The sequence below is a fragment of the Balaenoptera borealis genome, assembly GCF_965194805.1.
Source record: "Balaenoptera borealis genome assembly, chromosome: 2".
In the NCBI taxonomy this organism is placed as follows: domain Eukaryota; kingdom Metazoa; phylum Chordata; class Mammalia; order Artiodactyla; family Balaenopteridae; genus Balaenoptera; species Balaenoptera borealis.
This window is the reverse complement of record NC_138867.1, coordinates 170,448,350-170,678,042: the sequence shown is the minus strand read 5'-3', so window position 1 is coordinate 170,678,042 and position 229,693 is coordinate 170,448,350. Positions and strand designations below refer to the sequence as shown.

Below are 229,693 nucleotides of genomic sequence, written 5' to 3'. Positions count from 1 at the left end.
TAACTCTCCATGAGTTCCAGGCCACCCCATACACTGGTTGCTGATAGCACCGGTAGAATCGTATTGGGTTTGGAGTCAGATGATGGACATCACAGGAAACACGCGGACTCTGGAGTTAATCCAGGGCCAGTGTCCTCCCACTGTGCTCTGTGCACTCGCTGCTTCAGGACCACCTGGAGAGCTTGTTAAGGATGCAGACTCCAGGGTCCAGTGCCAGGCGGTTGAATCACAGTACCCATGATCCAAATGCCAGCATCTCCTATGTCCCAATCTGGGGAATGGGGTGGCTTTTTTATGCCAATTATCCCCATGCAAAGTCAGGACCACAAGGCCCCCTGTGAGAGGCTGGTGGCTGCTGAATCCAAGAGCAAGTGACCTAATCTCAACAGATCCTCTCAAAGTCCCCCCCGCCCCAAGTCACTTAGGAAGCACAGTGATGTAATACATGTGGCCAATACACATTGTCTTTATCAATATTAAAATGAGTGTAGCTAATCTTTCATTCCACTAGGATTATCCATGTAGCAATACTATAAGCCTGATACCCCAGAAAATTTAAGGCTACTTCAAAGTCTTCTCTGCTACTCTGATCTTTGGGGGAAGATAAACCATGGGGAAAATGCACATTCCCTTCCGGTAGCACTTCGTTCATCTCATATGACACATTTACCAAGTTGCTCTGTGATTATTTATTGACAGGTCTCTAACCCCCGCCAGACTCTGAATGCCTTGAGGGCAGAGATGGGATGTATCCCTGTGTCTCAGGCACTGAACAGTGGTCCTGGAACATGGTAGGTGCCGAACAACTATTCTGCCCTAGGACTGAGAGGGGGCTACTTTGCCGACCAGCTTCCTTAGGGCTGCCTTCATGTCCTTGTTCCTTAGGCTGTAGATAAAGGGGTTCAGCATGGGGATGACCACCCCACACATCAGGGCAGCCGCCTTGTCCTTCTGGGAGGAGCGGGAGATGCGGGCTGCAGGTACACAGCGAAGATGGTGCCATAGTATAGTGACACCACGGTGAGGTGTGAGCTGCAAGTGGAGAAGGCTTTCCATTTGACCTGAGCAGAAAGGATCTTGAAGACTGCCTGGAAAATGGAAGTATAAGAGAAGAGGATTCACGTGAGGGAGCTGATGCCCAAGATGATGCCAAAAGGAAAGATCACCGGCTCGTTAGTGTGTGTGTCTGAGCCGGAGAGCTTCGGCAGGGGTATGAGGTCGCAGAAGAAGTGGGGGATTTCAGAGCTGGCACAGAAGGTCAGTTGAGCCATGAGGCAGGTGTGCACAAGGGACTGGAGGTTGGTGATCAGCCATGGACCCCCCACCAGCAGCCCCCACACACGGGGGCTCATGATGGCCAAGTAGCACAGAGGGTGACAATGGCCGTGAACCTATCAATGACCATCACGGCCAGGAGGAAGCTGTCTATGGTCCCGAACAGGTGGAAGGCATACATCTGGGCGAGGCAGCCTGCAAAGGGGATGGCTTGGCTCTGAGTCCAGAGGTTCACCAGCATCTTGGGGACGGTGGTGGAAGACAAGAAGACGTCGACCAGGGACAGGTTGGAGAGGAAGAAGTGCTTGGGTGTGTGGAGGTGGGTGTCTGTGATGCTGGCCAGGATGGTGAGCAGGTTTCCAAAGATGGTGACCAGGTACGTGAGAGGAACAGCCCAGAGGAAGATCTGATGCTTTGACTTTTCCGATAGTCCCAGGAGGAGGAATTCTGAGACTGCTGTTCAGTTTTCTGGTTCCATGGACAGTCTGTGTCTACTGTGAAAGATAAAACGGGAGAGGGAAGCGACATAAAGCTGGGAGTCAGAGATGGAGTTCCAGTCTCAGGTCCCTAGAGTCACATAGGTTCTGTGAAAACCCATGGAATCCTTACAGCTCCCTTCTGTGGATTTCTGTTTCCCCGAACAAAACCATCCATGTCCGTCCTTCCTTCCTTCCTTCCTTCCTTCCTTCCTTCCTTCCTTCCTTCCTTCCTCCCTCCTTTCTCTTGTAGTTTGTTAATTTATATGGTAGTATTTAAACAATATAATTGCAGCAGCAACTACAATCAGCACAATCAGGTTGGGGATTATTTAAAATAACTCAACTCAACTGAGCAGGAATGTTTCAGCTGGCTAGTGAGTAGCCTTCTGGCCTCAAGAATTCAGCATACTGGGACAGCATTCAGTATATTTTCAGGGGAAACAGAGATGTTGGGTGAACCCAGAAAGCTGGTTAAGTGGAAGTTTTATTATTTTTACTTATTTATTTTTGGCTGTGTTTTGTCTTCGTTGCTGCACGTGGGCTTTCTCTAGTTGCGGTGAGCGGGGGCTACTCTTCATTGCTGTGCATGTGCTTCTCATTGAAGTAGCTTCTCTTGTTGTGGAGCACGGGCTCTAGGTGCGTGGGCTTCAGTAGTTGTGGCACGCGGGCTCAGTAGTTGTGGCTCGTGGGCTCTAGAGCACAGGCTCAGTAGTTGTGGTGCAAAGGCTTAGTTGCTCCGCAGCATGTGGGATCTTCCCGGACCAGGGCTCGAACCCGTGTCTCCTGCATTGGTAGGCGGATTCTTAACCACTGCGCCACCAGGGAAGTCCATAAGTGGAAGTTTTAAAGAGAGCTTTCGCAGTAAGAAAAGAATATCTGGAGATTGAAAGCTAATGGCGTTTTGGAAGTATATTTGCTCTCAGCAGTAGCTTCACAGGACAAGAAATTTTGTATTTTCCTATGTTCTAGACAAACTGTCACTGCCAAATGAAACAGTTTTGCACCCTCAGTAAAATATACACTGTTGTGTATATCATGTCAAACAGCTGTTCAAAAATTTTATTCAAAATAAAAAGTCCCAGACCCAGCACGGACTATTCAAAGATAAGCTGTTTCCATAACAACGAGAAAGGTGTGATCAAATGCCTACTTGATGGAAAGCAGAATGTGCTATATGTGTATTCCTGGAGTTAATATGATGCAGAAAAGCGAGTTTGTAAAATAACATGCTGACATGAACTGATATGAAAATATCGACTAAAGGAATGAACACGAGAGAACAAGGTTTAAAGAAATGCAAACACATAGGCATGTTTGATACTATTCTCATTCACCCATTTTCAGTTGCTAATGGATTTGATCCTAGTTTTATTTCCCCATCTATTTGGAAAGTCCCCATTATTTATTGGGACTTAGCAGCTTCATATCAAAAGTCCAGAGAAAGCAAATCTTTGTTGCATTCATACAAGACCACCAAAGCCAGTTGCATTTGCCTTTCTAAGTCTCCATTTCCCAGTGGGTGTATTTAGCCTTCCTTTAAGTTAATGAACATTTACAGAGAACGTGTTGGGTTATAGACACTATACATGTCTCTATGAAACACAGATGATATAGAAAAAAAATCAACCTGGCATGATTCACCAGGTCCTTGTGAAACCTTAATATTGTCTCTTTCCAGCAACGAGAGGATTTCCCTTTGCTTACCTCATTTCTTACCTGGGTAGGTCCCCAGGTCTTAAAACCAATTACTGACAAGAACACATCAGAGGCATTTAACGACAATGTCTATAAAGTGTTGAGCCTTCTAAGGAGCCACAGTTTTTAATGTGTGGGTTTCACAACGACTCTGAGAGGGAGATGGTGTTGACCACAACCGACGATAAGAGGACTGGGGCTGGGGGACTTCCCAGGTGGCACAGTGGTTAAGAATCCGCCTGCCAATGCAGGGGACACGGGTTCGATCCCTGGTCCGGGAAGATCCCACATGCTGCGGAGCACCTAAGCCTGTGCGCCACAACTACTGAGCCTGCGCTCTGGAGCCCGCGAGCCACAGGTACTGAGCCCACATGCCACAACTACTGAAGGCTGGGCGCCTAGGGCCCGTGCTCTGCAACAAGAGAAGCCACCGCAGTGAGAAGCCTGTGCACCACAACGAAGAGTAGCCCCGGCTCACCGCAACTACAGAAAGCCCGCGCGCAGCAACAAAGACCCAACGCAGTCAAAAAAAAAAAAAAAAAAAAAAGAATGAAATGCCATTTGCAGCAACATAGATGGACCTAGAGATTATCATACCGAGTGAAGTAAGTCAGACAGAGAAAGACAAATATCATATGATATCACTTATATGTGGAATCTAAAAAAAAATGATATAAATGAACTTACCTGTGAAACAGAAACAGACTCACAGTGTTTGAATTGTTTTTTTTCCTGTATTTATTTTAAACTTTTTATTTTATATTGGAGTATAGTTGATTAACAATGTTGTGTTAGTTTCAGGTGTATAGCAAAGTGCTTCAGTTATGCATATACATATATCTATTCTTTTTCAAATTCTTTTCCCATTTAAGTTGTTACATAATATCGAGCAGAGTTCCCTGTGCTGTACAGTCGGTCCTTGTTTGTTATCCGTTTTAAATTTAGCAGTGTGTACATGTCAATCCCAAACTCCCAATCTATTTCTTCCCCCCTGATAACCGTAAATTCGTTCTCTAAGTCTGTGAGTCTGTTTCTGTCTTGTAAATAACCCAACTGGCTTTTTGATGTCTTAAAAATGTTAACTTTTAAATGTGTAGATACTCTTTTTTAAAAAAAATTAATTAATTAATTAATTTATGGCTGTGTTGGGTCTTCGTTTCTGTGCGAGGGCTTTCTCTAGTTGTGGCAAGCGGGGGCCACTCTTCATCACGGTGCGCAGGCCTCTCACTATCGCGGCCTCTCTTGTTGCGGAGCACAGGCTCCAGACGCGCAGGCTCAGTAATTGTGGCTCACGGGCCCAACCGCTCCGCGGCATGTGGGATCCTCCCAGACCAGGGCTCGAACCCGTGTGCCCTGCATTGTCAGGCAGATTCTCAACCACTGCGCCACCAGGGAAGCCCTGTAGATACTCTTGATTAAGAGAATAGCCATGCAATGAAACAATGAACGCTGTCCCCCAGCCAGGTCCCCATTCCTCCAGTTCTTACCAAGGCCCCTCAATGGATAATCCCTGTTAATGGTTTCTGTGTAACTTTCCAGAAGCTCTACACACACACACACACACACACACACACACACACACACACACACACACACTCTCCTTCCCTCACTCTCTATCTCTCCCCACTTTCTGTACATAAAGTAACACAGTCTAATACTGTTCTACACCTTGTTTATCTCACATAATTTGTCTTGTTATTTTCATATCCTTAATATTTTTAAAGCTCCTCATTTTCCATTGAACGGATGATGCCATAATCTATGTAACCAATTTTCTGTTGACGGCACCATAATTTTTTGTTTGCTTGTTTGTTTTGTTTGTTTTATTGAAGTATAGTTGATTTACAATGTTGTGTTATTTTCTAGTGTACAGCAAAGTGATTGTTATACATACATGTACATTTGTTTTTTTCAGATTCTTTTCCCTTATAGGTTATTACAAAATATTGAGTATAGTTCCCTGTGCTACATAGTAGGTCCTTGTTGGTTATCTATTTTATATATAGTAGTGTGTATACGGTAATCCCAAACTCCTAATTTATCCCTCCCTGCCTTTCCCCTTTGGTAACCATAAATTTGTTTTCTATGTCTGTGGGACTGTTTCTGTTTCGTAAATAAGTTCATTTGTATCATATTTTAGATCCCCCATATAAATGATACCATATGACATTTGTCTTTCTCTGTCTGGCTTACTTCACTTAGTATGGTTATCTGTAGGTCCATCCTTGTTGCTGCAAATGACATTAATTCATTCTCTTTTTATGGCTGAGTAATATTCCATTGTATAAATATACCACATCTTCTTTATCCATTCATCCATCGATGGACTTTTAGGTTTCTTCCATGTCTTGGCTATTGTAAATAGTGCTGCTATGAACACTGGGGTGCATTTATCTTTTCAAATTATGGTTTTCTCCAGATGTATGTCCTGGAGTGGGATTGCAGGATCATATGGTAGCTCTAGTTTTTGTTTTTAAAAGAATATCCGTACTGTTCTTCATAGTGGCTGTATCTATTTACATTCCCACCAAGAGTGTAGGAGGGTTCCTTTTTGGAACTACCCTCTCCAGCATTTATTATTTGTAGACTTTTTGATGACGGGCATTCAGACTTGTGTGAAGTGATACCTCACTGTAGTTTTGATTTGATTGCACCATAAGTTTTGTAACCAATTTGCTATTGATGGATGTTTCCAGTTTTTGCTAAAATGGATACTTTATACACATATTATTTCACACCAGTGAGTGTGTCTGAGCATGAACTCCAGAAGTGGAGTTGATGGGCCAAAGGTTGCTTTTTGATTGATATTACCAAGTTTTTCTCCATAAGAACTGTACTAATTTACAGTCCCCTTTGAGATATGTGAATACCTGTCTTCTCACAGACTCACCAACAATTTATGTTGTCATCTTTTGAATATTGTCCTTGTCACTCTGATACGTGAAAAAATAGTACCTTAGTGTGATTAAAAATAATTAACAGACTTTATTATTTTATTACAGTTTTAGATGTACAGAATAACTGAGCAGATAGTACAGTGAGTTCCATATACCCACCCCCTCTTTCCACCCCTGCATATATAGTTTTCCTTATAAGTAATATTTTGCATTGGTGGGGTGCATTTGTTTTAATTAATTTATCAATATGGATAAATTCCTCAGTATGAATTTTAATTTGCATTTCTCTATGAGTGAGGTGGAAAATCTTTTTAATATATAAATAGAATCTGTATTTTCTTTTCTGTGAACTATCTCTTCAGATCCTTTGCCCATTTTCCTTTTCGTTTGTTGGATTTTTCTTATCAATTTCTAGGAGCTCTTTATACATGAGGGGAATTAACCATTTGTCTATGATATATATTGCCAATCTCTGATCTCTTAAAAGCTTCTTTCCAGGGTCTCCTTCTTTTCGTCTTCCTTCTTTCTGTATTTTCAGCCATTTTGTTTGTCAGCTGTTTCTCTTTCTGGTTGAGGAAAAATATTTGACAAGGTCAGTGAAGTTGGGGCAAGGAAGCTGTTTACATGTGCCTGGTCTCAGGGTTAAACATGAGAAAACAATTAAACCTTTCCAGTGCTAAGAGAAGCTGCCCCTTAGAGTAACCCCTTGTGTTATTGTGGACAAAGTCTCTCCTTTCTCAGCTTTGACTTGCATTAAAAAGTCCTTCTTTGGTGAAGCCTATTTAATGTCTAGCTGTGAAAGGTAACAAGGAGCTAGGAGCACACTAAGGAGACAGATGCTTAGATAGTTGTGTTACAAAGTGATGAAAGTTTTCATAGAGGTGGCGTGATGCTGTGGAACAAGCCTTGGAATGGATGCAGGATTCACTGCTTACCGCGTGACCCAGAGCATGTCACTTCTCCCCTTCCTCCTCTATAAAATAAGAGGATGGACCAATGTCCTGAACTCGGCTCTCCCACCTCAGAGGCACAGACCTGACACCCGGCCAGAGCACCAAGACCCTGTCAGCCACAGGGCTCAGAAGAAAAGGGAGAAAGAAAGAAAGAAAGAAAAAATAAAATAAAATATATTAAAGTTATTAAAATAAAAAATAAAAATTATTAAAAATAAAAAAATTAAAAAGTAATAAAAAAAGAAAAAAGAAAGAAAGGAAGAAGAGAGCAACCAAACCAGAAAACAAATCCACCAATGATAACAAGTGCTAAAAACTATACTAAAAAAACCCCCCAAACAAACAAACAAACAAACAAACAACAAACAAACAAAAAACGGACAGACAGAACCCTAGGACAAATGGTAAAAGCAAAGTTATACAGACAAAATCACACAAAGAAGCATATACATTACACACTCACAAAAAGAGAAAAAGGAAAAAAAAATATGTATATAAAAAGGAAGAGAGCAACCAAATCAATAAACAAACCTACCAGTGATAATAAACTCTAAATACTAATCTAAGATAAATATAAAACCAGAAACAAATTAGATGCAGAAGGTAAACCCCAAGTCTACAGTTGCTCCCAAAGTCCACCACCTCAATTTTGGGATGATTCGTTGACTATTCAGGTATTCCAGAGATGCAGGGTACATCAAATTGATTGTGGAGCTTTAATCCACTGCTTCTGAGGCTGCTGGGAGAAATTTCCCTTTTTCTTCTTTGTTCGCACAGCTCCTGGGGTACAGCTTTGGATTGGCCCCGCTTCTGCATGTAGGTCGCCTGAGGGCGTCTTTTGGGAAGTCTGAGGTCTTCTGCCAGCATTCAGTAGGTGTTCTGTAGGAGTTGTTCCACATGTAGATGTATTTCTGATGTATTTGTGGGGAGGAAGGTGATCTCCACCTCTTACTCCTCCGCCATCTTGAAGGTCTCTCTGTCACTCTCCTCTTTGAGACAGTTTCCCTGTCTGAAAAGGACCTAGAAAGAATGCTAGATGCTTTATAGCAATGGCACTGCAAGGTGGGTTTTATGATCCCTGTTAATCCTCTGGAAATTGCTTCTCCCTTCTCTGGACTCCCACAGTTCTGCCAGTTTATACTTTGTACAGCTTTTGATTCTTATTCTAGAGACTGAACAGGCAGCTTCATTTTTAGAACTGAAAGCCTGAGTTCTTTATGTCTGTCTCCATCAGGGTCACCAGTGTGGGCACAGAGCTGGTGTCAGGGAGAATTTGTTGAGTAAACAAACAAAAAAATGAACAAATAAAAGAAAGGATGATGGATGCATAAATGGATGAACACTTCTTCAGTTCTGCCCAAACTGGCCAGAGCATCCATTCATGCACGGAGAGGGGAATGAGAGAGAGGGGGCTAGGGGAGAGAGAGAAGAGAGAGAGAGAGAGAGAGAGAGAGAGAACCTAATATTTGCCAAATCACTTACTGACCATAGAAGTAGCTTCTCCTTAAAGCCGGCTGTCTCACCACTCTCTTAGCTGCCAACAAGGCTGGGCACCAAGGAGGGGTCAGGCCCTACGCGCTGACCTTGGAGAAAGGGTTACCAGCCCAGGATCTTCCCAGGTTTCTCCTGAGAGGCCTGTCTATAAATTGGGCAGCACAGCTGTCTGGGCCTTTATTGTCAGCAAGTTTTTCTGTTGCTCAATAAACTTTATGATAAGAGGGACACACCCTTGATACAGCCTTGGTGAGGACATAGAGCCAAACGCCCAAGGAATGAGTGATGGCAAAGCTTAGCTGATACCCCCGGCTAAGGAGGCTGAGGCAGAGCGTCCGGATTAGCCAGGACTTTTATGCCATTCCAACCACAAAGCACCCAGCAGGTCCAGCTCCTACAGCTATCATTGATCCATCATTTCCATCATTACACCTACTTCCATCCCTTCCATGTTTGACAGTGCATTTAATGCCAACTTCACTTGTTTATTATTGCATCGAGTCCTCAACAGCCCTAAGAGATCAGCATTGTTGCTCCCATGAAGGAACTGAGACTCAGAGGTGAAATGACTGCCCAACCACAGTTGGTATTCAAACCCAGGAGGGTCCAGCCCCAGAGGGTTTGCTCCAGCTGCCTCAACTGATACTTCACTGATGATTCAGTCTCTCTCTTCTCTTCCTCATGACCTTCCTCCTCTATTCTTTTACAGCTTTAATTTTATTTCACTTTTAAATTCAATTCAATTTACCTTTATTTAAAAATTTTTAAATTTTTACACAATTTTAAAGATTACACTCCATTTACAGTTATTACAAAGTATTGGCTATATTTCCCATGTTGTACGATATATTCTTTTTTTTTTAACATCTTTATTGGAGTGTAATTGCTTTACAATGGTGTGTTAGCTTCTGCTTTATAACAAAGTGAATCATTTATACATATACATATGTCCCCATATCTCTTCCCTCTTGTGTCTCCCTCCCTCCCACCCTCCCTATCCCACCCCTCTAGGTGGTCACAAAGCACCGAGCTGATCTCCCTGTGCTATGTGGCTGCTTCCCACTAGCTATCTATTTTACATCTGGTAGTGTATATATGTCCATGCCACTCTCTCACTTTGTCCCAGCTTACCCTTCCCCCTCCCCATATCCTCAAGTCCATTCTCTAGTAGGTCTGTGTCTTTATTCCCGTCTTGCCCCTAGCTTACATCCAATAGTTTGTACCTCCTTTCTCCCATACCTATATTGCCCACCCCCTCTCGCCACTGGTAATCATTAATTTGTTCTCTATATTTGTGAATCTACATCTTTTTTGTTTGTGGTATTTTTTAGATTCTACATGTAAGTGACATCATACAGTATTTGTCTTTCTCTGTCTGACTTATTTCACTTAGCATAGTGCCCTTATTTTATGTTAACAGCTTTAATGAGATGTAATTCACATACCATACAATTCACTTGTTTAAAGTATACAATTCGATGGATTGTACTATAGTCACAGAGTTGTGTAACCATCACCACAGTCAATTTTAGGACATTTTTATCACCTCAAAGAGAAACCTTGTACCCTTTAGTTATTGCCCTGAATTCCGCTCTCCCACAACCTCCTATATCCCAACCCTAGGAAACCATTTCTCTACTTTTTGTTTCTGTAAATTTCCCTGTTCTGGACATTTCACATAAATGAAATCATACAATACGTATCTTTTGTTTTTGGCTTCTTTCACTTGGCATAATGTTTTAAAGGTTCATCCGAGTTGTAGCATGTATCAGTATGTCATTCCTTTTTATGGTTGAATTATATTCCATTCTATAGATATACCTCATTTTGTTCAACCATCCATACATTAATGGGTGTTTGGGTTGTTTCCACTTTTTGGCTATTATGAATCATGTTGCTATAAACATTTACATACAAGTTTTTGTGTAGATGTATGCTTTTATTTCTATTGAGCTTGTACCTAGGATTGGAATATTCAAACAATACTGAAATTATTCAACAAAACTGGAACATTCCTCCCAAATGCTCTAGTTACTGTGGAAAACAGTATGGTGGCTCCTCAAAAAATTAAACAGAATTACCATTTGATCCAGCAATTCCACTTCTGGGTATATACACAATAGAATTGAAAACAGGGACTCGAACAGATGTTTGCACACTGGTGTTCACAGTAGCATTATTCACAATAGCCCAAAGGTGGAAACAACTCAAATGTCCAGTGATGGATGAATGGGTAAAAAATGTGGTATATCCATACAATGGAATATTATTCAGCATTAAAAAGGAGGGAAATTCTGACATATGCTACAACATGGATGAACTTAAAGGACATTATGCTAAGTGAAACAAGCCAGACACAAAAGGACAAATATTGCATGATTCCACTTATATGAGGTGTCTAGAATATTGACATTCATAGAGAAAGAAAGTAGCATGGTGGGTGCCAGGGGCTGGAGGAGGAGGAATGGGGAGTTAGTGTTTAATGGATACAGTTTCAGTTTGGGAAGATTACAAAGTTCCCTAGATGGATGGTAGTGATGGTTGCACAACAATGTGAATGTATTAATGCCACTGAACTGGACACTTGAAAATGGTTAAAATAATAAATTTTATGTTTTGTATATTTTACCACAATAACAAGCTTTTGAAAACTGGAAGCTTCCCATTCCCCCAGTTCTTTTGTTTTGAGATAATTCAGGCACAAGACTGGGCAGTTTTTCTCCAAATCTCCACTTCTGCTTTGACTTACACAGTCGTAGCTGTTACATATGTTGGCTCATTCTACCAAATTGTTCTATTACCTGCTTCGTTCACTTAATTTTATGTCTGAGTCATCTTTCCATGTCGGTTCATATAGAACAAACTCATTTTTGGTTTTCTCTTCAAAAACTTTGAATTGCAGAATAAGCTACATGCAGAAAAGAGCACAAATCATGTGCGTAGGTCAATGAGTTTTCACTCACTGAACACACCAATGCAATTGGGCCCTGATCAAGGAAAAGAATGTGACCAGCTCCCTGCCCCTGAATTTCTTCTCCAGCTTCTTTTATTGTCATCACTCTGCCTCTGCCTTCCTCAAACATTCTTTTGGTATAGAACATTATAGATGAACTTTACCTGTTTTGGGAACTTTATATGAGTGGAATCGCACAGTATACTCTCCTTTGTGTCTGGCTTCATTCAGTCAACATTATGTTTGTGAGATTCAGCTTTTCAAAAATTGAGGTATTAGGACTTCCCTGGTGGTCCAGTGGTTAAGACTTTGCCTTCCAGTGCAGGGGATGTGGGTTTTATCCCTGGTTGTGGGGCTAGGATCCCACATGCCTGGCAGCCAAAAAACCAAAATATAAGGCAGAAGCAGCATTGTAACAAATTCAATAAAGACTTTAAGAATGGTCTACATCAAAAAAATCTTAAAAAAAATAAAAATTGAAGTATAGTTGATTTACAATATTGTGTTAGTTTTAGGTGTACAGCAAAGTGACTCAGTTATACATATATATATATATTTCACATTCTTTTCCACTATAGGTTATTACAAGATATTGAATATAGTTCCCTATGCTATACAGTAAGTCCTTGTTGTTTATCTATTTTATATATAGTGGTGTGTATCTGTTAATCCCATACTCCTAATTTAACCCTCCTCCCTTTCCTCTTAGGTAACCATATGTTTGTTTTCTGTGACTGTGAGTCTGTTTCTGTTTTGTAAATAAATTCATTTGTATTATTTTTTAGATTCCACATATAAGTGATATTATATAGTATTTTCTTTCTTTGACTTACTTCACTCAATATGATAATCTCTAGGTTCATACATGTAGCTGCAAATGGCAATATTTCATTCTTCTTTTACGGGAGATTCAGCTTTTTTGCATATGTCTGTAGATCTTCAATCTTATCACTTTATTTTTCAATCCTTTTTTCATTAGTGCCCCCCACCAAGAAGCCGTTTTAGACAATTTTCCTAATTGCCCCTCCATGAAATTTAATATCACAGATATACTCTATTTATTTAACCATCTATCTCTATTTATATCTATATTGTATATATATATCTGTGTATTTTTTATTCCCCCCCAAATTAATTTTTGCCCTCGTGGAGGTAAAATATTGCTCCCATTGAGGACATATGCTTTCTAGTATTCCATTGTGTGAATATACCACAACTCATGTATCCAATCTATTATTGATGGACCTTTGGGTAGTTTCTAGTGTTTTTTTGAGATTATGAGCTATGGAACTATGCACATCCAGTGCATCCCATTTAATGAGTATATGTACACATTTTTGTTGGGTATACACTTATAAGTGGGAGTGCTGGATTATAGGGAACGCATATGTATAGTTTTAGTAGCTATTGCCAAACCATTTTCCAAAGTGTTGTACCATTTTTATCCTCCCACCAGCAGTGCATGAGGGCTCCAAATCCATGACAACATGTTACCAAACTCAGGTCCTGCTACTCACCACTCAGAGGCCAATACTCGAGAGACGAGTATTGGTAGGAACGGAAAGGTTGCTTTATTTCAGAGGCCGGCAACCGGGGGAGAAGGTGGACTCATGTCCAAGAACAAACTCACAATTGCCGCTTAGGGGGCAAGAGCTTTTTTTTTTTTTTTTTTTTATAAATTTATTTATTTATTTTCGGCTGCATTGGGTCTTTGTTGCTGGGCATGGGCTTTCTCTAGTTGCCGCGAGCAGGGTCTACTCTTCGTTGTGGTGCTTGGGCATCTCATTGCAGTGGTTTCTCTTGTTGTGGTGCATGGGCTCCAGGCACGCGGGCTTCGGTAGTTGTGGCTCACGGGCTTAGTTGCTCCACAGCATGTGGGATCTTCCCGGACCAGGGCTCGAACCCGTGTCCCCCGCATTGGCAGGCAGATTCTTAACCACTGCGCCACCAGGGAAGTGCCGGGGCAAGAGCTTTTAAAGGGGAGTTTCAGGGGTGTTTTGGCAGAGGGACGGGGCAGAGCAGCACAGTCAGCTCTGACAGTCATCTCGAAATCAGGAACGTGGTGGTCTGATCAGTGTCATCTTGGTTGTTTTAAGTACAGTTTCATCTTCAGTTCCAGGGTTTCTTCCCATTCCTTTGAGGCCAGTTCTTGGAATTGTGTGAAATAGAGCAGCTTATGTCATGGCTACAATCTGGGCATCATGCAGTCATCTTCCTCCACCTGGTGGGGGCTTCAGTATCTGCAAAACAGCTCTCAGGATATGGCTCAGAATATTATCTATAGCCCTGAGGAATAACTAAAGTTCCTTGACTTTGTTTAATGACTAAACTATTATTATTTTGTCTTGTGTAATGGCTTAGAGTTTAAACTACGACTAAGTTCTAAGGCTAAGGGGGTGCTTACAAACACTTGGTATTTTCCTTTTTTTTTTCCATTTTAGCCATTCCAGTGCATGTGCAACACCATTGGTTTTATAAGCTGCACAATATTCTATAGAATGGTTGTACAGTAATTTGTTTAGTCACCCTCCTGATGATGGACATTTCACGTGTTTCCAGTTTTTCACTACGACAAGTAATGCTGCCACTAGCAACCTGGCACGTTCCTCTTTAGGCACAAGATTGAGCCTTTTCTGGAGGAGAGGCTCCTAGAGGTGGAATCAAAGGGCATAGGCATCAAAATTTTTGATAAATTCTGAATTCAAGCTTGCCTTCCCATAAGGCTTTAGCAATTTGCTGAACAATCTTAAACAATATATGAGAGAGTGCCCATTTCCCTGCATCCTCAACAGCACAAGATATTCCCATAAGCCTCAGTTTCTTCATGTGTCAAATGAAGACCTACCTCCTAGGCTGCTGGGGAGATTTCAGAGAGGTATTTTGTATGTAAAGCACCCAACAATGTTAGTTCTTGGCATATAGGAGAATGCTATGTTTGCTTCTTTTCCATCTCTCCTTCTTCTTCTTCCTAGCTCTCCTCCTCCTTCATTCATTTTATTAAACAAATATTTATTGAGTACTCTGATGCTGGGTTGACATTGGTAAATAAAACGGATGTCGTCTCTCTCTTTGTGAAGATTACAATCTCATGTCATCTCTTTTTCTTCTTCCTCCTGCATTCTCACTGTCACCAACAGCACCCACAGATCTTGCAAAGTGCCTTATTATCCCTAGTACTGTCACAAGTGTTAATTAAAGACCATGTCTCAACCATAAGTTTTCTGGGCATTGGTAGGGCTTGGGGGCTGTTGGGCTGTGTGTGAGAAGCCTCCCTTTTCATGTTTCCTCAAAATGACCCAGGTAAGGTCTGACCATTCCAGGAGAGGATAGAACAACACACTGGGGAGGGCACAGACTCATCCACAGAGATTGGGAAACATGTCATCATGTTGTTCTGTGATGGTGTAAAAAGCACACATTGTTCACTGGAAGAGAAACAAAAGCCAGAGAAAGACCCAATCAAACTGGACCCAACATCCAATCCTCATCCCATGCCAAACATTTTAGCTAAGCTATGCTTCTTCTTCCTTCTTGCAATCTTTTTTTAAAATTATGTATTTTTTATTGAACTATAGTTGATTTACAGTGTTGTGTTAATTTCTGCTGTACAGCAAAGTGATTCAGTTATATATATGTATGTGTATATATATATATATACATTCTTTTTAAAATATTCTTTTCCATTTTGGTTTATCACAGGATATTGAATATAGTTCCCTGTGCTATACAGCAGGACTTTTTTGTTTATCCATTCTGTATATAATAGTTTGCATCTGCTAATCCCACACTCCCCGTCCCTGCCTCACCCACGCCCCTCCGCCTTCGGAACCACAAGTCTGTTTTCTATGTCTGTGAATCTGTTTCTGTTTCATAGATAAGTTCATTGTGTTATATTTTAGATTCTACATATAAGTGATATCATATGATATTCGTCTTTTTCTGACTTACTTCACTTAGTATGATAATCTCTAGGCCCATCCATGTTGCTGCAAATGGTATTATTTCATTCTTTTTTATGGCTGAGTAGTATTCCATTGTGTGTGTATATATACACACACACATATACCATATCTTCTTTTTTCCTTCATCTATCGGTAGTCATTTGGTTGTTTCCATGTCTTGGCTATTGTGAATAATGCTGCTATGAACATAGGGGTGCATGTACCTTTTTGAATTATAGTTTTGTCTGGGTATATGCCCAGAAGTGGAATTGCTGGATCATATGGCAACTCTAATTTTAGCTTTTTGAGGAACCTCCGTACTGTTCTCCACAGTGCTTCTTTTTTCTTTTTTTTTAAATAAATTTATTTATTTTATTTATTTATTTTTGGCTGCATTGGGTCTTTGTTGCTGCACGTGGGCTTTCTCTAGTTGCGGCAAGGGAGGGCTACTCTTTGCTGCGGTGCACGGGCTTCTCATTGCAGTGGCTTCTCTTGTGTGGAGCACGGGCTCCAGGCACATGGGCTTCAGTAGTTGTGGCTTGTGGGCTCAGTAGTTGTGGCTCACGGGCTCTAGAGCGCAGGCTCAGTAGCTGTGGCACATGGGCTTAGTTGCTCCGCAACATGTGGGATCTTCCCGGACCAGGGCTTGAACCCGTGTCCCCTGTATTGGCAGGCGGATTCTTAACCACTGCACCACCAGGGAAGCCCTCCATAGTGCTTCTTGAAATCTTTTTCTTTCATAGAGTCTGGTCAGCTAAGAAGACTGAATCTTTGGGGTAGGAATTGGGAACGTGGGTGTTTGCAATGGTGTGCTGGAAAATGTTTAACCACTGGCTTGCTCTAAACAAAAAGCAAAAAAAAAACCCCTGATTTGTGCTGTTTGCCAACTTCCATGGTGTAACTACTCCCATGGTGACTGATTTCAGGTTATGAACACGGGGTCACTGAATGTGGCGTTGGGAAGAGCTGGGTGCGGCACACCACTAAGTGCTCCAGAGAAAGTCCTTAAGAGGGTCCAGCCCCATGTGCCCAGGGTTGAAAAGGGCATATCCTGAGGTAACCTTTCTACAGAAAAACAGGTGGGTCCAGATAAACCAGTCCCTTGCGTAGGCACCGTGTTTGAACATTTCGCTCAGAGTCATAGGAGGTCACAAGCAGGAAGAGCTCGGTGGATGAAGGCTCTGGCATGTCCAGTAGTCTCCTGAAAGCGGGGGTGGCAGAGATGATTTCTTTTCAATTCCTCCTCAGTCTATCAATGACAAAACATCAGAAGGCCCTGGCTCCTCCAATGAGGCACATATTTATACAATATCAGTGTGTGAGAGAAGGATGTGTCACTATGGGCTGGGGTAACTGTTAGTTAATTAATCTAAAACTGATTAATTATATTAATTAGAGTTATCTGACAATTAGCCAGAGAAAGGCAACCTAGTGTAAAGACTCTTTGGAGGGATGCATGCATAAGGTTATATAGAGTTGCAGGTTGGCTTCCCAGAGGAGCTGGTATTTCATCGGAGACCTGAGGAATGAGTAGGTGCTTTCCAGGTGGGCATTTGGGGGAGGCAGCCCATGAAGAGAGATCTCAGCATGGGCAGTAGCAGAGGTGGAGGAAAGATCTCAGTGGTTTCAGGGTACCACGCCTGCTTCCGTGTGGCTAGAGAATAAAGTGTAAGTGATGGTGGTGAGAGGTGGGTCCAGGTGATGAGAGGTGAGTCCAGGTGATGAGAGGTGAGTCCAGGCGGTGAGAGGTGAGTACAGGTAAGTGTTGAGTTCATGTAGTGAGAAGTGAGCCTAGGAGGGGATGAGATCGTGAAGGGACTTGAAGCTACTCTAAGGAGTCTGGATTTGGTTGGGAGAACAACCATTTTGGTTTGTCCAAGACTGATGGGTTTCCTGAGATGCAGGGATTTAAGTGCTAAAAAGCCTGGAGAAATCCCAGGCAAAGCAAAATGAATTGGTTCCGTATTCAATAGGCAATGGGAAGCCACTGAGGAATTCTGAACTGGGGAGTGATTTGATAACTCTTGGTTGTTAAAAGATCAGTTGGGTCTCAGGTGAAATGAAGCTTCTGCAGGAAGCCATCTCTGAACCCTCCCTGGACTAGGTCAGATCCCAATTTCCAGGGCTCCCTGCATTTCTACCGGTCAGTCACATTGCTCTAATAATTCTGGCTTGTTGTCTCTCTTCCTGAAAGGACTGCTGGCTGGTGAGAACATAAGCCACGCTTGTTGTTTACTCAGCACCTAGCAAGCCTCATGGAAAGCATTCAGTAAAGGCCTGTGAGTTGGGAGCCTGGCCTTGTCAGAATCGACACTCATGCTCTCTAACCCTACAGGTATAAACTGGAAATAATACCACCTCCCTCATCAAGACTGCAGAATGAAAACATCGAACACAGGGCTTGGGGGGTGGGGGTGGGGGCTCAAGAAATCTTAGTGGGGTGTGAACCAGAATGGTAAGGCAGAAAAAGATGGGTCACCATGGATTGGAGCAACTGTCAGTTAATTAATCAACTAATTAAGTTGATGAATTCAATAGTTGTCTAATCTTATTATTTGATAACATTTTATTATTCTGTCTTCTGATGGTGAATGGTCCTTATGGAGTTCTCTTGGCGGGGGTACCCAGACAGCTCATAGACAGAGGTCAGGGTGACCAATGCTGAGATGAGGATACAGGAGGCTGTGGGAACCCAGAGGAGACCCCTGACCTAGATTAGCACAGAAAGGGGGCTGGGTTGTCCCTAGACTACATTCCCATTCTGGCTTGGTTGCAGGCTGATCACTTAACTTTTCTGAGCCAGCATTGCCTCACTTGTTAAAACCTACTTGGGGAACTATTCTGAGGATAAAATGAAATACTTTCTGTACAGTGGCCTGGCATCACCTGACCAGGCTCTGGGTCAGCTGTTCCTGGGGCTGTAGACACAGTCTTCATGGGCTTACATTGCAGGGTAGTGCGTCTCCTCCATGGCTGCATGTTGCAATTGCTTGGGAGAGCTCTTAGAAAATTCAGATGCCTGTTTCCTCCTCCAGAAGATTCTGACTTAAGTGATGAAGCAGGGGTCCCGACGTTGGTATTTTTTTAAAAAAGGGCCCCAGGTGATTTGAATGCATTGCAAGGTTGAACACTATTGGTTTTGTAGGCAGAGACAATAACCGAACAAATGAATAAACAAGGTAATTCGATGGTGACATGCACTTAAAATGGAAATACACCAGATGAGGTGACAGGAAATGACTAGAAGTGGTGAGAGTGCAGTCGGGGTGGGTGTTGGAGGAGATGGCACTTAACGAGTCCTGGGGAGTGTAGGTGTTTAATTCACATGGTTCTTCCTCCTTTCCTTACACCACTGGTTCTCTAACTTGGCTGCACTTTGGAATCACCGAGGGAGTTTTAAAAAATATTAAAGCCTGGCTCCCAACCCCAGAGATCTGGTTTAGTTGGGGCCCAACCAGTTTAGTGGAGTCTAGGCCATAAATAACATAAAATATTCCATTGTAATCATTCTAAAGGGTACAATTCAGTAGCATTGTGTACGTTCACAATGTTGTGCAACAACCTCTTGTGTCTATTCCAGAACATTTTCAGAACCCCAAATGGAAAGCCCATACCCATTAAGCAGTCCACTCTCCCCTTCTCCCAGACCTTGCAACCAGAACTCTGTTTTAATTCTGTCTCTATACATTTACCTACTCTTATTCACAATAGCCAAAGGGTGGAAGCAACCCAAATGTCTGTCAGTGGACGAATGCATAAACAAAATGTCATACATCCATACAATGGGATATTATTCAGACACAAAGAATGAAGCTCTGATACATGCAACAATATGGATGGACCTTAAAAGCATCATGCTCAAGTGAAAGGGGTCAGACACAAAGGTCCACAAAGTGTATGGTGCCACAGGAATTTAAAAAGCCACAGATGGCCCTGACGTACAGCAAAGCTTGAAAACCACTGCCTTATTCCATACTGGGTTTCCATCAATACAAGATTGATGTCCACGTGTGGGCTGACATTATTCACAGTGACAGCAATAGCATCCCAGACCTGAAACGGACTTATTTCTCGGGCAGATGTGGGGTGAGGACACCCAGTCCCCAAGCTGCTCAGTCTCTCAGACTGCTTTGCAGAAAAGTAAGGGGAGATGCTTCACTGAACTTGCATATGCTTCCCGAGCACTATTTTTCTGTGAGTTCACAGGCATGGTAGCTATGTCCTGCCTTCACACATGGCCAGAGAATGGCCATGTACCCAAAGAGCTCATACTCACTGCTTGAACACAACCATGAATTCAATCTTTGCAGCAGTAGAGCCCTTTCTCTGCTCAATGCCTCTATTCTCATCTGTGACACCAACCCATGGTTCCATTTGGACCTCAGGTCCTGACATCCGGGGCCCCCTTTGCCTGTGTCGGGAGCTGAAGCAGTGAGATGTCACTGTGATAAAAGGAGGTGGTGTTGCTCAAAGACTTAGCAATTATCCTCATCCCAGGCTCCCTTGTGGGGTAAACAACCCATGGGTGTCTGACAAGACTAGACGAGAAAGCATCTCGTCAGGCAGGATTTTGTTGCCACAGTCAGGGAAGACGTCCAAGTGCCCTAGCCGCTCCTTCCCTCCCCAAATGTATCAAAGTTTTGCAAGCCACTGAGCTTGCAGTACAATGGGGAGCAGAGTTATGCAGCTGTCATTTCTCAGGCACATTTGAACAATGGAAACTCACATCTTGACAAGGACTGTGAGATTGCACGGAGAAAACGGAGGTTTTCTCATGGGATACAATAATATCCCATTGTATGGATGTACGACATTTTGTTTATGCATTCGTCCATTGATGGACATTTGGGTTGCTTCCACCCTTTGGCTATTGTGAATAAGAAGAGGCAAGATAGAAATAGAAAAGTAAAAAGTTGGCTCAGCAGAGGTGCAGCTAAGCTCCAAGGGCAGCTGTTTCAGACTCCTGAGTCCTCTTATTTTCCTTCCTTCATGGCCTAAGGGTCAGATCAATGAAAAAGAAATCTAAGAGGACAAATCCAGCCTAAGAAGGTCACATGAGCTCAGCAGAATAAATGAGTTAGCCCAATCCTCTCAGGGTGACTTACAGTAGCTCTGGCAACCAAAGATGTTCTCTTTCTGACCTTGATTGAATACACCCATGTTGCCTGGCCACGTTCTCTGGCCTGGTCCACCCCTTGGCCATCTACATATCTCAGTCGCTCCCATTCCTACCAATTTGCTGTAGAGGTGGGTGTGTATGTGTATGTGAGTGTGTGCATATGTGTGTAAGGGGGTGTGGGTGGAAGAGATGCATATACATGGGAAATCTTCACTCTGTAGCAAGCAGATAATTGAGCAGAAAGCACAATAGCATAATGGTAAAAGATGTAGGCTTTGGAATCAAACCCTCTGGGTTGGATGCCTGACCCCAGTGACCTGAATTATGTAATGTCTTTGTGGATCAGAGTCCTTGTCTGTGAATAAGAGATAATACCGCCCACCTTACTTGAGTGTTGTGAGGACTTAATCTACCCAAAGCCCTTAGAAAAGTGTCCGTGATTTAGAAAGCACTCTATTTTACTTCTTAAATATTGAATACTTCTTGAATTCATCTGTTTCTCTCCAACAACACTTCCTAGTTGAGATGGCCAACATCCATGACCTGGATGGCAGCTGAAGACTCTAACTTGATCTCGCTAGCTTGCTGTGTGACCTGGAAAAGCCCCTGCCACGCCCCAGTACACCTGCCTCTTCACTATACACAGGGAGATTGGCTCTGGTAAGCCGTTTGGTGTTTTGGAAACAGCATGGTGTGTGCACTGTATGTCTTTTTCATGATGAGGGTGGAGGAAAGGAGAAGGGAAAGAGGTGGCCATAAACTGATACTATCAATGACCTGAGCTAAGTCTTCTGGGGAGGGACCAGGTTCACACCACTGTGGGAAGCAATGACTTAATAGCAATTAATGATGCTTATTGTGCTATTAATGAGGCATGAGATGAAGATAAAAAAGAATAATTATCAGGTATTAGTGTCATGAATAAGCAGAAATGGCAATTGTGGTTACTCTTGCAATGAAGAGTCACAAATATGTTTTTGCGTTCAGAAATGGGTGAAGAAAGAGATAGGAATGATATTTTTAGGCCAGCACAAGATCACTTCTCCACAGAGGGACAGAACTGAAGTCCCAATGCTGTCAGCTACCTGTCAACTGATAGGACATCTTGAATCTCAAGGGGATCTATTGATGAGATACTCAGTCCTTCTGGGGTTTTTCCACCAGAAGTCGAAATGTCTATGTGAAATCAGATCTTCCAAATGCTGATGTCATGAAGCACTCCTGATTGTGGGCAACATATAGAGCTGCTTCTGCCAGGGGGATGTTTAATGGTGTTACACAAAGAGTGTTTTTTCCTAACTGATTTTATTAAACACTGAGTGTTTGTTACCTAACTGATTCATGTTCATGTTTCAGGTGACAACTTTAATGTTTAATGGTGTTACACAAAGAGTGTTAAAAATGGGGAGACCATTTTTAGGTAGGACTTCCTTCCTTCCTCCCTCCTTCCCTCCCTCCCTCCCTTCTTTCCTTCCTTCCTTTCCCCCCTCTCTTATTTCCTTAATTCCTTTTTTTCTCCCTTCCTTCCTTCCTCCCTCCCTCCCTCCTTCTTTTCTTTTCTCCTCCCTGCTACATTCATTAACTGCCTACTATGTCCCAGGCATAGTGAATATAATGGAGAAAAATTAGATATGATCCATGCTGTCTTGGACCTTACATTTATTGAGTGGAGACAGTCATTAGCAAAACAAACACACTAACGAATACATAATCAGGAGTTAAAATAAGTATGCTGAAGGAGAGAAGTATGGTTCTCTGAGAACTTAGACTAACTGAGACTACTAAGGGATATGGGAAGACTTCCTTGAGGAAGAGACTTGCTTGAGCGGGGATCTTCCAGGCAGAGGTGTTGGATGGGGGTGACAATGAGAAAGAGTGGCTTAGCTATGGAATCAATGAGGACAAAAGGCCCTGGGACTGGTGAGGAAGCCAAAGGGAGGGTGATGGGGGAGTGGCCCAGGGCGTGAATGGACACGGAGGGGCAGAAGCCAGCCCTACAGATTTCTGTCCCAAAGTGACTCCTTCCTCCAAATGGAATGTAATAGGATCTCACCACCTCAACCTCCAGTTGCTGCAGGTCGTAGTGTCAGAACTCAGAAAGATAAGTAGCTCCAAGACCACCAAAATCAAACCCAGAGAACTCTCTCCTCAATTTATAAGGCTTTAGGCTAGGCAGTTTTTTTGGTTTTGTCTTGTTTTTATTGAAGTACAGTTGATTTACATTGTTGTGTTTGTTTCAGGTGTACAGCAAAGTGATTCAGATATCTATATATCTATGTATCTATATTATCTATATCTATCTATATTCCTTTTCAGATTCTTTTCCCTTATAGTTTATTACAAAATATCGAGTATAGCTCCTTGTGCTATACAGTAGGTCCTTGTTGGTTATCTATTTTATGTATAGTAGTGTGTATTTGTTAATCCCAAACTCCGTATTTATCCCTGCCCCCTTTCCCCTTTGGTAACCATAAGTTTGTTTTCTATATCTGTGGGTCTATTTCTCTTTCATATGTAAGTTCATTTGTATCTTATTTTTAGATTCCACATATAAGTGATATCATATAATATTTGTCTTTGTCTGGCTTACTTCACTTAGTATGATAATCTCTAGTTACATCCATGTTGCTGCAAAGGGCATTATTTCATTCTTTTTTTTATGGCTGAGTAATATTCCATTGTATAAATGTACCACATCTTCTTTATCCATTCATCTGTAGATGGACATTTAGGTTGCTTCCATGTCCTGGCTATTGTAAATAGTGCCGCAATGAACATTGGGTGAGTGTATCTTTTTGAATTGTGGTTTTCTCTGGATATATGCCCAGGAGTGGGATTGCAGGATCATATGGTAACTCTATTTTTAGTTTTTTAAGGAACCTCCAAACTGTTCTCCATAGTGGCTGTACCAATTTACATTCCCACAAACACTGTAGGACGGTTCCTTCTTCTCCACTCCCTCTCCAGCATTTATTGTTTGTAGACTTTTTGATAATGGTCATTCTGACTGGTGTGAGGTGATACCTCATTGTGGTTTTGATTTGCATTTCTCTAATCATTAGTGATGTTGAGCCACTCTCCTTTTTATTACCTAACTGATTCATGTTCATGTTTCAGGTGACAACTTTAATGTCAGCTTTTTTAGGGCAACCTTTTATGACCTGCCTTCTCCCCACTGGGTAAGGACTTCCTAGTTTTATGCATCCATTACACGTTGGTCTTCTCCTTTATAAAACTTCTGATTACTCAGGTCAGAATCTGTCCTGTCTTTTTATGGAGTGCTCACTGTGTGCCAGGAACTATCTTAAGCACTTTAAATGGATTATCCCATTTAATTCTCATAACCCTGTGAGGTAAAAACTGTTATTATGAACATTTTAAAACTGGAAATAAAATTGCCATACATTATATTCGTTTCAGGTGTACAACGTAATGATTCAACATTTGTATCCATTGCAAAATCATCACCACATTAAGTCTAGTTACCATTTGATTATGACCATTTTACATTTTGAGGAAACCGAGGCATGAAGAGGTTAAATAAGTTAGCCAAGGTTTTCCAATGAATACTCGGCAACACCAGAGTTTGAATGGATTTCTGACTCTAGTGTCCATGTTCTTTACTAATTCCTGCAGCATAGAAGGACGAGAGATAAAGCTGGAAAATTAAGTAGGGCCCTCCCAGGGCAAGATGGGTCTGCTATTTCCAGGCCACTCTGACACTCAGAGCTTACCCCAGAAAACAGTGATCATTAGGTCTCATGGTAGTTCTCACCAAATAGGGTTATGATGGTTTGCAGGGAAATGTAAGGATTGAGTCAGTAGGTGACTCAGGTGATGAACTGGGGAAGGTGGGAGCAGAAAGCTGATTAGTGGTGCATGGCTATGCTTCTGGAGCAAAGTGACAAAAGGGGCCCTGGACTTCTGCTAACACAAGGTGGCAACTGAAAGGAATGATATACTTTTTTAAAAAGAAATTATTTGTTTATTTATTTATTTTTGGCTGTGTTGGGTCTTCGTTGCTTTCTCTAGTTGCAGTGAGTGGGGGCTACTCTTTGTTGCAGTTCGCGGGCTTCTTATTGTGGTGGCTTCTTTTGCTGCAGAGCATGGGCTCTAGGTGCGTGGGCTTCAGTAGTTGTGGCACGCAGGCTCAGTAGTTGTGGCTCACGGGCTTAGTTGCTCTGCAGCATGTAGGATCTTTCTGCACCAGGGCTTGAACCCATGTTCCCTACATTGGCAGGCAGTTTCTTAACCGCTGCACCACCAGAGAAGCCCAGGAATGATATTTTAAAAAGTGTGTTATTTAGAAAATGGCTGTCATAACTGGCTTAAGAAATAGAAGATCATTGGGAACACTACTCAATATTCTGTAATAACTTATATGGTAAAAGACTCTGAAAAAGAATGGATACATGTATATGTATTACTGAGTCACTTTGCTGTACACCTGACACTAACACAACATTGTAAATCAACTATATTCCAATAAAAATTAAAAAAAGAAAATAAAAGATAATAGATAATAAAAATTTTACTTCTTGTGTTTTGTATTTATTTACCAAAATTTATAATATTTATAATGTATTTGTTGTTTTGACCAATTAAGTACAAATAAAAATAGTTGTAATAAAAAAGAAATAGAAGATCTTTTTTTATTTCATGTGAAAATAGAGATAGACAGCGCAAAGCTGGAATGGAAGCTCAGCAATCACCAGGGAGTGAAACTCCCTCTATTTTGTTGCTCTGCTTCCCTCAATATGCAGCTTGTATCTTGTGGCCCAAACTGGTTGCTCCAGCTCCCATCATCACATCCCACATTCCAGTTTGCAGGAAAGAGGAAAGGGGAAGGGCAGGGCATGTTCCTTTCCTTTACAGGAATGATTGAGATATTTCACATATCACTCTACTCACGTCTCATTGGCCAGAATATAGTTCCATAGCCATACCTAGCCTCTCAGGATTCTCCATGTCATCCCAGCCCATCCTCAGTTGAGATCTTCCTTCTCAAGGATCTAGTGGTGTCCTGGTTCCTACATGTCAAAGCCATAGCTTCATGGTTTGATTCCTCAGACTGACTGCAGCTCTAGAAAATGAATGGAATCATGAAGAGAGTTCTCAGCAGGGAGTCGGGGGAATTCAACTTTAGCCCTAACCTTCTACAAGCTCAATGTGAGACCTGAAACCTGTGCCGCTTGCATCAGATTTCTGGGTCTTACATCTCCATTTGTAAATGAGGTGATTTAATCCCTTTCCATGTATTGTATCATCCCTTCTAGGTTCCAGAACATTCCTCACCATCTTCCATAGAATTCCATGGAATCTGGTGGGCTGACTAATGTGGGGATGCTGGTAGGCATGGCTGACCCCTAGCCCAGTTGGTTGCCAGGCCCTGCCTAGTGCAGAGGCTGCCAGCTGCTGGTGGGCTGGGTTGGGTCCCAGCATGGCGGGCTGCCTGCATGGCCTGGCAAGTCCCGGTCCTGGTGTCAGCCTGCTGGTGAGCGGGGCTGGGGTGGAGGGGGTTCAGTGCTGGTATCCACTAGTGGGCAGAACCAGGTCCTGGGGTCTCTAGCTGTAGGTCCTGAGGATCCCGTAGTTGGTGTTGGCCCACTGGTGGGTGAGGCAGCATTTCAGGGCTAGTGATGGACCACTGGTGGATGGGGCTCAATCTCGGCTTGGCTGGCTGAGCAGATGTCCTGGAGCTGGTGTCACCCTTGGTGGTCAGGGCTGGGTCCCAAGGTGGCTGGCTGCAAGGCCTCAGGGTCCCAGGGCTCACTTCCTTCTTCCTTTATCCTTCCTGTTTACCACGGGTGTGAGGAGGACAGCCATTGTGGAATACAAGGTGAAAGCCATAGCAAGGTAATCATGCAGACCCCTTTCTCATTCCAGGCCTAGACTGCATACTTTAAATTTTACCTTGCTACACTGTTGTGCTGGGTCTCTGTGGTTTAAAAAACAAATCCATAATCTAACTAATACAGAATTTGGTACCAGGAGAAAAGTATTTCCTCGACAGAACCCCAAATTTATGACGTTGCCTTGGTATAGTGATTCTCAGTCAGCAGCAATTCTGCAATTCTGCCCTTCCACCCGGGATATTTGGCAAAGTTTGCAAACATTTTAGGTTGTCTTCAGTTGGAGGGAGATGTTACTGGCATCCAGTGGGTCAAGGACACTGCTAAATATCCCACAATACACAGGACAGACCCCCAATGCAAAGGATCATTTGGCCCCAAATGTCAACAGTGCCATGATTGAGAAAACCTGGCTTAGAAGGAAGTGGTGAGGATGCGTGTATATATGCTAGAAAGCTAGTCACTCATGTTCTACTGTGATAAAACATTTGGTAAGGCTGTTAATTACAATGTGTGCAGTGCCTGTGGCTCTAGAGGAAATGGTTTTTAAAAAACTTAAAATGTCGGAGTGTGTGGACTGCTTCTTGCCGCTGTCAGCAAAGTCGTATAAAAACAAAAGGTGGACTCAGAGTGGAGCCAGCCAGTGTGCTGAAGGAGAAAACATCATGCTGAATGAAAGAAGCCAGACACAAAAGGTCACATACTGTATGAGTCCTTTTATGTGAAATGTCCAGAAGAGGCAAATCCACAGAGGCAGAAAGTAGATTAGTGGTTGTCAGAGGCTGGGATGAGGGGGGGAATCTGTAGTAATGGCTTAACGGGGACGGGGTTTTATTTTGCAGTGATGAAAATGTGTTTGGAAGTAGATAGTGGTGATGGTTGCAGAACACTGTGAATGTAGGAATCAAAGCTCTGCTGAAGGAGAGTTTGATGAGGGAGGGAGAGAAAGAGAGAGAGAGGGGGTCATCTTTAAAGTTTAAGCATATTAAGTATGTTTAGATGAACTCATTGGCTATAGTTATTCCTTACACATGGAACTGACCAGAAATCAATAGACTGAAAGTCTACTAATTTTTTGAGAGAATTTTATTATTGAAGAAATTACAAGTGTGTTTTTTTGTCAAAAAGCCTATAATTGTTCAAACCCCAAAACATCCTCTGGCTCTAAATCTATACTAGCAGGAAATGACCTTTGAAATGTGCACCCTCCCTCCTCAAGTTTCCATCTCTTACGCCCACTTAAGATATATTTTGGGAGAATGATGGGCAAGGAAGACCTCTCAGAGGCAAAGCCAGGAGTCACGGAGGACAGTGGGTAAGGAAATTTCTCTAAAACAGAAGAATGAAGTGAGAAAGTGAAACGTTCAACCTACCATCAGCTTCTCCCTTTTCCCTTCATGGCTAAACATGCACATCACATAGCAACGTCAAAAAAACACCTCGCATCCTGAGAAAACCACCCCTGAGTTACACCTTGTCTTTTCTTAAATCACTCAAAAGTTTTGCTTAGTACTAAACCCACAATAGACTAAATATTGGGACCTGTGTTAGGCAGCTTCTGACATTGTTTCCAATGGTCCCCACCACCTGGTATGCACTCCCTTGTGTAACCTGTTCACCTTGAGTGTGGCTAGACCTAGTGACTCAGTTCTAATAAATAGAATATCTTGAAAGCAATGGGGCGTCGCTTCTGAGATTAGGTTACAAAAGACTGTAATTTTTGTCTTGCTCTCTCTGACTCGTCTCACTTGCCTTCCTTTTCACACTTTGATGATGGGAGCTGCCAGGTTGCAGAGACCCATGTGTCAGGGAACAAAGGGAGGTTTCCAGCCAATAGCTTGTGAGGACTGAATCCTACCAGAACACTGTGAGTAAGCCTGGAAGCAGAGCATCCCCCAGTAGAGCTGTCAGATGAGACCACAGCCGCAATTGACATCTTGACCTCAGCCTGGTGAGAGACTTTTGGACAGAAAACTGAGAGATAATAAATGTCGTTGCAAGCCACTGAATCTTTGGGTAGTTTGTTACATAGCAATAGATAACTAATACACTGTATGTTGCTGACTCCTTAAAAGAAAACAATGTGTTGCTGATTTTTTGCAATGCTGACTCCTACACGTAACCACAATAAGGAATTGCTATTCCCCCCCAACAATTAGAATACTGAACAAAATAACCACACTTTTGTGGGTTTAGCTTTTAAATACATATCAATATTAATTCTGAGAGCCAGTCCTCTGAAGGGGTGACTTCTTTGCAAGTTAAAAAGAAAAAGTTCTCAGCTCTCAAATTTAATAGAGTTTTGCTTTCTACCACTAAAAAATGAGATATAATTGACATCTAACATTGTGTAAGTTTAAGGGGCACGACATACTGATTTGATACATTTATGTTTCAATGGGATTGCCAGGGTAGTGTCAGCTAACCCCTCTGTCGCATTACACAGTTACAATTTCTTCTAGTGGTGGGAACAAGGAAGATATATTCTCTTAGGAAGTTTAATGTTTATAATACAGTTGTCTGTAATTACTATACTGTGTATTAGATCTCTAAGACTTACTTATTTACTAGCTGCACATATACGTCATTAAACAACTTCAGTTTTTCTTGAACAAAAGGAGCCTACTTGATTGCCAGAGAAGAAAGTCTTTAATATTCTGCACAGAAGAATTTGTCATTTGGTAATACACATGATTGTGTTAACTCTTCTCCCCATTTCATAGGGGGGGTTTTAAATCACCACTCTCCTGTTGAATCCCCACACTGATTATCTGATGTGTATGGGGCAGATAAATCACTGTTTGGTTTACTAACCACAAGAACACGAGTCACTGCATTTGGACCTGATGGAGAGAACTGCTCATTGCTCAGAAGTCCTAGAGTCTGAGGTAGAAGTATTTATGAAAGGATCTTGGGGTGTTAGCCAAAATTGAAAGAAGGACAAACTGAAATAAAGACCCCCAACATGTTATATTTCCTTCCAGGATTTGATCAAGAATTTTTGACTTTGCAAATTCATAGGAGCAGAGAGTAAAATGGTGGTTGCCAGGGGCTGGGAAGAGGAAGAAATGGGGGAGGTGTTGGTCAAAGCATACAAACTTTCAGTTATGCAAGGCGAATAAGTTCTGGAGATCTAATGAACGGCATGGTGACTATAGTTAACAATACTGTATCGCGTATTTGAAAGTTGCTAAGAGGGTAGATTTTAAGTGTTCTCACCACACACACACAAAGAAGAATATAGTAACTATGCCAGGTAATGGTTGTGTTAGCTTGATTGCAATGATCATTTCACAAAGTATACATATACCAAACATTAAGTTGTACTTGTTAAATAGATACAACTTTTATTTGTCAATTAGTCCTCAATAAAGCTCTTAAGAAGACAGAATTTTTGACTTTGAAGATGACTCTGAGAGGCATTTAGTTTAGTCCAGGGTTTCTCAATCTTAACACAGTTAACTGTTTTTGGCCAGCATAATTCTATGCCATGGTGGGGGTCTGCCCTTTGCCCTGTAGGACACTTAGCAGCACCTCTGGGCTCTCTAGATGCCAGGAGCATCCCCTACCTCTTACCTCCTAGTTGGGACAACCAAAAATGCCTCTAGACATTGCTGAATGTCCCCTGGGGTCCAGAATTGCTCTTAGTTGAGAATCTCTGTTTTTATCCAAAAACAGAGAACTACTGAGAACTTTGTTGAGAACTACTGTTTTAGTCCTATGTGACTCTCCTCAGTACATTTTTTTTTTTCTCAAGCTGGTTGCTTTTTTTTAAAGTACAACATTGGCTCATAAGTGATGCCTATTCATGAACAAATCACATGTAACACTAATAGCATAAGCTGTAAAGTTTGAAAAAGGCTTTTGAGGGGTTGAATGCTGAATTTAGTCCTATGTGACTCTCCTCAGTTTTTTTTTTTGTTTTTTGTTTTTTTTTAAAATATATTTATTTTATGTATTTATTTTTGGCTGCGTTGGGTCTTTGTTGCTGTGCGGGTCTCCTTGTTGTGAGCGGCGGCTACTCTTCGTTGTGGTGTGTGGGCTTCTCATTGTGGTGGCTTCTCTTGTTGTGGAGCACGGGCTCTAGGTGCGCGGGCTTCAGTAGTTGTGGCTTGCCGGCTCCAGAGCGCAGCCTCAGTAGTTGTGGCACACGGGCTCTAGAGCGCAGGCTCAGTAGTTGTGGCCCAGGGGCTTAGTTGCTCTGCGGCATGTGGGATCCTCCCTGACCAGGGCTCGAACCCGTGTCCCCTGCATTTGCAGGCGGATTCTTAACCACTGCACCACCAGGGAAGGTGATGGTGCTTGTGAATTCAATGAGTTACCACCGAATCGTATACTTTAAAATGGATTATTTTAAGTCATGTGAATTTCCCCTCAATAATAAAAAAAGAACATGAGTTTTTACTATTTATGGAGACCTCTCTACTACCAGGCACTGGGGTAAATGATATACAGTATCACCTCAATGAATCCTGACAGCAACCTGTTGAGAGAAGTAATTCTGTTATCATAGTTTTACACAAGAGAAAACTGAGGTTCAGAGAAGTTAAACAAGTTGCTTAAGGTAACACAGCTAGGAGGGATCAAGCCCAGGTCTGCCTCTCTCCCCAGCTGATGCTGTACTGCTTCCTCTGCCAGTCTCTTATTTTCCAGGAAAACTGGGAAGATAATACGGGAGCGAGCAGAGTCATGGTGAACCAGCTAATTACAAGGAAATCTTTATCTTTCTAAAATTGAAAATTAAATAAGGCAACACACATAGAAACACTCTGCAAACTTTAAGTTAATCCACTTGTTCATTGATTCATGAACAAATATTTACCCAACGTTTGCTATGTGCCTGGTACTGGGGATACGGAGGAGTAAGACAGATATGATCCCTCCCTGCAACAGTTGTTGGTGCCACACCCATATCTCCTTGGCACCATCCCCATACACACTACACTGGCCTTCCCAACTGCTAGCCCCTTCAGCTCCCTGCCTGAAGGCTATCTCTGGCCACTGAAGCTTGCTTGGTCCATGCAAAGGCCAGAGGCGCAGCCCTCAATCTATGACTGACTAGAGTTGATGGATAAGTACCCCAGCCTCCTTGCTCCTTGGTTGGAACAACTCTGAGATGTGTGCTCTCCACAGTCTCTGAGAGGTCCCCAGCAGGACTGAGCCTCAGTTGCCCATGATGGTAATTTGTTTAACACCTGTTACCAGCTGCCTTCTTTTCCCTGCACCACTGCCCTGCTCCTATCCTGGGACTTCCTCGAATTGCCTTCCAGATAAATTTCTTACACTTGAATTCTTGTTTTCAGGTCTGCTTCCAAGAGCTCTAAAAATAAGGCAGTACTTCAGGGGCTTGATAGTTACTAGACTATCACACACAAATGGGACAAGAATTATAAGGAAAAGTGCAGGGTATTATGGAAATGTATATATAGGGGTTTGATCTAGTCTGTGGAACCAGGGAAACTGATGGTACTAGACTGGAAAAGGGGTAGGAAGAGAATTTTCTTTTCTTTTCTTTTTTTCCCCTCAATGCAGCTTCAAGTAGCATTCTTAGAAACATCTTTATAACAAGAGTTCTTAAACACTTTTCTACATGCTTTACAGATGGCTATAACTTTAATTTACTGATATAACACTGTCTTCAAAGCAGCTTGCAAGTAGCATTCTTAGAACCATCTTTATAACAAGTGTTCTTAAACACTACATGAACGGCAGAATGGGTATAAGTTCCATTCACTGATGTAGCACTGTTCCCCGTGCAGCTTGCAAGTAGCAGTCTTAGAGACATCTTTATAACCAGTGTTCTTAAAATTTGTCTACATGCATGGCAGAAAGAGTATAACTTCCATCCACTCATATACCACTGTGGGAGAGAATTTTCTAAGCAGAGGGAGTAACGTGTGCAAATGCTTGGGGGCAAGTCTGAAGCGTGGAAGAAACTGTGGTAGGCTGCATAATGCTCACTTCCCCCACCTCCCCTAAAGATGTTCATGCCTAAATCCCTCAAAGCTGTGAATATGTTACCTTACTTGGTAAAAGGTACCTTGCAGATGTGACTGAGGATCTTGAGGTGGGGAGAGTATTCTGGATCACCCAGGTTGGTCCTGTGTAATCACAGGTTTCCTTACGAGAGGCAGGCAAGAGGGTCAGAACCAGAAGAAGATATAATGACCTAAGCAAAGAGTTAGTGTCAGATTTAAAGACGCTGCTGTGGCTTTGAAGGTGGAGGAAGAGGTCACAAGTCAAGGAATGCAGGCAGCCTCTAGAAGCAGGAAAAAGCTAGGAAATGGGTACTCCATCAGAACTTTCAGAGGAATCATGGCCCTGTGGACACCTTGACTTTGACCTAGTGAAATCCAGTTTGGACTTCTGACTTCCAGAACTGTAAGATCTAAATTTGCATTGTTTTATGCCACTACGTTTGTGGTAGTTTGTTACAGCAGCAATAGGAAGCTCACACAGAAATAAAAATGACTGAAGCGCCAGGTGTCAGAATACGGTGGGGGAGTTGCATGAGACTGGGGGTGGAGCGGGTGGTGAGGTCCGATTGATATGGTCTGAATGTTTGTGCCTCCCCCCAACTTCATATGTTGAAATGCTAGCCCCCAAAATGATAGAATTAGGAGGTGGGGCCTCTGGGAGGTGATTAGATCATGAGGGTGGAGGCTTCATGAACGGGATTAATGTCCTTATAAAAGAGACCCCAGAGAGCTCCCTGGCCCCTTCCACCATGTGAGGACACAGTGAGAAGGTGCCTGCTATAAGCCAGGAAGAGAGTTCTCACCAGAATGCGACCATGCTGCCACCTTGATCTCGTGCTTCCCAGCCTCCAGAACTGTGAGCAATGGCTGTCTGTTGTTTATAAGCCATGGCTGAGCTGTGTTTGTGTATCAGGGGGAAACACGGCAACAGGAGGCCCAGTTAGGAGGTTGTAGGACCATCCAGGCAAGAGCTGATGGTGCCTTAAACTGGAAGGTGAAGGGGATACGTGGGGCAGGGGATGGAGGAAAACAGATGGATTCAAGATTATTAGGAATCAAATCAACAGGGTGTTTGATTGCAAACAATACCCCCTAGTTCTCAGCATAGTGGCTGGCTTCAGTTAATGCTACTGAATGATGTTGATTGAGCGACTAAATGAATGACAAGGATACACCCAATGTCCAAGGGAGAAGTTGCCGGACCCAATTATGGTTTTCATGGGCCTGAGGAACTTTCACCTTCATGGACACCTTCCTCTGTAAAAAAGGATAAAAAAATATTTTTTAAAAAATATTTCTTTATTTAAAAATATTTATTTATTTATTTAGGCTTTGTTGGGTCTTAGTTGTGGCATGCAGGATCTTTCATTGCGTCATGCGGGATCTTCATTGCAGTTCACGGGCTTCTCTCTAGTTGTGGCACGTGGGCTCCAGAGTGCATGGGCTCTGTAGTTGCGGCATGCGGGCTCTTTAGTTGTGGTGTGTGGGTTCAGTAGTTGCAGTGCGCAGGCTTAGCTGCCCCACAGAATGTGGGGTCTTAGTTCTCCCACCAGGGATTGAACCAGGGTCCCTTGCATTGCAAGACAGATTCTTAACCACTGAACCAGCAGGAAGGTCCCTAAAAAGTCATTTAAAAACTGCATTTGTATAACTTATATGAGGTCACTAGGGTAGTGAAAATCATAGGGACAGAAAGTAGAGTGGTGGTTGCCAGGGGCTGGGGGAAGGTGAGGATAGGGGATTATTGTTTAATGGGGGTAGAGTTTCAGTTCTGCAAGATGAAAAGAGGAATGAATGGCTGGTGATGCTTGCATAACAGTGTGAATGTCCTTAATGTCACTGAACCAGACACTTAAAAATGGTTATGATGGTACACCTAAAAGAGTTAATTTTCCTGTATTTAAATTATACCTCAATAAACCTGACTTTAAAAGGAAAAAAAAAATGGTTATGATGGTAAATTTATGTTATGTGTATTTTACCACAATTAAAAAATTGAAAACAATCCTGCATTGGTATAAAGATAAGTATAATCCAGACGGAAGTTATAATTTTAATAATTTAAATATTTATAATATTTTATATAATCATATATGACATACAATATTGTACATAGTGTAAATATATTATATACTTATTTTTATATAGTTGTATGTTTCTTCTGACTTTAAAAGAAATTAAAAAGAAAACATTTTCGTGGGTCCCTCCACTAGTCTCTGCTGTGGCCAATGCAGAAGTGGGCCCTGGGAAGTTGGCAGCAGGGAGGGAATGCATATCAAACATGGTGTGCCTCAGACTCATTAGAAATGCAAATTCCTAGACCTTGTCCCCTGAGATTCAGATTAAGTCTGGAGTGTGGCCCAGGAATCTGTATCATTGAAGGGCACTGTAGGTGTTCTCATGCAAATGACACCTGGACCATTCTTTGGGGGCAGTGCAGTATCCCCATGTGGGGACATCCCCATACCTTTAAAAGTCCAGACTTAACCCCTCACTTGCTGGGTGGCATTTTAAGTCTTGCCACTGCTCTATTTCTTCACCTCTAACATGGGGATGATAACATTCACCTTTTAGTGTCACTGAGAGGCTCCCTGGGTGCCCACAGCTCGACTTAGGGGCAGCAGCCAAAATCTCAGCTCCGAGGCAACTGAGGGGATTGTGCAAATGCTGTTGGGGAGTATTGGGTGAGCTGAGGTGACAAATTGGGTCTGTGTCGGCTAGGATGAGGGTGGCAGGTTGCAACCCAGAGGGTAAGGCATTGAATGCAAGGGGAGTATTTGCATCCCCATGTAAGGTTTCTGGGGAAGATGGATGGACAAAGATGCAGACAAAGGGGACAGTCCACAGGCCCAGGAAGGACCTGGAAGGGGCTCAAAAGTCAGAAGGGTGGTGATGGCTCTATACCCCAGGAGGATGGATGGACTGTGCCAATGGGCTCCCTTTCTGTTTTGACCATTAGAGAACAGTGGCCAAGAGAGGAAGAGGGGATAGAGGCATTTATTCCCCCAGCATCCACATGGCATTTCCTTCCTTCTTGCACTTAGGAACACCAGACAGTACTTTTCTCCTTCTGACCACCTTGCCCCTTCATACTTACGAGTGGCAAATATGGCTCCTCACAATAAGTAACACCTTGGGTACTGTGTTATCCCTTGAGGTTTCCCTACATCCTGCCTACACCTCTGCAAATACAGTCCATTCTCATTATTCATGGAGGTTATGTTCTATAAAGTTGCCCAAATACTGAATCATCACTCCCAGGAGAAACACAAAAAGGTAGATTCTTGTGAGCCTCTGGTCCCATTTTTGTCAACTGATCAATACATAACCTTGTCTTATGTGTGTTTCTGCTTAAAGATGACTTATTTAATTATATATTGCTCAATAAAAATATTATACATTAATGTGAGTCATTAATATTGAACTCAAGGGCAACAGCGCTCTAACTTATGCCTGAAGTGAACCTGTGTAACACACGCATTTTCTCTGTAAGGCACGTGTCAGCCTTCTTGTACTTAGGAACACGAGACAGCACTTTGGCATGATGATTAGGAGCTGTTTAAAACAGTGAAATCACCAGCGAAAAGCCCAAAAATACAAAAAAAAGTGCCAAAAAGTAGACTCGAAAAGGACGCTTGTTTAGGGAAGAGACCTGAAACAGGAAGGCAGAGCCTTGCCTTGCTGTACCTTCTGGGATTGTGTGGTCTGGACGCAAAAGTCTTCTACTGCTCTGTGCATGCTCTCAAATGATCGGGGAAGTGCCACGGTATTGGGGGTTTCGAGTAAACTTGAGTGAGTTAGGTGAATTCACAAACACAGAATCTTTGAGTCATGGGGATCAGCTGTTGTTTCTTCGTTAAAATTCCTTCAAACTGTGTGTGCTATCTGCTTCCTGTTGGCATCCTGATGGGTACAGGGAGGAAGTGCCTGAAGAACATTCTCAGGGAAATTAGAATCCCAGGGAAATTAGAACCCCAGGGAGCCCCTGATGATCCCCAGGCTGTGCAGTCCCTCTTGAGATAAGGGAGCTGGCTGTGATGCCCAAGGACTCTGAGTCAGATACTGCTGGTTTGAACCCCCAGCCCCACTCCTCAGCTCTGTGATCCTGGGCACGCAGCTCTCCCTTTTTTCTGTGTTTCTGTGTATTTTCCTGTCAAACGAGCATAACTTGCTCCATCTACACTCGGTTGTCATGGTGAGCCCATGGATGCTTGTCGTCTGGAGCAAGAGAGAGCGAGCATGGATTCAGACCCAGGTTTAAATCCTGCTTTGTCCCTTGCTGGCTCTATGACCCTGGGCAAATGATTTCACCTTCCTGAACTTCATTTCCTTCTCTGTAAAATGTTGACTGGGCTCGGTTGTGACCATGTGACTTTGCCAAAAGGGTAATACACGTGAGGGCGATTTTTAGCATATGCATGGCCAGTCTCATGAGAGAGGAATCATGTGTGATTTGGTCCTTGCTGTATCCCCAGCACCTAACACAGTCCCTGGCATGAAGCAGTTGCTTGGGAAATATTTGTGGCTTGAATGAACACCCCTTATTCTATGTACACCACACGCTGGAATCTTCCTATGAGAGCAGGTGATTATCACAGCTTGGTGTGAAGAGTTCTGTGATGGGAGGGTGTCCAAGAGAACAGAGAGGAGAAATTGAACTATGCCTGAATGGGTGGGTGCAGTCAGGTGGGCTTCCTGTAGGAGACCACACTAGAGCTGCATCCAAAAGGAAGATATTGGCTGCACTTGATCAACTTGTGAGCTCCCTGAGAGCAGGGACCATGTCAGCCTTGCTCACTGCTGCACTCTCAGCACCTGGTTCAGAACCCGGCACTTTATAGGGGCTTAATAAAGGATGCTGTGAATTTTGAAGTATCCCCTCCCCCAGGTAAATGGAGAAAAGGGCAGTGGGAAGCAGGCAGGGCTCAATTCCACCTCTGCTCTGGAGTTGCTTGGGGTCTGGGAATATAAACAGCCTCCACTAGAGAGAGCTCCAAGGGAAGCTTCATCCCTGTGGGTGTTTGTTTTGTCAAGAAAGGCAGAATCCGAGTTCTGCTTAGAGAGCAGGCTGTAGAGTCAGGTATTAAAATGCCAGCTCTTCCACTTACTAGCTGCATGACCTTGGGCATCTGCTTAACCTCACCGTGCTTCACCTTCCTTAACTGTAAAATGGGAATAGCAATTCACCTGCAGTTGAGGATATTTTATATGCAGCCACCATTCTGTAGGTCTTAAATGTATGAACTCATCTATCCTTATGACAAGGCTTCGAGGTTGAATGCTGTAATTCTACATTTTACAAGCTGGAGACACTGAGGCCAGAGAGGAACAGTGACTTGCCTAAGGCCACACAATCTGAAATCGGGGAGCCAGGATTTGAACCCTAGAACTATGGTGGCCAAATCCATTCTATTAACTTCCAGGATACACGACCTGTAAAGTGTTGTAGGGTAAGTGACCAGTAGGTGCCTAATAAGTGGTAATTATTAGGTTATTTTTAATTATAATTCTGCTAGAGGGAGCTCGGAGAGAGGGTGGGTCAGGAGAGAGGGAGGGCCGCTGGGCTGTGGCCGACTGGGGCGACGGTGCGCCTGTCACTTGCGGGCGATGCCGGACTGCGCGCGCGGCGGCGTGCGTGGGTCCCGGTCGTTGACCAGGCGCTGCGCCTGCTCGTAGCACACGTGCGGGTGCCGCTGGCGGAGGCGCAAGCGCACCACGCTGTAGTCCACGTCCTGCCCGATCTTCTTGCAGTTGAGGCTCCACGTGAGGTTCCTGCGCATGGAGAGCAGCTCCTCCAGGTTCTTTTCCACATGCGAGATGCGGCGCTGCAGTTTGTCAGTGCCCTGGAGACGGGGAGGGGCCGTGTCGAGAGACAGGCGAGCCGCAGCGAGGCGCTATCTGGGATGCGAGGACACACCTGGGCCAGGTGTGCGTGTGAAAGGACAACAGCTGAAGAGGGGACGGGCCTCAGATTGCGGGGGTGGGGAGCACATCTGAGTCGGGTGTGCGTGTGAAAGGGCCTCGCCTGGGAAGGAGCACAGCTAGGAGGGGCGAGCCTCGAAGGGGGTTGGGAGTTACACACCTGGGCCGGAGTGTACTTGGAAAAGGACCTGTGACAGGGCGGGTATGAAGGAGGGGATGCACCTGCAGATGAGGGGAGGAGCGGACCTTGGACAGAGTTGGAGCTGAGGTTGAGGGGACTTATTTGAGACAGGTGTGGGTATTGAAGATCATCCTTCTGGTGGAGGAGTTGAAGGACTCACAGACCTGAGTGAGGGGGTCTGACCTGGGCTAAGTGTGCTTGAGAAAGGAGTCTTACCAGGGCAGGGCCGCGCCTGGAGAGGGTGGGCAGGCGCGGAAGGGGGAAGGACAGGGGCTTACCTGGGCGAGGCGCGTGGCCTCCGGGAGTTGGGTGCCCACGTGTCTCTGATACATGCGAACCAGAGGTCTGTCCAGTTTCTCTCGAGTCTCCAGGTGACTCTCTGACAGAGGACCCTGGCGGAGTGTGGTGCGTAGAGCCGTGAGGCCCAGCCTACCCGACGCCCCTGGCCGCATCCCCGCAGACCTTTTTCCCAAACCATACCTTGACGAGGCCGCGGGTGATGTACATCTCCTGGTTGAATTTCGTGCACCGGTGGATAGTTCCCCTCATTAGTCCTAAGGTCATGTTCAGCCTATCCTGGGTGGGTGGGAGCACAGGGAGAATCACATCGGCTTCCTGTCCCCTCTCCTCCTGCGTCCCCCTTCTCCCTCCTCGGTACCATAGCATCCTAGACTCCAGCCACCAACTCGGAGCGGCGCCGGCGGGGCCCACCTTCAGCTCCAAGGTCTCGCGCATTTTCTGCGCTAGCGAGGCGCACACGCGGTCGCTTATCTGCTGTTGCTGCCCTCGGATGTCCTCCTCGTTCTTTGCCATATCTAGCAAAGCGTCCTTGGACTCCATTAACAGTCGCTTGGCTTCGCACAGCGCCGCGGCGCACTCTGACGGAGTGGGGAGGGGGGACGCGTGTGGGGTGTCAGGGTCTCCTTTTCCCAACCCTGGCTTTCTGCGTCCCCCTCTCTATTCTCAGGTGGTGGTGGGCCCTGGGCAAGGGGGCTTTACTGATGGACTGGGAGAAAGTCCAGGGGAGGGGCCAATAGCGGGGTTAGTATGAGTAGCGTCAGGGAGTGACTGAACGAGTCGGAGTGTGGGAAGCAGGAGTGCGCAGGGGAAAGAGCTAATCAAGAACGTGCGCTCTGCTGGAGACCGGCAGCCCTCTCTCTTGGTCAAGGGGGGCAGTTACCCCTGGAAGGCGGCAGCCGAGAAGTGGGGGAGAGGTGGGTACCAAGAAAACCCACTATAGGGGACTCCTTTCTGTGGGGTTTTACCTGGGGTATAGGTGCCCACAGGGTCTGGAGGCGGGGTTTTCAGGCCCTGAGTGCGTGGGGTGGGAACTCGGGAGAGGTTCACCCAAGAGTGGCGGCCCGCCTGCTCCAGAACCTTGTCCAGCGGCTGGTTCATTAGCTCCACAGCTTGGAGCCTCTCCTTACAGCAGAAGACCAGAGTGTCGCGGCAGGAGGCCAGGGTCTGGGAGCGAGGAAGGAGAGAGAGGCAGAGGTCAGTTGTAAGCTGGGAGATTGGGGGAATTGACCCGTGATCGCTCAGCTAGCGGCCGCAAAGTGTTTCTGCCTCCAAATTGACTTTCTCCATTTCTTGTTGCAGCCGGAAAGTAGCAACCCGTTTTCAAGTGGAAGCTCAGACGCCCAATACTCTCAGCCTCTGTCCAGAAGCCTTCAGTGGTCCCTGGGTGGGGAGTAAGGAACAGTAGGGGCAGGTGGCAGCTTTCCTGTTCCCAGTATTAGCTGCTTGGGTTCTGTGCCTGGCTCTGCTCTGGCACCCTGAGAAAGCCCCTCCCCCATCAATTTCCCCATCTGTGAAGTGGAGAGGTATTTAGCTGTACCTACACTTTGGTCTTCTTGTGCCATCCCTTCTCCTCAATTGCATTCAGGGCTTATCCCACCCCGACCCCTAGTCTCCAGGTCTCCCTTCCTCTTTTCTACTCAGTATGAAGCACCCTCAGCTGTCTTCAGAGTTCCTCTTTCCAGGCTCTACTGCATCTGGACCCCCATCCCTACCCAAATCCTACTTCCACTATTATAAAATATATTGCATTCCTTAGATATTTGTGATTATTTGAAAGTAATATTAAAACAGAAGACTTCATATATATATATATCCATATAAACACCACATTCATCAAAATATAGAATATTTCCATCACCTCAGAAATTTCCTTGATGCCCTGTACCTCTTTCCCACTAAGCTGCCTAGTAGATTAGTTAAGGGCTCAGTAAACTACAGACTTTGGACTGGCCATCTGGTTTTGTAAATAAAACTTCATTGGAACTTGGCCGTACTCATTCACGTACATATTGTTTCTGACTGTTTTTGTGCTCCACTGGCCAAATTAAGTATAGATCTTTCTCGAGTTACGACGGGGTTACATCCCAGTAAACCCACTGTAAGTTGAAAATAGTATGTTGAAATGCCTTTAATACACTTAACTTACCAAACATCATAGCTTAGCCTAACCTACCTTAAGCGTGCTCAGAACACTTACATTAGTCTACAGTTGGGCAAAATCATCTAACACAAGGCCTATTTTATAATAAAGTGTTGAATATTTCATGTTATTTATTGAATACTGTACTGAAAATGAAAAAAGAATGGTTGTATGGGCACAGAATGGCTATAAGTGTATCCATCGAATATTTCATGTAATTTATCGAATAATGTACTGAAAGTGAAAAACAGAATGGTTGCATGGGTACAGAATGGCTATAAGTGTATCCGTTGACTATTTCATGTAATTTATCGAATAATGTACTGAAAGTGAAAAACAGAATGGTTGTATGGGTACAGAATGGCTATAAGGGCGTCAGTTATCTACCCAGCGGCTGACTGGGAGCTGTGGCTCACTGCTGCTGCCCAGTGTCATGAGAGAGTATCGTACTGCATATTGCTAGCTGGGGAAGAGATAAAAATTCAAAATTTGAATTACAGTTTCTACTGAATGTGTATCACTTTTGCACCATCATAAGTTGAATCACTGTAAGTTGAGGACCATCTGTAATTGTGACAGAGACCGTGTTGCACACAAAGCTTAAACAATTTACTACCTGACTCTTTAAGAAAAAGCTTTTGAAATTTAGAACTTCATAGAAATGGAATCATACAGTGTGTACCTTTAATGTCCAGCTTCTTTTGCTGAATATCGTATCATTGAGATTCATCCATTTAGGTAAAAAATGGATTTAAAAAGTCTTTCATTCACTAATGAATTCAAATATTCATTAAGCCCTTCCTGTATGCTGGGCAGTGTGCCAGGTGGCAGGGATGCAGTAGGGAAAAATGATCCAGTTCCTGACCAAAGGAAGTGAGAGGGTCAGCATGTGCAGATACGATTGGATAGTGAGTGAATCAGAGAAATGGGGATTATCGGAAAGGGTGCATGGGATCAAAAGAAGTTTTTTTTTTTATTGCGGTAAAATAGACATAGAAATTGGCCAAGTAAACCATTTTAAGTGTACAGTTCAGTGGCATTAAGTATATTCACAATGTGCAACCATCACCACTGTCCATTTTTAGAACTTTTCACCATCCCAAATAGATCTGTATCCATTAAAGGATAACCCCCCATTTGTTCACTGGTGAGAATGATCCAATAAAGAAAGAAATATTGATGATGCAGGAGAAGGGGAGAAGGTAGGTTTGGCAGGTAGACAGAATTATAGGACTGGCACAGGAAAAATGAGACAAGTTTTCTTCAGTGGTTTCCATGCCTTGGGGTCATTCACTGAGAATGAAGAAAGAGCAGGGGGTTGGAGAGATCTGAAGGAAGAGAAGGTATGAAATAACTTGCACAGTGGGACAGCAAGCCTTCTAGAGACACATGGTGAGATCTCTGGGAAAGCTCTGAGTGTCAATTTGAGATCTGAGTTCATGATTTTAAGTTGAAACATGTCTATTTGGTGTGAACATTTTTCTCCTGGGTTTATATCTGTCTGTCTTTTCCCACCTCCCAATTTCCCTTTCTCTCTTGCAAGCCCTTCCCTAAGGGGGCCACAGGGTCTTCTCCCTTGTCTGTTTCAGACTTCCTTGAAGGATTTTTCAGGATCACCAGATTTAAAGGAATATGACAGCGGCCTGGGGGTGCCGTAGGTTGAGTGCAATTAAGGTTCAGCACCACGGACAGTAGGTGCACCAGCTCCTAAATTCTTTCCCCCAACTCCACTCTCCCAACCCTGGCTGGTCCGTTCTTTGAATGCCCCTATAATATGAACTCCTTGAGGGCAAGGCCAGTTCTGTACTGTTCACAACTTTGTCCCCAATGCCAAGCACGGTGGTTGGGACAACAGGGTACTGGATTAATATTTGTCAAATGGAAGAGTCAAAAGTACACATAGGCTCTGTGAAACATAACTACTCTCCCATCTCCATTAGTGATCTCATAAGGAAATCCTTGTTGCAAGAGTGAAGGATTCAGTGAGAGACCATCTCTGGCTGGAGCTGACAGAGACGAGCACATAGTACAGTGTAAAGAGCTCAAGACGTCTGAGTTGAATCATGAGGAAGTTCTCCCACTTCTGGGTACATATCCAAAGGAAATCAGGACCTCGAAGAGAAATAGCTCCCATGTACATTTCAGCATTATTCACAACAGCCAAGACATAGAAACAATCTAAATGTCTGTTGACAGATGAATGAATAAAGAAAATGTGATATAATATATAATACAGTAATATAATAATAGTAGTAATAACCAGTAATAACAGTAATAACAATATTACTATATTAATACTATTACTATACTAATAATATATAGCAATAATATTAATATATTAATAATATATTATGTAGATATCAATATATTATAGTATATAATAATATATAATATATAATGAAATATTATTCAGTCTTAAAAAAGAAGGAAATCTTGCCATTTGTGACATCATGGATGAACCTGGAGGATATTATGCTACGTGAAATAAGCCAGATGCAGAAAGGTCTCGCTTATATGTGGAATCTAAAATAGTCACATTCAGAGCGGGAGAAAGTAGAATGGTGGTTGTCAGGGGCTGAGGGGAGAGAGAAATGCGGAGATGTTGGTCCAGTTGTACAAAGTTTCAGTTATGCAAGATGATTAAGTTCTGGGGATCGAATGTCACTATAGTTAACAATACTGTCTTTTATAATTGAAATTTGCTAAGTGTTCTCACCACACACACGAGGTGATTATGGTGGTTATTTCACAGTGTACACATATATCAAACCCTCAATTTGTACATTTAAATATATACACAATTTAAATTTGTTAACTGTATCTTGCTAAAGCTGGAAAAAAAAGACACCTGAGCTGAAACCACAGCCCTACCACTGGCTAGCTCCATGCCTTGGCTGAGGCCACGTCTTTCTGAGCCTCAATTTCCCCATCTCTAATGAGGGGAGCATAGTTCTATTTCACAGGAGGATTTTAAAGACCTAATGACTGCACAGGGCTTGGCACAGAGGGGGATGTTCATTGCTGTTTTGGGGCCCAACTCCAGCTCTCAGAGCTCCAGTCTTTCCATTCCATAAAGTGGAAATACAGTGAATGTCAGGTCAGGGTGGGGCGGCTGTGTGGGTTGAGGGATTTGCTGTTGCTACAGTCCCCAAGGTTAGAGCAGTTTGCCCATTAGGTGGCCAAGGGTCCCCCTGCAGCTCCCTTAAAGTGGCCCCAGGTATTCCCAACCTTGAGCAGGGCCTCTGATTTTTCCATATCTTTCTCCATCTTCCTCTTCATTCTCTTTAGTTCCTCTTTCTCCCAGGTAAGCATCCTGTCAGCTTTGTCAGGGATCTGGAAAACAAGGAGAGAATCTTTTTTTAAAAAAATTAATTAATTAATTAATTAATTAATTAATTAATTTATGGCTGTGTTGGGTCTTCGTTTCTGTGCGAGGGCTTTCTCTAGTTGCGGCAAGTGGGGGCTACTCTTCATCGCGGTGCGCGGGCCTCTCACTATCGCGGCCTCTCTTGTTGCGGAGCACAGGCTCCAGACGCGCAGGCTCAGTAGTTGTAGCTCACGGGCCCAGTTGCTCCGCGGCATGTGGGATCTTCCCAGACCAGGGCTCGAACCCGTGTTCCCTGCATTGGCAGGCAGATTCTCAACCACTGCGCCACCAGGGAGGCCCAAGAGACTCTTTCACACCTTTGGGAGAGGGCTGGAGGGAGAGTTCTCCTTCCAGGGTAGTAGAGGGTTTGCCAACCTCATAAACTCTGGCTTTGGGGAATGGAGTTGGGGGCACTCTCGCCTTTTGGGGATCTCACTCTCTGAGAAGGCTTTACCTTTTAGGGGGCTCTCACTTGGGGTAGGTCTTACCCTCTAGAGAGCGGGGCTGGGGGCTTCTCCCTTTTACAGGTAGGAGCCCAGTGAGCTGGGATGGAAGTGACTTAACCTGGGGAAAGGTCATCATCACTTTCTGGGGCTGAGGGTCCCCCTTCCTTGGTGATGGTTTTATCTTCTCTCCCTGGCTAGAAGTGGAGGAGTCTCATCATAGGGATGATGAGGGTTTGCCTTCTTGAGGTCTTACTATCTGGATCTGGGGGCTGGGACTAGGAATCCCCCTCTGTGGGTGGGGTCTCATCTCTCCCCAGGGAGGCTGGAATAGTCTCCCCTTTTGGAGTGGGGGTCTGGGGTTTCACTTTAGGGGGAGGATTTCACCAGGGCTGGGACTAGGGGTCTCACCCTTTCCCCCTGGCTAGGGGCTTAACTCTCAGGTGCACGGGCTGGGAGTCCAAGGGTCTCAATCTTTAGGCAAAATCTGCTCCTTTCCCCCTGGGTGAGGCCCCGGGAGGGGTTCTCACTCGCTGAGGCTGGTGGGGGACTTTGGTTAGGGTTTTAAAAATAAGCATTTTGAGGAGAGTTTCATCTGGGTTGGGACCAGGACATCACCCACGCTGCTCAGCTGGGGGCTACGTGTGTCTTTTCAGTGGGACTGGGGCACTGAGGGTCTCATGCCTGTGGGAGGGTCTCACCCTCTGCGCCGACGGACTGGGTGAGTGATTTCATGTCTGGGCTGGGGGTTGTAGATTTTACTCTTTGGGAAGGATTTCATCTAGTCTGACTCAAGGGTCCCACCTTCTCTCCCTGGCTGGGAGACTGGGATAGATTCCCCCTCTGGGGCAAGGGGCCTGAGAATCTCATCTCTTTGGGAGGATCTCCGCCTCTGGCGCTGGGAACAAAGGCACCTCATCTTGGGGGTATTTTCTTGTGCTCTCACTCAATGGAGCTGGGACGGGTTGGAGAGTTCTCTCTATAGGGTGGGTTTTGCCCAGGCTGAGCATCTGAGAGCGGAGGCCTCAGTCTTTAAGACTGGGCTGGGGGGAATGGTGGTCCCACCTTCTCAGACTTGGGCCGGTAGCCCCGCAGCTTGACGCTCTGCTGGTTAATAAGCAGTGCCTTGCGCACTTCGCTGAGCCTCTGGTCGGTAGCCTCCCGCTGGCGCTGCAGCAGCCGCAGCTGCCCATTGATCTGGTGCTGGGCGCGGCTGAGGCGGGCGGCAGTGAGGCGCGCCCCACGAGCGTGCGCGTGCACCACCTCGGCCGTCTGCAGGGCCCGCGCGTCGCGGTGTATGGGCAGCGGCAGGCGCGCGTGCCAGGCAGGCGGCTTCATCTTGCCCTTCCACAACGTAACGCCCTCACCCGGCGGTGGCTTCTCCATGGTGCTGCCACCTTTGAGCATCTCCACGCGGAAGCGCCAGGGCAGGATGTAGGCGGCCCGGCAGAGGTGGCGCGCCACGTGTGGGTCCCGCACGCTGTCCTTGGGTTGCCACATGGTCACCGCCTCTTGCCCACAGCGGTCGGTCAGCTGGTGCGCCTTCTGTGTCAAGGCCTTGGTCGCCTCGCGCCATGCTGGAGGCCCAACACGCGTGTCCTGGCTGTGCTCAACCGGGGGTATCAACACGGGCATGGTCCCTGCTTGGTGTCCTCGCCTGGCCCGAGGTCCTCTCCAGGAGGGGCAGGGACCCCCAACGACACGCACCTCCTTCCTGGCCTGAAGAGTGAGTGAAGCAGAGCACCCATCACCATGACGACCGTGGCAACAGCGCAGGCAGAGTTCCAAAAGTGGGGGAGGGGAAAGGCTACAGGGAAGGGTTGGATGGAGTCTTTGCTTTGGAGCTAGCAGAGGTGGCTTGGAATCCTGGCTCTTTGAGAAAACCGACCTCATCTAGCCCACCTCTCACTGTTGCTTCTTACCCTCCAGGAACACGGGCCTTCTTCCAGCTCTGAGGACATGCTAAGGTCTTTCCCACTTCAAAGCTTTAGATTTGCTGTTCCTTCTGTGTAGTATACTCCTTTCCACCTCCTTCCCATGGCTGGCTCCTTTTCAGTCTTCAGAACCCAGCTTAAATATTACCATCTTAAAGGAGTCTTTCCTTAGTGCAATATCTAAGCCCTACTCTCTCCCATCACTCAGGATTTTTAGTGCAAACCACAGCAAAGGAAAAGATGGTTTCCCAGTCAGAATCACAGCCAAAAAATACAAAGACACGTGGTGGCTCTTGTGGACACCATGGCTACCACTGCAGAAGTCTCAGCTGCTGGTTGGCTGTCCCTGGGAATGGCACTGTTGCTGCGGCCAGCAACTGAGTCAGTTCTCTATAGTACCTGCTTTGTTGCCTCCTTAGTTCCCAGGGTCCAAGGTGGCTGCATCTAATTGCCTGAGCCTGGGTCACATGATCATGCCTGAGCTACAAGGGAAGCTAGGAAAGTGACTCATGTCTGAACTTCCTGTTTCTATGGCGGAAGGAGGACTTTGTTTCCCACCCACCAAGACTTACATGATGTATAATTCCTCCAACATAGGAAGCCTCTCAGAGTCTGGGGAAGAAAAAAAGACAATTGCCCTCAATCTCGCCCCCATAATTCTCCATCACATCACCTTGTTTGTTTCCTTCTAGCAGTAGCATCTTTACCTGGGCCATTGATAGGCATCTCAAACTCTACAGGTCCAAAACCACACTTTTGATTAATCTCCCTGATCTTTTTCCCCTGCTAGTGTTCTCTGACTTGATAGTTAGCCCACCATCCACCCCAGTTGCTCATGTTAAAAACTTAGGAAGCTTCCTTAATTTTTTTGTGTCCACATCTAATCCATCAGCAAGTTTTGCCTGTCCTACCTTCAAAACTTATCTCCAATATGATCATCTTTTTCTCTCCATTGCTACCAGCGGCATTATTATTCTCATTCACACCATCATTTCTCACTCACCTGGTCTCCCTGTCTACCCCCTCCTCCCTTGCCTCCCCAAATTCATTCTCCACACTACAGTCAGCACTATGTTTTAAACTAGAGCACATTACTTTCTCGCTTAAAAACCCTTCAGTGAATCTCATTATACTTAGAATAAAATCTGAGATCTTTACTCAAAAGTGTCACTTCCCCGAACTAACTCATCTTCTATCTTCCACCCCCAGGTCCACTCCGCACTGTGCTCCAGTCTCTCTGGCCGTCTTTGTGTTCCTCTAACATGTCATGCTAGTTCCTACCTCAGGGCCTTTGTACTTGCAGTTACCCTTTTGGCTGAATCTCTTTCTCTCAAGATTTTTGCCTGGCTGGGTTCTTGGTGTCCTTCAGGAAGGTCTCACTTCTTAGACAGGTCTTCCTTGACAACTCAAAAGCAGCTCCCTTAGTCTTACAGTCTCTTTACATAGTGTCTTCATAACACTCACTACTATCTGAAAATGTCTTGTCCATTTATTTGCTTACTGAAAAATTTTTTGTCTCCCCCACCTACCCTGGTAGAATCCAAGAGTCCTGAGAGCAGGAAACTTGCTCTCAAGTGCCCAGCACAGCTCAGGGCACGTAACAGGTCCTCAGTACACATGGGATGAAGGAATGGATGGCCTCAATCACATGCTGTGATAATTTTACTTGCTTCTTTTTTTTGAGATGAAAGTTTCATAAATTAACCATTTAAAAGTGCACAATTCAGAGGCATTTAGTACATTCACGATGTGGTGCGACCACCACTTCTACCAGGTTCTAAAACATTTTTATCATCCCCAAATAAAATCTTGTTCCCATTCCCCTCTCCCCTCAGCCCCTGGCAACCACTATCTACTTTCTATCTCTATGGATTTGCCGGTTTTGTATATTTCATTTAAACTAATCATACACTGTGTGACATTTTGTGTCTGGGGCCTCTTTCACTTATTGTGATGTTTTTGAGGTTTGTCCAAGCTGTAGCATGTATCAGTACTTCATTCTTTTTTATGGCTGTATTCCATTATACTTAAATACTGCAACTTTGTTTAGTCATTGATTCATTGATGGACATTTTATGTATTTTTTACTCGTCTCCTTTGTCTACCTTCCCCATCAGACTGTGAGATTCATGAAGGCAGTGATCTTGCCTATTTTATATATCACTGCATCCCAGCACCCAGCACAGATGGTGGCTCATAGTAAGTACTCAATAAACATTTATTTAATGAATACATGAGTGAAGGAATGAATAAGTGTTTTCTTATTGAGTGACTGAGAAACGCAAGGAAGAGAAAGGAATGAATGACCCTGGCTTTGCAAAATCAAAGGATCATTTAGTAATGGGGAGGAATAAGATGGAAAACTGAAGGCTCCCAGGTCAGCCATGCTGGAGACCCACCAGGAAGAAATGGGGGTAGGTAACCTTTGGTGATGGAGGCTTGTTTCAAGGATTCTCAGGAATGCGGGTTTAGTACAGACATTAGCCCCTGGGCCCAATGGTATCTGACTCAACAGATCTTCACTAGAGTCAGGATAGTACCATGGTCAAGATTCTGGAGTCAGATGACTTGGGTTCAAATTATGATTCTGACACTTGCCATCTGTGTGATCTTGGGCAAGCCACTTGACTTCTCTGTGCTTCCGTTTCCTCATCTGTCAACTAGGATAATAGGATTGTGGCATGGATTAAATGAGTTAATATGAGTGATGTGCTTAGCATGGTAAATCACACAGAGTAATCATTATGAAAGTGCTTACATTTCATTTTTACTAATTGAATAAATAGACGAATGAGCTATTTTAATACCAGGCCATGCAGAGAGGGTTTCACAAAGAACCAGGGAGATAGCTCACTTGGGACAACATTCTGGACTCAACCATCCACCTTTGCTCTGTTCATTTAATGCTTCCATTTTCCTAACTGGAGGATTTCACTGGATTGGGTTGCTGCCTGGTGTATGGAGCACATCTATTGGGCAGTGTTTGTGCTAAGCTACCCGAGGGACGCCTGTGTCAGACCTACATATGGAGGATTTTGGCTCCAACTTGGGTCTTTGGTGAAATTCATTAGGGCGACGGGTGAGGGTGTGGTCTGTCCCATTCTGGCTTTTAATTTGTTCTCCTCTTTCTTGCCAATATACTCCTAGTGTGTATTACATCGTCTGAGCATTGAAATTGGTGCATACTACTGCCCATTGCTCAGTCTGCCAACTTCTCCTCATTTTCATCTTCCAACACAAGTCTGACTATATTAACTTCTAAAACTCACCTCCAGTTCCTGGCTTTGGTGGCCCGTTTTGGACACTTTTTTCCCCTATCCTGACACACATGCCCACTTTTAGGAATAGGTGAACCATCTTCTGCACTGCTTTCAAAGTCTGCTGGTCAGAGCCTGGGTTGGCAGGTGCTAGAGACTGAAAGTTTGTGTCCTTCCAAAACTCATATGTTAAATCCTAATGCCCAGTGTGATGGTATTTGGATGTGGGGCTTTGGGGAGAGGATTAGATCATGAAGGTGGTGCCCTCGTGAATGGGATTAGTGCCCTTTTAAAAGAGACCCCAGAGAGCTTCCTCACCCCTTCCACCATGTGAGGACATAGCGAGAAGAAGCTGTCCATGAGCCAGGAAGCTCTCACCAGACACATAATCTGCCACTACCTTGACCTTGAACTTCCCATCTTCCATAACTGTGAGAAATAAATGTCTGTTGTTTATAAGCCACCAGTCTGTTATTCTGTTATAGCAACATGAACACAGTAAGACAGCAGGTGCCTGGAAGGAACCAGAGCAGGGATGGGGTTGGCTCTCAGTCTCCAAGAGATTGAACTATGTGTGGCTGAACAGAAATAATGAAGTTTAAAAAATGCTACAGAAACACTTACATACATGAGTTGAGGGCTGGGAAAATGTTTCACTACTCTCCAACCCCAAATACCTTCTCAAGCTAACAGATAAATCTATTTTCATGATATGAAAATAATGTATGCACATTGTGTAAAACACAGAAAATATGATAAGGAGAATAAGAATCATCTGTAATTTTACCATCCAGAGATAACTATTCTGAACATGTTTTGATTTCACTCTAGCCATTTCCCTATCTCCCCCCATCCATATATATAGTTACAGGTATACACATCTCCCTCCTCCCAACATACTAAAGCTCAAATATTTCTAACTCAGGCCAGTGGGGAATAATACTTGTAAAATTAGCTCTCTGATTTTTATAACGAAGAACACTTTAAAGAAATTCCTTTTTGTAGCCATCTTTGGTGGGACCACCTGTTCTATATAATGAGTCCTACAAAGTGGGGAGCAGAAGTCTGCCCTTGCATTGAATAGAGTGAAAATGCAGAATGTATGAAGGAGGACCTTCTAAAACTTCTGGCTTTTCTTTCCTTTTTCTTTTGATGTTACATGGAGATGCCCTTCACTCTGAAATCTTGGCAGGTAATTATCAGAAACCCTTTTTTAGGTTCCCCGATGTCTTCCCTTCTGGGGCACCAGGTTCTACTTTTAGTAGGTGCCCCCTTTCTCTTGGAGATAATCACATCAATTGGTCTCTTGTTCCAGGGGGATATGGCCTAGAATCAGTTTTGTCTTTCAGAAATGAGGTCGCTTTCCTGCGGGAGGTGTCAGGAGACTGTGGGAAGTCCCAGGCTGGGAGAGGAGGTTCTTCCTGGTTTTTCCTGGTCACCTCCTGCAGAGGTGGTGACCGTGCTGGTCAGTGAGGGATAAAGACTAGTCCGTATGTCTCTAGCCCCCATCAGTCCTCTGAAATGGTTTAGGCAAAGGTTATCAGTGTCCTCCTGCAACTGACCAATTCCTAGTTTCTTTTCCATCCCATTCAACTTGACCTCTAGGCAGTATTTGAAATTATCAACCACCTGAAACTTGAATATCCTCCCCTATACTCTTTCACACTCTTCCCTTTTGCCTTTAGTCTTGGTCTTTCACTGGCTGGTTGTCTGCCATCCACCCTCAAATATTGAGTGTTCTTTAGGTGAGTTAGGCAGTCTTGAAGATGGCTCCTAGTGGTCCCCACCACTGATCTTCATGCCCTGTGTAATTCCCTCTTTTTGAGTGTGGGCTGAACCTAGTGACTCACTTCTAACCAATAGAATATAGTGAAAGTGATAGGATGCCCTTTCTGAGATTAGGTTATAAAGAGATCATGGCTTCTGTCTTGCTCACTCTTTCAGAAAAGGAGAGGCCACATGGCAAGGAACTGAGGGAACTTCTGCTTATTAGCCACTGAGGACCTAAGACTCTCAGTCCAATATTTGTGAAGAACTGAATCTTGCCAACGACCCCATTAGTAAACTTGGAAGCATATCCTACCCCAGTGTAGCCTTGAGACTAGATAGATGACCTGGCTGACATCTTGTCTGCAGCCTGGTGAGAGACCCTGAGCCAGAAGACCCAGCTAAGCTCTGCCCAGATTCCTGACCCGCAGAGACCCATGTAATAAATGTGTTGTTTTAAGTTTTATGCTGCTAAGTTTTGGGATAATTTGTTATGCAGCAATAGCTAGCTAATACATTAGATTTCCATTCTCCATTCACTTCTCATCCATCGCCTTCTCCCTGGAAAATCTCATCCACATTAGTGGATTTGGGTATCACTTATTTGGTTAGGATGACTGTGGCTTTAAGACCAATGGGTAGGTTTAGTGAGATGAGCCTCAAGTTTAGAATAGCATCCAAATTCCTTACCATGATCTACAGAATTCCAGTTCTTTACCATCTGGTCTACCTTTTCTTCCCCCTATCCCATCACTTTGTCCTTGGATCATGAAGCCATGCTGGTGCTCAGACTCCTCAAATTTATTTAATCTCATGGTCTTTGTACTTGCTTTCCCCCTCTCTGGAATATTCTTCCCTCTCTGGAATGTTTTTCACCTGTATTTTTATATGGTTTACTCCCTCTCATCTTTTAGGTCTCTGCCCAGGTATTATCTCCTAAAGGGCCTTTCCTTGACCATCTGAAGTATCACACTGCCATGGTGTGCTGCATCTCTCCTACATCAGTTTGTGATTCTCTCAATTCCCTCTCTAAATATCAGCTCCTTGACAGGGACCTCACCTGTCCTAGTCATCACTGAATCCCTGGTGCCTAGCCCAGGTTTCTGGCACAAAGCAGGTTCTTAATACTTATTTGTTGAGTGACGGAATGATGGTGGCCCTACCATGCTTGGACTGAATTCATGTGTGGACCAACCAAAGAGTTTCTGCTGCTTCTGCCATGGGCATTCCTGTTCTGGTTGCTCAACCTCCAAGCGTCCTTCTTATGAGGGAACCCAAATCAGGTGGGAGGCAGGACAGATGAAGGGTCTTGCCCACTTTCGTGGGTTGAAGTGTGTCTTCCCCAAAAGATATGTTGAAGTTCAGACTCCTTGTACCTATGAACATGACCTTATTTGGAAATAGGGTCTTTGAAGATGTAATTAGTTAACATGAGTTTATACTGGAGTAGGGTGAGCTTTTAATCTAATGACTAGTGTCCTTGTAAGAAGACTGTGTGAAGAGACAGAAACACAGACAAGGAAGATGGCCATGTGAGCAAAGAGGCATGGACTGGAGTGATGCCTACAAGTCGAGGAATGCCAAGGATTGCTGGCAACCACTAGAAGCTGGAAGAGGCAAAGAAGGATCCTCCCCTAGAGCCTTTGGAGGGAGCATGACCCTGCCAACACAGGGTCAAACCAGTTTGGTTTCAGAATTCTGGGCTCCAGGACTGTGAGAGAATAAATTCCTATTCTTTTAAGCCACCCAGTTTGTGGTAATTTGTTAAGGTAGCCCTAGGAAACTAATATAATGGTGTCTGTCCCTTTAAGTCTGGGGTCCCCTGACTACTTCTGGCCTGTCTCTACGTAACACTTCCTATCACCTGTGCACACTGGAAGCACCTCTTCAATGCTCAAAATGCAGAACCAGAGAGAATCAGCCATTTCTTCTCCTGGCTGGCTGAGCTCATCTTCTAATTTCTAGGTTTCCCAACTTCATCTTAACCTTCCTCTCATTTCCTGCTGGGGCCTCCTTCAAACCAAACTCACTAGATACCCTGAGGCATGGAGCTCACTGATATGATCCACAAAGATCTGCCTCCTTGGGTTCAGAGCAGGTTTGAGGTAGATGGAGAGAGGATGTGAAGGTCCACCAGAAAAATCTGTCTTTCCTAATGGATTGATTGATTGATTATTTGACAAATATTTACTGAGCACCTGCTCTGTGTCAGGCACTGGGCTAAGAACCAGGAGAAGAGAGTGACAAGACAAAGCCCCTTCTCTCATGGACCTTCCCATCCAGTGGGGGAGACAGAAAATGAAAAGCTAAAATGAACCACCAAGGTCATGTCAGATCGAGGTAATTGCTTAAGTTGCAATGACAAATCATAATAATGACAGGCAGAACAACAAACTGCCAAAATGACATGATTCTTATTTTTTTTTATTGTGGTAAAACATACACAGCATAACATTTACCATCTTCACCATTTTTAGTGAAGCATAAGTACATTCACATTGTCATGCAACTATCATAACCATCCATCTGCAGAACTTGTTCATCTTCCCAAACTGGAACTCTGTCCCCATTAAGCACTAACTCCCTATTCCCCCTCCCCGGAGCCCCTGGCACCCACCATGCTACTCTCTGTCTTTATGAATCTGACTGCTCTAGGGACTTCATATAAGTGGAATCATAAAGTATTTGTCCTTTTGTCTCTGGCTTATTTCACCTAGCATAATGTCCTCAAGGGTCATCCACATTGTAACATATAGGCATGATTCTAATTTTGAACTGGGAAAAATATCCCCAGTTGGAAAGTAACCCACCAACATTTTTTTTTTCTGTTTCTTTTTTCTCCCATCAACATTTTAATGATGATTATGAATAGTATTTCGGTGACTTTTTTGTCTCCTTCTACACTTTCTGCATTTCCCAAATTTTCTACAATGAATATGCATTACCTCGATCATAAAACAAGTCTTTAAAAAATTTGCCCTCTGTTCATCTCTCTCTCTTCCCTGTCAGCAATGCTGCTGGGGGTCCCCAGCTCCTGGATGTGCCACCGAAGACACTTCTACTACTACAGTCTACTCATTGCCTGTTTATTTTTTTATTGCCTCTTCTAAATACCTCTCTAGAGAGGAAGTCTCAGCAGGAAGCAGATATACCCTCAAGCTGGATAAGCTGAGGAGAGTTTGGTGAAGGTGTGGTCGGAGGGCGAGGAAGCCACATGGGATGGCACAGTAACAGAGCTAGCAGCACCTGGTAACAGTTGTCCATCCCTGGAAGAACATTCTGGAGAGGTGGGAAGCAAAAGCAGAGAGAGAGGAGGGAGCAGTTACTTCTAGAATTTGGAGAGAGCCACCTGCCAGGACCTGTGGTCTACAGCAGTGGTCCCCAGCCTTTTTGGTGCCAGGGACCGGTTTCGTGGAAGACAAATTTTCCACGGACGGCGCGGTGGGGGCCGGTGGTGGTTCAGGCGATAATGTGAGTGGTGGGGAGCTGCAGATGAAGCTTTGCTCCCTAGCCCGCCTCTCACCTCCTGCTGGGCGGCCCGGTTGCTAACAGCCCGCGGACCCAGTACGTGGCCCGGGGGTTGGGGACCCCGGTCTACTGTCTAAGGGCACAGACATCTGCAGTGAGTGTGTAGGGAGGAACCTGAGGGAAAAAATACCCTGGCCTCACTCTCCTCCATCCCTCTGCCCTCCTGAAAGGGTCTCCCTTGCCAGAATCCAACCAGAAGTCAGAGAGCAAAGGGAGCCTGTTGGTATGATCCATGAGGGTCAGCGTCCTAGGACACAGAACGAAGGGAGGATGGAGAGTGTCTTAGGCGGCATTATGGAAGTTCTCAAGGGCCATTTCTCCTTGAGATAGAGCTCTGAGCGCAGTTCTGGGCTTCCCCACCCAGTACAATGCTGGGCACAAAACAGGTGTTCATTAATGTTGAATAAATAATCATGAGCTAGAAGGAGACAGATTTTTAAATTGTAAAACACACTTAAGGTTTACCACTGTAGCCATTTTTTCCAGCTTTATTGAGATATAATTGACACATAAGATTGTGTAAGTTTGAGGTCTACAATGTGTTGATTTGATATATTTATATGTTGCAAAATGATTACCACCATAGCCATTGTAACTATTTTAAAGTCATAAGTTAGTTTTATTCTTTTTTTAAAATTTTTAAAAATGTTTTGGCTGTGCCACGCAGGATGCAGGATCGTAGTTCCCCAACCAGGGATTGAACCCGCACCCGCTGCCTTGGAAGTATGGAGTCTTAACCACTGGACCGTCAGGGAAGTCCCTAAAGTTGTAAGTTAGTGATGTTAAGTATATTCATAATGTTGTGCAGGTATCACCACTACCTAGTTCCAGAAATTTTTAATCACCCCAAAAGGAAACCCTGTACCAATAAAGCAGTCACTCCCCATACCCTCCTCCCTCTAGCTCCTGGTAATAACTAATCTGCTTTTTGTCTCTATAGATTTACCTATTCTGAATATCTCATATAAACATAAATGCAGGCTGAATTTTGGAGGTAGGTAACTTACACCTTCATCTCTGACTTTCTTCTCCCCTCCCCCCTGAAATTCTGCTTGTAGTTTCAGACACTTTGCTTATCAGGCCACTCTGGTAAAGAGGGTGGGGTCGGAGTATGGGGGCCTAGCCTTCCTCTTCCCCCTCCCTTGCTCCCTCTGGAGCCCAGGGGATGAGGGGGAAGCTGCCAGCGGATAATGAGACCCCTTTCTCCCTTAATGACTCTGGGGGCTGCGGGGATGCCGCAGGCTAGCTCTGCCCTAATTAATTAATAGGGAGTGCTTCCCACAGAGGAATTAGCCTCGATTCCTCCATCTCAGGCTCCTCTTGGCTCAGCCCTGGCTCAGGCCCCACCCCACAGCTGGAGCAATCATCTGGGACAATCTGGGGATGCTCTATCAGGGTTGGCCTGCCCTCCTAATGCTAGGGCCAGAGCTGGAGCCTGTGGTCAGAGTGGACCTGGGGTGGGCTCACACTCTGGCCACACCATTTATTAACAATGTGGGCTGTAACTTAAATTTCTTTGAGCCCCCTTTACACCTATAAAAGGGAGCCAGTAGCCTTTCCCTTACTGAAGGAATGAGAGAGAGACACAGGGCCGGGCTGAGGGTGAGGAGAATGAGGCACTCACCTGGGCTGTAAAATGTTTAGGAGAGCCAAAAAAACCTCTGTAATTGAGATAAATAATATTAGAATATTATTATTGGAATATTAACTTTGAGAAGTGATAGATATGTTTATGGCCTTGTTGGTGGTGATGGTTTCATGGGTGTACACTTGCTCCCAAACTCATCAGGTTGTATACATTAAATACGTTCAGATTTTTACATGTCATTTTACCTCAGTAAAATGGTTAAAAAAAAGAAAAGAAAAGAATAGGGCAATGAGATACACAGTGAGTCTGTGTGTAACTGTAATTTTGAAATAATGAAATAAGTCAGATTTTTTTCTTTATAAATTATTTGGGGATACAGTTATGTTATCTTTTCCCCATTCAGAGATAATAAAGATATTCTCCGAGAAAAAAGATAAATAATATTCCAATGTGAATAATTAAAAAGTCACACAAAATTAATGCAAAAATCCATGGTAAGCAAATATCAAATTGTTAAAGATAGAAATCAGTAAGAGTGTTCAGCTGAGCCATATGGAAGTCTGAAGCACAAGGAAAAACTGGGAATTCTGATCCTGTCTTTGTTTGAAATGTTGATATTTTGTTCATTGTGGATTTTTTGCGTTAATTTGGATTTTTAAAAATATTGCATTGAAATATTATTTATATTAAATATCGAGTTTTTTGGGCACGCCTTTACTTTTCCTTAAATTGAGGTGAAATTCAAACAACATGAAATTAACCATTTCAAAGAGTACAATTCAACTACTCAGCCATAAAAAAGAATGAAATAATACCATTTGTAGCAACATGGATGTAACTAGAAATTATCATATTAAATGAAATAAGTTAGAAAGAAAGATAAATGCCATATGAAATCACTTATATGTGGAATCTAAAATATGGCACAAATGAACCTATCTATGGAACAGAAACAGAATCACGGACATAGAGAACAGACTGGTGGTTGCCAAGGGGTAGGGGGTTGGGGGAGGGATGGAGTGGGAGTTGTAAGCTTTTATATATAGAATGGATAAACAGCAAGGTCCTACTGTATATCACAGTAAGATGTTACAAAAACCCGAAAGAACTTTTGGGCCAACCCAATATATTCAGTATGCCATGATAAACCATAATGGAAAAGAATATAAAAAAATATATAAAAATATTATATCTATAATATGTATATTATAGATACAACTGAATTACTTTGCTGTACAGCAGAAATTAACATAACATTGTAAATCAACTATACTTCAATAAAAAATATTAAAACTAAAAAAAAAGTACAATTCAGTGGCATTTGGTACATTCACAATATTGTTCAACCATCATCTCTATCTAGTACTGAACATTTTCATCATCTCTAAAGGAGACCCACCCCCAGCCCCGGGAAACCACTAATCTGCTTTCTGTCTCTATGGATTTGCCTGTTCTGGACAATTCATATAAATAGAACCATACAATATGTGAACGTTTGTGTCTGGATTTTATCATTGTGCATAATGGTTTCGAGGTTGATCTACGTTATAACATGCATCAGTGCTGCCTCATACATTTTGTACCCATGGTGAGTGCTTCACTTGCCTCAACCTCATCCAAGCCCTGAAGAATTATAGCAGCTAATTTTGGTTTTGGATTCCAATCTTTTTTATTTTAATAACAAATGCTCTCCTGTCTGTGCTATGATGCTGATACCATGCTCCTTATTAAAATGATGTTTTTATTGCATACTAGCAGAGGACCACGGGGCATGATGGCATTTTGAGTGCCCAAGGTGAGGACCTTCTTTTTTCATTGTGTCCTTTTCTTTCTATTTTATCTTTCTGGACCCAGATCCTCTTTTCTAAACTCATCTTTCCTTGGCTCTACCTCTGAGGACCCACTCCTCCACGCCCACCTTGAGTCCTGAGTGCCGCCCCTTCCTGCTGCTCCCACCCCGCATCATCCAAACTCATTCTCACACATCCTTTACTCTCTCCTAACCGCCTGCTTTCCATTCTTGCACATCAACCCCATCAGCCCACTTCTAGCTTCTCCTGCCTTCACTCTGTGTCCCTTCCTTTTGCCCCTGCTCCTCTTTGTGTCCTACTGTCCAGTCTCATCCCTCCTGCCTCCATGTTTCCTTCAGTCTCTAATAGCAGCTAATTTTTATTGATCCCTTCATGTATGCTTCATTTTAAAAACTGAGATATAATTGACATATAACATTTTGTAAGATTAAGGTGTACAACATGTTGATCTGATACATTTATATATTGTGATATGAGTATCACCATAGCATTGGCTAACACCTCTATCACATCACCTAATTATCATTTCTTTTTTTGTAGTGAGAACACTTAAGATCTACTCTCTTAACAACTTTGAAGTTTATAATACAGAATTGTTGATGATAATCACTACGCTGTGCATTAGATCTCCAGATCTTATCTTATCTTATCAGAAGGTCCTATCTTCTGGTTCATGTAACCCTCACTACAACTCTACAGATGCAAAGGCTGTGAGCATTCCCATTTTACAGATAGGAAAACTGAAGCTTGGAGAAGTAAAGCAACCTGTTGTAAGCCTACAGAGCTAATTATTGGGGGAATGGATGGAATCCAAACTCAGGTAGCCTGATTCCAGGTGCAGTACCCTTAATACTGTGTAGGGAGAGTACCCGGGCAGTGTCTGGCATAGAGTGGGTTCTTGGTACATACAGAATAGCTCAGGTCATGTGGATCCAAAAAGGGCAGGCTCTGCCTGGGCCCAGACTAGGCTCCCTGATTTGCTTCCCAAAGACTTCCTAGCTGGGGACAGGTAGATTTTGAATAGCCTGTTGGAATATGTTGGGGAGAGATGCACACGATACCATCCTTGCTGTGTGTCAAACTCCCCAGGCACGTCCTGCTCATAGCCTTTGCATTTGCTGTTCCCTCTGCCTGGATTGCTCTTCCTCCAGATATCCTCATGGCTCTCTCCCTTATCTCCCTTGTGCCTTTGCTCAAATATCACCTTCACACCCAGACCTTTACCCAATAAAGAATGTTACTCCTTCCCTACCCTTCATACATTCTTTTCCTGATGATTTTTTTCCATAGGGCTTATCACCATCTGACAACAGTTTGCAAAGTGTAGTCTTGCAGAACCCTAAGGTGTGGTATCCCTGAGATTCTTTCAGGGGGTCTACGCGGTCAAAACTATTTTCATACTAATTTTTAAGGTATTAGGATACCCTAATTTACTAGGATATTATTTGCTTTTTTCACTATGTTAATCTATGCACTGATGGTACAAAAGCAATGGTAACAATTGTAACATTTTAGCATGGATCCAGGCAGCAACACCAACCTGTGCTAGGAATTGTTATACTCTTTGCTGCTGCACCCTAATGGTTAAAAAACACAACGAAAGCCAGTTTTGCTTTATCGTGACCTTGATGAAGCAACCCTTGGTGGCGCAGTGGTTAAGAATCCACCTGCCAATGCAAGGGACACGGGTTCGAGCCCTGGTCCGGGAAGATCCCACATGCCGCAGAGCAACTAAGCCCGTGCGCCACAACTACTGAGCCTGCGCTCTAGAACTTGTGAGCCACAGCTACTGAGCCCATGTGCCACAACTACTGAAGCCCACATGCCTAGAGCCTGTGCTCCGGAACAAGAGAAGCCATCACAATGAGAAGCCCGTGCACTGCAACGAAGAGTAGCCCCCGCTCACCGCAACTAGAGAAAGCCTGTGCGCAGCGACGAAGACCCAACGCAGCCAAAAATAAATAAATAAATAAATAAATTTATATAAAAATTTCATGTGATTAAATCACAACTCTTGAGTGCATGTCTTTATTTTGCTCCGATTTTAATTGGAGTATTCTTTTCTTTTAGAGACAATTTTTTAGAGCAGTTTACGTTCACAGCAAAATTAAGCAGAAGGTACAGAGATTTCTCATACACATCCTGCCCCTACTCGTGCACAGCCTTCCTAGCTCTCAAAGTCCCCACCAAAGCAGTGTGTTTGTTACAACTGATAAGCCTACATTGACAGGTCATTATCACCCAAAGTCCACTGTTTACATTAGAGTTCACTCTTAGTGTTGTATGTTCTAAGGGTTTGGAAAAATGTATAAAGGCATGTATCCATCTATACTATCTTACAGAGTAGTTTCACTGCCCTAGAACTCCTCTGTGCTCCGTCTATTCATCCCTTCCTTTCCCCTAATCCTTGCCAACCACTGATCTTTTTACTGACTCTGTAGTTTTGCCTTTTCCACAGCTCCATATAATTGGAATCCTATAGTACGTCGCCTTTTCAGATTGGCTTCTTTTACTTAGTAATATGCATTTAAGATTCCTCCATGTCTTTTCATAGCTTGATACCTCATTTCTTTGTAACTTTGAACAATATTCCTTTGTCTGGATGTTCCACAGTTTATTTATCTATTCACCTACTCAAGGACATCTTGGTTGCTTCCAGGTTTTGGCAATTATGAATAAAGCTGCTATAAACATCCATGTGTAGGTTTTGTGTGGACATAAGTTTTCAACTCCTTTGGGCAAATAGCATGGAGTGCAATTACTGGACCATATAGGAAAAGTATGTTTAGTTTTGTAAGAAATTGCCAAAATGTCTTCCAAAGTGGCTGTACCAGTTCATGTCTTTTTAATATCCAATATGATGAAATGAGAAGTATGCATAAAGCATTTTTGTTTCATGTTGAAGTACCGTGGTAGCTGTTCCCAGGAAAAAAATACTTGTGTGATTATTTGAATTGCAAGCTGAACAAGCCACTTTTTTCACGGAATACCATTTTTAGACAAACCTCAGTTATTCCAATATGGGTATTTGGCAGACATTTTCACAAAAATGAAAGAAATGGGTCTGTCATTTCAAGGAAAACAGCTGATGGTATTTGTTGTCAATGATAAAATTTGGACTTTTAAGTGAAAATTAGAATTTTGAAAAACTTATATTTACTACTGCAATCTTGATGGCTTGCCAACCCTTAAAGACTTTTCTGACGAGATCAGTGGTCATACTAACAAATATTACTTTTTTTTTTTTTTTTTTTTTTTTTTACTTTTTGATATTGAATAATGAAATGTGTTAATATTTGGATGATCTGTGTAATTCAGGAACTAATCTTTTTCAGATGACTAGTGAATGATGTTTAAAAAGATGCACTAAATAGATTTTAATGTTAATAGAATACTAAAGGTTCACTGACAGTTTCAGATTCCACTTTGCAACTATCCTTTAAAACGTGTCAAGTTTTGGTGTAGTCTCCAAGAATAGCCACGATAACTGAAAAAGCTGCTTAAAATATTCCTGTCTTTTCCAACCACCTGTCTGGGTGTTTCTGTTTAGAGACTCCTTATTTAATATATATTGTTGATTCATTAACGTTGAATTCACAGCCAACAGCCCTGTAACTCATGCCTGAATGAAGCTTATCTAACACATGGATTTCTTCCATAAGGCACAGCACAGTCTTCCTGTGCTAAAGAACATCAGACAGCACTTCAGCACTGTGTCTGGGGCCACTTCAAACAGCAAAAGCAACAAAAAAAGCACAAAAATGGGAAAAATGCAGCATTAAACAGACCGTGGAAAGGACATTTTTTACAGAATGACACCTGAAACAAGAAGGTAGAGGGTTGCCTTGTTTGACCTTAGCTGGAAACTTGACCTTAGCATATCAACCAGTTCAAATTTTTTACCATGCTGAGCATGTCTGCTAATGACCACAAAAGTGCCATGGGTATCTATTTTGGGGTCACAGATAAATTTTAGCAAGTAGGTGAATTTGCAAATATGGGATCCTCACATATGGAGGATCAACTGTATGAGAATCTTGCTTTCTTTTTATTAAGCTAGTCATTAAGCAATTTGTAAAAGTGTAAAACATTGCCACTCTTCTAATAATTTTTTTCTTGGTTTGGAAAATATAGTTATTTTCATAAAAATCTGCTATTTATGTTAACATGTCATGAATTTATTATTATGCTAAAATGAATAAACAAATATTGAAATACTTTCTCAGTTTTCATTTCCAATAAAGATTAATAGGTATAACTTACACAGACAAAAACTCTTTCGAGTCCGCCATCATCATTTTTTTCCCCTCCATGATTTTTTTTAACCAATAGACACAATTTCTTAGAATAGTTTTAGATTTACAGAAAGATTGAAAAGATAGTGCAGAGTTCCCATATCCCTTCACCCCCCCAAACATTTCCCCTATTATTTATTCCCCTATTATTAATATCTTCCATTAGTAGGCACACTTCTGTGTCAATTAATGAGCCAATATTGATACATTAGTATTAAAGTCCACACCCTATTCAGATTCCCTCAGTTTTCTCCTAATATCCTTTTTCTGTTCCAGGAACCCATGCAGGACCCCATATTACACTAGACAACATGTCTCCTTAGGCTCTTCTTTACTTGTTTGAGACTTTCCTTGTTTTTATGACTTGACAGTTTTGAGGAGTACTGGTTAGGCATATTGCAGGACGCCCCTACTGGAATTTGTGTGACTTAAAAAAAACTCACGATTAGACTGGGGTTGTGAGTTTTGGGGGATCCTCCTTAATTTTAAGAGTGTAAAGGGGTTTCAAGACCCAATAGTTTGAGAACCACTGGTGTTTCTTCTTATTATTTTGTGTGAAAGACCAAGGGGTGCTCTGTCTTCCAGCCTCTAGCACAGCTTGGAGCATAGTGGGTGGATGAACAATAAATATGTGTGGAGTGAATGACTGTATGAACCAGGACCTCAGGGGCAGCTCGAGGCTCAGGAAAGGATGCAGAATCATCTGTGCACAGCTGGTGACTGAAACAGAGGGAGTGTGAAGGTTTCAGGGAGGAGTTGCAGGTGTGGCCCAGGAGAACCTGACATCTAGGGCAGGGGTTCAACTTCAGCCAGACATTGAAATCATTTGAGGAGCAGTAAAATATGCCTGAGCCCCTCGCGCAGGGAAGCTGATGAGATTGGCCTGGGGTGTCACCTGGGTATCAGAATTTTTAAAGGCTCCCCTGGTGATTCTAAGGTACAGCTAAGTTTGAGAACTGCTTATCTACAAGGTATTGTGTCAAGAAGGAGAGTGGGGGCTGTATGCACAAAGAATTGGAATCGGGGTGGCTGCTCCCTGGCTGTGTGACCTTGGTCAAGTTACTGAACCTCTCTGAGAGCCTGTCCCCTCACCTGCAAATGAGGGTAATGATATCTACTGCACAGGGGTGTGTAGATTAAATATGAGTAAAAGAGCCTGCCTAGACTAGGAAGTTGCCGTCAACAATTGCTCAATAACAACGATAATAGCAAACATGTATTGGGTTTTTATCACATGCCATGCTCTGTGCTCAGCTCTTAAAAATGGCAATTGGGCTTCCCTGGTGGCGCAGTGGTTGAGAATCTGCCTGCTAATGCAGGGGACACGGGTTCGAGCCCTGGTCTGGGAAGATCCCACATGCGGTCTGGGAAGATCCCACATGCCGCGGAGCAACTAAGCCCGTGAGCCACAACTACTGAGCCTGCGCGTCTGGAGCCTGTGCTCCGCAACAAGAGAGGCCGCGACAGTGAGAGACCCGCGCACCGCGATGAAGAGTGACCCCCGCTTGCCACAACTAGAGAAAGCCCTCGCACAGAAACGAAGACCAAACACAGCCAAAAATAAATAAATAAATTTTTAAAAAAAGGCAATTAGTTTTCAGGAGAGGTAGGAGATATTGGAAACAGCCAAGTCAGTGCCATTTGGGAAGAAAAGCAAAATCAACATTGCCCGGTGTATCCTAAAGAGTGCAAAGAAGAATATTAATTACAATACTAACAGCAATGGTTTGCCTCCCACTTGCACAATGCTTCACGCTGCAGGGAGGATTTGCATGCTCACGCACTTCAATTTTCTCAGCTTTAATTTTCTGTGGGGTCGGCAGAGTCATCTCCGTTGTTTAAACGAGGAGACCAGGCACAGAGAGGGAGAGGGGCTGGCCCAAGCTCACACAGCGGCCAAGTGGCCAAGGATGGAATGTGCACCCCGAGGGAGAAGAGGGCCAGCCGAGCCCACGCAGAGGCTGCTCTCACTCGGACGCTCACGCCCGCGCCTTCCCCAGACCTCCGCTGAGGATGCGGGCTTGGACCCAGCGGTGCCAGGGCCTGGTCCCCGCGCTCTCCAGGGATGTTCTGGCCTCGGGAGGGCTCAGGAGGCGGTGGGAGGCTGGGGCTCGGAGGCGCGGCTCTGAGCTGGGGGGCGGGGGCTAGACGAGAGAGAGGCCAACCACCCCGCCTACCCCAGGATCCCCTCCCTCCCCAAACAGGCGGCGCCCTTTCTCCCGAGCTGCAGCTGAGCCAGGGCTGGGCGCGGGGGAGGCTGGGGGCATCCCGGAGGGGATCCCGCCCCCCCCCCACACCTCCAGCGACCCGGGGCCCCCACACCCACGTGAACGCAGGGGGCTGGCGCCGATCCCACTCGCTGCACAGCGCGTCGCGGCTCCGCGCGGGTACCTCGGCCTTTTGGTCCTGGAGCCGGCGCTGCGCGGTCTCTGGCGGGTCCCCGCTGCCCTGGCCGGGCGCTTCTCTGGGCTCCGGCTTCTGCCTCCCGGCGCAGCGCGTAGGCGGACACGCGGGCAGGCCGCCCCCGCAGCTCCTGGCCCTGGTGAGTGGGAACACCACGGCTCCTCGAGGGCGGGGGCTCTGAGGTTCAGGGCAGGCGCGATCCGAGGCCGTGTTGGCCTACCCCGGGGTCGGGCGGGTGGGGCGCCCCCTGCGCCCACGTTCCCATCTCTCGGCTGCTCATTGTCTCAGCTGCTCCCTGACTCTTAGAGTCGTAACGTCCGCTCACCTCCCCGTAGCCCTGATCAGTTTCCTATCGCCTCAGTTACCCCAGATTCTCCCTGCCCATCTACCTTCCTTCTCATCCTGTCCCTCTATCCCTGGCCTCTACTGGTGGGCAGGTTTCCATCTCTGCCTGATGCCTGGTCCCTTTCCAGGGCTTGGTTCCCTTCCCTATCTGGGGCTTATTCCTCCAACTCCGGAGGGACCTGGTTGTGACAGACTTTGGCCATCGCTGCGGGGGGGCGGGGGGCTGGGTCCGAAGTTGTGTGTGGGGTGGTGATGGTGTGTGTGTTTGTGTGTGTGTGTGAGACTGAACTTATGAGTAGGGTTGCCTTCCCAAAGAGGTGGGTGGGGCTGAATGTTTAAATGAGGGAAGGAATTTGGATGTCTGAAGTTTTGTGTCCCAAGTTGTGTGTGTAGGAATGGCATTTCTGCAAATGCCCGTATGGAGTTTCATTTACAAGGGGTGCTGTGCAAGGACGTGAAGGTGTGTATGTATGGGGTTGTGTGTCTGAGGAGGGGTGTGGGGTTTTGTGTCTGACGGCATTCATGAATGTGTCAAGTGTGTGTGTGTTTGTGTGTGTAGGAATTGTATGACTGACGCTGCATGAATGGAGTTACATTTCTTTTTTTTTTTAAATTGAAGTATAGTTGATGTACAATATTATATAAGTTACAGGTGTGCAACATAGTGATTCACAATTTTTAAAGGTTGCACTCCATTTATAGTTATTATAAAATATTGGCTATATTCCCTGTGCTGTACAATATATTCTTGTAGCTTATTTTATACATAATAGTTTGTACCTCTTAACCCCCTACCCCTAAGTTGCCCCTCCCCCCTTCCCTCTCCCCACTGGCAACCACTAGTTTGTCCTCTATACCTGTGAGTCTGTTTCTTTTTTGTTATGTTCACTAGTTTGTTGTATTTTCTAGATCCTACGTATAAGTGATATCATACAGTGTTTGTCTTTCTCTGTCTGACTTATTTCACTTAGCATAATACTTGGAGTTGTATTTCTGAAAGTGGGTGGGTTGTATGTTGAACAGTTCTGTGTGTGTGAGACTGTGTGTCTGTGTGCAGTTGTGTATATGTCAGTTGTACACAAGAGGTGTGTGAGGTTGTGTGTTCAAGTGTGTGTATGTGGTGTGTGATGTATGTGATTTCCTCCTTGTCTTTCCCTCCCTTCACTCACTCCTCAGGCTAGCAGAATATTGAGATAAAATGTATGGAAAGCAACCTTGTTTGCCCACTGTAGGTTGCTTCAGCTTTAGAATGTAGGAGTTCCTTCCTTTTTGCCCCTGGCTCTGAGAGATGCCCCTCTCATCACATCTAAGAGTCTGGAGGTTGTGAGAACCAGGTGGGGGACCTGTCCTTGAATCCCTGAAGATCCTGGAACACTCGAAGGGCCGTTTCCTGAGTAGGAAGCCTAAGAAGCAGGGCCAAGAGAAGGCCTAGGACCAGGAAAGACTAGAAAAGAGAGAACCCAGGGTGAGGGGAGAAGGCCCCCGGGGGTCCAAGAGAGACTGAGAAGCGGCCAAGTGGAGGCCAAGATCCTGGGAAAACAAGTTCAAGTATTGCTTGGCAAGTAATGCAGTCAGGACCGAGCAAGGTTGATGGGAAGACCCTCTCCCTTGTCAACATTTTCCTCAGTCCTCAGTCATGTGTCTGTTGGATTTCTGCTTTTTATTAACCTTGGTTGTCATCTATTTCATGCTCACTAGGTGCTGTTCTAAGTGTCACGTGAATTGGGCCATCAAAGCCACACAGAAAGTGACCAGTTCCTGAAAGCTGGAGTGGGATTTGAAACAAAGAGCTCATGCATGCTCTTCCTCTAGGCCAGGGACCTCCAAAATTTTTCAGTAAAGGGCCAGAGAGATTGTATGGAGACCCATAAAATCTCTGTTCCAACAACTCAACTCAGCAGTTGTAGCACAAAAGTAGCTGTAGACAGTACATAAAGAATGAGTATGGCTATGTGCCTATAAAACTTTATTTACAAAAGCAAGCAGCGGGCCAGAATTGGTCCTTGGACTATGGCTTGTACATCTCTGCTCTATACTGTACCATTTTTTGTAAGGAAGAGATAGGAAATAGACAAAACTAGCTCTGGAGTTTTTTGTGACTAGTTTGGATCTCAGCTGAACACTCCCTTGGGACCCATGGGCAGCTTCATGCTATTTCTTGGTGACTGGGAACATACATCTTAAGAGATGAGGGAATAATTACACATTTCCTATGTAGTCTGTGGTCTCCTGTCCGGGATTTTTCACAGCCAGCTGAAAAAAAACCATCATGGTTTCAAGTGACAGATCCTTTGAAGCAGGACCCCAACTGGGGTTTGACACTGGGAACCAGGGCTTAGAGCTGGAGGAAGCAGGACCTGGAAAGCTGAGGCAGATACCGCATTCTTGGGATATGGGGAAGGCGAAAGAGGATGAGAAAGATAATGATCTCAGAAAAGTAGCTGCTCAGCCAGCAGCAGCCAAAAAAAAGTTCAGGGAGCTACCTATTGGTCTGTCTCTGAAAGACTCCCAGCCTGATCTGGATGGATTCAGGCACTGGGGTTGGGGTTAGGGCTTGGGAGGGGGTTGGTGGCAAGGAGAGGTATCTGAAGCCCTGATACCTCAGAGAGGAGCTTGGGGAGGCCAAGTTCTCCTTACCTGTACAGCCATCCCAGGCAACCCAGATATGCACAGTCCAGCACAGGATACAATATTTACTGTCTTTCTGTGGCTTGGAGAGTTTTTTCTAGGAGTTAGATGAATCTAGTATATCTGTCGGGAAGCAGAGAGCACACTCAAAAAGGGGAATTGAAAATTAAGGACTATTTACAGGGTTAAACCAGTAAAGTTGGCACAGCACTCAGAGATCTGCAGGAGTTGGGCAGCTGCAGGGAGGGAGCAAGAGGGGGACCTGGGGAGAGCTGTGGCTGTAACGAAGGATTGTCTTTATTTTTTAATTATAATACATATCGATATATAACATTGTGTAAATTTAAGATGTACACCATGTTTTGATATATTTATATACTGTAATGTGATTTCCATTGTAGCAGTAGCACCTCTATCATGTCAAGGGAGCCAAGAACACTCAATGGGGAAAGGATAGTCTCTTTAACAAATGATGTTGGGAAACTGGATAAACAGATGAAGAATATTGAAATCAGACCCCTATCTTACACCACTCACAAAAATTAACTGGAAGTGGGTACAAGTCATAAACATAAGGCCTGACACCGTAAAACTGCTAGAGGAAAATGTAAGGTAGAAGCTGCTCAACTTTGGTCCCAGCACTGATTTTTTTTTTTTGATATGACACCAAAAGCACAAACAACAAAAGCAAAAATCAAGTGTGACTACATCAAACTTAAAAGCTTCTGCACAGCAAAAGAAACAACAAAATGAAAAGGCAACCTACGGAATGGTAGAAAAATTTTGCAGACCATATATTGGATAAAGGGTTAATATCCAAAATATATAAAGATCTCATACAACTCAATAACAAAAGTCATAAACAATCTGATTGAAAAATGGGCAGAGGAACTAAATAGTCATTTTTCCAAAGAAGATGTCTACGTGGCCAAGAGCTGCAGAGGATTGTTCAGTGGGAGCTGTGGCCTTAGGTAGAGGAATACAGTCAATGCCAAACAGGGGCCTGGCAGGGGGAGCTGAGAGAATGCTCCACCTACATCTCCTCCCACCGTCCATTCTCCTGCTGTTTTCCACTGGCCAGACTGAAAGGGCAAGGGAGCCCGGGCAATGCCAACTGTAGTGGTCAGCCTTTTGCCTGGGGATGAATCTATAGGGATAACAGAATTTCCAGTATGCCTACAAGAGGGGTGCTGCCACATTTTGCTGTGAGATCAGTATAGGTAAGCCTGCTTATCTTTCTGGAATAGGAGGTGCCCAGGGCCCACGATACTTTTAGGGACACCCATGCAAACATTTTTGCTTCTTTTAAAATCAGAATAAAGAATTTAACTTTCAAGTCAAAGAAAATGTTTTAATATGTAATATTACTGTTCTCATCTAAAAAATTGGGGTGAAATTTACACAACAGAAAACCAACCATTTTAAAGTGGCATTTAGTTCCTTTGCAACATTGTACAACAATCACCTTGATCTAGTTCCAAAATAATATATTCCTTTTTATACCAATTTGGCATACCAAATTATACCAAATATAATTTTAATATATATTTTAATGGCGGAAGGGGCCACGAAGGCAAATTTTCCTCAGACTCATGAAGGCAAATGTTCTTCACAATTTCCAAGCTGCCCTATACATGTAAGGTGTTTAGTTGGTAAAAGGATAGGCAAGTTTTATTTCTTATATGCATTTTATTTAATGTGTATTAAGATATAATACGCATTTCAAGTAATGATCTAAAGTTTCCAGTTTAGATTACATTTATTTAGGTAAGTAAATAAGGTGACATGGATATGACTGAATGTAAAGAGTCTGAAGTTTGGGAAACAGTGTCTGGCACCCCAGAGTGACTGTGAACATCACATTTTTCTTCAAAAATGGATCCTGAGGAGGTGCTGGGATCAAGAATTATCACCATTTCCATCCCATGGGACTCTCCCTCTCCCTGTTGCTCACTTGGGCATTCACACAGAGCAGCTGCATTTATTGGGCACAAACTGTTCGCCAGGCACCTGCTGATTCTGTCGTTGTGGAAAGCCCATTTGGTGGCACCTCCAGGCTAGACACCAAACTGTATTAATTTGGGGGGCTAACCACAGAGAGCCTTGTTTAAGGCTCTGAGTGAAGCTGATGCTCAGCGAAGATTTGTGAGTCTGGTTTGTGAGCTGGGTCAGCTCTCAATTACTTGTGATGATCTCGTGAAATAAGGAGGGGGCTGGAGTTAGAGAATGGCAAAAAACGTCCATTATATTGTGACCTACTTCTCTGTCTCTTCCCAGCCATGCCTGGGAGTGATTCTGGAGACCTTGATCTTTTTCTGCCAGGACGTGACCGTTGAACCCCTGGTAGTGTTCTCAGGTGGCCCAGCGCAGGCACATCCCAACAGACAGACACCGCCCCTCCCCTGCTGTTTGGACTCTCTCTGAGTTCATCACCAGCTTCTTCCACCTTTCCCCTCTTCCCACATCCACCTTCTGTCCGGCCCCTCACCAGGCCCGGGCCCCTTTGTACCCCGCAGGTAGACGATGAGCAGCCATGGCAACAGCTTGTTTCTGCGGGAGAGTGGCCAGCGGCTGGGCCGGGTCGGCTGGCTGCAGCGGCTGCTGGACGGCCTGCAGCAGAGAGCGCTGCGAACGCGCTTGCGCCTGCAAACCATGACGCTTGAGCACGTGCTGCGCTTCCTGCGCCGGAACGCCTTCATCTTGCTGACCGTCAGCGCCGTGGTCATTGGTGAGTCGTCTGGGAGGGGCGGGCTCTGCCCCTGGAGGGCGAGGGCTTGAGGGAAGTTCCCCGCACAGCATATTTCTTCCCTCCACTTACTTCTTCTCACCTGCACAGGTGCCCACGTCCACCATGCCCCCTCCCCAGGACGCGCTCACACAAACAGGTATACATTCTTGCAAACACATCTGTGGGTACACACAATGTCACATCTATATGCATGTGTATATACAGGCATAAGTGTACACCATACAAACGCACACTTTCTGCATACAAACACACACAAACATGAACATGTTTTTATGCATGCACAAAACATACAGGTGCAAAAAAGTAAACACACACTTGCACACATATACTAGAACTTATAAACACGTTCACACACACATGCATTCCTCTGCACACACATTGGCACACTTAAGAGCTTGAATACATGTGTACCCCCATGCCTGAAAACAGTAACATACACACACAAGTCATATCTGTGTGACTTAGGAAAAACATGTGCATCTCATATACATGGACCCTCATATACAGGCACAGATACATGTGCACAAGTGAGTACACACTATCACATGTGTGTTCATATGTACACATGAATGTGTGCAGACATTTACACACATATCAACATAGTAACACATAAATTCATACATTCCACAATGTACACACAAACTCACACACTCATAGAATGTTTCTCTCTTTCTTTCACCTCTACCCACACACACGCCCTTCTTGGGATGGATGGATGGCCCCTGCTTGGGACTCAGTGACCAAATTCAACTCTACAGACCCCTCATTTTGGCCCTAGGGGTCAGCCTGGCCTTTGCCCTGCGCCCGTACCAGCTCAGCTATCGCCAGATCAAGTACTTCTCTTTCCCTGGAGAGCTTCTCATGAGGATGCTGCAGATGCTGGTGCTGCCACTCATTGTCTCCAGCCTGGTCACAGGTGAGAGAGCCCAGGCCAGTGTTGGCCTCCAAGACCCATCCCAGAGTCCAAGCTCAAACCTGGAGCCATGGCTGTTCCAAGCATGGGACCACCTCCCCAACTCAGGACCTCAAACATGGAGCATGCACGTAGCTCTGAGTCTTTGGCCAAAGCCCTGATCCCAATCAGACCTGGGTTCCAGAACCCAGATGATCTGCAATACTTATCTCAGTAGCTTTCCTGTACTTTTCCTTGGAGGTAAAATTACAGCCTGAGAGGGGCTTAGTAGCATCCACAGATGAAAGGAAGGCTGTTGTGGAGCAGCCAGGGAAGGTAGCTGGGATGTGGTGTGGAAGGTAATGGGGTGAGAAGTGGATGAAGGTGTTTGAGATAGAGGTGACAGGGTGGTGGGTGGAGGGGGGCGGTGGAAGTATGGATGGCCTATGCAGAGGTTGGCAAACTTTTTCTGTAAAGGGCCAGGTAGAAAACATTTTCAGCTTCAAGGACCATGTGGTCTCTGTTGCAACTCTTCAATTCTGTTGTAGTGCAAAAGCAGCAGCAGATTAGTATGTAAACAAATGGGCATGGCAGTGTTCCAATAAAACTTTATTTACAAAAACAGGCAGCGGGCCAGATTTGGCCCATGGGTGGTTGATTGCCAATCTCCAGATTTGGGGATGGGTACGAAGATAAAGGGATGGAAGAATGATTTCTTGGGTTGGGTTTCCTTAGAAGCAGAGACTGAGAAGGGGCTATTTGCACAAGTGATTTATTGAGGGGTAGCTCTCAAGAGAAACCTATGAGGAAGTGAGGTGAGCAGGATGGGATGGGGAAAGAAGCTAAGTAGAAATGTGGGTACAGAAGAAGGTTGGCCTCTCAGCCTGATCGCACGGGGAGCTCTGGAGAATGCGCAACACTACAGAATTGTTCTCCACAACTCTGCCACTGTCTAAATCAAAGGAGCTGACCTTTTGAATCCCTGGACCAATCAGTCATTGGCTGTAGGTCTCCCATGGGGACTTTGTGGGTGAGTAAGCTCCTGTTCTGCTGAGGGCAGCCCTCAAGAGAAGGGGGCAGCATGAGTTGTTAGCAGCCAAAACGCTCAGCTGTGGAAGGATAGGTGTATCAGCATGGTAAAGGGTGTCTTGATAGGGGACCAAAAGTATCTACTACAGATAGTGTATAGTGAGCTGGGTTGGAGGGAGGTGTGATTTTGGGGTGGATAGGAGGATGAAGAGAGCAATGCAGATGAGGTTATGGTGCAAAATAGAGGTGAATAGAGGATGGAGTGGGGGTTGAAAATGTTGGCTTGGAATAGAGGGAAGGTTAGTGAAGTGGTGCTTGGGATAAAGGATGGAGTGGAAGGTGTATTTGGAACATAGAATGGGAGTTGGAGGATGGCGATGTGGGGTGGGGCAAAGGAGGAGGGATGCTTGGTGGAATGGTTGTAGCAGTGTGGGGAGTGTGGAGCAAATGGATGGGAGAGTGGGTGGTGGGGTGTGGATGGGGCTGCTCGGGCTGCACCACCTGTCCTCCAGGTATGGCGTCCTTGGATAACAAGGCGACAGGGCGGATGGGTATGCGGGCAGCTGTATACTACATGGTGACCACCGTCATCGCGGTCTTCATCGGCATCCTCATGGTCACCATCATCCATCCTGGGAAGGGCTCCAAGGAGGGGCTGCACCGAGAGGGCCGGATCGAGACCATTCCCACGGCCGATGCCTTCATGGACCTGGTCAGGTGACGTCCTTTCTAATTTTGATGGGAATTCCAGCCCTACATGTAACAACCTATACTCAAGGGGAGACAAAGGGGACAGGCTAATCCAACCTGGAAATGCAACACCCAAGTTGGGCCTAGTTTTTTTGGTACCTATTTTCTGTCCTGGAGCCTTGCACAAATCCTCTGAGAGCAACTTACTCCTAGGATATGATCTTTTGACCCGTAGGCTAGGGAGGCTATAGTCACAGCATCTTGAGATGGGCTCAGGACAAATGATATTTGTCTGGTGTTCCCAAGATCCATTGGAAGGTGAATGATTCTATTAAAGTAGCAAGATTTTGCCTGCCAGAATCAAGGCTGGTCATAGTTCTACCCTAGTCACTGACTTGGGGGGAACCTAGCGTTGGAAGAGTTCAGGAGCTTTCCGTGTTTTTTTTTTTGGAGACATCACTGTGTGTGAATCGAAGTCCCTGAGGTGGCATAGGGTCCTACCAAAGGGCTCAGACAGGCCTGAATTTGAGGTCCATCTGTACCCCTTAGGAGTTATGTGGCTTTGGGTAACTTACATAAGTTCTTTGTGCTTTGGTTGCTTTGTATGTAAAATGGGGACATCAATAACACTCACTTTTAGGATTATTGTGGTGTTTAAATCAGATCACACAGGTAAGGCACTTAGATCGGTTTTCAGATGTTGGCTGCTATTATTATCGTTGCCATTGCAGTTATTATTACTGTTATCAGTCTAGATTCTCTTCTAAGGTCTAACCACGTTCATTCATCTGATATTTTTCTGCAGAAATATGTTTCCGCCCAACCTTGTGGAGGCCTGCTTCAAACAGGTCAGGGGGAAGTACATAGTCTGATCAAGGAGGTTTGGAGGGTTGGGGGAGCTTGCTGCTGAGTGAATGGTCCAGGAGTGAGGGATGGGAAGAAGGACCTGACAGAGCATTGCCCAGGGGCTTTTGGAAGAGTCTGAAAGAAAGAATGTGCTTCCTATTGGTGTGCTGATCAAGGCAAGGTTAGAGAGAAGGATTTGGGTCAAAGGCTGCCTGGGAATGGTAATGGAGGAGGAACCAAGGCTTCTGATCATAGACAGTTGAGGAGACAGACCCCAAAACCTGTCTGAGCACTGCCCAGGGAGCTTGTGAAAAATGCAGAATCTATACTCATTCTTCCATTCATTGGTTGTTCACGCCCTCATTAACCTGTTTATGCACTCAATTTACTATGCATTCGTCTATGGCCCAATATCTCCTTATTTCAGTTTAAGACGCAGTACAGCACGAGGTTGGCAACCAGGACCATTGTGAGGACAGAAAATGGATCTGAGCTGGGCACCTCCATGCCTCCTTTATCCTCAATGGAGAACGGAAGCAGCCTCTTGGAAAATGTCACACGGGCCATGGGCACCTTGCAGGAGGTGCTGAGCTTTGAGGAGACTGTGCCTGTGCCTGGCTCAGCCAATGGCATCAACGCCCTGGGCCTTGTGGTCTTCTCGGTGGCCTTTGGGCTGGTCATCGGTGGCATGAAACACAAGGGCCGAGTCCTGCGGGATTTCTTCGACAGCCTCAATGAGGCTATTATGAGGCTGGTGGGCATCATTATCTGGTGAGTGCTGGGCTGTGACAGGGGCGGGGTGGTGGTGGTGATGGCACACAGAAGGGTGTTGTCAGGGCTGGAAAGTCAGGCTGTGGGGCAGCTCCTGAAGTGGTTGTTGGGACCACTTGGCCAAAGTCATTTATATATGTACTGGTTAATTCACACCCTCGCTCATTCACTCACTCATTCATTCATACCTTTGTGCAATGATTTATTCACTCATTCACTCCCTTGTTCATCTATTTATTCAGTCATTTATTCATTTGTACTCAAGCTTCTGTGCATTGTTCATTCACTCCATCATTTATCTATACATCTTCTCATTCTGCTATGGATTGGCCAAATTATCCATTCATTTATTTAGCTATCTTCATTCTTCCATGAATTGGTTCATTCATTTTCCCATTCATTTGTTCATTTTTCTGTGTATTGGTTAATTCACTCATTCATACATTCATTCACTCATAAATTCATTCACAAACTCATCCATGCATTAGTTAATTCTTTGATTGAATGATTTACTCACCAAGTCATCTATTCATTTGGACTCATTCTTTGACTCACTTGTTCATCTCTACATTGTTATTCTCTCATTCACTCAGTTAAATATACCTTGTATTCATTCATCCATTTGCTTAACCCACTCATTCATTCACTCACCCATCATTCATGTCTCATTTGCTCATTTTCTCACTCATTTATCTGCTCACTGATTATTCCTTAATTGACGCCTTCATTCATTCATTCTTTAAATCCCTTCACTCTTTCAGCAGACATTTTCCCAGGCTGACTTTGTTTTGAACTCTGGAATACAGAGATACATTGAATTCAGTCCTTGTCCTCAAAGAGCTTTCAAAGTCTTGGAGGAGACAGACACATATTAGATAAATATAATACAAGATGGAAGGTTCTAGAGTCAAGAGACATTAAAAAAGTATAGGGAATATGGATAAGTAAGCAGCCAATGAGGGATATGCAGTGAACTCTGTCTGGGAAGGTGAGGAGGAAGTCATGGAGACGTCCACCTCTTAGTTGGGTCTTGAAAGGTGAGTAGGAATCCAACAGGACAGGAAGAAGGGAGAGGCACTTCAAGCAGAGGGAATAGAACATGCAAAGCTTGAAAGGACCTGAGTTGTTTGGAGAATGGTGAGGAGTTCAAGAAGGTGGGAGCATACCTTGGGAGTGGTGGTGGAAGATGTTAAGGAGGCTGTCTTCCCAAATTGGAGAAGACTTTGTACATCATCCCAAATAATTTGAAAGTTGGGTCGGGGGGCTAGAGGCTAAGTTGAGAGCTTGGGAAAGCAGCTGAGGGGATTGGGAGGGGAAGCTTATCAAGGACGAGCAAGAAGATTGAAAAGGAATATTGAAAGCTCAACTGAATTGGGAACCGTGAGTTTATAGCAATGTCATTGGCATGTTTGGGAGAATATCCGTATGTGCCAGGTAGCCGAGTACAGGAGGAAAGAAGTCATGTGCAATTGATCCAGAGTTGAGGAATTTTGCAGAGTGTGAGAAAGGAAGGATGGAGGTGAGGGATTTGAGAAAGGAGTTTACAGATTATTCACAGAGGTAGGTCTAGAGTTGGAGACAACTCAGCAACCACCCACCAGGGCTAACCTCGAGCCCAGCTTGGGGAATACAGATGTGGCTGGAGGAGTCCCCTGTATCCTCATTCCCACAACCTCATCTTGGGTCTCATCATTTCTGACCTAAGCTGTTGTACCAACTCCCCAAGCGGTCCTCACCTCCTCCAGTACATCCCCCATGACAATGACCAAGTGTAGACTTCAATTTCTAAAGAGAGAGAAATAACAAAGGAAGCCTGGTGATGGGTGAATTATGGCATCACTGGCAGAAACTCACAAAACTAAGCAATGGGCTGGTTTGAGGGGAAAACAGGTGAGCCCCCTATGAACTTGCTTCATCTGTCTTCTCTACTCTTCTCACTGCTCCAGCTATACTGGTCTTCTTTCTGCTCCTCCAATACTCCTAGCTCACATCCATCTCAAGGTCTTTGAACTGTGCCTGCAATGCTTTCCCTTCAAATATGCATGGTTCCTTTTCATCATTCAGGTATCAGCATAAATGTCACCTCTTCAGAGAAGCCCTCCCTGACCACTCATTTTTACAGCCCCACTCACTGATTCTCTTTTGTAGTTATCACCACCTGAAGTTTTTAATGACATATTTCTCTGTGTATTGCATAGTTCCCCAATTAGGATGTAAGCACCATGAGGGCAGGGACCATGTGACTGGAACAGAGTAGGTGCTCAATGGATATTTGTTGAGTGAATGAACAGATAATTTAATAAGACAGGTTGTTTATAATTAATTTTTTATTGGAGTGTAGTTGATTTACAATGTTGTGTTAGCTTCTGCTATACAGCAAAGTGAGTCAGTTATATATACATACATATATCCACTCTTTTTCAGATTTTATTCCTTATAAGTCATTATAGAATATTGAATAGAGTTCCCTGTGCTCTACAGTAGGTTCTTATTAGTTATCTATTTTATCTATAGTAGTGTGTATATGTCAATCCCAATCTCCCAATTTATCCCTCCCCCACCTTTCCCCCTTGGTATCCATAAGTTTGTTTTCTACAGCTGTGACTCAATTTCTGTTTTGTAAATAGGTTCATTTGTACAATTTTTTTTAGATTCCACATATAAGCAATATCGTATAATATTTAAGACAGGTTGTTTAAGACGTCTGTGGGAAATCCAGGTGAAATAACTTGGGCTGGTGAATGAGTGAGAATATGCACTTATAGGAAAGAGAATAGGGGCATACAGGTTACAAATGTAGAGCAAAGAGTTGGGGGAAGTGAATAAGGGACGTTAGAAGGCCAGAGATAGGGAGTGTCTGGGCGATGTCTAGGGAAAGAGCCCTGAGGACAGTGATTATTTGGGGGGATTTGAGTCAGGGGGTGGGTGAAGGAGACACCTTATAAGAATGCATATATTGGAGTTGTAGGAGCTCTTCTGCTCAAGCGAGCTGTGGGGAAGCAGGAAGAAAAGGTGGGATTTATTTGTGGGGCCCAGCCCCATTTGTTATCGTGTGGGGAAGGTTGGAGTGGGGTAGGGTGCTGTATGGGGGATGTTGCCTGGCTCCAGGGTCTATGTCAGCAAAGCCTGGGGGATGCTAGCTCCAGGCTTGTAGGGGAGGTCATGAGGGAGGCCTGACAGGTGTCTGGCTTGGCCCAGGTATGCACCTGTGGGCATCCTGTTCCTGATTGCTGGCAAGATCCTAGAGATGGAAGACATGGCCGTCCTGGGGGGTCAGCTGGGCATGTACACCCTGACTGTCATCGTGGGTTTGTTCCTTCACGCCGGTGGCATCCTGCCTCTCATCTACTTCCTCATCACCCATCGGAATCCTTTCCCCTTCATTGGGGGAATACTGCAGGCCCTCATCACTGCCATGGGCACGTCTTCCAGGTATGGCCTTGCTCCTCACCACTGGTACCCTCCTAGGTTCACTCTTTGCCTTTCACAGGCTCTCTTAGGAGTCCTGCCCTCTCTGCCACTATAGAACCTCATCTGGGTTGTATAGTAATGTCAGGTGCTCTTGAAGGTCTCCAGGTGGCTCAACACCTGGGCACTGATCTTTGTCCTGGGCTGGCTCTCCTAACCCCTTACGCTCCTTTTCTGTTTCTCTATTTATTTGTTTATTTTTAAAAGATTTATTTATTTGGCTGCGCTGGATCTTAGTTGCAGCATGTAGGATCTTCGTTGCCGCGTGTGGGATCGTCGGTGTAGCATGCGGGATCTTTTTAGTTGCGGCATGTGGGATTCAGTTCCCTGGCTAGGGATCAAACCCAGGCCCCCTGCATTGGGAGCATGGCGTCCTAGCCACTGGACCACCAGGGAAGTCCCTGTTTCTCTATTTAATATGGAGGGAGAACCAGCTGCAAATTTTGAGGTTAAGACAAAGGGTCCAACATGCCTCATGATCTCAGTCATTTTCTACCTCATAGGGTCTCGTCTCCCCTTGAGATGGCCTCTGGGAGCTCCCTTGGCTTCCTTCTTTTTTGTGGTTTCAGGGGGTTCATAAAGAGCTCCCCTCTCCACCATCAATCAAATTCAAAACAATCTGAGAGGTATCACTAGAGCCAACCAGACAGAAGAAAAGTATCATTTTTATTGCTTGTAACACCTATTGGAGAATGTGCCTTTTGATCTGTGGCCACGGAGGATTGGTGCCATTGTACCCCAGAATTAAACTCACCAGGTTGCCACAGGCATGGACACCCAAAGATCCCCTTTGTGGGTCCAGGATTCTCACTGCATGATATAAAGCTGACCAGACAGAGCGCATGTTTTATGGACCAGCTGATCCCAAGTGGGGACAGAGACCTAGAAGGTTAGTGTAGGTGAGGTCACTCCCTGAATAAACATGGGAAGTGGGGAATAGGAGTCTTCTGTAATACCCCTCTCTTAGCCCTGAGGTGTGGGAGCTCAGAAGGCCCTTTGCCTCCTTTCTGGGAGTGGATAGTTAGAGTGAACTGGTGACATGAACTAGTGTCTAGTAAGTAGCCCTCAGCTATTGGCTTTAGGTGGGTCCAGAGACCTTCAGCCTGGGGGACCTCATTGCTGTGTGCTCTCTGTGTCATGAGGAGTTCCTCTCCCCCACGCAGTCTTCAGCCTCTGAAATGTTAGACACCTGCCATCTTCCCCTTGCTCTAGCTCCCACTTTGCCTCCCAGTGTTCTCAGGGGGAGCCCTCCCTTGGCTCATTGCCACCACTTATTCTCAGCCCTTGGGGTTCTCTCTCCCAGCTCGGCGACACTGCCCATCACCTTCCGCTGTCTGGAGGAGGGCCTGGGTGTGGACCGCCGCATCACCAGGTTTGTGCTGCCTGTGGGAGCCACCGTCAACATGGATGGCACTGCCCTCTATGAGGCCCTGGCTGCCATCTTCATTGCTCAAGTCAACAACTACGAGCTCAACCTGGGTCAGATCACAACTATCAGGTGAGTTGACCTTGGGTGGGACCTGCCAACAGCTGAGCCCTAAGAAGTCATTAGCTTGGCTGGGGGTGTTGGAGGGGAGGGAGTCACAGCAAGAAGTAAAGGGAGCCTTTGAATGTTGGAAGGGGGATGTGTTGAGGGGTGCAGGAAAAAATAAGACATGGTTCCTGAACTCAGGGAAGATCCGGTCTAAGGAAGGGAAACGACACACTGATGATGATGATGATGGTGACAGTGTTGGTGATGATGATGTAGATTACGGAGGTGACAGTGGTGATGATGTTGATGGTGCTGATAGTGGTGATGGTAGTGATGGGGGTGATAAGGGTGGTGATGGTGATAGTGGTGATGATGATGATGGCCAACATTTATAAAACACTTGCTATGTGCCATACACAGCATTAAATATTTTACAAGCGTGGGCTCTTTGAATGACATCTCATGATGTCCTATGCATAGTTCCATTACTGCCCTTGCCAAATTAAAAAAAAGATTATCTGCTTATTATGGGTAGTGTAAGAGTTTTGGGAATCCAGAGAAGGGTTATCTAACTCAGCTGATGCTGTATAGCTTTCTTTTTCTTTCCGTTTTCTTATCCTCTCCCTGAATAATTTCAACATCCAAACAGGTGACTCTTCCATCATCTTCTTTTCAAAGTTCGCTGACCTTTGGAATTCCAGCCACCTACCCTTGGGGCCATGTCCTGGACTTTGCCTCTGCTTAGCCCGCTCTGACATCTCGAGTATGTGCATCATGGCCACAGTCTCCAATCTCTCCATCCTCTTACTTTACTTCCCCTACGTATTTTCTTTAATTCCATGAACAATTTTTGCTTCTTCAACTCCTCGCATTCCCTCCATTATGGTTTCACTTTCCCTTTTTGTGTTTTAGTTCAGTGCCTCTCAAACGTTTATGTGCATACTAATCACTTGGGAGTCTTGTTCAAAAGCAGATTCTGATTCAGTGGGTCTGGGTTGGGGCTTGAGATTCTGCATTTCTAACAAGTTCAGAGGTGATGCTGATGCTGCTGGTCTAGGGACCACACTTGGAACCATGAGCTTCCAGACCAGAGAGTGTGGCGCTTCATTCTTTCATTTTCTTGAGAGCATCTTTGACGTCCTTACCCCTTAGTCTTTCCAAATCCTCAACATTGGGGATTTCAACCAACCACTTTATCTATTCCTATGTCAAGGTGTCTGAACCCAGCTAGAGAAAAATCTACCCACTGTGGTGATTACTGCAGTGACCACTACAAGACGACACATTACATTATCAGCTAAGTGTATTTCCACTCAGAAATCCCTTTATATCAGTGATTCAAAGTCTTGGCTACACATTAGCATTACCCAAGACCACCTACTCCCTGAGGCTCTGACTTTGTTATGGTGGGGGTAGGGTATAGGCATTGGTATGTTTGTGAAAACTGCCCAGGTGATACTACTGTGCATCCAGGGTTGATAAACCACCCAGTTATATGGTGGCACCATTATCCATCCTTCATTCCAAATCTTCACTCTATTTATCTTCCAGCTCCTTTCTCCAATTTTCTTCCGTGTAAAAGATCATATTGCCTCATACCTCAGGGGTGTCACTGAGGTTACTGGGTGTGAATGGACCCAACTTTCTGCTCCGACAACTCAAATTTATTGTGGTATGCATCCATCCATGCTTTCTTTCCCCTGATCTGAGTTTAAATATGGATCTGTTGCTCTATTCAAAACTCATTCCTCTACAATTCCCCAAATCTCATCCCTTCTATCTTCTAACTCTGTCAGCTATTCCATTACTTACTTGCATTTTCAACTCCACTGCCTCTATTTGACCTTTCTCTATAGCGTATGAAGGCATGCTGATGTCTCTCACATATTATAAAAATAAAGACCTTAGACCTAGAAAGCTAATGATCTCAGGGAAACTGGACTCCAGGGCCCATGCTCTTTAAGGGAGCATCCTACCCTCCCTAACAGCTCTCTGCCCCTCTTGGCTACATAGGGATTTTGGATAAAGGCAGGTACCACAATGTCATGCAGTATAGTACAAAGCTGGCTTGGCTGGAGATACTGATAACTGGGGTCAGCAGCAGGATGGAGTGCTCTCTCTTTTTATAGGGGTTCTGAGAGACCACTCTGCAGATAAGGAAAACAGTCTGAACTTGGGTCCCAATGGCTTAGGGACATTCAGGGATACAGCTTAAATCTGGGCACTATGGCTGATAGCATCTGGAGGTTCTGTGAGATGTTGAGCCCATGTGAAGTCCCTTCTACTATGGGTAGACGAAGTCCCAGCTACCTTGTTACCACACAACCCAGAGATCGCCTCTGAGTCTTTCTTCAAACAATCTTCCTTGCCTTTACAACAGAAGGCTGTGGTATGAGAAGCCTTTTCTAGGGGAAACCAAGGATGCAGTGAAGACGACATGAAGATAATTTCAAAGGAACACGTTTTGGTTTGTTTGTTTGTCTAGCTTAGGGTCCCAAACATTGCAGTGAGCACTTTTCATGGGGAGCTTTCACATTCTGGGGAGTAGAGAAGTCATCAAAAAGGGTAAGGACTTTTGAGGGGTGTTCTTAAATGGATCAGGGAACTGAGTATCACTTCTAGCTTCTAATCTATGCAAAGAGCTTGGTGGCAATGGCCAGCTTGAGACCCATCAGGTAATTGCTTCAGAATTTAGTGGCAGATTGTGATTGGATGGTTAAGGATTCCTAGTTTGGACTGAATCTAAACTTAAAAAAGTTTGAGTTGGATTATTGGATCCAGGTGGAATTAGCTGGATCTTATGATTCCATTGAGAACATGATGCCTGCCTCCCAAGAGCATGCACAGATCACTGTTTATGCCAGGGCCAGCACTCGGAAGAGATATTCTCTCTCACTTAGAATAATAGTAATAATGACCCTTCTTGGGGCCCTGTTCTCAAAGCACTGTTCTATTTTACTGCTCATAATAACCCCTCAAGGTAGGTATATGTCTACCATTCTATAGATGAGGGAATATAGGCTCTGAGTTATGTCCAAGGGTGTACAGCTGATGAATAAAATCTGCTGGACCCCAAAGTCCATTCTCTGTTTGTGAGCCCAAATGTTTGCTCAATCACTGTTCTGTAAGAGACATCATGTGTGTTAAGCATCTTGAGTAGCTCTATGTTCACGACTATAGAATTTGGGAAAGGGCTTCAGAATCCACCAGGGAGGGGGGGCGTCAACCTCAGGGCCCTAACACCTTCCCTGGCAAGCCCAGTGGTTTTATAATTCTTCTTAGCACACCATGCTAGACATACAAATTGATGCAGCAGCTAAAATCTAGCCTACTTGTGATCCAGTCTGACCCTCTACTTGATGGTGGATCACCATCTCTTTCATTTTCTGTGTGTTTACCTTTTAGTTTTCCAAAACCTTATATGTGTAAATGTCTAATTTTTAAAAATTCACTCAGCACCATAGACAATTTCTTCTTTTCACTCTAAATTTGGCCCACCTTCCAGAGTTCTGTTCCTAGCAGCTGGACCTGTCTATACTGACCTACCTACTTCTAGCATATGTGCACATGGGGAACTCAAGCTTCTGCTTTACGGCTACTGCCCAGGTTGATTCTTCTGCCCTCTTCCAGTCCCCAGAAGCAGCTGGTTAAATCCTTACTCTTGCATCTGCAATCTGAATTATTTAAAACCTCTATCATTGGGTGGACGTCTAACCAGATCCCAACAAAGGACGAGGGAACATAACTGCATTGGCATTCAATGAAAGTTGCTTTGGATTTGCTCTTTATTTTGGGGAATTTGATTTAAGACGCCCTGGGGAACTGACCCCTTCCCTTCTTTTGTGTCTCTTCTGACACTGCCTCATCTCTCCCTTCCCTCCTCCTGCCTCGCTGTGTTCTCTCTCCACGTGCAGTATCACGGCTACAGCAGCCAGCGTTGGGGCTGCTGGCATCCCCCAGGCAGGTCTGGTCACCATGGTCATTGTGCTCACGTCAGTCGGCCTGCCCACTGAAGACATCACACTCATCATAGCTGTGGACTGGTTCCTGTGAGTGCTCTTCCGACTCTGGTACTATCTGTCCTCGCACCTTCCGCTTTCCCTGCAGCACTCCCAACACATGGGCTCTTATTCCAGCAAGGACAGAGTTCTAGAATTTTAGAATGAAAAGGTGGCCTGGGGGAATATCCCAAGCCATGTGGATCCCAAATTGTATAGAGTTAACCTTGGGAAGTAGGGCAGGGAGGAGGTAAGCAATGGGGTCTTTACCCCATTATCCAGAAAAGCCCTGCTGTACCTGTTTTATGTAGAAGTCACCAAAAAAGGTGATCCTTGGGGACAGAGCTGGCTTGCAAATTTAAAAAAAATTCTCAACTTTAATTTTTTTATTATTTATTTATTTATTTTTGGCCACGCTGTGTGGCTCGAGGGATCATAGTTCCCCGACCAGGGATCGAACCTGCACCTTCGGCAGTAAAAGCGCTGACTCCTAACCACTGGACCACCAGGGAATTCCCTCAACTTTTAAAAATAGGAGGGCTTCCCTGGTGGCGCAGTGGTTGAGAATCTGCCTGCCAATACAGGGTACGTGGGTTCGGGCCCTGGTCTGGGAGGATCCCACATGCCGCGGAGCAACTAGGCCCGTGCGCCACAATTACTGAGCCTGCGCGTCTGGAGCCTGTGCTCCGCAACAAGAGAGGCCGTGATAGTGAGAGGCCCGCGCACCGTGATGAAGAGTGGCCCCCGCTTGCCACAACTAGACAAAGCCCTCGCACAGAAACGAAGACCCAACACAGCCATAAATGTATAAATAAATAAATAATTTTAAAAATAGGAGGTTTACATATAAAAATCTGGACTTTTGTCCCCACTTGGGAGCTGTCACCTGGATCTGAGTCTCAGTTAGATGGTCTTCAGTCTGGCCTTGTTTTCTCACAGTGGTGACCTTCCTCATCCTGTATGCTGTTCAGCTCATAACCCCTAATTTTCTATATCAGACGTTTACATTTTTTTAAAAAAAGAATTGCATTGCTAATATCAAATGTGAGCATATCAGAGCTTGGTCCACCCTGTGTTAGGCTGGAATGTGAACCCCAACTTCTAGGCACAAGGAGTTCCTGGCTGCTGCACCCTCTTCTCTGTGGAGCTCTTCAAACCTTGATTAACAGTGGCTTGTCTCTCCCCACCCCGCCCCCTCCAGTGATCGACTTCGCACCATGACCAATGTGCTGGGGGACTCTATTGGAGCAGCCGTCATTGAGCATTTGTCTCAGCGGGAGTTGGAGCTGCAGGAAGCTGAACTCACCCTCCCCAGCCTGGGGAAGCCCTACAAGTCTCTCATGGCACAAGAGAAGGGGGCGTCCAGGGGACGGGGAGGCAACGAGAGTGCCATGTGAGAGCCCCCAGCTCTGCCGCCTAGAGGAGAGAAGGGGGCTGGGGAGGGGGTTCCTGGGGAAGACCACTGCATGAGTGACTGTGCACTGAACACACATGTTCTTTCCAGCGCGTCTGGGGGAAACAGATAAAAGAGCAGGGATGAAAGATGTCCAAGGGCTCTGTTTCTCTCTGGGCATATGCTGAGAATTTGTGGGAGGGTGATGAGCAAGGCAGGGGAGGAGATGTTTTCCCTGGGACTGGGGGTAAGGGGAGCTTCAGGTTCCACAAGGTGAGCGATCAGCTCACGTTCCTCATTTTCTCAAGGAGTGGTGGAACTCCACAAAGGTAAAGGAAATCTACTATTTCTCATAATAAAACAATATCCATGGCCTCTGTGTCGGGAGTCCCTATGACCACCTTCGGGTTTGATGATTTGCCAGAAGGACTCACAGAACTCGAAAAAGCTGTGATGCTCATATTTATGGTTTACTGCAGTGAAAGGACAGAGATTAAAATCAGCAAAGGCAAATGGTGCAGGGGGCAGGGGCCAGGAGAGACCAGGTGTGAGCTTCCAGTTTTCGTGTCCCAGTGGAATTGCATGGACAACACTTATTTCTCCCAGCAATTATGTGTGACAACACATATGGAACCATGGAAACCCACCTGAGCCTTGGTGTCCAGAGATTTTATCAGGGTCTGTCATGTAGGCATGGAGTTCCTGCTGACCTTCACAACTCACTCATTAGTCCCCCCAGAGGTCAAACTAATACAACATTGCCAGGGTCCCAGGTAAACAAAAACAGGCATTCATCATCAGCTACACTGTCAGCACAGACTACCTGGCATGGATTAAGGCCCCAGGTAAACAAAGACACTTTTATCAGGCAGGATATTCCAGGGGCTTAGAGGTCATCTTTCAGGAGGCAGTCTAGGGCAAGTCCTTTATTTGGGATGTGCAGGCTTTGAGCACCCTTTATCCTCTGAGTTAATCCTTTACTTCATACACCCCGTGGTTGGGAATAGGGGAAGCAACTCCCATGGGGATGAGTAATTGGGACTTGTAACCCTGACTCTTGACTTTTGGGGCTAATTGGCCTGGACATCCCCATGCTGGTGTCAGGGGGCTCTGTGTCTCCTTACTACACAAGGGTGGACGTTGGACTTTTAGCGTTATTTTCTTACAGCCTAATGAACCAAGTGGGACATTACATGAGACCTTACTAAAGGTGTGGGGAAAACACAAGTAAACAGAAGGTAACACGATTCTAGCTGCTATAGATATAACTCAACTCCATGATCCTTTTGTCCAAGAAACATGACATTAATTTTTTCTAAATCAAATTAAACTTCATTTGAGCACCTACCTCTCCCAAAGAGGGGAGGGAAATTAAAGCATGGGTGTGTTTTGAGATGCTCCATCCTCCATTCCTTAGGATCCTAAGAGAACCCTTGAACATAAGCAATTGAGAGAACTTGGGAGAAGAGCTCCAGAAATCTTTAAGGTATTTTCAGTCACCATGGAGACAATTATGGTCAAAGTTTGGAAATAGTCCATGCAAAGGCAAAAGGCTCCTCCACTTATAAAACATCCTACTCTACATTTGACCATGGGTAACTTTTTTTGAGATCCCAGTCTCAAACCAGAATTTCAGCTTCTAGCCCCACCCACCCCATGGTCAGTGTTCTGTGTCCCCAGAGGGCTCCTCTGGAAGCAGGGTATATTAGTTTTCTAGGGCTAACATGACAAAGTACCACAGACTGGGTGGCTTAAACAACAGAAATTTATTTTTGTTTTGGAGGTTGGAAGTCTGAGATCAAAGTGCCAGGAGGGTTAGTTTCTTCTGAGGCCCCTCTCCTTGGCTTATAGATGGCTGTCTTCTCACTGTGTCTTCACGTGGTCTTCTCTGTGTGTGTGTCTGTGTCCTAATCTCCTCTTCTTATCAGGACACCAGTCAAATTGGATTAGGGCCCACCTGAATGAACTCATTTTAAATTAACTACCTCTTTAAAGACCCTCTCTCCAAATACAGTCACATTCTGAGGTATGAGGAGTTAGGACTTCAACATATGAATTTTGGGGGGACACAACTCAGGCCATCACACAAGGTGTGACATACCATCAAGGGATGCATGACTTATCTCCTCGAATCCTTGGAAACTCCTCCAGCTCTATTTTCTTTATACGTCTGGGTTTTAAAGAATAAAGGAGCAAGGGAAACATAGATCACTTTTTTGTTGGGGGGGATTGTGGCTTGGATTTGATTTTATCCCCTGGAGCAAGAGAAATATAGATCATTTTTTGAGGGGAATTGTGGATTGGATTAGATAATCTTTTCATTCTTTCACTCCTTCATGCCAGCCAGAACAAGATAAATTTATCTCTGACCACAGAAGTTATCTGTTATAAAATATGTGACCTGCTTTCTGGGTTTATCCTGAAAAGAGAAGATGGATGTAACGTGGGGTGTGATCAAAGGCAGGCTGGAAGCTACAAGCAAGAGATGGAAACTCATGAGGATGGAATAAAGCCTGTGACCAACTGTGTTGCTTCTGACCTCAGTGATGAGGGTATTCTGCAGAACCCAGAGCCCTTTGTCCTGGAGATAAATACACACACTTGGCCCAAGAGGCAGAGAGATTCAAAGAGGATATAGCAGAATGTAGAACAGTTGCAGCTCCATCTGTTGCTTCATGTCAGTGAGGCAAATCAATAGATCTTCAGCAGTATGAATGTGTGCGTGTTTGTGTGTGTGTGTGTGTGTGTGTGTGTGTGTGTATTTCCACAAATAGCAGTTGCTTCCTGTAACCCTCCAAATATGCCAAGAATCTTCCTTATCATCTGTATTAGTTTCCTGTGGCTGCTGTTACACATTACCACAATGTGGGTGGCTTATAAGAACAGAAATTAATTTTCTTACAGTTCAGGAGGCCAAAAATCCAAAGTCAAGGTATCAGTAGGGGTGCACGCCCTGTAAAGGCTTTAGGGGAGGATCCTTCTTTGCCTCTTCCAGCTTCTGGTGGCTCCAGGAGTTCCTTGGCTTGTGGCCACATCACTCCAATTTCTGCCTTTACATCATAGGGCTTTCTCGTCTTTGTGTCTCTCCTCTTCTGTATCTTATAAGGACAATTGTCATTGGATTTAGGGCACACCTAAGTAATCCATAATTATGTCATCTCAAGATCCTTAACTAAATTGGCGAAGACATTTTTTCTAAATAAGGTCACATTCACAGGTTCTGGGTAGGCATATCTTTTGCTGGGCTGCCAATCAAGCCACTGTATGGCTCAGGAAATGTAGCTCAGTCTATTTAAGACAAAGATTTTAGTGGTCCCAGGCAGTGGAGTTGTGAGTCAGGCAAGGGAAAACAGCCGTAAAGGGTATGTTTATCAAACCAGTTACCAACATGGTCAACTGGGATTCCTGCTGGGGAACGACTGGAGCCAGTGTAATATATGTGCTTCAGACTTATCTCACCCAATAAGCAAGTGAGTTATACACCAGCTCCTGTCAGTCTTTGGTTAAGGAGTGATTCTTGGGGCATTAATTCTCTGTGTACGTGGACAGGGAAGACTAGAGAAATTCTTCAGGCAAAAGATGCAGATGTGAAAATTTGAAGCCAGACAGAATGCACTAAAATGGAAAATGATGATGGGATATCTTGTATATTATGCTTCTCCATCCTACCTTCCTGGAATGCAGTTGCAATGGCTGGAAGGGCAGAAGCTATTTTGTGATCATGAGGGTGAAAACCCCATGCTAAAGGTGGTAGAGCAGAAAAGTAGAAGGATCCTGAGTACTTGAGGGCCAGTCTAGAACTGCTTAGCTCTAGAATTCATGTTTCAGGAGGAAAAAAGCTTTTTTGGTTAGGCCATGTAGTCTGGTTTCTACCATATGTAGCCAATTGCATTTTTTAACAGGAATAGGAGAAATTTGCTAGCAACATACCTGATCACCTTGACAGGGCATCCCTGTAGAGTGTTATAAAGAAAAGGCAGCATCCTTCTACAGTCATACTCTCTGACAGAACTTTGTGAAATGTTCTCTATCTATATTGTCCACTATGGTGGACTAGCCATGCATAGCTTATTGAGCACTTGATATGTAGCTAGTATGACTGAAGCACTGAATTTTTAAAGTTTTTATTTATTTTTCATTATTTTAGACTTAGACAGCCATATGTGGCCAATAGCTACCATATTGTATTGGATAGCACAGTTTTAAGGAATATTGTCTTTAGGGTAATGGAGCTATTTTAGTAACGTTAGGAGTGGGAGCTCTGATCCCTGTCCTAGAGTGTAGGGTTCAAGTTTCTTTATTTGACCTCATATCTATGACTAAAGTGAAACTGAGGGTTCCTTCTAAGGATGAGTATTTCTGGCTGAGACTCCAAAGCTGCTGTCCCTCTATGACCCCTTGAGGAGTCACATTCCTCTTAGAGCAGCTGAGACCTTGAAGTGACAAAGCTCAAGCCCAGATTTATAAATGACTGAGGAAAGGAGCTTCTTGTCTTGGAGATAAGGGAAATCAGAACCACAATGAGATATCACCTCACACCTGTCAGAATGGCTATCATGGAAAGACCACAAATAACAAATGTTGGCAAGGATGTAGAGAAAAGGGAACTCTAGTACACTCTTGGTGGGAATGTAAACTGGTGCCGCTGGAGTTTATATATATAAACTGGTGTGTGTGTATACACACACACAATGGAATATTACTCAGCCATAAAAAGAATGCAATTCTGCTATTTACAGCAAGATGGATGGACCTACAGAGTATTATGCTTAGTGAAATAAGTCAGAGAAAGACATATTCTGTATGATATCACTTATATGTGGAATCCGAAAAAAAAAGAATGTGTACACAAAATAGAAAAAGACTCACAGATATAGAAAAGAAACTGTGGTTACCAAGGGGGAGATGGAAGTGGGGGAGGGACAAATTAGGGGTATGGGATTAACAGATACAAAGTACTATGTATAAAATAGATAAGCAACGAAGATATACTGTATAGCACAGGGAATTATAGCCATTATCTTATAATAATCTATAATGGAGTATAATCTGCAAAAATACTGAATCACTATGCTGTACACCTGAAACTAATATAATATTGTAAGTCAACTATACTTCAATTTAAAAAAAAAACAGAAAAAACCAATAAGAATAGAAAACCTTAAGATGATAAAAGATCAAAGTATGTAAATAAAAATTTAGAAGGAATAGATACAAGTAAATATATATATATGATACTGTGCTCACCCTGATCACAATGAAAGGATGTCAGATTAAAATATTAGGGGAATCTTAATCTTACTCTAGGGTTTGATTTATTTCTGAGCCTACAGCCTCAGAGACAGAATATTTCTTGGTGGGGGAGCTGACTTCCAGAAATAAGAGTTTTTATATTAGAGGGTTCCTGTTTCCTTGGAAACTGAGCTATTATTAAAGTAAGGTTTGACTAGAGACAACATAATACTGTGCTTAAGAGAGTGGTCTGATTTTTTTCTCTTTTTTTAAAATTAATTTTTATTGGAGTACAGTTGATTTACAATGTTGTGTTAGTTTCTGCCGTACAGCAATCTGTTATACATATACATATATCCACTCTTTTTAAGATTCTTTTCCCATATAGGTCATTACAGAGTATTGAGTAGAGTTCCCCGAGAGTGGTCTGATTTAGACAGCCCTGGGTTTGAGCCTCCTTTCCTCACATGTATGACCTTGAGCTAGTTATCAGATTACCGTAATCTCTTACTTCCTCATCTGTAACTAGGGAAATGATAGTCATCACATAAAAGTGTTATTAGAAAACCTCAATGAGATAATGTGTTTAAAGTGCTTAAACAGTGTTAGCATATACCTAGTGCTGCTATTTTTGTAATCTATATCAATATCAAAAACGGAATCTATTTTCTAGCTCATAAGCTTTTATTAAATCAACACATTGCATTTTTTGGTCCCGACTCTGTGTTTAATCATGCACTCATCCATTTTTCATGCCATTCAACAATATTCACTGGGCATAAAATTCTTCCTAAGAAATGTACTAGGCACTGCAGTTTCAAAGATGGATAAGATATAGTTCAGAAATTCAAGATATCCATATTTTGGATGAGTAGAGAAATTCACTAAGTTTGATGTGACTGAAAGGAAAGTGAATCAGAAAAAAAAGGCATTTTGAGTTGATTTCATTCACATAACCTCAGAAAACGTCTCTGTAAATGAGTTTGCTGGGCAACATTTCTATAATAGGTAAACATCCCGTCACTTCGAGGATATATACTAAATACATGAGAATCTATTTTTTTTAAGAAATTTAAGTCGTCACTGGATATAACTGAGAAAATAACCAGGTTTTATTCATATGAAATCAAAATGATTACAAAGTGAAAAAGGGAACCTAAGATATAACCTGAAGGAAAGTAGAGAGGGCAGTGAAGACCCAAGGAAAGTTTTGCTTTAAAACATGAACATTAGGAAAGATAAAAATATTAAATGAAGGAAGCCAGGATTTCTGGTCCTCAATATTATGTGCCTAGTTACTTATGAGGGTCCTGTAAAGGCCCCATCACTGAGAGATGGTGCCCTGCTGAGGGGTCTCACCAGAGCTCCCTTCATGTCCCTGTTCCTCAGACTGTAGATGAAGGGGTTCAGCATGGGGGTGACCATGGTGTACATCACCGAAGCCACCAGACTTATCCTAGAGCGTGAAGTGACTATAGAACTAAGGTAGACCCCAAGGCCTGTGCCGTAGAACAAGGAAACCACCGAGAGGTGAGACCCACAGGTGGAAAAGGCTTTGTACTTGCCCCCGGCTGACGAAATTCTCAGGATGGAAGAGAAAATCTGCGAATAAGAAAAGAAGATCCCAGAGAGAGGAAAAACACCTAGGACAATAGTCACAAAATACACCGTTATGTTATTGGTGGGCGTGTTCATATAGGCGAACTTCAGGACTTCAGGAAAATCACAGAAAGAGTGTGCGATATTCATGCTTCTGCAGAAAGCCTCAAAAAGGTCAAGGTCTTGAGCAGGGATCCCATGACATTGATGCACCAGGAGCCCAGAGCCAGCAGCCCACAGAGCTGGGGGTTCACGATGACCGTGTAGTGCAGGGGATGACAGATGACCACGAAGCAGTCATAGGCCATCAAGTCAGGAGTACATTGTCTAGGCATCCAAACACAATGAAAAAAAATACCTGGCTGAGACAGCCTGCGTAGGGGATAACTTTGCTCTGTGTCTGGAGGTTTAGCAACATCTTTGGATTGTGGTGGAGGTGAAACAGATGTCAGCCAAGGACAGCTTGGAGAGGAAGAAGTACATGGGGGTGTGGAGGTGGGAGTCTGAGACAATGGCCAGGATGATGGGCAGGTTCCCAGTGAATGTGATCAAGTACATGGATAGAAACAGCCCAAAGAGGAGAGGTTGCAGGTCTGGGTCCTCTGTGAATCCCAGGAGGAGAAAGTTTCTGACTCCTGTTTGGTTTCCTCTTTCCATGAGTCTGTTGGGCTTGCCAACAAGGAGGAAAAAAAGCAATACAAAATTTACTCTAAATAAATATTCCCCAGAGTGACAAAAAAAAAAATCCTTAATCCAAACGCAGGGAATTCATGAAGTCATTCATTTTTGGCTGATTGGCTTTCTTGGATGACAGATTGTGGTTACTGTTGCTACCTAGAAAAATTGTCTCTAAGTCCAGCAGTTCTCAAATTGCGGTTCCTGGCCAGCACCATCAGCAACCCCTGGAAATGTTAGAAACGCACATTTTAAGGCTCATCTGACCTACTGAATCTAATACTCTGGGTGTGAAGCCAGCACGCTGTGCTTTAAGAAGCCCTTCTGAGAATTCTCACACACACAAGTTTGAGGAGCACTGCTTGCCTGCAACCCTAAGCAATCATCCTTTCCCAGCTCCCCGGGGACTGCTCTTGTATTTTCTGCTTAGTGTTTATGAGAATGGGAAATTCCTTAACTCTAGGCAGATCTTCCAATCATTGAGAGGTTCTTTCATTGTGCTGCCTTTCTGTCATTTCTATGTCTTAGATCCTCTGGACCTTGGGGTGCTCCTTCTGTTAAAAAATAATAACCCACATTATCATTAATCATCATTTACATTTCATTTGTATTATCATTGTCCCTATATAAATTTGACCAAAATTGAATTTCTAAATATAGTGTCCTAGAGTTTCTAAATATCGAGTTTGTCTTCATCTAATTTCATCTTTTATTTTTAGCTTTATTGAAGTATAAAACGATTTACAAAAACTTGCACATATGTGATGTATATATATCTCTGTAAGTTTGGACATAAGCATTCACCCCGATACCATCACCACAATCAAGTTAATAAACATATCTATCACCTCCAAAAATTTCCTTGTATTCTTTTGTGTGTTTGTTTTTTGTGTGTGGTAAGAGCCTTAAAATCTGTCCCCTAACATATTTTTTTTTACATTCAAATAACTGTATTAAATGGATTGAATAAATATCTAACACTATCCCAAAAAAAATGTATATAATAACAATAAATTAATCACACCAAAATGGGTCTGTAATTTAAGATGAAATGGACAAAATCTTGGAAATAAAGAATAGGAAAATATACCTTTTAATACATAGTGGAGGAAGCAGTATTGAGGTTACAATTTTATTCTATATATAAAGGACTCAATCATGCTCATTAAAAAGATATGGTATCTTTAGTTGAATATGAAAGAATGTGTTCTACATCCTGAGAGATGATTGCTATTTTTATTTTATTTATTTATTTATTTATTAACGTCTTTATTGGAATATAATTGTTTTACAATGGTGTGTTAGTATCTGCTTTATAACAAAGTGAATCAGCTATACATATACATATATCCCCATATCGCCTCCCTCTTGCGTCTCCCTCCCACCCTCCCTATCCCATCCCTCTAGGAGGTCACAAAGCACCGAGCTGATCTCCCTGTGCTATGCAGCTGCTTCCCACTAGCTATCTATTTTACATTTGGTAGTGTACATATGTGCATGCCACTCTCTCACTTCGTCCCAGCTTACCCTTCCCACTCCCCATGTCCTCAAGTCCATTCTCTACATCTGCGTCTTTATTCCTGTCCTTCCCCTAGGCTCTTCAGAACCGTTTTGTTTTTTTTTTTAGATTCCATATATATGTGTTAGCATATGGTATTTGTTTTTCTCTTTCTGACTTACTTCACTCTGTATGACAGACTCTAGCAACATCACTAATCATTAGAGAAGGGCAAATAAAAACTACAATGAGGTATCACCTCACACCTGTCAGAATGGCCATCATCAAAAAATCTACAAACAATGAATGCTGGAGAGGGTGTGGAGACAAGGGAACCCTCTTGCACTGTTGGTGGGAATGTAAATTGATACAGCCACTATGCAGAACAGTATGGAGGATCCTTAAAAAACTAAAAATAGAACTACCATATGACCCAGCAATCCCACTACTGGACATATACCCTGAGAAAACCATAATTCAAAAAGAGTCATGTACCACAATGCCCATTGCAGCACTATTTACAATAGGCAGGACATGGAAGCAACCTAAGTGTCCATCAACAGGTGAATGGATAAAGAAGATGTGGCACATATATACAATGGAATATTACTCAGCCATAAGAAGAAACGAAATTGAGTTATTTGTAGTGAGGTGGATGGACCTAGAGTCTGTCATACAGAGTGAAGTAAGTCAGAAAGAGAAAAACAAATACCATATGTTAACACATATATATGGAATCTAAAAAACAAAAAAAAAATTGGTCATGAAGAACCTAGGGGCAAGATGGGAATAAAGACCTACTAGAGAATGGACTTGAGGATATGGGGAGGGGGAAGGGTAAACTGGGACAAAGTGAGAGTGTGGCATGGACATATATACACTACCAAACGTAAAATAGATAGCTGGTGGGAAGCAGCCACATAGCACAGGGAGATCAGCTCGGTGCTTTGTGACCACCTAGAGGGGTGGGATAGGGAGGGTGGGAGGGAGGGAGATGCAGGAGGGAAGAGGTATGGGGATATATGTATACGTATAACTGATTCACTTTGTTATAAAGCAGAAACTAACACACCATTGTAAAGCAATTATACTCCAATAAAGATGGTAAAAAAAAAAAGAAATGAAGAGAACACAGTATGACATTGGTAGATGTGACTATACAAAATTTACATACACTCACAATTCCTCTAAATACGTCTATACTTACATTAAAAAACACTAAAATCAAACAGCCAATTTTTGAGAAACTCGAATTCTCTGAGAGATTGCACTTAGAAAGAGGAATAAAAGATCACAGATCCTACTATACAAAGGAGGATTCACACAGATATTAGGAGATAGAGAAAGTAAATGGCTAAGAAATCCACATACATATTCAGCCTCAGAGGTAATGAAACAATTGCAAAGTAAGGTCATTAGTACACCCTTCTTCATATCTTAGGTTTTTTTTTCAATTTTTTCACAGAAGATAATGTGAAGGGTATGCCTTTTGCAACTGCTGTTTCAAGGATGCATTTGCAATAATTCCTTGGTGTGGATCTTTCTCATTAATATGGAAACATGGTCAAATATACCCTGTCATAAAAATTAAAAAGAAATGCCCTTACTATGTTTTATATGCCTCCATCGCTAATGCCCTATTTTTATACTCCAGTTAATTAATAAGATATAGGACACTGTTTCACTTTTACTGGAAGCAGTTTATGCCTTTCATCCCTCTTCTAATTGGGCTTCCATTCCTGTCATTTAACTGGTATCACTGAACATTGCCTTACTGACTTCAGTGTTCAATTCTCTTTTTAGCATCATAAAAATACATTGATATTTAATCAAGCAAGTGAACAACCATAGTGGTCTCTGGGCTCTGGGCTAGGCTGAAATGGTTCTCCGGTGACCTCTGGTAAATATTCTCTCTGATCTTTTCCTGCAGTGTCTTTTGGGCTCTTGGAATCTCTTGCATGGGAACTCTGAGAGGAAGGTCTCCGTGTGGAAGTCTGAATCCATTCCTGGATGGTTGGTAATGGAGACTGAAGCTCTGTCCCCAGATGACCAGAAAGGGGTCAAGCATTGGTCCTTTAGTCAGACTTAGGACTCCAAAAGCAACAACTGGGTCTTGTCTATGCCAAGGTTATACAAGCTCAGGGACTGCAGCAGAGGAGATGTTTACAGCTCTTTATGTCTGTTCATTAGGTACATCCACTCTTGTTACTACATAACAAGACCCTGGTCTGGACAAATAGGACTTTTTCTTCTGATTCTCTGTTCCCAGGATACCAATTATAAGCCAGGAGATTTCAGTGTTTATTAATCCTTCTCCATTAATTCTCTTGCTTTCCAGAGGTCTAAACTCCCAGCACCTTATCCTAACCTTATTCTAACCCTGAATTTAAGTTTTCTCCAACATATGAGACTAAGGCAACTGTCTTAACTAGGTCCCTTGGATCATTAAAGCATTGACTTGTGATGGCTACACAGCCCATAAAACCCTTAGAAAATTATTATTCCCCACTTTTTGAGAGGGACAATTTTGTTACTCTAACATAAAACATCGGGCAGTGCACTCTTTGGCTTCCTGACACTTTTGCACGATTTCATTCCCACCAACAGTGTACAAAGATTCCCTTTTCTCCACATCCTATCCAACATCTGTTGTTTGTAGACATTTGATGATAGCAATTCTGAGGTGATGTTTCATTGTTGTTTTGATTTGCATTTCTCTAATAATTAGCAGTGTTCAGTGTCTTTTCATGTGCTTGTTAGCTATCTGTACGTCTTCTATAGAAAAATGTCTATTCAGATCTTCAGCCCATTTTTTCATTGGGTTGTTTGGGTTTTTTTGATATTGAGTTGTATGAGTTGTTTGTATATTTTGGATATTAACCCCTTGTTGGCCATATTATTTGCAAATAAATTCTCCCATTCAGTAGGTTGTCTTTTCATTTTGTCAATGATTTCCTTTGCTGTGCAAAAATGTTTAAGCTTAATTAGGTTCCATTTGTTTATTTTTGTCTTTATTTCATTTGCCTTAGGAGACAGATCCAAGAAAATATTGCTATGATTTATGTCAAAAAGTTTTCTGCCTATGTAGTCTTCTAGGGCTTTTATGGTTCTGTTCTTACATTTAGGTCTTTAAAGCATTGTGAGTTTGTTTTTGTATATGATGTGAGGGAAGATTCTAATCTCATTGTTTTACATATGGCTGTCCAGTTTTCCCAGTACCACTTGTTGAAGAGGCTGTTTTTTCCGCATTATATATATTCTTGCCTCCTTTGTCATAGAATAATTGACTATAGGTGCAGGGGTTTATTTCTGGGCTCTCTATTCTATTTCATTGATTTATGTGTCTGTTTTTGTGTTGATACCATGTTATTTTTATTACTGTAGCTTTGTAGTATGGTATGAAGTCTAGGATTGTTATACCTCCAGCTTTGTTCTTTTTTTCTCAACATTGCTTTGGCTATTTGGGGTCTTCTCTGGTTCCATATGAATTTTAGGATTATTAGTTATAGTTCTGTGAAAAAGTCATGGGTATTTTGATGGGGATTGCACTTAATCCTTAGATTGCTTTGGGGAGTATGGACATTTTAACAATATTAATTCCTCCAATTCATGAACACAGGATATGCTTCCATTTCTTTGTACCATCTTCACTTTCCTTCGTCAACATTTTATAGTTTTCATCATACAGATCTTTCACCTCCTTGGTTAAGTTCATTACTAGGTATTTTATTCTTTTTGATGTGACTTTAAATGGGATTTGTTTGTGCTTCCTTTTCCTGATAGTTCATTATTAGTGTATAGAAAAGCAATAGATTTATGTATATTGATCTTGTATCTTGCAACTTTGCTGAATTAATTTATTATTTCTAATAGTTTTGGGGTGGAGACTTTAAGATTGTCTATATAAAATATAATGGCATCTGCAAATAGCAGCAGTTTAATCTCTTCCCTTCTAATTTGGATGCCTTTTATTTCTTTTTCTTGTCTGATTGCTGTGGCTAGAACTTCCAAATCTATGTTAAATAGAAGTGGTTAGAGTGAGCATCCTTGCCTTGTTCCTGAATTTAGTGGGAAAACTTTCAGCTTTTCATCATTAAGCATTAATTGGCTGTGAGTTTTTTGTAAATGACCTTTATTATGTTGAGATATGTTTCTCTGTATCCACTTTGATGAAAGCTTTTATCATGAATGGATGTTGAATTTTGTCAAATGCTCTTTCTCTGTCTATTGAGATGATTGTGTGATTTTTATCCTTGCTTTTGTTAATATGGTGTATCACATTGATTGATTTGTGAATGTTGAACCACACTTGTATCCCTGGAATAAATCCAACTTGATCATGCTGTATGATCCTTTTTATGTATTGTTGTATTTGCTTTGCTAATACTTTGTTGGGGGTTTTTGCATCTATATTCATCAGATATTGGCCTGTAATTTTCCTTTTTTTGTAGTGTCTTTGTCTGGTTTTGGTATCAGGGTAATGGTGGCCTCATAAAATTAATTTGGGAGTGTTCCATCATCTTTGATTTTTTGAAAAGTTTGAGAAGGATAGATATTAGTTCTTCTTTATATGTTTGGTAGAATTCCCCTGTGATCTGTCTGATCCTGGACTTTTGTTTTCTAAGAGTTTTTTAAATTTCAAATTCAATTATTTCACTTCTAGTGATCAGTCTGTTCAAATTGTCTGTTTCTTCTTGAATTGGTCTTGGCAGAACTTTATGTTTCTAGAAATTTGTCCACCTCTTCTAGGTTGTCCAATTTCTTGGCATATAACTGTTCATAGTATTCTTTTACGATTTTTTGTATTTCTGTGGTATCAGTTGTTATTTCTCCTGTATGATTTCTATTTTATTTGGGTTCTCTCTCTTTTTCTCTTCGTGAGCCTGGCTAAAGGTTTATCAATTTTTGTCTGTCTTTAAAAAAAACAACTCTTGGTTTCATATATCTTTTCTATCGTTTTTTATCTCTATTTTATTTATTTCTGCTCTGATCTTTATAACTTCCTTCTTTCTGCTGACTTTGGGTTTTGTTTGTTCTTCTTTTTCTAATTATTTTAGGTGGTAGGTTAGGTTTTTTATTTTAGATTTTTCTTGTTTCTTGAGGGTGGCCTGTATCACTATGAACGTCCCTCTTAGAACTCTCAGAGATTTTGGAAAGTTGTGTTTTCATTTTCATTCATCTCAAGGTATTTTCTGATTTCTTCTTTGATTTCTTCATTGACCCATTGGTTTTTTTAGTAGCATGTTGTTTAGTCTCTACATGCTTGTTCTTTCTCTAGTTGATTTCTAGTTTCATACCATTTGGGTCACAAAAAACGCTTGATATAATTTCTATCCTCTTAAATTTGTTGAGGCTTGTTTTGTGACTAAGCATGTGATCTATCCTGAAGAACCTTCCATGTACACTTGAAGAGCATGTGTATTCTGCTGGTTTTTGATGTAAAGTCCTGTAGCTATTAATTAAGTCCAACTGATCTATTGTGTCATTTAAGACCACTGTAGCCTTATTGATTTTCTGTCTGGATGATCTGTCTGTTGATGTCAGTGGGGGTGTTAAAGTCCCCTACAATTATTATGTTATCATCAATTTCTCCCTTTATGTCTCTTAGTATTTGCTTTACATATTTAGGTGCTCCTGTATTGGGTGTGTATATGTTAACAAGTGTAATATCCTCTTCTTGTATTGATCCTATTATCATTACATAATGCCCTTTTTTGTCTTTTATTATAGACTTTGTTTTAAAGTCTATTTTGTCTTATATGAGTATTGCTAACCCTGCTTTCTTGTCATTTCTATTTCCATAAAATACCAACTTCATTCTGTGAGGTCATCATTACCCTGATACCAAAACCAGACAAAGACATGAAAAAAAAGGAATATTACAGGCCAATATATCTGATGTTTATAGATGCAAAATTCCTCAACAAAGCATTAGCAAAGTAAATTCAATCATATACTATGATCAAATGGGATTTATTCAATATTCCCGAATCAATCAATGCAGTACACCACATTAACAAAAGAAAGGATAAGAATCACATGATCATCTCAATAGATGTAGGAAAAGTATCTGACAAAATTCAACATCCATTCATGATAAAAACTCTCAACAAAGTTGCTATAGAGGGAACATATCTCAACATAATAAAGGCCATTTATGACAAACCTATAGATAATATCATATTCAATGGTGAAAAGCTAAAGCTTTTCCTCTAAAATCAGGAACAAGACAAGGATGCCCATTCTCACCATTTCTATTTAATGTCGCAATCAGACCAAAAAAAAAAAAAAAAAAAAAGAAATAAAAGGCATACAAATTGGAAGGAAAGAAGTATAACTGTCACTATTTATAGATTACATGATACTTTATATAGAAAACCCTAAAGTCTGCATCAAAACATTATTAGAACTAATAAATGAATTCAGTACAGTTGCAGGAGACAAGATTAATATACATAAATCTATTGCTTTTCTATACACTAATAATGAACTATCAGAAAAAGGAAGCAAGGAAACAATCCCATTCACAAAAAGAATGAAATACCAAAGAATAAACTTAACCAAGGAGGTGAAAAATCTATACTCTGAAAACTATAAAATGCTAATGAAGGAAACTGGAGATAATACAAAGAAATGGAAAGATATCCCTTGTTCATGAATTGAAAGAATTAATATTGTTAAAATGTCCATACTCCTCAAAGCAATCTAAGAATTTAGTGCAATCCCTATCAAAATACCCATAACATTTTCCACAGAACTATAACAAATAATCCTAAAATTCATATGGAATCACAAAAGACCCCAAATGGCCAAAGCAATCTTGAGAAAAATGAACAAAGTTAGCGGTATCATGCTCCCTGACTTTATACTATACCATAAAGCTATAGTAGTCAAAAGAGTACTGGCACAAAAAGAGGCACATAGATTAATGGAACAGAATAGAGAGCTCAGAAATTAACCCATGCACCTATGGTCAATTAATCTATGACAAAGGAGGCAAAAATATACAATGGGGAAAAGAGAGTTTCTTCAATATGTGGTGTTGGGAAAGCTGGACAGCTACATGTAAAAGAATAAAATTAGAACATTTTTTCAAACTGTATTAAAAAAAAATACTCAAAATGGATTAAAGACCTGAAAATGTAAGACCAGAAACCATAAAACTCCTAGAAGAAAACATAGGCAGTACACTCTATGACATAAGTCTTAGCAATATTTTGGGGGATCTGTCTTCTCAGGCAAGGGAAACAAAAGCAAAAATAAACAAATGGGACCAAATTAAACTTAAAAACTTTTGTATAGTGAAGGAAACCATAGACAAAACAAAAAGACAACCTACTGAATGGGAGATAATATTTGCAAATGATATGTCCAATAAGGGGTTAATATCCAAAATATACAAAAAAGCTCATACAACTCTGTATCAAAGAAACAAACAACCCAATCAAAAAATGGGCAGAAGAACTAAATAGACATTTCTCCAAAGAAGATATACAGATGGCCAACAGGCACATGAAAAAATGCTCATTGCTAATTATTAGAGAAATGCTAATCAAAACTACAATGAGGTACCACCTCATACCAGTCAGAATGGCCATCATGAAAAAGTCTACAAATAATAAATGCTGGAGAGGGTGTGGAGGAAAAGGAATCCTCCTACAATGCTGGTGGAAATGTAAATTTGTACAGCCACTATGGAGAACGGTATGGAGGTTCCTTAAAAAAACTAAAAATAGAGCTACCATATGATGCAGCAATCTCACTCCTGCGCATATATCTGGAGAAACCATAATTCAAAAAGACACATGCACCCCAACGTTCATTGTAGCACTATTTACAATAGCCAGGACAAGGAAGCAACCTAAATGTCCATCGACAGATGAATGGATAAAGAAGATGTGGTAGGTTGCTTCCTTGCAGCCGCGAGCTTTGGAGGCCGGGAGCGGTGGAGCTCGGGCGGGCTGAGAGATCTGCGCTGGGAAGGGCGCCGGACTTGGATCGGAGCAGCACTTAGGAGACACGGGGCAGTCGAACAGAGCCATCATGGGGACGACAGCCCCAGGGCCCATTCACTTGCTGGAGCTCTGTGACCAGAAGCTCATGGAGCTTGTCTGCAACGTGGACAATAAGGACATAGCGTGGCTGGAGGAGATCGAGGAGGAGGCCGAACGCACGTTCACCAGAGAATTCAGCAAAGAGCCCGAGCTGATGCCCAAAACACCTTCTCAGAAGAACCGACAGCAAAAGAGACGGATTTCTTATGTTCAGGATGAAAACAGAGACCCCATCCGGAGAAGGCTGTCCCACAGAAAGACGCGGAGCAGCCGTCAGAGCTCCCGGCACCTCCGCAGCAAGGACAAGCTGGCCACAGTGGTCGGGGAGAACGGCTCCGTCCTGCGGCGGGTGACCCGTGCTGCGGCCGCAGCTGCAGCGACCTCCGCGGCAGCCGCTCCTTCGTCCACCCCTGTGTCTCCCACGGTGCTGACCAAGAAGCCCAAGGAGAGCCTGGCCCAGTGCCAGCTGGTACCCGTGGTGGAGACTGGCATCAGCGAGCGCCGGAGCGCTGAGCAGCACCTCAGCCAGCTCCAGTCTGCCCAGGCTCCGTCCCCCACCCCGGCTCCGGCCACGGCTTCAGCCTCCCTGATCACCTTGACCTCGGAGGAGGACTCAACACCCCCAGAAGCCAGAGGCCGGGAGACTGGAGTCTGTCACCGTGAGCTCCCTGATAACTACACCCCAGGACCCCAAGGGCTGAGGGGGCGTGGCAGAAAGGGCCGCCTCCAAGCTCAGAATTGCCGCGACCTCCCCAGGCCCGCAGGACTCGCCCAGCTCTGTGGCCTCCCCGTGGCGGGAGAATGCTGGCTCCCATCCTGCGGGATAACTTCTCCACGCCTACGGGCTCCTGTGTGGGCCGCGGGTCGTTGCGGCGCAGCCTGATAGCCCCGTCCTCCCCGGGTCCCCAGGTCCCGCTGGCCCAGAATGACTCCCTGGTTTCCAAAGAGGAGAGCACCGGCCGAAGATCAAGCAGAAGGATTGCCAGGAAGGCCACCAAAGAGCCGGCCGCCTCCGCCCGCATCATCTGCCACAGTTACCTGGAGAGGCTCCTGAATGTCGAGGTGCCCCAGAAAGCGAGCCCCAAGGTGGAGGAGGCGGCCGAGCCTGAGGTCGAACAATGGCAGTGCCTTGCGGCTCCGCAGTGCCACCAAGATCGCCATTAGCATGCCCGGCTCGCAGCCTGCAGCCGGTGACCAGGGAACGCTCTCTGAACGGCGGCAGGAGGCCGAGACCGACCAAGCAGATGGCCCCAAAGAGCCGCCTCAGAGTGTCAGGAGGAAGCGCAGCTACAAGCAGGCAGTGGGTTAGCTGGACGAGGAACAGCAACTGGAGGATGGGGGGCTGCAGCCCCCCAGCAGCAAGACCCCTTCCCCGCCCTGTCCCGCCAGCGAGGTGGTGCGGCCCCCCGGACCTTCCTGCACGCCGTGCAGAGGTACGAGATGCTCATGACCCCGACCCCGACCCCCAACAGCAGCATCATGAAATCCTTCATTAAGCGCAACGCTCCCCTGCGTGTGGACCCCAGGGAGCAGCGGCAGCGCCTGGAGAAGCTGCGGCGTTAGGAGGAGGCCGAGCAGCTCCGCGGGCAGAAGGTGGAGGAGGACAAGCGGCGGCGGCTGGAGGCGGTGAAGCTGAAGCGCGAGGAGCGCCTCCCTAAGGTGCTGCAGGCCCGGGAACGGGTGGAGCGGATGAAGCAGGAGAAGAAGAGGCAGATCGAGCAGAAGTTTGCTCAAATCGACGAGAAGACGGAGAAGGCCAAGGAGGAGCGGCTGGCCGAGGAGAAGGCCACGAAGAAGGCAGCGGCCGAGAAGATGGAGGAGGTGGAGGCGCTCAAGAGGCAGGAGGAGGAGGAGAGGCGCCACCAGGAGCTGCTGCAGAGGCGGAAGGAGAAGGAGCAGGAGCGGCTGCGGAAGGCGGCCGAGGCCAAGAGGCTGGCGGAGCCGCGCGCAGGAGCGGCGGCTGGCGGCGGAGCAGGAGCGGCTGCGGAAGGCGGCTGAGACCAAGAAGCTGGCGGAGCAGCGCGCAAGAGCGGCGGCGGGAGCGGGAGCGGCTGCGGAACGCGGCCGAAGCCAAGAGGCTGGCGGAGCCGCGCATAGGAGCGGCGCCTGGCGGCGGAGCAGGAGCGGCGGCTGGAGCGGGAGCGGCTGCGGAAGGCGGCCGAGGCCAAGAGGCTGGCGGAGCAGCGCGCAGGAGCGGCGCCTGGCGGCGGGAGCGGGAGCGGCTCCAGGCCGAGAGGGAGCTGCAGCAGAGGGAGAAGGCCCTGCGGCTACAGAAGGAGCGGCTGCAGAGGGAGCTGGAGGAGAAGAAGAACAAGGAAGCCAAAAAAAAAAAAAAAAAAAAAAAAAAAAAAGAACAAGGAAGCACAGCAGCGCCTGGCTGAGCAGCGGCTGCAGGAAGAGCCGGAGAAGAAAGCCAAGGAGGCCGCGGCGGCCAGCAAAAGCCTGAACGTGACCGTGCACGTGCAGTCTCCAGCTTGTACCTCGCATCAAATGACTCCACAGGGCCCCCCGCCCCAAGATCAACCCAGATAACTACGGGATGGATCTGAACAGCGATGACTCCACCGATGACGAGGCTCATCCCCAGAAGCCCATCCCCAACTGGGCCAGAGGCACCCAGCTTAGCCAGGCCATCATCCAGCAGTACTACCACCCCCACCCCCCCGATCCTTCTGGAGCTCTTCGGAACCATTCTCCCACTGGACTTGGAGGACATCTTCAAGAAGAGCAAGCCCCGCTGCCATAAGCGCACCAGCTCTGCCGTGTGCAACTCACCGCCCCTGCAGGGCACCAGGGTCCCTGGCAGCCTGGCCTACAGCCCGGAGAAGCACTGAGCCAGGCCCTCGGGCCTGCTCAGCAGTCTCAGCCTTCATCTGTGTCTGTATGTCTGTGTCTCTGTTGGTCTGGTGCCATCCTGCCTGGTATCCTGTGGCTGAGGGTTCGGTCAAGTGTATATAAACGTCCTCTGTGTGGTACAGGTGGAAAGCGGCTCGGGCCTGTCGGGAGGCTGAGCTTGTTGGGTGTTCGGGGAAGACCCAGGCCCAGCCTTGCCTGGTCTGCTGACAGCACTCTGTAAATAGATTGTTAGAGTTCAGCTGAATTTTAGCCTCTAGTGTTTGAGAGCTAGAGTAATAAAGTCTATTCCTTCAAGCCTGCTGTGAGTATCATGAAGACTGGGCTTCTCTGCAGAAAGCCCTGGACCCTGGCCCTGTCTCGGGCCGCTGGATGGGCTGGAGGAATAGGAACTGCTTATTCTCCTGAGGTGTGCGTCAAGGTCACCTGGGTCCCACCCCCAGAGATGCCGTTGGAGTGGGTGATTCTGATGCCAGCCCTGGACAACCCTGAGAAACACTTCAGTTCCTTTCATGTTGGGGCAGGTGACGATACTTCCTGTTTTTCTGGGGAGCGCCCTGCCTGTAAAGGGGGGGCTCATTCGGTGGTAAGACCTGGAGTTGAGGTCAGGAGAATTGGGCTCTTGACACAGCTCTGCAGCTTAAGAGAGGCCCTCAGCCCCTCCACGCCTCAGGCTCCACCCACCCTTGCTGCACGGATGGTGAAAGGACTTAAGAACGTGGACGAGCTGCTGAAGCAGGAGATCTGGGTTAGGAAGGGAACGTCTCTTGAAACTCCCTCGGGACCAGTACGTGCAAGTAGTTGAGATGTTTCTCCAACAAATCCAGGCAGCTGCTAGTTAAATGCTTAGTGTCCATGGAAGCTGGCCCTGCCCCATCGCTGCCAACCGTGTTCTAAACGTGCCACAGCTTCATCGTCTCCTACTCCAGCCCCTGGAACGGGGGTTGGTGAATTTGGGCCTATGGGCCAAATCAAGTCGCAGTCCTTTTTTGTAAAGTTTCATTGGAACCCGCCCAGTAGAAATGAATGCCTGTTGAATCCGGCTACTCTGCTGAGGGCAGAGTTAAGTAGTTACAACAGAGGCCTTATGGTTCGCAAAGCTGAGAATATTTACTATGAACCTTTACGGAAAATGTTTGCTGACCCTGCTTTAGGAAAAAATCAAGGCTGAATATAAGAGAGCTTTTTAAAATGAGTAAAGAGTGAATGCACACAACAGGCTGAAATCTAGAAGATTCCACCATGCAAAGAAAATCATTTTACAGTTCATTCAAATACGGTGCGAATATAAATTTGTTCCATATGTTCTCTGATGAGAAGCTGTTGTGTTGAGTCAACTGGTGAGTGTGTCTTTGCCTGAAACCACAATGTCAATGTCAAAATATTACCTCTTATAAAAACATATTTATAGGGCTTCCCTGGTGGTGCAGTGGTTGGGAATCCGCCTGCCAATGCAGGGGACATGGATTCGAGCCCTGGTCTGGGAAGATCCCACATGCCGCGGAGCAACTGGGCCCGTGAGCCACAACTACTGAGCCTGTGCGTCCAGAGCCTGTGCTCCACAACAAGAGAGGCTGCGACAGTGAGAGGCCCGCGCACTGCGATGAAGAGTGGCCCCCGCTCGCCGCAACTAGAGAAAGCCCTCACACGGAAACGAAGACCCAACACAGCCAAAAATAAATAAATAAATAAATAAATTTATTAAAAGAAAAAAAAGAAAAGAAAAAACTTCTTTAAAAAAAATATTTATAGGGCTTCCCTGGTGGCGCAGTGGTTGAGAGTCTGCCTGCCAATGTAGGGAACACGGGTTCGAGCCCTGGTCTGGGAAGATCCCACATGCCACGGATCAACTGGGCCTGTGAGCCACAATTACTGAGCCTGTTCGTCTGGAGCCTGTGCTCTGCAACAAGAGAGGCCGCGATAGTGAGAGGCCCGCGCACCGCGATGAAGAGTGGCCCCCGCTTGCCACAACTAGAGAAAGCCCTCGCACAGAAACGAAGACCCAACACAGCCATAAATAAATTAATTAATTAATTAAAAAAAAAAAAGAGGTCTAACCTCATTTAAAAAAATTTACATAGTGTGTATTTTTATAGTGTGTTTGAGAAAAAAATTGTTAGTCAGCAAAAAGGTAGTTAACAGGTTGCGCTGCATCTTCACTAGTACTTGATATTGTCAGTGCTTCTTATTTTAGCCATTCTAATAGACGCGTAGTGAATTCTCATCATGGTTTTAATTTGCAGTTCCCTAATACTTGATATTGTCAGTGCTTCTTATTTTAGCCATTCTAATAGACGCGTAGTGAATTCTCATCATGGTTTTAATTTGCATTTCCCTAATAGCTGGTGATGGTGAACATCTGCTCATGTGCTTACTTGCCATCTGTGTATCTTCTTTGGCAAAGTGTTTGTTCAATTCATTAGTTCTTTTTTTTTTTTTGGTTCCTTTTTTATTGGGCCACGATTCCCTCTTTCTTCATGTGCCTTGTGATTTTTTTTTTTTTTGCCGTGTCACATGGCATGTGAGATTTTAGTTCCTCAACCAGGGGACGAGGTATCAAACCCGTGCCCCCTGCAGTGGAAGCACAGAGTCTTAACCAGTGGACCACCAGGGAAGTCGCTCATTTGTTCATTTTTAAATTGAGTCGTTAGTTTTCTTACTGTTGTGTTTAGAATCTCTGTATTATGGATACAAATCTGTTGTCAGATACGTACTTTGCAGTATTTTCTCCTAGTCTGCAACTTGTCTTTTCATTCACTTAACAGTATTTTTCATAGAGCAAAAATTTTAATTTTGATGAAATCCAATTTATCAACTTTTTTTCCTTTTATAGATTGTACTTTTTTTGGCTTCCTGTCTAAGAAATCTTTGTCTAGCCCCAGTTCTCAAAGATTTTCTCCTATATTTTCTTATAAATATTTTATAGATTTATATGTTACATTTAGGCTTATGATCTGTTTTGAGTTAATTTTTTTTAAATGTGAGGTTTATGTTTTTTGTTTTGGGGAGCATATATATGGATGTCCAGTTGTTCTAGAGCCATTTGTTTAAAAGACTATTCTTTTTCACTGAATTTCTTTTGTATCTTTGTCAAGAGTCAATCAGCCATATTTGTATGGGTCTATTTCCAGACTTTGTATTCTCTTTCACTGATCTATGGGTCTCTCCTTTTACCAATACCACATGGTCAAGATTACTGTAGCTTGTATAAATCTTAAAAATCTGGTAGTGTGATTTCTCCATCTTTATTCTTTTCAAAATTATTTTGGCTTTTCTATCAATTTTGCCTTTCTGTATAAATTTTAGAATCAGCTTATCTATACAAAAACACTGCTGGGATTTTGACTGAAATTACATTAAATCTATATAAGTTTGGGGAGAACTCACATGTTTATGATAGTGTGTCTACTAATCCATGAACATGATATATCTCTTCATTTATTTACATCTTTGGTTCCTTTTATCAGCATTCTGTAGTTTCAGCATGCAGATCCTATATAAGTTTTGTTAGATTTATAGCTAAGCATTTATTTTCTTGGAGCTGTTATAAATGGTATTGTCCTTCTAAAAAAAACAAAGAAAGAAGATATGGTATATATATACAATGGAATATTACACAGCCATAAAAAGAATGAAATAATGCCATTTGCAGCAACATGGATGGACCTAGAGATTATCATACTAAGTGAAGTAAACCAGACAAACATGTGATATTGTTTATATGTGGAATCAAATAAATGAACTTATGTACAAAACAGAAATAGACTCACAGACATAGAAAACAAAGTTATGGTTACCAAAGGGGAAAGGGAGAGAAGAATAAATTAGGAGGTTGGGATTAACACATATGCACTACTATATGTAAAACAGATAACCAAAAAAGACCTACTGTATAGCACAAGGAACTATACTCAATATTTTGTAATAACCTATAAGGGAAAAGAATCTGAAAAATAATATGTATGTATATAGATATATGTGTGTATATAACTGAATCACTTTGCTGTACATCTGAAACTGACATGACATTGTAAATCAACTATACTTCAATTTTTTTAATCAAAAAAAGGAATCTGAGAGATCAAAGTGAAAAAAAAGTGGGCAGAATACCTGAATAGACATTTTTCCAAACAAGACATACAGATGGCCAACAGGCACACGAAAAGATGCTCAACATACTAACCATCAGGGAATAGCAAATCAAAAGCACAATGAGATATCACTTAATACCTGTCAGAGCACCTATCATCAAAAGACCAAAAATAGCAAGTGTCGGCAAGATGTGGAGAAAAGAGAACCCGAATACACTGTTGGCGGTTATGTAACTTAACACAGCCACTACGGAAAACAGTGTGGAGGTTCCTCAAAAAACTAAAAATCCAGCTATTCCATCATGGGTATATATCTGAAGAAAACAAAAGCCATAATTCAAAAAGATACATGCACTCCAATGTTCACAGCAGCATTATTTACAATTGCCAAGATTTAGAAGCAACCTAAGTGTCCATTAATGGTTGAATGAATAAAGAAGATGTGATATATATATTTAGTTATATATCTAGGTATATATATATATATATATACACACACATATAATTATATATCTAGTTATACATATAATTATATACCTAGTTATAGACATAGGTATAGATAGAGATAAAATGGAATATTACTCAGCCATAAAAAGAATGACATTTTGCCATTTGTAACAACATGGATGGATCTGGAGAGTTTTATGCTGAGTGAAATAAGTCAGAGAAAGACAAATAGCACATGTTTTCAGCTTATCTGTGGAATCTAAAAACAAACAAATGAATGTAATAAAACAGAAACAGACTCACAAATACAGAGAATAAACTAGTGGTTACCAGTAGGAAAAGGAGTAGAGGGAGAGGCAATATGAAGTAGGGGATTAAGAGGTACAAAATACAAGGTATAAAATAAATAAGACACAATATAATATGTTGCACGGAGACTATAGCCAGTATTTTATAACAACTTCAAATGGAGTATAATCTACATAAATATCGAATAACTATGTTGTACACCTAAAACTAGCATAATACTGTAAATCAACTATACTTCAATTAAAGAAAAAAGTATTCCCTGTCTATGTGACTTTGCCGAACATCAGAGTAGACCAGGAAGGAGGGTGTTTTGAAAAACAAGAACGGGGGCCGGAGACCTGTCTAGGTGGAGCTTGTCTATTTCCACACATTTGTAGCTCAAAGAACTCTGTGTGGCCTGGGGCAGGGCAGTTGTCTGGTATCCACTGAAAACTGGGTCTGACATTGTGAGCAGTGGCAGAGGTCAGGTATTTAAGAAGGCTTCCCACCTGCTAGTGGAGGTAAGATGAGAGCAGGTCCAGGTCAGCTTAAATGGAGAGCACTGAGAGAGATACATCTCCTCTAGATGTCATGTCATGGATCGCCATGTGCCAAACAAGCAGAGGGTTTGAGACTGTTTCACATTCCATAGTATGAGGCTCTGGAGCCCCTTGAGAAGGAGCTGTGTGACATAAGGCAAAGTGAGGCAACAAGACAAGACTGTTGGCCAAAAAAGCTGAGAGCGACACGGTCCCATCTCTTCATTGCATGTCAGCCCACTCTACATTGATGCTTCCAGTGTTGGGAATGTTCAAATGCTCATTCCCTCCTTCACTCCTCTCCCCACACTCTTACCACAAAGCCAGACTATTTTCCTTGAAATTTTCCTGATAGAAGGGGTATGACAATCAACCTTGAAAATGTTTAATTACTTTATTCATTCATTGTAACTTTAAAATCACTTCAGTTCCTGTCTAGCGTGGAATGGAGGCAGACAACAAGGTAATTCAGTGTGAGCTCACTGCGATGGCTATTTGGAACTCCTGAAGCAACAGGCAGAATACTACTTCCAGGGAAAGTGTGACTTTCTGTGGGGAGGGAAGGAGGGAGGGAAGAATAGAAAGGGAGAGAAGGAGAATATTCTTTTTAGAAATCTTACAGAGGCCTTGTTGTATAAATGTGAATACGTGAATTTACTAATTTTCAGTAAGGCAGAAGTTGATAGAAAAAAGAACAAATGTGAAGTGAATTTACACCAGAGACCCTAGAAGGTGGGAAGTATAAAGAAGACAAGATGTGGTTGGAGAAAAGGGGATAGGGAGGATGAATCAAAGGAAGGGAAAAAAAAGAATCTAGGAAAAAACAGTCAGTTCAGTTTGGGGAGGGAGGTGTTGGAACCACATGTGTGTGCCGTGTAACCAGATGTAGAACTGCCAGGGTGTGGATTGGGGCTGGATGTCCATCTCTTATGGACAATAAAAGGGAGCAATAGAACAAGGAATGGTAGGTCAGACTAGCTGTTTCAGGTGAGGCCTCGCCCAAGCCTTTTTTAAAATTTATTTATTTATTAATTTATTTATGGCTATTTTGGGTCTTCGTTTCTGTGCGAGGGCTTTCTCTAGTTGCTGCAAGTGGGGGCCCCTCTTCATCTCGGTGCGCGGGCCTCTCATTATCGCGGCCTCTCATTATCGCGGCCTCTCGTTGCGGAGCACAAGCTCCAGACGCGCAGGCTCAGTAACTGTGGCTCACGGGCCTAGTTGCTCCGCGGCATGTGGGATCTTCCCAGACCAGGGCTCGAACCTGTGTCCCCTGCATTGGCAGGCAGATTCTCAGCCACTGCGCCACCAGGGAAGCCCCTCGCCCAAGACTTTGATGAAATCCCCAGGTAGGTGGCCATGGGGCTCAGGTCTGCAGTTTCAGAAACTCAGGTTTCTTGACTTATTCATAAATCTGAGGAATCAATGCAACCAAAATTCCCAAAAGACTATGTAAATGAAAATTCCACTCCCTGACAATTCACACTACTGTCAGCAGAGGGCGCCCCTGCCCAATGAAGACCAAATGCAAATTAAAAACTTGCCTCAAGGCAGTTAATCTGGGCAGTGGGGTTATGGATGAACTTTGTTTTCTTTTTATTTTTCTACATCTTACAAGAGTTATACAATGAAAATATACACTACTTATAAGATCAGAAAAATTATGGGAAAATAAGATTTATTCTGCAACTTTCTGTCAAATGGTATAGAAAGTTATATATATTTGCCATATTACAAAATATTAATTGTCATATCATCTCAATGGAAGGGATATGAGTCTTCTTCTTGGTACCAGTCTTTCAACTTCTCTATGGGCTTGAAAATTTTCATAATAACAACTTGGGGAATATTTTGAATATAAATTTGAAAAAAAAAAAAAAAGCTTGGGGAGGAAAAAAAAGATATTCACATCTATTAATTCAAGGACCACTTCTACCTAAAAAATAGAGCCAGTCTCCTAGATAGCAATATCCTCACCGCTAGGGATTGATGAGTAAATGTTTAAAAATTCTTATTCTCAAAATATTTGTTTAAACATTCCCTTCTGGTTACATAAAATCTTACATTTCAGTGACAGAACATAGTACCTAAGACCACCAGGTACCACTGTCCCTTAACAAACTACCCCAAAACTTGGCATCATGAAACAACTGTTTTATTTTGCTCCCTATTTGTGGGTCATAAATTCAGGAAGTGTTTGGCTGGGCAGTTGTCACTTGGGGTGTCCCATGCAGTTTCAGGTAGGTGTCAGCAGGGCAGCAGATGTCCAAGGATCCCCCCGGGCTGAATATACAATGTGGCTGTAGCCTCTCCAGCAATGCAGTCTCAGGGTCACTGGACTTCTTACAAGGCAGCTCCACACAGCTCAAGGCTCAGAATTTGTGCAGTCCAGCAAACGAGGCAGAACCCAGCTCCCCTTTCATGACCTGGGGCCTCACTCCTGCCCACTGCATGATTTCATGTAGGCCAAGGTGGCTGGTACCACCATGGTAAGAGAAGTTTTAGCTGAACACATGGCTGCCTCTTCATTTCCCTGTCTCCCCTGCAACTGGGGGGACTAGACCAAGTTCTGGTGACTGGGAGATGCGGGAAGGAGATATGCACAAATTCTAGGTTTCATTCTAAAAAGAAAGAGGCTTGCCCTCCCCTTCTCTTTCCTTCCTATCTGACTGGATCCAGGGCACCATCTTTGACTGGGTACTGGGAACCATGTGTTGACGATGGTAGGACGAAGAAATGGAAGACTGAGTTCTTGGTGGGTGTGAATCTGCTGTAGCAGCCTCAAAATACCACCCACCTGGACTTCTGAGTGAATGAGAATTAAAACATCTTATTTAGGCCACCATCGTGTTGGGTTTCTGTGTTTCGGCTACCAGACTCGATACACTATAAGGTAAAAGTCTGCTGCTTTTAATACAAGTGCATCTCCTGGATGGGACACACAGATCCTTGTGAAACAGAGCAGGACCCCGTGGGGCCTTTCTGGGGACAGATCTCCACCACCCCCACTCTCGTTGTGAAAAAGCTTTAGCTTTCTAGGCCTTCCCTGAGTTCCAAAGAGCAAATTTAATCAGCGAAGTGAGAAAATGCAGAAGCAACGGAAAGCAGTCAAGCAAGATTCTGTGCCTCAAGACAGGAGATACGGTGTCTGTCCCCATACCAGCAAGGGCCCTGACCTCTGCTCGTAGGTGGAGGGTGTGTGGGAGAACAGACAGAGATTCAAGGCCCCAGCTGGGCTGTAGGCAAACCCCTGATCTCTAAGGAAATCCTTTCAGGTAGCCTGGAGTCCCAAGTGTTTGTTAAAGATATTTAAGGAAGAGGGTAAATGATTAAAATTATGGTGAAGGTGAATATTTGACATGGTTATACGTAAATGTTTAACTTACATAAAGCTAAATAAATATTTATGTAAATTTATGGCTTTTATAGGTGATTTACCTATTTATCTACATATGGGAGAAAGAAGCCTGATAGGAGTAAACAGAGACGGGACTAGGGGTGGGTATGTACGTGTGAATGTTTTATTATCTGCTTTCTGATTTCTAAAATGAATATATTTTGCTTCTGTAACAAGAAAAAAAGGAAATGATACCTTTCACTTTACAAGGTTGTTGTATCTAACAATCTAAACCCAGCACACACACCCCCAAGCTCCCCTTCCCCCGACCCCACCTCCACCGGTCCCAATCCCCATCCTCAACTCCACCGTCAGCCCTACACCTGGCCCCCTACCACGCCCCCAGGTGCGACCCCTAGCCTTGGTCCGGTTTTGAACAAATCCCAGGGGATCAACCCAAGGCTCAGGGGGACCCTGGCCAGAGACTGTATCCAACACATCTGTCCACACCGGGATGACTCAGCCCACAAATAAAATCCCACCTGAATGACCCAGATAAGAGAAGAGGACGTAGGCAGAGAGACTTGTGCAGTGGAGGGAAGGCGGAAACAGCAGTGGTTGGAGAGAATGGCAGGAAATGGAGGAGGAAGGGCTTTGGGTCACTGGCAGAGGCTGAAGGGCCAAGGCCAAGGCGCAGGAGTGGTGGGATGGCCCAAGCTGTTTCTGGGCCCACAAACACACCAGGTCCCCGTGAGGCCTCCTGTAGGCAGCTGAGACCGGACAAACCCTCCGCCCACAGGGACTTGCAACCTGCAAGCACCTTGCCAGTCAGTCCCCGACGTTTCAGTGAGGGCCTGAGGTAGGAGGTAGATGGGCCCCTGGGCTGGACAGCTGGTGTTTGTCAAGTGGAGTGAAACTGGAGCTTTTTTTCACCCAGACACTCCAAGGCCAAAGTTAATGTCAGGAGCTGAGCTCTGCTGGAGTAAAGAGATAAGATGACCATTCCTGAGATCAAGGAGACCTCCCTGACTACACATGCACAGAAAGGCTCCTAGGGGGTCAAAAAGGAGGGGGTGCCACCCCACAATAGGTGATGCCAAAACTCCCACAGGCCTCTGTGCTGGAATCCATCTTGGCAAAATGTCGTGCACGCATATGGGGAGGGTCCTAGGGTAGGTCAGGTGTGGGAAAAGAAACAAGATAATTGGCCAAAGGTAAACAAAGACCGGGAAAAACTGCCTTATATAAATGATTTAACTGTCTTTTTACTGTGCTCCTCCACACTAGGGAGGACACCTACACCCTTTCTCTCCTGGTGTATATTTCTGCCTTGCTTCTGTCTTAAATAAATCAACAATTTCTCTGTGTGCTCTCCCACATGTTATGCTGTGTCTCTGATAATAAACTTTGTACCTGTTTTTTTACAGTTTTTGCCTCATTGAGAAATTCATATTTCAAATGGGGCAAGAGCCAGGGGAACTTTGCTTCTAGCCTCTGGCCCCTGGTGGTCTAGAGGTTAGGATTCCTGGTTTTTCACCCAGGCTACCCAGGTTCAGTTCCTGGGCAGGGGACTAAGATCCTGCTTTAAGCCACCACTCACTGCTGTCTCCCGAGATCAGGCCCACCCGGCCTGGGAGCTGTGTTGAGCTGGGTGAGCTCTTTGGTATTATCTTTAATCTCCAAAGTCAAGGTTAGCAGAATTCTGAAGGATTTAAGGACGCCATGTTTTTCCATTTGGCATGTCCCCTTGCTTTGTTATCCACAGGAGGCTCACGCTCCGAGGGATGGCAGCATGCACACATGAATCACACCTGAGGATGCCTTGGCATAGTGAACGTGGCCTCTCTGGGGACCCACGTCTAAAGGAAGAGAAACAGGACACAGAGACCCCCTGAAAGGGTTCCTCACTTGAGGAGAAACCTGAGAAACCAGCCTGAATCTTCTGAGGGTCTCCTCCTCTACAATCTCCCTGGGAGGGCTGCCCTCCCACCCCCACCTGCTGTTTGGCCTGGGAGCCCAGGCCCACCCACCAACCTGGAGCCTGTGGGAGGGGAGACCAGAGTACAAGGAAGGCAGAGGAGAAGGCCTCGGAGGAAAAGCTGTAAAGGATAGAAAGGGAAGGGTCCTGATTAAGTAGTGATTAACAACATGGGTTCCATTCAAATCCTGGCTCCACCCCAACCAAGTGTGTGGCCTTGGGCAAAGGACCCTCTCTGTGCCTGTCACCTGTAAAACAGGAGCAATACTTAACTACCCATGATCTCTTTGAGGATTAAAGGAGTTCATTTTAATTTGTGGAGCGCTCAGAACAATGCACTTGGTAAGCAACTGTTAAATTAATTTAGTGCTAAGAACATGGATTCTGGCAGCCAAAGCACATCTGGCCCAATTGTGTCGAGACGGAGAGCCTTGCAAATCGCGGATAATGATCATCTCTCTCCCCCAAAACAGGGTTTAAACATCCGTCTAAGAGCACGTGGGAAGACAAAACTAGCTCTACAACGATCTGAAAGGTTAAAATGAATGTCTGACTCTGGTTCACTTAGCCCAGAAAGGAGGCCAGAGTTGCTCCCTCAGGGACCTGGTGACATCCCCTTCTCCACAACTCATCCATCTGGTGTGAAGCTCGAGGATGGTTTCTGTCAACAAAGTCACCTAGCCCAGGGTTTTCAAACCCACTGATGAAATCAAGTTGGTAGGTCACAAGCAGCATTAAAAAAAAATTAGTGGAAAATAGAAACTCTCAGGATAGTTTCAGGCGAAGTTTGCCATTTATGTGTGGGTGTTTTGGGTGGCAGTGTAAAAGGCATTCTCACACTCTTAGTGCCACAGCCAGTGTTGATCCAGCTGTCAGCTCTGCATCCTGGAAGGTGCTGGAAGGTGCCTAGGGAATGCTGCCTGGGCCAGCAGAGGGCATCCCACACAAGGTACCCATTTCAGGAGGGACTGCCTGCATTCTCTCTTGGACCAGGCCTTGAGGGCCCCACAGCCCAGCTCTAGGGAAGATTAGCACTAGGGGAGTGAAGCCTTGGGCCCTCTCCACCTCCAAGCCTGGCCTTTCTTTCCCACCTAGGCCCCTCCTTAGCTCTCCTTTGCCTTTTCTCCTACTCCCTGCTCTTATCTTCCCATCATCTGCTTTCCTTCCTCCAACTGACCTACTTCCTCTCGCCTGTGCAGACCCTTCCTTTAGTCCTCATTCTTTTCCTTGCTTCCTCCACCTTTCTCCTCCTTTTTCCACCCCCAACTCCTTTACCAGGACACACAAACACACACAGTTTTTCGACAATTCAGGCTTTATTTTTGAAAATAATTCTGTAGCTTCAACTTTCTTCCATGAACTGAGGTCAGGCAAGAAAGAAAAACACACACGTTGCTCTCCAACCCGCCATCTGCGTCCTGATCTGTGCACACGGGAAGGGAATGCTTGGGGGAGAAGGGAAGGAGGCTGGGCTGAATGGTCTTGGCTGCTCTACCTCACACCGAGAGGGCCTCCAGAAGCCACGGGCCGGGCTAGCATGAACCGTCCCAGAGCGACGGGGAAAGGATTGGTTTTTAGAAAGGACGGGATAGGGGGCAGTCTGTTTCTTGGAGGAAGGATGAGGGAGGGGCGCCCCAGCACCCAAGGCTTTTCCCCCCACCCCAGCAGGTGAGCTGAGGAGAGGTTCTGCTTGTCCCCTTCACCGTTTCATCTTGGAATCACGAACTGCAGGGAAAGAAGAGCTGAGAGGAGGTCAGGGATAAAGGAGAGGGGGAAGAAGAGAAATACAGGCAGGAGGGAGCAACCCTGACAACCTAACAGCTCCGCCCAGACCCTGAGGATGATGAAACCCCTTTGGTTAGTCTCATTTTGGCCACAAGTACATCTCCTTCTCACATAATCCAGCCTCCCACCTTGCTCCAACTGCGGGAAGGTGGAGATGGTGGGGGACAGGTACAGGAGGAGGGCTCATACTCTGGCTAGAATAGCCAGGACAGGGAAAAGAGGCCTCATCAAGAGAACTAAAGTTGCCAACCTCTCCACAGATGTCCTAGGAGAAAACCTGGAACGTGGATTTTTGTGGCCCCAACAAGCCCAAGTCTCTCCCTACCACACAGTGGTTTCCTGCTTAGTAACTCCCCCAACATACCCCAGAAAGATTCCCCTGATTTGACCCCCTTGAGAACGGGAGAATAAGCCTCACCTTATCATCTGTGCACTTGAATGCCACTCAAAGAAAGAAAAAAAAAACAAACCAGAAGATAAATGGACCCAAAAGAGAAACACAAGAGAGGATGATGCAGCCCAGGGACTGCGGTCCCATCTTAGGCCATGATATGGCCAGGAGAGGCCCCAGGAGGGGCAGGCAGGTGCTGCTAATTCCAGCTAGGGTCGTAGCCGGCCCAGGTCTGGGGTGGGGCCAGGTGGACACGGCGGCCCCGGAACAGGAAGCTGACGATGCCCTGGTAGCCGGCCCTGGGGACACCGGACTTGAGGTCATCCATGACTCCCAGGGCCTTGGCGAAGGCCTTGAAGCTGTCCCTGCTCGTGTACTGCACCCGCACCTCCCCCAGCTCACTCCGCTCACTGGTCCTCAGTTTCTCCACCTGCAGCAGGGGAGCACTGTAGACACGTGCAAGGAAATCCCTGTCATAGGCCTCCCGTCGCAGGTAGGACAGGTCCAGCTGGGTGAAGGGCACGAAGTGCTGGTTCAGCTTGATAAACTTGAGGTGCTGGTCAAAGAACTGCCCATGGCTCACACCTTTGCGGCCAAAGGTCATCGTTCTGGAGATTTCAGGCCGCACACAGGCCCGGCCCTGCCGCTGCTCCGGCCGGCGCATCCAGTCGTCCCAGAAGGCCTTGGGCCACTTGGGCTCCAGCTCAGCCCAGAGCTCGGCCAACAGCAGCCAGCCCAGGCCAGGGAAAAAGTCTGTGCGGTAGAGCAGCTCAGGCTTGCTTGAGTCCACCATCTGCTCCTTGCCGTTGTCGTTCCAGGCGGACACACACCAGAGGGAGGGGTCGGCCCTCAGCAGCGGGTACGTGGCCTGGAAGTACTCGAAGAAGTCTGGAGCCACCTCCAGATCATCCTCCACCACCACCGCCGCTGGGAACTTGAACTTGTGAAAGACCTGGCCCAGCGCCCAGCGGTAGTGCCGAGCAATCTTGTAGTAGCCCTGGAACTTCCGGTGGTCGGGTGGCACCGCGATGTTGCTCAGGTCAGGCTGCCGGATGTGCGTGATGGCGCTGCCGTAGGAGGCGATGACCTGGGCTGTCTCCTCATGCCCGCAGTCCTGGCTGACGATGACGGGGAAGCGCTCAGCCGAAGGCCGATAATGCAGCAGCTTGTCCAGGCAGCGCCGGACAGTGCTGCGGTCACAGGCGATGACCAGGATGGGGATCACAGCCGGCGGAGAGGTCACAGGCGCTCGCGGCAGGACAGGCGGGGCCGCGGTGGGCGCCCTCCACCGCTGGCTCCACCTAGCATGATGCTCCCTGATCTGCTGCAACAGCCCCCGCTGCCTCTCCAACTCGACCTCGGCGTCCTGGGCCAGGCGGATCACCTCACGGGTGAGGCTGGCGGGGTCGTCATCGAGAGCACTGTCTGAGGGCAGCCTGCCAGGCGCAGGGCGCGTCCAAAAGAAGAGGAGCAACAGGGCGTTCCAGGCCACAAAGAGGATGGCGCCCCACAGCACAAGCCCTGCAGACTGCTTCTTCAGCATCCTGGCCCCCGCGGGGGAGGCGGGCAAGGCTGGGGCTCGAGGCTGCCCTTGGCTTGCCCGGCTCACGCTCCCACAGTCCTAGGGATGTTTCCTCTGGGCTCCAGGCTTAGGAAGCAGCCACGCACCTGAGGAGAGGAGAAAAACAACCATCATCACAAGGCGTGGGGCTGCCCTGGAGTGGAAGAATGGGGGGCAGAAACAGATGAGAAAGTGCAGGACAAGGAAGGCCAGGAGGTTAACTCCAAAGCTCTCTTAAAAGATAGCTGCCTGCGGGCTTCCCTGGTGGCACAGTGGTTGAGAATCTGCCTGCCAATGCAGAGGACACGGGTTCGAGCCCTGGTCTGGGAAGATCCCACATGCCGCGGAGCAACTAGGTCCGTGAGCCACAGCTACTGAGCCTGCGCGTCTGGAGCCTGTGCTCCGCAACAAGAGAGGCCGCGATAGTGAGAGGCCCGCGCACTGCGATGAAGAGTGGCCCCCGCTTGCCGCAACTAGAGAAAGCTCTCGCACAGAAACGAAGACCCAACACAGCCAAAAATAAATAAATAAATAAATAAATATTAAAAGATAGCTGCTTGTTCCCTAATTTGGAGGGTCCATCTGTGTGGAAGAACAGGATTAGGAGAGCATGTTCCCGCACTCCAAAATGAGTTCATGAGTCCTCTGAAAAGCAACGTGGTTTTTTTTTTTGGGGGGGGGGTGGGTGGTGGTGGTGTAGAGAGTGATGTTGGTGGAAGACAGGAAGCAAAGGAATCCCACTTCTCCCTTCCCTACCTGACAGATTTTGTTTATTATCATCTTCTATCCAGAGTTTAGGAGAGGTGGGGGTTAGACCATCTGCCTCCCATGCCTCAAATCAAACTGCCCAAAGATTACTGATTTTAAAACTCTAATATCACACCTCAGGGCTAAAGCCAGCACCTTACCTAATGAGGAAGCACCAGAGGCATTCTCACGAAGGTCAGGAGCAAAGCCAAGCCACCCCAGATCTACACGACTGTTTAACGTTCTGTTGGAGGGATCAGCCAACGCAACTGGACTGCAGAACACAATTATAGGCAGAAAAAGTGGAAAAGAAGCAAAAGTATCTCAATGTACTGATGCTATGAGAATATGCCTGGAAAACTCTAAGAGAATCAATGACAAATCCAACCTAAACAATCAAAGAATTGAGCAAGGTAGTGGGATATAAAAATTAACATGCAAAAATCAATAGCCTTCATATCCACAAATAATAACTCATTAAAAAAACAACAAATGAGAAAACCCTATTTATAACAGCCATGAAAATGATAAACTATTTAGGAATTTACAAGAAATATTCAAAAACCGACATGAACCTATAATTCCTATAATTCCCGAAAAGACACAAAATAAGACTTAAATATCCCTTGTTCTTGGTTGGGACATCTCAGCATCATCAAAAATCTCAATAAAAATACTTTTTTATAGAGCTAGACAAAAGTTCATAACAGAACATCTAGGAAAATGATGAAAACGAATGAGCAGTGAAGAGGGACTAGCCCTACCAGATATTAATATACTAAACATTACAAAGCCTCTATAATTAAAAGTATGTGGTGTTGGCATGTAAACAAACAGATCATCCAAAGGAATAGAATTTAAACTCCAGAAATACACCCAACTACACGCAGAAATCTAATGTATGATAAAGGGGATACTTAGAATTACTGGCGCAAAAAATGGTCTTATTAATAGTGCTACAACAATTATATAGCTACTTGGGGAAAAAAAATAAGATCCATACACAAGAATAAATTCCAAGTGAACTAGACATCTAAGTAGAAAAATAAAACCATACAAGTGCTGAAAGAAAATACATGTCAATTCCTCTATAACCTTAGTATAGGGAAAGGCTTTCTAAGTATGACTTAAAATACAGATACAGTAATAAATAAAACACTTTTTGCATGGCTAAAAACACCATAAGCCAAGTCAAAAGACAAATAACAAACTGGGAGAGAATATTTGCAACATACATCACAAATAATACACCAATACCCTAACAGACAAAGAACTTTTTAAAAACTGAGGGGAAAAAAGGCCAAAACTCTTGTCTAGAAGACTAGGGCAACTCACACACAAAAATATTAAAATGGTCCTTAGACATATGAAAAGGTATTTAATTTCACTCATGATAAGAAAAATTCTAATTAAAACTATACTAAGATAACATTTCTCCACCCATCAGACTGGCAAAAATTCAAACACTTGTCCTATTCTCGTAACAGAGTCAGCTGAAGAACAGAAGTTCTTGATTTTGATGATGTCCAATTATCAGGGCTTTTTTCTTTTATGAATCATGCTTTTGGCGTTGTATCTAAGAAATCTTTGCCAAAGTCACAAAGATTTTTCCCTGTGTTTTCTTTTTTAGGTTTTATAGTTTTAGGTTTTACATTTAGGTTTACGATTCATTTTGAGTTAATTTGTGTATATGGTGTGAGATATGGAACTAATGTCCTTTTATAGCAGTTTGGCAGCTAGCCAAAATGCTAAACAGAGAGTTACCATATGACCCAGCAAGTCCACTCCTACATACAGACCCAAGAGAAATGAAAACATATGTCCATACAAAAACCTATACGGAGTGTTTATAGCAGCTTTATTCATAATTGCCAAAAAGTGGAAACAACTCAAATGCCCATCAACATGGGAATATGGATAAACAAATTGTGGTTTACCCGTGGAACGGAATAATATTCAGCAATTAAAAAGGAATGTATTACTGAGACACACGACACATGTATGAATCTCAAAATAATTATTCAAGATGTGAAAGAGTACATGCAGATCAGTGGCTGCCTGGGGATGGGGCAGTGAGAACATCAGGGGAGGTATTACAAAGGGACACTAGGAAACTTTGTGGGATCATAGTTTCATGGGTATATACATATGTACAAACTTATGAAAATGTACATTTTAACTATGTAAAGTTTACTGTATGTCATTTATACCTCAATAAAACTTTTTAAAAAAGATATTACTGGGTCAAATGACAAAATTAGAATATAGACAGTAGATCAAAGTATCAGTGTTGACTGATAACCATAATGTGGTTATATAAAAGAATATCCCAATTCTTAGGTAATACACGCTTAAGTAATTAGGGGTAGAGGGCCATGGTAGGTGCAACTTCTCAAATGGTTCAGAAGAAAAATACCATGTATGTATATGAACAGCAAATGGAGCAAAATGTTAATAGGTGGATCTGAGTAATGGGAATATGAGTATTCTTATACCATTTTTATTCTTGCAACTTTTTTATAGTTTGAAGTTATTTTCAAATACAATTTCTTAAAATCAAATATAGGGACATAGCCCACAGCTCTGACTAGCTTCATCCAATATGGCCCCAGCTGGGCACATCAGTAAGAAGAACTGGGACACAATCCATTTTTCCTGAACTCCTCAATCACGCCATGACATGCATCACACACCTGCTCTCTGCCAGGCTCTGGGAAGGGACTGGGACACGCATCCAACAAGAAAAAGGCATGGTCCTGCCAACCCCCTCACTCCACCAGACCTCATTACTGAAAGGATCTACCGTACCCTCCCATTCCAGGACAGCTGCCATTCCTGACCATGCCACTCTCTCCCTGGCATTCCTGCCTCTGGTCTCAACACCTCATACCCCAAAGCTTCAGGTCTGCACTCTCCTGTGCTGACTGCTCTGTCAGTTCCCCTCTGCCTCACAGACCAGTTCTCTAACCCTAGCTAAAACCTTGGGTCCCAGATCTCATCTCTGTGCTCCTGGACTCTCAAGCAGGCAGATCCAGTATCCAAGGATCAAAGGGCTGATCTTTAAGAGTCTCTAAAGGGAATGGATTCTGCCTCCCTCCTCAGAGGCCCCTCCAGCCCCTGCAAGCACTACCACCCCGTCTTCCTCCTAGAAACCAGCCACCCTCACAACTCCATAGCAGCAGTCTTCTCAGAAGCCTCAAGTCCATTTCAGTTTTACTGTGTCATTAAATTTCCATTTTATTAGTGCTCATATACCAATTAGGGTTTCCTAGAAGAGAAACACACACAGATTTCCAGTTTCTTCCTCACTCCCCCTCAGGATGTGGTCAATGTTGGATTCCCTGACCCCCAACATCCTGCCTCCCAACTGACTGGGCAGGAATAGTCTTTAGATAAAGAGATGGGGGAAAGAAAAGAGAAACTGAGCTCCATCAGCCGAAGCGTTGGCTTCAGGGCTGGAGGAGGAGGCTTGTCTCTGACTTATCGATGAGCCACCTGAAACCAGCAGGCTCTCAGAGTGGTAGCAAAACCCCACGGGACCACATCCTCTCTACCCTGCACCCTGCTCCAGACATTAGAATTAGGTGGCCCACACCCACTACCCTGAGGCCTGGAAGACCTCCCAACACCTTCTAAGCCAGGCAGATCAAAGCAATCTTCTCAGCCCCTCTGCAGACTGTATTCCTAGCAAGTCTATAAACCTCGAGAAATGTTAGATAGCTCACAGGAAACAGCTGCCCCAGTCCAGCCAGGCCTCCACCCCACAACCCTTTTCTCTAAATTCTCAAACAGGACTTGCTTCTCTTGCCGTAAGAGTACGTGATGCACCTATTCCCAGGCCCCACCCCTTCTCCACACGGACTCACCCAGAGTCCCAGTGCCATTTTCTACTGCTTCTCCACATATTCTCCAGGGCAGGATCCTCCACTCTGTCTAGAAGTTAGTGGTGTGTGAACACACAAGCGCAGGCACTCTCCAGCAGCTGGCTGTGCCTGCGGAATGAGCAAGTCCAGAAGGCCAGCAGAGCCCATGCACTCATCCAGGAAGCACTGCTCTGAGTCCTACCATCAGGAGGGTACGGCAGACACAAGGGCAAGTCAAACAGCCCAGGGCAACGCTTGGCATCACTCCGAGTTTTTTTCACATCGCTGAGACTCAATTCTCTCACCTCTAAGATGGAAACCATAACAGAATACCTCATTGGGTTGCTGTGAGGATTGGGTGAGATAATTCACATCAGGTGTTTAGAACAGTGCTCAGCACATGACAGCATAAATGCTAGCCAGTCCCCTCTCTCGCTGGCTCTCTTTACTCCACTCTACGAGATTCCTTCCAGGACCCAAACACTCGAGCCCGCCTCAGGGCCTCTGCATGTGCCAGTATGCCTGGTCGGCTCTTCTCTCTCTTCTTCACCTAGTGAGTTCTGACTCACACCTCGCCAGGACACCTTCCCTGATGCTTTCGGACCCTGTGAGGTCCACCTCCCCTTCACAACCAACAGCACCAGCACAACCCCGTGCTCAACATCTGTCAAATCCCCTCTACTACCAGCTACCTGAGGAGGCGGACCAGCTCCCCCAGTGCTGCCAAGCTGCTATGCTAGGATCCTCGACATTCAGATTTGCCTGCAACAAAAAAGTGGCTTCCATGTGGATGCCACACACCCACGATCACTTAACTGAAATTCCCAAGTCCAAAAAGTGCTGAAAAACAGAAGTTTTCCACACTTGTTTGGCTTAACCTCATTTGGAGAAATCTGATCTAATGTGCGGCTACGTATAGTCTTTATTTATCCCGTTCATATGTTTTGCTACAGAAATAAGCATGTTGGATTATGGTATGCTGTTCCAGACCTTCACTACATCATAAATGCACCAGATCATCTTTTTTAAATCCAAAAAATTCTAAATTCTGAAACATATCCAGCCCCAAGAATTTCAGAATTATGAAAATGGAAGAGAAAGTTACTCATTCACTGACATCATCCCATTTCAAGATCTCAAACGCTTAAACCTGAACTCTCTTCCCTTATTATTAAATACTGAACTCTTGATATGGCTTCTCAGCTGGTTCACCTATCACGCACTTTGCTTCCCTCTAAGCAATCTTCCCAATAGTGGCAGAGCATCCTTCTTAAAGTACACAACTGGTCCCAACACTAACCTGCCTTAAAAACCGTACTGCCACTGCCCACAGACTAAAACTCAAAATCATTATTATGACACACAGGGCCTTCACGACAAACTGACTCAAACATTCCTTTTCAACCTCACCTCCGACCACTAACCCCATGACCCCGTACTCTGGCCTCAACAGGCTACTTTTTTTCCCTCAATAAGTACCCTTTGTACACTGCTTTCTTTCCTCTGGCTGGTCCCGCATCCTGAAATATTATCCAAAGCCCCACTGACAAGCATTATACATCCTTAAGAACCCAGTTCCTTAACATCCAGGCAGAGCCAGGCTTCCCACAGCTATACTCCCACCGTACTCTCTCCACACCTCCTGTCTTTCCTCTCCACACTGTAACAGAACCTGTGGCTGTACTTACCTGGCTCTCACCTTACTCCTTAGAAAAGAGGCTCTATGATCTGTATACCTATGACGGTGTTTGGCACATGTACGAAGTTCAAGTAGCTAGGTGGAGGGCTGCTTGCATTATTCACTAAATCGGGGAGAAAGAAGACCAAACTAGCAGCCTAACAGTGAAAGATTACATTTTCCGAAGATGACTACCAAGTATCCCATCCCACATGCTCTTCTTACAAAGTGACAATGACACTCCTCCCTCTAGAGCTGGGGGAGATGCGGTCTATGTTCCCTCTCTTTGATCTGTGACTACAGAGGAAGTGAGGACTATGTGACTTACGAGACTAGCTCATGAAAGGCAATACAGTTTCCACTTGGTGCTCCTGAGATGCCTGCTCTTGGAACCCAGCCACCAAGGTAAGAGGAAGCCCAGGCCATGTGGACAGGATACCTCTAGGTATTCCAGCTGACAACCACAGCTAAGGTCCGCTAACAGTCAGCATCAGCCACTAGACATGGGAGGAAGCCTTCCAGATGATTCCAACCCCAGCCACATATGACTGCAACTACATGAAAGGCCAGGAGCAAAACCACGGCAATCCAAAACCTTGGATCACTCCTGACTTACTCACAGGCCAGGGGTATCACGAGTCGCTGCCTACATTCAAGCGAAAAGGAACACAGACCCCCCACCACCGGGTGGGAGGAGGGCAACGTCCTATTGTAACAATGTAGAGTGGGATATTTAAAGTTGTGGCCATGTTGGGAAAAGACAATCTGCCACATCTTCCTTTTCTAAAATAGAACAACAGTCCTCAACCTTGACCTGAGTATCTGATGTTCTGTTATTAATGACATTTGCCTGCAAGGCACAAACTCACACTAGGTTTTTTTTTTTTTTGCCAGAGTTTTCACAACTCCTTCAGGGAAGTCACATAGCTGGTCCACACCACCAAGTACAAAGACTTGGTGGGAGATGAGGCGTGAGCCTTTTTAGTGAATAAGACCCTCAACCAAAACCCCGCAGGTTCTGGGCAGGTGCCACCAACTCCTGTGGGTCTCAGCTTCTTCTTTTTTTTCTTTTTAAATTAACTTTTATGGAGTATAGCTGCTTTACAATGTTGTGTTAGCTTCTACTGCACAGCAAAATGAATCAGCCATACATATACATATAGCCCCTCCCTTTTGGATATCCCTCCCATTTAGAACACCACAGGGCATTAAGTAGAGTTCCCCGTGCTATACAGTATGTTCCCATCAGTTGTCTATTTTACGCATAGTATCAATGATGTATATGTGTCAATCCCAATCTCCCAATTCCTCCCACCCCACCCCTTTCCCCCTTGGTGTCCATATGTTTGTTATCCATGTCTGTGCCTCTATTTCTGCTTGGCTTATAAGATCATCTATACCATTTTTCTAGATTCCACATATATGCGTTAATATACAACATTTGCTTTTCTCTTTCTGACTTACTTCACTCTGTATGACACTCTCTAGGTCCATCCACGTCTCTACAAACGACCCAATTTCGTTCCTTTTTATGGCTGTGTAACATTCCATTGTACATATGTACCACATCTTCTTTATCCATTCCTCTGTTGATGGACATTTAGCTCAGTTTCTTCTTTTGAAGAACTGCCTATGAGCTGTGAGATCCCTTTTTAAAACTCTGATTCCTATGGTATTCTCTAGCCAGTTCTCTCTCTCTAACAAGAAAATGTTTCTTAAACAGCAAGAGAACACCAGATAGTCAACTTCTCACTGTGAGCAATAATGGAGAAGTCTTATTTAGCTTTTAGAAAGTATGGAAGTTGAAGGAATGTTGACAGACCTTCCTTTCTATCTCTGTGTTGCTTAGTACGTTAAAAAGCATTGCCTGAAAAAAACCAGAAAGTATAGCACATGCCACAGATAATGGAGACTTAACTGAATCACCTTCCTGTTCATTAGACCTCTGCTAGGCTCCTGTACCTTGTACCAGGCTCCATAATTTCAAAAGGATGTTAGAACTGAAAGGGAGTCAGAGAAGATACACTAAATAATTCAAGGACTTAGAGAATAAGACCTAGAGGGAAGGGATGCAGGCTAAAGGGATATATGATGCTAGTGCAGCAAAAAGCATGAAGCCCTGGGAAACCAAGTAACCTTGGGCAAGTCACTTGTGCCTTAGTTCCCTCATTTGAACAGGGAGAGGGTTGATTTGGATCATCTCCAAGGCCCCTGGGCTCTGATGATGAAAAGGACAGTGACAATTTCCCCAGTGTCGCAAGCAGGAAATGAGTTTAACCTGTCACATAAGCCACTGAGGTTACACATACTACATTGCCTTCTAATCTGAGAAAAGGACAGGGGAGATCCGAGAGACCTCAATGGTCTCGGGTAATGGGGTCAGGCAGGGGTGATTCACAGTTCGAGGCAGATGCAAGGGGGATGTAAGCATCTAAAAGAAAAGTCTACATGGTCTGAGAAGTATTACAAACGACAGAAAATAAAGCTGGACAATCTCAGCCAGCGATGTTCGTAAAGGGAGGACTAATTAAACGCATCACAGGAGCAAAGGTTAACCAAGGAGGAGCCTCACTCCAGGGTCCACTGTCCCGTGGAGACACAGACCAGCCGGCCACAGCCCCTGCGCTCCAGGGTTTGTAAGATGGGGCCCTGCACGGCTCAGGGGCCCCCTACTCCACACACATGAGCTAACAAGTAGGAGAAAGTTTTCTTGACAATTTACTTATTTCCACATCGAGTCAATTCTTCCTCCCGGCAGAGGAGAAAGAACCCCTAGTAACTTTTGGAATGGACGCGCGGGTGGGGTCTGGGGAAAGGCCACCTGGCATTCCGCTCCCCAAACCCTCTCCAGCGACCCCAGCGCCTCCAGGCCCCACACCCACGTCGGCCCAGAGGCTGAGTTTCACAACCAGCCCCCTCCCCGCGGAGCCCGCCCTCTCTCACCAGCTGGAGGCCCGGGATTCCGAAAGCGGAACGCAGAGCTCCACTTCCCGGCTCCAAAGGGGCCCGTGGCCGGGACCCGGGGCGACCCGGGCCAAGTCCCTCTCTCGGGCACCGGGGCTGTCGGGGGACACGGAGGGCTCGGAAAGGGACAGCTTCCCAAGCCGGGACCCCAGCCCCGGAGCGCCCTCTCCGCTCCTGCGGGGCCTCCTTCAGTCAGACCTCGGTCCCTTTCCGGGGACAAGCCCCAGAACTGACGGACGCTGGCGTCCCCCGGCCCCCACTCACCAGGTCCTCCCAACTTCCCGGCCCTGAACTTGGCCCGCCCCGGGGCTTGGGGAGCGAGCCCGGCGCCCCGGCGCGTTCCAGGCGCTAGCGCGGAGGCCGCCGGCGCCTTCCGCCAGGCAGGCTCTTCCTGCGGCGCTCGAGGGCCGGACCGCCGGGCGGGCAACGTGGCCCTTCCCCGGGGAGGGCGGGGCGGGGCAGGCCGAGGGGCGGGGCCGGCTGCCCCTACTCGCCCGGGACCCCTTCTCCCCGGCTCGCCTCCAACGCCCGACCTCTCAGAAGGACTCGCGGTCTGCGCACCCCAAGTTTTCCGGGGTCCCCAACTTTTGGAGATGCTGTGGAGACAGCTGTTACCTTTGGGCCCTTTGCCGCTCTCAGTCGCAACTCCACGGGTCGATACGCATAAACCCAACCACACTCAACCCATTCCAGTCAGACTTCTCCTTGGGTCTCCCCAGCCCCAGAGCCCAGAGCCTCGTGGAGCTGAGGGGAAGAGCCCTGCCAGAGGTAGGCCAAGCAACCTGCCTCAGTAGTGCGTTTACCAAACCCGAAGCCAAGGATCTGGGGGCCTGCTCCTCCCAACCCCTGGCTTCCAGGAGGGAGGAGTCCAGGGCATTCGAGAGGCTAGAGGGTGCAGGGAAGTAAGAACAAGAACCAGGATGCCAAAAAGGAAGCCAAGGAGGAAACACCTGCAGCCAAAATCGAGAAAGAGCAAGCTGGCTTTTTTTTTTTTGGGCTTCCTGTTTTTTGTTTTGTTTGTTTTTTCCTTTCGGGGTGGGTAATGAGTGCTGTTAGTTTGGAGCAAAAGAGCAAAGAGAGACAGACCTTTCCCTAGGGTAGACCCACCAGACCTAAAGAGGAAAGGCCTCAATCAGGCTTTGTGGTAGCCCTGTGAAAGGGGGTGAAGGAGGACCCTGGAAAAGCCTAGATGTCCGTATCTGACCCTAACAAGTGAGGGTGGGGAGCTGAGAACTACTGGCTACTCATGCAGATGACTTTCCTGAGAAGGACTGAGTCCAGGGCCAGCCCTACCATGTGATCAGGACACACTCTTCTGGCACCAGCACGTGCCCCCATCCACTTCCCTCCCCTGTGTTCCAGAGCACAGAGCAGGCCAGAACTTTGTGGTATATGGTTACTGACTTCACTCACTAACTTGTTTCTAGGTGAAACTAGGAATTACGTGGGGTTTTAGAGAAACGAAGGCAGGACATGCCCTAAAGGTCCCTGCATGGGGGTGAGGAGCTAAAACAAAATTGCACAGAGGCCATCACATGCCAGACCTGCATCCTGCCCCACACCCAGCCTCTCCTTTAACCCTCCTAGCAGCTCTGCAGAGTACACATTGTCATCCCATTCTACAGATGAAGAGTTTGAGACTCAAGCTAAGTGCCAACTTGCTGAAGGTCACAAGACCTAATGAGGGTCATGGCCAAGTTTTAGACCCAGGCATTCCTGCTTCCAAAGATGGCACTCATTCCCTCTCCTCATGCAGCCTTGAGTGCAAGTGCTCTTTGTGATAGCTGTGTATCCAGCATGACAGGCACACAGTGGGGCAGCAGGGAAATCCTGCAGTTGGAGCCCAGCCCTGAAGGAGAAGAGTGAAAGAAGAGCTGACACCTCAGTGAGGCTGCACTGGGGTGTGTGTGTGTGTGTGTGTGAGTGTGTGTGTGTGTGTGTGTGTGTGTGTGTGTGAGTGAGTGTGTGTGTGTGTGTGTGTGTGTGTGTGTGCAAGGTCTCCAGTTTAGCTGATTGTGTGGACTGTGGCAGGAGATGGCAGCCAGCCAGCAGCCAATGTTTCTGTACCTCTGCCCCTTCTCTAAGCTTTTCCTCATGTAGGAGACATGGAAGGCCTATATACTAATACTCCATGTCAAGGCAAGAGGGAAAACCAGTTTCTTCAAATGTAAAAAGTTGGGAAACACTGTAGAGCCAAGATATCTAGGAGCTAAAGTCACTGTCCCAGGACAAAGGCCAGAGTGGGATGCTGAAAGGTGGGGAAACCAACCAGCCCATGAGATGTTGGATTCCCACCTCTACCAATAATCCTTCTCCATCTAAGGCTGTTCAATGGGGAACAGGACAGGTAACTGTGTACCAAAACTCTCGCCCCATCATTATAGTCCTCTGTTTAAATTCCAAGGCTCACAGGAAGAAATTCCATGACTGTCCCAAAACAAAGGGCCTGGTTAGAGAATAAGAATGAGCTGAATTCTTGGATGGAAGCAAGAGAAAACATTTGGTCTGAGAGGCAAGAAGCAGGGTGATGAGTGCCAAATTGACCTGGGAAAAGAGGCCCTGGGCTCCTGATGGAGGTTTCATGCAGAAGGGTTATAGGGGAAGGAGGGCAGAAACAAGGAGCCAGGTGCCTGAATTCTGGGGATGAAACTGGGAATGGATTATGTGAAAATGGAAGGAATAGGAAGATCTGGTCCCAGCCAACCCCCACTACTTCCAAAAGAGGAGAGGAGAGATAAGAAGGAAGTGAAAATTGTTCCAGGAAACTACCCTCCCATAAACAATGCCCAAGATACCCTGAATTTTTGTATAATTTGGAAATAATTCATGCTCTGAACTTAAGAATTCATGCTCTGAAACCATCAGTAGAGGTAAAAGCAAAGTTTTAAATCAATGATGTATCTATTTTCCCCTCTCCCTTCCTCTCAATATCCCTACTCCCCATAAAGACCCAGAAACTCAGCTCATTAAGATCAAAGAGAAGAGCAAAGATTAATACAATAATCACTGAGCAATGCCTGTGAAATGGAACTTTTGGTTAGCCACCTACAGTTCCTTCGGGAAAAAAGAAGGGTATAAATAAATTCAGTTACAACACACACACAATATGTGGTTTCAGTCTATCATTGTGGATATAAGTAGCTGGACACCCAATGAGTGCTGTGCCCTGACATCCTGGTACCCCTGTGAGAAGGCTGTGACTGTCTTGTGGAAGGGTCAGGCTGAGGGCAGGGCTACTGCTTTTGGTGGAAACAACAGGAGAGAGGAATTCTGGCTCACTCCAGGGAAGAAACATCTTAGCAGAGAGGCTGTCTGACAGGGCACTTGAGTTCCCCTCCCGGGAGGTTTGCAGCAGAATCCGAATGGCCCTTCTCAGGTCAGATGCTGTAGGAGCAGCACAGCACTGGGCAGGCAATCACAGCATCTGCCACTCCACACATAGGCAAGCCCTTCCTAATCAGGGCTTCTGTAGCTTCCCCTCACGTATCAAACTGGGAGAATAATCCCTGCTCTGTTCTCCCCACAACAATGTGGTGACGAAAAACTTACACAACACAACTGCCTGGACACTTCACATAATGTAAGCACTGTACAAATACAGCACGACTCTGTGGTACTTCAAGTGCTTCGAAGCACTCACCGTCCTCCCAGGCACGATGAGGGCTGCAGAGGCATCCTGGGACCACACATCCCTGAGGGATCACTGCGATCCCGGTGTCTAAGCAAAGACTAGCACCAGGAATTTGCTGGACAAAGCTAGGGGAGGTGACAGGCCCACCCTGAAATCCAGACCTTCTAAAGTAGAAGCCTGGCCTCAAATGGGCCACCTGAGGCATCAGACTAGAGAAGAAACATCTAGGGCCAGGAACTCCACCCAGGTCTGCCTGCCCAGCCCTCAGGCCACTGGGGGACTCAGGGACTCCTATGGCAAGGAAGGAAGGGAAAAAAGAAATTAAGTCATAAATATGTGATTTTCAGCTTGCAAACGACCTCTGTTATTGTTGCCAGCCCCCAGTGTATGTGAGGCCCAGGTGTTACACAGCTAGTGAGAGGCAAAGAAATGCTAGGAGCCAAGCTTCCTACCCCTTGCCCAGGCCACCATACCCCACTGTCTATCAAAATTCCCAACATCTCTCCCTTCTACTGTTATCGTCACTGAGAAAAGCAGGCATCTTGGCATAGGTAAACTGGAGTTCAAAGAAGGAGTGAGCAGCAGGTAAGAAGGTAACCAGGGACAGCCTATAGATGGCTAAAAAATGGCAGTCTGAGCAGGAGAGAAGACCACGATATGGCATAGGAAGGAAAGGCCCAGCACTCCATCTCCTAAACAGACACTCAGTCCTTGAGACTTGCACCTTCCTCCACCCCTCTTTAATCTGCTACCCCAAAGAGGCACACTTGCCACGCTGACTGGAGAGCTCTGAAAGCCAACAAGGTATCTGGCAGAATCCCTCAATTTCAGTTCTCCTTGAACCCGTGCACCTTTGCCACCACTTCATGATCCCAGGTATTGTTTAACAGCAACAGGATGAGACAAATTCAGGGCAGGCTTTTAATTAAGGACAAATAAGGCTTTTGCCAGAACCCTATTTCAATGAAAGAACAAAACTCCTAATGTAGAGTTTTTCTCTGTGTAACTATACAGGCATATGAAGCAATGGCAATGTTACTGTTTTACATGTACATGGCCCTGGATACTTCTCAAAATCTATCATTTCATTTGTTCCTTGTGAACAACCTGTGAGGGACTTGGAAAGTTAGTTATCCCCATTTTGCAAGTGAAGAGAACATGGCAGAGCTTAACCAACATACCTAGGGCTGTACACTAAGAAAGGCAGAGCTAGAACGCAAATCCTGATTCCCAAACCTGTGTTCTGTTCCTCTGCTCTTACCATGAGGTTTCATGGCCTACACTCCCTTATAGGGGAAGGAGGAGAGGCAACTTAGGAGGTTACCTAGACCATCTGCTACCTGCCCCCCCAGGCAGTTCTATTCAGTTAGCTGCCCAAAACACAGCAGCCTGCCTCAGCCTGGGTAATCCATTCCAGAGTTGTGCTTAGCCCAAACTGACTTGGAATCCTACTACCTCAGCATTGAAAAAGCCCTTACAAGTAATCGAACACAACCTCCCTTCAGAGGCCTAAATTATTTTCATGTTCTCCTTGGTCTAACCTCACAATTGCCATTGCCTCACAACCCCTTACAAGGTACTCCTACCTTGGTAAGGAGCAGCTGGGAACAAGCCTGCACCCCGAGAGTGAAGGAGAGGTGAAGTTTTCTGTGTATCCATCAGGGTAAGGGTTCCCATCACGGCAATTCCTCAATTGTCAAAATTCCTCAATTCCTCAAAAGTCAAGTTCCCAGACTTACCCCACTCAACATTTTCTGCACAGGAGCAGCAAGACACCAAGTGGGAAATGAGACGGGAACCTTACCTTTCTTCTCTTCTCTCAGCTGCTCCCCTGGAGATCATCAAACCCCCATCCAGCACTCCATTTCCAAACTGAGAATCCCAAATCAGATACACCAAACAAAGTGCGGCTTCTCTCCTCTTGTCCAGGTCCAAAGTCCATGGCTGAGTGGACTCTGAGGGGGAGGAGTCTGGGGGGGAAGGGGTATGTCCAGGCCCCTCCCCCCCCACTGCAGGCTTCAGTGTCCCTCCCAGAGGTCTATTACATCCCTTCATTCAGCTGGTTTATTAAGCCCAGAGTCTGGTGATAGGCAGATCCCCGGTACTATCCCATCTCTTGTTCAGGGAGGGGAAGTCATCCACTGTGAGGGCTGGCGAGTCCGTCTTCTGCTGAGGCTCATGACAGGAAACAGGCCTTAGAACCGACATGGCCCAGGAGGCTGATTTCTGTGTTAACCTGCAGAATATTTAAACATCATGACACTCTCTAATCTATTATATACCCAAAAGGATTTCTAAGACTCCCTACCTAAATTAGACCCCTTGACTCTATCATCAAAAACCCTTCCGTAAACACTCCACAAGGTTATACAAAGTTCCTACCTCACTCACATATTGCACCCCAAAACAGCCATCTCATCAATATGTATACACATATAAGGCTCAAGATAAAGGAAAGACAGCACCTAACCGCACTATAGGAAAAGTAACCGAAAGCACTAGTGTGTGGAGACTGTCTTCTAAGAAATACAGAAAAGAACATTTCTCCTCGTGTTCTCGCCTTGTTAGTGCCACACACTAATCGCCCTACATCTCCCAAGCTTCTTAGGGTGTGCAGTGTTTTAATCGGCCAGCTCTCCCAGTCTGAACTAAATCCATTCCACACCTAGATGCTGGCACCTTCTACAAGCATTCTTTGCTCCCTTCCCTTCACCCGCACCTCCCCCTCTGCTTCCAAAACTGTGCCATGGATGTAATTCCCAATCTCCGTCAAACTCCTTCCCGGGGCCAACTCCCGAGAGCACTCTCCTGAAACGTTAGAAGCCTGAGTCCTACCAGCAATAGCCCCAGTGATGTTCCAATTTTTCAATCCGGTGGCCCACCCTGGCCGCCCCCTCCCTTCTAAGTGTATTCCTAAACACACACACACGCACACACACGCGTACACACACACATGCACACACACACACACACACACACACACACAACGCGCGCGCGCTCTCCCCCTTCCTTCCTGTAGGGGCGTGGCGCCCACAAGAACGCCCCCCACCCAGCCAAGAATTTAACTCCTCCCACCCTTCTCGGAACCTCGCGTTCGGTGTTCACGGGGAAAGGGGGTGACAACGCGACCCTCTCTAGGTTCTGACCCCTACCCCTCCGCTGCCCAGACGACCCTCGCCCTATCTGCGCTGGGTCGTTACGCGGGGCCCGCCCCCCACCCCCAACCTCAGCAGGCAGCCGCGGCCCGCCCCAGGTCGGACTCCAGAGCCCAGGCCGGGTCCCGGTTGCCCGCCCAGGCCCCACCCCCTCGACCCCCGGCGGCCCGGCCCTCCCCTCGCACTCCTTTCCCCCTCCCACCATCTACCGCAGCCACTTCCGTCCGTCCTCCGGAAGTGAGTCCGTGGTGACTGCCACCACCCGTCACCCGCCTTATCTCCTCCCGCCCATCACCACCGCCACCAAGGGAACAGGACTTGAGGTTGCTCTGCAGTCACTATTAAAAGGACTGGGGACGAGGCGTGGGCAGGACAGGGTGTGAGTGAGAACGGAGCTGGGGACGACAGTAACGGCCGTGCAAGAAGTGAGGCGGACAGAGTTTGTGACGGAAATCGGGAGCTCGTGTCAAGTCGAGCCGCGCGGGAAGAAGAGCGCATGCGTCACGACGCCTCGGTCGGGTGGCGAGGGTTGGTGCTTGGACGGCCTGGCCTGGAGGGAGTTGGGCGGGAAGGGGGCGGAGCGAGGAGCCCGGAAGTGGGGGCGGGGCCGCCGCGCCCCCGGGCCGGTTCACCTAGTCCACCTCGGTCTTAGGGTCGCCTAGCAACCGCCCGCTTGTTCAGGGTTCTGGAGAAAGCCCAGAGTGGTCCCGTCTCTGGATGCGAGTCTTGGTGAGAAGCAATTCTGGAAGCACCAAGGCTTGTGTTCACCCGTTCCTGTGCTGAGAGCTCTGTAGCCGTACTGAAGGAAAGCTGTTTTGTTCATTGCTTACTTTTTCTCGCTGCATCTCTCACGGAGGCAGGACCTTCCCTGGGTCTGAAAAGAGAAAGAAGAGAGTGAGACTACTCATAAAGTAAGCCCCCCCCCCAACCCGTGCGTCCCCAGGACAGCTCTCTGTTGAACACGCCTCGTGCGAAACACTTTTCAATTTTTAGTACCCACAGGTCGGGACCATGGTTACCATTACCCGAGCAGCAGAGAGCTCTGCCCGAGGTTACGTGGCTAGAAAGTGATAGAGGCTGGACGCGAACTTCCCAGCCTGTGACACTAACCTATGTTGCCACTATCGTGTGCCACCTGTGACCAGTCTCCTCTTAAACCTTTCTGCACCTTCAAACATTGGACTTCCAAGTTCCAAAATTTCCCTGGTTGCTTTTTTCTAAATGTATTGGTCTGACTTGCTTTTGACTTCAAACTGAATCCAAGAGAAGCTACTACTAATTTTTGTTCATATGTCATCCATTTAATGACGTGTTCTAGAATTTTGCCAGGACTGTGGACGGATTCGCAGCCTTTGTTTTTTTTCCCCTCTTATTGAAAACTGGAACTTAGGCTCCAGTCTTCTGGCATATCTTCTTTGATACTGTGATTTATAAGAAGAAATATATGTATTTGGTCTTTGTCTAGTTTCTGATACCGAGCTCCTAAACTCCTTGGAATTTTCATAAGTGATAAGAGCACTGGGAGGATCTTTTGTTCCAATATTTGATCTTTGACCCTAGTTCCTGACACAGGGCCACTGAAACCCTTGGCATTTCCTGGGTGATAAGAGTGTCATTTTTTCTAATGAGGCAACTTTGGGTGGGCTCCTGGATAGCTTCTGGATGGGGGCTGATCATTGGAAAGACCAAGCTGTGATTAGAAGGTTGGAATTTTTTAGCACCCCCCTCCCCAGGTACTCTCCCACCCCAGCCATTTTCTTGAGATGAGAGAAGGGTTGAAAATGGAGCTAATGATAGATTATGCTTAGGTGATGAAGCATCCATTAAAATCCCAATAGTATGGGGTTCAGAGAGCTTCCAGGTCGGTGAACACATCCACAAACCGGGAGGGTGCCACACCCCCAACTCCAGAAGGACAGACGCTCCTGTGCTCGGGACCCTCCCAGGCCTTGACCGCTGTATCTCATCTGGCATTCATCTGTATCCTTTAATAAACTAATACACATAAGTGTTTCCCTGAGTTCTGTGAGCTGCTCTAGCAAATAATCGAATCCAAGGGGTAGGAGGTCACGGGAACCTCCAGGTAGAACAGAAGTTGTGAGTAACTTGGGGACCTACTACTTGCAATTGGTATCTGATGCGGAGTCAGTCTGGTGGTACTGAGCCCCTAACCTGTGGGATCTGATGTTATTCCAGATTGTGTCAGAATTGAGTTAATTGTAGGACAAGCAGCCGGTGTCACAGAGAACTGCTTGGTGGGAGAAAACCTCCACACATTTGGTGTCAGAACTTAAGTGCTCTGTATGAGTAGTAAAGAAGACACACAGGATAAAAGACTGGGTTTTTCAAGTACATACGTTGATCTGACTTGCTCTTAACTTAAGGCTGAATCCAAGAGGAGCTACTACTAATTTTAGGAGTTCATCCATTTAATGACATGTTCTAGAATCTTGCCAGGACTATGGATGGATTTACAGCATCTGTCTTTGCCCCCTTTTTGAAAACTGGAACCTAGGTTCCAGTCTTATGGAATATCTTCTATCCACGTGATTTCTCCAGATTACTAGCAGTGACCAACTTGCATATTTTCAATACTGGGAATGTAATAGTTGCTAGGTCAGGAGTCATGAAATGATTTTTTTTTACTTGGAAAGATGTCATAATATTAGAAACATTCTTAAAACAAAATTTATATTGCTGCTACACTCAAACAATACAGGTCCACAAATAAGTTCCTGATCTTTTCGCAAAAAGCTGTCTTTCTCATCTGAATTAATGGTAACTCCACTTCATTTTCTCAGGCTGGAATGCCAAGAGCCATCCTCATCTTCCTCTCTTACATCCTCTACCCAGTCTGTCAGGAAATCCTGTTGGCTCTGTCTTCAAGCTCTGTCTAGGGTTCAACACCTCAGCATTCTCACGGCCCCCTTCATCGCGCACCTGGACAACCAGGTCCCTCTGTCCTTACTCCCCTTCTCCAGTAGCCTAGTCTTCACACAGCAGCTAGAGGGATCCTGGCATTTCTCTGCTTAAAACCCCACAGTGGCTCCCCAGTTCACTTGGAATAAAAAGCCAAAGTCCTTACAGCAGCCTACAGAGCCCAACACCAACTGGCCTGCTTACCCCTAACTCGCTCTCCCTTTGCTTACTCTGTCTCAGCCACACTACCCTCATTGCTATTCCTTGAACCCACCTCAGGGCCTTTGCACTAGTTGTTCTCTCTGCGTATAAAGCTCTTCTTCTGGATACTTTCATTACTCTTGCAAATATTTTCTCAAATGTCACCTTTCTGAGTGAGGCCTTCCCTGGCCAACCTATTTAAACCCTGCCGCTCACCCATAGCACTGCCAGTTTCCCTTTACTGTGCTCCATTTTTTTCAGTAGCACTCACTTACCAACTCCCAACATATTTATTATGCTTACTGTTTCCCGTCTGTCTCTCCCTGCTAGAATGTCAGTTCCATGAGGGGAGGCATATTTGGCTGTTTGATTCCTTGCTGTATCCTAAGTCCCTGGAACAGGGCCATGTGCCTGGCCCTTAGCAGGTGCTCAACAAACATTTGTGGAATGAATGAAAGAATGAATGAATGAACTTGAACAACTATTTTCATGGTGGAGTATTCTTATCCTGCAGATACCTGAACATAGTGATAAGCATAGTATGCATATTTTGCATTATGATATTTTATCATCATAAAATAGTATCATGTTTCTAAATACTTTCAAAATTATAACCACTTTTTAAAACGTACTTAGACTTTTTGCATGCTTGTTATAATAAAGCAAACAATAGAGCTGTGTAAAGAAAAAGTTAATATCTTCCCACCTCCACTAATCCCTTCCTGCTGAAGGGAACTACTTTTAAATTTAGCAGATATCTTTCCAAATATTTTCTCCATACCCACATATATATGTGACAGATACAGATGTCACAGTTCAAAGACAAGTATGCCTGAACTGTAACTTTATTTTGTATAACACAAGGCAGTTTCTATTTTTAGGCCTCATTGCCTCTGATAGCAGAAAAACTGAATCTGGTTAACTCAGGATAAATGTTAGCACTTTATGATTTGCTTATTTATCAATGATCAGTTATAGTTTAATTCTAGTGAACTCTTTTCTCCCTTCACCTTTACAAAATTACCGGGTTTTTAAAAATTATTTTAAAAGAAGTATATATTCATTACAGAAAAATAGTAAATCACAAATAAGCAAAATTTTAAAATAACCATATGTAAAGCCAGCAGCCAGAAATAATCAATTTGTTCTGTTCATATATATGCATATTTGAGATCCTATTATAATTAGCTTTTATTGCTTTATATAGTGTAAACATTTTTCCATGTCAGAAAATATACTTCTATGGCATTTTTAATGACTGTGTGATCTCCCATTATACAAATGTACCATAATTATTGTCCCTGTTTTTGTACATTTGGTTTCCAACTTTTTACTTTTGCGAAATTACTTGTAGCTAAATGAGCATATCCCTAATTATTTCCTCAGGATAAAATCCTGAAACTGTTGTCAAAAGGTGCAGTCACTGTTGAAGGCTTTTGACGCATGTGAGACCTACAGAAAGGTGTCACTGCTTTGACTCCAGCGAGCAGGAGGGTCCTTTTCTTCACACCCTGCCAGCACCATCTTAAGTCTTCCCTATTATCTTGTTTTTCGATGTTTTCTTGGATATTTTCACAAATATATTTTTTCCAACATATATTTTTCAGATGATAATTATTTTGGATTCATTTTAGAAGCTAGATATCTTTTATAATTTAATGGGCTCCTCCTTACCTTTTCAAGTATTCTTTGTACTGATTTTAGTCCAAAGTCAGATAGATACAAAAGTCAGTTTGTATATTTGCTATTTGTCACATGTTCTTTTATCCTGGAATGTATTTTAGAATTCTGACCCATAAGGAAACAGCCATATTCATTTTCTCCTTTTATCTTATTGTACCTCTTAGCAACTTCTGACCCACTCATCTGTGCACCTCTGACTGTGCACCTCTCCTTCCAACTCTTCCCCCTTGACTCCCATGCCCCCACACTCTCCCCCCTTGACTCCCATGCCCCCACACTCTTCTGGGTGCCCTCCTCCCTCTCTGACCACTCCTTCTCAGCCTTCCTGACTAGCTTCTTCCTCCTCCCTCTTATTCTCTACCCAACACTTTCTCTTTAGATGATCCTGTTACCAAACTCAGGTCTGGCTGCTCACCGCTCAAAAATCAGTACTCAAGAGAGACAAATGTTGGTAGAAAGGAAAGTTACTTTTAATCCGAGTGCCGGCAATCTGGGGAGATGGTGGACTCAGTTTCCCCGCAAAGCCATCTCTGAAGATTCTGCTCAGCCATGAAAGTTTTTAAAGGGAAAAAAGGAAGTAATCTCAGTTAACCACTGAAACGGGGTCAGAATCGGCGATTCCCCACTGTGTGCATGTTTGTCGACTTCCTGTGATTTTTCTTTAGATGCTGTCTTGTTCACACAGTTTGTTCACGAGGTTACTGAAGGGGAAGCTAGGGAAGAGATCTGGTCATCGGTTACTTATTCTTCACTTCTACTTCTTTGATCTACAGAAAGAACCCACACGTTAGGCAAGGTATTATGTGATCAAAAGATTGGAAAGGTGTGCTAGGGCCAGAGATGAGCAGAGCATGGGGATGCCAGGTTTAACGTTAGTGTCAAGACAAAAGGGTCCTCCCGCAGAGAGCTCTTTCCTGCAAAGAGCTCTTTCCTGCCAAAAGCTGCTTACAATCCACAGAAGTCACGTGGCTTCCATTATCAACTCTGTGTCAGAGACACCCAAATAAGCCCCCAGCTCCCTTCTCCTCCGTCCTCCAGGCCCATATATCCAGCTGTGTGCTTGATATCTCAACTTGGTTCCCTCACAGATAGCTCTAATTCAAGTGTCCAAAACTGAACTCACAGTATTCCTCCCAGCTCCTCTCCCAGCATTCCCCTTCTCAGTGAGTAGCTCCATCATCCAGCCAAATGCTTGTGCCAGAAATCCAAGTTCTCCACAAAGTTCCCACATCCAATCAATCAGCACACCCCTCAAAGTTCATCTCCCAATTATTTCATGACTGTGTGCTTCTGTCTGTCTCTTCCCAACCTGGGCCAGTCAGTACAGCTCATACCATGACCATAGGAATTGGGTCACACAGGACTCAAGCCTGGCCAGCCAGCTCCTTCCTGAGATTTGCTGAACTCAGAGTAAGTTTCTCTCAGGTAGCAAAGCTCAAGCATGAATGGTGATAGTTTCAGATTTTCTACTTAAAGGACAAAAGTCTTGGAGGACACTTGCTCAAGATTTGTTGGCCCTGCTCAACCTTCTGACCTTCTGACATGAGTTGATGCTAAGGAGCAATCTGAAGCCACTTGATGTTTCCCTTTGGGAGAAATAGATTTTTCAGTCTGTTGCCCATGTAGGTTTTCCATTATCCATGAAGTGCAGTACACTTAACCAGAATGACTTAGTTATACCAGTTTTTCCTGGACACATTACACCCTTTAAATCTGCAGGTACGAGTTTTATTTTATTCCAGTTATGCCACTTATTGCAGGATTTCCTTTAGCAAGTTACTAACCCTCTCTGTGCCTTAGTTTTCTCATGAATACAGTGGGGGTGATAACACTACCTAACATTATTCAGTTATCATGAGCATTCAATGAGATCGTGCATGTCAAGTTCTTCAAACTATGCCCAACATATATAGTAAGTGCTCAGTAAATGTCGGTTACTATTCTTACGATTAATTCAGAAGAGTTTCAGGCTAGTACTTCTTTACTTTTTTTTTCTGTTTCATTTGTTCTATTCTCATCTTAGGAATATCAATTTTGTATATGTTGGGACTCATTTGACTATCTTCCACCTCCCTCATTTTTATGTCTTTGTTTCTTTGCCATTTTTCATGTTTTGTGAATAGTTTTTTAGTTATGCTTATTCTATTTTTGATGTTTCTAATGTTCCCAGGCAAATATCAGGTTAATACAGTTTAGTTAATACTAAATTGTATTAACCTGATAACTAAAACTAACATTGTACACCTGTTTTTTTTTTTTTTTTTGCATCCTTCCAAAGTGTATGGTTCAGTGGTATTTGGTATACTGACATAGTTATACAACCATCACCACTAATCCAGAACACTTTCATCACCTTTGAAAGAAATCCCATGTCCATTAGCAGTCACTCCCCATTTCTGCCTCCCTCGCCCCTGGCAACCATTGATCTACTTTACGTCTCTACCATTTGGCCTGTTCTGGACATTTCATACAAATGGCATCAGACATTATGTGTCTGGCTTCTTTCACTTAGCATAGTTTTTAAGGTTCATCCATGTTATAGTATGTATTAGCACTTCGTTCCTTTTTGTGGCTGAATAACATTCCACTGTATGTATGTGGTTTATTCATTCTTTGGTTGATGGATATTTAAGTTGTTTCCACTGTGTAGTATCTGTTTTTCCCAGTGTGATATAAGGAATGAACAAAGAGACTGGACCACAGCCTCCACATAAAAGCCTACAGAATCCCCAGATGAAGAAAGAGGTATTTGAGAGGAATTAGTGTTTTCTGGAAAGCAGTGGACATGGGCCAGTGCCCTCCTAGATGTGGGGAAATCCCAATTTTAAATGATCTGTTATCTCTACTTTTAGTACGCACATAATCATCACACCATGTTTCTTCTGTGTCAGGTGGAGACAGTCCTGACTATAGGCATGTTCTGACTTTCCCCTTGTCTTCTCACTCACTGTGTCCTTGGCCTGGTTGGTTTTCCTTCCTGAAATGCCCTCTGCCTATAGGTCTCTCTTCATGTGTGATTTATTAGTCATTATTATTATTCATTAGTCATTTTCTAAAATCTGCTCCCTTCAGCACTTCCAGGAGGTGAGGGTGGACTTTCCGGAACACTGAAGACAGATAACCCCCACTCCCTTTTTTATGTTCCTTGTGGCTAAAAGTAAATAAATAAATTAATAATTGGGTGTGGGGGCCCGGAGTTGCACTGCAAATATGGAACTGAAGAGAATGTGACAAGCCCAGACATCTCCAGAGCTAAGGTGTAAAGCTGAAGACGGTGTAGATGCCGTAAGGAATCTGAGTGAAACTCAGAATATTAAGCAGAGACTTAGGATGAAGGTGGGGTGGTGGATGGAGGACACTTGGGAATTTCAGTTCAACCATTTCAATTCATGAAAGCTATTTAAGTACACTTAAAATCAGAGCACTTTCTTGCTTCATTTCACAATGAAGGATGAACTTACTATCTTGTGTCTGGTCTTCCCTTATTTAATCCTAGTATTATTTTAATTATGTTAATTTGGGGCATTTCTCCCCAACTAGATTATGAGCTTCTGAAAGGAAGAGACCCTGTTTACCTTATCATACTCATATATTTCTGAATTTGTTCAATAAACATTAACCTGCCAGCTCAGATTCTGGCTCCTCTGATTTCAGTGGACTTAGGAGATTTGATTTCCTTTCCCAAGGCTCAGGTTGTAAAAATCTGTCCTTCATTCCTGGCAAGGCATTCATGAGGATCAAATGAAACCAAGACTGTGAGAACCCTTTTAAAACTGAAAAGAGCTATGTAAATATTTATTGTGTTTAGAAGTTTCCAGATAGCAATCAGAAAGTGCCAGGGTGCTAGTAGCTTTGAGCTTTCAGGGGAGAACCCCTCAATGCCCCCTCCATCTGAGAACAGAGAAAGCCCTCAGCATCCCCTCCCTTAGGAAGCTGCTTCCGTTTCTCACGTGGCCTCTCCCTTTTTCAGGGCTCTCAAAGTGTTATCGTGTCATAGAGAAAGCCAGTCTGCTTTTAAACACCTTTCTTTAACAATATTATAAGTTCTGATTGTCACTGGGTTGGTGGGTTGGTTGGTTGGTTGGTTGGTTGGTTGGTTTTAAATCTGAATTTGCATTTAAACCAGAAGCCTTTTTCTCAGGTCAGTATTCCCTGAGACCAGCTCCATCAGCAGGGGTTGTCCAGTTGCCTAGTGAATATTTGAAACCTCGGATACTGATGCCAGGAAGCTGAGGTTTTCCTGTACGGGCCTCCACTGGTGGGGAGTGGTGGGGAGAGGGGTGGAGAGGGAGAAGGGGCAGTCAAGTGAGAACACTCTGAAATAAAAGTGTCTTTTGCCTTCAGGATGTATCAGTTCACAGGGAGAGAGGAGACTGGTTCTCAAGAAAGAACAAAGAAGCTTACAAGTAAAACACTGAAGACATGCAGAAGTGCTGGTGTAAAGAATAAAGAAGTGTTTAGAGGGATGTAAGCTTAAATTAGGAATACTTCCTGAGGGTAGGTGGCTCACCAGCAAGGTCTTGAAGGGAACCAGGAGAGAGGAACCCCTGGTGTAGGTGTCATAAATCCTTCCTTACTTCAAGTAGAACCAAGCTCAAATAGGAATATTTCTAATCCTTATCATCTAAGCTGGGCCTGGTGCCAGGAGCTTGGATGCTTGTCCTGATTGCAGAGACCAGGTTTCACACACCCCCATCAAATCCTTTAAAGCATTTCCTTCTGCAGGAGCAGTTGAAAAGTACTTTGGGGAAAACAACTACAACTATTACCCCCAAACCAAAATTATAACCTTCTCATAATTCCTTTATTTTTTTGAAATGGGTTTTAAACCAGAACAACTATTTTTAATTGTTAGAAACATTTTAAATAATTGTCAGTAATAGTCTTTATTAATCATAAAAAGAGAAATACATATATTAGTCTTTGAAAGCACCATCTCTGATATTAGGCCTTCTTAGTATTTAAAAAAAACAGCAGAAAAGAGCAAGCAAAAGCATGTGAGAGACAATAACATAACTGGACCGAACAAAACAAAGAGGCTGAGATGGGAGACAGAATGAAAGAGAAATATTTAAGTTGGGGATGGAAGTCAGTGACGGAGGTCTAAGTAATTAATAGGATGAGAAATATAGATATCTACATGCTAAAACAGGCAAGAGAGAGCCATCAAAGTTCTGAGTCATGAGAAGCAAGAAGAACTACAATCCTGCAGCCTGTGGAACAAAAGCCACATTCACAGAAAGATAAACAAGATGAAAAGGCAGAGGGCTAGGTACCAGATGAAGGAACAAGATAAAACCCCAGAAAAACAACTAAATGAAGTGGAGATAGTCAACCTTCCAGAAAAACAATTCAGAATAATGATAGTGAAGATGATCCAGGACCTCGGAAAAAGAATGGAGGCAAAGATGGAGAAGATGCAAGAAATGTTTAACAAACATCTAGAAGAATTAAAGAACAAACAGAGATGAACAATACATTAACTGAAATGAAAAATACACTAGAAGGAATCAATAGCAGAATAACTGAGGCAGAAGAACGGATAAGTGACCTGGAAGACAGAATGGTGCAATTCACTGCTGTGGAACAGAATAAAGAAAACAGAATGAAAAGAAATGAAAACAGCCTAAGAGACCTCTGGGACAACATTAAACGCAACAACATTCACATTATAGGGGTCCCAGAAGGAGAACAGAGAGAGGAAGGACCTGAGAAAATATTTGAAGAGATTATAGTTGAAAACTTCTCTAACATGGGAAAGGAAATAGCCACCCAAGTCCAGGAAGCACAGAGAGTCCTATATAGGATAAACTCAAGGAGAAACATGCCGAGACACATAGTAATCAAATTGGCAAAAATTAAAGACAGAAAAATTATTGAAAGCAGCAAGGGAAAAACAAAAAATAACATACAAGGGAACTCCCATAAGGTTAACAGCTAATTTCTCAGCAGAAACTCTACAAGCCAGAAGGGAGTGTCATGATATACTTAAAGTGATGAAAGGGAAGAACCTACAACCAAGATTACTCTACCCGGCAAGGATCTCATTCACATTCGATGGAGAAATCAAAAGCTTTACAGACAAGCAAATGCTAAGAGAATTCAGCACCACCAAACCAGCTCTACAACAAATGCTAAAGGAACTTCCCTAAGTGGGAAACACAAGAGAAGAAAAGGACCTACAAAAACAAAACCAAAACAGTTAAGAAAATGGTAATAGGAACATACATATCAATAATTACCTTAAATGTGAATGGATTAAAAGCTCCAACCAAAAGACACAGGCTTGCTTAATGGATACAAAAACAAGACCCATATATATGCTGTCTACAAGAGACCCACTTCAGACCTAGGGACACATACAGACTGAAAGTGAGGGGATGGAAAAAGATATTCCATGCAAATGGAAATCAAAAGAAAGCTGGAGTAGCAATACTCATATCAGATAAAATAGACTTTAAAATAAAGAATGTTACAAGAGACAAGGAAGGACATTACATAATGATCAAGGAATCAATCCAAGAAGAAGATATAACAATTATAAATATATATGCACCCAACATAGGAGCACCTCAATACATAAGGCAACTGCTAACAGCTCTAAAAGAGGAAATCAACAGTAACACAATAACTGGGGGACTTTAACACCTCACTTAACCAATGCACAGATAGTCCAAAATGAAAATAAATAAGGAAACACAAGCTTTAAATGACACAATAGACCAGATAGATTTAATTGATATTTATAGGACATTCCATCCAAAAACAGCAGATTACACTTTCTTCTCAAGTGCGCACGGAACATTCTCCAGTATAGATCACATCTTGGGTCACAAATCAAGCCTCAGTAAATTTAAGAAAATTGAAATCCTATCCAGCGTCTTTTCTGACCACAGTGCTATGAGATTAGAAATGAATTACAGGGAAAAAAATGTAAAAAACACAAACACATGGAGGCTAAACAATACGTTACTAAATAACCAAGAGATCACTGAAGAAATCAAAGAGGAAATCAAAAAATACCTAGAGAAAAATGAGAATGAAAATACTACGATCCAAAACCTATAGGATGCAGCAAAAGCAGTTCTAAGAGGGAAGTTTATAGCTATACAAGCCTACCTCAAGAAACAAGAAAAATCTCAAATAAACAATCTAACCTTACACCTAAAGGAACTAGAGAAAGAAGAACAAACAAAACCCAAAGTTAGCAGAAGGAAAGAAATCATAAAGATCAGAGCAGAAATAAATGAAATAGAAACAATGAAAACAATAGCAAAGATCAATAAAACTAAAACCTGGTTCTTTGAGAAGATAAACAAAATTGATAAACCATTAGCCAGACTCATCAAGAAAAAGAGGGAGAGGACTCAAATCAATAAAATTAGAAATGAAAAAGGAGAAGTTACAACAGACACTGCAGAAATACAAAGCATCCTAAGAGACTACTACAAGCAACTCTATGCCAATAAAATGGACAACCTGGAAGAAATGGACAAATTCTTAGAAAGGTATAACCTTTCAAGACTGAACCAGGAAAAAATAGAAAATATTAACAGACCAATCACAAGTAATTAAATTGAAACTATGATTAAAAATCTTCCAACAAACAAAAGTTCAGGACCATATGGCTTCACAGGTGAATTCTATCAAACATTTAGAGACGAGCTAACACCCATCCTTCTCGAACTCTTCCAAAAAATTGCAGAGGAAGGAACACTCCCAAACTCATTCTGTGAGGCCACCATCACCCTGATACCAAAACCAGACAAAGATACTACAAAAAAAGAAAATTACAGACCAATATCACTGATGAATATAGAGGCAAAAATCCTCAACAAAATACTAGCAAACAGAATCCAACAACATATTAAAAGGATCATACACCATGATCAAGTGGGATTTATCCCAGGGATGCAAGGATTCTTCAATATACACAAATCAATCAATGTGATACACCATATTAACAAATTGAAGAAGAAAATCCATATGATCATCTCAATAGATGCAGAAAAAGCTTTTGACAAAATTCAACACCAATTTATGATAAAAATTCTCCAGAAAGTGGGCATAGAGGGAACCTACCTCAACATAATAAAGGCCATACACGACAAACCCACAGCAAACATCATTCTCAATGGTAAAAAACTGAAAGAACTGTCCCTATAAGATCAGGGGCAAGACAAGGATGTCCACTCTCACCACTATTATTCAACATAGTTTTGGAAGTCCTAGCCACGGCAATCAGAGAAAAAAGAAAAGGAATACAAATTGGAGAAAAGGAATACAAATTGGAAAAAAGGAGTAAAACTGTCACTGTTTGCAGATGACATGATACTATACGTAGAGAATCCTAAAGATGCCACCAGAAAACTACTAGAGCTAATCAATGAGTTTGGTAAAGTTGCAGGATACAAAATTAATGCACAGAAATCTCTTGCATTCCTATACACTAATGATGAAAAATCTGAAAGAGAAATTAAGGAAACACTCCCATTTACCACTGCAAGAAAAAGAATAAAATACCTAAGAATAAACCTACGTAGGGAGACAAAAGACCTGTATGCAGAAAACTCTAAGACACTGATGAAAGAAATTAAAAATGATACCAACAGATGGAGAGATATACCATGTTCTTGGATTGGAAGAATCAATATTGTGAAAATGACTATACTACCCAAAGCAATCTACAGATTCAATGCCATCCCTATCAAATTACCAATGACATTTTTTACAGAACTAGAACAAAAAATCTTAAAATTTGTATGGAGACACAAAAGACCCTGAATAGCCAAAGCAGTCTTGAGGGAAAAAAGCGGAGCTGGAGGAATCAGACTCCCTGACTTCAGACTATACTACAAAGCTACAGTCATCAAGACAATATGGTACTGGCATGAAAACAGAACTATAGATCAATGGAACAAGATAGAAAGCCCAGAGGTAAACCCACGCACCTATGGTCAACTAGTCTGACAAAGGAGGCAAGGATATACAATGGAGAAAAGACAGTCTATTCAATAAGTGGTGTTGGGAAAACTGGACAGCTACATGTAAAAGAATGAAATTAGAACACTCCCTAACACCATACATTAAAATAAACTCAAAATGGATTCGAGACCTAAATGTAAGACCGGACAGTATAAAACTCTTAGAGGAAAACATAGGAAGAACACTCTTTGACATACATCACAACAACATCTTTCTTTATCCACCTCCTAGAGTAATGGAAATAAAAACAAAAATAAACAAATGGGACCTAATGAAACTTCAAAGCTTTTGCACAGCAAAGGAAACCATAAACAAAACGAAAAGACAACCCTCAGAATAGGGGAAAATATTTGCAAACGAATCAACAGACAAAGGATTCATCTCCAAAATATATAAACAGCTCATGCAGCTCAATATTAAAAAAACAAACAACCCAATCCAAAAATGGGCAGAAGACCTAAATAGACATTTCTCCAAAGAAGACATACAGATGGCCAAGAAGCACATGAAAAGCTGCTCAACCTCACTAATTATTAGCAAAATGCAAATCAAAACTACAATGAGGTATCACCTCACACCAGTTAGAATGGGCATCATCAGAAAATGTACAAACAACAAATGCTGGAGAGGGTGTGGAGAAAAGGGAACCCTCTTGCACTGTTGGTGGGAATGTAAATTGATAGAGCCACTATGGAGAACAGTATGGAGGTTCCTTAAAAAACTAAAAATAGAACTACCATATGACCCAGCAATCCCACTACTGGGCATATACCCTGAGAAAACCATAATTCAAAAAGACACATGCACCCCAATGTTCATTGCAGCACTGTTTACAATAGCCAGGTTATGGAAGCAATCTAAGTGTCCATTGACAGATGAATGGATAAAGAAGAAGTGGTACATATATACAATGGAATATTACTCAGCCATAAAAAGGAATGAAATTTGGTCATTTGTAGAGACGTGGATGGATCTAGAGACTGTCATACAGAGTGAAGTAAGTCAGAAAGAGAAAAAGAATTACCGTATATTAATGCATATATGTGGAACCCAGAAAAATGGTACAGATGAACTGGTTTGCAGGGCAGCAATTGAGACACAGATGTAGAGAACAAACGTATGGACACCAAGGGGGGAAAGCAGCAGGGGGTGGGGGTTGTGGTGTGATGAATTGGGAGACTGGGATTGACATGTATACACTGATGTGTATAAAATGGATGACTAATAAGAACCTGCTGTATAAAAAAAAAAAAATTCTGAGTCATGAGGAAATATACACTAGCAGTCAGGAAATCATAGCATTTCCACCTTGAAAGTATTACAACCATATTTGAACCATTCTAATAAAACTTTTTTTATGCTAAAAAAAAATACCATCTCTGATCTTTTGCTAGGTGTGTGATTCACTGTTTTCCACCTTGTTTTGGGACAAAGGTGTGGTTCTCACATGCCCTACCCCCCACCCCCAAACCAATATTAGACCTCTCCAGAATAATGGAAGAACAGAAATTAAAGATAATCCAACACCCCTAGCAAACACTCATTAGGTATCATTTGGAAACTGTTCGTGGCAAAAAGTAAAAAAATTTTTTAAGGAGCCACCAGTTTCTTGGAGTTAATCCACTCCTTCCTCTGCCTGCCACCTCCCAGTTATCTCACTGCTGTGTGGCAATCACCTCTGCCTTGTGTCATGCACTGATTCACTCCTGGTAACTGTTAAAGGACTGAGCTTTTCAGATGATTGCTGCTTTTAAATAAATCAGACCCATTTGAGGTCACGTCTCGGGGAATATTAAACTTGCATTCTGACATGCCTTCTTGAGTGGGCGAAAAATAATTGGAATTTCAGTAGAGAATTGGGTGTGATGTATGAAATGGATCACATTACTCAGCTGCAACCCAGAGCGAGGAGAAGATTTCAAGTAAAACATTTGATTTACTTTTTTTTTCTGGGCTTTGTCAGTACCTGAAAAACCAGAGGCAGTTTGCTCCAGGGAAGAGATCAGGGCTGGCTGGTCTGAGGAGCACAGAGACTCCAGATTCATCTCCCCTCCCTCAGCTTGGGGTGCCACCTCTTCCTTCTCCACCCACCAAAGTCCTCAGAAGTCCTCTATTACCAGCTCAAATGCCACTCCCTCCTTGAAACCTCAGTAGCTGTCAGCGCTGATTCTTCTTTGCCTTGTATTGGAATTCATTGTCGTACAGCTGTCCCTAGTCTCACTCCTTTCCTCATCCCTCAGTTCCACCTCACCCCCAGCAGTATCTCGAGAGACTCCGGTGGAGTGTGAGCAGCTGCAGGGTGTAGTAGACGTGTGAGCAGCCACAGAAGAAATCACAGTTTCAGTGAAGACCTTTAGCATGGAAATCCTCCCAGGGAGGCTGTGGAATCGAAATTAAGAAAGACAGGTAGAGGGGCTTCCCTGGTGGTGCAGTGGTTGAGAATCTGCCTGCTAATGCAGAGGACACGGGTTTGAGCCCTGGTCTGGGAAGATCCCACATGCCGCGGAGCAACATGGCCCGTGAGCCACAACTGCTGAGCCTGCGTGTCTGGAGCCTGTACTCCGCAACAAGAGAGGCCGCAACAGTGAGAGGCCCACACACCGTGATGAAGAGTGGCCCCCACTTGCCACAACTAGAGAAAGCCCTCGCACAGAAAGGAAGACCCAACACAGCCAGAAAGAAAGAAAGAAAGAAAGAAAGGTAGAAAAGAAAAATACAAAATGTTGAAGATTTAACCTGATAAATTTTGAGAAAAAGAAGAAATGTGGTGTAGTGGATGAGGCAGGACATTGGGCTCAAATCTGAATGAAATTTATAGATTCCACTCAACCAAATCCCTGGAGAAGAGATACAGCCAAGAAAATGTTAGAAACTTGGTTGCAGATTGTACAGGTTTGAACAAAGACGGCCAAGTTTGTGAGGTAATGGAAAATAGAATAGGCATTCCAAGAATAATACATGGTTTTCCCATTTAAAAAGTAAGGAAGTGAAAAAAAAAAAAAAAAAGGAAGTGCAATCTGAAAAGTACAGGAAAGTGCAAGTTTAGGTCTGTGTAGAGAGATGCCATGCATGGCACAGCCATTATGTTCACACTCAAGGTCCTCATGCCTTGGATTCAACTGCCAGCTCCACCACAAAGCTCTGTGCCCGTGGGCAATTCTTTAACCTCTCAATGCCTAAGTTTCCCCCACCTGCCAAATGGGAAATGAATAATGGCCACCTCATGGTACTCTTGTAAAGACTGAAGGAGTTGCCAGCAATGGTGCCTGGCACATAGTGAGTACCATATCATGTTACTTTATTATACATTATAAAATTTGAAAGATCTACTTGGTGATTTATTTGGAATAAAGAAACCTCAGGAATAACCTTATCAAGTCCTCCACAGATGATGAAATACAGTGTCATTATATGACCTTTATAAGCCACTTGAAATGCATTTTATTACCTACTAGTCTCTTTGGGTCATTTTAAAATGGGTTTTTATGTATTTAAATCTTGTCTTCCAGTATGACTCTTGAATGCAGGAACTTCTGTCTTAACCTTACATGACACTAACAATGTGAGGCATGTATAGCAGAACTTAATAATACCTGTTAGTTTCTTTAAAATACAAAATTTCAAATGTATCCCAATGACAATCATTTACACATTAGCAATGAATCGTTTATTTATTTACTTTTTAAAATGCCACTTTGAAAGACCCAGATGGCCCTGGCAGAAAGGTCTGGATGAGTAAGTGTTAACAGCGGGAGAGAAGGCCCCAGAAGGAACTGTGACCTGGGCAGCAGGTCTCGCTGGGTCTTGGTAGTCAGAGGGAAGAAGGCATGTTTACTGAAAAAGTTTGATGAAAGCAAACAGAAGGTATACCAAGGACTATGGCCCATACTTTTCAACTGCCCCTCTCTGTCCAGCTACAGCAGACTGCACTTCATGTGTGATTCCACAAGTGTGGAGCCCCTGTCCTCGGGCTGCTGACAGCCCATTGAAGAAACAGACAGGTCAACAGCCTCACAACACAACCCAGGCCATGGAGGGAGGCCCTGCAAAGCCCCAGAGCTCAGAACTCAACCTGAAGCTTTGACCAGGAGGTGACATTTGTCCTTCTTGGTAATCAAACATTAAGGGAACCACTGGGAACAGCAGGGAGGCAGGGAAGATCGAATCACTTCACTAAACCATCCATTTGTGAGCCATTTCCAACTAACCAATTTTCTGCCGGGGGGTGGGGAAGGGGAAATGAGAAGAAAAACCAAGTCCAGTGGTCCTAATTCTGAGGGGATGAATAGACTTGGCCTACGTGGGACAGAGAGTGTGCTTCGATGGAGAGGCAAGGCTTTCCTTTGGGATGTATAGAATTGGAGGCAAGGGGAGGCAGAGGGGGCTTGGGGATGCAGGCTCTGGAGGAGTGAAGTAGGAAGTGAGTTCCTGTCCTCCCAGTGGGCTCTCCCTCACTGAGCAGATCAGTTGCAGAGACTGGAATGACTACACGAAGGACAGACTGGGGTTCTGTTCAACAGCTGGATAGGGCTGGTGACTGTCCCTTTGCCACTAAGCTAGAGGTGCAGTGGGACAGCATATATCCCAGAGGTTTGGCATGCCAAGGTCCAGGAGGACCGAGGAGTCAAGTGGACACAGCAGGAGCAGGGTTTGTGCCACCTTGCCAATCCACTGAAATACACTGCCCTCCAGATAAGGGAACAAACACTTCAGGGGGCTGCGGGGTGTGAAGCCAGCAATGAAAATTGAGGGGAGCAGAAGGGGACTGAAATAGGTGTCCCCCCTTCCTCCCAGCAGCAGTGCCCACATCCTGTCCAGCCTAGATCCATCCATCAGATTGAGGACCTTCAAAGTAAAGGGACAGGGCATGCAACCAGTTGAGTTGCCAGATGAAATACTGGACACCCAGTTAAATTTGAACTTCAGACAAGGAATAATTGTTATTGCATGAGACACACTTACACTAAAAAAAGACAAATGGAATAATTGTTACTGCATGAGACATACTTACACTAAAAAAGACTATTCCTTGTTTATCTGAAATTCAAATTTAACTGGGTGTCCTTTTTTTAAAAATTTGTTTTGCTAAATCTGCCATTTCTAGTAACAGGACAACATGCTAAGTGAACCTCAACATTTTGAGGATGGTATTAAAGTAGCAGGGTCTTGTCATGTCTTGGCAAAGGTGGGAGCTTCCACAAATGGTGCTGACTTCTCCAGGCTCTGGGATTTGGTTACTAACTCCCAGGTGACAGTTCCCTCTTCAAGCACTGGGTCCCTCTTTCCTCTGGGAGCTGTGAGACAAAAAGAGAAAAGAAATATTCTACACAGCCTAGTTTGACTGGCCAGCCAAAGCAATAGGCAATAGCTCAGGGGTTTCAAACTGCGGGTCACAACTCCTACAGGTTGTGAACCCAGGTCATGCCAGCATTTTGAGTAGGGGGTAGGGTGGGTTAGGGGAGGCGATCAGAGTGTACTGCCTGCATTTTATCTCAAAAAAATCTTCTGTGTCTGTGAGTCACTGTGTGTGTACATAGTTAATGATGTTTCTTACTGTAGTCAGGGTCCAAAATGTTTGAAAGGTACTGATATGATGTTGAGACTTGCAGGGCATTATTGTGAAAACTGTATTGGATCAACAGCCAGGATGATTTGGTTTCACACTCACAGGATAGGGTAAGCTTTGCCTTGTTCTGGAAAAATCTCCCTCTGGAACCACCTTATCTTTTCATGGAATCTGCAGTCTCTGCATATAGATGGCCAATGCTTCATTTAAATCATTTAGAGTTCCCAGTGTTGTTCATTTTGCTGTAATCACTTACTAAAAGCATACATTGGAATCATATATTGTTGTACCCAATCTTAGGCATTAAATATAAGTGTGAATGTGGAACTAAAGGCACTGTCCAAATGGCCATAGTGGTTTTTCACATTTGTTTTATTTCCTCCTCTAAAGGGAAGGCTTTTCGACTTTGAAATAAATGGAGATTACTTGGGATAATTCCCCAAAGCTACCCTAAATGGTTTTGAAAGAGTCATAATTTCTCTCATGCAAAGAATATATGATGCTTTTACTTAGAAAGAGGAAGAAAAAATGTTTGCAGTTTCACTTTGAATTTTTAAAAAATTCCTATAACAATTAGCTCTTGATTCAAAAATTATAAATAAAGCTATTTTATCATCCACTGTTACTAAAACATTGTGTCCTGTGATGTTTTAGTCTTTATTGATCCAGGGATTTAATTTTTATCTTGAACTCTTTTGTAGGAAAATAGCTTATAAATCTTAAGTATAAATACTTATTGTCCTGTACCAATTGCTCCAACCTCTGTTTCTCCAAATTTTGCATTTATGTGTGGATGAAATGGATTTGCCATGCTTTTTTCAGTGGACGATACTGGTTGGCCATGGAATGTACAGGCTTTGGAGGCAGATACACCAGGATTTGAAACTAATTCTGACACACAGGAACACTGTGATTTTGACAGGCACATAAGGCCTTGGAGCCTCTACATCCTTAAATGTAAGATGGGAAAAATCAAAGTACCTAACCTGTAGAGCTGTTGTGGTTTTATATGAGAGAATAAATATAAAGCCTGGCATGGGAGAGACAATGCTATATATTCACCAAACTCCATTTCTGTTTCCTCTTTATGAACTTGACACCACATTTTCAACGTCCCTTGTAGTTAGTTTGGGGCTGTGTGACTGGGCTGTGGTGTGGGCTATTTCTAGGCCTGGCTACCTAACCTGGCTACCATGGGGGCACATGTTTTAGCTCATATGGCTACAAGACAAAGGAAGATTGCCCAACCCACATAAGACTTTACGTAAGCAAGAAATCAACCTTTCTTTGTAAAGCCATTAATAATTGGGGGTTTACTTGTTACTGCAGCATTGACTAGCCTACTCTAATACACTTGAGATATATAGAGAGAGATAGACTAGATAGATAGATAGATAGATAGTAAACAGCTAGAAAACTTTAGCATTTAAGTTATCTATGAACCTTAAAGTATGGAATGAGTCCTTTGATATATATTAAGAGAAAAAAAGCAAGACGGTATATACTGTGCCACATTTTGTATAAGAAAGAAGCGGAAATTAAGATGTACATATGTATTTGCTTATCTTTGCAAAAAAAAAAAAAAAGTATAGGAAAGGAGAAACCAGAAACTAATAAAAATGGTTCCCTATAAGGCGTAGCTTGGAGCAGGGTGGACATGATATTCATGGGAGTGTGACTTCTCTGACTAAACGTGTTTATACAGTATTGGTTTTTGAACCATGTAGTTTACATATTCAGAAATAAGAGTAAATTGTAAAGGAAAAATGCCCTAAAGTTGGACCTTAAAAGAAACAAATGGCCCAACTCTATGTAAAATTGGTTATTCAAACAACAATGAAAAAGAAACTTATTTGGGGTCACCTGAACACTCTACTCTGACTGTACATACAGTAATATTATTGGGAACAAGGAATTTCCAGTATAAGAGGGAAAAAATAAAAGAGAATTTAAGAAAAAACACTGTTATGTTGAATGCCAATGACAATATGAACTCATACAATTCATATTCCCCCCACCATATATATATGTATATATGGTCTCCTAGTTGTGTTCCTGAAAAAGCCTAGAAACAACACTCTTGTGGCAATGAGTCCAACTAGCCCCCTTACCTTGCATCTCCCAATATAATAACTGGCCCAGGCAAGAATAATCAAATGGGTACTACAATCACTACATGAAATGTGGTTGGGCAATAGGTTATTCCCACAGGGGTGAAGTACCACTCCACAGATCATTATTACTTTCAAAGGGGAAGATGTTCCTTTGGTACCCGATGCAATGTATACCCACCCCCACAGATGCATTTGGCCTTGCCTGTCCCTCAGGACCCACTTGCCCTGATTGCTGGGTAAACTGCCCCAGTGATGGTTGTAAAGCTCCAGCCTCCACCTTGTCACCCCATCTCCTACAATGACAGACGTCTCTGCTTTGGCAAGGCTGTCATTACACCTTCCAGGGCCGAAGCTGCAGCTGCTCCCATGGCCAGGTCCAATGTAGCAGGACCCACGGAGGCCCTGGTTTTTCCAGTGGCTACCCAGAGGCACCTAGTAACACAGTCCAGAAGTACAGATACATCAACACCCCACAGGCTTTATCCTGGAGGAGTCCTCCAGGAGGTAATAGTGTCACACGGCAACTCTAAAGATGTCCCACATGACCAAGTGACCAGCCAGGCTGCTTATGAAGCCATTGCCAGCTCAGCAATGAACCACCTTTTATTCGTTTCCCTCCTTTTCTGCCTTAATTCTTTTCCCCCTTTTTGGCTCCCATGGGATCGTACCCATCATAAAACACTAGCATGTAAACTTTGCCTCAGTCTCTGTTCCCAGGCAAGTGCTTCTCCATGGAAGTATGGCGGTCACTTTCTCAACCCAGTCATCACCTTTAGCATCACTAGTAGTGGAAAAACCCAACATGTGAACCTCTTCACGAGATGCCTCTGAAGCATTCTTGCAAATGACGTTTAACCCAAAACTAATCAAGCCTCCAGACTGAATTTCCATTTTAAGGGCAATACAGGCATAAAAGAAAAAAGTTAAAGAACACCGTCAGGAAACAATCAGACAAATGAAGAATGTGCAACTCTCTATAAATCCCCTGGCCTGGACTCTTCAAAAGTCGATGTCACAAGTCAAAACCAAACAGAAGTTAAGGTGGGGGAGATTTTCTAGGTTAACCTCCAGATAGACTCCACAAACCTTGATTAGATCACAGGCGAAACCGCATAGAAGTCTTTAAGGGACAATTAAAAATATTTAAGTATGTGCCCATCGACAGACGAATGGATAAAGAAGATGTGGCACATATATACAAAGGAATATTAGCCATAAAAAGGAACGAACTTGGGTCATTTGTAGAGATGTGGATGCATCTAGAGACTGTCATACACAGTGAAGTAAGTCAGAAAGAGAAAAAGAAATACTGTATATTAACGCATATATGTGGAACCTAGAAAATGGTACAGATGAACCGGTTTGCAGAGCAGAAACTGAGACACAGAAGTAGAGAAAAAACGTATGGACACCAAGGGGGGAAAGCGGCGGCGGGTGGTGGGGGTGGTGGTGTGATGAATTGGGAGATTGGGATTGACATGTATACACTGATGTGTATAAAATGGATGACTAATAAGAACCTGCTGTATAAAAATATATATATATATATATATATATTTAAATATGGCTTGGATATTAGTTGTGATTGTAGAATGATTGTTAATTTTCTTAGGTGTGATAGTGGCATTGTTGTTATACAGGTGATTGTCCTAATTCTTAGGAGATTCATGCCGAACTATTTAAGGATCATGATGTCATACTGACAACTTAGTTTCAAAACTGATGTGTCTTGGTGTATGTGTGGTTGGGGGGTGGGGAAGAAGGAGAGAGAGCAAATATGGTAAAACATTAACAACCATTGTATCTAGATGGAAGGCATAATGTACTTGTTAAGTGTTTTTAAATTTTCACAATAAAATGTCGGGAGATAAATACCGAAAAAATCTAGGTAAAATGTAGGATATATTCACATTTGAAGAAATGTTTTAAACCTCGTTTTTCCTCAGTTTCCAGTAAGCAGCCAATACTTTATCAGGGATTAATTCATCCACCTCAAAATGGATAGTCACACCCAAATTGCTATGCTTTCAAAAGCTTTTTACCCCTTGCAGGTCTCTAGCAATTTCCCAAGGAGAAAAAATTTGATGCCATTACGCACACCTCAATTCTTAGTTGGCAGAATAACCAGCAAGCAGTACAGAGCTGCTTCCTTTGAAAAACCTTTCCAGGGCGCAAACTGTGAGTATTGAGGCACCGAGGCACCATGGAGAAAATGTATTTTAGACGTAAATTTTGATTGATCTGATAGAGGCATCAGTTATCTTTTCCATGCATTGCAAATCTTGTATAGGATTCAGATAGGAATAGCATCATTCTCTACAGCTGTATTGGCAACAGATAGACATGAATTAACTAATATAGTAATATACACAGTTATTTCAGGCTTCTATTATTAGCAGCACCTCTTGACTCATGGGGAAAACTCCTCCCAAACTTTTTTTGTTAATGTGACTATTGCATTTGTTTCGACAGAGTTTTCTATTATCACCATTCCTCCTACCCACAACTTACACTCCCAAGATGCCTCCAGACAGAATTGCTATCCCCACACCCCCTTCTGCTCTCACCAAGGTGACTGCCCCCAGGTCAGCCGACCTTCAGTGCCTGCACCCATGACAGAGTCCCAGGAAAGCGTGCCACCTCACATTATATTCATGCTAACTAGGCTGGCTAGGCAATGCTCTGGACTCATAACGGAGTCCCCCACAGGTCAGGCTGTTTCTGCTCCATCCAGGGAGGGGTCCTTCTTATACCCACAGAATGGTCATAGTACACTAATAATGCTCATTTCCCCCTATTTAATAGTAGAACTCTTCAGTTAAGGCTGAGTTCATGACCACAGCATTAGGTTTCTGCTGCATTAATGCTGCATAATAAGCAACCCCAAAATCTCAGTAGCTTCCCAAAAAAGCCATTTATTTTTCTTTCAGGTCAGCAGAGGCATCTCTGCTTCAGGCTATGAACTGATTTAGGGCTGCTCCACTTGTGTCTTATCCTCTGGACCAATGGCTACCTGGGGCAGGCTCTTCTCAATGTAGGGTGGCAGCTGTGCCAGAAGGGCGAACAGAAACACAAGGGGCCATTTAAGTCCTTGGCTCAGAACTGATATACTGTCACTTCTGCCACATATGCCTCTGGCCGAAGCCCAAAATCAATGGGGTAGTGAAGTACTCTCCATCCTGGTGAACATCGCCAAGAGCAGGGAGGAGAGGAAGAATTGCATGCAGATCATTCAATTGACCTCAGCTTTCCTTGCAGCTTGGTGTGTCCTTGCAACTAAGTTTTGGCCAAAGGGATATGAGGGGAAGCAATGTGTGCAGCCTTGCCCTTGTAAGGATTGGGAATGCCCTGTCTTTCCCCTGCCCATCACCTGGGGGCATGGTGGGACTGCAGCAGTCATCTGGCCCAGAGGCAGATGGCACAGCTGTCTTGCCAGTCCTACCTCTGGACTGTTACACAATTGTCATTTACACTGCTGGATTTTTGCATCTCTGTTATGGCATCTTAGAACCATAGTTAGCTAGTACACCATTCATTCATTCATTCAACAAGTATTTACTGAGTGTCTTCTCTGTGCCAGGCATTGTGCTAGGCCTTGGAGGAAGTGACAATGGGCAAAAGCAAGACAGAGACTAATGGATGTTGCCTTCCTTAGGACAGAGTAGCCTAGAGAAGGGAACAAATAAACCCCAAATCTCAGTGAGTTAATGTGCTTAAAGGTCTCTTTCTTGCTCATGCAAAGTCTAATATGGTGCTGGTGGCCCTCCTACATCTTCTAGTCAACTAATTTTGAAATATAAACTTCCCAGGTTTCTGGAACAGTGGAAGAGAGAGCTGGAAGATTACAGAATTTTGTATGCGCCAAGCCAGGAAGTAGCTTATATCACACCATCCACATTTCCTTGGCCAGAACTCAGTCACATGATCACCCTTAACTGCAAAGGAAAGTGGGAATAGTAGTCCTCCTACAAAGCCAGGAAGAGGAACTCTGCCACAGATGCATAGTTATAAACTAGGAGAGGACTCTGCTCTGGCCTCAGCCTTTTTAGATTAGCTCACTTACCTCCTGAGTATGTGTGTGGCTGTGCCATCCTCAGAGTAATCCCTGAAATTTGCAGGAAAGCAGTTCAGAGCAGCATACAGCGGTAAATCAACTTCCTTCACTTTCTCTCTGATTCTTGTCGGTTGCAATCTACCACCATTCATTTCTGAGAACTCATTTCTGAGTTTTCTTCCCTCCATTTTATAATTCTCTCTCCTCCTCGTATTAGTTGGGCTTCTCCAGAGAAACAGAATAAAGAGCATGTGTCTGTCTGTCTGTCTGTCTATCTATCTACTTATCGTGCGTGAGAGAGAGAGAGAGGAAGAAGAAGAAGAAGGGGAAAAGGGGGAGGAGGAGGAGGGGGAGGAGGGAGGAGGAAGAAAAGGAGAAGAGAGTGATTGATTTTAAGGAAATGGCTCATGCAGTTATGGAGGTTGGCAAGTCCAAAATCTGCACGGTGGGCCAGCAGGCTGGAGAGCTGCAGGGAAGAGTTGATGTTGCAGTTCAAGTCCAAAGGCTCACAGCTGGCACAATTCCTTCTAGCTCAGGGGAGGTCAGTCTTTCTGTTCCATACAGGCCTTCAGCTGATTGGACAAGGCCCACCCATATTAAAGTCAATCAGTTTGTAAATCTCATCCAAAAAGACTCTGACAGAAACATCCAAAATAATGTTTAACCAAATATCTAGGCACCATGGCCCAGCCAAACTGACACATGAAATTAAACATCACATCTTCCAAGGCTAGTTTTTAACACTTTATATTTCTTGTCTAAAGTGGGAGGCAGAGTGATATGGGGGGGAAAAGTCAAAGGTGGGTTCAAATCCCAAATCTTACTCATATGAACTCAAGTTTTCTAATTTGTAAAATGGGAATAAGAATGGTTACCTTGAGTGGATCTGTAAAAATTAAGAGATCATATATGTGAGACACCTAGACTTACACCTGACAAATGGTGACAATTATTAAGTTTTCAATTTGAAAAGAAGGTTCATTGAACACTCTACGTATCAGTATTTTTACTGATGCTTTTTATTTGCAGGTGACTCTCCACCCTTTTTGTTTTCCTTCTGAAACTGAGCAGTGTATCAACAAGAAGAAAATTCCCTGCTACAGTGTATAGTTCTCATGTGGTTTCACCATCTCCTGGCGCTTGAGTTGCCAGCAGTCAGCTGTGTCCTGGATGCTTTGCCTTCCTACTTTTCCATGAGCCATCATTGATGACCCATGGAATGGCACACGTTTGAACAACTTATTTAGGCACTCCAGAGAAAAACCAAGGGGAAAGAGAAGTGAGGAAGAGTGATAAGAATAAAGAAAAGGTGGGAGTTGGCAGGAAATGATGCAAGGAGAAAAAGGAACAGAAATCATATTTTCTACTAATTTGCTTTGTGTTCCTGTGTCAGTTTATAAATTAGCATCTGACTGATTGGACAAACCAACTTTTCTGATACTCTCATCCAGCCAGGCTACAGATTTCTCCATTGGGGTGAACTGAGGAAGTTTTAAAAGTGGGCCAAAGCCACATGGGGACATGTGTCATAATAAGCAACATGGTCTTTCATAAGTTGAGTGTTGCTGAAGGCTTGGAGTAAGTAACGTAGAGGGTATCAAACAGTGCTCCTTTTAGACTTGGTTTTCTAGTTAGGCAACTGGCTAAGCCACTTGTACAAAAAGACCCCAAACACATTGGCTTTAACAAGACAGGCCTCCGTTTCTCTTTTAGGTAACAATACAGAGATGGGCAGGTAGACGGTACAGAGCACTAGCTGAACTGCTCCACAAGGTCATTGGGTACTGAGGCAGGAATGTTGGCATTGCCATCATCAATACATGGCATCCACCTGTGGATCCAAGATGTCACTCCAGTGCCACTTCAGTTGTCCCCTTTCCCAGCCAGGTGGAAGGGGCAGAAGAAGCAGAGGGCTAAAAAGCTTTTTTTTTAAGGACACTACCTGAAAGTTCTTCAATTCTGCTCCTTCAATTCTGCCCACATCCCTTTGTCCAAAAGCTTGAAGGGAAGCTGGGCACATGCCCTGCCAAAAACTGCGGGGAGGGATCTGATTACTACGTGGAGGAAGGCAAGACTGGGTGCCTCCGAGTAGCTAGGAGTCTCTGCCATACCTAATTCTTTGGAGGTTATTCAAATCCTTCATAAGAATCTGACCCAGTGGGCAACACCCCAGTTTTCTATTCTCTACCTGAGAAGATCCCCTATCACCTATTTGAGGTTTCTATCTAAATTTCTATCTGAGAAATCAGTTTTTCTGCTTAAAAAGAAGAGAGACGCTCAAATCAGTGAGGTGACTCAGCCGAAAGCACTTGTTACAGCTTGGAACTATGCCTGAACCCCTGGCCATGGCCATTCTGACTCAGTCAGGGGAATCTGAGGTGAGTGGTGGTACTGTCCAAAGCCAGGCTCCACCTCCTCACATAGGAAGTTCATCGCTTTCCCACCCTCCCCCCACCCAATCTCTCTTCCCCACTCATACCTAACAGTTCTCAACCTCAGGAGAAAATAAGAATACCAAGATAGAAAAATTCCATTTTGCTTCAAGGGCAGTTACTGGGTTTCTTCATGAAATGTCTTCACAGTGGATGTGCCACATCTTCACTCTCCCCCAGTAATTACCACCAAAGTCCCCCTTCACCCACTGTCCTCAGAGGTACTAGGTGAGGTGGGACGGGAGGGGGGGCTAGTTATCCCCATATCTGGCTCTTCTTCTGACATGAGAATGGTATTTGTCAGGTCTCATGGCTGCCCCCACCCCATTTCCAGGACTCCCCTCAAGGCAAATGCTGATCTCCCCTTGAGCCAAGTGTGCCTGTCACATCCTGCTCCTCCAAGAAGCTCCTGCTGACTGGAATGCAGATCAGATGGCTGGATCTGGGGTAGCCTCCTTGGCCCACAGGAAGGAAGCAGCACAAGAGAAGGCTGAGTAACAAGATAATGGGAGCCTGAGTCCCTGAAGATTGCAGAGCCACCAATGCAGCCCTGAGCTGCTGTTTCAGACCTTCATCTTGTCTAAACTACCTTCATTTAAGATCTCACTTAAAGCATCGATCACCATCCTAATTGGTGGTGATGGGGGAGGTGGGGGAAATACTACTTTCCAGCTGTCAAAGATAAAGCTAGATACTAATCAAAGCAGTAAGGACAGATTTTATTCGATAACTATTGCAATAGGGAAGAGGGTCCAGTGTAAACTAAACTCTACTTCAATTTGTGTAAAACTGGGCATTTTAAAGGGAGAATGAGGGAGGAGGGAGGAGGAAATGAGGAAGGGTGGGAGCAGAGTCAGGGAAATGGAAACAAACAAAAAGCGTGATTAAGCCATTGGGATTTGCTAGCTGACAGTTATGGAAGCTAGGCTCCTACCCTCCTACAGAGACTGGGAGACAGGGACCCTATCTTCAAGTGTTGGCTGGAACAAACAGAACATTCTTTTGAGTTTTCCCAGGCAGGGATTTCATGGGGCTGGAGTAGTCATCCTCAGGGACATGGCCTTGAGCTGTTAAAAACTATGCTGGTGTTTGTCTCTAAATGCAGGATACGGGTGGGGTCGTTATGCGCCAAGCGCTCTTCCGCAGTGCTCACCCTCCTCCTCACTCCCGTATCTGGGATCCCTGTGGGGCGGCCCCAGGAGAGCTTGGCGCTTAGGCCCTCAGGAGAGCGAATCAGATCCAGGGCTTCCTGGCTAGCAGCCCCGCACATGCAGGCCCTCTTCTCTGCAGGAGACAGGGCAGCCAGGGGAAAAATCATTGGAGAACAAGCTAGGAGAAAAGGAGCCGCAGTTCTCATCCTCCTTCTTGGTTTCTCTCATGGTTTGATAAGCTAGAATGGGCCTTTAGTCAAAATCTGAGTCCCCTGCTTCCTAGAGCTGTGGAGCAGGGAGCAGGGTGGTCTGGATTGCACTTCTGGAGGCTCCGAAAGTGCAGGGGCAGGGATTGGGGTCTGAGCTATGACTTCAGGAGCACCCCCAAACCCCCCATGCCTCATTTTGCTCCCTAACAACTCCTCTCCTTACCCCACCACCAGCTCCTATCCCCCACCCCCTACCCCGTCCCCAGAGCACTCTCCTTCTCTCTTTCACACCCGTCCTTGACCCCAATTACCATGTGTGCTTGCTGGTGCCTTCCAAAGTCAGTCTTTCTCTAGCTGTGCGTCCATCTACCTGTAAATTTCTCCCTCCTCCTTTGCTTGGCTAACACCTACTCAACCTCAGCCATCAGCCCTCATCTGTCAGCTTGAACACTGCCTCTTCATTTTATCTTTCCCTGAGCCTCCAAACCAGGTCAGTCTCCACTCCCTCCTACCTCTGGATTTCTATCATTTCTACCACCATTGCTTACTTGTCTCCCTGTCATTGTCATGACCATCTAATGCTTTTACATACTGGAATGAAACAGCATAAGGGTAGCAACCCTCTCACTCTTTCCTCATCCCTAGCACCAAGGAGGGGCTCAGGAAATTTCAGTTAGATAAGCAGATGTGGAAACCTGATTGAATGGTGGAAAAGAGGTGTAGAGCGGGAGAAAAGTGAGGTCCCAGCTGTCATCCACTCTTCCCTGAAGTCTGACAGTGCAAGGAAGCACATGAAAAGAGAAGTATTTCAGGGTACAACAGAGTAAAGGAAGGCTGACTTAACACTGGGGTCAAAGCCAGCATGTTTGAAAGTGGAAGCCAGGGAGCCAGTGGAGAGGAGAAAGTTGAGAAGGTGGGGAGGGGAGTAAAGTTGAAGGAAGGGGACCTGGTTTAGAAAAGGCAACAAGAAAGAAAGTAAAGTAGGCTCAAAGAGACAAAAAAAAGCAGGCATCACAGATCTTAGTAGTGTACCTGCCCTGTACCTGTTGCACGATAAATGTTTGAAGGGGAGAGGTGAAAAATTGTGTTTGCCTATTTCAGATGACCTCAGTCTTCTTAGGGAAATAGGAGGTTAGGTCTTATGAGAAATGGGCATTGAGAATCAAGAAATATTCTCTGGTGGTGGGATGAACTGGGAGATTGGGATTGACATATATAGACTAATATGTATAATATAGATAACTAATAAGAACCAGCTGTATAAAAAATAATAAAATAAAATTCAAAAAAAAGAAAAGAAATATGCTCATTTGTTAGTGTATTAGTTAGGACTGACTAAGTTCTATAACAAGTAGACTCAAAATACAATGGCTTTACAGGGTAGTCTCTATGCTATAGAAATTTAATTCTTGCACCCTTAGCAGTCCAGGATGGGTATTCAGGTCAGTGGTTAGTTCCCCTCTTGGTGATCATTTAGGCACACAGGATCCATCATCCTCTAAGGTCTAGAGAAAATGGGAAGAACATGCAGAGCATGCAAAGGAAGTTCTCATGGACCTGGCATGGAAGGAACACACATTTCTGTTCACATTCCTTTGGAGGGATCTTAGTCATGTATCCTCAACCAACTATAAAAAGGGCTGGAAGATGTTAGTCTAGCTGTGTGCCCACAGGAGAGAACAGAGTTTGATACACAGCTAGTGGTTTTCACCACTGTGGTAGGCAGAAAAATGGACCCCAAAGATGTCCACATCCTAATCCTTAGAACCTGTGAATATGTTACCTTACATGGCAAAGGGACTTTGCAGATGTTTAGGACCTTGAAATGAGGTAGTTATTCTGCATTATCCCCCTGGGTCCAGTGTAATCACAAGGGTCCTTATAAGTGAAAGAGGGAGGCAGGAGAGTTAGTCAGTATCAGAGTGATGCAGCATGAGAAAGACTTGTCTGGCCATCGTTTGCTTTGAAGATGGAAGGGGGCCATGAGCTAAGGAACTCAGGCAGCCTGTAGAAGCTAAAAAAGGCAAGGAATGGATTCTCCTCTAAAGCCTCCAAAAAGAATGCAACTCCTGCTGATACCTTGATTTTAGCACAATTTCAGATGTCAGACCCATTTCAGACTTCTGATTTCCAGAACTCTAAGATAATACATTTATATTGTTTTAAGCCACCAAATTTTGGAGATTTGTTACAGCAGCAAGTGGAAACTAATACAACCAAATTTGGTAATTCCTTTTTTAAAGAAGTACCTATTAATGGTATGAAGCATTATTTTAAATTTTAAGAAGACAAGACTATGTGTTGACTTTCCACCTTATGCACAAGCCTATTGACTGCCTCGTGAACTCTCGGGGACCAGTCAGGGGTGGAGGACTTTAATGTGGAGAGGTTCTAGAACAGCAGTTCTCCAAATGTGGTCCCCAGACCAACAGAATCTGCCTCTCCTAAGAACTAATAGAAATGCAAATTCTCAGCCAACCCAGACCTGCTGAATCAGAAACTCTGGGACCCAGCAGTCTGTGTTTAACAAGCCATCCATGTGATTCTGACACTTGCTCAAGTTTGAGAATAGGACTAAGGCTCTATTCTAGATCGAAAGAAACTACAAAGAAGCAAAAATGAATTAGCAATGCACAATTCTAAACTGGATCTTTTTATTCCAAAGGACATTATTGGAACAATTAAAGAAATCTGGATGGAGTCAGAGCATTCATAGTAATGAATCCGTGTTAATTTCCTGATTTTGATGGTTGTGTGGTGGTGATGTAGGAAGTCCTTGCTTGTAGGAAATATACACTAAAAGTATTCAGATGTAATGAGGTGCCTTGTTTGATGTTTGATTAATGAGGAACTTAATTCTTAAATGATTCAGGGAAAAAAACAGTTTTAAACTATAATTTCCATTTTTCTTTGAGACTATTTCAAGGTTTTTTTTTTTTAATTTTGAAAATAAAAAACAACCCAGCATGATACCATTTGTCAAATATCAGCTTGGCAAAGGTGAAAAACGTGTGTAACACCTAGTGTTGGTGAAGGTATGGGAAACAGAAAGTTTCACACACCATGATTGGAATTATAAGTTGTAATATTTTTGGAAGGCAATTTTACAATATCTATAAAAAATTTAAAAGCAAATTTTTCTTAGCAGTTCTGCTGAGGGTAAGGAAATATATTTTATTGCAGCACTGTTTATACTAGAAAAAACTGGAAACAACTGAAGTGTTTATCATTAGGTGACTGGTTAAATAAATTATGGTATAAAATATGCAGTGAGTTACTTGGCTTTAGACCACAACTTCTAAAGGTCTTGAACCAAGTTCCCTTTTGCTAAAAGATTTAAAAAGTCTAAGGAAAGGCTGTGAAAGAATTCTGTAGAAAGTTATAAGGTGCAGGGTTGAGAGCTTGGCAGATAGCAGTGTGACAGTCAGGTTCCAACCAGGAACATATAAACCACTCTAAGTATTTGGATGGAGGGAATCTAATGCAAGGTATTGGTGACATACTCAGGGATCATAGAAAGCTGATACAGATACAGCTTTTAAAATAACAATGCTCAAGGAAATAAAAGACAAATTTGAGAATTTGGCAAATTATAAGAAAGGAGGCAGATGGAAAGTCCATAACTGAAAAATAGAGTATATATTTAATAGCAGATTACACAGTGAACTGGAAGATAAGTTATATCCAGAATGAAGCCTGGGTAGGGAGTGAGGGGACAAAGGGATGGAAATGAGAGATTAAGAGGCATAAGAGATACAGTGAGAAGGTCTAACATACCTTTATTTGGAGTCCCAGAAGGAAAGAGAAAGATAATGGTATAGAACTAATATTCAAGCACACAATGGCTGAAAATTTACCAAAACTGAAGAAAGATACATATCTACAAATTTAACAGCCCTAAGAATCCCAAGCAGGATTACTTACTAAAAAGGTAATCCACACCTAAACATATCATAGTAAAACTGGAATAAACTAAAGACAGAGAAAAAATCTTAAAGAAGCCATTAACAATAGAACATATTAAACAGGCAGATGAACAGCTGACTGCTCACCAGCTAGAGCAGAAGTCAGAAATTGGTGGCTTGATGCCTCCAATGTGACAAAAGAATGTGATGCTCAACCTAGAATTCTATTCCCAGAAAAAAATATCTGTTAAGAACGAAGGTGGGGGGCTTCCCTGGTGGTCCAGTGGTTAAGAATCTGCCTTCCAATGCAGGGGACGTGGGTTCGATCCCTGGTTGGGGAACTAAGATCCCACATGATGCAGGGCAACTACGCCCGCGTGCAACAACTGCTGAGCTAGCATGCTCTGGAGCCCATGTGCCACAACTAGAGAGAAGCCCGTGTGCCACAACGAAAGATCCTGCATGCCACAACTAAGACCCAACACAGCCAAATTAATTAAGTAATAAAAAAAAAAAATGGCATTATTCAATTCCAAAAAAAAAAAAGAACAAAAGTGGAATAAGCTGTTTTTAGGCAAACAAAAGTTGGAAGGTTCTACCTCTAACAGGACAGAACGTTCTAAAGAATGTTTTTCAGACACAAGGAAAATGACCGCACAAGGAAGGTTAGGGAGGGAGAGAAGAATGAAGAGCAATGGAAAGTAATTATAACAGTAAATACATGGATAAATCTAAATAAATATTTGGTGTAGAAAATAATAATAATGTATTTTAATACATATCTATACATTTATACATACATAATTAAAATTCACAAAAACAATAGCATATAAGATGAGATAAATAGTTAAAGTATTCTAAGATCCTTGCATTGTCTAGGATGAAGATAAGAGTATCAATTATCACTAGGCTTTGATAAGTCAAGAATGGATCTTTTAATTCCTTGCCCATTAAAAGAACAGAAAAAGTGTACAACTTCCAAATCAACAGAGGAAAAAATAGAATAACAGAATAATTGTGATAGAATTCTAATAGAATAATTCTAATCCAACCTGAAAGAAAGCAAGAAAAGAGATAACAGGACTTAAGATTATGTGGGATAAATAAAATCAGTGAATAAGATTGAAACCAAAACATAACAGAAGTTGTATACTAAAGACCTAATGCTCTTGTTAAAAAATGTTATCAAACTTAAAACAACAACAACTATATGCTATTTCCAAGAGGCACATTTAAAATAAGGACACAGAAAGGTTGAAAGTGAAAGGATGGAAAGAGCTATGCCAGGTAACAATAATCAAAAGAAGCTGATGTTATTAATACCAGAAAAAAAAATAGCCTAAATAAGCCAAAGGCATTACTACAGACAGAGGTTTACTTCTTAAAGTTTCAATACACCAGGAAGATATAAAAATTCTGTATTTGCATGCACCTAATAACATGACTTCAAATATATAAAGCAAAATTCACAGAACTATAAATAGAAATGGATAACTCAACAATTATCTCATTAATCAATAGAACAAGCAGATAAAAATTCATAAGGAGCAGAGAAGATCTGAACAATACATTACAAAATTGATCTAATGTCTTTATCTAGGTGACTGCACCCAGCATTTGCAGAACACATGTTCTTTTCCAGTGCCCGTGGAACCTTCACTAAGGTCAAATACACACTGGGCCATAAACAAATCTCAACAAACTTCAGTGGACAGCAATCATATAGAGTATGATTTCTGACCACAATGTTATAACAAAAAATATAACTAAGAAGTCCCTATATGTTTAGAAATTAAAAATATACTTCTAAATAACCTATGGGATCTGTTGTAATTATCTGTGCTTTCTGTTCTTTCTTATCACACCAGAGGTCTATGAATTTTAATTCTCTTTTTAAAGTGCCAACCTTGACTTTTGATCCTCTCTGTTGTGTTGCTTTCTGTTTCATTGATTTTTGCTCTCATCTTCATTATTACCTTCCTTTAACTTTAAAAAAAATGGGATAGATCATTAGTCAACTTGACAATATTGTTCGTATGAAGTTTTACAAAAATACCAAGTGCTTTTTCATTAATCCTCAAAGCAACCTTGTGAGTTGGGTCTTTTCCCTCATTTTACAGATGGGGAAATTATAGACATAATTATTGCATTCACTGAAATACTGGCCCTAAGGTTTGCATCCAAGACCAGAGGAACTTCTCCTGCCCATCCCAGGGCCTCCTTTTATTCTTTGAGAACTTAAGGAACACTTACCCCATGGTTAAGATGGTGGATGCCTGGCTCTCACCAACCCTTACTTCAGTAATCGCCAGCACATCTATTGCCAAGAAAACATAGAGGTGGGGAGGAAGTGGGGAGCAAAATGTGCACAACATGAGTGGGCAGGCTGCCTAGCCAGCAAGGAAAGTGTGAAGCAGCCCTTGACCCACCCATACTCTTAATCACTGGACTAGAGCTGGAGGCTCCTCCTGTTGACCCGTTTCCAGAATAAAAAAGACAAAGCATGTTTGCTTAGAAACAGTGGATTGCTTGCTTAGAAGCAAGATACCACTGAGTAAACTTATGCAAGAAAATTTTTTTTCTCAAATACTGTGTAGGGTGGTCCTTGGAGGATTTTCTTGGCTTGAGGAAGGGCCTACATTCCATTGCCTGAGTGTCCAGATGTTTGAGTCCTTGGACAGGGGCCACCACACTGCCAGACTTACTTCCCACACCCTTCTACAAATGCTTCTCAGTCCAGGCACACTTCTAAGGGCTCTAATAACACTAACTTTTCCAACCTTCATTACAACCTCTGAGGTTGTTACTATTATTATCCCAACAAGAGGTAGATGAGGACACACAAGCAAAAAACAGAGGGTTTAGTTACTTGTCTAAAGTCATCCGGGAATAAGTGAAAGAGTCCTTATTTGAACCCAGGCTTCATGGCGGAAAGACTGTTCTCTTGGCTACTACACTATGTCACCTCTCTACATGGGATTCACATAAACTCCTTCCTGAGTATAACTGATACTATTCATAGCCTGAGAAGAACTGCCAGGTCTAAATGGGAACACTCAATGGAAAGAAGAATCGAGTTAAGTATTCTGACTTCCTTCTGCATGTCTCCAGCCAAGGCCCTCAGCTGAATCTGGGGAAGAGGCATGGAGAGACCTCCCAGGGAATTCCCTGGGAAACCTTAAGTTCCTGATGCAGACTTCACGTCCCCACTGTCTGTTCTCAGCTAACTGATCCTCAGGTGACCATTTCTCAGTTTTGAATCTCATGAGGGAAAAGTTCTTTGCATTGCATGACTGGTATTCAGTACCATTTCACCCTTAGTGTCTCTGTACATAAACCAAGATGAAATTATTTTTCAGGCTTTCACTTCCCGACAAATTTGCTAGAAATAGAGAGCACACTCCTATGGAAGCCTTTTCTAAACTCACTGTTTATTAAGGTTTTTCCCTTCCTGTTTTATTGCTCCTCCCTCCGCTTGCTCCTCCTGTGAATTCCATACAAACTGAACTCGTTTCAGAGTCTTTCCCATACTCCCCACATCCATAAGCTGTGAGACCTTTAGTAAGTTTTGGTTAAGTTTTTCTCCTCCCTAGGAATTTTCTCAGTTCACATAAAATTTCTAATTTATTGGCAAAAAATTGTGACATAACATCTTATTGTTTTAATGTCTGTAGCATTTGTAACATAAAACTTTAGAAATTCGCTGAGACTTCAACTAAAAGGGAATTTATTCAAACTGTTGCAACAGGGAGTTTTAAAGGGAATGTCTCATCAAACTTGAGGAATGAAAGCGGTTTTATAGGGGAAAGAAACAAAAGCAGCACTGAACACTGCGATTTTGGTGGGTTTTGGTCAGGTTGGTATTGCAATCTTACAGAAATTAGTTTTTCTTCCTGATTTGGCTCATTGTGCCTGTTACATCCTGTTCCCGGAATGGTTGACTCAGGAATTTAGGAGTGAGCTATTCTCTCGGAATAGCAGAGAGCAAGGAGGTCAGTGTATGCTCAGAGAAGAAAAATTTACAGTTCCCTGCATTCTCCCTTTTTATTCCTGACTTTGGTTATTCACGCTTTCTCTTTTTTTCTTGATCAGTCTCACCAGATTTGAAACAGACATTTGGCTCTGTTCTCTATATTTTTCTATTTTGTTTTTTTCTGCTCTTTATTACTGCCTTATTTTACCTTCTGTTAGGATTTATTTTGATTGTTCTACTTTTTGAGATGTTGCTTTGGTGATTACCAGGTTTTCTGATTTTCTGAACTATCTTTCTAGGCTGTAAATTTCTCTCTAAGCACTGCCTAAGCAATATCCCTCTGGTTTTGATATGTAGTATTTTCATTGTCATTCAGTTGAAAATACTTTCTTCTTTGAACCATGATTTTAAAGTGTATTTGTAAATTTCTGAATATAATAGGCATGTTCTAGGTATTTTTTATTATTACTTTCTAATTTAATTTCAATTATTTAAATTTTGTTGAGATTTACTTTATGGTCCAGCATATATGTCAACCCCACCCCACCCCCAGCTTTATTGGAATATAATTGACACATGCCATTGTGTAGATCAATTTTTGAAAATGTTTCATGTGTTCTTGACAAAAAGTATGCATCCTTGATACACTGGTGCAATGTTCCATGCATATGCGTTAGAATGTTTGTTAATCTTATTGTTTAAATCTGTGTCGCTACCAATTTTTAGTCTGCTTGTCCTATTAACTAAAGAGGTGAAAAAAAATCTCTCATCATGATTGTGGATTTTATATTTCTCCTTTGAGTTCTGCATATTTATTAGGTAGATACTAACTTATAACTGTTCTATCTTCCCAGTGTTTTTTCTTCCCTGAAACTTGTCTTAATGTAACACCTCCCTTTATCTCTAGGAATGGTTTGTGCCTTGAAGTCTCTGTTCCATCTAATATTAGTAGAGCTACACCAGTTTTCTATTGGCTTCATATAACTTCTTTCCATTCTTTTACTTTCGGACTTTGTGTCCTTATATTTGAGTCTTTTGTAAGCAGCAACATAGTGGGGTTTTGTACTTTCACCCTATGTGCTACGGTCTATGTTTGTGTTTCCCCAAAATTCACAGGTTGGAATCCTAATACACAGTGTAATGGTGTTAGGAGGTGGGGGGCCTTTGGGGGGTGATTAGGTCATCAGGGTGGGGCCCTCATGAATGGGACTAGTGTTCTTATAAAAGAGACCCCACATGACTCCCCAGCCCCTTCTGCCATGGGAGGATGCAACAAGAAGTCTGCAACCCTGAAGAAAGCCTTCACCCAACAATGCAGATCTCCAATCACTCTGGACTTCCAGCCTCCAAAACTTGAGAATTACATTTTTGTGGTTTAAAAGCCACATAGTCTGTGGTACTTTGTTATAGCAGCCCGAACAGACACTGTCTGACAATCTTTGTCATTTAGTGAAATTAACTTAAATGTAAATATTGGTATTTTTTGGGAAGATTTACCATCTTTTTTTGGTCTCACCCCTCTTTTTTAATTTACCTCTTTGCTTAAAATTTTCTACTAGTATTGGAATCAAATGTTGTATTTTTATGATTCCGCTAGATTTTACAATATTCACGAGAGTAACCAAAACCTTCACCCTAATACCTCAATCCTTTTTACTCTCTCTTGACTTACTTATCAGTCTTGTCTGGTATTTTAAGCCTATCTTAACAACTCTACATTTTTATTGTTTGGTATAAAATGTTATATTTGCTCACCTGTTTTTCTCTTCATTTCTTTTTGCATCTCAAAACCCCACCTGGGATCAGTTTCCTTCTATATTAAAGTGCATTCTTTAAAATTTCCTTTAGTGACGGTCAGCAGGGAATGAATGAAACAAATTGTCTTAAAATGTGATTATTTTGTCCTCATTCATAACAGATATCTTCATCTGGTATAAAATTCTAGGTTGACAGTTATTTTCTACCTTTATACTGACATTTTCATTCCACTCATTTGGCTTCCATTGTTGCTGTTGAGAAGTCTGTTCCTTTGAAGGTAATTTTTAAATCTTTGGCTGTTAATTTTTTTCTTAGTGCAGTTAAGTTGCACTATGATGCACATAGATATGACTTTGTAAATTTATCCTAATTTGTATTCTTTGAGCTTTTAAATCTATAGACCTGTTATTTTTCATCAGTTCTGGAATATCCTCAGCCCAATTACCTTTGTCCCTTTTCTTCCGTATTTGCCTTCTAAGACTGTGGTTAAATATATGTTAAAACTTCCTAGTGAGACCATCCCATCTTTCTGTGTTTTCCCGTATTTCTCTATCTCCATGCTGCATTCTGGATAACTACGTCAAACCTATCTTTCAGTTCACCAATTCTCATTCCTACTGTTTCACAATCTGTTGCCAAATACATCTTTAAATATTTTAAGCAGTCGTTTTCACAAACGCACCCAATAATTCTAATGTGACTTTTATGTGGGTCTGTTTTTCTGCTGGTTTCCAGTCATGCTGCCTTTTTTCCTTATATGCCTGATTATCTTTGACTGCTTGCTGACTGTTTCCTCTGAAAAATTATGTTACCTGAGGTCTAAATTGAAGGAGTCCTCTTCTGAGGAAGTTTTATTTGCTTCTGCCAGGCCTCAGGTTGTGTTTACCTGGGTTGTAAGGGTTGGTCAGTGACCACAATTTGTCAGGATGTTCTCTTTTCTCTTTTTCTTCAATCCTATTGCTATGCTCAGTAACGAGGTCAGTCTCTAAAGTACCCGGGGGGTGGGGAGGGGGATGGGTCTAGATTTGGTTTTTCTTGTCCTGAGGGTGTAGTACTTTGGGAACCCAGTTTAACTTTAGAAAAGTCATCTATAACATTCATCACCTTGGGTGAACCTGGCCCTATCATCCTTCTCTCTCTCTCACTCTCTGGGGCTGGTGAAGTGGTGCCTAACTCAGCTTCATCAGCAAAGTCTTCGGCCTAAGCTGCTTTGGTGTTCACCTCTGATGACGAGATCCCATCTTAAAACAGCCCTACCTGTTTAAACTGCAGTCTTTTCAGCCTCCATGCTCTTTTAAGGAGAAGGGAGGGCACACCACCTGCATTTAAAAAAACTGTCTTTTTGGGCTTCCCTGGTGGCGCAGTGGTTAAGAATCTGCCTGCCAATGCAGGGGACACGGGTTCGAGCCCTGGTCTGGGAAGATCCCACATGCCCTGGAGCAACTAAGCCCGTTGGAGCCACAACTACTGAGCCTGCACATCTGGAGCCTGTGCTCTGCAGCGGGAGAGGCCGCAACAGTGAGAGGCCCGCGCACCACAATGAAGAGTGGCCCCCGCTCGCCGCAACTGGAGAAAGCCCGCACACAGAAACGCAGACCCAACACAGCCAAAAATAAATAAATAAATTAATTAATTAAAAAAAACCAAACTGTCTTTTTCAATGTTTTTGGTGGGAAACTGATCCAAAGAACCTAGACTACCTTCACCAGAAACAAAGTACTGTCTCACCTTTTCAATATCATTTCAATATCATTTTTTCTTTTCTAGACTTTGAGATTTTCCAGTCCAGATTTTTAGATTTATATACTTTATTTCTATTCTTTTAGTGCTTGCCCATGACATTTTACCATATTTAACTCAATAAAATCTAGAGTTAAACAACACCTTCACCCTCTTCCTAAATAATACAAGCACTTTAGCCTGCTTTCACACAGATGTCCCAGCTTCCAATTTACCTACTATTGTCCAATATTCCAATTCTATTTATCTTTTAGCCTTGAGAATTAGACATGGCATTTTAAAAAAGTGTTTCAATTTACCTACACCTTGGCAATTTTATTTTTCTTCTTGCATGTCAGACGTCCTCTGGGAGGTGGTGGTGGCTGGTGGTCCCTAAACCAGCTCAAGTCCTGAGGTGGGCTTGAACAGGTGCAGCTGCACCAGCTCACTGGATCTGTTCTTCACAGTCTGCCTGGAGTGGCTGGAGACCTGAAGACCCCTCGTCATCTGGGATCAGTCCAAGCAGCACATATCTGGCCCTAGGTAGACTGTGGGCCCATTTTCCATGTGTCCAAGTCAATGGAGGCTGTAGTAGGAACATATCCTGGTGCTCAGTGAGCTGGGGCACTCAGAATCCCCATTCCTGTGGTAGCTGTCTTCTCCCTTGTTATTTAACCTGTGTCTTTTTCAAAAGTAGGTGATGCATTAGGTCCAGGTGGAGCTCATGTAGATGTGTGTATGTGAGGGGATTGGGGACTTCAAGCCACAGGCACACCAACAGCCCTGGCCATATGGAAACCTTAAGTAACCTGATCATCTAAAACAGTTAGAGCTGGCCCTATATTCAGCCAATGAAAAGATTGGTCGATGCTCAGTGACTACTGGGAATCAATACTCCATGGCCTCTTTCCTTTCTGCCCACTGTACACCAGAACTGCCAGGGACTGGCCACTCTGGACAATGCATGAGCATTTCCAATGCTCCCTTTGATCAGGCCATCCTATTTTTCCCATTCTTCTCTTAAAAGGACCCAACTCAACATCCTGCTCAGATGTCATCGGTGCCTCCCTTCCCAGTAGGTGGAAGGCACTTTCCTTGGAAAGCCCACAGTTTAGTTCAGCAACCATTAGGGTGGCTTTGCTGTGGTCTCTCTCCTCTATCTACTCCTGCTTCCTAGTACCTAGGACAATGGATGTGCCTAGCAGATCCTCAACAAGTATTTGCTGAATAAACTAATCCAAGTCTGTGGATAGGGTCAGGTTTGCCAGTGCTGCATGTAGAGAAGGACAAAGACCAAGTGTGCTCATGACATTTCAAAGTGGAATTGAGTGGCAGAAATGCTCTTTCCCTCTCCCTTTTCTACAACCATCCCTCCCCCACCTCCACCCTCCTCCATCAAAACTTACCTTGTTTGGAGGCAAAGTGAAAGAAATACTTCTAAAGAGAGGCATGGAAACTGTATGTATGGAAACAGGAATCCTAGAGAGAATCAGAAAACTATCTGACCAGAGACTATTCTCTTGTAAACAGTGGATTTTGGAGCCAGAGAGACCTGACTTACAACTCGGTCTCTACTGATAAGCCCCACCTGGAGTATTCTCAGACAGGTTACTTAATTCTCAGAAGACTCGCTTTTCACTCTTTGAGTTACCTAGTTAATAGTCTTATACATAGTTAACAATATATTGTTAAATTCTACCTGTTCCCAAGAGAACTGTTTCTATGTTGTGACTCATCACTCACACAGCCTGTCCACTCCCAGGGGTTATGATCCAGCCCTAGTATGAGGATTAATCCAATTTGCACTTCTCCTGGTGGAGGCACAACCTAATTTCTCATGAAATGTGAGCTACTAGCCCTGTGGGATAAGTCCCCTGGGCACTCCTTGGTTTGGATCTGGTATAACTTACCCCCCAAAGATAAGACACACAAATGGCTCTCTCTGTATGATACTCCACCTAAAGTATGTCACAGCCTGTTTACTTTTGAAGAATTCCTTTATTGGAGTTTCACCTTACCTTGCCACAACTATCTGGCTCTTCATGGCCGAGAGTGAGCCCTGAATAAAGTATTCACAACATTTTACAACAGACAATACACACACGCAGTGCATGAAATCTTTACAATAACACAATCAAACATTTAACAGGATTGTTAAGAAGCATGAATTTCCTCCTATTCCTCCATTACTGGCAGCTACTTAGCTTTTTAGCTCTTGCAATAAAATGCTCTCCTTCTCATCATTCCTATTCATAGGAATCCCTGAATCAATTATTTTTGTGTAAGGTACAAATTCATGTTGAAGATGTGTTCCATTAGTTATTGAATGTGCTGAATTTCTGTCCGTGGTAGAACTCTTCATTTGTAGCTAATGTGTGAGGTTTTCACTTATCACACATTTATCATTCATTGAGAGGGTTCATTTGAAAAATTTTAAAGTTTCACCCATTCAATAATGTATATCACAACATTACAACAGTCCAATCAACTTGAATTTATTTATGAGTGACTCTCTCCTATCTCCTGTTAGATTTATAAGTCTACACTTTTTACATTTCCTACAATGAAATCCAAATTTTGTTTCAGAAGTTGTCATCACTCCCTGCAAATCAGTTAAATCAAAGTTATTCTTCATGATCACTATGATATTAATTTATATTCCCTGAAGCCTGCCTCTCCCTGAATTTGCCTACTGGAGGTCCTTCTTGGATCTTTTCCACTGACCAATGGATAACTGGAATTCAAAGCTACACCTGAATTTCCTACATTTCTATTCACATAATTTACCCAAATATGAACTTTCTGATGGTGACTATGAGACTTCTAATTGAAGTCTTTTTCTCATCTGTTTTTTATGTCCAGAAATATCTACTTATTTTGAAGGTTTTCCCATACTCCATAACTTTGATAGGTTTTATCCCCAGTACGAACTATTTTATATTCCATAAGGGCTCAACTACTTTGACACTGGAACCTTCCTTGCTGGCTATGATTGAAAATCACAGAGAAAAAAATTACTCATGGTTTCACTTATACTATGTAAATTATAAGCCATGAGCAAGGACCTCAGACACTCTTATAAGATTTTCTTCCATTTGGGTTCTCTAATACTAGGTAAGCTCTGCCTCCTACAGAGACATGCTCTTCCTGGTCCCATCCAGAGCATTCCCTCCCTCATGAGTTCTCTTCTGTGATGCACTACTATGACTTCCCATATTTGTCACATTTAAAGATTCCTCCCCAATATGGGTTCTTTTATGCTTGGTGAGATTCGATCTGATATTGAAAGCCTTCCCACACTCGTTACATTGGTATGGCTTCTTTCCAGTGTGGATCCTTTTGTGTTGGTCAAGGACTGATCTGTAATTGAAGGATTTCCCACACTCACAATTATACGGCTGCTGCCCACTGTGGACACCTTTATGGTTGATAAGACTTGAGTGTGAAATGTATGCCTTCCCACACTCATCACATCTATAGGGTTTCTCACCTGTGTGGATCCTTCTATGCACTGTGAGGCCTGAGCTGTTCCTGAATGCCTTCCCACACCTATCGCACACATAGGGTTTTTCCCCTGTATGGATCCTCTTGTGTTGAGAAAGGAGAGAGCTGTAACTAAAAGATTTCCCACACTCAACACATTTGAAGGGTTTCTCCCCAAGATGGACTCTTTTATGGCTTATAAGAGTTCTGCTTGAGAAAAAAGCTTTTCCACATTCATCACATGTGTAGGGTGTCTTGCCAGGGTGGGTACTTTTATGGTTAATAAGGCTTGAGTGTGAGATGTACGCTTTTCCACACACGTCACATTCATAGGGCTTCTCACCAGTATGGATTCTTTTATGCACTTTAAGGCTTGAGTTGTTTCTGAAGACCTTCTCACACCTGTCACATTCATAAGGTTTCTCTCTAGTGTGGACCCTTCTGTGTTGAGAAAGGAGTGAGGTGTAATTAAAAGATTTCTCACACACATCGCATTTGTAGGGCTTCTCCCCAAGATGAATTTTTTTGTGATTTATAAGGGTTCGGTATGTGATGAAAGCTTTTTCACACTCATCACACTTATAGGGCTTTTCCCCAGGGTGTACACTTTTATGATTTATAAGGCTTGAGAGTGAGATGTAGGCTTTCCCACATTCTTCACATTTGTAAGGTCTCTCCCCAGTGTGGATTCGTTTATGTACTTTAAGGCCTGAATTATTTCTGAAGGCTTTTCCACACTCATCACACCCAAAGGGTTTCTCCCTTGTATGAATCCTTTTATGCTGTTCAAGGGCAGAGCTGTAATTGAAGGATTTCTCACAATAACTACATTTATAGGGCTTCTCCCCAAGATGGATTCCTTTGTGGTTTTTAAGGCTAGAGCGTGAGATATAGGCTTTTCCACACACATCACACTTATATGGTTTTTCCCCAGTGTGAAGCCGCCTGTGGACTTTGAGTCCTGAATTGTTTCTGAAAGTTTTTCCACACACATCACATACATAAGGTCTCTCTCCAGTGTGAATCGTTTTATGCTGAAGAAGAAGTGAGTTATAACTGAATGATTTTCCACACTCCTTACATTCATGGGCTTTCTTCCCAGGGTGAATGCTTTTATGGACTGCAAGGCCTGAGCTATAGCTGAATGCTTTGCCACAGACATCACATTTGTAAGGTTTCTCTCCTGTGTGGATCCTTTTATGCACTATAAGGCCTGAGCTGTTCCTGAAGGCCTTCCCACATTCATCACATTCATAAGGTTTCTCTCCAGTGTGGATGACTTTATGCTGAATGAGGAGAGAGCTATAATTAAACGATTTCTCACACTCATCACATTTATAAGGTTTATCTCCAAAGTGGATGCTTTTATGATTTAGAAGTGTTCTGCAAGTAATGAAGGCCTTCCCACACTCATCACATTCATAGGGCTTCTCCCCTGTGTGAATCCTTTTGTGGACTCTAAGGCCAGAGCTATTACTGAAGGTTTTCCCACAGATGTCACATTCATAGGGCTTCTCACCTGTGTGGATCCTTTTGTGGACTCTGAGACCAGAACTGTTCCTGAAAGCCTTCCCACACTCACCACATTCATAGGGCTTCTCCCCAGTGTGGATCCTTTTATGCTGGTCCAAAACAGAGCTATAATTGAAGGATTTTCCACACTCATCACACTTACAGTTCTTTTCCCCAGAATGGGTGCTTTTGTGGTTTATAAGGCTGGAGTAGGACATGTAGGCTTTCCCACATTCCTCACACTTGTACGGCTTCTCCCCAGTATGGATCCGCTTGTGGACTCGAAGGCTCGAGCTGCTCCGGAAAGTCCCTCCACAGTCATCACACTCATAGCGTTTTTCACCAGTGTGCATAATTTTATGTTGAACAAGTCGGGAATTATATTTGAAGGATTTCCCACAGTCATCACATTTATGTGATTTCTTAACAGCACTGGTTTTCTGCTGTAGACTGGGATGAGAGTTTCCATTAATGCTCTCCACACATTTGCCTTTTTCACTGCTTTTCTGTTCTATACAGACAGGCTGGTGTGTAACATGTTTTGAGCTCAGATGTAAGCTTTTCTCAGATGCCACATCTTCCTGTTCTGTCTTTATATTTGCTGTATTCTTGGTTTTGCCAATCTTTTCCCTGATGCCACTTTGGTCTTCCTTCATTCTTTTTCCCTCAGGCTTTTCCATCTGATTCTCTACCTTGCTATCCCAATCACAAGTTTCACCAACCTTAGATTCCTGCATATGATCCTTGTGAAGACCTTCCACTTTTGGCCACACAGATTCTGCATTTCCAATATTTTCACACTTTTCAGTTGATTCCTCATCCTCAGTGCCCCTCGTCTTCAAATGTGACACTAAACCAAGAAAATGAAAATGATACCTTCACTTTAGAAGAAACTGAAGGAATTACATCCAAATTCACTCATTCACTCAACAAATGTTTATTGACTACATGCTGTGTGATAGGTACCACTTTTAACTGCTGGGGATACAGTGGTGGACATGCCAAAATTTCTGTCCCTGTGGAGCTAATGCTAAAATGCTAGAGCCGTGGATTGTCAATGGAACAGAGAGCTTTTCTATTCTTGCATAACAGCTTAGTATGAGGGCAAGTTGAAACGGGTTGGAATGACGCACAGAACCAAAGGCAACATTGATCAATTTCTGAAAAATGCCACCTAGTCTTGGAAAAACAAACAGTGGGTAAAAGTAATTTCTGAAAAATAGGAGACTGAAAGAGTAATAAAACAAACGCTAAGAAGACATAATCAGCAGAGGGCAGGCAAGCAAAACTAAATCAGTACATGAGTAGAGGTATTGGGGAATTGGTTATGAAATCATGAGGACAGTCATGTCAGACATGAGAAAGAAAACAAGCTGCTGCTGCCTGTCATTGGTGTGGCCCTCCTAGATTTCCCTTCCAAGGAAAACACTGACCCTGGAGAACGGTTAGTCAGGGAGGAACTCTATATGGAAGAACACACTCTGGCTTGCCAGGCAGAGGCTTTCACTCCTACTTTATGAACAGGCTAACTACAATCAGAGCATATCAAAGATCAGAAGCTAAAACACAAACCATCAAGCAAAGGATAATAATACTGCCTAGGTTCAAATACCTAGCTGTATGACCTCAAGAAAGTTATTTAACCTCTTTATGCCACAGTTTCCTCATCTGTAAAATGAGGGCAACAGAACTGTTGTGAGTATTACATTAAATAACATATATAAGGTATGGAGAACAATGCCAGTCACTTGGGTAGTTCTATATGCTATACCATCTATTTTATTATTTAATCAAGGTCAGGTTACTGGATCAGGGCTAGAACCTCAGGATAAACCACAGGACTCAGGAAAGGTAAACCCCTTCTCAAAGCAGATTTTAGGGCCCAGGCAGTGACTCTCTGTTCCCCTGAAGGCACTCTACACACAGCTGGCACTCCATCAGCATCCACCTGCTAAAAGACTGACTCTTGAGAACAAAAGAAACAGTTCTAAACTAGTTGTTCCCCAACCTTAGACATTTAGACATTTGTGATTAGACTTAGTTAAAGTTCAGACTTCCCCTCTTACCCTGGGTATCAGACCCTCTTGGTCGGTACTCTGTAGTTCTACTTAGAAACTATATGTGAACATGTGACGAGAAAGCAAGGGCACTAAAAGTAAGATATATACTCTGGAGTAGACACATATAAAGAATCACACTCATGATCCAACTTATGCTTATGGGATTGGAATGATGGACTCTGAATTAAAATTTATGGAACAGGAGGAGCTAGTAACCCAGAATATCACCAGGAAGATAAAATAAAGAATCACTCAGTAGACATTTTAAAAAGGTGGTTCATCTGAGAAAGCTCACAAAATGACTATTAAGTAATATTAGGTAAGAGATCATTAGAAGTCACTGAGGAATGCTGGCATGACCTAGTTCCTTGCTCCCTTTCTTTACTACCTTGGGCAGAGCAGTCCATGCCATTTAAAATGTTAGTGCTACTGGGTGGGCAGTGGAATTCCAGACCATCAACAGCAACACACCTTTCATCTGAATCCTGCTCCCATCACATCAGGGACCTTGCTCCATCCATTCCCTTTGGCCTTGGCCCCTCTACCTCTACTCACCCTCAGCCCTGAGAAGAGAAAGATGTTCAAGTTTCTACAGCCATAAAACTAATTCCCTAAAACTGCCAGGGAAACACACAAAATTTGTCAGGGGGAAAAAAAGAAAAGGAAGAGCTACAAGGGAGGAGAACTAACCATACTAGATATCTAAATATGCCAAAAGGCTGCTATAACTAAAACAGTGTGGTATTGGTATATAAATAAACAGAATAGAATAAAAATTCAGAATAATCCCAATTACACGTAGAAATCAAGTATATGATAAAGATGGTATATCAAATTATTGAGGCAAAAACGGTCTTTTTAATAGTGTTGGAACAAGTATAAAGCCATTTGGAAAAAAATAAAATTAGATCCATTCTTTACACCATTCACAGGAATAAACTCCAAACACAGCAGATCTCTAAATATTAAAAACACTATACAAATGCTAGAAGAAAACATGGGTGAATGCCTCCATAACCTAAGTACAGAGAAAGTTTTCTATGACCCAGATGCAATAAACGAAAAGATTAATAAATTGGACTATATAGAAATAAAAGTAAAATTGCATGGCAAAAATACCGTAAGCAAAATCAACAAATATATGACAGGTGGAAGAAAATATTTGCAACATACATCATATATAAGTGCTTATATAAGTGATAATATCTCTAATATACAAAGAATTTTTAAAAGTTGAAGAAAAAGAGACTAAAAATCCTACAGAAAAATGGGCAAAAGACATGAAGACAATTCACAAAAAGAAAAACTAAAATGGCCCTTAAACATGTTTTCAATTTCACTCATAATAAGAGAAATGCAAATAAGAACTATACAAAGATCCCCTTTCTCATCTATCAGATTGGCAAATATTCAAAAACTTAACAATATGCTCTGTGGGTGAGGCTGTGGGAAAACAGGCACTCTCATCCAATACTGGGAATGCAAACTGGCATAACCCCTGTTGAAGGAAATTTGCCAATATCTACACAACTATGTATGCATTATTCTCTAATCGAGAAATCCCATCTAGGAATTCATACCAAAGATACACTTCCAACAATACAAAAGTATATGTGCACAAAGTTATTCATTGTAGCCTTATTTTTAATTACAAAATTTGGAAAACTACCTACACGTCCAAGCACAGAAGACTGGTTAAATAAACTATGGCACATATACACACTGGAGAACTAAAAAAGAATGAGGAACATTTCTATAAATTGATAGGAAGCAATTTCCATGATAGGTTGTAAAGTGAAAAAAAGCATATATGCTACATTCTACGTAAGAAAATAAAAAAACAAGCATACAGCTGCTTATCGTTTCAGTAATGAGAGAATCCACAGAACAGTGAAGCCTGTTACCTATAAGGGGTAGGGCGGGGGAACAGAACAGAAGCGACAGGGGAGAGAGACGCTCAGAGTACAGCTTTTTGTATAGTCTTTACTCGTGGAAGCATGATCATGTTCTGCAGATTCAAAGAATAAAATTAAATCAGTGAGAAAATTGGACAACAGTAAAGTGAAACCAGAAAGTGAACAGAAACAAATTAACTCATTTGTGTTTCACATGAATACCATAACAAGAAGGAAACAAAAAGAAACAAACAACTAACCCATGTCACTTGGGTACATAGTATGTGACTATACTATATACTCTCAGTCTTGGGAAGGCTGGAGGGGGAAGTGGGGAAGAGCTGCAAACAATCCTTTTTAGCAGGTTTGCTTTCTGTAGTGGAATGGGCAAAGCAATTCAGAAACAATTTTAGATCTATTATGAGACTGAGTAAATGTGTTGATTTAGTTGAGAGCCAGGGCCCTCCTGGAGGAAGAAGGAATATAAAAATATGGAACAGGGGAAGATAAGAAAGAACCCTTTGTGGACAAATTGGAGGTACTGGTGTGAACTCATGATTTCTAAATTATATATAAATGTGCACATCATATAAGTGTATATTCACATGTATTTAAATTTGTATGTATACGTGTGTAAATGTACATATATTCTCTAGCTCTGTCTGCTGATAGCTAAGAAGCAAAAATACCTGAGTTAACATGCACACATCTAGCACCTTGTTCTGGGTCTCTACTACCATAACCTAGTAAAAGGAAGCAGGAGGATTCCAGGCTGGGGGCAGGATAGGTACAAAAGGAGCTGAGACATCCTGTTATGCCAGCAAATAAGGAGATGCTTAAAACAACACAAAACAAAAATGTGGGCACAAGACCCAGCTTCAACACCGAATTTAGGTTCCATAATAATGATTATGTAAAGAATTGTAAGCCATTGAAAATAGGATTTCATGAGTCCATACAGGCACAAATAGGGGAGAAAGGGAGGCCTCTTGCTGACAGCAGAATGCCAGGGCCGGTTGGAAAATGTGGAGGGAGTAGTAGAGTTGCAAGAAAAAACTCAGCATTCTGCAACCATCAAGGTAAAGACTGGATCAGGGGAGAATTATCAATGGATTCTAAATCTAGGCGGAAATTCTGACAAGGAGCAGGATATATGCATGGTCTTAAAATATTCCCCCATAGACCGCAAGAGGTAAAATAGTAATTACACAGTGGAGAATCTTGGCTAGGGGTCTTAAGTTAATATTGCCAGTGGGGGCAGATAAACATCATGTGCTTCCAGAAGTGATGCCCTGAGAAGGACACATCACTTATAAGAATGCATTACCTGAAATGAAACAAGGAAACATCAGGTAGATCAGATAAATCCAAAATAAAGAACATTCTACTAAAAGCTATTTGTATTCTTCAAAAATGTCATTTTCATAAAAGACAAAGAAAGGCTATAGAAATGTTCCATATGAAAGAAGACTGCAGAGATTTGACCACAAATTCAATACCTGACCTCACCTGGATATGTAGTGAAGGGACAAGCTTTATAAAAAATAATCGTGCCAACTGATAGAACTGGAGTATGTATGATAAGTTAGGCAAAAGTAATATCAACTTTAAATTTATTCAAGTTGACAATTATACTGTAGTTATGCAAGAGAATATCCCTATAAATATACGCTGAAGTGTTTAGGGATAAAGGGCCATGCATGATGTATGTAAGTTACCCTCAAATGGTTTAGGAAAAAAGTAGATAGATAGATAGATGGATAGATATGCATGAAAGAGCAAGAGAGAGAAGACAAAATGAAGTAGAATGTTAATCACAGGTAAATGAGTAAAGGGTATTTTTTTCACTATTCTTACTCTTGAAATTTTTCTATATATTTGAAATTATTTCCAAATAAAAAGTTTTAAAATGTCAAAATGTAAATTTAAAATTCTCTCAACTATACCTTCCCCTCCAGGTACTGCTTTCGCCATCCTGTCTCCTGTTCACAGTTGTGTCTTGGAAAAGTGGTCTTCATGTCCCGTCTCCCCTCATGCCTCATCTATTTAATCTGAATTCTTCCACTCAGACCATGCTGCATTAGCTTCTTCAGGGCCAGGTGCTGACCACCTCCCCCCCAGCCCTTGGATGTTCCTGGCTCCCTGTTCTGTCTTGAACCTCTCCTCTTGTGACTCTACATGCTCTCCCTGGGCAGTCCCATATATATGCGTGGTTCCTACAAGCTGTCTTGTAGAACCTCATCTCTGGCCCACACTCCTCTCTTCAATTATAGAGCCTCATATCCACCCGTCTCGGGCACTTCTCTTTCCCTCACCACTCCACATCCGAAAGACCGCTTAAGACCAGCTGATTCCACTGCCTACACAGTTCTCGTGTCGCCACCCCCCACTCCATTCCCACTGCTAGGGCCTTAGTTTAAGCCCTCCTAAATTCCCTTCTGAACTCCTGCCATAGTCTCCTACCTTCGTTCTTATCCCTTTCCAATTCTCTTCCAATAACTGTCAAGAATTTTGTAAAATGCACATGTGAACACTCTCCAGTGGGTGTTTCCAGGCTACCTAGTGTGCTTGAAGCCTTCCGCATCTGGCCAGCTGGAATGACTTGCTAAACACCAAAGGGGCCATGCTAATTCACCCCTTGCTGACACTTACTAATGCTTGACCCAGATGGACCCTTTCCCCTCTCTCTGACAGGCTAATTCTCAGTTCCCTTCATGTCCTCTCGGATTCCTTGTTTGATTGGCTGCTGACTGGCCGGGTCTAAATGAAATCACAAATACTTCACTGTTTACCTCTCTAACCTAGGCAGACTCCAGGAGTCTCCCTGTTCTAGCCCTGCTTAACCTCCTCTGTTTGGGTGGAAGCAGAGTTTCCCATCATCTGATTGTAGTTCATCCAATCCCCTTAATGACAAATCAAAACAGAGCAATATAAATGTGTAGCTTCACTGAAAACAGATGGTTTGCAATGAAATTCATATTAATCAATACTAAGACTAAGAAGACTTCAGTCGAAAACACAGGCAGAAAAGCACTAAAACATAATGATGGTATTAGAAGTGGGAAGTCTGTGGGAGATACTTAGGTTATGAGAGTGGAGCCTTCATGAATGGGGTTAGTGTTCTTAGAAAAGAGATACCACAGAGACCCCTTGGGGCCTTGGTCTTGGACTTCCCAGCATCCAGAACTATGTAAAATAAATTTGTTGTTTATAAGCCACTTAGTCTGTGGTATTTTGTTATAGCAGCCCACAAGGACTAAGACAGCTGCTAAATTGTAAAGACAGTCAAGAGAATAACAAAATATTAAGTTATCCTTACAAACAATACTGAAGATACATTCTAGTATCTCAGTTATCTCTGCGACTGAGTGTTGCCCAGCGAAATTATATAATGATCCATATCCTACTTTTCTCTCCAGCCACTGGGCTAGTCCTAGGGACACAGAGATGGAAAAGACAAGTCCTGGCCAATAAGGACTTGCAAACTAGTATGAGAGTCTGGCAGGAAAACAACCAACACACAATAAAAATGGCAGACACTAGGCATGGATGATGGAAGAAGGGGTAGAGATAGACTCTGCTTCAAAGAACTAGGAAGAGCTTCAAGAAGAGAGGAATAGTTCTAACAGAGGGAAGAGCAGGTGCAAAGGGGCTGGTGTCCACCACCCTCTGGACATCTGGAACAGAAGATGGCAGGCAGAGCTGGATAAGTGGGCAAAAATAAGGGCTGCACCAGGCTCTGCCCATCATACTAAGGAGTCCAGACTTGATCCCGAGGAGTTTTAGGCAAAGAGGGACAAACTCGGATATGCATTTTGAAAGATCACTTATTCGATCAAATCAGGAGTAAGTAAAGGGCCAGATATAAGACACTTTAGGTTTTGTTGGCCACATACAACTCTATTACTTGTTTTTCTTTTCCTTTTTTTCTCTTTGCTTTGCTTTTTAACATCCCTTTAAAAATGTAAAAAACATTCTCAGCTTGCAGGCCATACAAAAACAGACCATAGACCCAGAAGTCTACCAATTCCTGTTAGATAAAATCAAGGAATCAGAATTAATTTAGGATGGTGTAAGATAATGGCATTGTGGCCATTATCTTTTTTTTTTTAAACTAAAGTATGCTAGGATAAAATGGCATGATGTCTGGAATTTCCTTTAAAATACTTCAACAAAGAAAAATGAAAAAGGGAAAAGGGAAACAAATGTAGCCAAATCCTAATAATTGTTGAATCTGAGTGATGGATGTATGGAGTTCACTGTACTATTCTACTTTCCTGTTATGTTTACATTTTTTCATAATATAAAATTAAAAGAAATACAGATCACTCATACTAGTTGCAATGGGAGAATGGATTGGGGGCAGGGGGAGAACTGAGTCCTGCAGTCTAGAAGGAGGTTATTATAATCCAATCAAGACTAATGTGGTGGCTAGCTCATGTGTCCCCTATGACACAAGAAAGGAATCGCTCCAAAAGCACAACTCCTGCAGAGAGAGAGGGACAGACAGATTTAATTTCTTAAAAGTTCTCAAAGCTGATGATGGGGAACTCCTCTCTAATCAGTTTTCAACAGAGAGAAAACTGGTTACATCCCAATAACCTAGTTACATCAGTTAAAAGTTTCAGCCACAGAAAGCCATCCACTCCTTCCAAATTACACATGACCCACACCTCCGGGCAAATGTGTGCTTCATGCTGTTCATATTCTACCACCAATGCCTAGAAAAGAACGTGCAGATAGTAAGAATCTGTCCGTAATTCTTACTATCCCTGCCCAGGAGAGTCAGGAGCCACTTCTCAAGAGAGTAGACAACTCACAAGAGAGGAACTGTGGCTCACTCTGGTTGAAAATTCCTGCCTTAACAACAGACTGCAATAAGCAACAGGTGCAACAAATGCAGCTACCGTGGATTTCCAGAGTACCAACCATATTCCACAAATCAATCTACCATCTGAATTATGTGTCTTAAGTTCTTGGATATTATACTGGACTTGGAGGTGACCAGAGAAAGAAAAAGAGAAAATAAGAGGGAATGTGAGAGCAAAATGCTTACCAACTCAGAAGACAGAAGTGGGAGGATGGGACAAATGAAAGATGAGACTAAGAAGTGAGAAAATTGATATGCAGATGGAAAGAGAGAGAGTACGATTTGTGATTTAGTTATTGCATTAAGTTTACGAGTATCAGAATTGTAATTGGTTAACATAAGTTGGTTCTACTGCTTAATCCTTATGATTAAAGGTGATTTTTCCTTAAAGTAAAAAATGAAATAGAGCACTCTCAAACTCGGTAGGGGAGAAGAGATTTCTAGTCATCCTAAGGAATAAGGTAAGCAAAGGAGATTTTCTGAAGCTAAAGGGGCAAAGACTGGCTTGAAGACAGTCATTAATAGATGGTTGATTAGGCTACTGTAAGGCTAAGTATCATAAACACAGGTCTCAGGAGAGAAAAGCTACTTGGTTTAATTTGTTCTTTAAACACTCTACATGACTTATTATAATAATGTATTGACATATTTAACAATCTACCAATAACTGGCAGAGTTAATGTAAAACAAAATTTTTTTTATCATTGTTAATCCCTTCTTTAAAAACCCTTGCTCAGATAAGCCCTGGTACAATGTCCCTGGATGTGCCATTGTTTGATGTAACAAAGAAACTGGAAACAACGCAAATGGCCTGAATAGATCTAAAAAATTACAGGACGTCCAAAACATCCAAACAATGTCCAGTCCAATACCACAGCAATGTATTAAAAAAAAGCTCTTTGTGTTCCGATGACCTCTAACATAGATTTAGCAAAAGAAGCAAGGGGCAGAACTCTGAACAGTACCCTACCACCTGTGTAAAAAAAAGAGGAACTAACTACATTCAAATCTGTCAGTGTTTGCATAAAGAAACTCTGGGAAGATACACTCAAATAACCTAACAAATGTGGTTGGTTATCTACTGGGGTTGGGCCTAGGCAGACAGCTGGGCAGAAGAAAACCTTTTCACTGACATCTTTTCATATTTTTAATATCTGAACCATATGAATACATTACATAGTCAAAAACTTATTTAAGAAAAAATCCTCGTGCTTTCAAAAAGAAAACACTCCTGGTGGCCTCCTAGTCCAAAAGTCTTAGAGCAGCACACCCAGCCCCGGCATTCCCCATTTCTAATTCACATCCCCACGCCTGGGCTCCCACAGGCTGTCCCCAGGTCTAGGAGCCTCTTCGACCTTCTTCTCCCTGGGACCTAGTCAATTCCTTCTCAACTTGTGATAGGCAGCTACAGGCAGCCTGATCCCCTGTCTGTAAAACAGGTGAGCTCCCCTAGGGCGAAGGCCGAGAAGCGCCTCCCAGCGGCTCGATCCACACCTGCGATAAGAGTCTCTCAACATCACTGCCCCATCAAAGAAAAATAAAGGTGTGGGGGGAGGGGCCCCTCCAACGCTTGTATTTTCTCTCAAATCCCAGGGCCAAACTGAACTGCCACGGGGGCTTATTTTAAAGCACTAATTTTCAGGGTTCCCCCCCGCTCGAAACAGCAGCGAAGAGTTGAAAAACACGGGTGCGGGGCACCGGCCCTTCTGCACGCACCGGGCAGCCCCAACCCGGCCCTGACCCGCTCGGACAGCCGGAGGTGGGGCGCGCAAGGAGCCCATTATATTCCAGGGGCGCGCCCTAAACCCCTCGGCCGGCCCGAAATCTTCCCTCCCCTCCACTTCCCCGAAACTCGCTTCCTGATGTATGTGTGGGGAGGGGGCGCGCTTCCTCCCGAATCCCGCCCGAGACCCGAGGGGTAGCTAGGACCCTGCCAAGAAGGGAAGGGCGTGGCAGGTTAGGGCCGGGGGCGGGAGCCCGGGCGGCCTCGGACTCACGTACTGGCTGTGGGGGCACCGCGGGAACCCGGCCGCCGGCGGGACAAAAGCGCTGACGGCCCGGCCGGAAAAACTCACGCCGGCTCTGGGGCACTTCCGAGTCCTCTCTGGGAGGTTGGAGGACTGACTCGATGATAGTTCCCGTTTCGGGCACGTGACCCGAGGTGCTCTGCGACGGCCTGGGCGCAGAGGGAGTATTGTTCCTTTACTATCAAGATAAGTCGTTGTGGCTCGTTGTGGCGCTCGTTGTGGCGCGAGCAAGGGGCGAACTGACGAAGTTCCAGTTTTCAAGGACTTTACGTTCCGGGGTGGGGCAGACAATAAAGCAAATAAGTGGCTCGGTAGAATAAACACCTGATGACTGCTGTATTTGAACGTAACTTGTTACAAAGTGAGGCTGCGTGGGCGACCCCGGGAGGGAGGAATGAGGGCAGAGGAGAGGGCGGGGACTGGGGCCCCTGAGGGTCTTAACAGGGGCGGACGCGGCGGCTGGAGAGCTCCTGACCTCAGAGCGAAGCGAAGCGCTCCTGGACGGGCAGCTCAGGGACCAGACCTGGCACCAACTCTGCAGCGGCGGCAGCGGGTCAGTGACCTCCGGTGTCGGCTTCTGAAACCCCAGATTGAAATGACTGAAAAGCGATCCTTTCTTTAAAGTAACATCTAAATATCTTTTATCTTAAGTTTAAGTAATTGCATAAGACACCTTGAGGGCACATTGTGAATACTGACATTTGAAAAAAAAACAACCAAACTGCTTCTCATTCTTTAAGAATGAATACCTTTTTGGGTGTTTTCTTTGAACCTGTATCTTTATGTCCCTCACAGGGTTTTTATCCTAATCTAAAATATTTTAGTTCTATGTGCATCACTGAATTTGATTCTAATGTAAAATAGTTTTATGCTTTAAGTTTTATCGTTCACCCTGGCATGCATTTCCATAACAAAATTAGAAGTTTATAATTTTTTTCTCGTGTTAAGTATTTTCTGAATTATTAATAAAAGTATATATATTGCACAATATTACTATCAATTCTTAGACAAAAAGTGAAATGCTTTGGAAGCACAACTTTTAATAAGATGGATTTTTTAATAGTTCAATATATGCAAGTTACTTGGATGGATTTTACTTATCGCTGTAGTTGTTACAGGAGAGTAGGTTCTTGTCTCACGGCAGAAAAAATTCAGAGATGAGACATGGAGGTCAAGAAAGAAAGTGAGGATTTAAGCGCTATCTAGTGGGCTCTGAAAGGAAGAGCGGGCAGACCCAAGTGAGTAAGCTACCCTGAGTTTCTTTGGCAAGCCGGTGATGTGGGGTGCAGAAATGAATGGAAGGAATATTCATTGGGGAGGGAGAGGTTTGGGGTCGTATTTCCTGACTTTCATCCCAGCTCCACCTTCCTGAGGGGAGGAGTGATTTTTGTCCTTATTTAGCCTTGATCGGTAGTGTCATGGCATTGGTGCATGATGGGAACTTTTTATCTGCAAGGCTAATTTTATTGTAATGAGGGCATATTGAGCAAAAAGTTACATTTGGACACTGGAGATTCCCACCTTTTCTCACCTTTCTTTGCCTCCAGGACACATCACCCCAAAATATGTGGTTTCCTGTCAGTCTGGAGGTTCCTGCTTTTCTTTGTTTGCCCAAGGAGCCCCGGTGTTCAGAAGATATATGGTTTCCTGCCATTTGGCCTGTGCCCCTCCTTTCTTTGCTCATATCTAGCTGTCTGCCTGCTCTGAGTGAGCAAATGTTCAGCATCATTTCCACACTTCTTTTACATTTTTTATAGATGCAGGTAAATAGTGGGAATAGAAGGGGATTCCTTGTAGCAATGGGTCTTTGATCCATTTGGCTCCATATCAGTACGAGATGTGCTCTATCATAGAAAAGACCCAGGCAGCTTCAAACCCTGGGAGCAGAGTCCCAGGACTTTTTCAGCTGCGTGGTTTTAGGCAAAAGCACATGCACATGTTGAGGACTGGGATTTTGAGCTACCCCCAAAAGTAGCCTAGAACACATGTAGGTATTGAGCAGTTGAAAAGTGGCTAGTTCTCTGAGCATCTGAATTTTTAATTACAGTTAATTTAAATAGTCACATGTGGCTAATAGCCCCTTACTGGACAGCAAGGCTCTAGATGTTGCTTTGGGCAGTCCTCACATGCCTCCAGAAAGATTCACACTCTAGATTGAAGGTTGCTATGTTGGGCTTGCCTATCATACATGGCAGAGGAAGACTGTTTTCATCCTTTATGTAGCAAAGTAGAAAAATATTTATGTCCAGGCTGGGTGGCTTTGCTCAGTGAAAGGTATTTGGTGGGGTGGGGAGTGGGAGACAGGGATCATTGAGAAGCCCGCATGATCTTGATTTTTTTTTTTTTTTTAACTTTGGGTTTATTTATTTATTTATTTATTTATGGCTGTGTTGGTTCTTCGTTTCTGTGCGAGGGCTTTCTCCAGTTGCGGCAAGCGGGGACCACTCTTCATCACGGTGCGCGGGCCTCTCACTATCACGGCCTCTCTGGTTGTGGAGCACAGGCTTCAGACGCGCAGGCTCAGCAATTGTGGCTCACGGGCCTAGTCGCTCCGTGGCATGTGGGATCCTCCCAGACCAGGGCTCGAACCCGTGTCCCCTGCATTGGCAGGCAGACCCTCAACCACTGCGCCACCAGGGAAGCCCTTGATTTTTATTTTAGGTAATTTTTTTACTCCATGAGTTTTGCTATACTCCAGGCACCTTTTGTTTGGCCTTGTGTCTACACACACGCACGGGCGTGCACCTTTTCCAACACCTGTCTCTGCCGGAAATCTACAAATCAGAGCAGTGTCTAGACCTCCCCTGTCCACTATGTTAACCACTGTCCACATATGGTAAGCATGTTAAACAGCTAGTCTGAATTGTGATGTGCTGTAAATGTAAAATCCATACTGGATTTCAGACTTGGTAGGAAAAGAGAATGTAAAATATTATTATTTATGTTGATTACATAATGAAATGATAATATTTTGGTTTTATTGGATTAAATAAAATATATTGTTAAAATGAATTTCACCTGTTTCTTTTTACTTATGTGTCTACCAGAAAATCAGAAATCACATACATGGCTGGCATTACATTTCTAGATTACGTTTCTAGATGCTGCTCTAGAAGGCCCAAAGGTACGGCAATGACTGCCCAGAGTTTGCCCTTCCTTTAGGGTTCATCTGCCCCCTTTGGAGTGGTTCAAGTACAGATTAATGTTGAGCTATGCCCAAAGGAGCTTGCTTACAACTCCACTTTTAGTGCTTGAATTTGGTCAAAAGTCCTTCTCCCACTATGGCATAATATCAACTCATTATGTAAAATTTGGAAAGAAAACTAATCACTTTTAATCCTGTTACCCAGTGGCAACCACTGTTAACATCTTGGTAAACTTCTTTCCCTTTTTATCGCCAATTTTCAGTTTTAGATAGTTATAATAGTACTATATCTCCAATTTTTAGGTAGTGTTTTTACAAATAAAATTATACATTATCATTTTCCATGTTGTTACTCTTTGTGATATTCTATTGACCTATAATCTCTTCAACTTTTCTGCTTTTAATTAAGTTCTTACTAAGTCTTTTTTTAAAAAAAAATAAATCGGTGCTGTAATACATAGTAGTGTGCAAAAGCCTTTTCTATGTTTTCCTTGGAATAGTTAGTAAGAAGAGTCAAGAAGCATTGGAAGCAATCAGAGCAGAGAATCGGACAAGGATGTTACCCCCTCCTACCATTATTTCCCACTGCAGCTGGATAAGGGAAAAGAAAGCAGAATATAAACACTGGAAAGCAGGGGTATAATTATCCTATTTGTAGATTAAAAGATTTCATTTTTGAAAAGCCCTAGAGATTCAGCCAAAAAAAAAAAAAAAAAAATCTAGAATAAACAGGAAGAGAATTCTGTAAGGGGTGTGGTTCCAAATTAACATACAGAAACCAATCATTTCCTTATGTACAAACTAGAATTAGAATAATGGAAGGAAAGATTATGTTTACAGTAGAAACAAATATACAAAAGGCCAAATACCCAGAAATTAACGAGATATGTGCAAGACCTATGTGAAGAAAAGTTACATTGCTCCTGGGGTCACAAAAGATTAGCTAAACTTATGGAAAGATTCTCAGATGCACCATTCACAGACATGGATTCAGCATCAGAACAATGTCATTTGTAAATTAATCTATAACTAATGATCCCAATAAAAAATAGCAACAGAATCTTCTTTAGCAACATACCATTGATTCTAAAGTTCATGTGGGAAAACGAACAAGCTCTTGCTTGTTTGTTTCTAGCTAGAAATGCCTGAGAAAAAGAAAATGTGATGGGGGAGCACTGTTACAGAATATCAACAATTAAGTTGGTGTAATTATGAGACATAAAGTCTGAAAATAGGCCTAAAGAGTCATGGATATTTAGTATCTGATAAATGTTGCACTTCAAATGAGTGGGGAAAAGATGGTGTGGGGACAACTGTCAAGCATTAGAAAAGCACGTTGGGATTCAAACCTCTGTTCTTATACCGGGATAAACTTCAGATGTGTCAAAGAATTAAATGTAAAACTTGCCCACACTAACCATCACTGCTGCTGCTAGCACCTCCATAAAAATATTAGAAAAGGGACTTCCCTGGTGGCGCAGTGGTTGAGAATCCGCCTGCCAATGCAGGGGACTCGGGTTCGAGCCCTGGTCCGGGAAGATCCCTCATGCCGCGGAGCAACTAAGCCCATGCGCCACAACTACTGAGCCTGTGTGCCACAACTACTGAAGCCCGTGCACCTAGAGCCCACGCTCCACAACAAGAGAAGCCACTGCAATGAGAAGCCCGTGCACCTCAACGAAAACCCAACGCCTCCAATAAATAAAAATAAATAAATTTATTTAAAAAAAAATTAGAAAAAAGAAACACAGGACATTTTTTAGATCATACTGGAATGAGGAAGGGTTTTTTTTTACTTTGTTGCTCTAACACAAAATCCAGAAACCATAAAAGTGAAGAGTAATCAATTCAAATACACACAAATAAATTTTATTTTAAAACCACCATAAGAAAAGTGAAAAATCAAATGGCTAACTGGGAAAAAGTATTTGCATTTTGTATCACAAAGGGTAAATTTCCTTGCTACACAAAGAGCTCTTCCAAAACTGAAAGAAAGACCAACAATCTGATAGAAAAATGGGTTCACAGAAGCGTATGTACAAATGATTCATAATAACAATGCAAACCCAAACTTCACGGAGATGCCATTTTTCTCTTATCAGAATGGCAAAGATCCAAAAGTTTGAGAACACACTGTGGTAATGGGAAAAGGGAGGAAGCAGCCCTCTCCTGCTGTGCTGGAGGAAGTGCAGACTCTCCGAACGCCCAGGAAGGCACTGGGCAGTACGGATCACCATGCATGCATCCTTTTTAAAACAATTTTTTAAAAAAATTGAGGTATAGTTAGCTACCAGAAAACTACTAGAGCTCATCAACAAATTTGGTAAAGTTGCAGGATACAAAATAATACACAGAAATCTCTTGCATTCCTGTACACTAACAACAAAAAAATCAGAGAAATTCAGAAAACAATCCCATTTACCATCGCATCAAAAAGAATAAAATACCTAGGAATAAAGCTACCTCAGGAGGCAAAAGACCTGTACTCAGAAAACTATAAGATACTGATGAAAGAAATCAAAGATGACACAAACAGATGTAGGGATATACCATGTTCTTGGAGTGGAAGAATCAATATTGTCAAAATGACTATACTACCCAAAGCAATCTACAGATTCAATGCAATCCCTATCAAATTACCAATGGCATTTTTCACAGAATTAGAACAAAAAATTTTACAATTTGTATGGAAACACAAAGACCTCCCCCCCCGAATAGTCAAAGCAATCTTGAAAAAGAAAAACAGAGCTGGAGGAATCAGGCTCCCTGACTTCAGACTATACTACAAAGCTACAGTCATCAAAACAGTGTGGTGCTGGCACAAAAACAGAAATATAGATCAAGGGAACAGGATAGAAAGTCCAGAGATAAACCAACACACATATGGTCAACTAATCTATGACAAAGGAGGCAAGAATATACAATGGAGAAAAGACAGCCTCTTCAATAAATGGTGCTGGGAAAACTGGACAGCTACATGTAAAACAATGAAATTAGAACACTCCCTAACACCATACACAAAAATAGACTCAAAATGGACTAAAGACATAAATGTAAGGACAGACACTATAAAACTCTTAGATGAAAACATAGGCAGAACACTCTCTGACATAAATCACAACAAGATCTTTTTTGATTCACCTCCTATAGTAATGACAATAAAAGCAAAAATAAATAAATGGGACCTAATTAAACTTAAAAGCTTTTGCACAGCAAAGGAAACCATAAACAAAATGAAAAGACAACCCACAGAATGGGAGAAAATATTTGCAAATGATGTGACCAACAAGGGATTAATCTCTAAAATATACAAACAGCTCATGCAGCTCAATATTAAAAAAACAAACAACCCAATCAAAAAATGGGCAGAAGACCTAAATAGACATTTCTCCAAAGATGACATACAGATGGCCAAGAGGCACATGAAAAGATGCTCAAAGTCACTAAGTATTAGAGAAATGCAAATCAAAACTACAATGAGGTAGCACATCACACTGGTCAGAATGACCATCATCAAAAAATCTACAAACAAGAAACGCTGGAGAGGGTGTGGAGAAAAGGGAACCCTCCTACACTGTTGGTGGAAATGTAAGTTGGTACAACCATTATGGAGAACAGTATGGAGGTTCCTTAAAAAACTAATATAGAACTACCATATGATCCAGCAATCCCACTCTTGGGCATATACTGGAGAAAACTGTAATTCAAGAAGATACATGCACCCCAATGTTCATGGCAGCACTACTTACAATAGCCAAGACATGGAAGCAACCTAAATGTCCATTGACAGAGGAATGGATAGAGAAGATGTGGTACATATATACAATCGAATATTACTCCGCCATAAAAAAGAACAAAATAATGCCATTTGCAGCAACATGGATGGACATAGGGATTATCATACTAAGTGAAGTAAGTCAGACAGAGAAAGACAAATATCATGTGATATCACTTACATGTGGAAGCTAATAAAAAATGATACAGATGAACTTGTTTACAAAACAGAAACCGACTCACAGATCTTGAAATGAAATCAGACTTACGGTTACCAAGGGGGAAAGGCAGGGAGGGATAAATTGGGAGATTGGGATTAACATATACACACTACTATATGTAAAATGGATAACTAATAAGGACCTACTGTGTAGCACAGGAAACTACTCAATATTCTCTAATAACCTACATGGGAAAAGAATCTGAAAAAGAATGGATATATATATGTGTATGACTGATTCACTTTGCTGTACACCTGAAACTAACACAACATTGTAAGTCAACTACACTCTAATAAAAATTAAAGAAAAAAAAAAGAGAGAGAAACTAGTTCTTCAGGTCAGCTATGACTTGACCATGACATTGGATATTATAGATACCCATTGTCTCATTTATAAAATAAATGTCAATACCTGCAAAAAAATTGAAGTATAGTTGATGTACAATATTATATAAGTTACAGATATATAATTAGTGATTTACAATTTTTAAAGGTTATGCTCCATTTATAGTTTCACAAAATATTGGCTATATTCCCTGTGCTGTACAATATATCCTTGTAGCTTATTTTATTTTTTTAAATTAAAAAAATTTTTTTTTATTTTTGGCTGTGTTAGGTCTTCATTGCTGTGCACGGGCTTTCTCTAGTTGTGGCGAGCAGGGACTACTCTTCATTGCGGTGCACAGGCTTCTCATTGCGGTGGCTTCTGTTGCGGAGCATGGGCTCTAGGCACGTGGGCTTCAGTAGTTGCAACACACAGGGTCGGTAGCTGTGGCACGTGGGCCCTAGAGCAAGCGGGCTTCAGTTGTGGCACATGGGCTCAGTAGGTGTGGCTTGCGAGCTCTAGAGCACAGGCTAAGTAGTTGCAGCACGCAGGCTCTAGGGCGCATGGGCTTCAGTAGTTGTGGTGCATGGGCTCAGTAGTTGTCGCTCGCAGCCTCTAGAGTGCAGGCTCAGTAGTTGTGGCGCATGGGCTTAGTTACTCCACAGCATGTGGGATCTTCCCAGACCAGGGATCAAACCTGTGTCCCCTGCATTGGCAGGTAGATTCTTAACCACTGAGCCACCAGGGAAGTCCTGTAGCTTATTTTATACATACTAGTTTGTACTTCTTAATCCCCTACTCTTATCTTGCCCCTCCCCCTTCACTCTTCCCACTGGTAACTACTAGTTTGTTTTCTATCTCAGTAAGTCTGTTTCTTTTTTGTTATATTCACTAGTTTGTTTTGCTTTTTAGATTCCACATATAAGTAATATCATACAGTATTACACATACATCCTTTGCCTTGGCAACTCTGCTCTAGAAATTCACCATACTGGTGTAGTCATGCACTCATGAAATGGTGTGTGCAAAAGTCATTCACTGCAGCACTTTTAAAAGTAAAAGATTGAAGAAAACCTAAAAAGTCCAAAGTAGGAAAGTAATTAAATAAATTCTTGTACATCCACATGTACTAGTTTGCTCAGGCTGCCAAAACAAAGTACCATAAACTGGGGTGCCTAAACAGCGGAAATCTATTGTCTCACAATTCTGGAGGATAGAAGTCCAAGATCAGTGTCAGCAGGGTTGGTTCCTTCTGAGAGCTGTGAAAGAGAATCTATTCCATGCTTCTCACCTAGCTTCTGGTGGTTTGCTGGAAATCTTTAGTGTTCCTTGGCTTGTAGACACATCACTCCATCTCTGCCTTCATCTTCACATAGCATTCTCCCTGTGTGCATGTCTGTGTCCATATTTCCCCTTTATGTAAGGAAACCAGTTATACAGGATTAGGGCCCAACCTATGTAACAGAGAACAAACCTGACTCCACATTGGATCTATTCCTTTAGCTCTAACCTTTGTGCTCTGTTGCCTGTGCTTAGTCATGCTGGCTCTGCACCTTCTGTAAAAAAATGTTGCCTATAGCCTGAAATATACAGGATAGCCCATTCTTAAGGCTCTGATCTTTAAAGGTATAACATTTTTCCATTAAAAAGTTGCAGAACAGAGAACAAGTTTTGTCTTGTTGGAGGTTTATAGGAACATTGTGACCAGACCTACTTGGACAGTTGCATGAACAAAGGATTCCAGTGCCAAGAAGTTTGCAACAATCAGCCACACACCCTCCTTTTGGTATAAAAGAAGCCTGAAAACTAAGATGGTTATTTGGGACACTAGTCCACCCTGTCTTGGTCGGATAGCTTTTCAGATAAAGTCGCTATTCCTTGCCCCAACAACTTATCTCTCAATTTATTGGCCTGTCGTGCAATGAGCAGTACAAGCTTGGAACTGGAAACATCTACTCCACTGTGACCTCATCTTAATTAATTATGTCTGCAGTGACCCTATTTCCAGATAAGATCACATTCTGAGCTACTCAGGGTCAGGAGTTAGGACTTCAACAGAAGAATTTTCAAGGGGATACAAAACAACCCTTAACACCATGCAACAGACTAATATTCACCCATAAAAAAGAAAGAGGGAGCTCTTTATGAAATGGTGTGGAAATCTCTAAGATGCAAGAAGTCAATGTTCCAAGTTATCATATGCTATACTTTGTGTAAGAAAGGATGAAAAGAATATGTACATATTTGTATACATAAAAATATCCCTGTAAGTTTGCACCAGAAACCACTAACATTGGCTGTCTGTGGGGAGGTACCTGGGTTGTTGGAGGAGATAGGTGGGAAGGAGAATTTTCAGTGCATATCCTTCTTATACTCCTTGCATTTTGAATCATGAGAGTGTAGTATTTATTCAAAATTTTAATTTAAGCTTAATAAAACTTAAATGGAATCAGACTGCTAAACTACTCTCAAGAAGGATTATATCAATTTACGAGGCCCCCAGCCATAAATACAGAGCCCTTTACATACACACCTCCCCAGGATTAAGTTTTAACAGGTGTGTTTTTTTCTCTAAATTTCCAGGCAAAAAATTATATCTTGTTTAATTTTCTTACCCTTATAGTGATCTCCTCCATTGATCACTGGCCCTTCTTAGATCAAGTATCATCTTGACACCTTTTGTGGAGTTTTTATACATTGTAGGAATGCATTATGTATTAAAGAAATTTACCTTTTGAATTTGCTATAAATGTTGCTATTCTGTTTGCTGTTTGCCTTTTAATGTCAGTGATTTCCTTTCACACATGGAAGCTTTAAATGGATGTGTAAAATTCCTATGTGGCACTGTTGAGCTGCAAGAGAGACAGGGAGGAACCTGCAGAAACATCAGTTATCAGGGACTCTTAAGGGATAACTCACAATCCCTGGAAAAAGATCTGGAAGGGACAGTAGTTCTCCTACCGTTCTCATTTTTGGGGCAAAAGTAGATGTCTTTTTTTTTCAGAAGTCCTGGCTGAAACTTGTATCTGCAGTGATAATCAATAATATTGAGCACTCTTATGGTATGTATTTTGTACTAGGTACTGTTCTAAGTGCTTTACATATATTGATATATTGAATTTTCTCATCAACCCTATGATGAAGGCACTGTATATACCACCCTGCATCCTATAGATGAGGAAACAAAGAGGGTAAGCAAATCACCCAAGGATACACAGCTGGGCAGTTTAGAAGCTATGATCTTTGACATCTTTGAAACATTGTCTTGAAAACACCTTTGGCACCTGCTGGTCCAAGCCCAGCTGACTGATCTCCTCTTGGAGATGCCATTTTTCTCCACTTGTTGCTCACAGACCACAGGACAACAAGACCAAGTAGCAGGCCTTTTTTTTTTTTTTTAAAAAAAAGAGAGAGAATTAGACTTCCTGTTGTAAACATGGATTAACTCACAGTTATATAAGACTTTGGGGAAGTTGAAAATCAAAGGAGCTCTCTATTTCCCTAATTTGGAGAGCCAGCACTTAGAAAATGGAACCCTGTTCCAAGGTATCTCTCTTGAATCAGTGTTGGGCTCTGGGTTTCTAGGTAATTGTGTAACCCTGGGCTGGTACTTAACTGCCCTGGGTCTCAGCATCCTCATCTGGAAAATAGGTAATAACAGTACCTACTTCATAGAATTGTTGTGAAAAATAAATTAGTCTATATAAAGCACTTAGAGCAGGGCCTGACATATAATAAGCACTATATCAGTATTAACTACTATTGTTACTGGGTCACATTCCTACAGGCATTGGCTCCTGAGGGGAGTAGATCATCCTCCTTCATTCCTCAGGGAAGAGAAAGATATTGAGACAGGACCTGAGGTCTTGGAAGTGCAGATTTATGCACGGTCAAATGTTGTCTCCTTCTCCCTGGGTCTGGCTCTCTTGGAGCCCAGAGAAGAACTTAGGGGAGGTGGCCTGCCTCTAGCAGGGGGGTATCTGTAAGGGACCCAGACTGCCTAGGATCTGTGGGTATCAAGTGTAGCCAGTGGTAGGTTTTTCTCCCAATAGTGAGGTCTTGTGAAACATCATGGCCTGTTCTTGGCTGGGCTAGAGAAAATTACAGAAAAGGCTGAGGTCCATAGTTTTACCTGCGTGGTGGGCACCAGTGTTCCTAAAACTCTGGAGATGATCTGTTTGTACAAAGCAATCTAACTAAGCTGGAGGGGACAGCAGTGTAGACACACATACAACCTGGACTTGCCCTGGAGAATACATGGAATACCCCAAAGACCTAGAGAGAGATACTAGAAAGAGGCAATGGTTTAGTCAGGATGGGTTAGACTAGGATGCATTAACAAATAAACCCTCCATCCCAGTGGCTGAACATAAGATTTGTTGCTCATGTAAAGTTCAGTGCAGATCAGCCTGCCCTCCTTCATCTTGTAGCCATAACATCTGGAATACGTGGACTTCAGGGTTGTCACTGTAAAGAAGAGGAAGCTGGAAGATCCTGTGGAGTGTTTCAAGGGGCAGGCCTAGAAGTGCCTTACATCACTGACGCCCACATCTCTTTGGAGAGAACCAATCACAAAGCTCCATTCTAACCGCAAAGGCGGCGGGGAAGTGCGGGAGCTTGTGGATATTTGGTGAACACTAATAGTCTTGCCATAGTCAGGGAACCTCAAAAAGGGGAAAAGAGAAAGGCTCTATGGCCACACTGAACTCTTGCACCATCAGTTGGCATGAGCCAACGATGTGGTCAAAACGTGGCCTTACTTGTTACACAAGTTGGCAAAACTTATATTCAATTGACATAGGAGTCTTCCCTTAAAGTTTGGGGGTGGGGGGCTTTCCCTTCCAAGGTCCTCATGGCATGGCAGCAAGTGATCCAAGAGAGAGGGCAAGGCAGAAGCCACAGTGCCCTAGTCGCTGAAGGTTTTTTTTTTATTCCCTAGTCTCTGAAGTTGCACCCTGCTATTTAGAAGCAATCATTAAGGCCGGCCCACATTCAGGGAGAGCGGAATTAAACTCCATCTCTTTTTTTTTCTCTTCAAGTTTTATTGAAATACAATTATAAGCACTGTATAAGTTTAAGGTGCACAGCATAATGATTTGACTTACATACATCATGAAATGATCATCACATATAGGTTTAGTGAACATCATCTCATATAGATAAAAAATTAAAGAAATGGAAACAAAATTTTTCGTTGTGATGAGAACTCTTAGGACTTACTCTCTTAACAACTGTCATATATAACATACAGCAGTGTTAATTTTATTTTTTATGTTGTACATTACATCCCAAGTTCTTATTTATCTTATAACTGGAAGTTTGTACCCTTTTGACTACCTTCATCCAATTCCACCTTCCCCCACATCCCACCTCTGGTAACCAAAAATCTGATCTTTTTTCTATGATTTGTTTGTTTGTTTTTGAAGTGTAATTTACCTACAATATTATGTTAGTTCCTGTTGCACAACATAGTGATTTGATATTTTTATACATTTCAAAATGATCACTATGATAAGTCTAGTTATGATCTGTCACCACACCAAAATATTGCATATAAACCCCATCTCTTGAAAGGAAGAATATAAAAGAATTTGTGGACATATTTTAAAACCACAACAGTCTTCCTAGAATTTATTTTAAAATATGACTTTCCTGGGAATTCCCTGGCGGTCCAGTGGTTAGGACTTGGCACTTTCACTGCCATGGGCCAGGGTTCAATCCCTGGTCTGGGAACTAAGATCCCACGAGCTGTGTGGCATGGCCAAAAAAAAAAAGAGAGAGAAAATTTCCCTCCCCTGCAAAGAACTGATTGTCCCACTACCATTTACTCATTTACCTTCCCAGTTGATGTGTAATATTTTATTTATTTATTTATTTTTGGCTGCATTGGGTCTTCATTGCTGCGCGCCGGCTTTCTCTAGTTGCGGCGAGCAGGGGCTACTCTCTGTTGTGGTGCACAGGCTTCTCATTGCGGTGGCTTCTCTTGTTGTGGAGCACGGGCTCTAGGCACGCAGGCTTCAGTAGTTGTGGCACATGGGCTCAGTAGTTGTGGCTCACGGACTCTAGAGACCACAGGCTCAGTAGTTGTGGCACACGGGCTTAGTTGCTCTGTGACATGTGGGATCTTCCTGGACCAGGGCTCGAACCTGTGTCCCTGCATTGGCAGGCGGATTCTTAACCACTGTGCCACCAGGGAAGTCCCTGTAATACTTTATCATATAAATTACTACATAGAAAAAGTTCTGCTATGGGGCATCTATTTAGTTGCAATGACCTGTCTGCAATTCCCGTGTCCAAGTAGCATTAATTATTGCAGTGGTCGTAAAACTAAGCCACAAATTCCCTTGTGCTTCAGACTTTAGACATATAAATGATTACAGTATAGTCTAGTAAGTGTAACAATCAAGTGGTTGGGGCGTGGAGGTGGATAGTAAAGGCTCCTCAAAAGAGGATTTGACAGCATCTATCCTTGAGGGAGCAGCAACTAGAGTGGTAGAGACCCTGTCTCAGGCCAGGCAGTGATCATGCTGAGGGTGAGGTAAACCGGGTGTGTGTGTGTGTGTGTGTGTGTGTGTGTGTGTGTGTGTGTGTGTATTTTGAAGGGAGAGTTCAAGAACAGGAACTTCCTTACAGATCAGACTGGGGGGAGGTGGCAGTAAGAATTGCAGCTAGACCCCATCTTTTTTTTAGAAATCCCAAATTCTCAGGTCCTGTGACTTCATTCTGCAGGCGTGGGGTACCATCTGCTGAAAGAACTGAATCATGGAAGCAGCAACATCTCATCTGCATCCTGTAGAGATGTGCACTCCCCCCCCCCACTCCACCCAATCCAAGATGGCACAGCATGGGGCACTGGGTCAGAAGATGGGCTGTTGGGGCTTCCCTGGTGGCGCAGTGGTTAAGAATCCGCCTGCCAATGCAGGGCACATGGGTTCGAGCCCTGGTCCAGGAAGATCCCACATGCCACGGAGCAATGAAGCCCGTGCGCCACAACTACTGAGCCTGCGCTCTAGAGTCCATGAGCCACAACTACTGAGCCCGAGTGCCACAACTACTGAAGCCCGTGAGCCTAGAGCCCATGCTTTGCAACAAGAGAAGCCACCCAATGAGAAGTCCACACACTGCAACGAAGAGTAGCCCCTGCTCACCGCAACTAGAGAAAAGCCTACGCACAGCAACAAAGACCCAACGCAGCCAAAAATAAAAATAAATAAAATAAATGAAAAAAAAAAAGAAGATGGGCTGTTGGGGGGAGGGAGGTGGCACAGGCATCACCTGTGAGCACATCCAGGACATCTGTCAGAACCAGCAGGAGAAGGGGAGAGGGGGAGGCTTCTGATTGCAGAAGGGGTGGGAGGCTACTCTGGAGCTGAGCTGTTTGCCCCTGGGATCTGGGCACCACATGGCCACCGACGCTGATAGTCAGTGCCAGGACCTCCATCCTCCACCTTGAGAAGTTTCAATCTGGCCACATATGGGGTCCACAGCAAGGCACCTTCCCTCAACCCCAAAAGACACAGAAACAGGAGGAAGAAGGCTACCATCTAGGAATTAAAGTACTAAACTTCAGTATAATAAAGAGAATCAGTTTTGAGGAGATAAGACAAGAAATTGTCTATACAAATGTGATTGAGCTTATAAACATCCCAAATCCTAATGATGCCAAGAGTGCAGTCTCAGAGAGGCACTCTGGGATGGGATTTCAGTTTGTGGACTGTGGATGATACTGTTGGACGCTTCCCCAGTAGTTATTCTACCTCCCTTCTTCTTGGCTAACAGAGCCCCCAAATTATAAGGGACAGCAATATGCCCAGACTGTTCAGGACTGGTGTAATGATTCTTATTGTTTTTTCAGATATTCAATTTCCCAGCCTTCCCCCTTGTAGCCAAAGGAGGCCAGGTAACCAATTTGGGCCATTGAGGTGTTCAGGGGAAGTCTGCTGTGGGCTTTAGGAAAGATTTTGTTTTTAGTTAAAAAAAGGAAACCAGCACAGAAGAGAGCTCGCTGATACTGCCTGTTCTTCCTTCTTCTTCCTGCTTAAAGGTCCATATGATGCCTGGAGCACCTGCAGTCTTCTTGTAACCATGAAGCAGCACACAGGAGAATCCAAAGGCAAACAGCTGATGAGTGCGGGGCAGAAGATAGGCTGTGATGGCTAATTTTTTGTCAACTGACTGATGCCCGGATATTTCTATTCTGGAAATTCACATTTTAAAAACTTAAAAAATATTGAGATATAGTTGATGTACAATATTACATAAGTTACAGGTGTACAACATAGTGATTCACAATTTTTAAAGGTTATACTCCATTTATAGTTATTATAAAATACTGGCTACATGCCCCATGTTGTACAATATATCCTTGTAGCTTATTTTATACGTAATAGTTCATACCTCTTAATCCCCCATCCCTATATTGTCCCTTCCCCCTTCTTCTTCCCCACTGGTAAACACTAGTTTGTTCTCTATATCTTTGAGTCTGTTTCATTTTTTGTTATATTCATTAGTTTTTTAAAAAAAATTTTTTAGAGTCCACATATAAGTGATATCATATAGCATTTGTTTTTGTTTTGTTTTTTTTTTTTTAAGCACTTTTTTTTTTTTAAAGAAATTCACGTTCTTTTATTTATTTATTTATTTATTTATGACTGTGTTGGGTCTTCATTTCTGTGCGAGGGCTTTCTCTAGTTGCGGCAAGCAGGGGCCACTCTTCATCGCGGTGCGCGGGCCTCTCACCATCGCGGCCTCTCTTGTTGCGGAGCACAGGCTCCAGACGCGCAGGCTCAGTAATTGTGGCTCATGGGCCTAGCATTTGTTTTTCTCTGTCAACTTCTTTCACTTAGCATAATACCCTCCAAGTCCATCCATGTCATTGCAAATGGCAATATTTCATTCTTTTTTATGGCTGTGTAGTATTCCATTGTATATATATGCCACATTTTCTTTACCTCTGAATGAGATTCACACTTGATAGACTGAGTAAAGCAGGTTGCCCTCCCTTATGTGGGTGGGCCTCATCCAATTAATTGAACGCCTGAATAAAACAAAAAGTCTTACCCTCTTCCAAGTAAGAGAGAATTCTTCCTGCCTGATGGCCTTCAAACTAGGATGTTGGCTTTTTTCCTGCCTTTGGACTGGAACTAAAACATTGGCTCTCTTGGGTCTCAAGCATGCTGACACCCTGAAGATGTTAAAACTTGCTGGCCTCCACAACTGTGAGAGCCAATTCCTTATAATAAGTCAATCTCTCTCTTTCTCTCCCCCTATTGTTTCTGTTTCTCTGGAGTGCTCCGACAAATACATGGGGTAAGCCTGAGTCTCCATCGATGCCACTGGTCTGCTGCACCAGTCCTGACGTTGGTCTGCATCACCATGCTCTTGACACACGACAAAATGAAATGTTCTCATTGTTCAAGCCATTTAGTCAGTCTTTCATTACTTGCAGCAAAAGCATTCCTAACTAGTTCTGGTTAATGGATATGAACTGTCTTTCATTCTCAGCTCCAGTGTACAAAATAATCACCCTGGGAAGATCCACCCTCCAGAAATTGTTTTAATAGCTCTGGGTGGTACTTAAGACTGTATTTGTCACAAGCTTCCAAGGAATTCTATTAGGCTCTGAGAAACACTGAACTGCAGAAAATAGGGAGGGAGTAGGCATATTATCAATAGTAAGGTGGAAAATACTCCTATTGAAAGAAAGAGCAGGATAAAAAGCACTATACTGTGAATGATTTACCTATTTAAAGAGACATGCAGAAGAACATTCTCTACAGTGGGGCAAAAAGGCTAGAAAGAAATTCATTTCTAGTGGTGGGATTTTGACATTTTTGTTTGTTAGCTTTTCAAAACTTTTCAAAACTTCTGTAAACAAAGCCTGCCTTAGTAGCTTTAATGGGGGAGAACATACATGTACTTAAAAGAACATCCTTCTCTTAGTTGTCCTTGCCCATCCTGGTGATCTCCTGACTACGAATTCAGCTTCCTGGTTACCAAGGCATCTCATGATGCCTGTCCATGTGCATATTTCAGTCCCTGACACATAAGATTTCCCATTGTAAATTAACAAGTTAGCATTTGTGTTGTTCTGTCAACTGTGAGCCTGGATAATGTGAATCAGATAAGACAGACAAAACTGAGTTTGTGTCATCTAGACCCTGGCTTGTGGCAGAGCCCTTTGGCAGGGCTGGCAGGACCAAGCAAGAGAAAATTACACACCAGCACCCACATTAACTGCAACCAACATTTTAAGCACCTACTATGTACCAAGTGCGGGGCTTAGCACTTCACAGACCATCTCATTTAATCCCCAGAACAATCCTGTGAGGTAAATACTGTTGGCACAAAAACCAGGAGGAACAGAGAGGATGGATCTAGGTGTAATTATTAGGAACACCAACTCATAGGTGCAGATTCGGGTGGAAAGAAAGATAAAATATCCTAGGAAAAGTTAAAGCTACAGAAATAAAAAGTGTTTAGAGACTGGACAGAGGTTCTGGGGGGAAATGCAGCCTGCGATTCTGCAGGTATGGGGGGGGGCTCCTTAGTGTAAAGATAAAATAAAATCCCCTAAGGAAAAGTAAAACTAAGAGGAATCCCCTGTGGAAGGAACATACAAAATGGACCCAGCGTGACTAACAGGGACCCAAAATAAAATGGAGCCAGGTGGTTATGACAGGCTGGGGGTTCAGTCACGCATTCCGTATTCTTAGAAAAACCACAGTCACACAGCTATAAGGACTTCTGATTCTGCTAAGGATACTGCCTGGAAAGCCCCTAACAAGAAGCTCCAATGACAACAAATCATTGAGGAGTTTCAGTCAAGCTCTAAGGACTTGTGGTCAGACTTCAAGAGCCATCCAAGTCTCTTACAAGCCTCCCAACTGTGTCTTCTGCGGTTTTTGCTTTTAAAAATCCATCGCCTCCTCCACTCCCGGGAAATGTACTTTCAGTCACAGCCAAAGGCTGCATATCCCCAGTTTGCAAACCTTTAAACAATAAAGCTGTCCTTTTGCTTTAAGACAACCATGACCCTTTACTGGGATTTATTTCTGATTTAGGACAACAGTAGCATTGTAAAAGGAGTTATCCCATGAGCTTAAAAAGGATTAAGACTCACTTTGAACTGGTATTTACTTAGAAGTGTAAGGGAGGAATAACTTTCCCTCTACCCTTTTACATTCAGTGACTGAGGGCATACAAATTTAACTAACAAAAGACAGATTAACAGGAAAAAAAGGTATATAATTCTATTAAAATTTTACATGCACAGGAATTCACAGAAGAGACAAGAAACTGCTGTCGAACCCAAGTTCATATGCCTCACCCACAGTGAAGCCAAACAAACCAAAATGTTGAAGTTTGGATCAGAGAAAGTTTTATTGCAGGGCCAAGCAAGGAGAATGGGCAGCTTGTGCTCAAAAGACCCAAACTCTCCAACAGCTTTTTTAAAGGAAGATTTTTTTTTTTTTTAATTTTTATTTATTTATTTATGGCTGTGTTGGGTCTTCGTTTCTGTGCGAGGGCTTTCTCTAGTTGTGGCAAGCGGGGGCCACTCTTCATCGCGGTGCGCGGGCCTCTCGCTATCGCGGCCTCTCTTGTTGCGGAGCACAGGCTCCAGACGCGCAGGCTCAGTAATTGTGGCTCACGGGCCTAGTTGCTCCGCGGCATGTGGGATCTTCCCAGACCAGGGCTCGAACCCGTGTCGCCTGCATTGGCAGGCAGATTCTCAACCACTGCGCCACCAGGGAAGCCCCAAAGGAAGATTTTTTAAAGGCAACATTTGGGGTGAGGGCTGCAGGGTGCATGACTTTCTTCTGATTGGTTGGTGGTGAGGTAACAGGGTGGTATTCCAGGAATCTCAATCATCAACCTTCTGGTTCGGACCAGTTTGGGGTCTCAGCATGTAGTTAAGTTAAATTAAGGCCCCCTGAGTGGGGGCCTTAGTTCCTGTTGAATATTCAAAGATATGTATCAGATTATTACATACATATAGATTGACATATACGTATATATGTATGTATATATATATATATCACTTGAGGCGGAATTAGGACTGTTTTTATGCTGAACTATTATTTCTGGACTGCTTTTCCTTTGTTTCTGCATTCCCTCACTTTCCTAATTAGTAACCGCTTGAATCTGTTCTTTGGAACTCAGGAAAGGGTTAGGAGACTAAAGCCTTTTCCTACAAACTCAAGGGGGGGGTGGGGGGCGCAGTCTGGCAGGGCTTTTGCACAAGAAAGGCCCAGCAGCATCCTGCTCAGTTTCAATCTCTTTTCCTTGATACTCCTCATTCCAAAAGGGGAACAGGTACAGGATAAGAGAAAGAAAAAAGCTTTGGATAGAGACGTTAACCGTAAACTAGGCAGAGAAACTCGGTTTAGGGGGACTCAGTTTCAAAACTGAAAGGAAAGATTAGACTCAAGGGCTTATATACCCTTCTTAACAAACGTAAGAGGTTTTGGGTAGCAAAGGACAATTTCTGGATAGGTGACTAGGAAATATATGTGGGAACCAACACAAGATAAGGGTTATTTTACTAAGGCTTCTTTTTGCAGACTTATCTGGGGTGCAGACTCTGTCTTTGGGGATGAGTGGCTTTCCTCTTCCAGGTACCCACAAACAGCACCGCCTTCCCATGGGGAAATGTATGCCTTGTTTTTAGGCAGATAGGGGCAGAGAACTCTTTTCTGTACCTGGTGATTCTCAATTGCCTTTACCTCAAAACGAACCTTATGCGGAAGGGGCCTATTTCGGGATGGCATAGTCTGGTCCCTGCCAGAGGTAGGAAGGGCCACCCAAAGAAGGGTTAATTCAATATTCTTTCTTACATTTTACCCCCACTTAAATAACTCTTCACCGTTCCAGGGGGAAAAAAAAATCCACCATGCCACGCGGAAATTTCGATTCTGGAAAGGACACCGTGTTGCTCACGCCTTAGGTGTGACTTCCCAGATCCCAAACGGGGAGACTGAGGGAGGGCGCAGAGCAAGCCTCTTAGCCAAGCTCCCACCACCACTTCCCTGTCGCTTCTCCTTGGGGTTAAGCGAGTTCTGCCACCGCTCGCTCCGCCCTCCCGCAGCCAGTGGACCGCGCCGGACGAACAGGCGCTTGCCCACCCTTTCCCTCCGCAGCAGCCAGAGGCAGGGGAACACGTTCTCTTCCAGCCCTTACCTCTCCGCACCTATCTGACGTCCCGGAGTCTACAGCTGCTTGGCCCCTGCCCTGTACCCGCAACAACTGCGGCCGTAACCCCAACCTTTGAGCAAAGGGAACCAAGACAGAGGCCGCCGGGGCGCTGCGCTCTACAGGCCCTCTGGTGAAGTTCTGGTTCCGCTCTAGGAGGCCGAGAGGACCGCGTCTCACTGGTTCTGGCCGCCCCGCTGACCCACAGAGTTTAAGTTCTCTTTCGGAGCTCTAGTTTACCATGTTTCAAAGTTAAACCTAAAACCGGGGGTGGCTGTAGACCTTTAGGAATGAATTGAAATTCCTGCAGAATGAAACAAGCATTTTCTGAGCTCCCCAGTCGTGGCCAGGAACAAAAAAGGCTGGTGAATATATAAATCCCATTAGCGAAGCAGAGAAACTAGGGGTCCTTGGAGAAATGGCTGGCTGGGGAGGGAGTGAACCTGAAACTCCTGGGCCAGGCAAGAGGAATCCGGGGCCAACCTGAAGCTACCCGCTTTGGGCAAACTGATTTGCACTTCAGTGAGAATTAAAACTGCAGTGGACCAAACACATGTAATAAATTTAAATCCGCGGATTGATAATGGCATCGAAAAATATCCAACACCTTGAAACTGAGCAAAACCCTCCCCCCCTTTGCCAAGTACAAAGGCCCCTCCGTGTCCCCTGCTTCTTGTTTGTAGAAAAGCTGAAATCTCCCAGGCCTCCCTGAGTCACAAAAGAGCAGGCTCCAGTAGTTAATGATTAGGACAATAGAGTCACAGAATCTTTCAGTGTCTGATGCACATTCCTGAGTTGTTTTACAGATGCTGTAACTGCCACCAGAGGGAAAAAGCTAACTGCATGATGACCAGACTATAGCCATGACATAAGCTGCTCCATCTTGAGCAGTACAGGGTCTATGGCTAGCACAATTCCACGAACTGGCCTCAAGAGAATGGGATTAACATTATTGCTCATAATAACCTATATCTTTGTGGGCATCAAAATAATTGCAGCTTACTCTGCCCATATATGTAAGTGAACAACTAAAATTGTCAGCAAAGAGATGCTACAGACCCAGGTCGACATCTTTCACTCTAAGTGTATGGCGCTCTATGTTAGCATGAAGAAGTTACAGAAGATGGACCTTCGCCCCTAATCCTATAGAAATGGAATGATGTCTAACAGTGGAGATTTATAAGCAGCTCTTTTGCCCCTTCCCTTTTTGCCTATTTCTGTTCCCCTTAAACCGTATAGAAATGAGATCACTAGGTAACATTTAACCTAACTCCTGACTTACGCTCTACTAAATGCACACAATAACTTGCTGAATCTGTTGACTCTTTCCCTAGATTAAAAGAAGTAGGAGCAATCCCACTACTGGGCATATACCCAGAGAAAACAATAATTCAAAAAGACACATGCACCCCAGTGTTCATTGCAGCACTATTTACAGTAGCCGGCTCATGGAAGCAACCTAAATGACATTGACAGATGAATGGATAAAGAAGATGTGGTACATATATACAAGGGAATATTACTCAGCCATAAAAAGGAACAAAATTGGGTCATTTGTGGAGACGTGGATGAACCTAGAGACTGTCATACAGAGTGAAGTAAGTCAGAAAGAGAAAAACAAATATCTTAACGCATATATGTGGAATCTAGAAAAATGGTACAGATGAACCGGTTTTCAGGGCAGAAATTGAGACACATATGTAGAGAACAAATGTATGGACACCAAGGGGGGAAAGTGGGGAGGGGGTGGATGGTGGTGGTGGTGGTATGAATTGGGAGATTGAGATTGACATATATACACTAATATATATAAAATAGATAACTAATAAGAACCTGCTGTATAAAAAATAAATAAATAAAATTAAATTAAAAAAAAAATTAAAAGAAGTAGGAATGAAGAATTAAATAAAGTATGACTAGCTCTCTACCCCTAGCAGCCCCCTTAGCAATCCTGCAGGCAGATCACGCCGATGAGATAACATCCTAAAGAAAGATCACAAGGAGTCAGCCAGCCTGCACGCAATGGAAAATGATGCAGAGCTTGACCACCTGCCTTGATGATTCACTGAGATTCTCCCCTTTTTCTCTTTAAAAACTGTCATGGCTTAGCAGAATCTTTGGAGTTGGTTTTGGGGACAAGAGTCTGCCTTCTCCCCAGATTGACAGCCTTCTGATTAAAGCAACTTTTCTTTCTACCAGCACTTGCCTCTCAAATATTGGCTTTCTAGTGGTGAGCTGCCAAACCTGAGTTTGGTAACAACCTCACTTACTGCTAGGGAACCACTTTTATTATTTTGAAAACTGGCAAATAAAGTGTGTGTGTGGGGGGGAGGGGATGTGAAATCAAGCATTTATTCTGTACATACATGAGTATAACCAAATACTTGATGAGAAATCTCCTTTATAAAAGCTTTCCTGATAATCAGTGGGTAACCATGGGGTTAGGATGTCATTGCCACTCCCAATGAAAGAATGGATCTAAGCAAAACAAAAAATAAACAAACAAAAAACCCAAATAATCCAACAAAAAACAACTAACCAACCAAACAAACAAACAAAAAAATAAAAAACCCTGAATCTGATCAATTCTCTGCATCCAGTTACCAGTTTACAGGAAATATAGGAACAGAGAAGCATGTTAAAAGAGAATCAGCCAGCAACATACAAACTGTGGGAAACTACCAGAAAAATGACTCAGTCTCTTCAACAAAAATTTGCAAGGAAAAATAAGAGAGAGAACTGTCATATTAAAAGATACTTAAGAGATGTATCAACTAATGATATTTCTAATTTATTTGGATGTTGATAAAACGCAAAGTAAATATATACGTTGTTTGTGTGAAACAATTGGGAAAATGAGAACAATGACTGGATACTTGATGATATGAAATGTTATTAATTTTTTTAAGACACGATAACAGTATTGTGGTATTATTTATACTGAAGTCTTTATGGATGACATAATAAAATGTCTGAGATTTGTTTCAAAATTGTGTGGAGGATTGAGGGGAAGTAGGTGGGAATTTAGATGGCAGAAGATGACCAGGAGTTGGTAATTTTTGAAGCTAGTGGTGAATACATCAGGGTTTATTATATTTTACTTTGTATGTGTTTGAACATTTCCAAATTGAAAGTTTGAAAAAAGCTGAGGGAAGGCAGAGTTTGAGGAGGTGCACACACTTGGACTTTGTCACAGCAATTGCTGCTCAGTCAGCTAATGGAGGGTGCAGAGTTCAGGTCACTCTCAATCAGATAATGGTAAAGGTCAGAGGGTACAGAGCTTTCTTAAGTTTAGGAGCCTCAGAGAGTGTGTTAAGTGAGAAAGGCTTTGATCATGTTTTGGAGAGAGGAAGAAAGTAAGGGCATTTAGTGGGTGCATAGACAGGCTCCACAGCTTTACTCTCCAGGGTGGGCCTCTGGGCCTCTGCTTTCACAGCCCCTGCAGATCCAAAACACAGGGGTGCTCTCTGGGCTCCAGCTGGGAGATGGCACCCCATCTAGGCAGGAAGGAAAACACCACAAGATGATAAATGGCTTGAGGGGCCACAGGGGTTCCCAGAGCAGAGCCCCATGCTCCTGGTGCAGGGACCTTGGTGTATCAACAGTATTCTTCTTCAATCTGCACCAGCATTCCTTGGAACCCTGTTCCCAGAGGGCACCCATGATCACAGGAGTATAGCCTTTATGTGCTACATTCTGCCCTCCCCCTGCCCTCCTTTGGATTCATGATGTCATTAAGCTATTGATGTTTCTGAGGAATTGTGCAGGAATTTCAATTTGTTTCAACCTACTGTTTTCCAAAATGTTTTTTGCCCATGGAACCCCCTTTTACATGGAACACCTATTAATATTTCTTTGCCCCAATGGGCGTCCTATCTAAAATTACCCCTGCCCACCTCCCCACCCCAGCTCTACCGTGATCCAGACTCTGACCCTACTCTAGTTCCTCCTTAGCATGTATCATTACCTAGCATTATATTAGATATTTTTCTATTAGCTTTCCCCCAGTCTTCAGTAAACAGAACTACTGTTGAACCAGTTGCTAAGGGCCCAAACCTGGACTCCCTTTCTCTCATACCCAAAGTCCAATCCACAGAAACAAGGTATCAGCTCTACCTGCAAAACCATTCTGGCCCAATCACTTCTCACCTTTGCACTGTTATTACACTATTCAGAGCCGTCTTCACAGCTCACCTGGACAACCGTGACAGCCTTCATAGTGGTCTCCCTGTTTCCCCTCTTTTTTTTTTTAATAGTTAATAATACTGTATATACTTGAAATTTGTTGAGTAGATCTTTCTTTTATTATTTCATTCTTTTTATTCCTCTGTGGAAGGACATTTAGGTTGCTTCCATGTCTTTGCTATTGTAAATAGTGTTTCAATGAACATTGGGCTGCATGTATCTTTTCGAATTATGGTTTTCTTCCGATATATGCCCAGGAGTGGGATTGCTGGATCCATGTGGTAGTTCTACTTTCAGTTTTTTAAGGATCTCTGCTTCCCTTCTAGAGCCCCAAAACACTCATCCTCCACACAAAGGCCAGAGGGATACTTTAAAAATATAAATTAGATTATGCTTCTGTCCTGCTCTCCACCCTTCACTGGCTTCCTGTGACACTTGAAATGAAACAAAAGATTCTTATCATTTTCTTGAAGACCCTGTATGATCTGGCCTTGCCCACCTCTCAATCTCATTTCCCACCCCTACTGTCCCCCGACAGCCTCCTGCCCTGTTTACTGAGCTCAAGTCACATTGCCCCTCCCCTCACATTCCCCAGAAGTGCTAGGTGTGTTTGGCGGGTCAGGGAGTGTTTTTACTCATTGTTCCCTCTCCCTGGAAGCTATCTTTCCAAAATTTTTGCAAGCCAGTTTATTCTCTCACTTTTTGGAGGTCTCTGCTCAAAAACCTCTAGAACTACCCTATTTAATAGAGCCCCCATCCCTTCACCGTCCCTTATTTTTCCTTCATAGCATGTATTTGTCTCTGATATTCTGTCTTTGTTCATGTGCCTATTTTCTGTCTCTCACTAGAATGTCAACCTGCCTGTGTTGTGCACCACTGTTTCTCCAGTGTCCATACAAAAAACAGGCACACAGTAGGTGTCCTCTGCATCCTGGGAACAAATGTTCTGAAGGTAATATTTGTATATGCACACAGAACCCAGCCCCACACTCAAGGACAAAGGTCACTGCAAAGTTAGAGTAGGAAGACTGATCCTTCACTCCAGCCTGATCCTTGGAAAACCTTCAAGACAAAGAACAAACTGCTAAGCTGAGGCGCTGCAACCACCATCCCAGGAGCCCCTGATTCAACTTTGGAAACACAGAGAGACTATGTTCTGTAATTCTCCAGGCTCATGTATCCCTAGAGTCTCCTCTGAGCCAAGGTCAAGTCTCCCCTTCCATTTCTGTGAAGTGCAAAGCTGCATCATAAAACGATACCATTTCCCGAAACAGCACATTCCTGGTATTCTCAGGCATCCTTGAGGCTTCAAGACAATGGTCTAGTGAAAAGATGGGGACATTTGTGTCTACATGTGTGCATGTTTAAAATGTTTATTAAATAATCTTTTATTTTGAGATAATTGTAGATTCACATGTAGTTGTAAAAATATAATACAACGGTAGATCATGTACAGTTTACCCAGTGAACCCAGTGGTAACATCTTGCAAAACTATGGTAAAATATCACAACCTATATGTATCTACTATAAATAGCACACTTTAGTAACATTCATACAGGCAAGGCACAGGACAGTTTTATCATCACAAGGATTCCTCCTGTGCCCTTTCATAGCTACATTCACCTCCCTCCCTTCCCCAACAACTGGAAACCACTAGTCTATTCTCCATCTCCATAATTTTGATATTTCAAGAATGTTACATAGATGCCAGAATAATTCAATGAGAAAAGAAGAGTCTTTTCAACAGATGGTTCTGGGACAACTGGATATCCACAAGCAAAAGAATGACTTTGGATCCTTACCTCCAACCATATAAAAAAATTAACTCAAAATGGATCAAATACCTAAATGTAAGAATTGAAACTATAGAACTTTTAGAGAAAAAAATGGGTGAATTTCATAATCTTGGATGTGGTAGTGGTTTCTCATCCATGACACCAGAAGCACAAACAACCAAAGAAAACAACAGATAAATGTGATGTCACTAAAACTGAAAAATTCTGTTTCTTAAAGGATACTATCAGGAAAGTGAAAAGACAACCCACTGAATGAGAAAAAATATTTGCAAATAATAACTGATAAGAGATTTGTGTTTAGAATATATATAGGACTCTAACAAATCACTCTTACAAATAACCCAAATAAAAAATGGGCAGAAGATCCAAATAGACATTTCCCCAAATAAGATATACGCATGTTCAATAAGCCCATGAAAAAAATCCTCCATAGCATTAGTCATCAGACAAATGCAAATCAAAACCACAATGAAATATCACTTCACACACACTAGGAGGTTATAAAAAAAAAAAGACAGATAATAATAAGTCTTAGTGAGGATATGCAGAAATTGGAGCGCTTTTATGTTGCTGGTGGGAAAGTAAAATCATGTAGCCACTTTGGAAAACAGGCTGGAAGTTCCTGAAAAGGTTAAACATAGAGTTGCTATATGACCCAGGAATTCTACTCCTAAGTATATACCCAAGAGAAATAAACACATATGTCCACATGAAAAATTGTACGTGAATGTTCATAGTAGCATTATTCATAATAGTCAAAAGTTAGAAACAACCCAAATATTCATCACCTGATAATTGGACACACAAAATGTGGTATATCCATACAATGGAATATTATTCAGCTATAAAGAAGGAATGGTACATGCTACCACATGGATGAAACTTGAGAAACTGTGCTAAGTGATAGAACTCAGTCACAGAGACCACATGTCCAGAACAGGCAAACTTATAGAGACAGAAAGTAGATTGTGTTTGCCTATGGCAGGGGCAGATGAAGGGATTGAGAGGTGGCGACGAAAGAGTATGAGGTTTCTTTTGGGAGTGATGAAAATGTTCTAAAATTGACTGCAGTTATGGTTGTGCATATCAGTAACTATGGTAAAAACCATTGAATTTTTTACTTAAAATGGGTGAATTGTATGTGAATTATACCTCAATAAAGCTGCTACAAAAAAAGAAAGAAATAGCTAAGCATGGAAATTATTTTTACAAAAAGGCTGCTACATAAGAGGAATATACAATATGTGATCTTTTGGGATTGGCTTTTTATTTTACTCAGCATAATTCCCTTTAGATCCATCCAAGTTGTTGCATTTATTAGCAGTTCATTCCTTTTTATTGCTGAGTAGTTTTCCATGGTAGTGATGTATCAAAATTCATTTAAATATCATATCAAGGTTGTTTCCAGTTTTTGATATTACAAAAAAAAAGCTGCTATGAACATTTGTGTACAAGTTTTTGTGTGAATATAAGTTTCACTTCTCTGGAATAAGTGCCTAGGAGTGCAATTGCTGGGTTGTATGGTAATTGCATGTTTAGTTTTTAAGATACTGCCAAACCATTTTCCAGAGTAGCATTTTACATTCCCACCAGCAGTGAATTGAACTAGTTTCTCTGCATCTTTACCAGCATTTGGTGTTGTCACTATTAAAAAAAATTTTTTTAACTTTTTATTTTATATTGGAGTATAGTTGATTAACAATGCTGTGGTAGTTTCAGGTGTACAACAAAGTGATTCAGTTATACATATACATGTATCTATTCTTTTTCAAATTCTTTTCCCAATTAGGTTGTTACAGAGTATTGAGCAGAGTTCCCTGTGTGTCACTAGTTTTTATTTTAGCTATTCTGATAGGTGTGTAGTGATATAAGGTGATAGTGGTTTTGATTTGCATTTCTCTGATGACTACCATGTTGAACATCTTTTCATGTGCGTATTTGTTATGTATATATCTTCTTTCCGAAATGTCTCTTCATGTCTTTTGCCCATTTTCTACTTGGATTGTTTGGTTTTTTTACTGTTGAGTCTTGAGAGTTCTTTACAGACTGTAAATAATAGTCCTTTTTGGATATGTGGTTTACAGAATTTTTCCCCTAGTCTGTAGCCTGTATTTTCATCCTCTTAACAGGGCCTTTCACAGAGAAAATGTTGTTCAATTTTGATGAAGTCCAGTTTATTGATTTTTCCTTTTATGGGTTATGATTTTGGTATACAGTATAAGAACTTTGCCTAGTCCTAGGTTCTGAAGATTTTCTTCTTTTTTTTTTCTAAAATTCTATAGTTTCATATTTTGCCGTTAAGTCTGTGATCCCTTTTGAGGTCATTTTTATATAAGATGTGAGGTTTAAATTGTGGTTCTTTTTTTGACTATTCAATTATTCTAGCACAATTTGTGAAAAGGCTATCCTTCCTCCATTGAACTGTTTTTGCACATTAGTCAAAAATCAGTTGGGAATATTTGTATACATCTGTTTCTGGGATCCTTATTGTGTTCCATTGACCTGTGTGTTTATGCTTCAGCCAATACCACACAGTCTTGATTACTGTTGCTATGTACAAAGTGTTTAAATTGGGTAGACTGATTCCTTGTATTTCATTCTTCTTTTTTGAAATGATTTTAGCTATTCTTTGATTTTCCATATAAATTTTAGAATAATCTTGTCTATGTATACAAGATATTTTTCTGGGATTTTGATACAAATGCACAGGTTTACTCATATATTACATTGGAGAGAATTGGTATCTTCACTATGTTGACTCTTTCAATCCATGAACACAGTATGTCTTTCCATTTATTTGAATCTTCATTGGTTTCTTTTATCAGTATTTTGTATTTTTCAGCATGCAAGTCCTGTACATGTTTCAAGAGATTTAAGTCAAAGTATTTCTCCTTTTTTGAGCAATTATAAGTGGTATGGTATTTTAAATTTCAGTGCTCCCATGTTCATTACACAATTAATTTTTGTACGTTTATCTTGTACCCAGTGATCTAGATTAACTCATTTATTACTTCTAGGAGATTTTTTTTAGTGGATTTCTTGGGATTTTCTACATAGACAATCATGTCATCTGCAAATAGGGACAGTTTTGTTTTTTCTTTACCAATCTCTAGTTCTTTTATTTCCTTTTCTTGCCTTATTGCACTGGTTAGAACTTTCCTTATTCTGTTTTTTTTTTTTAATTTTTCTTTATTTATTTATTTTTGGTCGCATTGGGTCTTCACTGCTGTGCAAAGACTTTCTCTAGTTGCATCGAGCGGGGACTACTCTTCGTTGTGGTGCATGGTCTTCTCATTGTGGTGGCTTCTTTTGTTGCAGAGCACGGGCTCTAGGTGTGTGGGCTCAGTAGTTGTGGCTCCAGGGCTCTAGAGCGCAGGCTCAGTAGTTGTGGCGCATGGGCTTAGTTGCTCTGCGGCATGTGGGATCTTCCCGGACCAGGAAATTGAACCCATGTCCCCTGCATTGGCAGGCGGATTCTTAACCACTGTGCCACCACGGAAGTCCCTCATTATCATGTTGAATGAGAGTGGTGAGAGTGAAGATGCTTGCCTTGTTCCCAGTCTTGGGGCAAAGAAATCAGCCTTCCATCATTAAGAACCCTATTAGCTATAGAGTTTTTGTTTTGGTAGATACTCTTCATCAAGTTGAGAAAGTTTCCTGTTTCTACTTTTTCTGAGAGTTAAAAAAAATATGAGTGGGTGTTTAATTTTGTCAAATACTTTTTCTTCATTAATTGGTATGATCATGTGAATTTTCTTCATTAGCATGTTGACTTGGTAGATTACACTGATTGATTTTTCAGATATTGAACTAGCCTTTTATCCCTGGATTAAATCCCCTTTGGTCATGGTGTATAATTCTTTTTATATATTGCTTATATTTTTAAATGTTTTGTTAAGATCCCACCTCTCAGGTGAAAGACTTGAAAGGTGGGACACCTTTTAAGGTCTGTGGTGTCCAAACCCTTTGCTCCTCAGGGAGAAACTGTGAGTTGTGTGTTCCCTCCTGGTTGCATGTCACCATGCCTGGGGTGGGTTTTATGGTGATACTGTGTCTTGGTCTCTCCTACACATTTCCATCTGGTTATTTTCTTGTGTGCCTGAACGTGTAGGATTTGCTCATCTAGTTTCTAGATGTCTTTCAGGGAATTGTTGCTTATAGAGCTGTAGAGCCAGTGTGTCCATGGGAGGAGGTGAGTTCAGGAGTCTCCTATGTCACCATCTTGAACCAGAACTGTTCTTTTTTAATGTTGACTTTTATTGCTATGATTTTTCCTTTTGGTCCCACTTTTGCTGTGTCTTATAAGTTTTGTTGTGTTATGAGTTCATTTTCATTTGTCTTGAGATATTTTCTAACTTCCCTCTGATTTCTTCTTTGACCCAGTTGTTGTTCAAGAGTGTGTCATTTAATTTCCACATGAATTTTTTCATTTCCCTTTTGTTATTGATTTCTAGCTTCATTCCATTGTATTTGGAAGATACTTGGAATGACTTCAATATTCTTAAATTTGTTAAGACTTGTTTGTGGCCTCACATATGATCTATCATGGAGAATGTTCTGTGTGCCCTTGAGAAGAATGTGGATTCTGTTCCTTTGGGCTGGAATGTTCTGTATGTCTGCGAGATCTATTTGGTCCGTAATGTTCAAGTTGGCTGTTTCCTTATAGATTTTCTGTCGGATGATCTATCCATTATTGAAAGTGGGGTATTGAATCTTCTACTCTTAACTGTATTTCTGTCTATTTCTCCCTTCACACCTGTCAATATTTGCTTTACATATAGATGCTTTCATCTTGGGTGTACATGTATTTTTAATTGTTATATCTCTCTGTTGAATTGACCTTATTATCACTATGTGATGACCTTATTTGTTTCTTGTGACAGTTTTTGATTAAAAGCCATTTTTTTTTCTGATATGAGTATAGCCACCCTGCTTTCTTTTGGTTACCATTTGCATGGAATATATTTTTCCATCCCTTCACTTTCAGCCTGTTGTGTTCTTAAATCTAAGGCAAGTCTCTTGTAGAAAGGATATAGTTAGATCTTGTTTTTTTTAATCACTTAACTACTCTGTCTTTTGTTTACTGAGTTTAATTCATTTACATTTAAAGTAATTATTGATATGTAAGGAGTTACTATTGCCATTTTGTTTGTTTTCTGATTTTTAGTTCTTTTGTTCCTATCTTACTTTCTTGCTTTTTGTAGTTTGATGATTTTTTGTAGTGATGTGCCTTATTCTTTTCTCTTTGATTATTACTTTGAGGTTACCATTAGGCTTTCAAAGAACTTCTTAATGTTATAACTGTCTATTTTAGGCTAATAACAGCTTAAGTTCAATCATCACATATGAAAACTCTACATTTTTACTCCTCTTTCCCCTACACTCTATGTTATTGCTGTTAGAATTTACTTCCTTTTATATTGTGTATCCATTAACATTTTTTGTGGTTATAGTTATTCTTAATACTTTTTTCTTTTAATTTTTATACTAGGGTTAAAAGTAGTTTACATGCCACAATTACAGTGTTATAATATTCTGTGTTTGTCTATATATTTACCTTTTCCAGGAAAATTTGTACTCTCATATAATTTCATGTTGCTGTTTAGTGTATATTCATTTCAACTTGAAGAATTCTCTTTAGCACTTCTAGTGGTGACAAACTCCCTTAGTTATTGTTTATCTATAAAAGTCTGTATCTTCTTTATTTTTGAAGGACAGTTTCCTGGGTGCAGTATTCGTGATTGGCAGTTTTCTCCTTTCATTAGTTTGAATATATCATTTCACTCTCCCTAGTGTGCAAGGTTTCTCCTGAGAAATCCACTGATAGTCTCATGGGGGTTCCCTTGCATATGGTGAATCACTTTCTCTTGTTGCTTTCAAAATCCCTCTTTGTCTTTGAGCTTTGACAACTTAATTATAATGTGTCTCAGTGTAGATTTCTGGATTAACCTATTTGGGGATTTTTGGACTTCATGAATTTGGATGTCCATTTCCATCCCCAAATTTGGGTAGTTTTCAGCCATTCTTTTTAAAAATAAGCTTTCTGCACCCTTTTCACTCTCTTCTTCTGGGACTCCAATAATGCATATATTGTTTCATTTAATTGTGTCCCATAAGTCTCAGATTTTCTTCATGATTTTTTATTCTTTTTTCTTTTTGCTCGTCTGTCTGGATAACTTTAAATGACTTTACTTAGAGGACATTAATTTTTTCTTCTGTTTGATCAAGTGTGTTGTTGAAGCTCTCTACTGAATTTTTCAGTTCAGTAATTGTATTCTTGTGCCATAGAATTTCTGTGCTTTTTTAATGGTATCTATTTCTTTGTAATAAGTTCTCATTTTGTTCATGTATGGCTTTCCTGATTTCATTTAGTTGTCTACCTGTGTTCTCTTGTTGTGCACTGAGCTACTTTAAAATAATTACTCTGAATTCTTTGTCAGGTAGTTTGTAGGTTTCCATTTTTATTACTTTTTGCTATGGAAGCTTTATTAGTTTCCTTTGTAATGTGATGTTTGCCTGATTCTTCATGATCTGTGTATCCTTGCATTGGTGTCTGTCATTTGAGGAAGTAATCACCCCTTTCAGTCTTTCCAGGCTGGTTCAGCTGAGAAAGACCTTCACCAGTCAGACTCACCTGGGAACCTAAGTGGGCCAGCTGGTAGCATCCTTAGGTAATTGGGGCCTAATGGTGGGGTCTGTGGGGTCCATGGTCAAGTGGGGCCCATTACTGGTGCTCTGTGGTTGGGCAGGACCAGCCATAGGTTCTTCAGTGGGGCAAGGCTGCTGGCATGTCTTTCTAGTCAGACTGGGCTGCTGGCAGGGTCAGTGGGATTGGCTCCATGGTTGGGTAAGGCTAGCTGGAAGGACTCTGTGGTTAGGCAGGGGCCACATTTCGGCATGGCCATTCACAGAGGACATGAAACTATCACCAAGATCTGAGTGAGCAGACCACTAACTACCTAGTTCATTTGTTTGTTTGTTTGTTTCTAGATGTTCCCAGGTAGTCTAGCCATGGCAATTCCCCTAGTGTTCTGTATTTTGATTACTGTTGCTTTGTAGTGTATTTTGAAATCAGGAAGTATGATGTCTCCAGCTTTGTTCTTGTTCAAGATTGTTTTGGCTATTCAGGGTCTTTTGTGGTTTTATATGAATTTTAGGATTGTTTATTGTATTTCTGTGAAAAATACCATTAAAATTTGTATAGGGGTTGCATTGAACCTGTAGATCACTTCAGTAGTATGGACATTTTAACAATATTAATTCTTCCACTCCAAGAACACAGGATATCTTTCCATTTGTTTGTGTCTTCTTCAGTTTCTTTCATCAATATCATATGGTTTTCACATCTTTCACCTCCTTGCTTAAATTTATTAAAATATTTTAATTTTTTGATGCTATTGTAAATGCAATTGTTTTCTTAATTTCTTTTGTAGATAGTTTATTAGTGTATAGAAATGTAAGTTACTTTTGTATATTGATTTTCTATCTTGCAACTTTACTAAATTTGTTTATTAATTTTAACAGGTTTTTTTTTTTTTGGTGGAGTCTTTAAGATTTTCTGTATATAAGATCATGTTATCTGCAAACAGAGACAATTGAAGACTGGCTTCCTGCAGGGGAAGACCTTCACCAGTCACCTCTGCTATGGAGTCTGGGGCACCTCAAATCTTTTCTGGTGATTTCTTCTCTAGACTTGTGTATTTCCCCAGTTAGGAAGGTTTCTCTGTTTCTTTTTTCGGGAGCTTATAATCTCTTGCTCCCTCTGGTGTCTGTCTGCAGCACTTCAGAATTTATGACACTGCTGCCAAATGCCCCGTTCTTTGTTCTCAGCAGCCCTTAGGCATCCAGACTATGCTGGTTCCCTTTGGTTCTCCACGTCAGGAGAGACAGAAGCCAGTCCCTCAGTCTATCCCTCAAAGAACCAGAATATTGAACACATGTTTCCCTCTTCCCCTCCCTCCCAAAGGAGAAATCACAGTTTGGGTGCTTTCTTCCATTTGAACTGTGCTTTGCTGGCAGGGGGATGGGTGGTAGTAGCTAAAATGCAACTGTTTTTCTTCTCCACTTCAAAACAGCTGTACTCAGTTTTGCACTCACCTGTGGTACTGCAACTTCCTAGCTGGTTTCTGGAGTTCCTATAAATGTACTGCGGTCCATATATTGTTGTTAAATTAGTATCTTTTTGAAGGGATGAGAAGTGGAACTTCCTGTTCCACCATATTTTTTACTACACTACCCTGCCTTCATTTTTATTTTTTTTAAAAAATATTTATTTATTTGGCTGCATTGAGTCTTATTTGCGGCATGTGGGATCTTCACTGCTGTGTGTGAGATCTTCATTTCATCATGCTGGATCTTTTAGTTGTGGCATGTGGGATCTAGTTCCCTGACCAGTGATCGAACCCGGGCCCCCTGCATCGGGAGCGCAGAGTCTTAACCGCTGGACTACCAGGGAAGTCCCATGCCTTCACTTTTAAAGTTTGACTGCTGACAGCTTCCAGTCTGTACTACCACCACCCCTTTTCCTTTTACCTCGCAACTGGGCAAGCTAAGAACAGAGCCTGAACACTCCCTCTTTTGGCATCAGAGAGACGTTCAAACCATGGAAACGCTGCCTCATGAGTGAAGGAATTTTCACCCCATCCGCTTCCCCTAACTGTAGTGAAAGCCAAGTCAGTTTCCTTTCCTTGCTTCTTATGCCATTTTTCACATCTGCTTAGGAGCCTGCCTTGCTTTCCCCAGAAAGCCTCATTATGTGACTAACAAACTTCCTCATATCTTTTTGATGCGTGTGTGACATCATCAGTCTCAACAACTGAAACAAATTTTGAGAAAGGCAGGAGGAGGATTCATTCTCCCTCTGAAGGGTGACCACTAGAGTATATCTTTTTCTATCCTTTGCACTCACTCTACCAATGACATTGTATTTGATATGAGTTTCCTATAGACAGCACATAACTGGGTTGTGGGTTTTTTTTTTTTTAATCTATTCTGCCTATTTATTTATTTATTTATTTGTGACTTCCCCTGACATTTAATTACTCTCTACTCTGTGCTAACTTTACTATGCTTCCATACTTGCCCTTTTCACAATGAAATATTTTTGTTTACAGTTGTTTCCATGTTTAGTTAGTGAGTAAATAGAAGCTCTGTCTTATTCACTTCATCATATTTAGTATTTAGGAGCAGTCAGGCATATAGTAGTTGTTAAATGTATGTTGAATGAACAAAGTCCATGAAAGGGCTTACAGCAGTGTTATCAGTCTATATTTATATAAGAGAGTGAGAGAGAGATGTAGGTGAGTAGGTGTTATAGCTATGGGCTTGATGAACCTGAATCAGAACAGTTGTGGCCTTGGAATATAATCTTTGCTTTCATTCCTTCCTTGTTTTCTCCTCAGCACTGGGCTCAACTCATCTCATTTCTATCATGGAATACATTGATGGAGGCATTCATCCACTCTGTCAGTCCTTGGGATGGTTATCCCAGCCCACACTGAAATGGAAGTCCACAGGGACATGATTTGCCGTCAGGCTCCAAGATAAATGTGGACAGGCATGGTCTGTTTGATGTGGAGACCTCCCTTACAGTCCAGGAATTCCCAGGAGCATATTATGCTCTATCCAGCATCCTGATCTGAGCCTCAAGGTGTAATCCGAGGTATGGATAGGAGGCGAGTGGGGAGGAGATGGAGGAGCAGGGAAGGGGTGGATGTTTGAGTACCAGAGGGAAAACAGAAGCCTCTATCTCAGGATTGTTGTTTAGTATTGCCTTGTTTTAATGATTAGTTTTGAAAATCAAAGTCAATGAGGTAGGGCTTCCCTGGTGGCACAGTGGTTGAGAGTCTGCCTGCCAATGCAGGGGACACGGGTTTGAGCCCTGGTCTGGGAAGATCCCACATGCCGCGGAGCAACTAGGCCCGTGAGCCACAATTACTGAGCCTGCGTGTCTGGAGCCTGTGCTCTGCAACAAGAGAGGCTGCGATAGTGAGAGGCCCGCGCACCACGATGAAGAGTGGCCCCCGCTTGCCACAACTGGAGAAAGCCCTTGCACAGAAACGAAGACCCAACACAGCCATAAATAAATAAATAAATAAAATTTAAAGAAAAAAGTCATAAACATTTAATTATTAGTAGATGGAAACAAAATTGTTTATAATTCCAGAGTGGTAGAATGAAGTGTTTCCTTCACCTCCATGGTGCACCCTTTCAAATGTAACACATACAAAACATTAAAAATTTTTAAATTTTATATTGGAGTACAGTTGATTTACCATGTTGTGTTAGTTTCAGGTATACAGCAAAATGATTCAGTTATACAT

General features: G+C 43.2%; 5 protein-coding genes, 4 long non-coding RNA genes and 1 pseudogene across 30 annotated transcripts in view; 5 read left to right on the top strand and 5 right to left on the bottom strand.

Moving 5' to 3' along the window:
* OR1I1 (olfactory receptor family 1 subfamily I member 1) overlaps positions 1-1,753 on the bottom strand; it is a gene marked incomplete at its 5' end in the record, with an annotated part of 7,354 nt that extends 5,601 nt beyond the window's left edge. The window contains 9 exon segments of the mRNA XM_082379503.1: positions 1-737; positions 740-761; positions 765-806; positions 810-824; positions 826-962; positions 965-1,118; positions 1,122-1,378; positions 1,381-1,735; positions 1,739-1,753. The exon segment at positions 1-737 is cut by the window's left edge and continues 5,601 nt beyond it. Of these exon segments, the coding sequence (XP_082235629.1) occupies positions 667-737; positions 740-761; positions 765-806; positions 810-824; positions 826-962; positions 965-1,118; positions 1,122-1,378; positions 1,381-1,735; positions 1,739-1,753 (1,068 nt within the window). The 3' untranslated portion in view covers positions 1-666.
* Positions 1,754-16,323: 14,570 nt separating this feature from the next.
* Positions 16,324-22,091, top strand: LOC309623040. The gene is made up of 3 exons (XR_014241246.1): positions 16,324-17,395; positions 17,436-18,022; positions 21,327-22,091. It is a non-coding gene; the product is annotated as an uncharacterized lncRNA (long non-coding RNA).
* Positions 22,092-38,079: 15,988 nt separating this feature from the next.
* TEKTL1 (tektin like 1) lies at positions 38,080-55,371 on the bottom strand. The gene is made up of 6 exons (XM_082379590.1): positions 46,055-55,371; positions 44,408-44,512; positions 40,005-40,203; positions 39,220-39,617; positions 39,018-39,131; positions 38,080-38,479 (listed from the first exon to the last, which is right to left on the bottom strand). The coding sequence occupies exons 1-6, from the start codon at positions 46,880-46,882 to the stop codon at positions 38,231-38,233; spliced, it is 1,893 nt and encodes a 630-aa protein (XP_082235716.1). The 5' UTR covers positions 46,883-55,371; the 3' UTR covers positions 38,080-38,230.
* Positions 55,372-62,143: 6,772 nt separating this feature from the next.
* On the top strand, positions 62,144-86,234 carry SLC1A6 (solute carrier family 1 member 6). The gene is made up of 11 exons (XM_082379331.1): positions 62,144-64,435; positions 64,756-65,711; positions 71,062-71,273; positions 72,073-72,210; positions 73,728-73,932; positions 74,711-74,753; positions 75,179-75,522; positions 78,721-78,954; positions 80,294-80,488; positions 84,379-84,513; positions 85,664-86,234. Exons 3-11 carry the CDS (start codon positions 71,069-71,071, stop codon positions 85,857-85,859), a joined length of 1,695 nt encoding a protein of 564 aa, XP_082235457.1. The 5' UTR covers positions 62,144-64,435; positions 64,756-65,711; positions 71,062-71,068; the 3' UTR covers positions 85,860-86,234.
* Positions 86,235-86,322: 88 nt separating this feature from the next.
* OR7C2 (olfactory receptor family 7 subfamily C member 2) lies at positions 86,323-94,919 on the bottom strand. The gene is given in 4 exon segments (XM_082379516.1): positions 86,323-92,839; positions 92,842-92,999; positions 93,002-93,112; positions 93,115-94,919. Coding segments are annotated over 4 exon segments (951 nt in total). The 5' UTR covers positions 93,344-94,919; the 3' UTR covers positions 86,323-92,386.
* An 873-nt stretch (positions 94,920-95,792) lies between these two features.
* LOC309623024 (inner centromere protein pseudogene) lies at positions 95,793-107,463 on the top strand (annotated as a pseudogene). Its single transcript has one exon. The product of its transcript is annotated as an inner centromere protein pseudogene (transcript).
* Positions 107,464-117,740: 10,277 nt separating this feature from the next.
* Positions 117,741-192,827, bottom strand: MGAT1 (alpha-1,3-mannosyl-glycoprotein 2-beta-N-acetylglucosaminyltransferase). Of its 21 annotated transcripts, XM_082379442.1 has the most exons (8): positions 192,709-192,827; positions 182,605-182,732; positions 171,691-171,754; positions 171,344-171,423; positions 141,490-141,788; positions 137,049-137,092; positions 134,868-135,299; positions 117,741-120,287 (listed from the first exon to the last, which is right to left on the bottom strand). In XM_082379442.1, the coding sequence occupies exon 8, from the start codon at positions 120,160-120,162 to the stop codon at positions 118,819-118,821; it is 1,344 nt and encodes a 447-aa protein (XP_082235568.1). In that variant the 5' UTR covers positions 120,163-120,287; positions 134,868-135,299; positions 137,049-137,092; positions 141,490-141,788; positions 171,344-171,423; positions 171,691-171,754; positions 182,605-182,732; positions 192,709-192,827; the 3' UTR covers positions 117,741-118,818. The 21 variants fall into 21 exon arrangements, with proteins under 21 accessions (XP_082235568.1, XP_082235551.1, XP_082235550.1 ...); XM_082379425.1 differs by lacking the exons at positions 171,344-171,423; positions 171,691-171,754 and adding an exon at positions 178,906-178,946; XM_082379424.1 differs by lacking the exon at positions 171,344-171,423.
* Positions 136,851-138,226, top strand: LOC309623039. The gene is made up of 2 exons (XR_014241245.1): positions 136,851-137,129; positions 137,212-138,226. It is a non-coding gene; the product is annotated as an uncharacterized lncRNA (long non-coding RNA).
* A 1,043-nt stretch (positions 192,828-193,870) lies between the features above and the next one.
* LOC309623053 lies at positions 193,871-196,760 on the top strand. Its single transcript, XR_014241259.1, has 2 exons — positions 193,871-193,972; positions 194,282-196,760. It is a non-coding gene; the product is annotated as an uncharacterized lncRNA (long non-coding RNA).
* A 14,676-nt stretch (positions 196,761-211,436) lies between these two features.
* On the bottom strand, positions 211,437-222,129 carry LOC309623034. Its single transcript, XR_014241238.1, has 2 exons — positions 213,378-222,129; positions 211,437-212,150 (listed from the first exon to the last, which is right to left on the bottom strand). It is a non-coding gene; the product is annotated as an uncharacterized lncRNA (long non-coding RNA).
* Between the last annotated feature and the right edge of the window lie 7,564 nt (positions 222,130-229,693).

Coding starts and splice junctions, on each gene's coding strand:
- TEKTL1 (XM_082379590.1), bottom strand. CDS start 46,882: ATGAGGTCGGTTTTCTCAAAGAGCCAGGATTCCAAGCCACCTCTGCTA. Junction 40,204..44,407: donor AATCAGAGGCCCTGCTCAAG/GTTGGGAATACC, acceptor CCTCGCTCCCAG/ACCCTGGCCTCCTGCCGCGA. Junction 38,480..39,017: donor AGGCCACGCGCCTCGCCCAG/GTAAGCCCCTGT, acceptor CCCCGTCTCCAG/GGCACTGACAAACTGCAGCG.
- SLC1A6 (XM_082379331.1), top strand. CDS start 71,069: ATGAGCAGCCATGGCAACAGCTTGTTTCTGCGGGAGAGTGGCCAGCGG. Junction 78,955..80,293: donor GCCATGGGCACGTCTTCCAG/GTATGGCCTTGC, acceptor TCTCTCTCCCAG/CTCGGCGACACTGCCCATCA. Junction 80,489..84,378: donor GGTCAGATCACAACTATCAG/GTGAGTTGACCT, acceptor CTCCACGTGCAG/TATCACGGCTACAGCAGCCA.
- MGAT1 (XM_082379425.1), bottom strand. CDS start 120,162: ATGCTGAAGAAGCAGTCTGCAGGGCTTGTGCTGTGGGGCGCCATCCTC.